General features: G+C 43.2%; 4 protein-coding genes, 1 long non-coding RNA gene, 1 other non-coding gene and 1 pseudogene across 11 annotated transcripts in view; 6 read left to right on the top strand and 1 right to left on the bottom strand.

Moving 5' to 3' along the window:
* The window catches only part of IFT56 (intraflagellar transport 56), a 36,330-nt gene extending 20,166 nt beyond the window's left edge, over window positions 1–16,164 (bottom strand). Inside the window, exons 1-8 of one of the 3 annotated variants that reach the window (XM_067747146.1) lie at window positions 16,012–16,164; window positions 15,368–15,505; window positions 12,932–13,024; window positions 10,886–11,000; window positions 9,363–9,412; window positions 7,082–7,227; window positions 5,989–6,160; window positions 8–82 (exon numbers count right to left, since the gene is read on the bottom strand). In XM_067747146.1, the coding sequence (XP_067603247.1) occupies window positions 8–82; window positions 5,989–6,160; window positions 7,082–7,227; window positions 9,363–9,412; window positions 10,886–11,000; window positions 12,932–13,024; window positions 15,368–15,505; window positions 16,012–16,014 (792 nt within the window). In that variant the 5' untranslated portion in view covers window positions 16,015–16,164. Of the gene's footprint in view, window positions 1–7; window positions 83–5,988; window positions 6,161–7,081; window positions 7,228–9,362; window positions 9,413–10,885; window positions 11,001–12,931; window positions 13,025–15,274; window positions 15,506–16,011 lie in introns of those variants that run through there. The other 2 variants (XM_067747148.1, XM_067747147.1) reach the window with 2 other exon arrangements.
* On the top strand, window positions 3,850–5,579 carry LOC137229549 (large ribosomal subunit protein eL36 pseudogene; annotated as a pseudogene).
* Window positions 16,165–16,189: 25 nt separating the features above from the next.
* Window positions 16,190–21,124, top strand: LOC137229361 (uncharacterized). The gene is made up of 3 exons (XR_010945644.1): window positions 16,190–16,671; window positions 17,840–17,997; window positions 19,092–21,124. It is a non-coding gene; the product is annotated as an uncharacterized lncRNA (long non-coding RNA).
* Window positions 21,125–28,991: 7,867 nt separating this feature from the next.
* ZC3HAV1 (zinc finger CCCH-type containing, antiviral 1) lies at window positions 28,992–96,480 on the top strand. The gene is made up of 13 exons (XM_067747145.1): window positions 28,992–29,824; window positions 51,561–51,696; window positions 56,725–56,977; window positions 65,228–65,992; window positions 66,798–66,896; window positions 69,301–69,424; window positions 71,249–71,423; window positions 76,892–77,012; window positions 80,526–80,628; window positions 83,321–83,411; window positions 84,238–84,368; window positions 84,742–84,872; window positions 92,360–96,480. Exons 1-13 carry the CDS (start codon window positions 29,517–29,519, stop codon window positions 92,620–92,622), a joined length of 2,700 nt encoding a protein of 899 aa, XP_067603246.1. The 5' UTR covers window positions 28,992–29,516; the 3' UTR covers window positions 92,623–96,480.
* On the top strand, window positions 89,218–89,324 carry LOC137229624 (U6 spliceosomal RNA). Its single transcript, XR_010945778.1, has one exon. It is a non-coding gene; the product is annotated as a U6 spliceosomal RNA (small nuclear RNA).
* Window positions 96,481–99,451: 2,971 nt separating the features above from the next.
* ZC3HAV1L (zinc finger CCCH-type containing, antiviral 1 like) lies at window positions 99,452–111,412 on the top strand. Of its 3 annotated transcripts, none has more exons than XM_067747142.1 (5): window positions 99,452–99,956; window positions 100,931–101,066; window positions 105,245–105,503; window positions 106,730–106,855; window positions 109,016–111,412. In XM_067747142.1, the coding sequence occupies exons 1-5, from the start codon at window positions 99,583–99,585 to the stop codon at window positions 109,216–109,218; spliced, it is 1,098 nt and encodes a 365-aa protein (XP_067603243.1). In that variant the 5' UTR covers window positions 99,452–99,582; the 3' UTR covers window positions 109,219–111,412. The 3 variants fall into 3 exon arrangements, with proteins under 3 accessions (XP_067603243.1, XP_067603245.1, XP_067603244.1); XM_067747144.1 differs by having other exon boundaries at window positions 99,460–99,956; window positions 106,730–106,907; window positions 109,016–109,145; XM_067747143.1 differs by lacking the exon at window positions 109,016–111,412 and having other exon boundaries at window positions 99,463–99,956; window positions 106,730–107,647.
* An 18,933-nt stretch (window positions 111,413–130,345) lies between these two features.
* On the top strand, window positions 130,346–278,082 carry KIAA1549 (KIAA1549 ortholog). 2 transcript variants are annotated; one of them, XM_067747139.1, is made up of 20 exons: window positions 130,346–130,633; window positions 190,949–193,642; window positions 194,748–194,836; window positions 196,135–196,312; window positions 198,156–198,286; window positions 200,515–200,698; window positions 201,799–201,858; window positions 203,058–203,206; window positions 211,133–211,310; window positions 214,310–214,497; window positions 223,720–223,916; window positions 225,652–225,767; window positions 237,088–237,290; window positions 239,928–240,151; window positions 241,096–241,249; window positions 247,120–247,437; window positions 257,924–257,970; window positions 263,722–263,882; window positions 268,509–268,654; window positions 277,026–278,082. In XM_067747139.1, the coding sequence occupies exons 1-20, from the start codon at window positions 130,462–130,464 to the stop codon at window positions 277,275–277,277; spliced, it is 5,841 nt and encodes a 1,946-aa protein (XP_067603240.1). In that variant the 5' UTR covers window positions 130,346–130,461; the 3' UTR covers window positions 277,278–278,082. The 2 variants fall into 2 exon arrangements, with proteins under 2 accessions (XP_067603240.1, XP_067603241.1); XM_067747140.1 differs by lacking the exons at window positions 263,722–263,882; window positions 268,509–268,654; window positions 277,026–278,082 and adding an exon at window positions 261,392–262,597 and having other exon boundaries at window positions 130,564–130,633.
* The last annotated feature ends 10,276 nt before the right edge of the window (window positions 278,083–288,358 follow it).

Genomic DNA, 288,358 nt, shown 5'->3' with positions numbered 1-288,358 from the left:
TATTCACCAGATTGTGCCTGATGAGCTCTTTAGCAAATTCAAAGGAAGAAGAAGCGTTGTCCATCAAGCTTTTGAGTTCTGCCTGAAATTAAAAAAGGAAAGCCTTATGAAAATGAGAACTGTATAGTTCTTATATCACATATAAAATGTTACAACATTTTATAGTTGACAAAGAATTTAACATGCTGTTCCATTTGTTCTGCAGGACTCTAAGAAATGATCAATGTTATTATTATCCTCATTTTACAGATGAGAACATTGAGGCTTATAAACATTAAGTGACTGAACCTTACACTAATTAGCAAGTCTGAAACTGGTGAACCCAAGTTTGTAGACTCACAGAGTTAGTCTTTTCTTTCAGGTGACGAACTTTTAACAACTAAGGTTGATTCTTATATCTGACCATTCCACCTATGTCTTGAATTTTCATACTATCTCCTTCCTGCTGAATTGGCCTTAATTTACATGATGCAATTAACATAAATTCTCCCCTCTATGTTATTATTTATTAGACCTATCAGATCTCTTCTGTATTGTCGTGCACCCTTAACTTCCCTTAGAAGAAATGGTCAGCCATTTCCACAGCGTCTTCACTAATGTCCTAGACTCACTTATCCCCTTCCTCAGCTTTCTGCTATTCCCATCTTGCCACTCTATAATTTTTTTTTTTTTTTTTTTCCCAGCACGCGGGCCTCTCACTGTTGTGGCCTCCCCCGCTGCGGAGCACAGGCTCCGGACGCACAGGCTCAGCGGCCATGGCTCACGGGTCCAGCCGCTCCTCGGCATGTGGGACCTTCCCGGACCGGGGCACGAACCCGCGTCCCCTGCATCGGCAGGCGGACTCTCAACCACTGCGCCACCAGGGAAGCCCTGCCACTCTATAATTTTGATTAAACCTCCTCACCTCCTTTTTCTACTTCCATCAGTGGGTACCTAAGCTTTTCCGGATAAAATAATTAAATCCTTGATTATTCTCACTAAGCACTACAAACTTTTTCTACCTGATGTCACATAGGAATGCACACCTATTCAGCAATCCATTTACTAATCTCCTCTCTTGTCCACAGCAGTAATTCCAAAGCCTTGGGTCAGGGGTCCCCAACCTTTTTGGCACTGGGGACCAGTTTCGTGGAAGACAATTTTTCCACAGATGGTGGGGGGGGCAGGGGGATGGTTCAGGCAGTAGTGGGAGCAATGGGGAGCGCAGATGAAGCTTCGCTCGCTTGCCTTCCACTCACGTCCTGCTGTGCGGCCCGGTTCCTAGCAGGCAGCAGACCAATACCGGACTGTGGCCTGGGGCTTGGGGACCCCTGCCTTGGGTAATATTAGGCTAGTTCAGCAGTTTTCAAGCTTTTGGATCTCAAGATCTTTTTTAAATCTTAAAAATTATTAAGGATCCCAAAGAGTTTTTGTTTATGTGGGTTATAGCCATTCATATTTATTGTATTAGAAATTAAAACAGAAATTTTAAGTAATCAATTAATCAAAAGTAGTAATAAACCCACTACACATTAACACAAATAACATATTTTTCATTAAAAAAACTGTATTTACCAAAACAAAAATTTAGTGGGAAGAGTGCTGTTTTATATTTTTGCAAATCTCTTTAATGTCTGGCTTAACAGATGACAGCTGGATTGACATATCTGTATCTGCAATCAATCTGTTTTGAAATCATGTTGTCCCTGGAAAACTTCACTGCACACTTGAGTGAAAAAACAAAATCTTTTAGTATTATGATAGCTTTGATCTCAGGCAGGGCCAGCCAGGAATAAAGGTGAGGCAAGTGAGCTACCTAGGGCGCAAAATTTAAAGCAGCACTCACTGCACATGAAAAGATGTTCAACTTCATTAGTTATCAGGGAAATACAAATCAAAATTACAATGAGCTTCCACTTCACATCCACTGGGATAGCTAGAATAAAAAAGTCAGATAAAAAAAAAAGTCAGATAACAACAACTGTTGGCGAGGATGTAGAAAAATTGAAACTCTTATACATTGCTAGTGGGAATGTAAACTGGTGCAGCCACTCTGGAAAACAGTATGACCCAACAATTCCACTCCTAGGTATATACCCAAGAGAAATGAAAACATGTTCAAAACATGTCCAAAAACATGTATACAAATGTTTACAGCAGCATTATTCATGATAGGAAGAAGGTGGAAACAATCCAAATAACCATCCCCTGACAACTGGAAAAATAAAATGTGGTATATCCATACAATGGAATATTATTTGGTCATAAAAATGAATGAAGTACTAAAACATGCTATAACATGATGAACTTTATAAACATTACGGTAAAGTAAAAGAAGCCAGTCATAAAAGATCACATAGTATATGATTCCTTTTACAGGAAATATCCCAAACAGGCAAATCCATAGAGACAGAAAGTAGATTAAGTAGTTGCTTAGGGCTTGGTGAATGGGGGTTGATAGCTATAGGGTATGGAGTTTCTTTTTGAGGTAATGGAAATGTTCTAAAATTGACTGTGGTAGGAGTTCCCTGGTGGTCCGGTGGATAGGACTCCGTGATTTCACTGCCGAGGCCGAGGGTTCGATCCCCCATCAGGGAACTAAGATCCCGCAAGCCTCATGGCACGGCCAAAAATAGAGGGAAAAAAAAAAAAGAAGTGCTTAAAAATAAATAAATAAAATTGTCCATGATGAAGATTGCACATAGTGGTGAATATACTAAAAACCACCGAATTGTATACTTTAAAAGGGTGAACTGTATGGTATGTTACATATATCTCAATAAAGCTGTTAAAACATAAAATTATAAATAGAAGATGTAGGTCATCTTATAATATGTTAGAGTGAAAATGACCTTTCTAAAAGCACGACAACTTGATAGAAATCATGTAAGAAATATTCCTCGTGAAACATCAATACGTGATTTTACGTTCAAATTTTCTGTGTCCTATATTAGGGTTTTGTCTTTTCCATCTAATTCATCAATCTTTGTCTTTAATTGAGAAATCAAACCTTTTAAATGTAATTACAGATAAGCTGGATTTGAAAAAGGCAAAACAATAGGTGTTTAGAAGCCTATAAATGTGACTGTGTTCCAGCCTATGAAATCTTTGCTAATTGCTCAGTTCACTGAGAGTTTACAATGTATATGAAGGTAAGGACTTTGCAGACATCACAGAAACCTACGGTAATGCAGTACTATTAGTTTGCATATTTTGCAGATAATGCTTAAGGAGGTTAAGTGGTGCACTGAAAGCCACATAGCTGGTAAGCTAGGATTGGAATACGGTCTATCTGATTTCAAAGCTCCTGCTCTTAATCACTACCGGAGCCCTCCCAGTTTGGGGGGATAAAATTTCTTTATCCTCTGAAACCAGTGTTCTTCTTCCTTTTACCAGCATCCTATATTCACTGCTTCTATTTCTTCATCATCTACTTGTCATTCCTCTGCCACATCCTTCAGGACAATTCTCAGTCCAAGTGATTACTCATTCACTCTTTATCTCCTTGCCACCTAGCTTCAACACCCAATAATAATGATACCCGAATCAGAGTAGGAAACCCCAGTTAGGAAATCCAATGGCTTTTTCTCAATCTGCACCTTTATTGACCTCTTTTGAACCTCCTCCTTCTTCTAATGTGATTCACCCTTAATTTGTTAGTCATATTTTAAATTTCCCATTCAACCATTACTTAGTTGGCAGCAACTTTGTGTGTGCATTGTGCCAGGTCCTGGGATACAAATGCCAAAGGACAGTCTCAACCCTCAATGAGCTTGTCTAGATTAAAGATAATTAAAGCAGGTTAATGAGGTCTTGCTCAGGTAGGATCCGCCACCTGGGACCCTCAGGGCCCCAGTGCAGCTCAGGGCCATGGCTCTGTGCTGGCCCATGGCCATTGGCCTCAACAAAGGCCACAAGGTGACTAATAGCATGAGCAAGCCGAGGCCTAGCCACCGCCACGGGCGCCTCACCAAGTATACCAAGTGTGTGTGAGACGTGATCCAAGAGGTATGCAGCTTTGCCCCTTAAGAACGGCAGGCCACGGAGCTGCTCAAGGTCTCCAAGGACACATGGGCCCTCAAGTTCATCAAGAAAAGGGTGGGGACATACTTTCATGCCAAAAGGAAGAGACAGGAGCTGAGTAATGTCCTGGCAGCCAGGAGGAAAGCAGCAGCCAAGAAGGACGGAGCTCCCTCCCCTCAGTGCATAATAAAACCTCTTCAGAAAAAAAAAAGAAAATTAGGCAACTACCAAATAACAAGTATGATTTTATATATAGATATAAAATCATATATAATAGTCATATTATTACCAATTACTTGTTGGTAAGATATAATAACCATATTATTTGATTACATTTAAATAATCATGCTTATGACTCGGTAGCTATATTATTATGTATATATATAAATTAAGAGCAAGAGGAATGTACACCTAAGTTTGCAGTAAATTTTAGTGGTTAAGTCTCTGGGCTTTAGAGTCAGGGTTTGAGACCTGAATTTCTCACTTGTTAGTTGTATAACCTTGGGTAAATTGTTCAAAGTACTTTAAGAATTGAGTGAGGGCTTCCCTGGTGGCGCAGTGGTTGAGAGTCCGCCTGCCGATGCAGGGGACACGGGTTCGTGCCCCGGTCCGGGAGGATCCCACATGCCGCAGAGCAGCTGGGCCCATTAGCCATGGCCGCTGAGCCTGAGCGACCGGAGCCTGTGCTCCGCAACGGGAGAGGCCAAAACAGTGAGAGGCCCGCGAACCGCAAAAAAAAAAAAAAAAGAATTGAGTGAATCATTACAGATTATTTCATGTTTACTATAGAAGATCAGAATGCTTTGGTGTCTGGGGAGAGAATGAACTATACAATATAGAGCCCATTATAAAAATTACTAGAGGAATGTCTGCTTTTAAATGGTTTAATAAAATTAACATAGGTAAACACAAACTATATCCCCTCGCTACCAAAAAAAAAAAATAGCTTCTTCAGGTACCTTTGACATAGTCAACTACTGCTGGAGAACTTTACCAAATCAACATGCAATCTACATGGACACAATTTCAAATGAAAAAGCATGCCTTTAGTGCAGTCTGGTATCCTGACATGGACACCGTCAGACCTACAGCAGATTGGTTAGCCATGCCACCCATACCAGACTCTGGAAAGAACATGTGCGGACAAAATGTAAACATGTAATAGGTTGGACCTTATACTAAAATTGGCAAGGTCCCCAAGACTGACTCAAGGTAGAAAGGCAAGAATACACTTCTCTTCTTTCATTTATTCTAAACAAAACTCTAATGAGATCAAATTGCAAATCCAGTTTACTATTAAACTGCTGATGCTGGGAACTAGCCAATTAGGCAGACTCCAGGGACTCTAGTTGAAATGAGTATTCCAAGAATGTATTTTATATAATATCGATATATAAAGGGACCACTCCATTGCATATTAAGCAATTTAATTGATAGGCATTTCTTTTGCCACAACTGACCACGTTTATCGACATAAACCATGAAAAGTGAATCTGGGCATATGTTAAGGACGTGTTCTCCAACCACCAGCTGCTAAACACTGTTTCACCCAGCAGTTGAATCTGCTGTTGGTGTAAAGTATGTTTACATACTTTATAGGGAAATACAGGGTAATTCAAACTGGAATTAAGTAAATTAAGAACCAATTATGGGACTTCCCTGGCGGTGCAGTGGTTAAGAATCCGCCTGCCAATGCGGGGGAAACGTGTTTGATCCCTGGCCCGGGAAGATCCCACATGCTGTGGAGCAACTAAGCCCGTGTGCCACAACTACTGAGCCCACATGCCACAACTATTGAAGCCTGCGCACCTAGAGCCCGTGCTCCACAACAAGAGAAGCCACCGCCATGAGAAGCCTGCACACCGCAACGAAGAGTAGCCCCCACTTGCTGCAACTAGAGAGACCCCGCGCGCAGCAACGAAGACCCAATACAGCCAAAATAGAAATTAAAAAAAAAAAAAAAAAAAGAACAAATTTCATCACTACCTCAGCAGCTTTGCCATTGTAAAGGCGAAAATGATTACAGGCCTTAAGATTGAGTGCGATGGTACTATCAGGAATTTGCTGAAGATAAACAGCCAGAACTTCTTGAGACACATCATAGTAATCCAGCTTGTAGTAACACAGGGCCACATAAACATTGAGGGCAAGGTACTCCCTATTAGATGAAAGAATTAAGGATTAACAATTTAAGTCTACTTCATAGAAATGTTGTCAAACTACAGACCTTTTTAACGGCTCAAATGGACAGCAAGGCAAAGAGGACATTTCTTCTTTTAAAGAAAAAAGAAGAATATAATCAGTGTAGCATCTTTCTTTTTGTATTATAATATTTAAGTGTTTTGACATAAGCAGAGTAAAAGATGACAACTAGAGGAGAAAGGGAAAAGTTCAACTACTACCTATTCATGTTTAAAAAAACTTACATAATCAGTAATCGAGTATAAACTCAAATAAGCAGGCAAGGCAAGTAGATTTGACGACTGAGAATGGGAATGGGTGGGAGATTGTGACAGTAAAGCAAAGGAAGGGAGAAGGGAAGTGTATGAGATATTTTTGGGATGCAGGAGAGAAGCCAAGTGGTCAGTGATAAAGTTGGAACACTAATTCTTCAGAATGATTTGTTTCCAATTTTGTCAGCAAGTTGCCTACAGTGTAACCAAAACACTGAAATTGATACACCTAGACCATGCATTTCCAACAGGTGTGATATCACCCACAAAGGGGCAAAAATTGGTTCTTATGGAGAGGTGGAAAATTATACTCATTTTATATATAAAGCATAGATATACATACAGTACATAAACAGATATACAATATATCTATGGTACTGAAACTTCATGGGAGGGCAATTAACGGGGGAAAAGTCTAAAAAGCCTCCTTGGTAGGTCAATAATGAAATAAAGGTGGAGAAACCCTGATCTAGACAATAAGGAGTTCTTAATCTCACCAGATTATTAGCTAAATAGATTTGAACACGTGGTGATATTAGATCCAAAGGACACTAGGTCCTCAGTCAAACTAGGTACAGAAGAAAGTAACAAAATGAGATTTCAAGGAGGCATAAATGGACACAGACCTGTTATCTAGCAGTATTCGCTTATAAATATCAATAGCTTCTTGGTAGTGAGATCGCATATAGTGGATTGAGGCCAAACTGAGTTGATCTTCTGTGATATCCTGAAGATTCTGATGAAAGTTCATCAATTTCTTCTCATCATTAAACTAAAATTGTAAGACAGCAAAAGACGTGTAAAGATTCACATTAGAGTACGGTTACAGAAATCAACACCTACATAATGGGTATTTTAACTTCCCCTTCTCCTTCAGCCATTTGTCTCTGTTCTATTTCCCTTCAGCTCCTGGTGGTGTTTACCTCTCCTTCAGAGAAAGAATAAAAATAGTCTCTGGGGACTTCCCTGGCGGCACAGTGGTTAAGAATCTGCCTGCCAATGCAGGGGACACGGGTTCGAGCCCTGGTTCAGGTAGATCCCACATGCCGCAGAGCAACTAAGCCTGTGCGCCACAACAACTGAGCCTGCGCTCTAGAGCCCGCGAGCCACAACTACTGAAGCCCGCGCGCCACAACTACTGAGCCCGCATGCCACAACTACTGAAGCCCATGCACCTAGAGCCTGTGCTCCGCAACAAGAGAAGCCACTGCGATGAGAAGCCCGTGCACCACAACGAAGAGTAGCGACTGCTCGCCGCAACTAGAGAAAGTCCACGTGCAGCAACAAAGATCCAACGCAGCCAAAATAAATAAATAAATATTTAAAAAAAATTTTTTTTAAATAGTCTCTGGAGGCAGAGCCTTAACAATGGAAAGCCTTTAAGTTACAGCTCATATTAATTACTTGACACTCCTCTTCTTACCTTCTTTTCTTTTCTATTTCTTTCTTTATATCTTCTCCCTTTCTTTTTTCTCTCTGTCTCTATCTTTTTTACATGCTGTTTATAAGAGAGACATTTAAAATAGAAGGACACAGAAAGATAGAGAGTGAAAGGATGGGAAAAGATGCAATAAGCAAACACTAACCAAAAGGGAGCTGGTGGAGCTACACAAGTACGACAAAGTAGTCTTTACATGAAGAGAGATTTTTGGAGATAAAGAGAGACATTTCATAATGATAAATGTTTCAGTCCACTAGATGGACATAACAATTCTAAATCTGTAACACTTAATGATAGTCTGCAAAACATGTAAAGCAAAAATCGAAAGAACTAAACAGAGAGACAGATAATTATAGCATGAAGTTTTTTTTTGTTTCCCCCCGCACTGCCTGGCTTGCAGGATCTAGCTCCCTGGCCAGGGACTGAACCCGTGCCCTTGGCAGTGAAAGAGCAGAGTCCCAACCACTGGACCAACAAGGAATTCCCCAAATTTTTAAATGCACCAAAAATAATTATTTTCAAATACTACCTTTGGACAATTAGATAAACTTCCTGTAAAATAATTTAGTACTATCAATTAAAAGCTTTAAATTTTTATTGTTCATACTCAGTAACTCAGTAAGTCCATTTTAGGATGTTAGAATCACATTTTTATCATTAAAATTAAAACCAATCTGGAAGTTAAATAACTAGAAGTGTTGAATGAATTGTGGCACATGCATATGATGGATTGTTATTTTAAAAAGTCTGGTTTTTAAGACTAGTGACTCAGGGGTACACTCGTACTACAAAGATAAGTTAAAAAAAAAAAGCAGAATACAAAAATATATATTTAACATGAATCCCATTCTGCAAAACAAATGAACAAAAATACAAATATGCATATAAAAAATAATTACCCCAAAAGGAGATATGCCAAAACGTTGAAATTCAGTTAGCTTTAAATATGGTAGATGTTATATCCTTTTATTGCATATTTATATTTTGCTTAATAGAATGTGTAATTTTATAATATGAAAAATGATTTTAAAAATTATTTTATGACATGATCAAAATTATTGCTATAAGGCAATTCTGAAAGGTATGTATTTACTTTCAGGAGTCAGGACAAGGTGTCTTTGATTCTGTTTCCTAAGAGACAATAAGATGGTGGAAACAAACTAATCTTAAATGACTACTACTTAAGAAGAACTAAAACCTAACATTTCTGAATAAATAAACAGAGTAAAAAAACATTAATGGGGGAGAAAGTCCTATAAAATTAACACCTGTATTCTACTTGTTCTAGAAATACCATTAACGAGACTTTCTACTTAATTTTCTTTCACCCTTGTTGGTAACAAGAAGAAAGAGAAATATATTTTAAAAACCAAAAGTGTGAAGTCAATTAAAAAAAGATATACATAAAAAATTTTTTTTAATTTTACCACATTAAAACAAAAAGTGTGAAATAGGAACGGAAGTACCTTGTGAGCCAAGTGGAAGAGGAGGCGGTTTTGAAGTCGGCTTTTTGGAGCTGTGAAAAAAATCCAAGGTACTTATTAAAGAACTCAATTGTCTATGGTACTTAGTCCCTTGCAGGAATGACACGAGACAGATAAATCTTCCCAAATCCTTACCTACTGGATCCTGCTACGTCTCTGCTATAATATATTAATGTATTATTTTAGTCTAGTCCTACTGCAGTAGCAGCGACATCACCAAGAACCAGAAGGAAAATGCTCTAAGGTTCCGCTCTTGCCCACACTTCTTCCTCCTCACTCTATGGTGCTGAAGCACAGCACGGCACTCCTCCCAGTTCCAGCAGCAGCCCACCCTGTGTAGTTCACACACTGAAGCAAACACCGGAAGCAAATGGTTACGGTCATCTCAGTACATGTAGGAATCCACTCTCATTCAGCTGGTCTTCCAGTGTTCTTTGTCGATTCCTTCTGAAATCCCATTTTCATAATTACAGTGCCATATTTTCCTAAATACTAGCCCCGTCTCCATTTCATAGATCTTCTGGCATGATAATCTACCATCTAAAACAGGGAGCCAAGCAAAAAGGTGAACACCTCTTAAGTTCCAGATGTGCTCTTGGAGAATTTTCCTAATTCTAGACACTCAATCTTATATCTCTTTACAACAAAAAGTCATACTTCAATGTATAAAAAAGAAAGATATATATGGAAAGAGAGATAGCTACCTTGATCACCTTACATGTGTCTAACTGTTCTAGGCACAGATAAAGTCTAGAAACGTGAGATAAATAACTCAAAGACCTTTATAACTAAATTAGGAAAATTAGAATTCCATGACTCTGAACTAGAATTCTATCTAAATATGTATATATCAGTTAATTCTCTAAGATTTCTACCCTGAAATACATTCTTCCCTAACATATTTCCTAACAAACATTCTTTTGCCCACTTTCTCTACTTTTCTTTGAATTTAATTTGATTCATACTCTAATTATTCTTAATCTTTCCTCCCATAGTTCCCTTTTGCCCTACTCTATTTGCAAATTTGAGTCCAGCTCTCCTAAGTTGACTGTCCTGGTAAGTAAAGCAAACGGGAAGAAATCTGGATTCTTCAAGTTGAAATTACTTGGCTTCTCATTCAGAAGCAGGAGAAGAAGCTATAAAATGCACATTCATAACAGCTTGAACAACTATACCCAACTCCTACCAACAGCATGAACTTCCTACCACAGTGGAGCCTAAGAAAGGCACCTTGCCCTTTTTCTTCTCTCATCCTTCTGCTTTTTGGCTTTAGCTTCTGAGGAGGTGAACTGGGGAGGGTAAGTAGCACACGGATTAACTCTCTTTTTAAACATAAAGTTGCTAAGATCCAATATTCTTTCAAGAGTAAAGCTTTTTTTTTTTTTTTTAGCTTTCTAATGTCACTTGATTTTTCCTCAATAGAAAAGGAATTAAATAAGTTTTAAAATCTTCAAAATGACTCTTACTATTAGTGAGAATACCAGATATTAAAAGGGCCCATTTACCTTTAAATCCAGCTGCTTCGGCTTGTTTATACATTCCAAGAAAAAAGTAGGTACAGGCTAGGTTCACCCAGACTTCAGGATTGCAATTTTCCTCTTTTGTTGCATTTTCATATTCCTGAAACATACATTAAGCAGTGATCCCTTTCAGCAGTAGGGTAATCAATGGGCCATTCCTTTATGTATAATGGAATAGGAGTTCTTACTGTGACTGGGCAACTTCACATTTAGGGACTTCTATATGCTCCTTACCTATTCTACACCTGTAATATTAAATACTGAAGCTGGGCTTCTCTGGTGGCGCAGTGGTTGAGAGTCCGCCTGCCGATGCAGGGGACACGGGTTTGTGCCCCGGTCCGGGAAGATCCCACATGCCGCGGAGCGGCTGGGCCCGTGAGCCATGGCCGCTGAGCCTGCGCGTCCAGAGCCTGTGCTCCGCAACGGGAGAGGTCGCGACACTCAGAGGCCCGCGTACCACAAAAAAAAAAAAAAAAAATTCTGAAGCTAAGGCTGAATCCTACCCATGCAGGGCTGTTGTCCACATAACCTTACACTTGTTTTCTTTTTCCCCTTTTAATATTGACATGGGCTAACAAACTGCAGAAATGAAAAGCAACTAAAACATTTTTTTTGCTAACTTAAAAAGACATAAAAAAGATGCCTTATTAAAAATGCATAGGTTCAGTTAACTTAAAATCTGATAACCTTAATACCCCACAAATTTCATTTCATTCTAATTGTTCTCTGGCTTTGTTTATTTGGCTTTACACTTTTAAAATTTGGTGTGTTCTTCTGTTTTTTTTTCCCTGTTAAGGACAGTTTCTGAGATTCATTTTATTTTTAAAATAAAAATAAAATTTATTTTATGTCATTTCATTTTATTTTTGGCTCCATTGGGTCTTCGTTGCTGCACGCGGGTTTTCTTTAGTTGCGGTGACCGGGGGCTACTCTTCGTTGCAGTGTGCAGGCTTCTCATTGTGGTGGCTTCTCTTGTTGCGGAGCACGGGTTCTAGGTGCACGGGCTTCAGTAGTTATGGCACACGGGCTCTAGAGCACAGGATCAGTAGTTGTGGCACACGGACCTAGCTGCTCCGCAGCATGTGGGATCTTCCCGGACCGGGGATCGAACCCATGTCCCCTACGTTGGCAGGCAGACTCTTAACAACTGTGCCACCAGGGAAGTCCCTCCATAAACTCTTTTACTATTAATCAGTCTTCCCCAGATGCCCTTTTTCTTTCTTACTCTGTTTGGGCTACTCTCTTTTCTCCTTTATCTTTCACATATACTACCAGCTCCTATTCTGCCCTTTTCACATCTTCACTTTTCCTTCACTGATTTTGTTGCTTTTGTTCATATCACTTCTTCATTACCTGATCTTGGATACTTTTCATTTTAGTAGTGCAGGTTATTTTAATATCCTTAGATTACACTTTGAGAGTAAGAATATGTGGGAAAGTTCCAAACAATTTCATTTATGAATTAAAAATTATTTGACATAAGGCATCTACAATTTTATCTAGATCCATAATTCCATAGATTGTTAATTACATTGCAGGGTTTACAATGACCAAGAAAAAAATTTTTCAAAGCTATACTTAAAAAATATAAAGATAATATAATCTTTCCTATGTCTAAAATTAACCACACAAAACAACAATGAACTTCTTTTTGAGAAAAGAATCGTGAAATTTTTTATCAAAAGGGCTTATTTTTCTTCTCCTGAAGACTTCCTTAAGAAAGACTAATATTAATATATTGAACAATCTCATTAGTATATATTTAAAAGGAAAAAGTAAACAGACATAGATAAATATGCTTGAACATATACAGAAGATTTCTGAGGCAACACATCAAAAAAGAGCCAATGGTTACTTCTGTTAACAAAGAAATAGGATTGAGGAAATCATACAGGGTGACTTTTTTTCCTTTTTCCTTTGTTCCCTTCTATATTGTTTGAATTTTACCATGAGCGTGTATTATTATAATACAAAGCTTAATAACTTTTCAAAATCCTTCTGTTATAAAAAGAAAAGTTTCTTTAAACTAACCTCCAAAGCTCTCTTGTAGTCACCCAGATGAAAAGCACAGTATCCAATCCACAAATTAGTGTCCTCTTCTTGTTCCCCAACATGACGTTTGAACTTTACGTTAAAATTTCATGAAAAAAAAAATCATGAATACTTTGAATAGTACACTCTCTGTTAAACACTGCTATGTTAAGTTATTAATGAACAATAGGAAATCACAAATTGTAGAAGCAAGGTAATCTCAGTTTAATTAAACTGATACCTACAGAACTCAGCACAATTACCTTTACCTCAAATATTTCACAATTGTTTTTCTGTGTTTACTGACACCCTACTCCAGAAAGTATTTAAGAGTTATCCTCATAACAATTCTGGGTGATATATAAGGAACATAAGAATTATGTGAAATATTTAATGCCAAATAACTGAAAGTTAGTGAAATTAAGTGATGGACTCAAGGCCACATACAGCCAGTAGGTGTGGTGGCAGGGACCACCGTAGCCCATGGACTCCAAAGCCCATGTTTTCACCCCTCCATGCTCTACCCCACATTCATCTTCATGCTTCAAACCTGCCCCGTGAGCACACACATACATTTATTCATAGGTTATAACCTTTCACTGAGGACAAGCCATTAAATCATTCTATTACCCTTCAACAGGCTTACCAGGGCCTGCAAGAATTAAAGATGTTTAGAAGACCACCTAATCATTTATGTCCATTATGAAAAAATATTCATGAATTCATCAGCCAATGAAAGAAAAGCCCTGTTTTGGAGGAAAGGAGTGAGACCTTGAAGGAGGAGTTTGAATGACCATGGCAAGGTGAGATTTTTTTTTTTCACTCTATATGGTGGTAAGTCAAAAACATGGGTAAAAAAAGTAAAAATTAAACAGATCACCGTTAACCTGTGGTGACCTAAATAGGAAGGAAATCTAAAAGAGTGGATATATGTATACGTATAACTGATTCACTTTGCTATACAGCAGAAACTAACACAACACTGTAAAGCAACTATACTCCAATAAAAATTAATTTAAAAATAAAATTAAATTAAAAATTAAAGAAAAACAGATCATTGTTACAAAACCTCAGGTGCCTCGACCATTACAAGATGAAGACATCTGTTGATACTTTCTTGTCTGAATAAGAACTTACTCCTGTAGCTAACTCCATAATATTAGAAATTCTCCTCTCACCAAATACTGTGAATTTGAGTACAGTGCCTTAAGTCTGAAGAAATTCTTATTTGAGGTCTCCCTGAATTTGCCCCAGGAATTCCCTGGAGCCACAGGAGAGCTCACGACACCTCCTCATCCTAAACCACGGCAGTTCCCATTCCCATCCATCATGGCACTTTGGCTACCTAAGAATGAAAGCGTAGCGCAGAACCTCCCTGACAACTTACAGGCAGCATGGGATTACACAGTAAGGAAAGTGTGGTCACTGCCTCAAAGAAAAGAGAGAAGAGAAAAGAGACTGACAAAAATTACACATGCATCTACCACTCAGTCCACTGATTTACAGAGCTAGATGGTCCTTCCAAGTCAACTCCCCCACTTTAAAGATGAGAAAGCTGATGCCAGAAGAGTTAAGCAATGTGCTCAATACCAGAGCACTGGCAAGAAACACAGGACTATACGTGAAAGACTGAGAAAGATACATAAAGCTAATTAAAACACTTATTGTTGATAGAGTAATAAGGCTGTTGTAGTGCTTTAGAGAAATGATTATGGAACAACACAGCCAGGCTGTGCTGTCAAAACTCTTCATCTCTTCATTCTTTGGTGTACCCTTTCATTCTTTTATAACATATGCTTCCCAGAAAGCCGTTTCCCAAAGTGCAGCATCTTTGGAACATCTACATCAGAAGCACTTAGGCTACTTGCCCAAAATACGGGTTCCTGAGAACCACTGTAGGCTGATTCTGTAAAGAATCAGAATCCCTAGGGCAGGAGTCCAGGAATGTACATTTTAATAAGTACCCTAATTCTGATGCATATTAAAAGTTGAGAACTACTGCCATAGAGATTTGAAATATCTTCTGAAGATACAGTATTTTTAGACAATAAGCATGCAACATGGTAGAATTATTTAAATTTGATCAGAATGTTATAAAATATAATAGGAATAAACCATAAATTCGTCAGGGGGTGGAATGAACAACATGTGAACTGGCACTGTATTAAATGTCCCTCTACATTTTTAGGCTGGATTCATCATCAGTGGGACTAGATATAATTAAAACTGTCCCTCGAGAAATAAGTCTATCATTTTAGTTCACCTTTAATCAGGTTTATAGTTAACTTGGAATCTGGAATCTGGGCCTGACAAGATTTACAGAAAGTCCCAGAAGGCACCCACCTGTTCCAACAGCATAGCAACCAGCATTCACCCATGCATTCCTCTATATTCTGGTTTTTCACCTCCTAAGAAGCAACCTTCTTTGGACATTACCTCCAACAGGGTAATAGCTCCAGTGAAATCTCTTTGTGAAAGTAGCTCCTCTAGTTTTGGAATCTTCCTACCTTTCTTCTTTCTTTTGTCAGTATGCGGTAGGTCCCTGCCTACAGCAGGTTTGGCCCTTGAAAGCATCTGTGAAAGAAACAACAAAGACAGCTGTATGATCCCATTCCGATGGTCAATATTACACTGAGAGTGACGGCTCCAGGATTTATAAGTCAAATCCGTAACAACGAACCCCAGGTAAGCGTATTCAAATTCTTTCTGTAACATGTTATTTTACTAAAAGGGCCATCACCCTGTGTTTGAGCTAACGAAACTGCTACTCCCTAGTTCTTTATCTCCCCCAATTAGAGTGAGGTAAGAGATGCTTTCGCGCAGCTGCTGTCATCTCAGCCTTCCCTCGGTCCGCTTTCCAGCCCACGCGCAGCTCAGGAGTGGGGAAATGGAGAAGCAGGAGGGAAGAAAGCAACGATGTATTTACAACTGCATCCCTGTCCCCCGTGGGAACACGGGGAGGGCACAGACATCATCCTCTGCTGACAATCCTAGACTTAACCCAGAAGTATGTCTGGAACCTCTAATCTCCAGTCCCAGGACCTACTCAGAGTTCTCCCTCACTGTTCAAAGCCACTAACCATCTTGGCGTCAGTCTTATGAATCCCCTCTGCAGACAAACAGAAGGCCGGACCTCAGCGCGCCTCGGCATCCACAAAGCTGGCTCGGTCTCCACAGCAACCCCGCTGGGGGACTGGTCCGTGCAGGAGTAGCGTCCGCCGGAGAACCGGTGCCCTCCACGTCTTGGTTCCCCTAGGCTTTCACCGCTGCAGGAGTGAAAGTTTCTCCGGAGGAGAGCGTTGTTCTCTGTGCTGACAGCGAGAGTTTGACTCTATCTCCGTGAGTTTACTTTAGGAAAAAGCGAATTAGAATGGCAGTTTTTCAAATACAAGTTTCCCGGGAAAGTAATTTTCAAGGACCACTTCCGGTTTGGATCGCGTTGGGCTCCTGAGCAACACGGGGCGCTGACTGGCACGTGATCGCCGTCTCTTGTGCAGAGCCGGAAAGCTTAGGAAAAAAATTCTGCCAAACCGAGGAAGCCGATGTTTGGAGGGGGGAGTTCACCAGAATACGGTTTCTTATTTCCATAGAGAAAGCTACCCTTGTGATGTGACGTTATATTGTGATTCCTACTCATAGAATTTAGAATAGAACCTCTGATTTGTTATAAATAGGGAAACCCAACATGGAGTCACAGTGGCCAGTGTGGCACCCATCTTGATTGTTTCTAAAGATCTGATGTAAGATTTGGAATATGTAAATTAAGATAACTGGAGTGTGAAGTCAAATAAGTAAATTGATTTTTTTTTTTTTTTTTGGTGGTGGGAGTTGGCTGTGTCACAGGGCTTGTGGGATCTGAGTTACCCAACCAGGGATCAAACTCAGGCCCTCGTCAGTGAAAGCCTGGAGTTCTAACGGCTGGACCACCTGGGTCCAGTAAATTGTTTTTAAAGGTGTGGGGAAAGACTTAAAGAAAGATGCATAACATGAGTTGTGCGTTTAAGTTTTATTCGGGATCTTTCTGAGGACTAAAGCCTGGGAGACAGCCACTCAGTAAACTGTGGCGACTACTTGGTAGAGGTAGGGGAGAAGCCAGTTTATACATGATTTTTGGCCAGGGCATACCTGAAGTCAAGCATATATCTTGGTAAGATTACTACTAATCGTAAAGAACAGATGTCTCCAGTTAATCTTTTCAGCTTTTCTGTGTATGGGAACACGCAAGAATCTAGGGTCATTAAAATTCTTCCTGAGATATACATCTAACTATCTGTGGGACCTGCCTGTTCGTGTGCGTCCAAAGCACAGATGCCTCATTCTGTGTTCACCTTAAATTCCTCTAAGAGTCCTACTGTCAGTCAGCAACTGCGGTGGGTTACAACTGAACTCTTGTGGAAATGGGTGGTGAGCAATGCTCTTTGTCTTAGCGATCCTAATTTTTCGGGGTCCACCCCTGTATGTTGACTTTAAAAAATGAACAACCTAAAGTTGACAGTTATGTTTTATTTGGGGAACCTTACTAAGGACTATAGTCCGGGAATTAGCTTCTCAGATGGCTCTGAAGAACTGTTCCAAAGAGGTGAGTGAGGAGCCAGGATATATAGGAGTTTTTTGCTGGGAAAAAAAAAATGTAGTCAGACTTCAAAAGATTACTGCTAATTACAAAAAACAGACATCTCAAGTAAAGGGTTTTAATGCTTTTCTATGTATGGGAAGATGCAAGTGTCTGGGCTCATTGATATTATTCCTTTGATATGCATCTTAACTAACTAGGGCCAGTATCCTCTTTTTCTCCACCCTGAATTCCCCTCAGGATGCACTGTCAGGGCAGCTGCAGCGACCGTTGGCTTGATGGCAGACAGCATTTTTTGTTTACTGAAATAGCAGGCAACATTTTTTTGTCCACAGGTAAGGCTCCTTGCTGCTGGGGTTGTAACTTTTGCACCCTAGGGATTGTACCTCACAAAAGACAGGGTCTGAGTGCAGTTGCTGGAGAAGGGTCTCGATGGACCGCATGCACTACGCTCGCTGGAGACTGCCCGTGTCAGAAGCTGCCGGAGTAGAAGGTGATTGCTGAGAAAAGCCAGCGCCATGCAGGTTGCCGCTGCCTACATCTAGAACCCGTGCCTGCCATTTGCGTTGAGGATGCCTCCCTTCCCCTATCTCTCTTCAAAGTGGTTCCTTAAACCCTTTATTTTCTTTACTGTTGGGTGTGACTAATTTGAGTGTGTTGAGTGCAATAAGCCAAGTGATTTTAGCCTCTTATACAATTGGCTTATGACATGTTTTACGACTTCTCAATCCCACCATTCTTCCCTGGCCTTGTTGCTTTGGCTTGTGGCCAACACCCACACACAGTAAGGAACTATAATATGTGCTGGGTGGATGACTTAATTTATCTGTCTTACTCCTGAACCCAGTTAACACAGATGCAAGGGTAGTCTAAAATCACCGAATCATGGAGTACTAGAGCTGGAAGGGACCTTTAAAGGACATCTAGTCCAACCCTCAGAATTAACAGACTAAGGAACTAACATCTGGAGAAGTGAAGTAATTCTCCCAAGTGTATAGATAGTTGTGTTGTAGTCGAATTACATTACATACCCCCTGAATAACTAGCCCTGTAGAGACTCAGGTGTACCATAAGCTCATAGAAGGCAGGTATGACTTCTTAGATTCTTTCTCATCCTCCTTGCACTCTAGCTCCTGTCCCCGCCCCTCACCCTCACCCACAATCACTTGGAGAGTAAATGGGTGACTGCATATCTTCATTGCCAGATGTATACACTTTTGTATACATGCAAACATGGATAAAGACTCATACCACAGGCACATGCATAGTTTCCCCTCCGGCCCCCACCCTCTGGGAACCACTAACCCATCTTCTCTCCGTGTGGATTTGCCTGTTTTGGACATTTCGTACAAATGAAACCATACAAAGAGAGGTCCACACACCGGATGTCTAAATACTGAAAAATTTAAAATCAGCCTAGCAGACTGTTAAAATGTTTTATCCTCTTGCCTTGACAAATACACCGTCACGAAGAGGGTCACGTTCCAATTTAGAATTCTCAGACTTCTTGGAATGCTGTTGGGGGAGGTGGCAGTGTGGAGAGAGCTACCCCCGGTGCTCACTCAGCCCACGCCCTTCTCTTTTCAGCCCATCTCTTCTCTTCTCCATCCTGCACCATGAGAGGCTCTGCATGTGTGTGGCCACCCAGCCCCCAAGTGCAAGGGTAGTCACCCGCTCTCCAGTGAGCAGTCACCCCCAATAGCCCTAAAGGGAGGACACACGCTGGGAAGAGACTGGCTCAGGTATGGAAACAGGCTTGGGGTGGTATGGGCAGGGAATTCCGAGTCCTGGGCACCGTAGTGTGGTGCGGAGGGCTGCAGGAACCCCTCAGCTCCATTGCCTCTTCACACCTGGTGCAGGGTGCAGTCAGGGCACCGAGCCCAGGGCAGGGACCCCTTTCACCAAGGTCTAAGGGCATTGTTGCTTATTATGCTGTATACAACCTTGTCGATCTTGCTAAATCCATTAAAATGATCTCTGGGGCTTCCCTGGTGGCGCAGTGGTTGGGAGTCCGCCTGCCGATGCAGGGGACACGGGTTCGTGCCCCGGTCCGGGAAGATCCCACATGCTGCGGAGTGGCTGGGCCCGTGAGCCATGGCCACTGAGCCTGCGCGTCCGGAGACTGTGCTCCGCAACGGGAGAGGCCACAGCAGTGAGAGGCCCGCGTACCACAAAAAAAAAAAAAAAAAAAAAAGATCTCTGATTTCCAGTAGTTTGTGATACTGCTTTAAACCTCTAAATCCCTGTAGAAGCTGTTTGAACTGTAGCTGTAATTATGAAGGGCAGAATATGGCATTGAGTGTACTTGAGAAGAAGCTATTGTTCCCAGCTATAGCTCTAAGAATCTAATGTGTTACGAAACATGTAATAACATAGACACACAAAAGCTGGTTGCACGGGTAAGAGATAAAGTTGGAATTTGCAACTTTATTGCAGTTGCAATAGAACAGCAGTTTCTGAAGAATTGTTAAAATGACCCAGGTTGTGATGATGGTTGTATGCCTATGTAAATTTACTGAAAAACTGATTGGTGGTTCAACTGATATCACATAGCCTGATATCACGCTAATGTGTCCCGGTCCGGGAAGATCCCACATGCCGCGGAGCGGCTGGGCCCATGAGTCATGGCTGCTGAGCCTGCGCGTCCGGAGCCTGTGCTCCACAACGGGAGAGGTCACAACAGTGAGAGGCCCGCATACCGCAAAAAAAAAAAAAAAAAAGAAAGAAAATGTAAATTATCTATCAATTTATAACCACTTATTAACACCTGTTAACATTTTGCCTTTTAAAAAGTGATTTAACCAGTACTAAAGGATAATGTAATCATAGCTGAACTACTGATAAATTGGAGAACTATGTAATAAGAAATCTATAGGTGATAATTGTTGAAGCTAGGTGATGGGTACATGAGTGCTTATTATACCATTCTATTTTTATATAGAAAATTTCCATAATCCAAAAATAAAAAAGAGGTACCTATTTGAAAACTCGCAAATTTTTCTGTATGGCCAAATTTTTAACTGAAATGAATTAAAAACATAGGAGTCAATATTTATTTCAATATAAAAGTTAACTTGCATTTATCCTAGTTAAAACTAAGTCTATGTGAGGATACTGAGCAAACGCATTTTCAACTTCTGATTTGCTAATGTAATTGTTTATTTGGTGAAAAGATAATTGGAAGATGAGAAAGCAATATAGACATCATAACATGTACACAGGAAAAGTACTAGGTGTTGCAATCCCATGATTCCTAAAAGAAGAAGCTCCCTGTGTCAGCCCGCTGCTGAGGTGCGGATCCTCGGAAGGTCCGTTTTAGTTCATCCCCTAGTGCTGAAGGCAGCTGCCAGCAAGAGCTGAAGGTGACATAGAGTTGTGTGCTTTGAAGTCAGCAAGTCCTGAATTTGAATCCTGCCTCCCCTGCTCCTACTGGTGTGAGCGGGTTACTTAATTCTCTGAGGTGAAATAGAGGTACTGTAAATAGAGGTACTAAAGCCCGCCTCACTGATTTGTTTACGATTCACCTGAGGGCTTCCCTGGTGGCGCAGTGGTTGAGAGTCCACCTGCCAATGCAGGGTAAGAGGGTTCGTGTCCTGGTCCTGGAAGATCCCACATGCCGTGGAGCGGCTGGGCCCGTGAGCCATGGCCGCTGGGCCTGCGCGTCCGGAGCCTGTGCTCCGCAACGGGAGAGACCACAACAGTGAGAGGCCCACGTACCGAAAAAAAAAAGATTCACCTGAGATCATTTATAAGTGAAAGGTGATATAACATAATGGTTAAGCCTGTAGCTTCAGGAGATAGACTGCCTGGGTTCAGTTCTTGGCTCTAGTACTTGCTTTAGCTGTGTGACCTGGGCAAATCACTTAACCTCTCTGGGCTTCAGTTTTCTCACCTGTAAATGGAAGATGATAATAATAGTTCTTACCTCCTAGGTCCATTGGTTGTGAAAGTTAAGCAAATTATACACAGAAAGCATTTAGAACAGTGCTGGGCACAAGGTCAATGCTATTACACGTGCTTCCGTCTTCGTATTATTTTTTATTGAGATATAATTTACATGCCATAAAATTCACTACTTTAAAGTGTACAATTTAATGGGGTTTTTGTATGTTCACGAGAATGTGCGTCACCGTTAATCTAATTTTAGAACGGTTTCGTTACCTCCAAAAGAAACGTGTGCCCGTTAGCAGTCACTTCCTATTCACTCTTTTCCTGGCCTTCCTGACAATCATCAGTCTATTTTCTGTCTCTGTGGACTTGCCTATTCTGGACATTTCATGTAAATGGAATCATACAGTATATGACCTTTATCTTTACCTTCATGCACTTAGCGTAATGTTTTCCAGGCTCATTCACATTATAGGATATACTAGTAGTTCATTATAGGATATACTAGTAGTTCATTCCTTTTTTTTTTTTTTCTGTGGTACGCGGGCTTCTCACTGTTGTGGCCTCTCCTGCTGTGGAGCACAGGCTCCGGACGTGCAGGCTCAGCGGCCATGGCTCACGGGCCCAGCTGCTCCGCGGCATGTGGGATCTTCCTGGACCGGGGCACGAACCCGTGTCCCCTGCATCGGCAGGCAGACTCTCAACCACTGCGCCACCAGGGAAGCCCAGTTCATTCCTTTTGATGGCTGAATAATGTTCCATGGTATGAATGCCACATTTGTTTAAGTCTTCATATTATTTAAAGCACTTAACACATAGTAAATGCTTAGGGCCTGGTGGTCTTGTCAGCATCCCACCCAGTGCCATAGGGTTCAGGGCACAGCCCCAGTCCTATTCTATCCCAAGGGGAATAGTACTCAAGGAAGAAGCCCAAGCCATGAAAGGCCACCCTGATGCAGCCTGCTGTGGGCCTCTCTCTGTCTGCCATGCCCAGCCATGTCTTGACCTTCCATAAAGTGGTCTCAGAAATCATGAGTTCCCCGTTGTCTCTCCCAGTCACACACAACCTGATAACCTGTTGTAATTCCCACTCTCTCTCAACTGCTTGTTTCACTTAATCTGTTCTTTTATTCCTCCTCTGGACCTGATTACCTCCCCAGTTTCCTTACACAGTGCACATTACTTTGTGTTTTGGACCTTGGTTTCTTTGTGTATTTGGGGATGTTGTATTAATTATCCATTGCTGCATAACAATTTACCCCCAAGCTTAATAGCTTAAAGCAATCAATATTCTTATCTCCCATGGTTACTGAGTAGCTCCCATACTGCTGAGTAGCTTAGCTGGGTGGCTCTGGCTCAGAGTCTCTCCCGAGGTTCAAGTTGAGCTGTCAGCTGTGGGGATGTAGTCATTGGACCTCTTGGCTGGAGCTGAAGGATCCCATTCCAAGGGGCTCATCCACATGCCTGGCAAGGTAGTGCTAGTTGTGGACAGGAGGCGTTTGTTACCTGTCATATGGGCCTTTCCATAGGACCTCTTGAGGGTCCACACAACGTATCAACTGGCTTCCCTACGGTGAGTGATAAAAGAGTGAACAAGGAAGTCACAATGTTTTTTATGACCTAGCTTTGAAACTCACGTTGTCATTGCTGTCATATCTCACTGATTACAGAGATCAGTCATATGCATTGTGGGAGGGGACTATACAGGGGTATAAATACCAGGAGGTGAGACTTGCTGGGTCCTAGCTGGCTGCCACATCGAGCCATTGTCTGCATGCCTGTGGCCTGTGCCTTCAGACGAGTGTTATCGAAAGGTGTGCAGCCTGAAGTTCCTCATTTTAACACCACCAAAGCAAAGTATAAATTCATCCTCGAAGAGGGAAATGACCCTTCTCACTCTGAAGTCAACCCCTCCACCTGTATACTCCAGCTTCATCCCGTCCCAGTTCTCTTCCTCCCAGGGAGCCTTGTTGCTGCCAAGTTCAATGCCAGAAGATCCCGTCTGCCTGCTCCTCACCTCTGCCCTCCCCTGTCTGGCTGACTAATGCCCCCTCTGACTCCCATATCTCCTGGAGAGCATCTGTTTGCCATGGACTTTGGACATTCCATCTGACTCAACCCTCCAATGTTTATGTACTTTAAATTTCTATGACTCAGCATAGCTAACTCGTCACTGCCTTGTGTATGTTTTGCTTCCCTCCCTGATTGGTGGTTCAACTGATTCGCATAGCCTGATATCACGCTAATGTGTCCTAGCAACTGCAGCTTTGCACTCTCCCCAGATATATTTCTTTGAAACTCTCAAATATGCCCAGATCTTCCAGTAAAACAACAGCAATAAATAAGCAAACAAATAAACAAAAAATCTCTCTAGCTACCCAAGTAATTCCTCTCTTCTCCTTTCCTTGTCAATCCTCTAAAATGAGTGCTGTATTTTGATTTCCAACCTGACCATTCTGAGAACTCTATCGAGTAAGTTGGAATATAAGATTGTACACAGAAATTACTGACAAAGGAGTACTGTCTCAGGATACAGGATTTAGGGGGTACAAGGAAACTGTATGAACAAGTAGCCCAGATCTCCATGTCACTCATTACACTTGCACCAGCACCCCTCCACCAGCTTATACCTATGGCCATATGAGGGGGGTCCCATGTAACCAGTAAAGGAAGAAGAAAAAGACCAAGCTGGGAGTATGGCTGAGTCCCCTCAGTATGTGGGTACAAGCTGAAAATGGAAGGCAGCTACATTACAGTCATACTTAGGGGAGGCCTTGAAAAACGGTGGTGAAGGAAAATCTCCCCAATGGAGGAGCTTTCAGATGTGCACTAGGTCATCTGCGTTGTGTGGAAGGAGAATGGCCCAAGGTCAGAACAAATGTGGACTCATGGACAGTGATGTGTGGCCTGGCTGGTGTCTAGAGGACCTGAAAGAAAAAGATTGTAAAATCAGAGACAAGAAGAGCTGGAATTGAGGCACATGGATGAACTATAGGAGTGAATGCAAAGTGGGAAGTTGTTTGTATAATGTTTTAAGCCCACTAGTAAATATCCATTACAAAAGATGTACCAACTAGACAAAGTAATTTGGCCAGTTAATGTAGCCAGCCTTGGTCAGAGCAGCTGTCCCACCCCAGCTACATGATGGGTACCAAAGAGCCTACAGTGGCCAAGGAGATGGAGGCAATACAAAAACCTACAGTGTGGACTGTCATTTACCAAAACAAATATAGCTACTGCCACCTCTAAATGTCCAATGTGCCAGCCATTAAGACCAAGGCTAAGCACTATTCCTTAAGGAGACCAACAGGATACTTGGTGACCAGTTGTGACATTGTGACATCTTTTTTCCTGGAAGGGCCAGAGGTTTACTGTGTCAGGAATAGACAGATTCCAGGTATGGGGCTGCCTTTCCTGCCTGCAGAACCTCAGTAGCACCACTCTGGAGGCTTAAAGATTGCCTGATCCACAGACATGGGATCCCACATAACACAGTATCTGACCAGAAGATTCTTTACAGTAAATAGAGGAATGGGCCCATAAACATGGGATCTACGGGTCATATCACACACAGTGTAATCCCAAAGCTGCTGGATAGATAAAATATTGGAATGGTCAGTTAGAGGTGCAGCCGAAGCTCCAGCATGGAGGCAACACACTGCAGTGATTATATTTCCTCCACGACATCGGAGTATACTCCTTCAGGCGGATAACGTAGGTGTGTCTTCCACAATGGGTGGAAGCATGAGTGGCCCCAGTTAGCATCATTCCAATGACCCAATGGGGAGGAAGAAATTTTCCTCTACCCTTCCAGGTTCTTTTGGCTGGTCAAAAAATTAAATTGACATGAGACATTAACAGAAGAAAATCAAAGTTTAATATCATGTATACATGGGAGAGGTGCAGGAAAACTGAGTAAGTCCCCCAAATAGCTGAATCGCTCACCTTAAATACCATCTTCAGCTAAAGACAAAAGAGCATGTTGGGGGTGGTGGTTTGGGACTTCAAAGGGGAAGAAGGCCATTCACACGGAGATGGAAAAGCAAACGTTTGGTAAATAAATGTTTGCTGGGTCAGGCAGAAACAACGGGACACAGAGTGGACTCTGATCTCTAGGCCCTGTTTAGTGTTTCCCCTACCACCTCTAGCCCATATTCTTTGCAGGTATCTCTGGTGATAGCTCTATTTGGGAACAGACCCTCTATCTAAATTTTTTTTAGGCAGTTGTGGGAAGGTCAGAGTTTCTTCCTGAGTCTTTTGGGCCTTGATTATTTTCAGCTGGAAATAATCCACATGCTAAAGTGATATTAGGGGGCGGCAAGTTTTGCTCTCCTACAAATCCACTGAGCTTCCCTGCCCCCACAATTCCGGGTTCTGCGAAATTAGAAGTCTTGGTCCCCAAAAGGGGCACATTCTTGCCTGGGGATACAGCAAATATCCCATTGGATTACACGTTATGGCTGTCACCAGGCACTTTGCCCTCCTAATGCTGAGAGACCAGCAGTAAGACAAGGAATCACTGTCTTATCAGAGGTAATTGACCTGGTCAGCAGGAAGAGGTAGGGCTGCTGTTAGAGGGGGCAGAGAGGAATATGTGTGTACTCCAGGGACCTATTTGTGTGTCAGTTGGTACTCTTTTGCCCAACTGTGACTGTGAATAGACAAGACAAGAGCAGCAACAGTGGTCTGAGAAGGTGCTTGGACCTCTTAGGAATGAGGGTTTGGGGTGCCCACCCAGGTGATCTACTGAGACCACCTCAGGGTGAGGGGAATTAGAAATGGATAGTGGTACCATCATCGAAAAGTCTAGAAACAACAAATGCTGGGGAGGGTGTGGAGAAGAGGGAGCCCTCCTGCACGGCTGGCGGGGATGTGAACTGGTGCAGCCACTATGGAGAACAGTATGGAGGTTCCTGAGAAAACTACAAATAGAGCTACCATATGATCCAGCAATCACGCTCCTGGGTATATACCTGGAAAAGATGAAAGTTCTAATTTGAAAAGATACATGCACCCCAATGTTCTTAGGAACACTATTTACAACAGCCAAGACATGGAAGCAACCTAAGTGTCCATCAGCAAATGGATAGATGTATATACAATAGGATATTAGCCATAAAAAAGAATGAAATAATGCCATTTGTAGCAACGTGGATGGACCTAGACATTATTATACTAAGTAAAATAAGTCAGAGAAAGACAAATACTATATGATATCACTTATATGTGGAATCTAAAAAATGGTACAAATGAACTTTTTTACAAAACAGAAATAGACTCACAGACACAGAAAATAAACTTATGGTTACCCAAGGGGAAGGGAAGGGAGGGATAAATCGGGAGTATGAGATTAACAGATGCACACTACTATATATAAAATAGATAAACAACAAGGATTTACTGCATAGCACAGGGAACTATATTCAATACCTTGTAATAAACAACAATGGAGAAGAATCAAAAAAAAAGAATATAGATATATACATATGTATAACCGAATCACTTTTCTGAACACCTGAAATTAATACAATATTGTAAATCAAATATATTTCAATAAAAAAAGAGAAAGAAATGGATGGTTGTGGAGGGAAGTGATGAGGGCCAGTTGTGGTCCTACAACCAGGTGCAATGACAGAAGCCGTAGTTCATTCCATTAACTTCCCTCTTCTAAGTTATTTTTCAGGAAGAGTGGCCCATCGGAGTGCTGAAAAAGCTGTTTCCCAAGTACAGATGGAGAAACAGATCCACATGGCACGAAAGGTGGACTAGAGCGGACACAGGGTGTCACTCAGATTTCCCTTCAAGGCAGGGCTTGCTCCCCAGCTGCAAGGAGTGTGTTTAGCTGAGCGCCTCCAGCTGTAGCTCCTTCAGGATTCACCTCAGTGACTAAGCTGAAGTCAGGCACTGCTCCAGCGGCCCCTGCCAATGAACATCCAAAGCAGTGGTACAAGGGCCTAGGCTTTTCTGACCGAGGCTAGTCTCTTGCTCCCATCGGGCCGGCGGAGACCTTGTGAGGTCTGCATCGTGGTTTGACAGCCCTCACAGACCAATCCTGCTGCTTCCCCTGACTTTCTCTGGCGTTACACTCCAGGAGATCTGTACTCTCAACTCCATATCAGTGTCTGCTTCCTGGAGAACCCAACCTGTGACAACACAAATTTCCTAAATCTCTGCTTTTTTCCTCTCCACAACCCCTTAAATTGTTTCTCAGGGCCTCAAATTGAGGGGAATTTTAGATCTCTAATCCCAACCACTCTAGCCAAACTGTACTCTTCTCCAACCTCCTTTATACCCCGTTGCAGCACTTAACCACGGATTCCCTTATGTTTTAATGTTTTCTCATGTCTTCCCAAACATAAGCTCCTTAAGTGCAGGGACTATTTCTTAAACTTCTGTATGTTCAGAGTGACTAGCTAAAGTAAGGGCCACACAGAAGATACTGTGGTGAATTTAATTGATTTGATATTGAAAGCCCAGTCCCTGGGAACCTGTCAGACCACAAATCAGGCCAAGTGGATTAAAGGAAACTATAAAGTAATAGCTAGAGGGAACCTAGCTTTCGCTGGTTTTCATACCAAAGTACTGTATTCCTAAGAGACTCTGATCATCATGAATCACCAATCTGAGAATGCCCATTAATCATTTTGAAGAATTTCTAGTTTGACAACTGAATTCTATCATTTAAAAAAAGGTTTATTACTTATCCCATCAATGACGCATTTCACCCGGGAGTGTTGGGAGGAAAACCTTTTGCCTCTTCCAATTTGAGTCCAGTGATTGGGTCCTGCAAATTAACTGACAATAGACAGATTAAAAAGAGAAAAGACAAGATTTATTTAGCATGGGGGGGCAGTTTCCAATAATGGAAACCTCCTGGAAGAGCCTGAAGTAACTGTATACATCTCAATTTAACAAAAGGGGGGTTTTTAGGACTTCAGTGGGAGAGTATGGAAGGTTCTACTGGGCTTTTTGATGCTAATTGCAATGGACATTCTGTCTCCAGGGCAACTGAATTAGCAGGAAACTCCCTTGGAAAGGGTTGAAAGGTAGCTGTATTTTCAGGAGGATTTGCTTTAGTCAGATTAAGAGAAACTCAGATAAAATTTCTTTCTGTATCTTCTGTAGTTCAAATGTTCTCACTTTATACCAACTCTGGGGGTCCAAGTGAGTCCCCACTGAGGGAAAAGGTCTTGTCCGAATATCCAAAGAGAGGAACTTATCTGAAGCCTTGGGATATGTCTAAGCACGCCTTCCCGACTATGACTGATTACTATCAGGGATTAAGCGGTGTCTGGGGCACCTCTGTTAAAGTGACTATAGACAGGCAAGAATGTGTCAAGAAGTGGTTCTTCAAAGAGCTCATAAGAAGGCAAAAAAGAGGGAGAGCAATAATATTTGTCCTTTGAGAAGGAAGGGTGGTGTGAGAGAAAGTTCACATTGGTCCTGGCCAGGCGGACCACGATCTGGGGCCCAGATTTGGGGAACCTCAGGTTCCCAGGCTCCAGCTTGTAGGCTGTGTTTACTCAGATTACTTCCTCAAGTAGAGTGAGATGACAGTATCTAACTCGTAGAGTTGTAAGATTCACTAATACCGGAGGCAGGGCGCCGGGCTCGGAGCAAGCGCTCACTTGGGTCTGTTCTTTCCGGGAACGGGTGGGGTAGAGAACCTAGCACTCCTCAAGAAAGCTCCCAAGAGTCGCGTCATTCGTCACTTTGGCTGGTTTATAAGAACTGCACCAGAGCCCCGAGATCAGTTTTTAGTTTCGCTTCTTTCCGGAGAAGCCTCTCGGTGCCCAGCTGGGGAACCTGACCCTCGAGGAGCCGTCCGGTGGTCGCCGCGTCGCCGGCAGATTAGCCCGCTCTTGTTCACCCTCTTTCCACTAGGTTACCGTCGCGATTGACTTTAAATCTGACACAGGACGGTGAGATTTGGCCTCTCGACCCAAAGACCAGCGGTTTTCGGTTTACTGGGAAACCGAAACCGCTGGTCTCTGCGAGCGGCGGCGGAGAGCGCACGCTCCCTCGCCCTGGGCGCGCCCAACCCGCGCCCGCCCCCGGGACTCTTAAGTTTCGATTCTCCCTGGAGCAGAGTCCCGCGCCGCGGCCAGGCCAGTACAGCGCGCCATGGCTGACCCGGGGGTATGCAGCTTCATCACCAAAATCCTGTGCGCCCAGGGGGGCCGCATGGCGTTGGAAGCGCTGCTCGACGAGGTGCAGCTCTCCGAGGCGCAGCTCTGCGAGGTGCTGGAAGAGGCCGGGCCCGACCGCTTCGTGGTGTTGGAGACTGGCGGCAAGGACGGGGTCATCCGGTCCGTGGTGGCCACCACTCGAGCCCGGGTCTGCCGTCGCAAGTTCTGCAACAAACCCTGCGGAAACCTGCACCTCTGCAAGCTCAACCTGCTGGGCCGGTGCCACTATTCGCAGTCGGAGCGGTGAGTGCCCTGGGAGGGAGGGGCGTCTCCCCGGTCCCGGTGTGGGAGGACTGTCGCGGCTGCTGCTCCGTGAGGGGCGCGCCCTCGCGGGGACCTCGCACCCGATGACTCTTCCTACAGCTGCTCACTCCTCTGCTTCCCTTCTTGCTGGGCCCGCGCTTCTGCTCTCGAAGGTTCCCTTCCCTCCAGCGCCTTCAGACCTTCCTTCGAATATGGCTAGCGCGCTACTGCCCCGGTGAAGACTACGATTAACTCCCCACCTCCATAAGGATAAAGTACTTTTGGGCAAGCCAGGGCCTAGACAGTTTGGATGCAGGTTTGGGAACGAAAGAAAATGCCTCCATTCTCTGGTATCTTGAGTCTTCCCCTCTCTGCTACCTTACCCCCTAGGTATTGTGTGGTCTTCCCAGCCCCCCAGCCGACTCGATCCCGGGATATGTCTCCATCGCTGCGAGCTGCGGGTCTCTGCTTGGCCTTCCTTTCCAAGCGCCTCTTTTCCCCTCATTATCACTTTTCTGATATCTGACTCTAGCCCGCACCACCAAGACCAGAATAGTTCTATTCAAGGTTACCAATGATGGGCCCTCTTCCAGAACTCCTTTCCCGTGGGCCCCGCGGTGGCCTGCACCGCTGACCGCCTACCTTTGGGACCACTTTGAAACAGTGTGCCTTATCTCCCAGGTAGCTGCTTCTGTGTTCCCACTTGTTCTTTTTTTGCTTCCTGCATATAGGTGTGCCCCAAGGTTTCATTTAAGCCTTTTGATGTACCTGTATTCCAGGTCTCTCCCCGAGAGCCCTCACTTCCTTGGGTTTAGTCGTCACATCTATAAAGATGGCTTCCTTGTGTACGTCCGCTGCCCCAGCCTTCCTACTGACTCTAGGTTCTTCATCTCCAGGGGTCTGAGGAGCATCTACACCTGAATATCCTGCCAGGCTTTGTCGAACTCATCTTCTTTCCCCCAGCGCAGGGTCTGTGACACTCCCCCCCAACCCCCAAACTCTTCTTCCTCCTTCATAATACCTTAAAACACCAAGTTCTTTTATTGACCAATCCCGTCCCTTCCCTGTCTGGTTCCTACTTCGCATCTCACTTCTAAATGAATGCCTTGTTGAATTAATGAATGATTTTCTCTGACCATGGTCTTTCTCCCCATCTTTCCTATCCGTATGTACTTTTGCTAAATTATTTTTCTTGATATAGTACTTGTCACACTTCCTCCATCCTTAAAAACTTTAAGTGGTGTCTTAGTGTCCAAAATGGTGGTCATCAAACTTTCCAGCATGCGCTTATGAGCGAAAAACTTTAGATTACTCACTGGCAATACCTGTCTGATAAAACATACAAAAGACAGATGTTTTAAGTGGATGTGGTAGATGAGATAATTTTTTTAAAAAATTTGTTTAGAGCAAAACTAAAATTTTAAAAATATGCCCCATTGTTATTAAAAATAAATATTTATTATGTCGTGAGGCAACAATTTGAAAGTCTATTTCTGAGTTGCAGGAAGTTATGTGTATGGGAGTCATCTAAGTCGGCAAATAAAATCAGGAAGGAGGAAAAGAGGGTAGAGAACAGAAAAAAGGAAGGAACATTCTAACACTCTTCCAAATAACAATGGAGATGGAAGACTTTGTTATCATTTCTGTTGTGAAAAATTCTTCACCAGTTAGTGTTGGCTGTTAGTTTTAAATACATAGGCTTCTTATCTTTTAATTTTTTACTATGAATATTTTCAACATACACTAAAGTAAAGAAAAGAGAATGATGAACCCCTATGTGCCCATCGGTTCAACAGTTTTCAAAGTACAGTAAGGCCAGTCTTGGTTCATTTATTCTCCCCTCCCCATCCCTGTCCCCATCTCAAACGTGTTATTTTAAACCAAATGCCAGAGATTATTTGCTTTGTAAATACTTTAGTAGCTCCAAAGATTAAAGACTCTATTTTATTAGTATAACCACAGTACAATGATCACTTTTTTTTACGATTATATTTTCTTTTTATAAATTTATTTATTCATTTATTTATTTTTGGCTGCGTTGGGTCTTTGTTGCTGTGCATGGGCTTTCTCTAGTTGTGGCAAGCGGGAGCTACTCTTTGTTGCGGTGCGTGGGCTTCTCATTGCAGTAGCGTCTCTGTTGCGGAGCACCGGCTCTAGGTGCGTGGGCTTCAGTAGTTGTGGCGTGAGGGCTCAGTAGTTGTGGCTCACAGGCTCTAGAGCACAGGCTCAGTAGTTGTGGCATACAGGCTTAGTTGCTCTGCGGCATGTGGGATCTTCCCAGACCCATGCTGCCTGCATTGGCAGGCAGATTCTTAACCACTGTGCCACCAGGGAAGTCCCTATGATTATAATTTTAATATCACATACTATCCAGTTAGTGTTCAAATTTCTCTGATTGCCCTATACTTGGACTTTCATTTTCAGGGAAAAAAACCTACACAGTCATAGTTCATAATGGTTTCAATATGTTATATATTTAATATATTTAGAAACTTTTAATTTGTTACATGCAGTAGGTTTAGAAACTTTAGTTTTATTATTGTTGTTATTAATTTGTTGTTGTTGTTTGCAACTCAAAACCATTTTAAGCTCATAAGCTGGGTAGTTAACCTGCACTTTTTTATATTTTAAAAGAGGAATAATATATTCTATATGAATAATATGGTCTATGCAAGTTTGGGTGGATTCTCTGGAGAATTCATTAAAGTTATTATTACCTTTTTTTTTTTAGTTGAGTGTTAAATTCTTATTTCTTAAATGTATGGGTCCAGTCTTATTTTTAAAATCTTTTTATATAACTTTTGAGTTTGGGAATTACAAATTTTTAATCCATTAATGTACATTGTGTCCTCATAATAAGGACCCTTGGGAGAATTCTTTTTCTTTTGCCTAAAAGCCTAGAAAATATATTTTTTTCCCAGGTATATTTTAAAATATTTTCCCTTTCTTAGCAACTTATAAATCCTCATCTTCTAATACTTGACACGTGGGAGTCTAAGGGCTTTCTTTGTGGATTATAGGTTGGTGGGCGCTGTTGACCAGTTGATACCCATGTTGAGGTTACCATTCAGTTTGGTAACTGTTCTCTGTTTGCATAGGATAGCTTGCCTTTTGCTGGACTTCTGCATTTTCCTCTGTAGTACTATTATTTATAGATGGGCTTTCTCCTATCAGTTCTGCTGTTCCAGTCTTTTCTCTTATGTTGCTTTTATTTTTTAAATTTTTGGCTGTTTTGGGTCTTTGTTGATGCGCGTGGGCCTTCTCTAGTTGCGGGAGCAGGGGCTACTCTTCATTGTGGTGCGTGGGCTTCTCGTTGCGGTGGCTTCTCTTGTTGCGGAGCTCGGGCTCTAGGCGCACGGTCTTCAGTAGCTGTGGCACACAGGCTCAGTAGTTGTGGCTCGCGGGCTCTAGAGCACAGGCTCAGTAGTTGTGGTGCACGGGCTTAGTTGCTCCCCGACATGTGGGATCTTCCCGGACCAGGGCTTGAACCCGTGTCCCCTGCATTGGCAGGCGGATTCTTAACCACTGTACCACCAGGGAAGTCTCTCTGATGTTGCTTTTAACTATACATTTTAGTTGACAGCAGGGCTTGCTTCACTATTGGATAATTAGTTTTGGTCCATCATTTTGGGTATTTCTATTTGCTTTGCTGAAATATACGCCCACACATGGAGTTCTAATCCCAGTTCTGGCACAAATAATAACTACCATTTGTTGAACAAATAACTGTCTACCAAGTACTATGATAAGCACTTTAGAGATGGTATCCAAGTTCATCTCTACTATGATTCCTGAAGTAGGTGTTGTAAGTCCCATCTTTTTTTTTTTTTTTTAATATTTATTTATTTAATTTATTTATTTGGCTGCCTCGGGTCTCAATTGAGGCATGTGGGCTCTTCGTTGCAGCTCGTGGGCTTCTCTCTAGTTGTGGCGTGACGGCTCTAAAGCATGCGTGGGCTCAGTAGTTGCAGCTCGCGGGCTTAGTTGCCCTGCGGCATGTGGGATCTTAGTTCCCTGACCAGAGATCTAACCCATGTCCCCGTCCCCTGCATTGGAAGGCGGATTCTTTTTTTTTTTTTTTGCGGTACGTGGGCCTCTCACTGCTGTGGCCTCTTCCGTTGCGGAGCACACGCTCCGGATGCGCAGGCTCACGGGCCCAGCCACTCCGTGGCATGTGGAATCCTCCCGGACCAGGGCATGAACCCGTGTCCCCTGCATCGGCAGGCGGACTCTCAACCACTGCGCCACCAGGGAAGCCTGGAAGGCGGATTCTTAACCACTGGACCACCAGGGAAGTCCCTAAGCCCCATCTTAATGTAAGGTAACTCAGGCCTAGAGCTGTTTAGAATTTTACCGGAAGTCACATAGCTGATAGCTGGCAAAGTTAGTGTTGAACCGAGATCTGCATGACTTCTTAACTTAGCTACTGGTGTCGTCAAGTAGCTCTATGAAGTGGGATCTTTCATTAATTCAAGGTCAAGATACTGTTTTGCAAGCCTGATTTCTGTTCAACTGTTTAGAGCAGGCTGTCCCTGGCAACTAGCTTTGTGGTTTCTGCTAATGTGGGTGTTTCCTCTGGGTTTTTTCCTGTTTGTATGCCTTTTTCATTTGCATAACTGAAACTTTGGGTGGGGGTGGGTAGATAGGAAGAAAACTAATTGACAATTTCATAAATTGAAAAAAAAAAAAAAAAAACCAACCAAAAAAATGCAAAGAGTAGGGCTTCCCTGGTGGTGCAGTGATTGAGAGTCCGCCTGCTGATGCAGGGGACACGGGTTCGTGCCCCGGTCTGGGAAGATCCCACATGCAGCGGAGCGGCTAAGCCGGTGAGCCATGGCCGCTGAGCCTGTGCGTCCGGAGCCTGTGCTCCGCAACGGGAGACGCCACAACAGTGAGAGGCCCGCGTACCGCAAAAAAACAAATAAAAAAAAATGCAAAGAGTAGTACAAAAAGCATCAGAGTATATATATTCTGAGTATATAATGAAAGCTATACTATATAAAAGAATATATAGTATAATAAGCTTATAATTCACCTCCCAGAATAAATATTTACATTTCTATTTTTGCTTTTTTTATTTTAAAATAAAATAAATACCATAACAGGCCTAAGGTTATTGTTTTTTTCTCTTCCCTAGTCTCATTTCCCTCTTTCCCCAGAAGCAACTTCAGTCATCATTTTGGGGTGTGTCCTGCCCTTCCATGATTTAAAAATTTCCTGTCATATATATTTGTATTCATATACAAGATGTAGTATTGTTTTATGTGTTTTAGAATTTTTACCCAAAGTTATATTTTGAAGATCTATTCATGTTGTTATAAGGATCTAGTTTATTTATCTTAACAGCCATATAGTGTTTCACCATATGATTTACACCACAGTTCGGCACCTATTCCTGCAATAATGGGCATTTAGAATATTTCTAATTTTTTGCTACAAAAAAGCAGGCTGCCAAGACTATACATTCTCTTGGTGCTCATGGCAAGCGCTTCTCCAAGGTAGATCATTAGGAAATGGAATTGCTGGGTTCAGTTCTTGCACCACTTCAACTTTTCGGGATTCTGACAAATCAGTGTAGTAAAAGTGGTTGTACCCATTTACATTTTCATGTTTGATGTCTCAGTTTCCCCATTTTATAGCCAACTAGCACTTAGTATTATCAGATTTTTTTGATTTATGCCGATCTGAAGGGTATACAATGGTATCTTATTTTTTTATTTTAAAAGAATTTTCTCATTAAAGTTTTTATTATGTGATATTTAAGTCTTACGAGAATGTATAAAACATACAGTGAATATCTGTGTACCCACAAATCAGCTTCAGAAATAAAATATTACACAGTTAAAACCCCCTGAAATCTCACCTTTGATCATCTCCCCCATTTTAGAGGTGATAACTAGAGATTAACATACCAGCTTTAGGTACAATTGACTAATAAACATTGTTTATATTTAAGGTGTACAATGTGATAGTTTGTTATATGTATACATTGTGAAGTGATTCCCTCAATCAACTGATTAACCTATTTATCACCTCCTCTATTTACTCCCATTTTTTGGACGGTGAGAACACTTTTTTTAAAATAAATAAATAAATTTATTTATTTATTTTTGGATGTGTTGGGTCTTTGTTGTGTGCGGGCTTTCTCTAGTTGCAGCAAGCGGGGGCTATTCTTCATTGTGGTGCGCGGGCTTCTCACTGCGGTGACTTCTCTTGTTGCAGAACATGGGCTCTAGGTGCGCGGGCTTCAGTAGTTGTGGCACATGGGCTCAGTAGTTGTGGCTTGTAGGCTCTAGAGCACAGGTTCAGTAGTTGTAGAGCATGGGCTTAGTTGCTCTGCAGCATGTGGGATCTTCCCGGGCCAGGGATCGAACTCACATCCCCTGCATTGGCAGGTGGATTCTTAACTACTGCACTACGAGGGAAGTCCCTGATGATTAGAACACTTAATATCAATGCTCTTAGCAAACTTCAGGTATACAATATTTATTATCAACTATGGTCACCATGCTGTACCTTAGATCTCCAGAACTTATTCATCTTATAACTGAAAGTTTGTACCCTTTGACCAACATTCCCCCCTCCCCCACCCAGATCCCTGGCAACTACCATTCTATTCTCCTTTTCTACGTGTTTGACTTTCTTAGATTCCATGTATAAGTGAGATCATGCAGGTTTTTGTTTTGTTTTGTTTTGTTTTATCTTTCTGTGTCTGTCTTATTTCACTTAGCATCATGTCTTTTAGGTTCAAGCATTTCACAAATGGCAGAATTTCCTTCTTTTCATGGTTGAATAATATTTCATCTTATACATATAAACCACATTTTCTTTATCCATTCATCTGTGGATGGACACTTAGGTTGTTTCCATATCTTGGCTATTGTGAATAATGCTACATTGAACTTGGGAGTGCAAATATTTCTTTGAGATACTGATTTCATTTCCTTTGGATATATACCCAGAAGTGGGATTGCTGGATCATATCGTGTTCTATTTTTAATGTTTTGAGGAACTCTATATTGTTTTCCATAATAGGCATACCAATTTACAATCCCACAACACTGTTCTGCTTTCGATATTTATTTTTCCCACACATTTATTATGTTTCTACATGTGTTTATTTCTTATAATTTTAATTTTATTTTTATTTTTTTTTATTTATTTATTTTTTAATTTTATTTTTAAAAACATTTATTTATTTGGCTGTGCTGGGTCTTAGTTGCGGCACACGGGATCTTTGTTGCTGCGTGAGGGATTTTCGTTGTGGCATGTGGGGTCTTTATTTTGGTCGCAGCATGCAGGATCTTTTAGTTGTGGCATGCAGGATCTAGTTCCCTGACCAGGGATTCAACCCACACCCCCTGCATTGGGAGCACAGAGTCTTAACCACTGGACCACCAGGGAAGTCCCTACACATGTGTTTATTTCTTTTATTTTTATTTTATAAATTTTATTTATTTAATTTTGTCTGCATTGGGTCTTTGTTGCTGCACGCTGGCTTTCTCTAGCTGTGGCGAGTGGGGGCTACTCTTCGTTGCGGTGCGTGGGCTTCTCATTGCGGTGGCTTCTCTTGTTGTGGAGCACGGGCTCTAGGCACATGGGCTTAAGTAGTTGTGGCATGCAGGCTCAGTAGTTGCGGTGTGTGGGCTGTAGAGTGCAGGCTCAGTAGTTGGGGCGCACGGGCTTAGTTGCTCTGTGGCATGTGGGATCTTCCCGGTCCAGGGATCGAACCCACGGCCCCTGCATTGGCAGGTGCATTCTTAACCACTGCGCCACCAGGGAAGCCCCCATGTGTTTATTTCTAAGCAACATTTGGGAATATTTTGCCTGTTTTCAAGCCTATAAATTACATCGATACTAGGTATGCAAATACTTGCTTTGTTTTGCTCTTGTTTGCACAGCATAATGTTTCTGAGACTCACCTCTAATATACAAAGCCCTGTTTCTGTACCATCTTGAGGCCTGGGCAAGATGGACTTCTGCCCTGCGCCCTCTGCTTTACAGGTCCTATTCCAGCCCAACTGTATGGCTACTCACTTATTGAGGAGTCTGGGGTTAAGGAATCGTGCTCATTTAGAACCAGTGGCCTCCATCTGTGGCCCCTACCCCTGTTCTAGACTATGCTCTGGGTTCCCAGGACCCTAGAATTCCCAAGCCTACTTCCAGGGCCTGAGTGGGCTTCTTCCCTGGGTCTTCCTACACGTGGAAGGAATTTGGATGTACAGGTTGACATGTTCATTGCCTCTGTATGATGGTGCTGGCAATGTGGGACAGAGCCTGAGGGGGAGAAGAGAAGAGGTGGGCTGGAGTTGGGAGCGGGGGCTGTCTTCCTTTCCTCATCTTTTTTTTTTTTTTTTAACTTTTTGGCTGCACCACACAGCATGCGGGATCTTAGTTCCAGACCAGGTATCGAACCCGCGCCCCCTGCAGTGGAAGCACGGAGTCTCAACTGCTGGAACACCAGGGATGTCCCGGGGGCTTTCTTTCTTCATTTTACTACATCCTATTCATAGAGCTCAAAGGAGTCTGAGCATTCTAATTCAAACTTGGCCTTCCGGGTCATTATGAAAGTATGTTTGTTAAGATAGGAAGAGAGAATACATATATACGTACGTACATACATACATACATACATATATATATGTATATATATATTAGAACATATTTTATTGAACCATTTCTTAGCTTGACTAATTACTTTGAAGTGTTTAGATATTTGGTGTATGGGCCTCCATTTTATCATGCCTCAAACCCCACAAGTTTTAGGAGAGGGACTGCTCTAGTTCTTTCTTTTATAAACAATAGCTTTCTTTTGTACAAACGTACGCAATTTATATATCAATTTTCTTGTTATTAAAATATAGATTGTTTTCAGTTTTTTTGCTATTACAAACTGTAGTATTTTGGTACATCTTTCCTTGTGTAAAGGTGCAAAAGTTACCTAGGTATCTAGTACCAGAATGCCCAGATTGAAGCTTTAGGAGACAATACCAAATTGTTTTCCAGGTTTGTGTACCAAGTTTTACTCCCACCAGAAAATTTTGAGCATTGCCGTGTTTCGTATCCTTGCCAATTGATGTCATCAGCCTTTTATAAATTGTGCCAATATAAGGAATGTGAAATTGTGCCTCATTGTGTTTTTATTTATTTATTTATTTTGGCCATGCTGTGAGGCACGTGGGATCTTAATTCCCAGACCAGGGATCGAACCCGCGCTGCCTGCAGTGGAAGCGCAGGGTCTTAACCACTGGACCACCAGGGAAGTCCCTCACTGTGGTTTCAATTCTTTGTATATTCTCCGTCTCTGGCCCTTTTAAGTCATGACGCTTGTTTAAAGTTTAAAAACTAGTTTTTATATACAATTTTTAAAGTTATTTTCCATTTATAGTTACTACAAAATATTGGCTGTGTTCCCTGTGTTGTACAATACATCCGTGAGCCTGTCTTACACCCAATAGTTTGTACCTCCCACTCCCCCACCTCTATATTCTCCCCCCGACCAATGGCAACCATTGGTTTGTTCTCTGTATCTGTGAGTTTGCTTCTTTTTTGTTATATTCACTAGTTTGTTGTATTTTTTAGACTCCACGTATAAGTGATATAATAGAGTATTTGTCTTTTCCGTCTGACTTATTTCACTTAGCATAATGCCCTCCAAGCCCATCTATGTTGCTGCAAATGGCAAAAATTCATTCTTTTTTATTGCTGAGTAGTATTCTATTGTGTATATATTCTACATCTTCTTTACCCATTTATCTGTTGATGGACACTTCGGTTGCTTCCATATCTTGGCGATTGTAAATAATGCTGCTGTGAACGTTGGGGTGCATGTATCTTTTCAAATTAGTGTTTTTGTTTTTGTCAGATATATACCCAGTAGTGGAATTGTTGGATCATGTGGTAGTTTTATTTTTAGTTTTTTGAGAGACCTCCATACTGTTTTCCACAGTGGCTGTACCAATGTACATTCTCACTAACAGTGTATGAGGGTTCCATTTTCTCCACTTCGACACCAACATTGGTTATTTGTGTTCTTTTTGAAAACCATTCTGACAGGTGTGAGGTGATATCTCACTGTGGGGTTTTTTTTTTTTTTTTTTGGCGGTACGCGGGCCTCTCACTGTTGTGGCCTCTCCCGTTGCGGAGCACAGGCTCCGGACGCGCAGGCTCAGTGGCCATGGCTCACGGGCCTAGCCGCTCCGCGGTATGTGGGATCTTCCCGGACCGGGGCATGAACCCGTGTCCCCTGCATCGGCAGGCGGACTCTCAACCACTGCACCACCAGGGAAGCCCTCATTGTGGTTTTGATTTGCATTTCTCTGATGATTAGCGATGTTCAACATCTTTTCATGTGCCTATTGGCCATCTGCATTTCCTTTTTGGAAACATGTCTATTCAGTTCTGCCCATTTTTTTATTGAGTTGTTTGGTTGGTTTTTTTTGATGTTGAGTTGTATGAGCTGTTTATATATGTTGGATATTAATTTCTTATTGGTCATATCATTTGCAAGTATTTTCTCCCATCCAGTAGGTGTCTTTTCGTTTTGTTGATGGTTTCCTTTGCTGTTCAAAAGCTTTTAAGTTTAATTAGGTCCCATTTGTTTATTTCTGCTTTCATTTCCTTTACTTTAGGAGACAGATCCAAAAAAAATTGCTGCAGGCATAATGCTTGTTTTATTTATTTATTTATTTTTGGCTGTGCTGGGCAGCTTGTGGAATCTTATTTCCCCAACCAGGGATCGAACCCAGGCCCTTGGCAGTGAAAGTGCAGAGTCCTAACCACTGGACCGCCAGGGAATTCCCAGTGCTTGTTTTTCAAGTTTGTCTCATGTGGTGTCTAATTCTGACTTGTTGCTTCTGTTTGCATTTTTCTTTTTCTGTCCTCTATTTTTGTCTATAATTACCTTGACTATATTTAATTTTTTATCATAAAGTGTACAGTTCGATGGCAATAAGTACATTCATGGTGCTGTGCAACCATCACCACTGTCTTGTTCCAGGACATTTTCATCATCCCCGAAAGAGACCCCACACCCATCCACAGGCACTCCGCATTATTCCTTCTCCCCAGCCCCCGGCAACCTCTAGTCTTCTTTCTGTCTGCATGGATTTGCCTATTCTCGGTGTTCCCTCTAAATGGAATCATCCAGTATTTGTCCCATTGTGTTTGGCTTCTTTCACTTAGCAGATGTGTTCAAGGTTTGCCTTTTACTCTTGCATGTTGCTTGTCATTTGAGGGGGTGTATTTACCCAGGAGGAGTCTTCTTGGACGTCTCCTTTGTTCCTGATCGTGCTGTGTCCATGGAGTCTCCTTGTCAGGCTGATGCCCTTAGAGACAGGCTGCTTTTTGTGATGTCACAGCACGAAGGGGTGTGTGCCCCATAAGAATCATTTGGGAATTTTTGCTCTCCTTTCAGATTTGCTTCATGTTTATTTGAATTTGATCAAATTTGACTTTCAATTTCTGCAGCCTTCTGCAAAAATTAAACTAAGAAACTTAATAAGTGATACTGTGAATCAAGATAAACAATCTTAAATAAGTGACAAATAGGCATCTGATAACAAAATATTTTCTACTTTTTACATAATGTGGAGATGGCAGAATTAAAGATTTAACATAAGTATAGATTCGTTTTCCGTCCATAAAAAGTTTCTGATTTGATTACTGCTCCTGATCACATTTATTTCCAAACTGGCGTCTGTGATCCTTACCTACAGGCTACTTTGGAATTGACAAGGGCCCCAAGATGGTGGTGGAAAAGGAGTAAAAGAATCTAGAAGAACCTAGGATTTCAAGTCCATTGAGAAATGAATGTAACCAAATTGGGGCACCAGAGTTAGACTCAGTTTGAGAGAAGAAAGTGGAGACCTAATTCATGAGCTTTTAATGCTTCCCCACTAAGAAGAGATTTTAAGATGTTACAGACCAGCGACTTCCCTGGCGGTCCAGTGGTTAAGACTCCACGCTTCCACTGCAGGGAGCATGGGTTCCATCCCGCATGCCTGGTGGCCAGAAACAAAAAAAAAAAAAAAAAAGAAGAATGTTTTAGACCAATTCAGAGTTTCAGGTTAAGAGAGGTCATCTGGGGAAGTAGTTTCCAAACATTTTGATTCCTCACCCCTGTCATTAGAGAACATTTTCAGCATGTACTCCTATTATGTATCTATTTATTTAAAAACCGTATGATGTATAGCTCTTACTTTGTGTATTAAATATTTATTAATTTGTTACCTTTTAAAAGAACTTTAAAATCAACTTTTGAGGTATGATTTACATACAATAAAATATACCCATTTAAAGTGTACAGTCTGAAGAGTCTTTGAAGAGTCGTAACAAACGGATATACCCATGTAACCATCATCATGATCAAGATGCAGAAAATTTTCATCAGTCCTTAAGGTTCTCTTATGCCCCTTCTAAATTAACCAATTAATCCTCCCTAATCCTTCACCTCTTTCAGCCCAGGCAATAATTTTTTACTTTCTTAGATACAAAATAAATATAAAGAGTTGTAACATTTTTTTCCCACACCTTGATGGGTCGATTTTGGGTTGCCCCTGTGGTATAGTAGGTACCCAACTTTGCAGCAATACTTCTCAGGCTTTGATGTATATCTGAATCACTTGGGGAGAGTTTATTAAAATGTGGATTCCTAATCACACAACAGAAATTCTGGTTCAGAAGGGATGAATGGGGGCCTTGGAATTTGTGTTTAACCATCACCCTAAGGATTCTCTTGCAGGGGTTCAGGAACCACACTTTCAGAAACAGTATCTGCAGATGCGCTTCCTGGAAGATTGCAAATGCAAGTTTTATGTGTCTTTAGAGTTTGAGGGAGTCAACGAGAAATGCATTCTTTAGTGCTGAGTGAGCAAATGATGAAAAAAGTGTTGCATTCCTCCAAGGTTAGGGTGACATGTCTCTTACTCTTATATGATAGAACCACAAGACATACAGGAAGCCTCAGACAGTCTACCCACTATGTCAACAAATATTTATTGTGTCACCAAAAGTAGGCTATTCTAGAAACTTCGGCCCCTTTCTAACTGAAAGAATCCTCAAACACCATTAACCAGTTAATTCATCTTTCTCCCTAGTTTAATATTCTTCTTAACTTACAAAGGGATTTATGTTGGGAAGTGTGGCAGAGGGAGAAGAGGCGTGTTCAAGGAGAGGAGCCTTGTGTGACCTACTGTCTCTAATCAAGATTTTGGTGGGAATTCCCTGGCGGTCCAGTGGTTAGGACTCCATGCTTCCAATACAGGAGGCAGGGGTTCGATCCCTAGTCGGGGAACTAAGATCCCGCATCTCCTGCGGCATCTCCTGCCCTTCACTCTCTTCACTTCCTGTGCTTTTTCTCAGTCCTGATGTGGACTTAGGGCCATGGTCCCAAACTTTTGCTGCACACTGGAATCACTTGAGGAATCTTTTTAAAATACTGGTGCCCAACTCCTACCCCTGGACATTCTGATTTAATTGGTATAGGGTATGACTTGGGCATCAGGGTTTTAAAAAAGTCCCTGGGTAGTTCTAATGGGCAGCAGAGTTTGAGAACCACTGATTAAAAGGACCAGAGAAATAAGTCAAACTGGGGAGATTGTCTACAATATTGTGGCACCTGCATTGTTTGCCTTACTCTTGGTACAGTTATAGGTTACAATCAGGTCCTCGGCCCCCCACCTCTCCCATCCTCAGCAGGCCTGGTCCCCTCTTGTTGCCCCCTGCAGCCCAGAGTCTTGCAGCCTACCAGCTGCATTCCCCTCGCCTGGCCGGGGCCCTCTGCACCTGGGGCTAATCACGATCAGCAGTCAGGGGGCATCGTCTTCGCGCGTAATGTGTTCTGGGTAATACAGTTGTGGTTGAAGCAGGTCGATTTCTTCGGCTTCACCCTTTCTCTTCCCAGACATTGTTCCTTACCCTGTTGCTGTGCTCTCTGCTGGTCTCCTCTGGTTCTCCCCCATCTGACTAGGGGTTCCAGATTCAGTGAACCATCCCTGCCTCTAGTAACTGGCAACTTAATCTCGAACTTCAGAAGTACAAACATATAGACGATAGGAGTCTCATGACTGATACTTTTCAGGGTTGGTTTTGATTGGTGACGTTTTATTCTTTAGATGAGTGCTCTCTAGATTTTATCTTTCACACATCCTGGTTCCTTTTTTGCCTGGCTTGAATCATGATGAGCTATTTCCTGTCTTCTGTACAAATTGACTAGCTCTTTGATTTTGTCCACCCTCCCACATGAGGTGTTGGGGAACCGAGCAGGTGAGTAGGAGAAGAGAAGGGGTATTTTGATACAAATGACTGTGAAAAAACAAGACTTTCCTTAAGGTTATCTTTTTCCCTCTGGTCTGATTGTGGAGCCCAGGGTTGGCCCTATGTTTGCTGACTCGTGAAGTGCTAGAGTTCACACGTGTGAGTGTCTAGTTCAGGAACCCAGCTTAGAATTTCATCTGACAGGCCCGGCCAGCAATCCCAGCCTGGACTGCACATGGGAATCATCTGGGGTCTCACATCCTGTCAAATTAAATCAGTCTCTGAGGGTGTGGCCCAGGCTTAGGTATTTCTAAGCACTCCCCGGTTGATTATTATGTGTAACCAGGGTTGAGAACCACTCTGCAGGCTAGACTTCATCTGTGATTGGGGGAGCATTTATTGCCAGGGTTAAAGTAACATTTTGTTCTGTGACTGGAAGAGAAGAGTGAAAAGTCATTTGTTTTTAGGCTTTTGGCTTGAGATTCCAGAGAGACATTCCTGCCTCTTCCAAGGTCATCTTCGCTCTTTTTTGAAAAGTTATCACCTCTTATCCCAGCTCATGCTGTTTTAAGTTTATCTGCTCCAAGTGCAAGCAGCATTCTGCAAACCCTTGTTTTCCCCTGGGCAGTTCATAATGGTTTGTGGGCAAGCTCTTTTCCGTGCCGGGAGGTGGGGAGTCCCTGTGGCAGTGAATCAGCCTTCTGCCGAGCCCATTATTCTCTGTCGGAGAAGGTAGCCTTGAGCATCCTTGCTCCAAGTGTGCTCATTGGGCTAGCAGCACCAGCATCACGTGGGAGCTTGTTAGAAATGCACATTCTCAGCCCTCACCCCAGACCTGCTGATCAGAAACTCTGGGGGTGGGCCCCAGCAATCTGTGTTCTAACAAACCCTCTAGATGATTCTGATGTGAGCTAGAAGGTTGAGACTCACCCAGCAGGTCTGGGATGGGGCCTGAGAATTTGTATTTCTGACAACCTCCTAGGTGATGCTGATCAGGGGACCTCACTTTGAGAACCACTGGCTTTGAGAACTCGCAAGAGGCCTTGGGAGACTTTCACACTATTTCCTGGCTAAATCCTCCTAGCGAATATTAGGGACCTGGAGCTGGGACAGAGTGATCAGAAGAAAGTGAGAAGGAAGCTTCTGCATCTTAAACCTTAACACGATCTCCATCCAGCCCTGACCATGATGAGTGCTGCTGCCTCCGCAATGCCAATCATAAGAAACGGTTTCTTTTCTTTTTTTGGCCTCGCCATGCGGCATGCAGGATCTTAGTTCCCCAATCAGGGATCAAACCCGCGCCCTTGCAGTGGAAACATGAAGTCTTTTTTTTTTTTTTAACATCTTTATTGGGGTATAATTGCTTTACAATGGTGTGTTAGTTTCTGCTTTATAACAATGTGAATCAGTTATACATATACATATGTTCACATATCTCTTCCCTCTTGCGTCTCCCTCCCTCCCACCCTCCCTATCCCACCCCTCCAGGTGGTCACAAAGCACCGAGCTGATCTCCCTGTGCTATGCGGCTGCTTCCCACTAGCTATCTACCTTACGTTTGGTAGTGTATATATGTCCATGCCAGTCTCTCGCTTTGTCACGGCTCACCCTTCCCCCTCCCCATATCCTCAAGTCCGTTCTCCAGTAGGTCTGTGTCTTTATTCCTGTCTTACCCCTAGGTTCTTCATGACATTTTTTTTTTCTTAAATTCCATATATATGTGTTAGCATACTGTATTTGTCTTTCTCTTTCTGACTTACTTCACTCTGTATGACAGACTCTAGGTCTACCCACCTCATTACAAATAGCTCAATTTCGTTTCTTTTTATGGCTGAGTAATATTCCATTATATATATGTCCAACATCTTCTTTATCCATTCGTCCGATGATGGGCACTTAGGTTGTTTTCATCTCCAGGTTATTGTAAATAGAGCTACAATGAACATTTTGGTACATGACTCTTTTTTTTTTTTACATGACTCTTTGAATTTTGGTTTTCTCAGGGTATATGCCCAGTAGTGGGGGAAGCATGGAGTCTTAACCCTTGAACCACCAGGGAAGTCCCTAAGCAACAGTTTCTATCATTTATTGTGTCCCTTCTACACGGCATATGTGATTTATATGCACTGTCTCTCCTCATACCCTACTCTCAATTTTCTACTTAGTGCTAGGGAACAGTAGTTTGAATAATCCAGAATTGCTTTTTTTTTTCTTTCTTTCTGGTTTGGAAAAATTTCAGACATGTCTGTTTCTGTTCATTTTTCCAGATTATGTTTTTATTTGCTTTTTGAGATCTGGGTTCAATGATCAGCTCTTCCTCTTATTTGAGTCACCTTTGATTTCTCATTTTACCCAGCCTCAGTTTCCCAAAGTAAAAAGTAAACTGTTTCCTCGTAGGTTATAAATAACAGATGCAAGTTCCTGTCACTTAGTAACTATGTAATAAATGTTAGTGTCTGTGCTTCTGGTCTCACTCCCCAAATAGGTGAGCACAAACTGCCCCACCCTGAATACTATGTTGAAATTAGTGTGGAGATAAAGCCTCTAACAAGTTTGGAAAAGTCTAGGGAATGTGGGAAAACTGAGCAGGGCCTCCGAGGGACAGGGCTGCAGGTCAGAACTCAAGGCTAGATATGACATGCTGAGTTCAAGGTGAGTATTATGGAATCTAGAGGAACGAGCAGTTTGCCTGAGGATGGAGATGAGAAATGAAAAGCGATCTGGGCCCTCAGACGGGCAACGTCAGGGACCCAGCCAGCGCAGCGTGTGCTGGGCGGGCTCTTCCTACAGGCATGAGTGTCTTGGGTGAGGTTGGCAAAGCCTGGACACTCAGGGCTCCAGGCAGAGGGGCTCTTATTAGACTTGTCTGGCTGCCTTCAGTTATTTAGAGGAAATGTTGACTTCCAGGACCTTGGAAGTGCCCCACTGCTCCTTGGCTAGGACAGAGCAGGCACAGGACAGATATGACCGACGCTGTATCTTGCTGGGACCTGGAGAGGAACTGGGTCCTCATCTGTGACCCTAATCTGGCCACAGGAGAGGTACCATAGTCTTGGCTCTGTGATCACAATGTCTTGGACTGGAGCTCAAAGGGCAGAAAGGTTCTTAATTCCTCCCAGTTGTCAGATATCTCCGAGCCAGAGGGTAGGACCTGCCTAGCAGCAGGGTGTTTCAACAAGGTCATTTTCTGTTCCGTATCAAGAGGATCCTTAACGTCGGTACCCGGTGGAGTGAGAGGCCTTGTGAGGTCATGAAGCTCACAGGTATCTGGTAAAGCTCTAATGGAGGGATTTCCTGCTTTGAGTAGGAGGCTGGTCCCCTTCCTGCTGTAGAGTCTCTTCCCAGATCGCCCCTCCCGTGGTGGTTGGAGGAGTGTTAAGGTGGAGTCCCAGCCCAGCTGCTGAGGGCTCTGGGTCGTGGTGGCCGCTGGGGAGCAGTTATCTGAAAGCACAGACCCCAAGAGCAAGTGGAGGGCTGAGGTCAGCTTTATCAAGGAGTGCCAGACACACACTAGAAGCCAGAACTCCTGGTAGAGAAAGCCAGGAGAGAGCACGCCTGAGAAAACGGCTGAGATACAGGCTGTTGCCGGAGCCTGACCGACTGCCCTTGAATTGTGCATGAACCAGGGTGCGTGGGGAGGGCTGGCTGGGTTTTAAGGGCTTGGGCAGTGGCTGCCATGGTTGTTGATTCTGATTTTTCTCATGAGGTTCCACGGCTAGATAAGAAGGCAATTCTAGAATGCTTCAGAAATGCCTTACACGCAGACAGCGTGAATCGTGTGGGACTCTTAAAAGTCACTATTTGAATAGTGGCTTTTAAAGATTAATTCTTAGAGAATAACTTTTATGTAGATGTTTACATTTAAAAAATCATTGTCGGGCTTCCCTGGTGGCGCAGTGGTTGAGAGTCCGCCTGCCGATGCGGGGGACGCGGGTTCGTGCCCCGGTCAGGGAGGATCCCACATGCCGCGGAGCGCTGGGCCTGCGCGTCCGGGGCCTGTGCTCCGCAGCGGGAGAGGCCGCAGCAGTGAGAGGCCTGCGTACCGCAAAAAAAAAAAAAAAAAAAAAAAAATCATTGTCAATTTCAATAAGATAATTTTGCAGTCATTCGCATTTCTGTTTACTACTCACAAACAACTAAAACATAATAGTGGCAACTGATTCATGTTTAATATTTGGGAAATGAGAGAACTATTAAAAGAAAGATTTTAATTCTCAGTAAGAAAAATAGAATAAGACTTGAATAAATGGAGAGATATTTTCTGTTCCAGAATCAGAAGATTTAATGTAGTTAAGATGTGTAATATCCAATCTGATGTATGGCGTTAACACAAATTAGATTCTCAGTATGATCTTTTGTGGAAAGTGACAAAGCCAGAATAAAATTTCTATAGAGGAAATAATAGTTAAGCACACTAAAGAGATTTTTGAAAAGGAATAAGCCAATAATAATAGGATAAATTATTCTGTTAATATTTAAAATACAGTGCAAAGGACATTTTAGTTGTATGGTATTGGATTCAAAGTAGAACCGTAGATTGATAAAAACATAATAAGGGGGCTTCCCTGGTGGCGCAGTGGTTGGGAGTCCGCCTGCCGATGCGGGGGACGTGGGTTCGTGCCCCGGTCCGGGAGGATCCCGCGTGCCGCGCAGCGGCTGGGCCCGTGAGCCATGGCCGCTGAGCCTGTGCGTCCGGAGCCTGTGCTCCGCAACGGGAGAGGCCGCAGCAGTGAGAGGCCCGCGTACCGCAAAAAAAAAAACAAAACATAATAAGGATTCCAATAGTTCTAAATTTGCTAAAAAGTTAACAAACAATAGTCCTCTATAACAAAATAGTAAGAAAGTCCAATTTAATAGACGTTATTGAGAAAAGTTGATATAAAGCACTTCTGTCCTCCTCTGATGCTGGTTGTCAAAATAAGCTCCAGATATTTTAAAGAATTAAAGTTGAAAATATCTCTTTTAAAGGTGAAACAAAATGGTATAGTTATCTAGCTGTGGTGGAGGAATTAATTTCTCAAGTATTAAAACAGTGGGCTAAATTACGAATGGCGAATTGGAAGGATATGATTGTATAGAACAGCAATCAGATTGTTGAACAACAACCTTAATAAGTTCTTGATCAAAAGGGAAAAATCCAAAACTATTTGAAATACACAAGGCTGGTAAAGATTAGTATTAAAAAATATAAAGAACAGTTATAAATCTGTAGGTTAGTACTCATTCTCCACTAGATAAACAGTTAAAAGATATGAACAAATACTATAAGTAAGAGGAAATGCAAGCATCAAGCCTACATTTGGGAATATTTCAGTCTTGCTAATAATTAAAGTGCAAATTAGAAGCATGAGTCTATTTCTTTAATTTTCTTTTTTGTTTTGGCTACACCACGTGGCATGCGGGATCTAGTTCCCTGACCAGGGATCGAACCTGGGGCCCCTGCATTGGGAGCAGGGAGTCTTAACTGCTTGACCACCAGGGAAGTCCCCCATAAGTCTATTTCCTACTTACCAAAGGAGCAAAAGTGATAAAACTCTATGTTAATGTGCTGGCGGGGAAATAGACATGCTCTCAGATTGCTGGTATGTTTTCTGGAGAGTAGGAGATCAAAATGAAACAGAAGCTGCAGGGAAACTGATTGTGTCCTTTGAGGCAATACTCAAAGGAATAAATCTCAAGAAATAATGTAAAAGAAGAAAGGTTGTCTGTACAAAGTTTGTAATGTAGTGAAAATCTGGCCATTACCTAACCTCCTGACAATTTGATAACGGTTGAGCAAACCAGAAACTATTAAGATCCCATCATATTAGCAGCTGTTAAAACCATAAATCCGAGGACGTTGGCGATATTATAGGGAGCGTATGTAAGTTAAGAAGTCGAACGAGTTTGTTAGCTGAACATTGATGACTGTCACATTATGTTTGTCTAATGAAAACATCGGTACTGTCTGGGTTTCTCAATGGTCTAAGTCAGTGCTTGTGGGACTTCAGTGTGATTAAATCATTTGGGGATCTTGTTGAAAGACGGATTCTGATTCACTAGAACTTGGGTGGGGCCTGACATTCTAAATTTGTGACAAGCTCCCAAATAATGGTGAAGCTGCTGGTTCTCCCGCCACATTTTGAATAGCAAAGATTGAAATCTCTGCCACGCAGTATGGTAGCCACTAGTCATGTGTGGCTATTCAAATTTAAATGAATTAAAGTAAAGTAAAATAGAAAATTTAGTTTCTTAAGTCTTATTACCTATATTTCAAGTGTTCATTAGTCATGTATGGCTTACATTTTAGGAAGCTCAGATTATAGAACAATGCCATCATCATAGAAAGTACTATCAGACCTACATCATCAGTCTTAAAGTGAAGAGGATTTTTATCTCTTTGTAGAGTTGTTTGAAATGTACAATTATGAGCTTGTTCCATTCCTTTGTAGTCACAAATCATATAGGTATACATTGGTATGTAAGGCATAGAAGAGAGAAAGCAAGGAACAATTTCATCTAATTTAGTTTGTTCAATGGAATTCTCTTCTCGCATTGATTTTATTGTCAATCCATAGACGTGTTATCCTAATTATCCTTTGCCTCTCAATGGGCAGTCATTTCCACTAAATTTGTATCAGTTTCTTTGCCATTTTTTCCTCGTCCTACATTATTAATGTATACTAGAGGACACATTGTTTGAAGAAGTATTGCAATAATTTAAAGTATACATGTGTGGGGCTTCCCTGGTGGCACAGTGGTTGGGAATCCACCTGCCAATGCAGGGGACACAGGTTCAAGCCCTGGCTGGGGAAGATCCCACATGCCGCGGAGCAGCTAAGCCCATGTGCCACATTACAGAGCCTGTGCTCTAGAGTCCGCACGCCACAACCACTGAAGCCCACGCACCACAACTATTGAAACCTGTGCGCCTAGAGCCTGTGCTCGGCAACAAGAGAAGCCACTGCAATGAGAAGCCTGTGTACCGCAACAAAGAGTAGCCCCTGCTCGCCGCAACTAGAGAGAGCCTGCGGGCAGCAACGAAGACCCAATGCAGCCAAAAATAAATACATAAAGTATACAAGTGTATAATTTGTGAAAATAATCCTCATATATTCCCTTTTCCCATCTAAGTGTTCCATCAATTTACTTATTTATTTATTTTGCGGTATGCGGGCCTCTCACTGTCGTGGCCTCTCCCGTTGCGGAGCCTGTGCTCCGGGCGCGCAGGCTCAGTGGCCCAGCCGCTCCGCGGCATGTGGGATTTTCCCGGACCGGGGCACGAACCCGCGTCCCCTGCATCGGCAGGCGGATTCTCAACCACTGTGCCACCAGGGAAGCCCATCAATTTATATTTTTAAAGTGTACTCTTGAAGCAGGACCAACCTGTATTAGTTACCAAAGGATATGGGCATTGATTTTCATTGAAAGTTCCCTGGACTATTGCTTTTTCTTTACTTTCTGTGAAGTGGAAACACTGACCATTGTCATTTATTTCCAGGAATTTATGCAAATATTCTCACGAGATTCTCTCAGAAGATAACTTCAAGGTCCTGAAAAATCATGCACTCTCTGGACTGAACAAAGAGGAATTAGCCGTGCTCCTTCTCCAAAATGACCCTTTTTTTATGCCAGAGGTAAGTTCTAATTCCTTAGTTTGAAAAGCAGGGAGAGTGCTGTTGGCAGCGTGGCATCGTGGGTGTGTTGGAATGGGAGCAGAGAAAACTGAGCACCAGGGCCTGCAGGTGGCCGTCAACAGGTGATTGTTGCTGAGTTATCTGAGAGATTCCAACAATTTCCTTCCTATTAGAAGTTTTACAAGAATTTGGAGTCTGGAATGCTTCCCCCGCCAGGCTGCTAGGGAACCCTGTGACCTACTGGAAGAGGTGGGCTTTGAGGCAGGGTTTTGGAAGATGACAGAGTGTATTGGTTGAGGCTAAGTTATTGGAACAAAGAGACCTCAAAGTGCAGTGATTCAAATAAAATATTACTTTGTTTCTCTATCACTTGACAGTCTGGATTGGGGGGTCATTAAACCATGGTCCATGGTCCAAATCCCACCTGCCACCTGTTTTTGTAGTTTAATTGGAACACAGCCACCCCCATTCATTTATATATTGTCTATTGCCACTTTCTCATGCAAGAGTGAGTTGAGTATTCGCAACAGAGACTGAATGGCCTGCAAAGCCTAAAATATTTACCATTTGATCCTTTACAGAAATAGTTTACTGACTTTTGGTTTTGCCCAGATGTAGGCAGGTAGGTATCCGATGGTCAGGCAGCTGGATTCCACAGTGTCACGCAGGGACTCAGGCCAGTAGGTCAGCCTTATTATCTTATATATAATATATCCATTCTATTTTTGGACCAGTAGATAATCTCTGTTCTCTTTTAACATGTGGCTTCCTCCTCCAGGTACAAGGAGACTCTTGTCACTGTCATCATTTTCTAACCAACAGGAATGTAGAGAGGGAGTAAGTGAAAGGCAAGCAGCTTTCTTTTTTAAAAGATGCAACTTGGACATTGTAAAAAGCGCACCTGCTCCATGTCATTCGCCAGAACTTATCACATGATCACACTTAGGTAGAAGGGAGGCTGGGAAATGTAGTTTCTGGCTGGGTAACTAGGTGTCCAGCTAAAACTTGGAAGCTTCTATTATTAGTAGAAAGGTGAGGACAATGGCAGATAATTAACAGTCTCATCCACACAGGACTATTGACTTGAAAATCAGAGAATGCTGTTTAAAGAATGGTATCTGACCTGAGAAAAACCCTTGTGTAGAGAAGTTAGCTTCACACTGAAAGAGAGGCACAGAAACATAATGGAAGGCTCAAGTGGAATGAGTGGAAGGGACTGAGATTAAGATAAGCAAAGGTGGGGACTTCCCTGGTAGTCCAGTGCTTAAGAATCCGCCTTCCAATGCAGGGAACTCAGGTTTGATCCCTGGTTGGGGAACTAAGATCCCACATGCTGTGGGGCAACAGAGCCCGCACACGCCACAACTAGAGAGAAGCCCTCATGCCGCAACTAAGACCTGACACAGCCAAAAATAGATAAGTAATTAAGTAAGTAAGTAAATAAATAAATAAATAAATATATATATATATATATATATTTTAAAGATAAGCAAGGTTGAAATTCAGATGTGCTTTTATTTATGGCAAGATAGCTATTAGGGATATCTGGGGGGTTAAACATCTTTTGACTCTAAGCTCAGTGTGTTTCCCTGAGGACTTAGAAACCTTAGGACATGAGGGGTGATTTTGAGTTGATCACTGAGCTCAAGAGAGATAGGAGTGCAAGGCCGTCTATAAAAATGTCTTCAGAGACGGAGAGAGTGGAGGAGGACTATATATGCCATTTCTGCAGGCATTCTTTCATTTAGGTACTTGGATTTCTCTCTCTCTCTCTCTCTCTCTCCGTTTCCAGGAGCCTAGGTTTAGAGGTCTTGTCTTGGGATCCCTATGGCCCTTGGCCTGTGTGCCAGCTCAGTCCCTCCAGGCTACCAGCATGGGGAGACGCCTTACACACCAACTCGTTAAAGGTCCCGTTGACTAACAGACCCACCCCGTCCTTTTACTTTCATGTGAAGGGATGACGACAGGTGAAGTCTTGTTGTGACCCTTGAGAGGAGTGTCCCTGGGGTCCAACCTTAGTCTAGTGTTAAACTTGGAAGTTTGGAAAAGTCACTCATCAGGTTTGCTGTCTGCTTCTGTTCTCCAAAATCACCAAGGACTTTCTGTATCACGTCCCTGGAGAATAAGGGGAGTGACAGCTCTTCCTTTCTCTAGGGAAGAACCTACTAGAAGGTGGTGTTGCTGATGGATCCCGGAAAAGCCCATTGACAGAAGAGCTGGGAGGGTCCTCGTAGGAAAATGCCGTTGTCATCCTCTATCACACAGAGTCTGAAGTGTCATCTGAGGTTCCCTTTCCCTTTTAATAATTCAGTACCCATGCTTAGTGGGTGGGGTGGGAAGGCGTGTGCTTGAAGTTTATTTTTAGCCAATAACTTAATTTACTACTTGTCAGGGGTAGGATCACAGACCAGCAGACTGCACTGTTTCCTGAACCAGAGGTCTGAGGCGCTGGTTCCTGTAGTGGAAAATCGACCAGAGCATCGATAACATAAGTCTCTATTTGACAATTTGGGGCAAGAGTAGTCTCTCAAGGAGTGTTTTAACTTGGGTGAGTAGGGCAGAATATTTTCAAGGTTTTAGCAGGAGGGGCTCAGCCAGAGTTCAGCTAGTTCCAAGGATAGTCGGTCAACGATGGTCCTTCCATGTGTCTCAAAGTCCTGACTCTGCGACTAACCACCTCTGTGGTCCTGGACAAGGCATTTCATCCTTCTGCGTCTCACTTTACTTATTGTTTGTTTTGCATTCATTCAGCTAACACTCAGGAGTTCCTACAAGGGCAGGCTTCTGAAGGCAGCAGTGGACAAGACACACTGCCTGCCCTCAAAAACTTAAAATGTTCACACTCTTCCACTTTGCCTTGACCTGCGAGAACATAAAAGCATCAGGCAAATCTGACGTCCTTATATAGAAACTTGTGTAACTGAGATGTATTTATTAAAAGGAAGAAATGATTTCATTTGTTTTGGCAGGAGCATTCTTACTTAAACATCAGCATAGAGCTAGGAATGTTAACCAAAGTATCATTTGTGAAGTTACTAATTATTCTTGTTTCACTCAAGCCTCTAGAACACTGGTTCTCAAGCTTTAAATGTGTGTCAGAATCACCTGGAGGGTTTGTCAAGCCCAGATTGCTGGGCCCTACCTCTGGCCGTTCTGACTCTGTAGATACGGGGAAGGGCCCAAGGAGTTGTATTTCTAATAAGTTTCCAGCTGGAGCCGATGTTGCTTGTGCAGGGACCACACTTTGAGAACTGTTGATCTAGAGTCTTGAATCTGGATCATAGGCTCTATCGCAATGGTATCTATTTGCATCAGGTTTAGAACTTGTTTATATGACTTAAGTCATTGTTGTTAGAGTCTGAATCCATGTCTTTGCCACTTGGATACATCACAGTGGCCCGTGTTGACCTGGTTTGCTCAGAGTCTATTGAAACAACTTATAAACGTTTTCATCTTTAAGCTTCTTCATGTAATGATTCAAACATTTGCATCACATTTCATATTTTGCACCACACATTTACATATTTTATTATTTAATCTGCTCAACAACTTGGTTAGGTGAGGAGAGCAAATATTTTCCTTCTTTACAGCAAAGGAAAGAGAGGCTGGGAGCAAGTAAGTAATTCAGATGTAGCTGCTTCCAGGGCTGCAGACTTCAACCAGCATCTTCTAGTCCTGCATCACCTGGTCTGGCCTCAGTGACAGTGTTTCTTCTGCTCTCCTTTCAGTAAGAACTACATCTCTGTAGAGCTAGATATGTAGGTATACCTATTTACATAGGAATATACAAATTATCTGCTTCAGTTGATCTTTTGAGAAACTGACATTCTGCCTAGCTGAGACTAGATTCTAGACTTCCAGCAGTTGTAGGTAAGACCCACATGTCCTCTTTTGAAAAATTAATTAACTAATTAATTAGTTTGGTTGCACTGGATCTTAGTTGCAGCAGGCAGGCTCCTTAGTTGCAGCATGTGGGATCCTCAGTTGCGGCTCACAGGCTCCTTAGTTGCGGCACACTGGCTCCCTACTTGTGGCATGCTAACTCTTACTTGTGGCATGGTGCAGGATCTAGTTCCCTGACCAGGGATTGAACCTGGGGCCCCTGCATTGGGAGCATGGAGTCTTAACCACTGTGCCACCAGGGAAGTCCCCACATGTCCTTTTTGTTGGCTGCACTGCACGGCATGCGGGATCTTAGTTCCCCAACCAGGGACCGAACCGCATGGAGTCTTAAACACTGGACCGCCAGGGAAGTCCCTCCACATGTCCTTTTAATAGAACAATGAATTGATATCCAAAGACAGGCCTTCCTCTTTGGGGTTCCTTTATAATGTAGGGCTCCCTTTGGGTCCTGTTTGGTTCTATCTGTAGCTAGCCGTCTTATGTTGATTCTTCCAAAGGAGGTTAATCAAATTCAAGTTTCCTTCAGTTAGTTTGTAGGCCTTTTCTGCTGCAAATAAGTCATCGATTGAAAAGAACTCATCAAAGATTGTGGAATACACGTGCATTTTTTTCCTTTGATATATCTCTGCTTGCGTCTGCTTTTTTTTTCTTATCAGGAAGTAAGAAAAGCTGCGTTTTTATTATTTATTTATTTATTTTTTTATCGGAGTATAGTTGATTTACACTGTTGTGTTAGTTTCTGCTGTACAGCAAAATGAATCAGTTATACATATACATATATCCACTCTTTTTTATTTTATTTTATTTTATTTTATTTTTATCTTTTTGCGGTATGCGGGCCTCTCACTGCTGCGGCCTCTCCCGTCGCAGAGCACAGGCTCCGGACGCGCAGGCCCAGCGACCATGGCCCACGGGCCCAGCCGTTCCGCGGCATGTGGGATCCTCCCAGACCGGGGCACGAACCCATGTCTCCTGCATCGGCAGGTGGACTCTCAACCACTGCGCCACCAAGGAAGCCCCTATCCGCTCTTTTTTAGATTCTGTTCCCATATAGGTCACTTTCCTTGACGTGTGGCACATAGAGAAACACGTTTTATCTCTGACTATTGTTTCTTCCTTCTGTAGATATGCAAAAATTATAAGGGAGAGAGTGGAAGACAGATTTGTAACCAGCAGCCACCGTGTGAAAGGCTCCACGTTTGTGAACACTTTACCCGAGGGAACTGTGGTTATGCCAACTGCTTCCGGTCCCATAACCTGATGGACAGAAAGGTGCTGGCCATCATGAGGGAGCACGGGCTGAGCTCACGTGTGGTCCAGAACATCCAGGACATCTGCAACAGCAGGCACCGCCAGAAGAAACCCTCTGGGTGGAGAGGTAAATGCGGTCTACTTTTTTTTTTTTTTTTTTTTAGCGGTACGCGGACCTCTCACTGTTGTGGCCTCTCCCGTTGCGGAGCACAGGCTCCAGACGCGCAGGCTCAGCGGCCATGGCTCACGGGCCAGCCGCTCCGCGGCATGTGGGATCTTCCCGGACCGGGGCACGAACCCGTGTCCCCTGCATCGGCAGGCGGACTCCCAACCACTGCGCCACCAGGGAAGCCCTCAGTTTTTTGAGTATATACCCTGAAGTAGAATTGCTGGATCACATGGTAATTCAGTGTTAAATATTTGAGGAACTGCCATACCGTTTTCCACAGTGGCTGCACCATTTTACATTCCCATCAGCAAAGCACTAGGGTCTCAATTTCTCCCCCTCCTCACCAGCACTTGTTACTTTCTGTTTTTTCTGGATAATAGCCATCCTATTATGATCAGTGAAATGATCAGTACAATTTCTTAAGCATTTTGATGTTGTTTAATGGAATTAACACTTGCATTTTTTAATATCTTTATTAAGCGGATATAGAGGAGATGAATTTTATGAAGCAAGTAGAATATATAACTAAGATTCTGTGAGAGAATCTTTTAATATTTGAGAAATGCTTTATCATTTACAAGGGACTTTCACCTAAAATATCTCATCACTGTTCCTCACAGCAAAACTGTGAAGCAAGGCAGGTGTATTATTGGCCTCACTTAATGGATAAGGAAACTGAGGCTTGGAAATTTTAAGTGACTATTTTTTAAAATTATTTATTTGGCTGCGTTGGGTCTTTACTGCTGCGCGTGGGCTTTCTCTAGTTGCGGCGAGGGGGTCTACTCTTCGTTGCAGTGTGCGGGCTCCTCATTGCGATGGCTTCTCTTGTTGCAGAGCACGGGCTCTAGGCACGTGGGCTCAGTAGTTGTGGCTCATGGGCTCTATAATGCAGGCTCAGTAGTGGTGGCACACGGGCTTACTTGCTCCACGGCATGTGGGATCCTCGTGGACCAGGGCTCGAACCCGTGTCCCCTGCTTTGGCAGGTGGATTCTTTTTTTTTTCTTTTTTTTTTTACATCTTTATTGGAGTATAATTGCTTTGCAATGGTGTGTTAGTTTCTGCTTTATAACAAAGTGAATCAGTTATACATATACATATGTTCCCATATGTCTTCCTTCTTTCATCTCCCTCCCTCCCACCCTCCCTATCCCACCCCTCTAGGTGGTCACAAAGCACCGAGCTGATCTCCCTGTGCCATGCGGCTGCTTCCCACTAGCTATCTATTTTACCTTTGGTAGTGTATATATGTCCATGTCTCTCTCTCACTTTGTCACAGCTTACCCTTCCCGCTCTCCATACCCTCAAGTCCATTCTCTAGTAGGTCTGTGTCTTTATTCCTGTCTTACCCCTAGGTTCTTCATGACATTTTTTTTTCTTGTATTACATATATATGTGTTAGCATACGGTATTTGTCTTTCTCTTTCTGACTTACTTCACTCTGTATGACAGACTCTAGGTCCATCCACCTCACTACAAATAACTCAATTTCGTTTCCTTTTATGGCTAATATTCCATTGTATATATGTGCCACATCTTCTTTATCCATTCATCTGATGATGGGCACTTAGGTTGTTTCCATCTCCTGGTTATTGTAAATAGAGCTGCAATGAACATTTTGGTACATGACTCTTTTTGAATTATGGTTTTCTCAGGGTATATGCCCAGTAGTGGGAATGCTGGGTCATATGGTAGTTCTATTTGTAGTTTTTTAAGGAACCTCCATACTGTTCTCCATAGTGGCTGTACCATTCACATTCCCACCAGCAGTGCAAGAGTGTTCCCTTTGCTCCACACCCTCTCCAGCATTTATTGTTTCTAGATTTTTTGATGATGGCCATTCTGACCGGTGTGAGATGATATCTCATTGTAGTTTTGATTTGCATTTCTCTAATGATTAATGATGTTGAGCATGCTTTCATGTGTTTGTTGGCACTCTGTGTATCTTCTTTGGAGAAATGTCTATTTAGGTCTTCTGCCCATTTTTGGATTGGGTTGTTTGTTTTTTTGTTATTGAGCTGCATGAGCTGCTTGTAAATTTTGTAGATTAATCCTTTGTCAGTTGCTTCATTTGCAAATATTTTCTCCCATTCTGAGGGTTGTCTTTTCGTCTTGTTTATGGTTTCCTTTGCTGTGCAAAAGCTTTGAAGTTTCATTAGGTCCCATTTGTTTATTTATTTTTTATTTCCATTTCTCTAGGAGGTGGGTCAAAAAGGATCTTGCTGTGATTTATGTCATAGAGTGTTCTGCCTACGTTTTCCTCTAAGAGTTTGATAGTTTCTGCCCTTACATTTAGGTCTTTAATCCATTTTTAGCTTATTTTTGTGTATGGTGTTAGGGAGTGTTCTAATCTCATACTTTTACATGTACCTGTCCAGTTTTCCCAGCACCACTTATTGAAGAGGCTGTCCTTTCTCCACTGTACATTCCTGCCTCCTTATCAAAGATAAGGTGACCATGTGTGCGTGGGTTTATCTCTGGGCTTTCTATCCTGTTCCGTTGATCTATATTTCTGTTTTTGTACCAGTATCGTACTGTCTTGATTACTGTAGCTTTGTAGTATAGTCTGAAGTCAGGGAGCCTGATTCCTCCAGCTCCGTTTTTCATTCTCAAGATTGCTTTGGCTATTCGGGGTCTTTTGTGTTTCCATACAAATTGTGAAATTTTTTGTTCTAGTTCTGTGAAAAATGCCAGTGGTAGTTTGATAGGGATTGCATTGAATCTGTAGATTGCTTTGGGTAGTAGAGTCATTTTCACAATGTTGATTCTTCCTATCCAAGAACATGGTATATCTCTCCATCTATTTGTATCATCTTTAATTTCTTTCATCAGTGTCTTACAGTTTTCTGCATACAGGTCTTTTGTCTCCTTAGGTAGGCTTATTCCTAGATATTTTATTCTTTTTATTGCAGTGGTAAATGGGAGTGTTTTCTTGATTTCACTTTCAGCTTTTTCATCATTAGTGTATTGGAATGCCAGAGATTTCTGTGCATTAATTTTGTATCCTGCTACTTTACCAAATTCATTGATTAGCTCTAGTAGTTTTCTGGTAGCATCTTTAGGATTCTCTATGTATAGTATATCATGTCATCTGCAAACAGTGACAGCTTTACTTCTTCTTTTCCGATTTGGATTCCTTTTATTTCTTTTTCTTCTCTGATTGCTGTGGCTAAGACTTCCAAAACTATGTTGAATAAGAGTTGTGAGAGTGAGCAACCTTGTCTTGTTCCTGATCTTAGTGGAAATGCTTTCAGTTTTTCACCATTGAGGACAATGTTGGCTTTGGGTTTGTCATATATGGCCTTTATTATGTTGAGGAAAGTTCCCTCTATGCCTACTTTCTGGAGGGTTTTTATCATAAATGGGTGTTGAATTTTGTCGAAAGCTTTCTCTGCATCTATTGAGATGACCATATGGTTTTTCTCCTTCGATTTGTTAATATGGTGTATCCCAGTGATTGACTTGTGTATATTGAAGAATCCTTGCATTCCTGGAATAAACCCCACCTGATCATGGTGTATGATCCTCTTAATGTGCTGTTGGATTCTGCTTGCTAGTATTTTGTTGAGGATTTTTGCATCTGTGTTCATCAGTGATACTGGCCTGTAGTTTTCTTTCTTCGTGACATCCTTGTCTGGTTTTGGTATCAGGGTGATGGTGGCCTCGTAGAATGAGTTTGGGAGTGTTCCTCCCTCTGCTATATTTTGGAAAAGTTTGAGCAGGATAGGTGTTAGCTCTTCTCTAAATGTTTGATAGAATTCGCCTGTGAAGCCATCTGGTCCTGGGCTTTTGTTTGTTGGAAGATTTTTAATCACAGTTTCAATTTCAGTGCTTGTGATTGGTCTGTTCATATTTTCTATTTCTTCCTGATTCAGTCTTGGCAGGTTGTGCATTTCTAAGTATTTGTCCATTTCTTCCAGGTTGTCCATTTTATTGGCACAGAGTTGCTTGTAGTAATCGCTCATGATCTTTTGTATTTCTGCAATGTCAGTTGTTACTTCTCCTTTTTCATTTTTAATTCTATTGATTTCAGTCTTCTCCCTTCTTTTCTTGATGAGTCTGGCTAATGGTTTATCAATTTTGTTTATCTTCTCAAAGAACCAGCTTTTAGTTTTATTGATCTTTGCTATCGTTTCCTTCATTTCTTTTTCATTTATTTCTAATCTGATTTTTATAATGTCTTTCCTTCTGCTAACTTTGGGTTTTTTTTGTTCTTTCTCTGATTGCTTTAGGTGCAAGGTTAGGTTGTTTATTAGAGATGTTTCCTGTTTCTTAAGATAGGATTGTATTGCTATAAACTTCCCTCTTAGAACTGCTTTTGCTGCATCCCATAGGTTTTTGGGTCATCGTGTCTCCATTGTCATTTGTTTCTAGGTATTTTTTTATTTCTTCTTTGATTTCTTCAGTGATTACTTCGTTATTAAGTAGTGTATTGTTTAGCCTCCATGTGTTTGTATTTTTTACAGATCTTTTCCTGTAATTGATACCTAGTCTCATAGCATTGTGGTCGGAAAAGATACTTGATACAATTTCAATTTTCTTAAATTTACCAAGGCTTGATTTGTGACCCAAGATATGATCTATCCTTGAGAATGTTCCATGAGCACTTGAGAAAAATGTGTATTCTGTTGTTTTTGGATGGAATGTCCTATAAATATCAATTAAGTCCATCTTGTTTAATGTATCATTTAAAGCTTGTGTTTTCTTATTTATTTTCATTTTGGATGATCTGTCCGTTGGTGAAAGTGGGGTGTTAAAGTCCCCTACTATGAATGTATTACTGTCAATTTCCCCTTTTATGGCTGTTAGTATTTGCATTATGTATTGAGGTGCTCCTATGTTGGGTGCATAAATATTTACAATTGTTATATCTTCTTCTTGGATCGAACCCTTGATCATTATGTAGTGTCCTTCTTTGTCTCTTGTGATAGTCTTTATTTTAAAGTCTATTTTGTCTGATATGAGAATTGCTACTCCAGCTTTCTTTTGGTTTCCATTTGCGTGGAATATCTTTTTCCATCCCCTCACTTTCAGTCTGTATGTGTCCCTAGGTCTGAAGTGTGTCTCTTGTAGACAGCATATATATGGGTCTTGTTTTTGTATCCATTCAGCCAGTCTGTGTCTTTTGGTGGGAGCATTTAATCCATTTACATTTAAGGTAATTATCGATATGTATGTTCCTATTCCCATTTTCTTAATTGTTTTGGGTTTGTTTTTGTAGGTCTTTTCCTTCTCTTGTGTTTCTTGCCTAGAGAAGTTCCTTTAGCATTTGTTGTAAAGCTGGTTTGGTGGTGTTGAACTCTCTCAGCTTTTGCTTGTGTGTAAAGTTTTAATTTCTCCATCAAATCTGAATGAGATCCTTGCTGGGTAGAGTAATCTTGGTTGTAGGTTTTTCTCCTTCATCACTTTAAATATGTCCTGCCAGTCCCTTCTGGCTTGCAGAGTTTCTGCTCAAAGATCAGCTGTTAACCTTATGGGGATTCCCTTGTGTGTTATTTGTTGTTTTTCCCTTGCTGCTTTTAATATGTTTTCTTTGTATTTAATTTCTAACAGTTTGATTAATATGTGTCTTGGCGTGTTTCTCCTTGGATTTATCCTGTATGGGACTCTCTGTGCTTCCTGCACCTGATTAACTATTTCCTTTCCCATATTAGGGAAGTTTTCAACTCTAATCTCTTCAAATATTTTCTCAGTCCCTTTCTTTTTCTCTTCTTCTTCTGGAACCCCTATAATTCGAATGTTGGTGCATTTAATGTTGTCCCAGAGGTCTCTGAGACTGTCCTCAGTTCTTTTCATTCTTTTTTCTTTATTCTGCTCTGCAGTAGTTATTTCCACTATTTTATATTCCAGGTCACTTATCCGTTCTTCTGCCTCAGTTATTCTGCTATTGATCCCTTCTAGAGTATTTTTAATTTCATTCATTGTGTTGTTCATCGTTGCTTGTTTCATCTTTAGTTCTTCTAGGTCCTTGTTAAGTGTTTCTTGCATTTTCTCTATTCTATTTCCAAGATTTTGGATCATCTTTACTATTATTCTGAATTCATTTTCAGGTAGACTGCCTATTTCCTCTTCATTTGTTAGGTCTGGTGGGTTTTTATCTTGCTCCTTCATCTGCTGTGTGTTTTTCTGTCTTCTCATTTTGCTTATCTTACTGTGTTTGTGGTCTCCTTTTTGCAGGCTGCAGGTTCGTAGTTCCTGTTGTTTTTGGTGTCTGTCCCCAGTAGCTAAAGTTGGTTTAGTGGGTTGTGTAGGCTTCCTGGTGGAGGGGACTAGTGCCTGTGTTCTGGTGGATGAGGTTGCATCTTGACTTTCTGGTGGGCAGGTCCACATCTGGTGGTGTGTTTTGGGGTGTCTGTGGACTTATTGTGATTTTAGGCAGCCTCTCTGCTAATGGGCGGGGCTGTGTTCCTGTCTTGCTAGTTGTTTGGCATAGGATGTCCAGCACTGTAGCTTGCTGGTCGTTGAGTGAAGCTGGGTGTTGGTTTTGAGATGGAGATCCCTGGGAGATTTTCGCCATTTGATATTACGTGGAGCTGGGAGGTCTCTTGTGGACCAGTGTCCTGAAGTTGGCTCTCCCACCTCAGAGGCACAGCACTGACTCCTGGCTGCAGCACCAAGAGCCTTTCATCCACACAGCTGCTGGTCTAGGAGAGTCTCCTGGAGAGCTGGGGCGGCTGTGCTCACGCTGGGGCATGGGCACTGGGGGCAGTCATATTCGGGAGCTCTGGCAGGTGGATTCTTAACCACTGCACCACCAGGGAAGTCCCTTAAGTGAGTTCTATTGCGAGCAGCCTTAAATCATTTTTAGAAGAGTGAAGGGTAATGCTATGAATCAAGAAAAGTAATGTTTTCATGGTCTCAGAGGACTCGAGAGGAGCAGAGCTCGCGTGTTCTGATTCCACATCTCATGTTTTCTCTCCTGCACGACAATGCCCTCTCGACAGGGGAATATCTGGAAGGATGGGGTTTGGTGTAGCTTCTCAATATAAATTTGTTGTATGCGCGAGGGAGTTTTCTTTGTTGTCACTTCTAGTTAATCTATTTAGTTGATGGGAGGAGGATGCTTGCTTTTACTATATTCCTGCTGCCCCCTGGGTTTGGAAGAGAAAGGATCTCTCTTCCTCCTCTTTCCCACACACAATAGCACAACTCACACACCACACACACACACACACACACACACACAGCCTCCAGCCACATGCACACAAAAACAACCACTTGCATACATACATACCCCACACATACACAAACTTCACGCACGCACAACATGTGTAACACATGCACAGGACACACTTCACACATGCCACACAAACACATGCAATCACACCACACAGACAGACTTCACTTGCGCATGCCACATACACCATACATGCATATCTCACCAACCGACACACGTCACACACCATGCGTGCAACCATACACACACATACACCCGTCACATGTATACCACACGTGCCTATCACACACACACACACACACACATGCACACACTTCATGCACGCACACACACCCAGCACAGCACACCCCACTTATAAACATCACACGCATGCACACCGCACTTTGTACGTACTCACGAACACACATGCTCACCCCCCTCCCTCCTGTCTGCTTCCCGGGGGTGTGACTTACCACGTTTCTAGAGAGAGGCCAATTTTTCTTTTTTAGATATTACTCATTTAAGCTTGGGCATTTGGGGGGCTGGACGAACGACTCTGGAAAATTCTCAAGCTTCAGTGAAATCAGACCTCTGTTGTAGTTTCTTTTGTTGTTGTTGTTTTATGTGTCATGAATCCGTAACTTAGGTGCACCTGTATCACAATATGGGCAAACTCTAAATGATTTTGGGGAACTCCTCCCTGATTTGTACTCGTCTGTCTCTCCATTTACCCTAGCGGTGAGTGACTTGAACTAGAGAATTGTGGACAGCCCCATCTAAGAGTGTGGGCGTTTGGGGGCTACATCTAAGTCCCACGAGAGAAGCCAAGCAGAGCCAGTGTCAGTTCGACCTTTATCCTAGGTCATAGGTGGTGTTTTCTGCAGGGCTGGCAGGGTGACAGATTCCTGCATTATCATAAGCACCTTCTCGAGATTTTCACACAAAAGTAATTTGATAGAACTTCGATAGCAAACCTGGAGAAGCTGCGGCGGAACAGGGCAGGGAAGTTAGTCACGTTAACACCAACTTCCGTTGTTTGCTTTTTCTTTCCCAGCTCCTCCTTCACATCGCAGAGACGCGGCACACAGAGGCAGAAGCAAGAGCAGAGACCGGGCCAGCGGGGACTCTCTTCCATCTGCTGCAGCTTCTGCCCAGAGGTCCTGCCCCCCCAGTCCAGATCCCACCGGCCGCGGGTCTCCCCCGGACGATGGGCCTGTCAAGGATCTTGCCCACAAGTTCATGCACTTGGGAAGTCAGAAGTGCCCTCCGCCTTCCTCAGGCTCGTCTGCGGCGTCCAATCTTGGAGGAACCGGTCAAGGGGGAGCAAGCCAGAGGTTTGCAGAGAATGGCAGTCCAGAGGATCTTTTCTATGGGAATCACAGCAATACTTACGTCACTTTTGATTCGACATCAGCTCCCAAGTGGAAGGGCCCCGCATCCTGGCAGAATGACCAAGACACTGGTAGAGAGAGTTTGTTTTCTTCCAGTCAGGCTGTCTCCTTCTCGCCTCTTGGTTCTCCACAGATACCTGAAACCGTCACCACCAGAAAGAGCACGGCCATCCTTTCCTCGGACTGCGTGAACACGGAGGGCAGACGTGGGAATCAAGACAGCCAGCATTTCCCGCTTTTTAATAATAACGTCGATGACATGGCTACAGATGCCACTTCCGTGAGACTGTTAAATCATAAAACCACAGCCAGTTGGCAGAGAGAAAAATCTTTACCTAGGGGTCAGGACACCGGAGTGACTCGCAGCCATGTGCAGCCCGCTGGCCAAATGACGGCTGCCGACGATGGGGCCACGGCCTTTGTTAATGGTAAACACACAGAGGAGACATTCTGGGCTAGTCTGTCCACAGTGCCCCCAAATGGCTCTAGTAAAGTGATAGACGAAACTACCGATGTAGGTAAAACTGATGCCACTCGTTTGGGCTTCACGTCGGCAGTCAGTGGGGAGAAAGACGTGTTACGCTCTGAAAGTCAGAGGCTGACAAGCCAGGTTCTGCCCACACATGGGGAGACCACTGCCCCGACACAGAGCGGCACTCACTCTGCCCAGGGTCCCTCATTTTACACCTTCCTTAAGCAACAGAGCTGCAGCCTAAGGGACCCATGGTCGGAACTCTGCTCAAATGTCTGTTCCCCCTGCCAGCGAGATTACAACAAGGGCTCGGGCTGGGCTCTGTGTGAGTCACTGAGGGACAGAGAGGGGCCCCATGTCTCATGTCTGCAGCACAGCAGCTAGGGCTAGTGGTTTCTCTTTGCATGTCCCTTAGCAGTATTAAAGGGCAAAGCGGTTTTGGTTAAGGAGCACTTCTGATGAGGAGATTGACATATGAAGATGGAAGGACCAACCCTAGAACTGTATAGAATAAGTGCTACATTTATTCAGAACAGGAATAGTTCAACTATGGTTTAAGAAATAAACATAACTCTCAGGTGCCCCAGATGTTCATGTTTGCTTTCATGTCTAGGCTCTCATTAGCAGCAGTACATGAATCATAAGCATTTTCTTGAACGTGGCCCCCATTTCAGATATTCTTCCCCACTGTAAGACCAGATATCTTGATTTTCGGTTTAAATATTAGGGTCAGCACACATGCATCCTCTTTTGTTTTGTAGATTCCGTATCTGACGTTGCGAGTACCGAATGTTCTACGAGGGATGAACATGGCTCAAACGAAATTTGTCTTGACCATCTGTATAAGGGTTGTCAACTTAGTGAGTAACTTACTTAAGGACTTTCTAGAAGCAGAAACTTTATTAATAGTAATATGGCTAACATTTACTGTGTACTGTGTGTCCGGTGCAGTGCTAAGAATCTTACATTCATCTTCTTTAAACTTCACATCAACCCTAGGTTCTGTTGTTAACCCATTTCGCAGATGCACAAACCACCCACTTCACCACTGCATGATATATACGTTCTCCTTTTACAATTCAGTTTTAGGTGATCTGTTACGCTTACTCAGGGACCCATCTTTTTGCACACAAAAAGCAAACAAAAGTATCCTAGCAGACACATTTTCAAAGTTTGTGTCCTGTCATGATTTAGGCATTGCCTCTCTTCTGGGCCGTGGGCTCTAGTCGCCCCTCAACGTGTGTACTGAGGGACCCGTGCTCTACACGACCGACATCTTGTGTGTCGTTGCAGTCAATGAGCCACCCCTGTCCACACTGTTGCCTCCCACCAGGATTCCTGCAGAAATGTTTCCCACAGGGCTGCTTGGGACACAGAGCTGCCCTCTCACTCTTACACCGCTCTTTCCCTTTCATGCCTCCACCCCAGGCCTAGGCATCATGTCTGATTCATTTGCTTGATTACCTAGTGGTCTTAGACGCATTCACCTTGTGTCTGAAGAGGAGAGTCTGCCCTGCGTTCCCTAAATCAAAAATCTTTAACTTTAAAATATTTTCTTTTTAATTATGGTAAAATACACATAACAGATTTTACCATCTTAAATATTTTTAAGTGTACAGCTCAGTAGGGTTCATTACATTCGTATTGTTGCACAACCAACCTCCAGAATTCTTTTTATCTTGTAAAACTGAGACTCTGTACCCATTAAACAACAACTCCTCCTTTCCCACTTCTGGCAGGGAAGCCCCTGGCAGCCGCCATTTTGGTTTCTGTCTATAAGTATGACTTCTCTACGACCCTCGTATGAATGAACTCACACAGTATTTGTCTTTTTCAGACACTGGCTTATTTCACTTAGTACAGTGTCCTCAAGGTTTATCCACGTTGTAGCCGTTGGGAGAATTTCCTTCCTTTTTAAGGCTGAATACGATTCCATTGTATTCTATCACATTTTGTTTATCCATTCATCCATTGATGGGCGCTTGAGTTGCTTCTCCCTTTGGCTGTTGTGTATAATGCTGCTATGAACACAGGTGTACAAGTAACTGTTTGAGATTTGCTTTCAGTTCTTTTGGGTATATACCCACGAGTGGAATTGCTGGATTATATGGTAAATGTATGTTTAAGTTTTTGAGGAACTGCCACACAGTTTTCCATAGCGGCTGTAGCATTTTATATTTTCACCAGCAATGCACGAGGGTTGCAGTTTCTCCACATCCTTGCCAACACTTGTTAATTTGTTTGTTTGTTTGTTTATAGCAGCCGTTCTAATGGGTGTGAGGAAGGTTATACTTTTTGAGTCAGCCAAATCCCAGGCAGTGCCACTCTGGATTTCCTTGTGATGTCTAAGCCTGCCTCTTTTTATTCTAAAGTAGTAACACATCTTTTAGACATTTCAAAACGGTTGAAACATAATGCAAATTGTGAAAAATAGAACTGTTTTCTGTACTCCTGTATTATGGACTTCTAACATTAATTCATTCTTCAGCAAGCATTCATTGAATGGTCATCTTTTTCATGCCCAGCCCTCTGCCAGTGAAGCAAGGGAGAAGTAAGCTAAACAATGATGCAGGCCTTTTTTCAATGAGTTTGTTGTTAAGATGGGGCATCAAAACAGCCACAAATTTGGGAGCTCCCTGGCTCCCTGGCAGTGGTTAGGACTTCGCACTCTCACTGCCGGGGGCCCGGGTTCCATCCCTGGTCGGGGAACTGAGATCCCACAAGCTGCGCGGTGCTGCGAAAAACAAACAAACAAAACATGCACAAATTAGAAAACTGCGTAAAATGAGTAAATACGTAAATAAAGGACAAACTGAGTCCCGAGCACTGGCTGAGGGAATGAATACAAAACACAAGTCAGTTCAGAAGAGCACGAGATTAGTGAGGGAATTCTTCTGGGAGAGATGAATTTTAGGTCAGGGCTTCAAGGAAACACAAAAGCAGTTGCCTATGCTGGAGAGCAGTTTGTCTCAGTAAATCCACGTGTGGGGTGCAGAAAGGGTAACTGTAAATTTATAATGATCTCAGATTTCCATGTGGGTAACATGGCTTTTTGGGGAGCAGAGAATTTTGTTTTCTGATGAGTCTCCATGGGTAATAATGGAACCTGGAGTTTGGGGCAATGCAGGTAGGGGCCAGCATGAGCACAGGTGTAGCTGGGAAATGTGCCTGCAGGGCAGGATGGGAAAGGTGGGCCATGAAAGGATGGGGAGAGTCAGCAGTGAACTTGGCCGAATCGCTGAGACTTCTCTTCTGTCTTTTTAGAGAGGTGCAACAAAGTTCACTTCCACCTGCCCTACCGGTGGCAGATGTTACTTGAAAACACCTGGATGGACCTCCCGTTCATGGAGGATATAGAGAAGGCCTTTTGTGACCCCCAAGTCTGCAAGTAAGTTGGTGGCCGGTCTGGCTTGTGAGATGCACAATATCATCAGAAGAAAGCCCAGTGCTATGCTTATGGGAAGAAGAAAAAGCAGTTTTCCTTCAGAATCCCATTCAGGTTAACTCTTGAGATAAAAATGGCATAATGCCTGCTGAGTTAATGAAGAAAAATACATAAGTGGGGCAGTTTTGAAGTCACTCAGAGCCTGGCTATTACAAGGGACTCTGGGAGTATTTGCTAACTCAGGTGAAAGAAACAGGGACACAAATATGTGTTTAGTTAATATTTGTCAGTGTGTCCCGCAGAACAACACAATGCGTCGGTCGGTTTGTATTCCTATCAGCTCATCGTAGGACTATTACAAGTACTAAATGATGAGCTCAGAAGAGCTTTGACTTAATTTCATAGTTTGAGAAAATGATTTGAGTCATTTCACATCGTTCTAGGGCAGGATTTTGTTGTATACTTTAGCATTTTATACCTTCCTCCGTGTTCGCTATTTCCTCTACCCTGGAGATTTCTAAGAGGCTACGTTATATTTCTGCTTCTATTAGGGCTGATATGGGTGATACCACCCATGACCATATTTATAAGCTGCATCCTGTTTTACAAGGACATTCTTTGGGGGGAAAAATATGGATGTGTCGTCGTCTGCAAATTTAGTGAATTTTTGGTGGAGATTCTGTGTTGCAACCTTTTGCCACTAGAGGGTGGCGTCAGCTGTTTTGCTTCTAGGTGTATTTCTCCCCCCAGGTATATCTGAAGCAGTGTTTTTCAACCTTAGCGCTATTGACTTTTGGGACCAGATAATTATTTGTTCGGGGGGGGAGGGCAGTTTAGCATCATTCCTGGCTTCCACCCACTGCATGCCAGTTGTGATAAACAAAAACGTTTTTCGACATTGTTAAATGTTCCCTGGGTCACAAAATCGCTCCTGGTTGAACATCACTGATCTAGGAGGTGTTTCATAGAGCAGTAACTCTTAAACTTTTTGGTCTCAGGAGCCCTATAGAGTCTTAAAATGTATTGAGGATCCCAAAGAACTTCTGTTTATGTGGATTATAGCTATTTATATTTACCATATTAAAAATCACAACTGAGAAAAATTAAATATTTACTGATACATTAAAAATAACAATAATAAACTCATTCATGTTAACATAACATTTTTTGATAATTATATATCCAACTTATATATAGTTATATGCATATATAACTGTATATAAGTAAAACTATAAAAATAACTTTTCCAAAACAAAACAAAACCAAATTCACTGAGAAGACTGAAATTGTTATATATTTTTGCAAATCTCTTTATTATGAAATCAAACATCATGTAGCCTCTGGAAAACTCCATTGTGCACCTGTGAGGGTAGGAAGGTGAAAAAGACAGGTGATGTCTTAATATCATTATGAAAATAACTGTGACCTTGCTGGCTCCCGAAAAGGTCTTGGACCACACTTTGATAACTATTTGAATAATAATTGAAAAAAACTGACCTACTGTGAGTTTCTAACTGACTTTCTAACAAACATTGAGCCAATCCATTGTTTTGTGTGGGCACAGTTGTCTATGGGGGATATTTTTTGAGGGAAGAACACATTCTGTGACACCGTTGAATATGTGGGGCAGGCAGGTTACATTACCTCTCTGTAGTTCAGTTTTTTCTTTTATGTGTAAGACCGAAAGCTGTATAAGGGAAATTCAAAGATCCCTTTCAGCTCTCAAGGTTTAATTCTATCCTCTTATTAGGGAAGACCAGAGTGTAGAAAACAGAAGCATTTTGTTTCAGTGAAGCATTTTGTTAACACTAAACTTTTCCCTCTCAGCATTTCTATTGGAAATTATAAAATCAGTTTCCAGAAGATGACTTGTGATTATAAACCCATCCGACGTCTCTCCACGCCTTCATCTGTCACGATGCCGGCCGGTTCTCTCTTCACCACAAAATGGATTTGGTACTGGAGAAATGGATATGACAAATGGGTTCAATATGGAGAGAAGGTGGGTACCACTCCTCCTGGTGGACGCTCTTGTATAAACTTGCCAACTTTAGAAGAAACTAGTAGTACAGTGTCTGACACCCACGTGGTTACCCGTGGAGCATGGACATGGTAGAGGAAGTGGTGCTTTTTTACATGATGCTCAGCAAGCATGGACTCCGATTGCATCATAAAAAATTATAATTATTTTTAAGGAACTCCTTGATCCATGAGCCAGCCAATATCCTTCTTTCCTTGCTATCGGGGCCTGGGCTGGAACCTTGAGCTAGCTTTCTATGTACTAGTACATAAATGTACAGAGACTACTGCTTTCAGCCAGAAGAGGAGGCAGGACTGAGAAATCAGAAGACTGATACAGATGGTTACTAGGATGCAGTCAGAGTCTGGATTCAGATGGACTAGAAGATTCTAGACTTACCCGCACAGGGACATAGTAAAGGGAGAGAAGTTTATTTTTTTTAATTTAATTTAATTTAATTTTTTAAAATATCTTTATTGGAGTAGAATTACTTTACAGTGGTGTGTTAGTTTCTGCTTTATAACAGTGAATCAGCTATACATATACATACATCCCCATATCTCCTCCCTCTTACGTCTCCCTCCCACCCTCCCTATCCCACCCCTCTAGGTGGTCACAAGGCACCGAGCTGATCTCCCTGTGCTATGCGGCTGCTTCCCACTAGCTAGCTATTTTACGTTTGGTAGTGCATATATGTCCATGCCTCTCGGGAGAGAAGTTTAGATAAGCAGAGCTTCTGTCTAGTATCCTTTCTTTCCTTTGGTTCATAGGATTAGAGAGAGAGAGAGAGAGAGAGGGAGGGAGTGAGCTTAAGTAGGCAATGAAATCAGAGTGATGAGAAAGAGAAAAGAAAAGCAAGAGATGGAAATGAAGCCAAAGTAGGGACGAGGAAATGCCAGCGTCGGATTCTCTAGGGTTAGAAGTGGACGGGCTACACATATGGCTCTGCGCTCCCTAGCTGTCAAAGCAAGCAAAGAAACACTATGTTATATGGTCCCCTGTGCCTCCATGAAAAGACCATTCCAGTTACTCAGGAGAAGCACGGCTTTTTCTCTGTTAGTGAGGCCTGAGAAAAGGGTCTCCTACGGGGCCACACAGAGGGGACCTTGTGTGCTGTGGTGAGTGAGGTCCTCAACCTTGGTCCCACCATCCGTGCAGTACATGGCGGTTTCCCAGTGGTCTTAGCGGCAGATACATGCTATCAAACAATCTTTCACAGAACCTAAATGAGCGAACTAGGGTGAAGCAGAGGTGCCCTGTGCAAAGAGGACGGGGCTCAGGGCTCTTTGCTTTCCCCTCCTGCGGTGACCTATCAAGCACCTCGGCGTGAAAACCCCTGTGATATTTAACTTCGTACGGGCTCTTTTTATATTTAAGCCGAGGATGGTGTCAAAGTGCAGTTCCATAAAGGTGATTCCGTGAGGTGCCTGTGGAAATAGAAATTATAAACTCAAATTCTTTAGCCTTGGTTATTAAATAAAATAATTAAATAAAACGAAACGAAACGAAATGAAATTAAAATAGTAAACTATAGGTCTCAATGGTTCTTATGTCAAATACTTGCAATTTTCAGTAAGATAGGGCAGAAGGGTTAGAAAATATTTGTATTCTAGTGACATCATGATCCCAGAGACCAAAAGGAACTTTAAGGGGTAAAAGATCATATTTAAATTTACACAGGTCCTGTCACTCATGTCCCCTAGTAAAACATCAAGAAACTTCCTGATAAAACTTCTTTAATATGAAGTTCTCCCTGGGATATTCAGTCTGTGTTAAATGCACAGTTCTAGAATGTAACTTTCTACCTACGAACACAAAAAACGTTATAGTCATTGAATCTGTGGCACTTGTCTGTTGTAAGAAATGGAATGTGTTCTTTGAGGATGTGAATAAACTCTTACTGTCTCATATTAGTTAGACCCATCATTATATAAATTGAGTGGGCACTTCTGTTATAAAAGAAAAAAAAAAAAAAAAAGAAAGGAAGGACGGGAAAACAGGCCCTGGGTTTGGTGTTTTCCTTGCTGGTCATCCAAGTAAAATAAAAATGGTGGTACCGGGAGATCTGAAACACAAACATAAGTTGCAGCCTGGTTTCTTTCATAGTTCAGTGTATTATGTATTATGGTCCAAGTTTACAGCTGTTTGATGACCTGGTTTGATCCAGTGTACAGGTTAGAATATTTAGAGAAAAGAGTGGACTGAATAGCTTTCAGACAGAGCCCTACGGTTTTTATTTCTTGCAACTGAATTTTTAATAAGAGTTGCGCATATATGTATAGCTGATTCACTTTGTTATAAAGCAGAAACTAACACACCATTGTAAAGCAATTATACTCCAATGAAGTTGTTAAAAAAAAAAAGAGTTGGGCAACTGAGATTTCCGGGTTAGGAACCTCTCTGGTAGGAACTGGGAGAAATAGAAACTTTTGCCAACAAAGGGTAGATGCATATGTTTGACAGTGAACCCTCTGGAAGGTAGAATTGATATATGGCAGTTCAGGTGCTTAACCAGGACTTGTACCTCCATGGATGGTGGACCAGGAGAGGATGGTGGGCAGCAATGGTGCAGGATGGAGTTACAGCAGGAGTGACTGGAGGGCAGAGCCAGGTAGCAGTCATGGGCTTTGCATCAGTCAGGGGGTGCAGATCCAGACCCTCAAGATGTTTACCAGCAGATAGCCAAGCTTAGTAGCTGTGAAAGCTGGCCTTTTGGGGCAGGAGTCCATGACCTGAGGGAATTGCCCAGGACAAGGGCAAGCCATAGCTCTAGAAAGCCGAGATCAAGGCAAACATGTAGGCACAAGACAAAAGCCGAGACCTGGTAACTGAAACTGAGGTATAAATTCAAGTCTTCTGGGAGAATGCATAATTGAAGGCTCTACCATTCATTCATTCATTCACTCACCCATTCAGAACTGGAGTACAGTGAGGGCAGAGCCAGAGGAATGTCCCCGTGAACCATGAGAGGCTGTGCAGATGCTCAGACACTGACTTAATGGCCTCGTTCTGTCCGGTATGCCAACCACTAGCCATATGTGGCTATTTAATTTTTTTTTTTTCCCCCAGAGAAGGAAGGATTTATTACTTGCAGCAAGGAAGAAGAACACTGGGGATCTTTCCCAAAGCGATGTCTCTGGGGCTATTTAATTTTAAACTTAAATTAGTTAAACTTAAATAAAATTAAGAATCAGTTGTTGTCACACTAGTCACACTTTAAGTGCTCTACCAGCAGCTGTCCCAGCAGCCACATGTGGCTCGTGGCTACCGTATAGGACAACACAGAGAAATTTCCATTGTCAAAGAAAGTTCTAGTGAATATGGCTGAATGGACCCTAAAGCCTTGCTGGTCAAAGTCAGGTCTGCAGACCAGCAATGTCAGTGTCATCTGGGAGATGTTCAAAATGCAGGCTCTGGGGCTTCCCTGGTGGCACAGTGGTTAGGAACCTGCCTGCCAATGCAGTGGGCACGGGTTTGATCCCTGATCCGGGAAGATCCCACGTGCTGCGGAGCAACTGAGCCCGTGCGCCACAACTACTGAGCCTGTGCTCTAGAGCAACTAAGCCTGCGAGCCACAACTACTGAGCCCACACACCTCGAACCCATGCTCCGCAACAAGAGAAGCCACGGCAATGAGAAGCCTGTGCACCGCAAGGAAGAGTAGCCCCAGCTCGCCACAACTAGAGAAAGCCCGCTTGCAGCAACGAAGACCCAATGCAGCCAAAAATAAAATTAATTAATTAACTTTAAAAAAATGCAGGCTCCAGAACTCTTCCCCCACTTCCCCTGAATCATTATGCAAATTTTAACAAGATCTGGGTGATTTGCATTTACATTCAAGTTTGAAAGGCTTTGACCTAGAGTTTGCAGATTCCTTCCAGCCAGGAACAGGGTTCTGCAGAGCTGAGCAGGCAGTTGAGGGGTACAGGACTTTGGGGATGGGAAATTAAGGCAGAGATTCAAGTCATCAAACCAGGGTACCCAGGGCCCAGTGGTCCAGTGGTAGGATGCTGCACTTTCACTGCTGAGGACATGGGTTCAATCCCTGGTCAGGGAACTAAGATGCTGCAAGCTGCGTGGTACAGCCAAAAAAAAAAAAGCACAAACAAAGAAAACCCCCAAAAATCCAGGGTGCCGAGAGGTGATGGCTGCCTTCCCCCACCCTTGCTCGCAGGTGTTTGCCCACTTAAGCCATTCTCTGGGGTCTGAGGAAGGCATATGGTTTCCCAGCGAATCATCTAATCATGGAAACTCAGTTTCCTGCTGCCCACCCTGGATGGCAGTCTCTTTTACAATCATCCCGATACATGTCCCAGCAGCCGTTGCAACGAACATCGTTGTGGTATGACGTAATTGTTCATGACTGTAGTTCAGAAAGTTCTGCTGAAGTTAGCCTTCTCGTTCCTTCCTCCCATTTGTCCTGGTTCTACCTCCAGAAACACATCAAGTTTATTCCTGCTTTGCACTGTGTGCAAATACTTGAACCCAGTTTTCCTGTGCCACCATGTTCCTCTCCAGGCTAAGAGACCTCTCTATCTGGGACGCCTTCCTTGGAAGCTTTCGTTCTGGTTCTCCCCCTTTACATCCTGCAGACATTTCCATTAGGGAAGGGGAATGCGATGGATGTAGCGGAAGCCTGCAGAGTCTGGCCTGTCATTAAAGGGACTGGGAGCCCCTGCCCACCACCGGCTGCCAGCAGGATCTTGCTGTCATCTTCCATTCTAGATCACGAGGAACAAGAACTCCTTACCATTAGATATTGGGAACCCCTGCTCTTGGGGGCTTATATCTGGTCTGTCATCCCTGACATAGGGTGGGGACAATGGAATGGTGGCCTAGTCTGCCCCCTTGCTAGGATGACACACTTCCCTTTACTTCCCTTTCTGGTGTTCAGACCCATCATATGTGCCTTGAGGCTGGAGATTATATCGTTCCATTTTGGGGGTGCCCCTTTCATTATAGCCGGAGGAGAAGGGCTAGGTCACTCTCATTTGGACAGCAGTATACCTATTGGAGTTTTACATGCCTTCATACCAGCTTTAAACTGTGCTTTCTCATCGTGTGATGGGCTGATAGCTGTGATGTTCTACTTCATGGCAGGATGTTGGATTCTGTTAGACATCATGTCTGCACGTTGGGTACCAGTTGCTCTGTACACTTGAGTCGTATTTTATGGAAGGTGTAAAAGACTTGCAAAGAGCTTTGTTTTTTAGGCCTCCACCAAGGGTATGGTCAGTTTCTGCAGTGTAGAGCGTGCTCTCAGCCCCGCGGTGGAGACTACAGAAGGGTGTGACGTGGTCCCACCCAGGAAACTTGGCAGTCTGATTTGAAAGGCAGGGTGCATTCCAGTTCAAATTCCACGGCTAAAATAAAGTTATATAAAATATCATAGTAGAAATTTCTTAAAAGCCTACCCTGAAGTCTTTACCTTTTTTTTTTTTTTTAATTAGAAAGACAATGAGCACATTTCAAACATCGACTCTTCATACCTGGAGTCTCTGTTTCTATCCTGTCGCAGGGGAATTGTGCCATTTCAGGCGGGTTCACAAAACTACGAGCTGAGTTTCCAAGGTAAGTCTTTGTGTTCGGCAGTGGTGCCTGTTGCTGGAATCCAGCCTGTGGCATCCGCGTGGGAGTGGGAATGGAGTAGCCCGGCGTGCTGCGCTCAGGACCCGGGTTCTTTTTAGCAAGGCAGGCAGTTCCGTGGGTGGGAGCCAGTGGCGGTCAGAAGACCTGTCCTCTGGAGCCTCGGCTCTGACGCAGAGTAGCTGGGGACAGCACCGAGCACCCTGTAAAATGGGGGCATTGGATTACGTGGTCTCTGGGGGTACTTCCGGCTCTGCCAGTCTTAATTTCTGACTCTAGGTGGGCTGCTTCCCAGACTGAGGCAGAATTTTCAGGTGCTGATGATTGTAGCAGAGACCTTGGGCCTGTGGGTGCCTTCTGAGTTTTATTTTATTTTATTCATTTATTTATTTTTAAATTTATTTATTTTATTGTATTTATTTTTGGCTGTGTTGGGTCTCCGTTGCTGCGTGCGGGCTTTCTCTAGTTGCGGCGAGCGGTGGCTACTCTTTGTTGCGGCGCAAGGGCTTCTTATGGCAGGGGCTTCTCTTGTTGCAGAGCACGGGCTCTGGGCGCGCGGGCTTCAGTTTGTGGCCCGCGGACTCACTGTGGGATCTTCGCGGACCAGGGCTCGAACCCGTGTCCCCTGCACTGGCAGGTGGATTCTTAACCACTGCGCCACCAGGGAAGTCCCCCTTCTGAATTTTGGAACCTTGCTGTTCCTTTTAGGCTTCATCATCTAGGTCAGTGGTTTTATCCATCACCTTTTCTAAAGACTTTGCCTTCCGCCATGTTTATTTGAGCCTCCACAGGAAGATTTTCTGGTTACCTTCTACCCATCTGTCTGTTGTGTTTAGTAGAAAACCAGGGCAGAAACTGCTCTCCCTCTGAATGTACTGTCCCATCGGCTGTATCCATGGGACACCCCCTGCATGTGGTCAGATACTTGCCTTTCCAGGACCCAGCCCTATAGGTGCTTTGAAAGAGGTAAAGGAGATTTTGTCAGGTCTTTGACATTCCCAGGTTGTACCTGAGATTTGGGTCCTGTACCAGTTATGGTGTGTTAAGTCATATAGCTTTGAAGGGCCATTATACCAACTTCTGTGGAAAGCAACCTGGCAATACATATCAAGAGATATTAAAATATGCTTGCTTTTTTATTTTCTCAGGAATCTTTCTAAGGAAATAATTCACAAGAAAACAATAAGCTATAGGCATAAAGGGCTCTGTTAAAGCCTTACTTATAGTACTGAAGTAGAGGAATAGCTTGTGTACCAGTAAGGTAGTGACTGAACACATTAAGGTATTAAATTTCAGTGGAGTATTGGGCGGTTGTTAAAAATTATGATTATGAAAACTGTGCAGTAAAAGCAAAATTTGATATTGTTAAGTGAAGAAGACAGAACCCCAAGTTTGTATTTCTTGTACTTTTTGGTTTTTATGTTATATTTAAAACAGAAATGAATTTTTTAAAAATTTAACGTGCATGATAAGTGCAGGAATGTATGCATGTGGACCAAGACTAGACGGCAATAGAGAAAAATAAAAATCTCCTCTGTTGGATGGTCAAATTAAAAATGTGCTTAAATTAAAAAAAATTTTTTTGGTGGTATTCTCTGTGGTGAAATGTGGTGGAGAGGTGAGAACCAATATACCTTGTTCCTGAGTCTGAACAATTTTAGCTCCATAATTTTGTTCACTTGGTTCATAGAAACCAGTTCAGAGAAGTTTGCAGTGTTCCAGACTACTTTCTTTCTACTTCTTATTTGCTCTTATTCATTAAACTAGTATTAGAGTCTCAGTTGTGTGTTAGGCCCCGTTCTGGATGCTGGCAAACCAGGCAACTTCAGAAACTAATTACAGCTGCGGGGAAAATGAAGCAATGTGAGGAGGCAGAAAGAGGATGGAGGAATCATGGGAGAGAGCCTGCTTTTACCTGAGGAGGAAACTTTGGAAGGGAGGGGGCAGCCCATGCACATGGGAAGGAGGTGTGTAAGAGATGAGAGAAGACGTTGAAACTTAAATATTTTATGAGCTGGAAACCTCGAGAAGGTTTTGAGCAGGGCTGTGGCATGATCTGATTTGCTCTTTCTGTCATTGTTTGTTTTGTTGATGTTGATGTAAAACTGTACTGAGGCGTAATTGCTGCAATAAGATGCACCCATTTTAAGTGTGCAGTTGGATGACTGCTGACAAGTGAGTGCAAATACTATTCTAATCAAGATCTAGAACGCTCCCATTGATCCAAAAAGTTTCCTTATGCCCCTTTGCAATCGGTCTCTCCTCTGCAACCAGTTTACTTTGTCACTATAGATTAGTTTCCATATACATAGAATTCCATATACATAGAACCTTGTAGTGTGTACTCTGCATATGGCTCTCTTCTCTCACTCAGAATACTGTTCTTCACTCATCTATGTTGTTGCATATAGATAGTCCTTCCCTTTTCACTGCTGAGTAATATTCCATTGTAAGGATATACCATGGGGCTTCCCTGGTGGCACAGTGGTTAAGAATCTGCCTGCCAATGCAGGGGACACAGGTTTGAGCCCTGGTCCGGGAAGATCCCACATGCCACGGAGCAACTAAACCCCTGCGCCACAACTACTGAGCCTGTGCTCTAGAGCCCGCGAGCTACAACTACTGAGCCCGCACGCCTAGAGCCCGTGCTGTGCAACAAGAGAAGCCACCGCAATGAGAAGCCCACGCACAGCAACCAAGAGTAGCCCCTGCTCGCCACAACTAGAGAAAGCCCTCGCTCAGCAACAAAGACCCAACACAGCCAAAGATAAATAAATAAAATAAATTTTTAAAAAAATGGATATACCATGGTTTGTTTAGCCATTAACCTGTTGATGGGTATTTGGGTTGTTTTCACTTTTTGGTTCTTGTAATAATGCTACTAGGAACATTCAAACGCAAGTTCTCGTGTGGATGTAGCTTTTCATTTCTCTTGGATAAATACTAAGGAGTGGGATTGTTGGATTGCATGGGCAGTGTATGTTTAACTTTATAAGAAACTACCAAATTGTTTTCTAAAGTGGTTGCACCGTTTTATACTTTCACTAGCAATGTACGATGATTTACTTTTTAAAGAGCTCATGCTGCCTGCAGCTTAGACTTAGGTGTACAACATGTGTGAATTGAAAATGACATTTCACATTTGAGGAAGGAAAAAACTTCTAAGATATAGCTACCACATTCCAACCCATAATCGTTGAAGCCTGTCATGGGTGACGTAATCTGGCTGCCCTGGCTCTCTTTACCACCTGACTTTGATTTAAAGATTAGATTAATTCAGGAGTGCTCATTTACCTCTTTGTTTTCTGGGTCTTATACTAAGGGCAGTGAAGAATACAAGTTTTTATCATGAGTAATTTCCATCCAAAAGGATTTTCTCGATTCTTACATGTACAGTTGAGTCATGAATATTTGCTGTGTTACTAGCCTCTGAAAAATAACAATAAATCATTTCCTAGGACTGATTCTTGATTTGTGTTTTGTTTTTTCTGTCTAAAGGGATGATTCAGACAAACATAGCTTCCAAGACCCAAAAGGATATCGTCAGAAGGCCGACGTTTGTGTCTTACTGGGATGTGGAGCAGGTGAAACATGGACAAGTGTGAGTGTCTGGAACGCTGCTTGCCGGCACACGTTTGAGATGTTAACACGTTGACCTCGTTGAGTCGCTCATGAATCTGGACCCTGTTTTCTGAAATGTTCCTGCTCACATAACACTGCAATTTCCTTTTGCTTTAACGATGAGTGAGGTACTTGCTAAGCGGTACAGCATGACTGAAAGAATTCTAGAGCAGGAAGTCTGTCTTTCCCTCCAATTCCTGGGGGACTTTGGGCAGATCTCTTACTCTGGGCTCAGCTTCTTCAGCTGGGAACGGCTGGTTGTTCCCAGGAAAGAATCAAATGCACAATTACTGGGTTTTTGTTTTGCTATGGGTTCTTCTGGATATCTTTAGTTTTGTTGAGTGCATTTATAGGGGTGGGAGGCTGAGAAAGAAATGGAGAGAAAAAAAGGGATGTGGTAGCTGCCTGAGCAAAGGCTTTGGGGAAAGATAAAGTTGATGAAAGGGGATTTGTAAAGGAAATTTTGCTGTGGGGATTCAGTGTGACGCCTCTGTCTGCTCATGAAACTCAGTCAAACCTACATTGCTCATGAACATTTTTGGAGTTGGATTTTTTTTTTCCTGGGTGATGAGTGATTATGTAAAACAGACGTCGAGGCAGGTGTGAAGTCTGTGTTCTAATTAGGTCCTTTTGGTTGTAAGAATTAAGGTATTCCATGGAAACGGGAAGTTACAAAAGGGATAAACGTGGTGTAGTAGGGAAAACAACGTTTTACAAGCCAAGGCTGGGGAGCTGAGCTCTCTGAGGGCCTTAGGACCGGGAGTTGGGTCCAAGTGCTGCTTTAGGGCCTGAGCAGCCTGGGGTCACAGATCTTTGCCTGTGACCAGGTTAACGGCCGGACTCTGGAGCTACATGTCTAGGCTCAGCTTCTGCCTGCTGCTTATTAGTTGTGTGCATTTGGACAAACTAATCACTCTGCATCCCCCGCATCTGTAACATGGGCTTGATCCTAGTACATTTGTCAAGTATATCTTAGCTGCTTTTCTTCTTATTCTTATTCCCCTGCTAAGAGACTCAGCAACCTTATCTGTATCTATGTGCATATCTGTCTTTATATCTCCTAAGACTTTTCTCTGGCTAATGCTTGACAATTTTAACCTCATTATTCCAATCTTTTTTTTTTTTTTTTTTTTTTGCGGTGGTACGCGGGCCTCTCACTGTTGTGGCCTCCCCCGCTGCGGATCACAGGCTCCGGACGCGCACAGGCTCAGCGGCCATGGCTCACGGGCCCAGCCGCTCCGCGGCATGTGGGATCTTCCCGGACGGGGGCACGAACCTGTGTCCCCTGCATCGGCAGGCGGACTCTATTCCAATCTTTATATCCCTTCAGCTGTACCTTCTGCCGCTACTACCCAATTTTCTCTGAATTTCTTAATTCCAACTCCCAAGAATTAGAATCGGATCAGCCTAGCCAGCTAAGCTTCCCTCCAGTTCTTTTAACATTCAAATGAATAAAGTAAAAATATCGCAGTGTTGAGAGGCGTCAAGTACACTCCCACCTGTCTCCCCTAGCATAATCCTCCACCTCTTCCCTCCCCTCCACAAATATCAGCTCCTCAAAGCTCTTGAAATATTCTGTATGATGAATGGTACGTAGTGATACTAAATAGTCAGCTAAGTGAGTGAGTGAATAAAATGAATTGAGAAAACTGTTCGTGGGCGGCTGTGGAGAGAACCAGCTTGAATCTTGCTGTCATGAGCCCAGAGGGGACACACTGCTTTAGGACAGACTAAGGGCTGTGAGTATTATTCTGAACAGCCCAAAGAGAAATGAACTATACCGTTGTTGATGAGCACCTTACAACGTATTAATTGAATTTGTTCTGCACTATACTAGCATAGTATGGAAATCAGAGCTTAAAATATAAATTGGGGCCAATTTCTTTCATGCCAAAAGAATCTTCATTTTACAGAAGGCGGTATTTTTTTTTTTTTTTTTTTTTTGCGGTATGCGGGCCTCTCACTGTGGTGGCCTCTCCCGTTGCTGAGCACAGGCTCTGGACGCGCAGGCTCAGCGGCCATGGCTCATGGGCCCAGCCGCTCCGCAGCATGCGGGATCCTCCCAGACCGGGGCACGAACCTGTGTCCCCTGCATAGGCAGGCGGACTCTCAACCACTGCACCACCAGGGAAGCCCCAGAAGGGGGTCTTTAAAGAGTTTTTTTCCTTAAAGCATTTTTAAAAATTTAATTTTCTCATTATGGAAAATTTCAAACTTAAAATTGTACAATAAATCCCTATGTATTGTACATGTTAGTAGAGAACATCCACGTGTATGGTTACTCTGAAATACAGTTCATCCAGGAAAGGCAGGATTCTTTCCCCTATACCCCTATTTTAGTGTTTATCACTTGACAAAGAAACTGTAAGACAAACTTAATGCTAACACATTAGGACCTTTGAAGGTTAAGCAGAAATGTAAAAAAGAGTCAAGGCTTTTACATTTTAAATCAATGGGAAAATAACAATTTACCAAATTATGAATGATTACCACCTTTTTTAAAAGCATGATTACTGATATGTGTGTACTAGGAATATGCAGGGATGTAGTCCAAAGAAGATACAAAGGGGAAGTTTTCTGAGGAACCTCACCTTCGTTGAAGTTAAGCACAGAAGGTGATTTGGGCACATGAAACGGGGAGCCAGGTGAATTTCTTTCTGTCTTGTTTGCAGCCATCAGCAGGTGAGGACCCAACCAGAGCCTTTCACCTCGGTATTTAGTCCTCAACGGGGCACGTGCACCTCATCCTCAACTGGCTATGAGGTACTTGGTTTTTACTTTTTAGTGGGTGAATTGTTTAAAGATGGGACAAAGTACTTTGCTACAAATGTGTGTATTTGAATGAATGAATGAGTGAAGGAGTGAGTGAATCGCTTCTGCAAAACCCTTGAATCAAGATGCAAAGGCTGACATCTAAATGGTGATTGTGTCATGTGCCACTTTCCCAGAGAACAAGTCTTCTCCAGGGCACTCTGTTTCCAGAGTCCAGGCATACACGATCTCCTTGGGATAGATCCTCACAACAAACTTGTAAAATAGATATTCGATTCCCTACCTTACAGATGAGAAAACTGGAACTCACAGTAAAAGCGACTTGTCGTTAGTTGGAGTTAACAAACAAGTTTCTATGGGAGTTGAAGTGTGCCTTACCTCATCACCTCGCCTGCTTGGGGCGAGACTCTTCCTGGATCATTTAGCCTCCACATCAGACTCCAGCTTTGGGTGCAGGCAGCTCTGCTTGGGCTCCTTGGGTACCTCCAATGCCTCTGCCCCTGCACTGGCCTTAGGCAGGGAACTCACCAGGTCATTGGACTAACTAAGTCACATACCTGGGGATGGGGTGGGGACGCTCCGTTTGCCTTCAGGCATAATGCTCTGTTAGCCTGAAGTCAGCCTGAACAGACGGGCTCCATGCCATCTAGTTCATTGCCGGAATGGACTGCCAGATGTGGAAGGCCTCAGCCAGCTTATCCCGTCTGCTGTCAGAGGCCTGGCAAGGATACTCCGTGGCACAGGCAGCCATACATGTGGACATATCATGCCTTAAATGTTTCCTGCTTCACACTTATATATTTTTAAATTTTTTTAGTTGTTTGAGATCAATAATGACTCCCTGGAATATGCCAAAGTGAGTGAGCATTTCAAAGCTTCCATGAAAAATTTCAAGATTGAAAAGATAAGGAAGATCCGGAACGCAAAGCTCTTGAAGGCTTTTGAGAGGTTGGTGGCCACATTATCAGGTGTCTTGACATAAAGTTTGAATGGATTAGTGAAGATCTGTCTTTTAAGATTTACATTCACTGGTTCATTTTAGTAGTCAGCAGTTTCTTCAATCTCTAGTTGTGTTTTCGTTGTGTCCACTCAAGCTTCTCTCTTTCAGCTGCAGCTTTACAATTAAATGCTTTCATGTGTCTATCATTTAAAAGTTTTCATATATTTCTTTTTTACAGCTGTTGCCTTAATGTTAGTAGCTCCATTCTGAAAGCTAGCAGAATAAAATTTTAAGATGATTAGACTTTAGTTGAGATTAATGTTATTAACGGGAGCGGAGGAGGAATGTTCCCGATACTGAGTCTCACATTTCTTATATTAGGAAGAAAAAGGAGATGAAGAGAGACGAGCGAATCCTATTTTGTGCAGTGAGACGCACCCATGTGGAGTCTGTCTGTGCGAATAATTTTGACTGGGTCATACATGGAATTTGTGACACCAAATATGGAAAAGGTTTGTATGGGATAGAGAAGCCGAACTAGTAGAAACCATCGCTCAGGCTCTACACATGCTCCTGTTATGAGATATATGTAATTATTTTGTATTAACCAGCACATCCAGGCTTTTACAGTCATGGAGAGAAAATAAGCTCATGTTAACCTGAAATGTCCAAAGTAGAGTGGGAAATTGCCGTGGGACTTGATTACTGCACCTTAGCCCTGCTTCCCTCCTGTCATTTGTGGTTTGCGGGAAGGGCAGGGCGGGGAAACCAAGGCATCTCATACATCTTGCAAGGTACTCCCCCTTGTTGATGACTTTGTCTACCATTGCTACTCAGTACCGGCCATGGCTCTTCCTGACCTATGCCCATCCTACTGCCACTGCTAGGTTCTAATCAAAGATGGGAGATGAGGCCTCTCCCATCTCAGGCCACACCGGTGGTCACACAAAATCTTTTCAGCTCTTTCTTTTTGTTCCTAAATTCCTTCATGCAACTCAAAAACCAAAAACCCAAAAGCCAACCAAACAAAAACCAAAGAATCACTCATCTTTTTTTCTTTCTTTAAAAAAATTTTTTTTTTGGCTTTCCTGGTGGCGCAGTGGTTGAGAGTCCGCCTGCCGATGCAGGGGACACGGGTTCGTGCCCCGGTCCGGGAAGATCCCACATGCCGCAGAGCGGCTAGGCCTGTGAGCCATGGCCGCTGAGCCTGCGCGTCCGGAGCCTGTGCTCTGCAACGGGAGAGACCACAGCAGTGAGAGGCCCGCGTACCGCAAAAAAAAAAAAAAAAATTGTTTTTGGCTGCGCTGGGTCTTCGTTGCTGTGCACGGGCTTTCTCTAGTTGCAGCGAGCGGGGGCTACTCTTTGTTGTGGTGCGCGGGCTTCTCATTGTGGTGGCTTCTCTTGTTGCAAAGCACAGCCTCTAGGCGCGTGGGCTTCAATGGTGGCAGCATGTGGGCTCAGTAGTTGTGGCTCACAGGCTTAGTTGCTCCTTGGCATGTGGGATCTTCCTGGACCAGGGATTGAACCAGTCTCGCCTGCACTGGCAGGCAGATTCTTAACCATTGCACCACCAGGCAAGTCCAAGAATCACTCATCTTAAGGGAACAAGTAATAGTTTATCACATTTTCAAAGGGGGCTCAACTCATATAACTAAGATTAAATTCAACGCCCCTCCCCCCCAAAAGCAAGAAGCCAATCAGTCAGTGAACAAATATTTTTGAGTGCCTTCTATGTGCTACATGCTGGGGACACAGTGGTGAACAAGTTAGACATGCTCCCCCCCACACCATTATTTTACATAATTTAATGATTGCAAATGTTCACCTGCTGTAGATGAAAAGAACAGGCCCTGTGGACACCTGAACAGGTTGGAGAGGTATTCCTAAGAACAGGTGGGGTTCACCAGCCTCATAGAGTCAGGAATAATTGGTCCAAGACATGGCCACGCAATAGACTTGACCCCAGGGCAGGGGAAGCTAATGAAGGGTTTTAAGCTGGGGAATGACTAGATGAGCATTTCTTAAGTTTCTTAAGTTTAAACACATCACTAATACCTACTGAGAAATGTTTGGAGATAGCGGAGTAACCATCTTGAGTGAAATATAACAGGTGTGACATTTAAACCCATCAGTTTCTCATGAGTCTCTTTTTTCTTTTTGTGGTATATGGGGCCTCTCACTGTTGTGGCCTCTCCCGTTGCGGAGCACAGGCTCCGGACACGCAGGCTCAGCGGCCATGGCTCACAGGCCCAGCCGCTCCGTGGCATATGGGATCTTCCCAGACCGGGGCACGAACCTGTGTCCCCTGCATCGGCAGGCGGACTCTCAACCACTGCGCCACCAGGGAAGCCCTCTCATGAGTCTCTTATGTCAGAAGTCAAACAAATATTTCTCCTAGAGAATGGAAATACGGTATACATATATATACGTGTTCCCGGGTCTTGGCCATAACTGGCTCTACTAGTGACATTCTTGGATGCTTCGTCTGTTTCTCCTCTTTTATGAACAGAAGAGTGCTGAAACGCTCTGAAATGTGTTTGGATGGCTTGACAGTGTTACTCACTGGCTGTCATTCTTCCTTTAAGTTGGTGAAAGGGGAGAGTTGTTCGTGGCCAAGTATACGCCTTTGTGTAGCATGGATGCAAGAGGCGAGGAGGGTGCCTGCAGTTCTCTGGACGTGCAGGGTGTTCCTCAAGGAACCTTTCCCCATGCCACTCTCCCTTGTGAAGGTCAGGGAGGGGTCCTGCTCCTTGGCCTGTCTCTTGTTACATGGAATTAGGGGGTGTTTTTGTTCTGTTTTTTGTGTTTTTTTTTTTCAGCATGCGGGCCTCTCACCGCTGTGGCCTCTCCCAGTGCGGAGAACAGGCTCCGGACACGCAGGCTCAGCGGCCGTGGCTCACGGGCCCAGCCGCTCCGCGGCATGTGGGATCTTCCCAGACCAGGGCTTGAACCCGTGTCCCCTGCATCAGCAGGCTGACTCTTAACCACTGCGCCACCAGGGAAGCCCCTGTTTGTGTTTATTTTTAATGTTGGCTTTCCAGTCCTGCCTCCCATGATGCTGTTAATACGGTCTAGATAGACTGGTATGAACCACTGGACCCATAATCTTGAAAAGATCAGGCAGTTATCTTAAAAGAGGCCAAGGAGCAGATCTCAAAGAGATGGCTACTCTCTGAGGGAAAAAAAAAAAACCCCTGTTGCACACGTGAAACCCCTCTGGATAGGCTGTTGTCTGTGTAATTTATACATGATTATGTGTAAGAGGTGGTAAGACATGCCTGGAAGGATAGAAGGGCTCTGGGTTACATCTTGATAAACTGGAGTTGGAAACCAGGCATGTAACAGGACGTAGAGGAGAAGAGTGGAAGGCAGGTGAGTAAGCAAGTTCCTACAGGCTGGAAGGTGGCCCAGAACTGATCAGACTGGATTGAGGAGAAGAACTGCAGCAGTTAGGTGAAAGCCACCCACCTTAACAGCAGAGGAGATTATAAAAACTCAGATTTGGATAAAAAGCAGAAGCAAAGTGAAATTAGAAAAAGCACTTGTTTGGGGGGCGGCTACTCAAGGAAGGACCTGTCCTGATACCAGCTGGATTCAAGACCCTAGACGGGTCATGTATATGGTCAGGGAACATGTTTAGGATCCAGGGTGCAAGATTCTGCCACCCAGGTACCTCAAGATGCCAAATGGTTAGAAAGAAGGAAACAAAAATGTCAAGATAATCTGAGTGTCTATGTAGAAAACTCCAAAGAGTCTCCAGGGCATTGGAATGTTGGTGTTCGACCGGGGAGTGCGACACACGCATTCCTCTGCTCCTGGACTCCCCTGTCATCTCTGACTTTTAGCCACTGACCACCCTCTGGGCCCAGACCGTAGGTCCCTGAAAGCCTGAGTCAGAGGCAAGTTGGCCCTTTTTGACTCTCAACTGGGAGAGGGTTCCTTCTCCTGGTCTTATTCAGAGTTCTTTCTAGTTAACAAAGTCTGCCATTTTTTGCCATGTATTTCTAGGTCCTATTTTGGTAATCAAAAGCTGATCATAATTCTTTCTCCTTATATATTCCTTCCAAGATTCTAATTCTCTTTGAGGCAAAGTATGTGTCTGGCTAAATGAAGGATAGTTGTGTATAAAGAATTGGAAGGAAAAAAGCATAATATTTTTGACAGTGTTATCCCATTATATCAGTTATACTGAATGAATGAAAAAATGAATCAAAGCAGACTCTAGAAAATCAGCACATTGTGAAGTCTAAGTGTGATCTCTAGGACAAACAAAAGCTAGCTAAGTGTGATCTCTAGGACAAACAAAAGCTAGCTATGCAAAAAAAAAAAAAAAAAAAGTTGAGAGAAGAGTGTTTATGAAGACGAGAGATTGACAAAGGCCAGGGAGGCTGTGGACAGCACAGCACAGCACACTTAAGGTGTGGTGACAGTGACGAAAGATGAGGTGGTAGCCGTAGGTTGGGGTCAGATTCTTAAAGACCTTGCAAGCCATGCTAAAGGGATGATGGATTTTATCCTGAGGACAACTGCAAACCACCAATGGCTTTAGGAAAGAAATGACATGTCTCTGGCTACAGTGTGAAGAGAATGGGCAGGACCAGGATTGCAGGTGGAGAGAACAATTAGGTTGTTTCAGGAGTCCCGGCTAGAAATGAGGGTGGCCTACAGCCACGCAGTGGCAGAAGGAGGGAAGAGGATGTTGGGTTTCAAAGGATCTGTTCCTTGAAAGGGGTATTTGCAACAAGACAGAGTCCAGGTCTTAGGAGAGTGGGCTAAAAGGTTGGGTCTTTGGTTTGGATCATTTAAGCTTATGTAGACTCCAGATTATATAAGCATGATTTAAAAACAACTGATGCTGTGCTCGCTCCAGCAGCACATATAGTAAAATTGGAACGATACAGAGACGACGAGCATGGTGCCTGCTCAGGGATGACACGCAAATTCGTGAAGCGTTCCATAAAAAAAGAAAAGAAGAGGAAAAAAAGCCGGATGCTTTCTTTTAAAAATCAGTTATTTAGGGTGATGGTTACTCTTTTCTCAATGGAGAATGATAAAAATGTCCTCCAAAGATCTATAATGCCTGTAGAAAGAGTCATTCTTCATTCAGTTATCATTGATAAACAAAAATAATCATATTAGCACTCAGACTTTCTTAGAAGATAGAAAAAATTTAATTGAACAACTGTAAAAAAAAACTCAGTGCCATTAAGACATATGTACAGCTATCCCTGAATGTCGAAAATAGGTTTTATGGCTAATTCCAATTGCTTTAAGTCAAATCTGTTTTTACCAGTAATTCCATACTATTTACACCTTTTACATGCATAACTGGAATTCACTTATCTGTAAATGTTAGCATTCTGGAATGTCACTCAGGGTCTGAAAGAGTGAACAACTGTGTATAAGTAGCCCATGTTGCCATAAAATTTCTGTGCCAAAGATCATGTATGTTTATCCTCGGGAGCTCCCCAGAATCCATTTAGTCTTATGCCAATAACAGTGTTTTCTTTCTCAGCCCAGCACGTGTGTGGAGTGGGAATAAAGAGATACTACAGGCAGGCAGCAAGAAGGAAGTTAATAGCTGTTAAGTGGAGAAGGAGGAAAAATGATCTGCAAGGCACAAACACCATTTTTTTTTCTCATGCTGGTGTCATTAGTATAGGAGAAAACAGCTCTATCCACCTTAGTAACTCAACAGGGCATCCCCCTGTTATAACACCATATGTCAGAATTAATATCTGCATCTGAGGTATTAGTAAAATAAAGGGTAAAATGAGTTTGTTCTGTTTTTTTTAAAATCAGAGAGGTGTGTATGCTTTAGAAAGATTTCATTCCAAAACAGGTTGAATTGTTTAGAAGTTCTAGAAATTGACATATGAGGAATTGCTCTTTGTAGACACTTAGGAAATGAAGTATGGGGCTTCCCTGGTGGCACAGTGGTTGAGAGTCCGCCTGCCGATGCAGGGGACACGGGTTCGTGCCCCGGTCCAGGAAGATCCCACATGCCGTGGAGCGGCTAGGCCCGTGAGCCATGGCCACGGAGCCTGTGCTCCGCAACGGGAGAGGCCACAGCAGTGAGAGGCCCGCGTACCGCCAAAAAAAAAAAAAAGAGGGCACAGCCTCTAGTCCTAGTTTGCTTGCGGAGGCTATAACAGAGCAGTACAGAATGCAGCTGAAGGAGCATCTTTGGCACAGAGAGGAGTGGGTGGCACAGTAGAAATGTGGTGGGTTGACTTTTGTTTGTATCCCTGGTCATTTTCCAAGTACCTATTGGCTCACTGCATAAGACTGTAAAAAGATCTTGATGGACCTACTAGTTCTTGAATTTAAGCTTGTTTTGGTCACACATCGGTAAGAAAAAGACAACACAACAGGAAAAAAAAAAGATGAAAAAGCAGCTCAGAGAAAAAAAAGATGAAAAAGCAGTTCATATATTGGCATATATGAAATATGCCAATAAGCATATGAAAAGATGCTCAGTATACTAGTCTTCAGAAAATGCATATTAAAATCAGATCTTTTTGCCCAGTATATTGACAAAAATTAAAAGGATAGATAATATCCAATGTTGGCAAGGATGTGGAGAAAACAGGATTTTATTATTGGTGGTAACATTTTTAGATTACTTTTAGAGGGCGGCTTGTGATATCAAACTTTAATATGCTCATATCCTATGACTCAGCCCCTATAGTTTTGCAGTCTGTTCTACAGAAATATTTACATGGGTTCTCAAAGGTATATTTACTAGGATATTTTAGCATTTATGTAGAAGTATGACTGGTAATAGACAAAAAAAAGTGAAACCAACCTACATTTTCATCAGTTAATTTCAGGATTAATTAAATTAAATTATGATGCATTCTTACAGTGGAATCCTATACAGCCATTAAAAAGAATGAGTTGGGGTTAGATGTACTGACATAGCAAGATTTCTTGGACTAAAGTAGGAAAAAAAGTTGTAGAACAATTCATATAGCATGATCCCATTTAGGAACAAATAAACATAAAACTTATCAGAGTGTATGTACATATGTCTATGTAAATACATAGAAACAAGTGTGAGAGTATTCCCACCAGGCCATTAACTGTGTTTGGGAAGGAGAGTGGGAGTGTAAATGGTAGGTCAGTATAGCCAGACTTTTAGTTTTTAATTCTAAATATAGCTGAACATCATTTACCCAGAATGGCCTGTATCTGACTTATTCAGGATAAGCAATATTTCTGGAATTCAAACATCTTCATTATGAAAAAAAAATCAATAATAACACCAAGCAAAAGAAAAGAAAAATGTATTAAACATGTGTCCTCGTAAATACAGCAAATTCATTTTACTTATTCATTTTTGCATAGAAAAATCAGAATTTGCAATATATACTCCTTTAAAGGGCAGAAAAACATTGGGCAATAATAAAAATAAAAACAGGAAATTTTAATTTGTCAGGACATGGTTGTTGATCTGCTGCGTTTGGAAACATCAGTGATTATCAGAGGTTGTTTTAGAATTGAGGCGACGGATCAACTGTCTGAAGAGCTCTGCCAGGCTCAGTTGTTTGCTCGTGCTACATCTCGTCCCCATTTTCCCTTTTTCCAGAACCTTCCCATAGTAGTAAATGACTTTTCCTCCTTAGAATGTACACAGTATAATACTCTGTTAGAGTATCTTTGGTTTATCAGTTACAATTCAACTTGCCTTGCATGAATTGGGCCACTGTGATATCAGCAGTTGCTCATTGTATCCGGTGGCTTAACCCCATACCTGTGAATCCTGCAGAGTAGCAGATGTTTCTGTTATTTCAGTAGGGTTACACACTGTATTCAAGTTTACTTGCATAATGAACATTTTTTTAAGTACAAAGGAAAGTTATAAGTATCAGTAAGCTATTGCTGACATATATACTTGGTCAATGCCTATCACGGGATTATGTGTAAATAATCTTATAAACTGTATATCTTCTTTTATAATAATTCTTAACCTTTTTCTTTTTCTGATTATTTCTAGGAAATTACTTCACAAAAGATGCCATTAATTCCCATAAAAATTGCCTGTGTGATCCCAAAAACATCGTTATGTTTGTAGCCCGAGTCCTGGTTGGAGATTTTATTGAAGGACATAAGGCTTACATGAGCCCTCCTCTGCGGTATGACAGCTGTGTGGATACAAGGTTGAATCCCTCTGTTTTTGTCATCCCTCAGAAAGATCAGATTTACCCAGAATATGTGATTGAATATACGGAAACAGACAAAGCCTGCGTGATTAGTTAGAAATGTTGGTTACAGCATCATAAAGGATGCCATAACTATTCTGTTCACTTATAGAACCAGACTGCCCCAGATAATAGTTAAACGTACATTTCCTCTCCTATAAATGCCTTTGATCAGTGGTTCCCAAACTTTGCTGCACATCTGAATCATCTGGGAAGCTCTAAAACATTCCACTGTCCAGATTTCACCCCATTCCAACGAAATCACTTTTTCTGGGGATAAGAGCCAGGAAGAGGATTGAAACGTGTCTAAAGTTTGGGAATCACTGCCTTAGATGTAACTGGTAAAGGCTCACTTCTAAAACTTTTGTAATTGCAGCAAACTTTCTCTCCCAACTACTCTTTTAGTTTATTGCATGACATGGTTTTGTTTTGGTTAAATTGAAAGAAAATTAATTTGGGAAATTTGAGAGAAATCTAAAAATGCCTATTGAAATAAAGACATAAGACAGTACAAGCAAATCTTGGATGGAAGATGGTGAAAAGTTGGCGGAAAATTCTTAGGGATACACTGGGGAAAAAATGTAAGGGCAATTTAAATGCTAGCACGGACATAACTGCAGTATTATACCTTTTCTTTGTGGTGAAACTGATTTGGGGGCATGCATTTCTTTATCTCTGCGTTTATTTAGGACACTCCATCCAGGTTGACTCTTTCTGAAATTCAATAAAAAAAGCTGCTAAGTGGGGCTCAGAGAGAAGCAACCAACTGGAGTTAACTGCCCATTTGGGCTCTACGAAATTACGGCAAAGTAGACATTTATATTCTAACTAATATGATTACAGAGAAGGCTTTTTTCAGGTCAGACTTTCATGAAGTGTTGGTTGGTATCTTGGGGGGACTGAGTTGCAGTAACCAGATTCACACAAGCACGACTGAGAAATCTGAGAGCTGTTGTAGTCGTTCCCTGTGGCAGTTGAGGCTCGTCAGGAAATGAGGAGCAGGGCCCTCTGCTGACGGACGGGCCCCTAAGCAGGTGAGATGAGTTTCCTAGTGAGACAGAATCAGAACGAAGAGAACAGTGCCCCAAACAAGCCTCGCACCTGCTAGGGGCTTCTTTTTCTAAATATGACGGATTGTGTGGAATTGCAGCACAATCAGTTTTTAGAGCAGCTGAGGTGCCTGGAACAAGAGTTCCTTTCTTATTACGAATCAGGGTTTTCCTTCCAATTTTCGTTTTCAACGTTGCATAGGAGTCGCCAACATTTCCTGTTACAGTTCCTTCCAGCAGGTATGTTATAAAAATTAATTAGCATTAGAGCTGATTTTATATTAGATTTTAGAGCAGTGCAGAGATCTCTACAGCTCCTTGGCTTTAAAGGGCTCCAACAGTAACAAATGTATAAGATACGTTTTAGGGTAGGGTTATTTTTTGAGAGGCTTGCCGAAAATATTTTCATTCGCTTATTTTTTTCATGGTAGCTTCTGTTTTGGAGTTTTCACTTCCTGATCTGGACCCTCACATTGTAGAGATGCTATGTATCCAACTCTGTCCGACTGCCCACTGGACATCTCTAGCTGGATCTTTCACAGCCATCTCTAATTCAGCATGTCCACAATTGAGCTCTCCATCTGCCTATCTCAAACAAATCAGTTTTTCCCCCAGAAAAACATCTGCTCAAGCAGAAATGCAGAAGTCATCCTTTCTTTCCCTCCCCCTGCACATCTAAGCAGTTCCCATGTTTTCCTCTTTAAATATCTCTTTGTCGCCTTTTAAGTTGTTCTTTGCTTAGCAGCAAGAATTTAAAACTTTTTACTTTCAAAACACAAATCTGATCATGCCTTTAGAATAAAGTTCAAAATCATCATCATGGCTCCAGAGGCTCTCTCCCTTCCCTATCCTCTCATTTATTTTCTTTCACAGTCACCCTGGCTTTCTTTCAGTTCTTCGGTGCCCCTTTTAACCTAGCTCGGTGGTTCTCACCCAGCATTCCTGCCTTTTTTTTTTTTTTTTTAATGACAAATACTTTGTAACATCCTCTTCATTATCCTCAAAATGCAATTCAGTGGTAATATACTCTACCTATAAACAATTTTAGAAGGAAAGTAAAAATTAAATAAAATTAATATCAACATAAAAGGGGATGAAAGGTACATAACTTGGGCACAACTATACTACAAGACCTCATTAAGTAGTCAGACGTTTACATCTACTTATAAAGAATAAATTTGAACTTAAAAGAAGGTAGGAGATCAGAAGCTATTCTGCATAAAGAAGTACGGGAAAATAAAAAAGCAGGGATACGAGTGGACATTGGAATCAAAACTAGTGATACAAAAAAAAAAAAAACTAGTGATACAGTAACTTATCTGCATATGATAATACTTATTTCTATAAGAGAAAGAACGAAACCACCTTAACTGAAATGAAGATACTATGCAAGAAAATCTAGGGACTTCCCTGGTGGTCCAGTGGTTAGGACTCCGTGCTTCCAATGCAGGGGGCAGTAGTTCGATCTCTGGTTGGGGAACTAAGATCCCACATGCTGTGTAGTGCAGCCAAAAAAATTTAAAAATTAAAAAAAAATAATAAAATAAAATAAACTTAAAAAAAGAGAAACTCTACAGATTGTCGAAATGGAGAAAATGAGGAAATAACTATATTCTTGCAGGCGAGCTCTAGGTCATACACGAATGTCTAGTGAGACATTCAAACTTCGTATAGCATGCAGAATAATTACTTATTGTGAGGAGCTGTCCAACGTATTGCAATATATTCAGCATACTTGGCTCTCACGTACTAAATGCCAGTAGCGCCCTCTCCCCCACTGCCACTATGGTGGCAACCACAAACCCTATCAGATCTATTCACCTCTTTCAGAGCAATTTGTAACATCCCCTTTGCTGTCCTGAGATGATTCAGATACTATAATCTACATGAATTTCTTAAGAAATGAATTTACTGCCCTATCTATTATAATGGAGAAACAGAAGGAAAGAAGTTTGTAATAAAGATAAAATGAATATCAGTGTGTAAATGCTCAGCATGACCACGCTATACGACATCATGAGATAGATACCTACTTCTACTTATAGTGAATAGGTCTGGATTTAAGAGTCGATCAGAGGCTATTTCCTGTAAAGAAGTACAGGAGAAGGAAAGATTATTAGTATGGGTGACACCAGAATGAAAACCAGTATTAGGGTAAGTCATAACAGACCATATACCTTCTCTGTACGTGGTAAGGGAAAGAGCGTAGTTACGTTAATTGAAATAAGGATAATAGGACAAGACAAATTACAGATTGTCTAAGAGGAAAAAAGGAATTATATTTTCTCAGGCGAGCTGTAAGTCCTACATAAATGTCCAACAGGACATTAGAAAGTCGTATAGGGTACCGAATAATTCTTTGTGTGGGACTAACCCATACACTGCAGGGCATCTGTTTTCCCTAGCTACATCCACTCAATGCCAGTAAAAGTCCGCAATTATTGTGAAGCCAACAATCCGTCAATTTCTAAAATACCACAGTGAGAACCACTCAGTTAACACCTAGCATCTTTAGATTAGCTTACTAACCTCCATAAGGAGTCCTTCTATAGATTAAATGGGTTGCTTGCCTCCCGGATCTCTGGTTTTTAAAACACTTTGCGCCTTGCTTTGTTCATTTTAAGCATCTGTCCAACCTGGTGTTGTCTGCTTTCCGCATTAGAATGTGAGCTCCATGAGAGCTGAGTCAACCTGTCTTGTTCACTGTGCCACCCCAGATACCTAGCTGACTGCTTGATATGCTGATACATTGGATAAATTTTGTTGAATAACGTAAGCTCAACTTCTTATAATTCAGTAGTTGTATTCCTTCCTGTTCTTCTCCAAGCTCCATTTGAGATTATCTAATAAAAGGAAATAAATATTAATTTTGGCTCTGCTGCTTTTATTTGCTCTATTTCCAGGTATCTCCAAAAAGATAATCAATTGCAGACACCAGTTTATTCAATGGGGGATAGAGGATGTGTGTTGCCCCTTCCAGCTTCATCATTCCAGGACTCAATGACCGAGGAGCCTTTAGCACACTGCCAGGGGAAGGTGGGGTGGCTGTGATGCAGAAGCCTGCAGTTGGTTGGCACATCTTTTGTCTAAGGGCTGAGACAGGGAGACGCTGGAAACTGCTGACGCACCTTAGGGGTGGGACCAGGGCCAGGCTGAGGCACAAAAGTTAAAAAAATGTAAATGATCTTCAGCAGAATTGTCCTATCAGTCACTCCTTCAAAAGCCCTTCTCCACTCTTTTTTTTTAAAATAAATTTATTTATTTATTTATATTTATTTTGGCTGTGTTGCTGCGCGTGGGCTTTCTCTAGTTGCGGCGAGTGGGGGCTACTCTTCGTTGCGGTGCGCGGGCTTCTCATTGCGGTGGCTTCTCTTGTTGCGGAGCACGGGCTCTAGGCGCATGGGTGTCAGTAGTTGTGTCACGCAGGCTTCAGTAGTTGTGGCTCGTGGGCTCTGGAGTGCAGGCTCAGTAGTTGTGGCGCACGGGCTTAGTAGCTCCGCGGCATGTGGGATCCTCCCAGACCAGGGCTCAAACCCGTGTCCCCTGCATTGGCAGGCGGATTCTTAACCACTGTGCCACCAGGGAAGTCCCCACTCATTCGTTTTTATTTATTATTATTATTATTATTATTTTTATTTTTTTTTTCCGGTACGCGGGCCTCACTGTTGTGGCCTCTCCCGTTGCGGAGCACAGGCTCCGGACGCGCAGGCCCAGCGGCCATGGCTTACGGGCCCAGCCGCTCTGCGGCATGTGGGATCTTCCCGGACTGGGGCACGAACCCGTGTCCCCTGCATCGGCAGGTGGACTCCCAGCCACTGCCCCACCAGGGAAGCCCCTCATTCGTTTTTAATCATAAAGCTTTGGATGGAGAGAGAAAACCTTTATATGGCAACATAGATATGATTAAAGTGAAGGTAAAATTTGCCATTTGATATGGACTTCAATGTAAATAAAACAATGTATAGCCAACCCACTGCTGTCAAAAACACCTACATTCAAATATACAAAGTGGCATCAAACCAAGCATGAGCAGATGTTTGAGTTTTTCCACTTAGTTATTTGTTCCATTTGTTTATTTACTTTGCCGTAGCAGGCTCTCAATTTTTCAGAAATGTTTGATGTTGCTACTCCCCAAGGTTCCATCCTCCCATCTCTGTTCCTCACTTTATTTGTGCTGAGTGACCTTAACAACTCTCACAGCTTCAATTACTAGTACTCTGATGTCACTCAAATAGATAGTCTCTTCAATCTTTCTTAAGCTCTTGACTTGTAAATACACCTGCCCACTGAGCATCTTCTCTTGGATTGCCCACTGCAAACAACACCATAAAAATTGAGATGATAATCCCTCAACTCCTGTTTCTCTTCTGTTATTCCTTATCCTGTCCTGCTTTTCTAGAAATCCATTCTCATTACTGCCAGGGATCTTTCTAAAACACCTATCCTACATTAGAAGTGTTAAGGAAAGTTACAGTTACTTTTGTTAATTATGAAAATGATGTTAGGATTATGTAGGAAAATTTACCATTTTTAAAAGTCATGCCTACTGAAGTATTTAGGATTGAATTATCTAGAAATTGAAATGGAAACTTACAAGTTCTCAGCCAAAACAATCAGGCAAATAAAATAGGACGAAGTGTTAAGATTTTTTAACACGAGGAAATAGATATATATGGGTGCTTATTTCACTGTCCTCTAATTTCCTGCTTGAAAAATTGTCTACTACAAATTTTTTTAAAAAACAAAAACAAAATAAAAAACACCTATCCTACAATATAGCCAGGCACTGTTTTTAAGTGTTGGGGATACAGCAAGGAATAAGACACACAAAATTCCTGCTTTCACACGTTTGAATTCTACAAATATATAAATAAGTAAGAAGAAAGACATGAGTGATAAGTTCCATGCAGAGACCTGGGTGCTACTTTAGGAAGGGCCTTGCTAAAGAGAAGACATTTAAGCTCAGAGTTGAATGACAAAAAGGAGACATCTAGAAAGGGGTGCGGGGCAGCATTCTAGGCAGAGGGATCACCGTCACTTGCCAGCGGAAATTCCTTCAGTAGCCTCCCAAAGTCTTCCGTAAATCCAAATTTCTTAACACGGCAGAGAAGGTCTTCTGGCATCTGGAAGCTAAAGTGGCCTTCCTCTTTGGCTTCTTTATGTGACATTAACTCGTTTAATCCTCACAACCGCCCTGTTAAGACAGCAACTCGGCTAGTTGATTTCCTCAATTATGTTTTATTCATCTTTATACTCTGTTGCTGCATTAGCGGTTGGCTCAAAAATAGTCATTAAATCAGCGTGGTGTTGGGCAAAAAGATAGTTCCTTAGTAAATGTACAGGTCTAAACAGGTGCTGTCCAACAGAAATATAAAGTGAGCCATTTTACATTTTCTCATAGCTACATTAGAAGTAAAAGAAACAGATGAAATTATAATAACGTTTTATTTATTATCAGTTTAACATCATGAATATGAAGTTTACACTCTGCATTCTAAAGTTTCCAAATCCGGTGTATGTGTATTTCACACTTGAAGCACGTTCCAACTCGCACTGGTCACATTTCAAATGCTCAACTGTGGCTGGTGGCTAGGTCCTGAGGTCTTCCTCTCCCAGCTACCTAACGCCGTCCAGCTAGGCAACTTCTACCACATTCCCTGTTTCATCTTCTTTGTAGCCCTTACCAGTATCTCAGATTCCCCCCGACTCTACGAGCCCCTCCAGACGAGGACTTAACCTTGAAGGGTGCCTGGCGCAGAGCAGGCGCTCAATCAAGTCTGTCCCCGCCCGATCCGCGCCCAGGGTGGACCCAGGTCCCGGGTCCCGCCTCTCTGCGCCGCGGCCCGCGGGCGGCCGCCCCTCGCCCACCCTCCCCCCGGCCCGCCCCGGGAACGGGGTTTGTAGTCGTGGACGTGACTGGGAGGAGTCTGCCCGCCTCGGATTTCCGCACAAGGAGCCGGGCCGCGACCATGGCGGAGCCCACGGTATGCTCGTTCCTCACCAAGGTGCTGTGCGCCCACGGCGGCCGCATGTTCCTGCAGGATCTGCGCGGCCACGTGGAGCTCTCGGAGGCCCGGCTGCGAGACGTGCTGCGCCAGGCCGGGCCCGACCGCTTCCTGCTGCAGGAGGTGGAGGTGCGGGAGGACCCGTGGGACGCCGAGGCCGAGGTGGCGGCCGGCGAGGGCTGCGCGGGCGGCGGCGGCGGCCCCTCGGCCTGGCGGGTTGTGGCTGTGTCCTCCGCGCGCCTCTGCGCTCGCTACCAGCGCGGCGAGTGCCAGGCCTGCGACCAGCTGCACCTCTGCCGCCGCCACATGATGGGCAAGTGCCCGAACCGCGACTGCTGGTGAGGCTGCGGACGGGTCGGGGCGGCGGGCGGGACGCGGCGGTCAGGGCGCACGGGCCGCGGGCCTGGCCTGGCCAGCCGGAAGCGGGACCCAGCTAAGCAGTAAGAAAAGGGGTCGTTGGTCCGGGCCTGACGCCCCCCTCCGGAAGGGCGGAAGGAAAGCCCCGGGAAGGGGCCTCTCAGGGTCCTTCGCTGGGAGGCCTCCCCGCGCTCCCAGCTGCGGAATGAGGCGGAAGATCGTCGGGACTTGGACTTCTCAACAGCTTCCCCCGCCCCACATTGCAGCTTCTTTCCCCCCCCGCCCCCCGAGATCTTCCACAGCACGGCCGGAATAAACAGGTTGGGACTTTTGCGTTCATTTCCACCAGTGGCCCTTTGGGGGCCATTTGAGGACCCCATGAGATTCATGGATCCTTTATCCAGAGATCGGCCCTTCCCACTTGAGCACAGTTTTACAGACACGAGTCTGTGCTCTCTAGGTTTAGAAAGAGCGGTTTAGTTTGCCTCCCCCGCTCCAGGAAACTGAGGGCTGGATGATTTGGAAGAGGTCGTTAGAGGCGGCCTCCTAACTCCAGTCTTCCTCGGTTTCCTCTAGCCCCCCAAAGCGGAGTGGGGGGAGGAGGCATGCTTTCTGTTTAAGGTTGGTGGATGGTGGGGTGCGCAGCCGCTTGGGGTGGAGAAGGCCCAGTGCGGTCCTCTGCAGAACCCACCCACGGGCACCCTCTGTCAAGGCAGATGACTGGGGGAGGGGTCCCTTTGGCCTTAAAGCATCCTCATTCAGAATTAAATGGCTCTGGGAGGGGAGTTGCTTCATCCCAGCTTTCTTATTATCAGAGCTTATTAGACTGTAGTATCCATGGGTTCATGGAAAATTGCGTAACTTCACCTGCAAGTTGAAAGTGACCCTAGGGAAGGGATTTGACAGTCTGGCCCCTCCTTCATCTGGGCCTCTGATCTAGACCTTTGTGTTCTAGGTCTACCTGCACCCTTTCTCATGATATCCACATACCTGTCAACATCCAAGTCCTGAAAAACCAGGGACTGTTTGGTCTCAATGAGGCCCAGCTTCGGATCCTTCTTTTGCAGAATGACCCCTGCCTTTTACCAGAGGTGAGTCACTAAGGAGTCACCCTCATATTGTCTGCACCTTGAAAAAAGTCAGGGGAGAACATCAACAATCTGCTTACAGAGGACAGCCTGAGGGGAAGGGGGGGTGGGTATGATACAGTGCTGGCCTTTCTGCAGTCTATGATTTTATTGGGCTTTTATACACAAGAAGTGTGGTATAGAAATAATAATAATGGCTACTGTTTTTTTTGAGTTCTTACTGAATGCTGAGTAATTTGTATACCTTAGCTGATTAATAATAGCCTATGAGTGAGGTATGCCTGTCCCCATTTTACAGGGGAGGCAACTGAGGCTCGATTAAATAACTTGCCCAGGGTCACATAGAAAATGGCAGATTTGAATTTAGTTTTGTCTGATTATGAAGCCTGTGTTCTGTGAATTACCTGTTTATACTTTTGTTGACTTTTCTATCCAGGCGTTTGTCTTTTCCTGTTAATTCATAAGATGTCTTTAACGATACAGATCCCTTTTTTGGTCACATTTGTTACAAATATCCCCCCCATTTACTTTTTGGGGGCTTTAGATATTAATTTGAATTGTTTTGGAACTACATTATGTTGTTCCAAAGGTACCCATTATAACTGCTATAATGGCAGAATTAGCACATTTGCATCTGTTTAGCTATACACAAAGAATTTTTTAAACGGAAGGGTTGGAATCCCCAAAGGAAGTATTACGAGAGATCTTGGCAGGAAGGGAGAGGAGGATGCGGCAGCTATAGGGGGGCGGGGGGGGGGGGGCGGTCTGTTTTGTCTCAGAGAGAAGGGGCAGTGCAACTTCTGTTTACCTTTAGTGTTGATGAGTTTTTTTGACTTATAGAAGCTTAACATTTTTCGGTTGTTAAACTTAATGCATTTTTTTCTTTATGGCTTCTACCCGAGTACCCTGGGTCCAGCCTCATCTTGTCATACTAGACTATGTCAGTGTTCTGTGAGCAGTTGATGGGTTAGCTGCATTTAAGATAGGAGCCTGCCTTCGGTCTAATCATCTGGAACTGGAGGTGTGTGGCATGTGGCACAAAACACGGCCACTTAGGCAGCAGGGACCTTGGACAAGCACAGTGGATGAGGCAGGAGTGGTACCTCACGTCTCGTGTGTGAGAATGCCTGGTGATTCCTTTCTGCCACACTCCTAAAGATTCAGTATGTAGTATAGGTACAGTACACATAAAAAATCAATAAGGGGCAAGTATTGTGATATTGTGATTTATAATAAGAAATACATATTTGGTCTTTGTCTCTGCCCCTGGCACAGAGTTCCTAAGACCCTTGGAATTTCCTAAATTTTTTTTTAACTTTTTATTTTATATTGGATTATAGTTGATTAACAATGTAGTGATAGTTTCAGGTGTACAGCAGAGTGATTCAATTATACATATACATGTATCTATTTTTTTCATATTGTTTTCCCATTTAGGTTGTTACATAATATTGAGCAGAGTTTCCTGTGCTATACAGTAGGTCCTTGTTGGTTATCCATTTTACTTTTTTTAAAAATTAATTAATTTATTTACTTATTAATTTCTGGCTGTGTTGGGTCTTCGTTGCTGCGCGTGGGCTTTCTCTAGTTGTGGTGAGCAGGGGCTGCTCTTCGTTGCGGTGAGCGGGCTTCTCACTGCAATGGCTTCTCCTGTTGCAGAGCACAGGCTCTAGGTGCGCGGGCTTCAGTAGTTGCAGCACCTGGGCTCAGTATTTGTGGTGTGCGGGCTTCAGTAGTTGTGGTACACAGGCTTAGTTGCTCCGTGGCATGTGGGATCTGCCCGCACCAGGGCTCGAACCCATGTCCCGTTGGCAGGCGGATTCTTAACCTCTGCACTACCAGGGAAGTCCCTGGTTATCCATTTTAAATATAACAGTGTGTACATTTCAAACGTGAGAGCGATAAAAAGTGACTTTTGTTATGTTCATGTGGTGACTTTTGGAAAGCCTCTAGGTAACCTAGGGATGGGAGCTGGTTTCCCTAATAACCAGTCATGTGATTAGAAGGTTGGAACTTTCAGTCCCACTCCCACCTCCTGGGAGGGAAAAGGGCCTAGAGATTGAGTTCAATTACCAATGGCCCGTGATTTAAACAATCATGCCTATGTAATGAAGCCTCCATAAAAAACCCAAAAGGATGGCTTTAGGAGAGCTTCCAGGTTGGTGAACATGTGGAGGTGCCGGGAGAGTGGCGCCCAGATAAAGCATGGAAGCTCCACACCCTTTCCCACATACCTTGCCCTATGCATCTCTTCCATCCAACTATTCCTGAGTTATATATCCTTTTATAATAAACTGGGCATAGAGACTCAAACCATCATATCTTAAAATATAAACTACTTTCATTAAACTGTGTGATACTGGTTCCAGAATGTACAGGAGATCAAAGAAAACAGATCCTAGACCTAGCCCCCAAGTCAGAATAATCTATTGCTTCAAGATTTACTAGAGCTGAGCAATTAAGACCATATGTGCTTAATACTGTCTTGTAGAAGCCTTAACTTACACTCATTTTGTGAGTTTTTTTACATTTTTATTTTAATGCTTATATTTTTCAAAAAACTGTTCTGGCTTCCTGTTTCTTTTTTTCATTAATTGATTCTCACTTCTTTCCTTTTTCAGATGAGCTTTGGAATCATTCAAATTCCTAAAACTATTTTATAGGAATTCTTTGGGGGAGGTAGGAATTGCACTAAAATTATGGGTTCATTTTAGAAAATTGGCATCACAATCACAGGCAGCATACCGTGTTTTGGCTTACTGATTGAAGTATAATTGATGTGCAGTATTATGTTGGTTTCATATGTGTGACGTTTAAATACATATGGAATGATCACCATGGTAAGTCTAATAATCATCTGTCTGCATACAAAGTTATTACAGTATTATTGACCATATTCTTTATGCTGTATATTATATCACCATGACTTTAAAAAAATTTTTTATTGGAGTATAGTTGATTTACAATGTTGTGTTAGATTCTGCTGTACAGCAAAGTGAATCAGTTTTACAGACACATATATCCACTCTTCTTTAGATTCTTTTCCCATGTAGGTCATTACGGAGTATTGAGTAGAGTTCCCTGTGCTATGCAGTAGGTCCTTATTAGTTATGTTTTATATATAGTAGTCTGTATATGTCAATCCCAATCTCCCAATTTATCCCTCCTCCTTTCCCCTCTGGTAACCATAAGTTGTTTTTTTTTTTTACATCTGTGACTCTATTTCTGTTTTGTAAATAAGTTCATTTGTATCATGTTTTTAGATTCCACATATAAGCAGTATCATATGATATCTTTGTCTTACTTACTTCACTCAGTATGACAATCTCTGGATCCATCCGTGTTGCTGCAGATGGCATTATTTCATTCTTTTTTTTTTATGGCTGAGTAATACTGCATTGCATTTATGTACCACATCTTCTTTATCCATTCCTCTGTTGATGGACATTTAGGTTGCTTCCATGTCCTGGCTATTGTAAATAGTGCTGCAATGAACACTGGGGTGCATGTATCTTTTCGAATTACGGTTTTCTCTGGACATATGCCTAGGAGTGGGATTGCTGGATCATATGGTAGCTCTAGTTTTAGTGTCCATACTGTTCTCCATAATGATTGTACCAATTTACATTCCCACCAACAGTGTAGGAGGGTTCCCTTTTCTCCACACCCTTTCCAGCATTTATTTGTAGACTTTTTGATGATGGCCATTCTGACAGGTATGAGGTGATACTTCATTGTAGTTTTCATTTGCATTTCTCTAATAATTCGTGATGTTGAGCATCTTTTCATGTGTCTCTTGGCCATCTGTATGTCTTCTTTGGAGAAGTGTCTATTTAGATCTTCTGCCCACTTTTTTTTTTTTTTTTTTTGCGGTACGCGGGCCTCTCACTGTTGTGGCCTCTCCCGTTGCGGAGCACAGGCTCCGGACGCGCAGGCTCAGCGGCCATGGCTCACAGACCCAGCCGCTCCGCGGCATGTGGGATCCTCCTAGACCGGGGCACGAACCCGCGTCCCCTGCATCGGCAGGCGGACTCTCAACCACTGCGCCACCAGGGAAGCCCCCATAATGATTTTAATAGCCACTGATGATCAGAAGGTGCCATTTAGAGAAGCTGTCCTTTATTGGCTTAAGAGATACAGTGAAAATGAATGTCCTAAGTGTTGCTTCACTTCTGTACCAGGTCTGTTTGCTCTACAACAAAGGTGAAGCCCTGTATGGTTACTGCAACCTCAAGGATAAATGCAACAAGTTTCACGTGTGCAAGTCCTTTGTCAGGGGAGAGTGCAGGCTGCCGAAGTGCAAGCGGTCTCATCAGCTAATTCACGCTACATCCCTGCAGCTGCTGCAGGACCAAGGATTGAATATTCCAAGTGTCGTTAATTTTCAGATAATTGCTACCTACAAGCACATGAAGCTGCACAAGATGCTTGAAAATAAAGGTGAGACTCTCAGAGGTAGACAAAACGCTGTCAACAGTGTAGTGCTGAGCTGCAAGTGAGTCTGGGGAAAAAGCACTTCCTAGGTTAATTGCCGCTCTGTCCTTGGGGAAGCTTCATCAGTCAACATTCTATGATACGGAGCTGTGGTTCTAACCAAAGGAGGGAAGGGATGGAGTTTATTTTCAGCGCTGCCAGCTAATAGCCTCTGCCCAAGTGTTTGAACAGTGTAGCTCCTCGGTAAGTTGGGGGTCAGGAAGTAGGAAGAACAGTCTTAACCGCTTTGGTAGGTGAAAAGAGGAGGGAGGTGGGCTAGTGACTAGAATCTAGGTAAGGATAATGTAGGGATGGCTTTCTTTCATTAAATTGAGTTAAAGTTTTTTCTTAAATTTTTAGGAAATTTTAACGACATTACAGAAGAATTTGGAAAATAGAGAGTAAAAATAAAAATCACATATGACTCCACTCACTCTAATCCATAATAATTGGTACTATTTAATTATAGGCCCTTCAGTCCTGTTACTAGAAAATACTAGTCCAGTGGTGGTCAAAGTCTGCATTAGTTTAGTATCTTTCGTTTTCACGTTCTACAACATCATAAATATCTTCTCATATTGCCACATAGTCTGTCCTTTTTTAAGGTCTATAAAGTGTGGCTTGGTTTTCTTAAATCACAATGCTTATAGCTTATAGCTTATAGCTTATAATGCTTATAGCTTATAAGCACAATGCTTTCAGCTTATAGCTGAAAATCAGTTTCATTGGGTGGTGGGCTTTGGAGAATTGCTGATAGGAAAACCAGATCATCAAAGTCAGAGTCCCTAAGCTTTACTATGGAATTTTCTTGTGTTGGGATGGTAGTGGCCGACTATGAGTGGTGGTTTGAAGGTAGGGAGGGTTCTGCATGTACCAGTGTCAGAGGCTGTGTAGTTGTGTCCCTAAATGGTGGCAGGGACATTCTGCCCTGTACTGTGGGTAGGGCCTGTTATTCTCTTGATCTGGTCTTGTTTAGTGGGTCTCTCCTAGCTAGGAAATGGGACTTTCTGCTTGCTGTTGAGATATATAAATATATATGTATATTTTACTCCGGAAGACACGAACTCTCCAAATACAAAGTGTTGGGAGTTTTATCGGTGATCTGATTAGCTGGGCTGATGATCCCAATGTAGAATGAAATTTAGAGTAAAGGGGTATGTCAGGAAACCTCATCTTTTTCTTCTTCTTTTTAGATAATTCAGCTTCTTCTGCTGAGCATTCCCAGGGCCTTGAGAAACAAGGAGTACACGTAGCTAGGGCTGCAGAGGCCGGTCCTCTGGTCTCTGGCCCTGCTGCGTCAGCCAAGAAGCCATGTGCAGGTAAACCTTAGAGGACGTCAGTGAAATAAGAAGAACGTTGTCCAATTGGAAGGTCTGAAAACAAAGCTTCTGTTGAGATATAATTTGTAACCATTCACTCATTTAATCGTTTATTAATAACAGCCATAATGATACCTACCTCACAGGTTGTGGTGAGAATTAAAGAAGATGGAGAAGGAGAAAATGCCAGATTGGGAGGATAAAATTGGGGGTGCGTGGTTGAGGATGAGGTTAGACATTGAACAGGCAAAGGGAGAGTAAAACCTGAGAGTAGATGAGGTCAGTCCTGGGCAAATCCTGCAGTTCCTGAGAGCTTTCCCCGGGCTGGCCGGCCAGAGCTCTTAAAGGGGCAGGCTCCTGCGGACTTGTTCTGAGACCCAGCCAAGTGCTTTTCTGTACGCCCATATACATAGTTTTTACATTGTGGTATTCAGGGACTACATACACTTTATGCTCTTTTTTTTTTTTTGCTTAATATTCCATAACCATCTCTCCATATTTGTTCACATTTATCATGTGTAATCATTTTCATGCACAGATACACTAATGTATCATCGTTTGCTTAACTAGTTCCATTATTCTGGGATATTTTGATTCTAACAAATTTTGAATATAACTCTTTTCTTAAAATCCACACAATATTAAGTTTTTACGTTATTCTTTACTTTTGCTTCACGTATAGTTGCTGAATGATACTCTTGATTTTCATTTCTTTAAAAATACATGCGGGAATTCCCTGGCGGTCCAGTGGTTAGGACTCTGCGCTTCCATTGCAGGGGGCATGGGTTAAAATATATATATATATGCAAGTTAATATTCTTCCGTATGTCTTCTTTCCATATGTCTTTATTTTGTGTAGTTTGTACATGCCTTAATTGCTGGGGCCCTCCTCTGTGCTGATGTGACTTGGCCTTTAATAGGCTCCTTAATTTTCGTAAAAGCATGTTGACTGTATATGATACGGTATCCACCTCTCGTGGATCCATCCTCGGCCGGCACTGCAGAGTATATAACTTACAGGTGCTCCCCAGAGATTTCTACCTCACTCTGTGTACTCTCCATTTCTTTTACCAAAGTCTCAGATTCCTGTAGTATGAAGGATGCGTAGCTCATACATTCCTCTAAGTTGTATCCATTCTTTCTGTGATCAGGATGGACCATCAGAAATCTATATACCTCGCCCATTCCATACTGACTTCTCCCTTCTCCCCTTCTCTCTGCCGCTGCCCACCCAGCTGTCTCTTTTTAGTTGTACCTGGTGTTTATTTCCTTGTTTTCATCAAGGGGTACCACAGAGAAGCAGCTTTGTGAAATTCTTTCCTGTGTTTGTTGTATTAATAGCCACAAATGTTGGTGTGTAAAGTTGTTTTTTTTTTTAATTTAACTGTCTGGCAATAAAATAACATTTGAGAAATAGGGCCAACGTAGTGAGCTTTTCATCAAGCTAAATTTATTTAATTTAGAATTTCTTTTTTTTTTTTTGCGGTACGCGGGCCTCTCACTGCTGTGGCCTCTCCCATTGTGGAGCACAGGCTCCGGACGCGCAGGCCCAGCAGCCATGGCTCACGGGCCCAGCCGCTCCATGGCATGTGGGATCCTCCCGGACCGGGGCACGAACCCGCGTCCCCTGCATCGGCAGGCGGACTCTCAACCACTGCGCCACCAGGGAAGCCCGCTAGAAAATTTTTAATCATGAAAACTTTTCTTTTCCATTGGGGGAGGTGTGCAGAACTGTCCTTTTTAAAGTGAGAAGGTGCTGTGTTTTCTCCTAATGGACAGTAAGAGCCACACAACTTATGTTAAGCTCTTCATTTTGGTTGCCAACAACAGTATTTCTGAAAGCTCTTATGTTTCGCGTATTTGCTTCTTTTTTCTTAGTTACAATTTCTCCGGTGCTAATTAAAAAATTATCTTTATATTTTATTATTATTATTTACGTTTTATTCTTTTACTGTTATATTTCTTTTGTAAGCCATGTTAAATCCTTAATGGAAACAGTATAGTGTATAAATGCATATTCTTTACATTAAAAGACTTAGTAGATTTTTACATTATTGTGTTTTTTATATATATATATATATATATATATATATATATATTTTGTTGTTGTTGTTGGTTCGAGGACCTCTCACTACTGTGGCCTCCTGTTGCGGAGCACAGGCTCCGGACGCGCAGGCTCAGTGGCCATGGCTCACGGGCCCAGCCGCTCTGCGGCATGTGGGATCTTCCCGGACCACTGGGGCACGAACCCGTGTTCCCAGCATCGGCAAGCGGACTGTCAACCATTGTGTCACCAGGGAAGCCCCTCTTTTTATATATCTTATAATTATGCCTTTATATATGAAGTTATTGACCCTTTGTAATCTTTGTTGCAATATTTTATTCAATTCTATAATATTGCATTTTAATCTTAGTTCCATTGGTATTCATCCTATAAAAACATTTTATGTAATCATACCTGTCTCTTATTTTAATTTGATGGTTCAGCTGTTAGAGAGTTATCAGATTAGAATTTCTTTGGCAATTTATCAGGGCTTATGAGATGAAGCTGCACATCTGTAGGCTTCACAAATTCCAAATACCCTAAATTGAATGACTGACTTTCCTCCAGACTTGTTCCTCCTTTTGTTCTTTATTTTGGAGTGTCAGCACCAAATGACTTAAGCCAAAAACCTGCAAATTGTCCTATACTTTTCCTTTCTTCTTATTCCCTCTGTCAGATTGGTTACCCCGTGTTGCAGAATTTTCCACTTTAAAAATCTTGCAAATTTTTATCCTCTCTACCCCTTTCTTTCCATCCCCAACACACTGCCTTTTTCTAAACCCTCATCACCTCTTGCATTTAATTTACAGATTCATAACTCAGTGGTTTTCAAGTCTGTCTTGGGAGAGTTTTTTGTAGGAAGTGCGAGATGGACCCCTGTTCCACTTCAAGGATGGTACCCCCATTGTAATTTTTAATATAATAGGCTTTTGTGGATGTCATTGATCTGCTTACCACCCTTCTCTCCCCCTGCTGCCTGGTTGACCTTTTGAAATGCAGACCTAATCGTATTGCTTTTTTCTGCCATAACCTTCATTGGTCCCCATCACGGAGGATAGAAGTCATAAAACTCAAATCCCTACAGGGACTAGAAAGTTAAGATAAATGGATAAAGTGAGGTGGATGTGAGAGGAATGGGGGAAGAGAGGAAGTGCCGTGGCAAACTGTCCCATCTAAAAGGGACAACTGCCTCTTGCTTCCACGTGGGAATGCGGGGCCCAATTTGACGTATCATCCAATTTGTCAAAAGCAGCCACAAATCCAGAAATTTTTATGATAAATTTTCTGATCTTAAAATATTGACTTTTAATTGAGTTCTTAAAATGCAGCCCAATATTGCGTGTATTGACCTACTTGCAGTTTTGGGGATGTGCCGTTTTATCTTGTGACTCTATTTGCAAATGATGCTCCCTGTAAGTGCCACTCCTTCCCTCCTCCTGCCTCAAAACCTGGCAAAATTAGATTATTTAAAATGTCAGGTTAGCCTTTCCTGACCCCAAGACAGGCAGCTCTCCTAGTGTTCTCAAAGCTCTAGCACTTCGTACATTGCATTGCAATGCTTTTATTCCCCGGCTTTGAGCAAAAACATTATTTACTTTTTTGGTAATTATAACACTTGGTAGTTAAATAGTTTTTGCCGTATAATGAATTAAACTCTGCGTTTGAATCTGTTGATTCAGTATCATATTGCTCTCGTTGATTCCCTTTCTCCTCACATGTTTTTAGTATTCAAAGGATCTTTTTTCCCTGAGGAATGTGTTATATAAGGTAAACATCATTTTGATGCTTCGGTTTGAATTGTCTAGGTCTAAAATTAATTCTTTATGACTTATGTTTATGATACTAACTCTTTCCATCAAGGAATTAAGTCTTCATTATTGACGTATTTCTTGATTTCTTTCATTATAATTTGTTCATGTTTTTGTCTAGGTCATGAATATCCCTTATTGCATAAATTCTTTCTTGGCTAAATATATCTGTATTGCTACTAAGTATGGGAATCTCTATCTTCACAATGCTATTGATTTTCAAAATATTTGTCTTTAGGTGAGTTGTCTTTGTTCTAACAGTATTAGATGGCTTGTCTGGTTTTTTTTTTTTAAATATAAAATTGTAGCTGCAAAAATATTTGTCTTATGTATTTCTATTATATCTTTTTGTTAAATAAAACTGTAATAAGATATTTTTGGATATTTCCTCATTTAATATGAAGTTAATTATTGGTTTTAAACAAATATTCTCTATTATAATAAGGGAAATAACATCCTTTATTCTTGTTTATTAGAAGCTTTTGGTAGGAATTGGTATCTTTTGATATAATCATATAATGTTAATCATTTAAGTTACCTAATATGATTATATTCATGGTTTTCATGATACTAAAACATCCTTAAATTCTTGAGTAAGCTCCACTTGATAATGCCATGTATTCTTTTAATGTATTTTTTATCCTATTTGGTAACTTTCAAGTGTATGCATCTAAACATTCATAAATAAATTTCATTTATATGTTATATGTGTATGTAATAATTTCCTTTTTATTGCTATATTCTCAAAATATAAATTTTATTCTAGGTACTGTTTTGAATTTTTGTAAATTGATTTGTAATGTTATTATAATTTTTTTTTTTTTTGCGGTACGCAGGCCTCTCACTGTTGTGGCCTCTCCCGTTGCGGAGCACAGGCTCCGGACGCGCAGGCTCAGCGGCCATGGCTTACGGGCCTAGCCGCTCCGTGGCATGTGGGATCTTCCCGGACCGGGGCATGAACCCGTGTCCCCAGCATCAACAGGCGGACTCTCAACCACTGCGCCACCAGGGAAGCCGTATTATAATTTCTATTAAATTTTCTTTACAGCTTTATTGAGATGTAACTGACATATAACATTGTGTAAGTTTAAGGTGTACAAGGTGATGATTTGATACATCTGTATACACACATATATTGCAAAGTGTTTACCACAATAAGGTTAGTTAGCACAGCCATCCCCTCACATTCATTATTAGTTTTAAAATAATGTATTATGTATCCTTGAATTACCCTTATTATTTAGGAATATTTTTCCAAAAGAATTTTTTTTGGGGGGGCAAATACAATAATATTGTAGAAATTTTGGAGAATACAGGAATTAAGTATTAAGAAGGAAGTCATATAATCGCCCATAATATGACTGTGTAGAGACAATCACTGTTAATAATGTAGGATATTTCTTTCAGTCTTTTTCCATGCACATATTCTTAAATATTGAGAGTATACTATAAATACAATTTCATATTATACTCTTCTGGATTGATATTGTTTTGTAAGTATTTACCCACATAATTGAAAGCATTCACAATTATATTTGATAGCTGCATTATAGTTTTTAATGTATCATTTATTAATCATAGTCCTATGGTTGGGCATTTATTATTTGCTACATTTTAGTACACTTGATTTTTTTTTTTTTATTTGGTTGCGCTGGATCTTAATTTTGGCAGGCGGGTTGCTTAGTTGCAGCTCGCCAGCTCCTTAGTTGCAGCATGCAGCCTTCTTTGTTGTGGCATGTGAACTCTTAGTTGCAGCATACATGTGGAATCTAGTTCCCTGACCAGGGATTGAACCCGGGCCCCCTGCATTGGGAGTGCGGAGTCTTAACCACTGTGCCACCAGGGAAGTCCCACACTTGAGTTTTTTAGAGTAGTTTTAGATTTATAACAAAATTAAGAGGCAGGTGCAGAGGTTTCTCATATACCCTCTGCTCCCACACATGCATAGCCTCTTCCATTATCAAGATCACTCACCAGAATGGTGTATTTTTTAGCAAGGATGCACCTACTTTGTTTTTTTTTAGATGTTTATTTTTAAAGATTAAAAAAATTTATTATTTATTATTATTTTTTTAAGGCAAATCCATTTATTCATTATTTTTGGCTGCATTGGGTCTTTGTTGCCGCACAGAAGCTTTCTCTAGTTGTGGTGAGTGGGGGTTACTCTTCGTTGTCATGCACAGGCTTCTTATTGTGGTGGCTTCTCTTGTTGTGGAGCACAGGCTCTAGGCACACAGGCTTCAGTAGTTGCAGCACACGGGCTCAGTAGTTGCGGCGCGTGGGCTCTAGAGTGCAGGCTCAGTAGGTGTGGCACACGGGCTTAGTTGCTCCGCAGCATGTGGGATCTTCCTGGACCAGGGCTCAAACCCGTGTCCCCTGCATTGGCAGGCAGATTCTTAACCACTGCACCACCAGGGAAGTCCCAGGATGCACCTACACATCATTATCACCCAAAGTCCATAGTTTACCTTAGGGTTCACTCTTAGTGTTGTATATACTATGGGTTTGGATAAAAATATAATGACATATATCCATTATTCTAATATACAGAGTATTTTTACTACCTTAAAAAGTCTCTGTGCTCTGCCTATCATCTCCCCTCCCCTGCCCGGCAAACACTGATCTTTTTATTGTCTCTATAGTTTTGCCTTTTCCAGAATGTCATATGGTTGGAATTACACAGTATGTAGTCTTTTTTTTTTTTTGCGGTATGCGGGCCTCTCACTGTTGTGGCCTCTCCCGCTGCGGAGCACAGGCTCCGGACGCACAGGCCCAGCGGCCATGGCTCACGGGCCCAGCCGCTGCGCGGCATGCAGGATCCTCCCGGACCGGGGCACGAACCCGTGTCCTCTAGCATCGGACTCTCCCCCGCCCCTGCAGGCGGACTCTCAGCCACTGCGCCACCAGGGAAGCCCCTGTAGTCTTTTTAGATTGGCTTCTTTCACTTAGTAATATGCATTTAGCTTCCTCCATGTCTTTGGGGGCTCATTTCTTTTTGGTGCTGAATGGTATTTCATTGTCTGGATGTACCACAGTTTATCCATTTACCTACTGAAGGACATCTTGGTTGCTTCCAAGTTTCGGCAGTTATGAATGAAACTGCTATAAATATCCATGTGGAGGTTTTTGTGTGGACATAAGTTTTCACGTTCTTTGGGTAAATACCGAGGAGTATGATTGCTAGATCATATGGTAAGAGAATGTTTAGTTTTATAAGAAACCACCAAACTGTCTTCCAAAGTGGCTGTACCACCCTTTTCTTGTCTTGTTGCATTAGCAAGGACTTCAGTTCCACGTTGAAAAGAAGAGCTGAGAGGGGACAACATCGTTGTCTTAAAGCTTTGAGTTTCTCACCATTAAGTCTGATATTAGTTGTACTTTTTTTGTAGATAGTCCTTATCAAGTTGAGAAAGTTCCCCTCTACTTCTAGTTCACTGAGAGTTTTTATCACTAATGAGTGTTGGATTTTGTCAAATGCTGCTTCTGCATCTATTGATATAATCATGTGGTTTTTCTTTTTCAGTTGGTCAGTGTAATGGGTTATGCTGATTGATTTTCAGATGTTGACCCAGCCTTGCATATCTGTGATAAATCCTACTTGGTCATGGTGTATAATTCTTTTCAGACTTTTTTGGATTCGATTTGTTAATATTTTGTTGAGGATTTTTGTACATACGTTCATGAGAGAAATTGGTCTGTAATTTTCTTATTATGTCTTTATCTGGTTTTGGTATTAGGGTAATGTCAGCCTCATAGAATGAGTTAGGGATTATTCCCTCTGCTACTGTTCTCTGAAAGAGATTGTAGAGAATTGGTATAATTTCTTTCTTAAATGTTTTGTAGAAATCACCCATGAACCCATCTCAGCCTGTTGCTTTCTGCTTTGGAAGGTTATTAATTATGGATTCAATTTCTTTATGATCTATATGATTTAAAAAATTAATTACAAGTATTACTTTGATAAACACAACAATATTTTTTAATGTGAAATTTAAAAAAAAACCAACAAATTTCTAACAATGCTGGCAGTCACTGTCTACTGAGCATGATGAACTAGATGTTCACAAATAGGACACGGAGATTTATCCCAGTGATTTTCCTTGCACAGTTCAATAAAGATCAATCTGATATTGACCAATTACTGGTAGAAGTTCTCAGGGAAAGAAACCTGAGTAAGTAGGTGGCACAAGGAGCCAGTTCTCATTTGCTACCTTATTGAGGAAACTAAGACTGTTCTTAAATGGAAAAGAGCTGAAAACATTTTCCATAACATTTGCCTCATTAAAGTGAGGCTAACTGCTAAACTTTGCTTCTTGGTTCATATTTCATTAATTAAAATACTTTACAGATAAAGATACTGATATAATTATGTCATTAAGAAGAACAGTACATTAATGATTCTATATTTGTTTTTTTAATATCAAAGGTTATTCATGTGAATTGAAGGTTTCTAACATGGTTGATGCCCTAAATGTAAAGTCACATTTTTGGAGCTTGTTTCTAAGGTGTAAAGTGCAAACACACTTTTTTGTAGTATCTACTGGAACTGCCAAAATCCTCTAAAATACAAATGAAAGCATCTGAAACAAAAGCTTCAACATCAAAAATCAGTAGAAAAATACTCACAGAAAGAGGAATGGGAGAAAATAGCCTGAGACCAATAAAAAAAAATGTAATAGTACAAAAAGAACAAAGCCAAAACCAACTGTAGAAATACAAATTTCAAGCAGAATGTTAGATCTGCTTGGGATCTCTAGAAGAGATCTAGAGGAAAAACAGATTAGGATAAAACTACTTTAATGTATTTGTAAGTGCTATAAAAATTAAGATAATACTTAAATGTTTTATGCTTAGTAAAAGTATATAACTATATAATTAAGTCTATACTGTAGCCAATCAGTAATGCCAAAGATTAATTGAAAAATCAAATTCAAGACACGGAAGGACTGAGTAAGAGAGTTATAGTATTACCAGCACAATTATTGACCTAAGCATTAGGACACGGCAATACAATTGTAGATTTTTTTTTAAACTTTTTTATTGGAGTATAATTGCTTTACAATGGTGTGTTAGTTTCTGCTTTATAACGAAGTGAATCAGTTATACATATACATACATCCCCATATCTCTTCCCTCTTGCGTCTCCCTCCCTCCCACCCTCCCTATCCCACCCTTCTAGCTGGTCACAAAGCACTGAGCTTATCTCCCTGTGCTATGTGACTGCTTCCCACTAGCTATCTATTTTACATTTGTACATATTTGGACATATATACACTACCACTCTCTCTTTGTCCCAGCTTACCCTTCCACCTCCCCATGTCCTCAAGTCCATTTTCTAGTAGGTCCGCATCCTTATTCCTGTCTTGCCCCTAGTTCTTCGTGACCTTTTTTTTTTTTAGATTCCATATATGTGTGTTAGCATACAGTATTTGTTTTTCTCTTTCTGACTTACTTCACTCTGTATGACAGACGCTAGGTCCATCCATCTCACTACAGATAACTCAATTTTGTTTCTTTTTATGGCTGAGTAATATTCCATTGTATGTACATGCCAACAACTGTAGATTAAAAAGAATTTCTGAGGAAGTACTAGACTAGCAGCTTAATCAGGGTTGTAATGAGGAGCATTTCCTAGAATTGGAAACAAAAATAAGCCGAGCTTGAAGTTCAAAAATGTTCCCAGTGTCCTGTCAAATATTATCGTTTAAAACAAGAAATCTGAATAAATATTTTAAATTGTTGAACTTTAATAATAAAGAACGTTTTTGGCAACCAAGAAGGGATAGTTAACATTTAAAGAAATACCAAATAGAATTATTTTGGAACTTGGAATCTACATAAAAGGCCATAGGGCTTCCCCGGTGGCACAGTGGTTAAGAATCCGCCTGCCAATGCAGGGGACAAGGGTTCGCGAGCCCTGGTCCAGGAAGATCCCACATGCTGCAGAGCAACTAAGCCCGTGTGCCCAACTACTGAGCCTGCACTCTAGAGCCCGCGAGCCACAACTACTGAGCCCGAGGGCCACAAAAACTGAAGCCCACGCACTTAGAGCCCGTGCTCTGCAACAAGAGAAGCCACCCAATGAGAAGCCCGCAGACCACAACGAAGAGTAGCCCCCGCTCGCCGCAACTAGAGAAAGCCCGCACAGCAACAAAGACCCAACGCAGCCAAAAATAAAAATAAATTAATTAATTTAAAATAAATAAATAAAATGCCACAGGGACTTAAATCAGTATCCTTAAGATACATAAAGCTAATATGTCTCATCAATGTTGAGAAATCGTGATGATTATAACAGCTTCCATTCACTGTACCTTACCTGTGTGACAAGTACAGTTCTAAGTCTTTTTACTCATTTAATTATCAAAACATAGATGAGTTAGATCAGTACTGCCCTTAGACCTGGGCAAGAGGGCTCTGCCTGGGCCTCTAGAAGCTTCTCTTTGCTCATAATTTACACCATTTAGGCACCAGGGAAATGCTTCTCCACATCACTTATACTATGTCCTCAACACAAAAGGTGATCGCTTCAGAAAGCCGTGCCGACATTGGAAACGTGGTTTTAGACTTTGCAGAGGATTTCACTGATGTAAACATGCAGGTAAACAAAAACAAATGAACTTATCAAGTCCGGCCTTTCAGATAGCGTGGATGCAATAGAATCTTACAAAACGAAATAGCTTTTTCCCAGTAGTTTCCAGTGTCCATTTTCCCTCCTCTTTGTGTTCTAATCAGTAGTTCTGGAGATACTCACAAATTATATAACTTCAACATCGCTGCAGGTGCACATGGCAGCTGGGGAACATTTTTCGTTATTAAGCAATTCATACTCCTCGACATTTATATAAGTAGTTTTCCATTTTGCACGTCAGAAGCAGGATATCGATTCTTTCTGTTAGCACATTGAATGTGGGTATTGGATAGTTTGATGTTTTGCTTTTATAAAAAGATCCTTAAGATTTCATTAAAGTTTCAAAAAATTAAATGGGGAGCTGTACTTCACCTCATGATGTAGGAAGTCCCAAGAAAAAGCTAGGTAACCTACAAAATCATAACTTTTCTTGAGCCCAGGAGAACTGTGGTCACAAGTCAGCCAACGTCACTGAAGTCCAAAGAGTGGCAAGATTCTGCAAAGAGAGATGTGACCCCCAAACGATTTCACCTTTGACAGAGCATAGGGGTAGAGGCGGCCCTTACGCAAATGGGTAAGATGAAATCAGGTAAATTTTAATGAATTCTTAAAGACCAAGTGTGGGCTAGCATGTCAATTTATAATAGGTATAGCAGAGGACAACACAAAAATTATTCAAGAACAGCCAAAGTAAATAGACTAAAATGATTAATAGGTAATCTCCCCCAACACACACTTTTGAAGATACAACTCCATATTATAGCAGTGTTTATGAACACAACGAAAGACAAAAAGAAATTATAATACCCAGCTGGACAAGCGGTCTGAAGGCTGACATTCTCATGCACTGCTGGAGGAAGGGTCTACTGAAGACAAGTTGGCAAGATCGTAAAAATATACATCTCTTTGATCGAGTAATTCCAGTTTCAGAAATTTATCATGTGATGATAATAAAAATATGTAGAGGGATTTACTTACAAAATTGTTTATATTTGTTAGGGTCCTAGCAAGAAACAGATGGCACACTTAAACTGGATAAGTGGGAAGAATGTAACGAAGGACTATTTCCAAAGACATGAGTCAAATTCAGGGAAGCCTACAAGGGTCGGTGGAGTACTTGGGCTAGCAGTGATGGGGACGTCACCCTACGCATGAAGGTGCAAAGGGAGGGACTGTTACAGGAGCCCAGGGAGAGTAGCTGTAGGACAGAACCTCCCACCAGATGAATTCAAGTTCTTACGTTCATGGACACCACCACCTAGTAACCCTTCAGGGAGGACCTGGGGAGATAAATACGCTTGTGTCCCTCTTCTTCTGTCTGATTTCTTGCTGGTGCCTTCCATTGATCAAACCCACAGGAGAGGGAGGAAGGTCAACGATGCAGTCTTGCAAAGGTCAGCTTCCTGAAGCAAATAGCATGGTGGAGACGGGTAGAGGATGAACATGGGCTAATAAAATATCTAGCACAATGTCTGATGCAGCACTACTTATGGTGGTAAAATATTGGAAACCACCTATGTGTCCAGCATTAGGGAATTTGCTGAACAACTTAGGATAGGTTCATATATGGGAATACAACGCCACCATTAAAAATGATGTCCTGGAAGTATTTACTAAGGTGAAAAAAGATGCTCATAATATATTGTTGAATGAAACAAAATTTTATGTACAGTCTGGTTCCAATTTTATATCAGTATTCTGTGTGTGTGTGTGTGTGTGTGTGTGTGTGTGTGTGTGTGCGTGCGTGCGTGCATTTATGCATTTGAAGTGTCTGGAAGAGCGTATGGTCTAATGTTAACAGTGCTTCTTTTGGAGTGGTGAGATTACAGATAATTTTAATATTCATAACTTTGCTTCTTGGTATATTCTGCTTTTTTTTTTTTTTTTTTTTTTGCGGTACGTGGACCTCTCACTGTTGTGGCCTCTCCCGTTGTGGAGCACAGGCTCCGGACGCGCAGGCTCCGCGGCCGTGGCTCACGGGCCCAGCCACTCCGTGGCATGTGGGATCTTCCCGGACTGGGTCACAAACCCGTGTCGCCTGCATGGGCAGGCGGACTCTCAACCATTGCGCCACCAGGGAAACCCCTATTCTGCTTTTTCTACAATGTGTAATAAAAAAATTAAAGCTCCTTTGTAGAAAAATGAGAAATACGGCATAATCCCAACTTAATTCTGTGAGTTAAATAGGTGCTGTCCTTAACACTGACAAGGAAAAATCCTTAAAAATTCTATTAGAAGCCAATTTCATTTTTGAACATAGTTACAAAATTCTTAAATGAAATTCCAACAAAGAATTGAGCAATAATAATTATTGTATATAATTAGATGCCAATTATAATACTGAGTGACTTACCTGGTTATCTAACTTTTTCATACAACACTATGAAGTAGGTATTAACATTTCCATTTTTAGGCGGGAAAACCAAGGCTCAGAAAAGTCATGACCAAAGTTACATGGCTATTAAACGATAAAACAGTATTCAAAGTCTTAAACCCTGTCTTTACCTAAACCCTGTGTTGTCAACCACAGTGTGACTAAGCTGAACTTATCTCCAAGCTTACAGGATGAGCAGATCACAAAGAAAACTCTGAATATATTACTTCATGTCAACAACAGAATGAATGGTGAACATCAGAAGATTATAGACACTGCACAGACATTGTATAATATTTAACGGACTCTCAGAAGCTAGAAGCAGGTAGATGCTTTATTAACTTGGCATCTGTATCTTTAAAAACAAGTTAACGTGTACATCAACTATACTTCAATTTAAAAAAAGGTCATCACACTAACTATAAATTAACTGGTCACTGTCATAATTATTTAGAATACTTTTAGGGATTACTGTCATTGCTTTAAGATGGCAAAAGTGGTTAGAAAAATAAAAAGATCAAAACATTTGTCTAGTAGCCTGATGGAAATTCAGTCATTAATTCAGTAAATATTTATTGGGAACATACTGTGTGTCAGGCACTGTACCAGGCATTGACCAATTAATGGCAAAGGATAATAATAGCTAACATTAAAGTAGAGCTTGCTATATGCTAGCTTTTTTCCTAAGCACTTTAGATATACCAACTTGTTTAATCCTTATACAACCCCATGAGGCAGGTACTATTACAATTGTTCCATTTCATAGATGAGGACACTAAGGCACAGGGGCTAATGCATCATAGCTAATAAGTGATGGGGCTGTGACACAAGATACAGATAGTCCTAGCCTAAGGGTCTAAGCAATTAACCATTGTGTAAATACCCCTCTCTAAACAAGAAGTAATGGTCTCTGTCCTCATGGAGATTTATGATTTAATCGCAAACAAAGACATGAAACCAAACACAAAATTAAATACACAGTTTCAAATAGTAAATGCTAAGGAAGAAGAGACTAACAGGAATCGCTTACTTAGGTGGGGGCAGGGCAGTCAGGGAAGACTGGGCTGAGGAGGAGCCCATCAGATGAAGGGTGGGTGAAGGGCCAGGGCCAGTGGGAGAGCCCAGTAGGGGGCCCTGGGACGATGCCTGGAAGGATGGTCCCAGCGGCTGGATGTCCCTGCAGGAGTCTGTGAACATTTGCAGGTCATGCTGAGCAGCTGGTTTTATTTGAAGAGTGATGGGGAGCTTTTGAAGTTTTGTTTTTTTCGTTTTTGTTTGTTTGTTTGTTTTTTGCGGTACGCGGGCCTCTCACTGCTGTGGCCTCTACCGTTGCGGAGCACAGGCTCCGGATGCGCAGGCTCAGCGGCCACGGCTCACGGGCCCAGCCGCTCCGCGGCATGTGGGATCTTCCCGGACCGGGGCACGAACCCGTGTCCCCTGCATCGGCAGGCAGACTCTCAACCACTGCGCCACCAGGGAAGCCCTGAAGTTTTGTTTTTGTATTAATGAAGTGTTTGTTTTCACTACAGATGTTTCATCTGCAGACGTCTTTTATTTTTTATTCACCTGATGGCTAATCCGTCCTGCACATGGGACTCACTCCAACATCTTCTGTGGTCACGGGTGATGGCGCCTGAGTTCCGCTCTGGCCTGAGTCTCAGGCAGACAGGCCCTCACACCCAAACCTGGATTTCAAGTTGATTCTCAGAAGTTTAGAGGGACACAGTACTGAGGGTGGTATGACGTAGTTACTATTATAATTATTCCCATTTTGCAGATGAGGAAACTCAGGTACAGGAAGTGGTGTTTGCCATAGATATCATCAAATGGCCATCATAGACCAAGTCCAGGATTTATTATTGAATCAGAATAGCGAGTTCTACATTGGCAGTTTCTGTATACCTAGTTTACCACACGGCAGTCATTGTACTTTTATTTCATGGTCAAGCTGTACGGTCCAATATGGTGGCCACTAGCCACATGTGGATGTTCAACCTTAAATTCATTAAACTTAAACAACATTAAAAATTCAGCTCCTCAGTCACACTGGCCACACTTCGAGTGCTCATAGCTATTTGTGTCCAGCAGCTACTTCACTGGACGGCACAGACTTACAGAACAGTTCCATCATTGCATACAGTTCTTCTGGACAGCACTGATCTAGAAATGTCTTAATTTGCTCTTTTAAATGGTGAATGAGCTCCACACAGAGCTGTTTGTGGGCAGGTAATTTTATCATCCGGCTTCTCACAATTTTCATCCAGAGCCTATAAAATTCAAATTTTGTAAGCATATTTTATTCTTTGGAGATTGTCATTTCCTAAAGGGCAGAGATTGGTTCTTTCTCTTTTTCCGTGAAGAGCCTTTAAGTTTATTCACTAAATTTAATAAACTTTTGCTGATGCCAATTACTATAGCTTAACAAACTCTGCACGAGGCTGAGCTAATGTCATGTCTGAAGTGACCTTTTATGTTTTTTCTAAAATAAATTTATTTTATTTTTGGCTGCATTGGGTCTTCATCGAGGTGCGCGGGCTTCTCTTGTTGCGGAGCACAGGCTCTAGGCGCACGGGCTCAGTAGTTGTGGCTCACGGGCTCTAGAGCTCAGTCTCAGTAGTTGTGGCGCACAGGCTTAGTTGCTCCGCGGCATGTGGGATCTTCCCAGACCGGGGCTCGAACCCCTGTCCCCTGCATTGGCAGGCGGATTCTTAACCACTGTGCCACCAGGGAAGCCCCCTTTTATGTTTTTTGAACAATCTCTTCTATTTATTTATTTTTGGCTGTGTCAGGTTTTAGTTGCAGCACGCGGGATCTTTCGCTGTGGGTCTTGGGCTCTTCGTTGCAGTACGCAGTGTGGCGTGCGATCTTCAGAGTGCGCGGGCTCATTAGTTGCGTTGCAGGCTTAGTTGCCCCACGGCATGTAGGATCCTAGTTCCCTGACTAGCATTGGAAGGTGGATTCTTAACCACTGGACCACAAGGGAAATCCCTTTAAGCAATCTCTTGTTGCTAGTTCATACTATATAGCACAGGAATCAGCATTTCTTGACATACTTTGAAGTCTGAGACGTTACTCTGTCAGTGTAAGGATGGATAAGTAGATGCCATGGTACATTCTTCTGGCTCTGGTACCAAAGGACTATGGACAAACTCATGTTCCCCTAATTAATTAATTAGCTTAATTGTTGATGCGGGCAGGGATGGGTGAGGTGAGGAAAGAGACTGGCTTTGAACTTGGTTCTTGTACCTCCAAGTATTAATTGAGCCCCACAACCTGCCAAGCATTGCACTAGACACCCAGGAATAAAGGGGTGAAAACAAGAAGGTCTCTGCCCTTGAAGAACTTACAAACATATGAAGATTTACTCCACATGGACAGTGCAGTGACCAAGGTATCCCAGGGGCTGTGCACAGAGGAAGGGCAACACACCCAGGTTGGGGAGGTCAAGGATGGATGAGTGGAGAAGTGATGCACACAACTACAGGGGCTCAAGAGCAGAGATCTCTCCTAAGAAGGGTATCCCTCTAGGGATCTGAGTGAGGAAAGAGTTTTCCAGAAAAAGCAGGGAGGTTAAGACATATCCATAGAGTGGGTTTGGCTTTCCTTATGCATGTAATTGATCCGCACTCATGACCAGAGGGAAGAACGAGGAACTGAGCTAGGGTATCATTATTCTCCTTCTGAACTTGAGCCAGAGTCCATGAGTTTTAGAACCCAGTCAGATGTGAGTTGCAGTTAGTAAAATGCCAGAGAAGGAGGGTGATTCTTTCACCAACTGCTGCCACGATTCTCCTGTGGATTTTTGGCACGTCTTAGGAGAGCTGCCCGTGGGTTTGGGGCTATATTAGGAAATGGCCATGGAGGGTGTGGGCAGAGGATTGAGCCAGTTGATCTGTGACAGTTTGTGTGTGTGGCGGGGAGGGGATTGGGGGAAGGAGGTAAGGGAAAATGCAACAGAGAGGTGAGGCCTGGAAACCTGCTTCAGGAACATTCTTACTTGCCATTAAGGCCACCAGACTGTGCAAGACGGACAGACGTCTCCAGTCCAATCCATCCAAGACAAGGATCTTGGTTTTAAACCTTGTATCTTCGGTCATGGGCACTTTGTGGATCTCTCTCTTTCCATTGGCTTCCCTTTTTTTTTTTTTTTTTTTTTGCGGTACGCGGGCCTCTCACTGTTGTGGCCTCTCCCGTTGCGAAGCACAGGCTCCAGACGCGCAGGCTCAGCCGCCATGGCTCACGGACCCAGCCGCTCCGCGGCATGTGGGATCTTCCCGGACCGGGGCACGAACCCGTGTCCCCTGCATCGGCAGGCGGACTCTCAACCACTGCGCCACCAGGGAAGCCCGAGGAAGACTTTTTTATTGAAAGCACAAATATAACAACATCAAAGGACAGAATGCTCATAATCTCATCATCTTAATACAGCAATTTTAAGTTTTATACAATTCCTTTCAAGTCATACTCATTGCTTTGTCAATTCATAAACCATTTTATATTTAGTTTTTCTCCATTTAACCCAAACACATCTTATGTTTCCTCACAGTTATTGTAACAGAAGCATAACGTTGCCTCTTGTTACTGTAATGTAATTAATTGCATCAAGCCACTCTCCTGATACTGGGCCGCGGGTTACTGGCTCTACCTTTTCAAAAGAATTACATGTTTCTCTTAATTCCATCTCCTCTGACCTCTGAGAATTTACTCTGTCAATTATCTTTCCCTTGCATTTTTTAAAATAGATTTTATTTATTTATTTATTTACTTATTTATTTTTGGCTGTGTTGGGTCTTCGTTGCTGCGCTCAGGCTTTCTCTAGGTGCGGCGAGCCGGGGCTACTCTTCGTTGTGGTGCACAGGCTTCTCACTGCGGTGGCTTCTCTTGTTGCAGAGCACAGGCTCTAGGCGCATGGGCTTCAGTAGTTGTATTTCACGGGCTCTAGAGCTCAGGCTCAGGAGTTGTGGTGCATGTGCTTAGTTGCTCCGCGGCATGTGGGATGTTCCCTGACCGGGGCTCGAACCCGTGTCCCCTGCATTGGCAGGCGGATTTTTAACCACCGCGCCACCAGGGAAGCCCCTCCCTTGCATTTTATTCTCTCGCTGTCTTCAGACACCTTCTGTTGTACCTACGGGGATGTTCAGGCTTATCTATCCTAAAACATATCTCAACCCTGCCAGATAACCTTTCTCTGTAGCCTCCATTATTTCCCAACCAGCTCATTCTTTTACTCTTGTTATTACCCTTCTCCATCCCCCATTTCAAGAGAAAATTTCTTTTTAATGACCATGTCATCGAGTCCAAAGAGATCTTCTCAGTCCTATTGTCCCTGACATTGACCATGGCCTTCTGAAACAGCCCTCTAGGCCCTTGGTGACATCACATTTCAGTCGTTCTCCTCAGCTTTCTCTCAGAGTCTTTCCCTGCCTTTTTCATTGCCTCCTCTTCCGTTTTTTCAACATGAAGGTCTTTCTCAAGGGCCTGTCTTCAGCCCTCTTCTCTGCTTTCCTCTCTTCCCAGGCATACTCATTCACTGTCACATCTTTAGCTAATAATTCTGTGCAAATGATTTCCATATCTGTACTTTTAGCCCTACCTGCCTTATCTCCCAAGCCTGAGGCTCACCTCCACCACCCACCACTCGTGCTAACATCACTCCCTGGGTGTTGGCCCAGCTCCCCGCAGCGCATTCAACACCCAACCTTTTTCGTCCTCCACCCCAGCCTCTCCACTGGCTTCCTTTGATCTACCCTTGAACATATGGCCTCAAAACCTCTGAATCATCTTTTATTCTTTTCTCTCCTCATATTTCATGAGCTGATTTAACATCCAGAATGTGTCTCATCCATTTTCTGATTTCCCCTCAAACTCACAAAGTTTTTAGTTAAAAAAAGTTTAAATACAAAAGCAGTATGCTTGTGTTAAAAATGCAAATGATGTAATATTATTATAGTCAGATGCATTCAGATATAGAGTAACAAATGAATGTTCCTCTCCATGAAAGTGAACATTTCTCTTCAAATATTTACTCCTCAACCCCTCTCCCAATTTTATTTCTTTTCCCACTGGGAAAGTGGATTTCCAATCAATACTTTTTTTTTCATGAATGGAATTACACTATACTGTAATCTTGCTTTCTCCCCTCCCTCATGTGATAGATAGATCTTACAGGGAACAGAATAGAAAGTCCAAAAATAGACCCACATGTACATTGTAATAAATTTTGAAAAAGTATAAAATTGATTCAATGGAGAAATGATAGTCTTTTCAACAAATAGTGCTATAATAACTGGACACCTTATGCAAAAAGTTAACTTCAAACTTTATCTAGCAAAATATATAAAAGTTGACTCAGATGAGTTGTAGAGCTAAAACATTACATTTCTAGAAGGAAACATAGGAGAAAATATTTGTGACCTTGGGTTAGATAAAAATTTTCTTAGACAGGACATAAAAAGCATAAGCCAAAAAAAATTACAAATTGGACTCCATCAAAGTTAAAAACTTATGCTTTTCAAAAGATACTATTAAGAGAATAAAAAGATGGGCTTCCCTGGTGGCGCAGTGGTTGAGAATCTGCCTGCCAATGCAGGGGACATGGGTTGGAGCCCTGGTCCGGGAGGATCCCACATGCCGCGAAGCAAGTAAGCCCGTGCACCACAACTACTGAGCCTGCATGCTGCAACTACTGAAGCCCACGCGCCTAGAACCCGTGCTCTGCAACAAGAGAAGCCATCGTAGGGGCTTCCCTGGTGGCGCAGTGGTTGAGAGTCCGCCTGCCGATGCAGGGGACACGGGTTCGTGCCCCGGTCCGAGAAGATCCCACATGCCGCGGAGCGGCTGGGCCCGTGAGCCATGGCCACTGAGCCTGCGCGTCCAGAGCCTGTGCTCCGCAACGGTAGAGGCCACAGCAGTGAGAGGCCCGCGTACCGCAAAAAAAAAAAAAAGAGAAGCCATCGGAGTGAGAAGCCCACGCTTCACAACGAAAAGTACCCCCGCTCGCCACAACTAGAGAAAGCCCACACGCAGCAGCGAAGACCCAACACAGCCAAAAATAAATAAATAAAATAATAATTTTAAAAAAATCTTAAAAAAAAAAGAGAATAAAAAGACAAGCTATGGGGACTTCCCTGGCAATCCAGTGGTTAAGACTGTGTGCTTCCACTGCAGGGGACACAGGTTCGCTCCCTGGTTGGGGAAATAAGATACTGCCTGCTGCACGGTGTGGCCAAAAAAAAAAAAAAAAAAAAAAGACAAGCTATGGACTAAGAGAAAATATTTGCAAAAATACTTATCTGAAAAAGAGTTTATATCCAGGATATGTAAAGATACTTACAACTTGATAATAAGAAAACAATGCAATTATAAAATTAGTAAAAGATTCAAACAGGCACTTCAAGAAAGAAATATTAATGGAAAGTAAGCACATAAAATGTTGCTCAACATCATTAGTCATCAGGAAAATGCAAATTATAGACCACAACAAGGTATCACTGCATGGCTACTAGAATGATTCAAATTAAAATGACTGATAAAACCAAGAGCTAACAAAGACGTGGAACAACCAGAACTCTCATACGTTGCTGGTGAGAATGTAAACTATTATATCCACTTCGGAAGACAGTTTGGCAGTTTTATATAAAGTTAAACATACATTTGCCACATGACGTAGCAATTCGAATCCTAGGTTTTTACTTAAGAGAAATGAAAATGGGCTCACACAAAGACCTGGAAGCAAATGTTTATAGCAGCTGTATTCATAACAGCCAAAACAAAACAGAATTGAAGACAACCCAAATGTCCATCAGTTGGTGAGTGGATAAACAAATGGTGGTATAGCCACTCAGTGGGATACTAGTTAGCAATAGAAAGGGACAAATTACTGATGTATGCAACAACTTGGATGAATCACAAGACATTATGCTAAGTAAAGGAAACTAGACACAAAAGGCTACGTACTGTGTTATCCCATTTATATGAAATTCTGGGAAAGGCAAAGCTATAGAAACAGAAATCAGATTGGTGGTTGCCAGGGATTGGGGTAGGGGCAGGGGATAGACTGTAGGCTGGCACAAGGGAACTTTTTAGGGCAATAGGAAAGTTCCATATCTTGAATGTAGTGACAGTTACTCATGTCAAAACCCATTGAGCTGTACGTACACTTTAAAAAAAGGTAAATTTTATCTGATTGAATTATTTGGCTGAATTTACCTGTCTGAATTAAGCCTGGCTAAAAAGAAAAGAAAAGAAAGAAGGAAGGAAGGAAGGGAAAGAAAAGCAAAAGCAAAAGCAAAAAAAAAAAAAAAGAATATATATATATATATATATATATATACATATTGAAGTGGAATTTTCTGCACCAGATGGTGAGCTGATTTTAAATTCTGATAGATAAGGCTAAATCATCCTCCCAAATGGCTATACCAATTTACACCTCCACCACTAGAATCTGAGAGTGCCTATTTCCCCATACTCTGGCACAAATGGATATAATCAATTTTTTAAAATGTCTATTTGATGGTGAAAAACCTTATGATTCTTGATACTTCAGTCATGCACTGCTAAGATCTTATCCTAATTGGGTCTCTCCACTTGTAGTCTTTTCTCTCTCCAAATCATCTTATATATTGTTAATAGAGTAATCCTTCTTGTGCTTAGTTCTAATATCTCCAAAAATCATTAATGATACCCCATTGCCTACAAAGTTAAATCTAGACCCTTTAGCCAGATGTTTGAGTCCTTATTCTATCGCAGCTTCCCTTTTCTCTCTTCTCTACTTCACCTAAGTGTCTGTCTTATTTTTCTAGATCAGGATCTTAGTTCCCTGACCAGGGATTGTACCTGCGACCCCTGCATTGGAAGGCAGAGTCTTTACCACTGGACTACTGGGGAAGTCCCCTGAGCTCCATGTTTTTAGATTTCATAAATAAGTGAGATCATACGGTATTTGTCTTTCTCTGACATATTTCACTTAACATAATGCCCCTAAGGTCCATCCACGTTGTTGCAAATGACAGGATTCCCTTCTTTTTCATAGCTGAATAATATTCCTCTCTGTGTGTGTGTGTGTGTGTGTGTGTGTGTTTGTGTACTACATTTATCCATTCACCTGTTGATGAGTGCTTAGGTAGTTTCCCAGTCTTGGCTATTGTGAGGAATGCTACACTGAGCGTGGGAGTACAGATATCTCTTCACAATAGTGATTTTCTTTGGATATTCACCAAAGAGTTGTGGTGCACGGACTTAGTTGCTCCGCGGCATATGGGATCTTCCCGGACCAGGGCTCGAACCCGTGTCCCCTGCATTGGCAGGCAGATTCTTAACCACTGAGCCAACCAGGGAAGCCCCTCAGCCATATTCTGAGGGAGGGCTATTTCTGATTCTCCAACAATCTTACCACCAGGCAAGAAGCCTAGTTGGGCTGACGCTGCAAGGCTGGGCCCAGCAGGGCAAGCGGACTGGAGAGCAACGTGCATCCTTTTGTTAATGTGGATGATTCACATTTTCCACTGTCCACTATAGCTTCCTGGCAATACCATAGTGTCCCCAATTCACACCTTTCATAACCTGATTGGTGCAAGCATTCCAATGGGATGGCGATATCCAAAACTGCCAATTCCATGTTCCTAGGCCTTTAACCCCCCCCCCCCCCGGGCGTCCTCGGAGCTCGATGCCCGGCGCATAGCAGGTACTCGACAAATGTTAATTCCCTCCGTTGCTTTCCTGATCCCAGCCACCCACCCTGAACTCTACCCCGCCAAATGCTGATCCTTTGACACTCTCTTCACCTCCCAAGCGCGTTGCTTTCCCTAAAAGGGCCTAAACGTGTGTGGGTCTCTCCAGCTCTGCTTCAATTCGATTCTGCAGGCGCCTTCTGCAGGCCTACTACGTGCGCGGTTTGCGGGTTTCCCAAACTCAGAGCATCCTGCATGTTCCTTTCCCAATGACCTGGACAGGAGGCAAGACCTCTAGACGGGAGGCAGGATGGGTAGAGCTGTGTGCGCCTTTTCTCGCCTCCTCTACTGCACGTCGAGCTCCTGGGAAGGGAACCCGACCTTTCCCTCGCTTTGTCCCCGAAGGCTGTCCTACCAACGCACGCGCCCCACTCACACCTGCTGCCCCGCACAGACTCAAGCCAGAGGAGGAGCGAGAAGCCCGTCACGTTCGCGCCGGCCAGGTTTTCCGGCTCTGACCCCTCCTCGTGGGCCTCCCTCCCGGCGGGCGCCTCCGGGGGCGGGACGCGCCGGGCCATCAGGGCGGCGGACCGGGTGTTCCGTGCGGGTCGGGGCGGCGCCGGCCGCCGGCCGGGCCCAGGCCCCCAGCGTCCCGCGCGTCCCCACCCAGGAGGCGGATCCCGGGGGCGGGCCGGGCTTCGACCCCGCGCCGCGCAGCCCCCGTGCGCCCGCGCCCCGCCCCTGCCGCTTGCAGCCCCGCAGGCAGGAGCCCGGCCGGCCGGGAGGTGGTGCTCGCCTGCCCGCGCCCGGGCCCGCGCGTTGCCGGGCAGCGGCTTGGAGGCTCCGAAGGGGGCGGAGCGGGGAGGCCGGCGTGCGGCTGGCTGCCCCCGTCCGTCCGCGGTTCCGGCCCCCGGCCAGCCCCCGCCTCGCCGGCCTCCCTCCGCGCCGGTGCGCGGCACCCCGTCCCAGCAGTCGCCGCCGCAGCGGCCGCCCTTCCCGGGCCTGAGAGCGCTGAGCCGCGAGGCCGGGCCGCCGACCGGGACAGCCAGAGGCGCGGCGCCGACGCCGAGGCGCGGCCATGGAGGGGAAGACCCGCGCCGGGGTCGCGCTGGTCCCGGGGCCGAGCGACCGCGGGCCTTCCGCCCGCCGCGCCCGCCGCCGCCGCCGCCGCCGCCGCCGCCGCCGCTCGGGGCTGCTGCTCCCCGGCCTCTGGCTGCTGCTGCTGGCCCGGCCGGCCTCGTGCGCCCCAGGTAAGCACCGCGGAGACCCTCCGGCGCGACCCTGCCTTCCTTCATTGCTGCTATTTTCAAAATCCGGCTTTCCCCGCCCATCCTCTTTTATTCTCCACCGCTCCCTCGCCCTCCTTTCTTGAGATGCTTTTCCATTCTTGTTGGGCCCAGCAAATAAAGACACGCAGAAAATAATACGAAAAAGCAAGCGGGTTCTGGCCAATCTTGCTGAAGGTCTGCAAAGCTATTCTGTTATCCAGGGAGCCTGTGGCGGGTCTGGTGGCTTCATCTCAGAATGTGCCTTTATTTTCCCTGCAAAACGCAGGCACTGGAATTGTATTTGTGCATGGCTATATGAATATGGTTACATCAAATTTTTGGAAATACTTTATTGTCGGGGCGAAGGGGTACATTCGGTGTGTTTGCTTGAAGACAGTATTGCATTACTCTGGGTGGCCCTGCTTCCCCCCGATGCAGGCAGCTGGCGGTGTCCCCCAGTGCACCAGGACACAAAGAACATTCAAAGAGTATCTCTTGGAAAGCGCCCTGGCCATGGATCTTTCCAGGGAAATAGCTATTGCTGTTACTTCTGCAAAGGCATTAATACAACAGAATGTGAAAATATTGTGATTCTTAAGTGTCAGGGCATGAAAGGAGTAAGGGTTGTTTTTATAATAGATGCAGTTTACTGACTGTTAGCGTGGAATTAGGAGGCATGATTTATGAAGAAGCATGTGGGCGGGTTTTGTTGTTGAGGAAATGATTTAATTCATATTGCTTCTCTGAAATGTTTATTTGTCCACCCCGAACCTACACAGAGGATGGTCTGGAAACCATCTCTGAGATGACATGCTGCAAGCCAGTGATTGCCCCAGCACACACACACTTGACCACTTTGGGGGCAGGAAAGGTGGAGTGAGCAGTGCGCAGAGCTGCTGCACACTGAACAAAACCAGAAAGCCATGGAAGCCACTCCAAATCCTCCCTTCTCATGGGAGCAGTGCCAGAGGACTGGCAAGTGGCTTTGGAAGGAAATGGAACACATTTGAAGGTGTCCCTGGACCTCACTGTCAGAATTATAACCAGTGCCAGATAGAGGATGGGACAAAAAAGCATAGGAAGGGACTTAAGGGATCATAGAATGGAACTGCTCCTCTGACTGAAGAGGAAACTGACAGAGAAGTGACTTGCTCAAGGTCACAGGCTAGTTGGTGCAGACTCATCTCTTTTCCATTCTCCTTACGGCTCTTAACCCGTGGACTCACACCTGAGACCTCCTCATAGATTTCCCATAACTGGGTAGAGCCCTGCTCAGGGAGTCACACCAGAGCTGGGGGGACAAAATGGGTCTCTTTCATGCAGTACACAGAGAGTGTAAACAGCTTTGTCTGACCTAGCTCCTCAGCTCCCAGTCCTGCCTCTGAGCGTTCTAGCCTGTGTGTCCAGAGGAGCGGAGACCCAGAGCTTTCCACGGGAAGAGGTAATCATGAAGAGGGCTCTTGGCGTTAGTCAACAAAGCAAGCCCATGTGATACTCATGGATTCATCTGCTGGGGGACGTGGCAAGCTAATTGTTCCCATTTACTGAGTGCTTGCTGTACGCCAGGTGCTGCATTTTACTTACATGATCCGATCACACTCATTTTACAGATGAGAAAACTAAGGCTTCAGGAGTTTAGGTTAGTTTGACTCCAGACTCTACGCATGTAACCTCTCTTCAGCTTCCCCATGTGAACATGGCCATCTGGATTTGCTGCAGGTGTTGTGGATAATATAAGTAATTCTCTTGATAAATTTAGAATAAATGGAGCTGTTTGTACTGTTCCTCCATAACTTTCTCGTCGGTGCAAGTCTGTTCCTGTTCCCCCTTAAACCCCAAATACAAATATTCAACCTGGTGACTTGAAATTATATTTCCGCTCTAGAGCTGACAGCACGGAAGCAGAGACTTCTTCATGGGTTGGTGTATTGGGCTCCCCTGGTTGAGGCACGCAAAAAATAATAACCATAAAGCTGCTTCTAGTCTGGGTCATAGGATAGGAACTGAGAAGGGGAGGGACACAGCGCCGGTCCTCAAGGATCCAGGTGGAGACCCAGAGCAGCGCATAAGCAGGTGCCGACCCCTGCACGGACTGTCCCCGGATAGGAGAGGCAGTGAGTGAAAGGGCTCCTTAAGGAAGACCTCTTAAAGGTGGCCCCGATCCACTTGAAGGCTGAGAGGAGTGATATTGGTGGAGGGTGGCTTCCTGATGTAGGATAGCTGGGCATGGTGAGTGGCAGGTGATCCTGAAGAGATGCTGCATTTCAGTCCACGTCTTGTCTCTGTGCCACCAGGACCCTCTGGCTCCTCTTCCTGAGTGTTGTATTTTCACCATTGGAGCGGGGCTGGGGAGGCTTTGCCGAACCTGCCGTGGTAGTTCTCTTTCTGAAGAGTAAGTGGTATTAGTCAGAAAGTGGCATGTCTTACTCCTGCCTTGGGTCTCCTAGATGAGGCTGTAGTCCCTTCTGTGGCTGTCTGCAAACTCGCGTCTCCTTCCGCAGGTTTGTCTTTCCTTGTTAACTTTTGTTAAATGGAGTCCACCCTCCAGTTGCTCCCCTTATTTCAGTCTTTGTTTAAATTTCTATGTTTTATTGATTTCTTGTCTATTTCTATTTCATTCAGCATTTTGATTGTGCCCTTTTTTGTTTGCTTGTTTAAACATTTATAAGTTTGGTCTTGTGGAAACAAATTGTAATATTTTGGACTTATTTTTGAATGGAGTCCTTTTAGGAGATCCTACATCCACAATATTAAAAGAAAGGGTTGTGCCCATTTCTTCATCTTATTCAGGGATAAGTCTTTCTTAAAATAATAGTTATGAAATTGATAACTTCAGAAATTATTGGAAGGTACAGAAAACAGGTATCCATAATCCCATAACCTATAGCTAACACTGTAAATAATTTTGTCTTTCCTTTGTTAACGTTAATAAAAAGAAAACTGAATTATATGTATTTACTTTTTTCACTCAATATTTAACTTAAGCATCTCCCTATTCATTAAATATTGTTCAAAAACAGTTTCCATCCTAATAATTTACTTAATTATTCTTTTATTATTTCCAGCTTTTTCTGTTGTTATAAATAATGCTATGATGAATAGCTACGTAGGTAAGGCTTTGTCTATATTTCTTTGTGCGTGGGCTCCGCTGGGTGCCTAATACGTGTCTCAGTAGGTGGTTGTTGAATGAATCAACTTTTTATGTAAAGCTGTAATGCTGAAATTAACCCAAGCAGTTTATGCAGTTCACTGTTTCACTTCATCATAACCAGCATGGAATATTATTTTTAAAACTCTTGTTGCTTTAATTTTTTATTACTTTTGAGTTGAATTTTTTAATATAAATTTATTTCTTTATTTATCATTTTTGGCTGTGTTGGGTCTTTGTTGCTGCACGCGGGCTTTCTCTAGTTGTGGCGAGCAGGGGCTTCCCTTTGTTGCTGTGTGCGGGCTTTTCATTGTGGTGGCTTCTCTTGTGGAGCACGGGCTTTCTGGGCTTTCGGTGCATGGGCTTCAGTAGCTGTGGCACGTGGGCTCACTAGTTGTGGCACGCGGACTCTAGAGTGCAGGCTCAGTAGTTGTGGTGCAGGGGCTTAGCTGCTCTGCGGCATGTGGGATCTTCCTGGATCAGGGCTCGAAACCGTGTCCCCTGCATTGCCAGACAGATTTTTAACCACTGCTCCACGAGGGAAGTCCCTTGAGTTGAATATTTTCTGTTTATTTTGTATTTGTATTCTGCGAATTTTCTGTTTTTGCTTATTTACCTGTGATATATATATATATACACACACACGTATATATTTAAAATTTTTCTTTATGTATTAAAGATAACAACCTTTTTTTCCTCCTTTTTGTTGTGTTCTCCCCCTCCAAATGGATTTTCTTTTAAATTTTCTATAATCTTGAAATTTGATTATTTTGATTAGCAAAATCTGCCATTTTGTTTTTCTTCATTGCGCTTCATGGCATGTTAAATTTTTATCTTAATGCACTATTTTATTATTAGCTTTTTGAGGTGAATATTGTTACACTTTTTGAGTGGTTTAGTACCTATAAACAAAGACTTAGATAAATGTTTCGAAGGTGTGATTCCTCGAGCCTCTTGGGGACGTGTGGGTGCTTGTTAAGAATGTAGATTTCTGGGCTTCCCTGGTGGCGCAGTGGTTGAGAGTCCGCCTGCCGATGCAGGGGATACGGGTCCGTGCCCCGGTTCGGGAAGATCCCATATGCCGCGGAGTGGCTGGGCTCCTGAGCCATGGCCGCTGGGCCTGCGCGTCCGGAGCCTGTGCTTCGCAACGGGAGAGGCCACAGCAGTGAGAGGCCCGCGAACCACAAAAAAAAAAAAAAAAAAAAAAGAATGTAGATTTCTGGGCTCACCCTTGGCCTACATTAGAATCTTCGGTGGGAGTAACTGGGAATCTTCCTTTTTAACAAGTTCACCGCTGATTTTTAGGCACCTTCACCTTGGAACCAATGATCCAGATACCATAAACCCCTAATTGAAAGTTAATGGCATTTTGGGGATATACCACTTAATATCTTGCAATTGTCTTTTAACTGTTAGAACAGTTGATTTAAAATCGTGACATTGAAACTGTTTTTGGTTATATCTTGTTTGCTTGGTTGTCTTTGGGTTGAGAATCAAAGGGCATAGAGGATGTCATTTTAAATCCTCACCTCCTGGCCCCTAGGGAACAGCTGCTGCGGTCTTTGTCAGGAAATGCCTCATTTAATCCTGAAAACAAAACCCAGCAGGGTTGTGAAAAGTCACGGGGGACCTGGGAGCCACAGGTTTTTTTTCTCAGTGCCTTGGGTGCTAGAGGCAGCTAATTACTGTAATTATAATTACACTAGGTTGATTTTCCCAGATAGGAAGATGCTGTTCTCACTGATCTAATTTGTTTCCAAGTTGTGACCACCCACCTTTCATCTGCAGCTCACTGTGACATGATTTCTCTCTCATGTGCTTAGGCAGCATGATTTGTTGGAAAGCACATTGAATTGTGAGTTAACATACCTGAACGTGCTCTTCTCAGCCAGTGACTTGCTGTGTGACTGTGGATAGGTCACCGTGTCCTGAGTTATTTCATCAGTGTAATAAGGGGTCGCTGAGATGATCTCTAAGTTCCCTTTAGCTCTTATATTTCAGGTCCACAGGTTGGATACCTTGGAATGCACTTGTTATAGCAACTGTCCTACTTCTACTGAATGTTTGTGAGTGTCACTGTCTCACTGTCCTGTAGATGTCCTAGCCCAGTGACTTACTGAAGGCCATTGTATTCAATACTTCTTTTTTTAAAAAAATCCTCCTCCACTCTTCCCTCCTGCATCCCCACCCCCAGGACACCCACCGTGTCCATTTTCTCCTGATCCCTTGCATCCTAGATCCCCACTCCCACCCCACCTCATAAACCTAGTCCCAAGAGCACAGGCTGTGGAGTCAGACTCGGAGGTCACGAGAACCACGGGAGCCCCTGCAGGTGGTTAGGCAAGAAGGAAGTGACGTGACCAGATTTGCCACCTGTCACTTCATGGTGGCGTGGGGTTGATGGAAATTTTGAAAACATGTATAGACTTGGTCATGTTTATAGGCTTCAAGGAACAATCAGTAAAGATACAGTGGTTGAAAATTTAAGAAAGAGTAGAAGTAACTGAAGGGTAATTCCTGCAAAGTGAAGAAGCTCCCGTGGGCAGGCTGGCGCACCATAGCGAGTGGGGGAGAAATAATGGGGGAAGGAATCGGGGGGGACTGCTGGAAGGTTGGGAGTGAAGCCTAAGGTGATGGGAGAAGTCTGTAGTGTCGCCAGTGCATATGTGATGCCGTTTGTCCTGTAGCATCTGACTGGCCGTGTGTGGCCAGGGAACGTGGGCGGTTGGCTTGAGTCAGGTTTGGGAATCTTGGGCAGACGCGGTGAAGGGCCGAGGGCAGTGGAGGGATCTGTGGTGGGGATGCCGCCGTGTGGAGTCTGGGCTGGATGAGGAAGGAGGGGGAAGCAGTGGATGGAGCAGTGGGAGAAGAGCGGGGATGTAGGACATGCGGGCGGGAGCGGGGACTAGGACGTGGCGGGTGCAGAATATTCAAAACGTTGGTGCTGAAAAGGGCCAACAAGAGGGGGAAGTGAAAGGATTTGAAGCCTGAGACTTGCCCTCCTCAGATCGAGGCTCAGCCGCAGAGAGGCTGCTTTTCAACTCCAGTTTGTGCTTCGTGGTAACCGGCCGGCAACTGCCGGAGGGCCGAGTCCTGCTTTGGGGGGTGCTGTGTCTGTTCACGGGGGTGAAATAAGGCAGGACGTTAAGGGAGGGTGAAGGGGGAGCGGCAAGTAGGAGTCCCTGGGGCCGGTGAGGAAGGGGAGGAATCGGCCAGTACGGGGTGGGCTGGAGGAGGAGACAGATGTGGCTGGAAGGGGCGGCAGTGAGCGCCGGAGCGAAGGCTCCCGGGGGTTTGGAGGGTATGAGACCCAGGGAAGAGTGGAGGAATTTACTTTATTTATTTATTTTTAAAATAAATTCATTTATTTTATTTATTTTTGGCTGCATTGGGTCTTCGTTGCTGCGCGCGGGCTTTCTCTAGTTGTGGCGAGAGGGGGCTACTCTTCGTTGTGGTGCGCGGGCTTCTCATTGCGGTGGCTTCTCGTTGCGGAGCGCGGGCTCAGTAGTTGTGGCTCACGGGCTCTAGAACGCATGCGCAGTAGTTGTGGCTCGCAGGCTCTAGAGCGCAGGCTCAGTAGCTGTGGCGCACGGGCTTAGTTGCTCCGCGGCATATGGGATCTTCCTGGACCAGGGCTCGAACCCGTGTCCCCTGCATTGGCAGGTGCATTCTTAGCCACTGTGCCACCAGGGAAGCCCTGGAGGGATTCACTTTAGGCTGGAGGAGAGCAGGAGGAGGCCAGACCTGGGGGCAGAGATGGGCTGAGGGGCTGGTGACTGACCCCCCGCCCTGTTCGTGGGGATGGTGGACGAGGCCCTCTTCTGAGAAGAAGGCAGGTGTGAGAGGGGCTCGGGAGCGTGAGGAAGGAGACCACCACTGGTCTCCGGAAGAGATGAAGAGGAGGTGAGTGGACGAATCGCCGGGCAGTGCCCGGCCCGGCTGCAACTGGGAGGCCTGTCTCGGCAGCAGGCCCGGCAGGCGCGCTCTGCTTGCCTTTCCTGCGGCCCTGGTGGCCCAGAGCCTGGGCAGAACGTGAGGGGGTGACAGCCGTCCTGGGCGGTGGGTGGCACGTCTCAGCGGGAGGTCGGGGCTTGGGGGCCTCCTGCTCGTGGTGATGGGCAGGTGTTTGCGGCCCTGTGGAGCCAATGGGAGACTCTCCCCGCTCCTTTCTTTGTTCTCGTGTTGGGGCCTGTGGAAGGAACCCTTCATTACCGTGGTTTTGGGTGCTGGGATTAACTTTGGAGCCAGACAGCCTGAAGGGCTGCTGTAAACGCTGGGGAAATCCTGCTGGGAGCCTTCAAAGGGGGAAGACACACACACAGACACACAGACACACAGAGTCTTACACAGCCATCTTGTAGGAGAACTTGCACTGAACCCAGGAGATAGGTGTGGACGGGGTGGGGGAGGGGAGGGGAGGTGGCAAGGCCTTTGCGCGTGCTGCGTGCGCGTGCTGCGTGCTGCGTGGAGCAGCCTCAGGAGCGCATTAGGAAGGCACGCACCCAGGTCCCGCCCGGATCTGCTGAATCTACATTTTAAGGGCCTGCCTTGGTGAGTTGTCTGCACACTAAGGTTTGAAAAGCTCTGGCCTAGGCAGTGTTTCCTTGAGGTTGGGTGCGTTTCCAAGACTTTTGGTTGCTGCCTGTTAGTGGGGAGTCTTCAGCTCGTAAACATTCAGGTTTCAAGTTGGTTGGGAAGACTGAGCGAAGGGGCAGCCGCGGGTTCAGAACTGGGCTGGCGTCTGGTGGGACACGTCGCTTAGAGAACTGCTCCTGCTGCTGTTTGCCCTCGGCCTGGGCGTGTTGGGAGGCCTTTCGGCCAGCCCTACATTGCCCTGCAGCGATCTTGGTGGTGACAGCTGAGGATAACAAAAGCACCTGGAGGCAGCTGAAGCAAACAGGTGTCAAAAGTGAGGTGAACGTGGAAGCAATTCAAGTGCCCATCAACAGACATGAACGCAATGTGGTCCGTCCATACAAGGGAGTTGTTATTCCTTCTTACAAAAGAAGGAAGTTCTCATATAGGCTGCAACGTGGATGAGCCTTGACATTAATGCTAGGTGAAGTAAGACAGTCACAAAAAGACAAAAACTGTATCTAGAGTTGTCAGAATCACAGAGACGGAAAGTAGAGTGGTGCCCGCCAGGGGCTGAGGGGAGGAGGGAAGGGGAGTGAGTGTTCAATGGGAGCGGAGTTTCAGTTTTGCAAGATGAAGAAAGTTCTGGAGATTGGTGGCACGACAATGTAAATGGACTTAACGCCACTGAACACTTAAAAATGGTTAAGACAGTAAATTTTATGGGGGTTTTTATTTTATTTTTTAAAAACATTTATATTTTGGCCGCGTTGGGTCTTCGTTGCTGCGCGCGGGCTTTCTCTAGTTGCGGCGAGCGGGGGCTATTCTTCGTTGCGGTGCGCGGGCTTCTCATTGCGGTGGCTTCTCTTGTTGCGGAGCACGGGCTCTAGGTGCGCGGGCTTCAGTAGTTGTGGCTCAAGGGCCCTAAGAGCGCAGGCTCAGGAGTTGTGGCGCACGGGCTTAGTTGCTCCGCGGCATGTGGGATCTTCCCGGACCAGGGTTCGAACCCGTGTCCTCTGCATAGGCAGGCGGACTCCCAACCACTGTGCCACCAGGGAAGTCCCTTATGTGGGTTTTTTAAAACTACGGTTATTAAAAAACCAAAGTGAGGCAGAGTAGGAACTAGCTGGTTGGGTAGCAGGAATGAACATTCATCAGAGCTGGGAGCCACCGTGGCCTGGGGGCTGGGCAGGAACACAGGACAGGTGCTCGCTGTGGGAACATGCCCATGCCGGCTGAGGCAGCTGACAGGCTGGGATGGAAAGGCCTCTGCAGGCCATCAGAGGCCAGATCTGATGGGGGCAAGTCGGCAGCTGGTGGCTAGGACAGCAGTCACATTTCCTGCACTTGGCTGTGTGGCATCATCAGGGATCTCCAGGCCTCTCAGCCTCAGGACCACTTCACCTCACGTCACCTCATCCCTCATCCCTCACTTCTAACCTCACCTTTCACCTTACACTTTATCTCTCACCTCACCTTTCACCTTACGCTTTATCTCTCACCTCACCTTACCTGCCCCTCATACATCACTTCTCACCTCACCTCACCTCACCTGTAGTGTTGAGAAAGCCATTTGATGGAGGATGAGATGGGGCTGGGGCTGGGGAAGGGGACTCTAGGAAGGGGCTGGAGTTTTCATCCTGGGCCTGAATAGAGTCTTAAGAATTTATAAAACCAGATTCTTCTTCCTTGCCCTTGGAATCGGGCTTTTACATATTTGGATGCATTTTCAGACTTACAATAGTTTTATTTTTTTTTCTGATTGTAAAAATGGTATGTGTTCCTTCCACTAATGTGTACTTACTGTTCCCTCTGCCTAGAACATTCTTATCTCAGATGCGATCTCCATGGTTTACTGCACCCCTTCTTTCAGGTCTCTGCTCAAGTCTCACGTCATCTGAGAGGCCTTCTCTAACTCTATTTTCAAGAAACAGCAGCCCCTCCGTAATTCCTTGCACCTGACCCTGATTTGTCTCCACGGCGCTTATCACCATCTTACACGGGTCTGTTTATTCTCCGTCTCCCTCCACTAGACAGTCAGCTCCGCCAGGCCAGACTTGATCTGTTTGGTTCTGAGTTGTTTGTTTACCTGTGCAGCAAATCTTTCTGGAGCAGCCTTCTCTGGGCCGAGACTGTGCTGGGCCCTGGGGATGTGTCAGTGAACAAAGGTAATTACATGATGATGTAATTACCTTTAGGTGATAAATGCAGTGAAGAGGTGGAGGAGTAAAGGCCTTGGGATTGAGGGGCTGAAGTGTGAATCTGGGTGGTGAGGGAGGCCACGTGAAGAGGGTGACTGTATTAGCTACTGGGGCCTCCATAATGAAGGGCCACAAACCCGCGACTTAAACACCAGAAGTTTATTGCGGCAGCGTTCTGGTCGCTAGAGGTCCCAGGTCAAGGTCTGCAGGGTCGAGCTCCCTCTGAAGGGCAGTGGTGGGGAGGGTCTGTCCAGGCCTCTCTCCTGGATTCTGGCAGGCCTTGGCTTGTGGCAGCGAAACTCCAGTCTTCACGTGGGGTTCTCCCTGTGTGCATGTCGGTGTTCAGATTTCCCCTTTTTATAAGGACAGTCATTGGATTAGAGGCCCACTCTACACCGGTGTGACCTCGTCTTAGCTACCTACATCTGCAGTGACCTTATTTCCAAATAAGGTCACATTCTGGGGTATTCGAGGTTAGGATGTCAACCTATGAATTTGGTGTGTGTGTGTGTGGACGTGGTTCAAGCCATAACGGTAACACTTACTCTTAAGATTTGAAGGAGGCCGGAGGGTGAGCCAGGCAGGTCTTTGGGGGACGGTGTTCCCTGCAGATGAAGCAGCCAGCGCAAAGGTGGGAGTGTGCCCGTGTCGGGGGATGGGAAGGAGGCCAGTGTGCCCAAAGCAGAGACGGTCGGGGAGGGGAGTGGGAGGAAGTGGGTGCTGGGTGGGAGTATCATAGGTGTCACGGGACTGGTCGTCACCCCAGGTAAGGTGGGAATTAGAACGAGAGGAGTGACGTGACGAGGCTTAACACGTCGGATTTGTTGCACATTTAGTGAATTCCGATGGTACAAAAAGATGTGAGTTAGAAAGTGAAAATCACCCCAGATCCCTCCACTCAGATATAACCACTATGACATTTTGGTGTTTCTCCTTTCAGACTTTTTTTTCACACGTATAAGCGCACACACATACATGTGAAGGAACGGTGCCGTCTTCTACGTGTTGTTTGCTGACTCGCTTTTTGTCACTTCACACTTTATCCTAGAGCCTTTCCCTTGTCAGCAAATATAGATCCACATCATGACTTTACTCAGTGCTGTGGATGTTCTGCACTTTATTTACCCGGTTTCCTGTTGATGGATAATTATATTGCTTTCAACTTGTGCTGTGATAAAAAAACACTGCTGGGCTTCCCTGGTGGCGTGGTGGTTAAGAATCCGCCTGCCAATGCAGGGGACACAGGTTCGAGCCCTGGTCCGGGAAGATCCCACGTGCTGCGGAGCAACAAAGCCCGTGCGCCACAACTACTGAGCCTGCGCTGTAGAGCCCGCGAGCCACCACTACTGAAGCCCGCGCACCTAGAGCCCGTGCTCCGCAATAAGAGAAGCCACCGCAATGAGAAGTCTGCGCGCAACAACGAAGACCCAGCGCAGCCAAAAATAGATAAATAAATAAATTAATTAAATTTAAAAAAACAAACCAAAAAAACCCCACTGCTATGGGCATCTTTGTACATCTAACTTTTTTTTTTTTTTTTTTTTTGCTGTACGCGGGCCTCTCACTGTTGTGGCCTCTCCCGTTGCGGAGCACAGGCTCTGGACGCGCAGGCTCAGCGGCCATGGCTCATGGGCCTAGCCGCTCCACGGTCCTGGACCGGGGCACGAACCTGTCTCCCCTGCATCGGCAGGCGGACTCTCAACCACTGTGCCACCAGGGAAGCCCTGTACATCTATCTTGGCACGCTTTTCCAATTATTTCCTTAACATAAATTCCTGCAAATAGAACTATTGGACTAAGCAGCATTCATGTATTAAATTTTGGTATATGTTGCCAAGTTGCTCTCTAGAAAGATTGAAGCAATCAACATTCTTTCTAGCAATGAATCTGAGTGCCAGTTTTGCTTCTACCTTTCCATAATATAGGCTGTTACCAATCTGTATTATCTTTGCCAAACTCACAGGTAAAAAATAACTACTTTATAACGTCTCTTTTGGGGCTTCCCTGGTGGCGCAGTGGTTGAGAGTCCACCTGCTGATGCAGGGGACACAGGTTCGTGCCCCGGTCCGGGAAGATCCCACATGCCGTGGAGCGGCTGGGCCCGTGAGCCATGGCCGTTGAGCCTGCGTGTCCAGAGCCTGTGCTCCGCAACGGGAGAGGCCACAACAGTGAGAGGCCCGTGTACCAAAAAACAAACAAACAAAAAACCAAAAAACCCCCCAAAATCTCTTTTGCATTTCCTTGCTTGTTAGTAGGCACTCAGGCCTTTGATTGAGGTCCCCTTTGCGTTCCTTTCTCTGGTTTCCCTTGCAGAAATCTCAGGGCTGACCTGGGAATAATAATACCCAACAATTACAGAGCGCTAGCCGTGTGCCAAACATTGTGCTAGGCGCAATGTATCATGTTTAATCCATACAGCACCTCCATGAGGTAGGCACTACTGTTATCCCCATTTTACAGATGAGGAAAATAGAGGTTAGAGAGGTTCACAAACTTGCTTAAGGTCACACAGTTAGTGGGAGGAGTCCTCACCTTGGGAGTTTCCTTCGCTCTGGGTCCATGTTAGAGAATGACTCCATGAACTCTGCCATTGAAATGCCCACTCACAGGCTTTGCTCGCTTGGTAGAGTGAGCTCTGTGGATCCAGAGCTTCAGTCAGAGCCACCTCTGGCCCCTCGCCAGCCCCTTGCGTGTGTCAGAAGTCTTGGCTGTGAAGGCACAACCAAGGCCGGGCACGTAGAAGAAGGTGCTCACCAAATATTGATTAAGAGAACTGAAGGAAGCAGGCTTTTGAAAGTTAGGGTATTATGTGAAGGTGCCATTTTGTTTTACTTCAGATTAAAAATTAAAAATTTCAGGGCTTCCCTGGTGGCGCAGTGGTTGAGAGTCCGCCTGCCGATGTAGGGGACACGGGTTCGTGCCCCGGTCTGGGAAGATTCCACATGCCGTGGAGCGGCTGGGCCCGTGAGCCATGGCTGCTGAGCCTGCGCGTCCGGACCTGTGCTCCGCAACGGGAGAGGCCACAACAGTGAGAGGCCCGCGTACCGCAAAAAAAAAAAAAAAAAAAAAAAAAAAATAAATAAATAAATAAATAAATAAATAAAATTTAAAAAAATTAAAAATTTCAAAAATAGAAAATTTCAGAAAGTTAAAATTCATATTATAAGCCCATATTCCATATCCTGCAGGACAGAGGGTAATCATTTTCCTAATACCAAGTGACATTATCTTACTGCATTTCCTCTCTTATCATGTCCTGGATCATATCCCTGTGGTTTTTTTTTTTTTTAAACATCCAAGGATATTTTATTTTTTTATTATTATTATTTTTTGCGGTACGCGGGCCTCCCACTGTTGCGGCGTCTCCCGTTGCAGAGCACAGGCTCCGGACACTCAGGCTCAGCGGCCATGGCTCACAGGCCCAGCTGCTCCGCGGCACGTGGGGTCCTCCCAGACCGGGGCACGAACCCGCGTCCCCTGCATCGGCAGGCGAACTCTCAACCACTGTGCCACCAGGGAAGCCCTCCTTGTGGTTTTGATAATATTTCTACTTTGTTTCAACTGTACTATTTTTCTGTAGCTTGTTCCTGACAGCAGAGTGTGTGGTTGTGATACAGCCTCTTTATTAATAAACTGGTGTATACCACCGGTTTAAAAATCAATTTCTCATTAACTTTGAAATTTTGGTGGGAGGAAGTCGATAACTTAAAATAAATACATTGTTTGAATCCCAACCAGTGCACCAAGCTGTCCTACTTCCATTGTTTTATATGCCCCTTGAGCCTTTTTAGTTCTTCATAAAACACAGCGTCTTAACACCTTGAATTCTTGCCTGGATCTGGTGTTAAAGTGTAACCCAAATAATTTCCAGAAATCTTAGGCCTGAAACTGTTTTTTTTTTTTTTTTTTTTTTAATCACAGTGTATATAGACTTTGACCATTGGCATCCTTCAAGTTCCTCTTCTCCCTCTTCCAATTCAGGGTTCAGCTCCTCATGAGAACAAAACAACATGTAATTGTAGAATATGTATTCGATCACTTACGATAAACTAGTTGTGCTGCAGAAACAACCCTCAAATCTCAGTGGCTTTCAGTTTGTGGCTTCTGGCTTCACCATGCTGATCTTTCCCTTTATCTCTTTCCTGCACCTTTTGAATCCGGTTCTTGAAATTTCGCTTTCTTGGATCCTATGGTTTCTTCCATATTTGTCTTGGGTTTCCAGTGCCAGAATGCATGTCTGCAGGTAGACCAGATGTATGGAGGTCTCATTCATTCACACATGCATGCATCATTCAGCTAACACTTTTTGAGCACTCACCACCACTTGCTGAGTGCGATGCTGGATGTGGGGATACTAAGATAAACATGGCAGTCAGTCATGACCCTGAAGGAGCTCAGTCCAGTAGGAGAGATAGTCCTATACATAAATAACTGTCCAGCAGTATGCTAAGTGTTATAATAGAGGACTGCAGTGGTGATATAAAGTAGTAAATGTAGGATGGAAGAACTGTGTGGGATATTTTGTTTTAAGATGGGATGTACGATGGAGCATTCTTTTAGTGCTGAAGGGGAACATTGTTTCAGTTATCTTTTACTGCATAACAAATTGCATCAAGATTGAATGGCTTAGGTGGGAGGGAGGGAGACGCAAGAGAGAAGAGATATGGGAACATATGTATGTGTATAGCGGATTCACTTTGTTATAAAGCAGAAACTAACATACCATTGTAGAGCAATTATACCCCAATAAAGATGTTAAAAAAAAAGATTGAATGGCTTAAAACAATAATGATATTTTATTTCTAGTGGTTCTGTGGGTCAGGCATTTGGACAGGGCTCAGATGGGTGATTCTTCTGCTCCATGTAGCCTGGCCTGAGGTCTCTGACTTGGCTGAGTGTGGTTGGTACTGGGACTGGGCTGGAAGGTCCACGAGGGTTTCCCTCACATGTCTAGTGTCTTCGTGCTCTTCCACATACCCTCCCTCTCTCTCCCCATGTGACTGTCTTGGGCTTTCTCAAAGAGAAGTGGTCTCAGGGTAGTAGGTTGTCATATTTGGCTTCCAAGAGGGACGAAGCAGAAGCTGCCAGTTCATTTAAGATCTGGGGCTTGAAAGTTCCCCTGCTGCATTCTCTTGGTCAGAGGAAGTCACCGGCCAGCCCAGATTCAAGAGGCGGGAGGGACTAGGATCTACCCATTGGTGGATGGAATAGCATGTGCTTATGAATTGATGGTTGGTCATCTTTGGAGATTATCGACCACAAGCACAAATTGCTTGAAGATAATGGGGAAAAAGATACAATTACCAGGGCAAGTTCTCAGAAGAGACAGAAATACATGATAAAAGCAATAGGAATTATAATAGCTAACCAACATTTAATGTGCACTTACCACATGCCAGGCATTCTTCTAGCCACTCGACATGTATTAATTGTATTAACTTATTTCATTCTGGCAACAACCCTGTCAGCTACAATTATTAATTCCATTTTACAGATGAGGAAACATATACAAGGAGGTGAAGTAGCTCGCCTTAGGTCACACAGCTAGTAACTGGGACAGGAGGGATTCAAACTCCGGAGCATTCTTGGACAGGAAGAATGGTGCCTCTTCCACTGAGACAGATGGGACAGAGGGAGTGATGGGTGCAGGTGTGGGTGGGTGCAGGTGAGGGGTGGGGGGATGATGCCACCGAGGAACTTAATGTCTGGTTGCCTCATTTCTTTTGGACAGTAGGGTGGTCAGCACTTCAGTGCGATGGGGCAGGGGCAGGTTGAGCTTTGTGCAAGGGGTGGTTTATAACTGTAGGGTCAGTGGACCATAGCAGAAGGAGTAGAGCAGGAAGCCGTAAAGTGATGGTGAATGGTCGAGGGCCCACGGAGGCGAGGGTCATTTGTGTACAGCAGCATCCTCCCTGAGTCCTGTGGGGATTTCTGAAGCAGGGTTGTCAGGTAGAGAAGCTACATCTTGGGACTGGTTCCATAGTGGCTCTTTCAGCCCATAAGAGTATAATAGATCTGTTTTTTTAAATTTTAATTTTATCTTGATGTATAGTTGATTTAATAGATCTATTTTCTATTCAGCTGCTGCTATGATTGCTTCAGTCTTACAAGATTTCCCTGGTGGCTCTCAAAAAGCAGCATTTCCATCAGTGATTTGAAAAAAATCCCCCTGCATTGACCCTATAGATGTTTCTTGCCCTTTAGCTGGGTGCCTATTTAAAGTACCCTTCAAGTGCCAAACTTCAAGTCTTGAGACGGCTTTTAGGACAACTTAGAAGTGGATTTCAGCCACCTGCTGTGCCCCCAGAAGAGACTCTGCTCTTTTTGGTGGGCTGGGGGGTGTGGGCATTGGCTGTCACCCAGGTCACAGGGAGGGGGAGATGGCTTCCGCTCTTCAGGTCATGCTGATGGCCTGCGTGGGGCCCGTCTGGTTATGAAGGCACTGAGGGAGAGGCTGCATTTTGTGTCCATCCATTCCCTTTAATTGCCCTTGTTGTGTGGGGTCTGTAGTGCTCTTGCAGTTTCCCAGCACTCCGACCAATTACGTTCCTGGAGACTTTGACTGATTCGTAGGAGTATATCTTCCTAATAGTTTGATCACTTTGGAAGGTCCGGAAGGCACCCCCAGCTGTCTTCTTAGTTCTACGTGCCTTAGAAAGCATTTCTTGAGAAAAGCACATTCCATACGGGAGAAACAGCTCTACCTCCAGGAGGGCTCTAGATAAACTCCCGTGAGGTGCCTGCCACTGCTGCCTGGGCTCCAGCCTGGGTGTCTGGGAGGTTCAGCCTTCTGCTGGGATTGGAAACATTTTAGTGTGTATTTTCTGACACATCATCTGTACTATTTCCCATGCCACAGAGTTCCAGGGGTTAATTCTGTTTCTCCTGGACCCTGGTAGCCCCCCTCAATTGGTCAGCCTTTGAGCAATTGAGCCTGGGACATCACTCTAATTCCTGCTTTGATTCACCCTATCTTGGATTAACTTTTGAAGCTTCTGACCAGACCAGATTTTATCCATGTCAGGAAACTGGCAGTCTTTTCTATCTTTGTCCTCTAGTCCTGAGCACTGACCTGATACAACACAGCCATGACATTTGGAGCTGAAAATTATTAGTCCTTGAGTGTTTGAAGACAGATCATGTCTAGCTCAGAGACACAGTTCCCTACACAGTTGCTCTGTGATCATCACTTTGACCCTGCAGTTTAGCTCTTTGGAATTTACTAACTTATAACTCTGACAGTAACATTTACATAATTTTATAAAGAGATTTGTTAATGGATCATCTAATCAAGAAAAAAATGTTTCTAATTTAACATAAATTTAAATCTTATTTTGTAACCAAACATTCAAGGCATATTTCCTGCTGAAATAATTGATAACCAGTGTCAACGTTAAAAATGATCATAACAATGATTACATTTTCTGCATTTATAAAATCTGGGTTATAATTGCAGGCTTTTTATGGGAAATAAATACAAAGACTCTTTGCCCTGTGCAGTTTGGGCCTCTCGGCCGCACACCTTCATTCCCTTTTCCTATGGTGGGGTCCCTGTTAGGGTCACCTGTATTCCACAGTGCCCAGCACTAGTAAATGAGTGAGTGAATGGATGGATCAGTGGTACTTTTTCTAGTTGTTTATGGTCATGATTTCTGGTAGTCTTTTAGTTTTGATTGTTGGCTAATTGCCAAGAGGGAATACCTTAATATACACCAGGTTTTTATAATACTACTACGGTTGTTTGATTAAAAAATTATGGGTTAGAACTTTTGGCCACAGTGCAAAAACAAATGTGTACTTCTCTAATAGTGTAACTTATGTGCCTACCTGAACAGGAACAGTTTCTGAGCTCTGCCACATTGTTTGGGTCATATTGGATTGTTGCTGAGTGATCCAGAAGTGTCTGCCGTCCACATCAGTTAAGGGTGACTAGGCAGAAGCCGGTCCTCTCTGGAGCTGGGAGAGGAAGAATAGCTGGTGGGAGAGTAAGGCAGCGAGAAACTTAACGGGGGAGGGAGAAACAGTTTTAAAAATAATCCCAGGCAAAGCCGTTGTCATGAGAAGTGTGTGACAGGTTGTAAAATAGTTCCTGAATCACAGAACTTTACAGCTGGGAAGTTATGTAAATGTTCATATATGTGTCAATTTCTACTTCTGTGGCCCTGACAAGATGCCCCAGGACCCACACCTTCAGGATCCAGGCTGTAGAAGTCGGAGACTGTTCCTTTAGGGCACAGCCAACAGGATGGATTTCAGCCTTTATTATTATTCTGTTCAAGATTCCAATTCTGGGGGGAGAGACTGGGGCTTGGGTTAGGTGCCCATCCCTTGACCATGAGGGAATGGGCATCTTGGGTGACAATGGTACCTCGATCATGGTGGAGGGTGTGTTCCCCAAAGCAAGACTGGGGGAGTGGGTACCATGCAGGCTGAAGCTGCAGATGCCCACTCCTGTGGCCTGCGTGTGCGTCACACGCCCACTCATGCTCGGCACGTCTTTTCACCTGTATACACACACGTACTCACAGGGAAACATGCGTGTACGTACACCCAGAGGAAGACATTCAGGCAAACATGAGGAAAGACAGAAATATGTATTAACAGACATTTTCACAAATACAACATACACAAAGACACGCGAGTACACAAAGAAGCCTCGTGTGTACAAGTATACAGGTTAATAGCAGTACATACACCGATACACCTATAGATAGATACATGGAAATAAATGTTTAATTTTACAGACAAACTCAGGAGTCCATGCCTTTAGCAGAGTGCCTGGGTGCTTGGAGATAAAATGCACTGGGGAAGGAAGGCTGAATGGTAGAGGGTGGAAGAGGGAGAGAAAATAGAGGGACAGCAGAGATAAGGTCAGGGCAGTGAGTGATATGGGGTGTGAATGGGGTCCAGAGTTACATGCGTTAACAACGTAGTTGGCTGAGATTTCTCAGTTGACTCTGGGTTTCTGCTTGTGTTTTCGTTCATGGGCCTCTTGGCTCTGTTCCTAGTCAGCGTGTTCACTAAGTTCATTTGATCAGAAGGGCAGTGTGATGCCACAGATGGCAGTGTCCTTGGTTTGTTCAATCTTCATTTTTCTCGATCTGCCTATAATAGTGGAGCAGCCTTTCCCCCCTTTCCTGCCTCTCCACCACACTGCTCTGGCCATATGGTCATTCCCCTAAGCGGAACTACACCGAGTTCTTTATGTCTCAGTGCCTTTGCACATGCTGTTCCTATGCTGTTCCTTCTGCTAGAATGCTTTTTCTCTTCCTCATTTGCCTGATTTTTCTCCCTCCTCAAAAATCTCAGCCCAGATATCACCTCCTTCAGGAAGCCTTCCAGAAATCCCAGAATGGTTTAGATGCCATCGGTCCACATGCATCCGTATGATGGCACTGACCACTCTGAGCAGTATTTGTTTCTAATTAGATTGGAAGCTTCTTGAGGGTAGAAAAATGGTGCAGTTTTTGTCTTTGTGTCCTCACTGCCTAGCACCATGCCTGGCCCTCAGTGAAAGTTTGTTGACTACTTAAATGGGTGATTGAAGAAAAGAATGATCCTGTCAATGAATGATTGAATGGATACGTGATTGTATGAGCGACTGAGTGAACTAGAGTAATGACTCAGTGAATGCAGTACCCTGGATTCATCAGCCGCTTCTTAAAGCTAGACTTTCTTTTATCTTTCACTGCCACTCCCTCCTCCTGAATCCTAAATCAAAACTCTTTTCACACCCTCTTTTCTTTCTTAAAGATTTTAATCAGTATCTTGGCCCTAGGAGTCACCTCTATACATTTGAGCCTCAAAACTGTGTCTTTATCCCAGACCTACTCCTTGAACTTGAAACCCCTGTGGATGTTAAATGTCATTTTTTTAATTATTATTATTTAAAAATTTTTTTTGCGGTACACGGGCCTCTCACTGTTGTGGACTCTCCCGTTGCGGAGCACAGGCTCCGGACGTGCAGGCTCAGCGGCCATGGCTCACGGGCCCAGCCACTGCGCGGCATGTGGGATCTTCCCGGACCAGGACACGAACCCGTGTCCCCCGCATCGGCAGGCGGACTCTCAACCACTGTGCCACCAGGGAAGCCCAAATGTCATTTTAAATTTAATACTGTCAATGTCCAAGTTTCCTACATATCGTTGACTCCTTCTGTCTTGGGGTAAGAAAAGTTTATTTATCTCTGATTATAAATAATACCCATTTATATATTCTTTGGAAAATATGGAAATATATTTAGAAGAAAATAAACACCTTTATTTCTGTCATCTAACAATAACTGTAGTATTTCATGAACAGTTTGATATGCGTCTTTCTCATCTTTTAAAAAATGTACATACAGGTATGTATAATAGACTTTTTCATAAAATGGGATCATATTATCTGTATAATTTTCCATATTGCAATTTTCATTTTCTTATAAACATTTTCTATGCTATTACATATTCCTTAAAATATTTCTTGATGGATGCATAGTAGTCCTTTGCAGAGCAGAATTTTTCAAGCCGTTCTTGGTTTGGTGTCTACATTGGTAACTCATCCTTTGCCATTTTATACAATGCTCTGATGGACCTCTTTGTACATAGATCTTTGAGCTTCTGGTTATTTCCTTTAGGATGGGTTTATAGAAGGAGAATAACTGGGTCAAAAAGGAAAAGCCGTGTGTGTGTGTGTGTAAACCAGAACGCTTTCCAGAATAACTATTCCAAAATATGCCCTCTGTTTGGGGATTTTTAGAAACAGATTTATAGTTTGTGTAGTTCAGCAATTTTCTAGAAGGAGAATACCTGGCCAGGACTATTGTTTCTTCCCAGCCGTGTTGTCTGGTTATCTTCTATTTCATCTCATCATGAACAGGTGCTCACCCATAAAGGGGTCACTACCCCGTGCATACCTTTCAAGATCCGGAGCCCAGGAGTCAGAGGGTGTTTGGCAGTGGGAATCTTGGCCACACCGGGGATGTGATCCTGGGGGACTGAGGGTATGATCTGGGGGTGGGAGGATGGGTGCTGGAGGAACACAGGCTCTTTTCTGGAACATCCCCTCTGCTCAGCCTTCAGGGTCCAGCCCCAGCTGTCTTTCCTTTGTTAAGCACCTCTTTCCTGAGCCTTCTTTGTGCCACAGCTGTGTTCATTGTCTCGGTTTGACTGTTCCCACCGTGTATTACAGTGATTGATTGGTTATCGTCGTAAGAATACATAAGATTTACTCTTTAACCGTGGTTAAGTGTAGTTTTTCAGGGTATTAAGTGCTCCCATTGTGGTGCAGCCATCGCCACTGTCTAGCTCCAGAACTTCTCATGCTCTCACACTGAAACTCTTACAGCGACTTATTTTTAATTTTGTTTTTACTCTCAGACTAGGAGCAATTTGGGGACAGGGACAGTGTCTCCAGATCCCAGGAGTCCGGTGCTGTCTCTGGCACAGGGTGGGGGCCTGTCAGTGTCTGTATGAAGGGGTGGAGGAGCCACCCGAGGGCGCTTCAGAGGAGCGCAGCGTGGGTGGTGACTTAATGAGTCCTGGCTGATCTGTTTGGGGGTCTTTCCTGTGGCGTCCTCAGCCTCTTGGGCATCACAGCTCGAATGCTCCAAGGCTCTGTTGTCTCCCTGTTCTCGCGCCGTTGCTGGATCTGCCTTCCATCTGCGGCTCCTCCTTTTCCCCACCTTAGTCCCCCGTCTCCTGCTCACTTTCTTCTGCACTACACAAATCTTCCTGCGGTTCTTGCTTTTCTCTTCCGCCAGAGTTCCTCTGCTGTTACTTGAAAGTTTGTTTATGATTTATTTATTTATTATTGTTTATTTATTTTGGTTGTGCCAGGTCTTAGTTGTGGCACGCGGGATCTAGTTCTCTGACCAGGGATCGAACCCAGGCCCCCTGCATTGGGAGTGCCGAGTCTTACCCACTGGGCTACCAGGGAAGTCCCGGGTTCTTGCTTAAGGCCATCTTTTCCCCAAAATTGAGGAGCTCTGCATGGTCCAAATCCCTTCCTGGAGAGGCAGAAGCTTCAGTGAGCCAGGAAGGGTGGTGCAAGACCACATCTGGAGGGGAAGCGGAAGTGGAAGACCCACTCTGGCATCCTTTGGGAATAGAGGGGCCCAGAGGCAGAGAAATTCCCTGAAAGACGTAGGGAGGAAGCAGACCATTTTTGGCCAGAGGGCAGGCACCCGGGGAAGTTCTTTCGGCTGTTGCCTGCGTCTTGGCAGGGACTGGGTGTTAAGGATGCCAGGCCAGCTTGTTCGATCAGTTCCAAACTGCTTAGTCTAGCAGTTCAGGTCCTCAAGAGTCTCACCCCCTCTTCAACCCTGTCTCCCATTACATGAACGCCTGAACTGCCCACCTGACCCAGGTTAATTATGCCCCAGATGGGCCCTCTGTGTTCTGCGTTTAACATCTTACTCATGCTGTTTCCCCCAGAGGCAACACCTGCCCAGGCTTCCCCAGTTTGCTAAATTCTATCTTCAGAGCAAAGTTCAGTGCTTATTTTTTACTGACAGAGTTCAATTGCACACATGTCTTCTGCTTCATATTCTTTTAGCAGTTTCTGTTTATTACATCCATATTACATACAGCCCCTTGTTAAGAGCTAATTTAAATTATTATTAATCTAACTTCCTCTGCATACATCCTATCTCTGTGATTAGATTATTGGCCCCTTGCCTTGCACAGAGTAATATTATTTCTGATGACTAGTATAATATTTCATTGAAGGATGCCATCAAGAGTGCGATGGGCCAGTTATTTTCTGTGCCTCTGAGGAAGAGAAATCATGAAGAAAGAACATTGCCACTTAAATGACGGCACACCCTTGGTTGCAAATGCATCCTAATTTCAGATATCTTAGAATGTGGAAAAAAACGCTCCTTTGAATGGATGAGTCATAATAGATGTGAAATAAGTGCTTAGTTTATTTTGTTTCATGTGTGTGTATTTGTGTTGTGTGGAAGATAGATGAAATTACAGGAAAAGGTCTTGAAATTTTATTTCTTGAAAATTTTAAATTAAAGTCCCATGGATTCTCTTTTTGGGAATGTGAATCACGTAACCTCCCCCCCTTTTTTTTTTTTTTGCGGTACGCGGGCCTCTCACTGCTGTGGCCTCTCCCGTTGCGGAGCACAGGCTCTGGACGCGCAGGCTCAGCGGCCATGGCTCACAGGCCCAGCCGCTCCGCGGCATGTGGGATCCTCCCAGACCGGGGCACGAACCCGTGTCCCCTGCACTGGCAGGCAGACTCTTAACCACTGCACTACCAGGGAAGCCCGTAACCTCCCCTTTTTTTTTAAAAAAAAAAAAAAAAATTATTTATTTATTTATTTTTGGCCGTATTGGGTCTTCGTTGCTACGCGCGGGCTTTCTCTAGTTGTCGCGAGCGGGGGCTACTCTGTGTTGTGGTGCACGGGCCTCTCGTTGCGGTGGCTTCTCCTGTTGTGGAGCATGGGCTCTTCAGCCCATGTTGTAGTTGTAGCACACGGGCTCTAGAGCACAGGCTCAGTAGCCGTGGCACACAGGCCCAGTTGCTCCACTGCATGTGGGATCTTCCCGGACCAGGGCTTGAACCCGTGTCCCCTGCATTGGCAGGCAGATTCTTAACCACTGCGCCACCAGGGAAGCCCTAACCTCCCCCCTTTTGAATGTAGCACTGCATTCTTTCCTAAGGTGGCTTTCCTCATTTTATTTCACTCACGTTTTCTTTCATTTTTTTGTTTTTCACTATGGATTTTTCAGCTTGTTTGTTGTGAGGTTTTTTTTTTCGGGGGTGAGGGTGTGCAGTGCTTCATGTAGGAAGGGTGACTTTTTTTTTTAAAGCCTTATAGGACCTTTTAAGAACTCTTCTTCAAGGAACCAAGAATCTTCTCAAGATTATCACAAAGTGACAGAAGTGATAAGAGTTAGTGTCTCTCAAAGTGAGAGAGTGGTAGTGTATATATGTCCATATATATGGACATATATATGTCCATATATATGGACATATATATGTCCATATATATGGACATATATATGTCCATATATATGGACATATATATGTCCATATATATGGACATATATACACTACCAAATGTAAAATAGATAGCTAGTGGGAAGCAGCCGCATAGCACAGGGAGATCAGCTCGGTGCTTTGTGACCAGCTAGAAGGGTGGGGTAGGGAGGGAGATGCAAGAGGGAGGGGATATGGGGATATATATATATATGTATAACTGATTCACTTTGTTATAAATCAGAAACTAACACACCACTGTAAAGCAATTATACTCCAATGAAAATGTTAAGAAAATAAAAAATAAAAAAATAAATTACCACACACACACAAAAAGTGTCTCTAATGCCAAGTGCAAATTTCAGTGGGTGAAGCATACATTTCTAGACTAGAGTATACATATTTTGCTAAAGTGGCCCATTAGGTGATTATTATATTAGTGGCTAGTTAGAGCTTCAGGCCCTGGGAGTTCACACCAACAGCTTACGGTTCTTACTCCTTTACCCTGAGTGAGCTTCACGAACATCACTTGATATATAGAGTCCTTAACTTATTCCTAAGCACGACAATTTTCTGATTTTACTAGCTGAGAAGAGCAGAACAAGCCTATCTTCCCTTTCAGGTTCCTGATGATGAAAATGCTCACTTGCCTTAGCCTGATTCTTTTATGTGCTTCATCTTTTTTAAAAAAAATTAATTAATTAATTTTGGGCTGCATTGGCTCTTCGTTGCTGCCCAGGGGCTTTCTCTAGTTGCGGCGAGTGGGGGCTACTCCTCATTGCAGTGCGCGGGCTTCTCATTGTGGTGGCTTCTCTTGTTGCGGAGCACAGGCTCTAGGCATGTGGGCTTCAGTAGTTGTGGCTCCTCGTAGGCTTCTAGAGCGCAGGCTTGGTAGTTGTGGTGCACAGGGTTAGTTGCTCCATGGCATGTGCGATGTTTCCAGACCAGAGATCGAACCCGTGTCACCTGCACTGGCAGGTGGATTTTTAACCACTGCGCCACCAGGGAAGTCCCTGTGTGCCTTACCTTGTTTAGCCCTAGAGCCCCGGATTCTTCTTTTCCCAAGCCATGTTATGAATGATCATACTGAGACCTGGCATTTTGGCGGGATGGCTTGCCACGTGTTTGTACATTGGTTCTTGACCTTGTGCACATTAGAATCATCTGCAAAGTTTCAAAATTCCAGTGTGTACCCAGAAAGTTCAGTCAGAACCTCTGGGATTGGGACACAGGCATCAGTATTCTGTTCAGAGCCGCAGACGATTCTGATATGCAGCTAAGGGTCCCTTGCGTTGTCTTAGTCTATCCAATGACACTCTGGAGTGTGTGTTCTTTTCTGCATTTTATGGATGGAAACACTGAGGACAGGATTGATCAACCCAGCGTTAGTGGAGATTCAAACCCAGTTTGTCTGATTCCAGAAACTGTTCTTTCAATACATATTAGTTATGCTTTGGAGCCAGGCTGTTTGGTTAAAACAAAGCAGTGGGGCTTCCCTGGTGGCGCAGTAGTTAAGAATCCACCTGCCAGTGCAGGGGACACGGGTTTGAGCCCTTGTCTGGGAAGATCCCACATGCTGTGGAGCGGCTAAGCCTGTGTGCCACAACTACTGAGCCTGCGCTCTAGAGCCCGCGAGCCACAACTACTGAGCCCGTGTGCCACAACTACTGAAGCCCGTGTGCCTATAACCCATGCTCCCCAACAAGAGAAGCCACCGCAATGAGAAGGCTGCGCACCTTAACGAAGAGTAGCCCCTGCTCGAGGCAGCTAGAGAAAGCCCGCGCGCAGCAACAAGGACCCAACACAGCCAAAAATAAATTAATAAAATAAATGAAAATTAAAAAAAAATAAGATAAAAGCCATGGCATCCTGCAATATTTACAGAGGTAACTCTGTAACATCAGTTCATCAGTACTTTTAAATTCCTGGCTATTGTTCAGGCATCTATATTGTGTTCCTTTTTCCTGTAGTTTGCTCATCAGGACGTATAGAATTTCTGTCATTTCAGGAGTGTTTTCCGATTAGCATTTGATTAACTCAGTCCCTGAATGATCCCAGAGGGATGATTTGTTCAGTTTTTGGTACTTTGTTAAAAGGTGTACTTATTTGGAGTCAGTTGTTCTGTGGAGAGAGCAGGTGTTATCATCTAACGAGTGGGTTTATAGCTTAAGCCCGTGCAGTTGCTCACTTGGGAGCTGCTTGAGAAACTGCGGAGATGGACGTAAACTGTCCCCTGGGCCAGCCTCGTGAGTGCAGAGCTAACAAAGAGGAAGTGCGGGGAGAGGAGGCCAACTGTGCATTCCAGGAAATGCCCAGGGAAGGGAAGGGCAAGAGAGAAATAGTGCCCGGAGCAGCAACAGGGTTAAGGAGACAATGTTCCAGGGAGAGAAGGCCTGTGATGTTAGAAGGCGAGACGGGAGATCTGAGGAAAAGGGAGAGATGAAGAAGGTGGAGGGAATGTCCTTCGGAGCCTGCATTCTGTGATGCCATGTTTGGGGTTCAGGTTATTCGGAGGAGAAGATGTGTGGGTGGGGGAGGGGAGAGGCACACCTGACCTTGGGGATGAAGGAGTGATAGGGAGGTAACTGTGGCGACGGAGTGGGCTGAGGTGAGGTTGAAGGTGGCAGGGACCTCGTGTGATATGCTGCTGATAGTTTCAGCAGAGTAGGAGAGGTTATCTGATGGGGGTGTGAGGTTTCAGCCCCAGGGGAGGGCAGGAGCACAGCAGCTGTGTTGGGGACCGGATCGCCCAGCAGTGACATCAGCACAGTATTGGGCCTGAGCTGGGAGGCGGAGGCCTTCTCAGTGCAACCAGGGATGGGGGATGCTGCACAGGAAGATAAACTGGAAGCAATTATTCTTCCATAGTCTTTAAATGATGAGTCCCCTACGGTGTTCAAATATAATTCCGATCCCAGAGGTAGTTTTCATACAGCTTTTTGAGAATTCATCTCATAACCCAAATTTAAGCTTACAAAGTGTCTTCTCTTCTCTTGAAGACTAGTAAAGCTAGACAGAGGGAAGACTGTAGGCAGCCTTTCCTTTTTCTAACAGTTTAGTTGAGTGGCTTTAAGTGAGTGGCTTAGTGTGAGTGTTTGGATCTGTTAGAAGTGTTTTAAGGATTTTACAAATTGGATAGAAACTTAGCTTTTGAAATTGTTTGTATTTCTATCTCTACTTATCTATCTACACCTTTACTTGTAACTATAATGTTTACACAGAAAAGTGCTCTTAAGTGTAGAGCCCGACGGCACAAACAATACAGGCATATGACAACACTGAACTCAAGCACCAGAGCATCACCTGCCCTTCAGAAGCTCCCCATGTGTCCCCTTTCCCCAGGGTAATCCCTATCCTGGTCTAAGAGCTGAAACAGTAAATTAGCATGTGCACTCACGTCATACACAAATTTGGTTACAGCCTGTTTTGCCAGGGTAACTAGTTTTGTGCAGATCTTGAAATAAGATGGCCTCAGCTGTCTTCTTGCAAATGTGGCGTCAGTCAGGAGGCTTATGGCTAGGCACAGGCCGTCGACTTCAGATCTGTTCCTTGCACTTGTGAACTTGTACAGGTTGTCCCCACGCCCCTCTGGGGGCTGGCTTAGCTGTGTTAGCTTGATGTGTGCGACATACCGATGGGTCTCTAGGAGCCTGGTGTGTTACAGGCGGTTCTGGGATCTGTCCCATATCCTGGGCGCCCCTGGGCCTCTGCATTCATCGCAGAGAACACAGGTGATTCTTAGGTAACTTTAGGAACTCTTAACTTGATGCAGACATCTCCTGGTACTCTGCCTTCGAGCTGGAGCCTGGCAAAGTGGTTTCATTGGCTTGAAGATTTATTTATTTTTTCTAAATGTTGAAAGAATTGTCAACATTTAAAAATCGGGAGATTTCACATCAAAATGTAGATTTGTCTTCTCTTGGAATGACTGAATACCTGGCCTCACCAAGCCTGCTTTCCTGAATTGCGGCGCTGGGCCCAGGATGAATCTCTGTGGCCCCCTTTCCTTGACCCTGTGCCCTTTATTTTGTGAGGCTCACTCCTGGACCTCTTCTGTCCCTTGCTTCTCTAGGCATTTGTGTTTAAGAGTCTCCTAAGATTGCAAATGGAGAACTTTCAGAATCTCTGCAATTTTTAAAAAATAAATTTCTTTATTTTTGGCTGTGTTGGGTGTTGCTGCGCGCGGGCTTTTTCTAGTTGCAGCGAGTGGGGGGCTGCTTTTCGTTGCGGTGCGCGGGCATCTCATTGCGGTGGCTTCTCTTGTTGGGGAGCATGGGTTATAGGCACACGGGCTTCAGTAGTTGTGGCACACGGGCTCAGTAGTTGTGGCTCATGGGCTCTAGAGCGCAGGCTCAGTAGTTGTGGCGCACGAACTTCGTTGCTCCACGGCATGTGGGATCTTCCTGGCCCTGGGCTCGCACCCATGTCCCCTGCATTGGCAGGCGGATTCTTAACCACTGCACCACCAGGAAAGTTTTTGTATCTTTGACTGTGGGTTTTCTTAGTACCAGTGACTTAACTATTTTCCAGTAGGTATATTATCTAAAGCATGGATCCCAGGCTTCCAGCCAGAAACAGCAGGCATACTATTGTGTTTTGTTTAAAAATTTAAAAAATTAATCTAGCTTTTATTATGTCATACTTTCACATGGTTCAACATTTACTAATGGAGTGTGTCACCCCATCAGTTTGGAGACCACCGCCTGGACTGTCTGACCAGAGGGATCAGAGGCACAGGGCTGGAGGCCCGCATGCAAATCCCAGTTCCGCAGCTTATGGAACAGCTGGCCTTTGCAGGTTCCCTGACCTCTCTAGCTTCAGTTTCCTCGTTTATAAAACGTGGTGTTGGGGAGATTAAGTGATATGATACCTGCAAGGCACAGAGCTTGGTACATAGCAGGCAGTCAACAGATATTAGCTCTCATTGATTCTCCAAGTGAATGCAGTGCTGTAGTTTTCTTACACTGGTTGGCAATGGGGGTACCGCTGTGGGTGACTTGGGGGTTTACCACCCTCCCCAGGCCTCCCCAGTGAAGATGCAGCACATGACAGTAGTCCTTAGCTGGGCCAGGATCACTGCAGGGACATTTGTTGTCATTGTCGGAGTGGGGTGAAGATTACAGACAATGGGTGGGGTCAGGGATTCCAAAGAACTGGGGACCTCCAGGTGCCTCTAACAGGACTGCTATAAACCCTTTATTTTCATTTTTTTAAAGTTAAAATTCTGTCTTAGGGTATCTTTGGTCTATGAGAGACTTTTTGTCCCTATAGCCAAGCAAAAGAAGGAGTGATTGTATCATGACAGTAGAGTGGTTTAAAATTCTCACTGAGGATGCCCTGTGTTCCTTATTTAAATAGCGTCAGTAATCAAGAGCCTTTTTCTTTTTAGAGGCCACTGATTCCTCTAGAGAAGTCATCCAAGGCTTACATACAAGAAAAATAAAGTTTTTTTTTTAAAGAAAAAATTGTAACTAGTGTTTAAAAGCAGAGAATAGAAACCTCCCTCTGTAAATGTAACAATGAACATACTTTATTATTTGGTTTCAAATTCTTATGTGAAACCAGTTGAGGAAAGGGAGAAGATGAGAGGCAGATAAGAACACAGGACTGGGGAGAGGCTGGCAAAGGATGGAGAGAGGCTGGGGGAGGGGCAGAGTGTGGTGGGTTAGTGAGCTCAGAGATGGGGGAACCAGCTTAAATGTGTTCTTCGCCACGTTTGCTGTTGAACTAGACTGTGGATATATTTTAAAACTGCCACTTACATATATTAAAAGAAACCCTTTATAATTTTATGTTAAGATTGGTGTGTTTTGAAGGATTTTAATATGCCTGCCTAGAAGAAAACATGTTAGCAATCTGGTTTTAAAGTGGGGATAGTCAGAAATCAAACACAGTCTTTGGGTAAGATGGCATGTGTGAGTTCATGCTTTAAATATGGACAGTACTTTAAATGCATAACATTGGTAGATGAAGTACAAACACAGAAAACCCGAAAGTCTCATCAGCCTCAAAAACAGGATAGCCACCTCTGTGGACCAGAAGTGGAACAGAAAAAGAACTTCAAATAGTGGGGGCCAAGGTCAGCTTCTGCCGGGGGACGGGGGGTCTCGACTTGGAAAGTGCAGCTGAGCGCTAAACACAGCAGATGCTAATGGCTCAGAGGTGGTACCCAGACAGCAGCTGCCAGCAGGTGGGAAGGGGGTGATTAACGCTTTCCTTTTGAGAAGCTTCAGCAACTGGCTTACTGGCTGGAGGGACAGGGATGGGAGTCTTAGAGGTGGTGCTAAGGCACTGGGGCACGTGTTAAACTGTGCATTTCTGAGTCCCGCCCCCTTGGAGAGGCCTGGAAATCCATATTTTTAAAGGATCTTCAGGTGATTCTGAGAGCAGGACCACTCTGAGAAACACTGCGCTGGTAGAAAGGAAAGACAGCTTGAGGATAATGAGAACTTACCAAAGGTAAATTGGGATAAGGATGTTTACTTTGCACCAAATACAGATGTTTTTGTATTTGAGCCCTGGAATTGGTTGCCTTTTTAAAAAATTGTAGTAAAATGCACATTACCTAAAATTACCATTTTAACCATTTTAAAGTCTGCAGTTCAGTGTCATTAGGTACGTTTGCAGTATTGTGTGCGACTACCATCACTGTCTAGTTCTGTTGCTCTCTCTCCAGCCCCGGCAACCGCTGATCTGCTTTTGTGTCTGTCGGTTTACCGATTCTGGATATTTCATGTAAATGGAATCGTAATAATATGTGTTTTTGTGGGTGTGTCTGGCTGCCTTTCACTTAGCATAACGTTTTCAAGGCTCATCTGTGTTGAAGCGTGTATGAGTACTTCATTCTTTTTTTATGGCTGAATAATACTTCATCATATGGATATACCACACTTTATCTGTTGATGGATATTTGGGTCGTTTCCACCTGTTGGCTATTGTCAGTAGTGCTGCTGTGAACATGCCTGTACAAGTTCGTGTTTGAACACCTGTTTCCAGTGCTTTTAAGTATATACCTCGGAGTGGAATTACTGGATCCTATGGTAATTCTATGTGTAAGTGTGAAACTCTTTACCACAGTGGATGCACTGGCAGTGTATGAGGAGTCCAGTTATTCCTCCTCCCCAGCACTTGTTTTGACTTTTCTTTCTTTCTTTCTTTTTTAAATCCTGGCCATCCTAGTGGGTATGAATCGGTGTCTCACTGTGCTTTTGATTTGCATTTTCCTAATGACTAATGACATTGAGCATCTTTTCTTGTGCTTTTTGGCAGCTCTATTGCTTTTAAGTTAAAATGTGTTCAGATGGGTGTTGTTTTCTTAATTCAGGGTCACAGTTTTGTGTGTCGCTGGTGCTGGAGGGTCCTAGTCCCGACTCTTGTCAGGCTTTGGGCCAACTAGAGCTCTCCATGCCTGCCTTTGGTGAAACGGCAATGCTGACAGTACCTTCCCCGCCTAGGGCTTTGTGACCATCAGGAAGGACCCATTAAAGCATCCGGGCACACAGTGAGCACTCTGGAGCTATTGTCCTCATCGTTGTCACAAGTGGGAAGATCTGTCATTATATCCCTGCTTCTTTCTTGTGGGTCTAGCAAGCTGCCTTAGCTTCCTCAACATTGAGGATAGGCAACCCGGAGGGACACACTGTAGTTGCCCATCTGCTCTGTGAGGCCCCGGGGAGCCGTTTCTAGATTGCTGGGGGTAGCGGTCCTCTGTATTCATTGCTTGAGTTTTCCTGCTTCCAGCCCAACCTCCAACTTACCCTGACAGGTAGGGGCGTGAATGTGTTACCAGCCCAAAGCCGAAAGCCTGTCAGCGGGAAAGTTGCCGTGGACCTGAGCAACCGTTATCAGTAACAGGTCCTTCCGTGGCAGCACCTTCATGCGGTCCTGATGCAGAGCTGACCCAGGAGCTAGCTTCATGCCCCTGTGGATTTTGTGTCGAGATGTTATTTTTCCTGTGTGGTTCTTTTAAATATGGTGGAACGCCCTCCAAGTTGACAGGGCTGTATTGGGGTGCAGTGAGCATAGTTTTCTTTTCACATTGGGAAGCCATTTTTCATATATAGAATTCTGGTTTGCTGTGTAATTATGAAGATTTTTGTGTATAGCTGTTCAAGAATGATGATTAGAAATGCCCCCTGAAAACTCTTGGGTGCAGTTCAACAGACCTCCCCAGAGAGGCAGCGTGGTATTGTGAGACAGCAAGGGGCATAGGCGGCTTCCGGATCCAGGTTCAGATCCAAACCACGTAGTAATTGTGGGCCTTGAACAAGTTAGTTCATCTTCTGGAGCCTCGGTTTCTTCACCAATAAAGTGAGAAGGATAAGATCCTAGCGGCTGTAACACAGTGGTGGTTATTGTTGACAAGAGCCTGTAAACCTCTCAGTTGACCATTGCAACATTTTGTTTTATTGTGGTAAAGTATACGTAACATAACAGTAACCATTTTAATAGTTTTAAAGTATACAGCTCAGTGGCAGTCATTGCCACGTTTTTTTAACCTTGCTTTGCGGAGATAAGGCTCTCTCATCATCCTCCCTGGAGGTCACACCTGGGGACAGGGTGCCGTGTCCTCACCCCTCCCGATCGCCCCAGGCTGGTGAAGTTCCGTGAACTGCACGTTCCATAGCGGAGGGAAATGCAGGCACCCTGGGAGGCTTGGCTGTTAATAGAGGCTTTCTCAGGGGCATTAAATGATTCTCCAGATGGTATTAACTCTCATTGCCAGTTTTGGAGGTGGGGAGGGTTCCTGCTTCTGTCCACACAGGTATTATACTGTTTATGAACACCTCTATGAGTATGGAATAGGGAAGAAAAAGATTCAGATTCTTTTTGGCTGTTTTCTAGAAACTCTAGTTTAGAGCTTTGGGAAGAAGTAGAAATTGAAACTGTTTAACCATCATGTCTTTTTTTAAAAAAATTAATTTATTTTTGGCTGTGTTGGGTCTTCGTTGCTGCACGCGGGCTTTCTCTAGTTGTGGTGAGCGGGGGCTACTCTTCACTGCGTGGCGCAGGCTTCTCATTGCAGCGGCTTCTCTTGTTGCAGAGCACGGGCTCTAGGTGCGCGGGCTTCAGTAGCTGTGGCATGTGGGCTCACTAGTTGTGACACGCGGGCTCTAGAGCGCAGGCTCAGTAGTTGTGGCACACAGGCTTAGTTGCTCCACGGCATGTGGGATCTTCCCGGCCCAGGGCTCGAACCCGTGTCCCCTACATTGGCAGGCGGATTCTTAACCACCGCGCCACTGGGGAAGCCCAGCCATCATGTGTTAAGGTTATTTTAGTACTTCATTAATCTCTCCTTTGGAAAGGGACTGAAATAAATGTACTGCTTTGGGAAATATTCTGCCATTTCTATTTCCTCCTCCCCTGCTCCTTCATAATTGGCATAATTGCCAAGATTTCCTTTATTCCTTATTCACTATCTTTTTGGAACTTTGAACTCTAGGGAGACAGACAGACAGACAGACATAGAGCTTTAGTCTGTGCAAAGTCAGTGATTTATAAGTAATCCTTCTAAAGAACAGTCTAGAAGTCAGCATCTTTGTATTGAAATCCTAATTAGGTGACTTAAGAAATGTTCTCAAACACACACAAATACGTTATTGTTTCAGATACCAAATAATAATTATTCTTTCTGTAATCATATGTCTGAGCATTAGGAATATCTTCAATTAAGGCAGGGTTAAAAATCCCAACCTCCCTCATGAAATGACGGATTTAAGCAGTGATCATCTTGACTGCTTCATCATTAGGTGAGAAGATGATGGGAGCTTTATAATGACTAGAGCAGGCTGTCACCACCTAAAGCCCCCAATAAACGTTAGTATCACTCGGAGTGGGACAGCCAGGTATTAGGCACCTCCTGTGGTGATGCAGTGACAAGTGCAGAGGACCACCTGGAAAGTATTCTTGATAAAAACATTGATCCTGAATCTAATGAAGCCTCTTGATGTAACACCCAGTTTATAGAGAATCCGAGGTTTGGAAGAACATGTTAAATGACACCATGAGAATACAGTCAGCCAAATATAGAATGTGGGCTATCTACAGGGACAAACGGCCTTTTTCTCTCGCAAGTAAACAGTGAGAGCTTAAAAAAAGAAAAAAAGGAGGGGAAAACTGTTACCGAATAAGAGACTTGGGAGATACATCTACCAAAGAAATGTGTGGCCGGTTTTGGATCCTGATTTGCAAAAAGCAGTTGTACAAAAATATTATGAGGCCATCAAGGACAACTAAGTGTGGAATGGATAATTAGATGATCTTAGGAATTACTTTTAATTTTGTTGGCTGTGATAATGATTGTAGTTATGATTTTTTTTTTTTTTTTGCGATACGCGGGCTTCCCACTGCCGTGGCCTCTTCCGCCGTGGAGCACAGGCTCCGGACATGCAGGCCCAGCGGCCGTGGCTCACGGGCCTACCTGCTCCGGGGCACGTGGGATCCTCCTGGACCGGGGCTCGAACTCGCGTCCCCTGCATCGGCAGGCGGACTCCCAACCACTGCGCCACCAGGGAAGCCCGCACTGTAGTTATGATTTTTAAAAGTCCTATAAGTGATACTGAAGTATTTACTAGTGAAATAAATGGTGTCTGGGATTTGCTTTACTTTCATTAAAAAAAAAAAAGCTGGGGGGGTGGTGTAGATGAAGTGAGCATAGCAGAAAACTGGTGTTCACTCATGCTGGGTAATGGGTTCCAGTCTTTGAGCTTTTGTGTATGTCTGAAAATTTCATAATAAAAAGTTAAAAATGCCAAAATTGGTTTATTGGTGGCATTTAAACACTTCACTTTAAATAGCAAAAACAAATATAGAACTCTCCAGGCTGGTAGAAACCTCAGTTTTGGAAAATGGCCTTTTCGCTTATCTGCATATTTGGTTTGGTTAGTTTCTTGGCAAATTAGTATTTACATTAACTTCATGTTACTCCTCATCCTGAAGTCCCAAGGAGCCCTCAGATAAACCAAGACAGGTCATAATTACAGAAACTTAGAGAGTTAACACTGTGGATGATTGCTAATCAGTAGGCTCTTCATACCAATAAACAGGCAGAAAAGGGGGTTTGGGGCAGACTGTCAGTGAATGGAAATAAATGAAGTAAAGATGAGAATAATTTGTGTGCTCGACTGAGTTAGCTTGTAGAAGTGTATGTAAACAGCGCTCTATTTGGTGTGATTGCCAAAGGTGGCCCCTTCAGACTGCTGTAGAATACGGGGCTCTCCTGCCACCCCTTAGATGAACGTAGCACCGTAGAGTGTGGCGGTCCAACTTTGTTCTCTCTCTCTGCCTTGACGGAGTCGTTTGATTTCACTTACCATCTCTCTGCAGGTAATCACCAAATCTGTATCCTTGGCCCCCATGACTCTGCTGGGCACCAGCATCGCATTTCCACCCACCTGGACTTGGTTCCCTGCCTTCCACACCAGCCTCGCCTGAGCCAGGCCCGCCTTGCTGGCTGTGCACCGTTTCCAGCAGCTCTTTTCACATCTCTCCAGATCTTTCCTGCACCAGGCCTTCTGTACATGCCATCCCCTCCGCCTGGAGCAGTCTCCCACTCTTCTTCTCCTGCCTGCTCGTTCTTTAGGTCTTGGCTCAGACACGCCCTCCTCAAAGTCATCTTTCTTAACCTTATTTGCCTGTCATCCTCAGCCGTAGCACCTTGCTTGTTTCCTCAGCCATCTTCTCAGTTTATAATTATTGTCTCCTTTCTCCACTGTGAGGTCCGTGAGCAGGACACCTTTTTGTCTTGGTTGACACTTCACACCCAGCACTTAGCTTCCATGACCAGTAGACATTTGTTGGATTTATGAATGAATGATTGATGAATGAATGGACACGTCAGGCCTTGGGCTAGACCTGGGAGGCAGACTGGTGAAAGATACAGTTTTTTCCTCCAAGCAGCTTATAGTCTACTAGGGGAGGGAGATGAACAAGCCATGTGTTGCCATTTAAGTTTTATGAGAAAAGCACACACAGCGTTCTGGGGATGATGGAAGAAGGAAGTCTGGGAGCGTGATAGGAGTTAGGGAAAGGAGGGATGGGTGTTTCCAGGAGAGGGAGCAGCCTTTCCAAAAGCGTGGTGGTCAGAGAAAATGCTGAATGGTGGGAGTGTGGGCTGATTTTGGGCAGGTGACACCAGCAGGACAGGCAGTGACCGGAAGATGAGGGCTCTTGTGTCACAGCTGAGGACTTTGGATTTCTGAAGGCTCTTAGGAACCCGTGGAGGATCTTAAGCCTGGAATGTCATGGAAGGATTATTTCTTTTCTTCCTTTAGATAACCCTCAGATATACAGAAATGGATTGATCGTTTCTGCATGCCAGAAAACTCTGGATGGGTTGGAGGCGCTAGAAGAGGCTTAGGGGTTTAGGGTAGGTTATGGCTGGTAGGGAGAGACCACAGCCTCAACTGATTTCTGTGGCCAGGAGCACACACAGCCTCGACTGATTTCCATGGCCAGGAGCACACTTCTGATCAGGGAGAATTTCCTACAGTTACAGCATTTCCTAGCACAACTTCCCTTGGCCCTAGAGCCCTAGGGGCTGGGGCGCATGGGAGGAGGTAGTCACACAGCTCTAGGGACGCTGTGCACGAATAGAAAATTGTCATGTTGGAGGTGCCCAGCCCTTGCTGGGCCACCGCCCTTTGCACTGGGGTGTACCACACCACTTAAGAAGCACTTATCAAAGCAGTCTCTTCCGTGTCATTGGGAGGACTGTTTATGGATGCTCTGGGTTTTCCTGGCTCTTGAACCAGACACAGGGTGAGCAAGGAAGCAGGGTTGGTGTCCAGGGTGTCAGAACGTCTCTACGTCCTGTGCTCTGCAGTACGTTGGAAAGCCCATCTCCTCACAGAGGCTGTGAGCAAGCAGTGGTAGGGGCCCAGACTTTAGTAGTGGTGGGGATGAAAGGATTTGAGAGTTAACTACAAGAAGCTGACTGTGAGAAGGACTTATTAACTGGCACAGAGAGGGAGGATCAGGGTTTTTTAGGGGCCTGTTAGATACTCAAACGGAATTGTCTGTAGCGGGCAGTTGAATCTGTGACTCAGAATCTCCTTGGACTTTTTTCTTCTTTTCTTTCCCCATCCATCTCATCAGTAGCTAATTTTATCACCGGCCTGCTGTGCAGTCTCTCTTGTAACATCTTTCCCATGCCCATCTGGTCATACTCTCCTCATTCCTTGCCCCGTCGCCTGTGTACCTGTGTGTGCGGTAGATCAATGTTTTGTGCTTTGCTCTGCCAGGTTGATTTCTCTGCAGCGTAACTTTGATAAGAAGCTTTGCCCCAAATATCCAGTGGCTCCCCATTGTCCACCAACATTCTCACGCTCCTCAGCCAACTTTTCTAATATTCTCTCCAACCAAGTGGACCCACTACTGTTTGTTATGCAAACACACTCCACATTGTGCAGACGCGGAGCCTTTGTCCACGCTGCTGCTTCCAGCCGGCATGGCCCCCTCTCTCCTTTAAGCCTCCTGCTCCCTTTGATATAAAATAAAAGCTTAATTTAGAGCTGAATTAAGGAATTGAGCCTGTAGCATAAGCTCCTGACTGTTTGTTGGGAGGAGAACCACCCAGGAGGCATTGATGTCTCCTGGTCACTTGGTCTTGGGCTTGTGTGTTTGTGTGGAAACTACTGGCCTCAGGCTCCTGTGTCTGGGGGCAAAGTGCCTTCTCATGCTTAGTCACTGGACGTTGTGTGCCATTCCAGCTCCGAGTGTAATTGGAGACGGAAGGTTATCTTGAAGCTGGTGGTATCCTTTTCCCTGTTGTTATGGGACTGTGTTTTGAATTAAATTATTTTAGAAACAGATGGCTGACTGAGAGTTTTTTCGCCTTTGTTCTTAGTGAATTGAGTATTTAGTTTAGTTTGTTTTGGTTACTTAAAGGGCTGACAGCCTTGCTTTCCAGGTTGGTAAAAGAGGATTGCATTTTATTTAGAAGAGCATAAAACAAAGCAAAGCGCAACAGAACATCTTCCAATAAATACTCTGGAACATGCTTTGAATGAAACCAACATTTTAATATCCTTACCTCCTCAAATGAGAAAATTATGCGGAGATAGTGTCCCAAATCCCAGCGGGAAGCTATCCTGGTGTTTTGAACTATAATAGTATGAGTTGTTAAAAAGCTTCATGGTACCATTATTTCAGTATTGTTTCCTTGCAGTTGTTGTTTTCTGAAGTTGCTCATTAGTTCTCTTCATGGTTCAGTGAAGTCACTAATCGTTATCTGTATCGCCATCTCTAGAGGAGGAAATGGAAGTGTGACTAACTGCAACAGATTTCTTCAGGGGAACGGAGCAAGTTTGATATAGAACAGGATGCAGTTCTGTTATCTGTGGAAGGTTCTGGAGCTGTTGTCTCTCTCTCTCTGACTGGGATTGTATGCTATGCTTTGCTTTTTATTAGCTATTAGCTTTTTATTAGCTTGGATTTTTCCAGCTAAAACTGAAGCCCCCGCCCCCCCACTACTGATGCAGTAGCTATTTGTCATTTTGGGGATCACTCTTTCCCTTTCTGGGGAATCCCTATTGTGTGAGGGTCTAAGGCTGCAAGATTGACAGGCAGTGTAGCATGTGACCTAGGCGTGGCTAGTGGGACACTCCCAGCTGGACTTTGAACTTTGTGGGAGTGATGCTGTGAAGCAGAGGCCTGGAAGGTCTGTTGGCAGCTGTGCCCATGGCAGTCCCAGCTCAGTATGATTGGCAGATGCTCCCCGCAGAGACCCGGGCGAGCCCCTCTGCTGCCCAGCCTCCCTTGGTTCTCGACTCTGTTCTGAACCTGAACTACCTTGTCCGTTCTGTGGCCCCTCTGGTGTCCTCCCATTGAATCCCCTCCTGCTTATGTAGCCAGAGTTATTTATACTGCAGCAGAGAATCCTGACTGAGAAACTCTTACAGAATAAGTAAGCGTAGGGTCGCCTGTCAGGCCTGTGCATGGAAAGTCCACACTTTAACGCCCATTTTTCAGGTAGCGATTTTCAGTAACCCTGTATCTTATGAGCAGAAGAGGGACCTGAGACCCAGGAATAGGCAGTGAGTTACTCAGGGTTGGCAGTTAATGAACTTCTGGGAGAGCAGGGCTGGACCCGAGGCCCGCAGGCTCTTGTTTCCTGTAATCTCTAAGCCGTCACAGAGCTTCTTGCTTGAACCAGGAATGAAAGATGTTGTCTTGGTCACTCGAGCTGCCGTAGCAAAACGCCAGACTGTGTGACTTAAGCAGAAATTAATTTTCTTCGTTCTGGAGGCTGGAGGTCTACGATAAAGGGTGCCAGCAGGGTTGGTTTCTGGTGAGGCTCCCCTCCTGTGCTTAGGGATGGTGTCTTCTCGCTGTGTTCTTACGTGGCCTTTTCTCCGTGCAAGTGCACCCAGGGCCAGTGAGCTCTGGTGTCCCTCTTCTTATGAGGGGGCAGGTCCTGTTGGGTCGGGGCCCCACCCTCACGACCACATTTAACCTTCATTATCTCCGTAAAGGCCCCATCTCCAAACACAGCCACAGTGCGGGTTAGAGCTTCAACATAGAATTCTGGGAGACACAATTCAGTTCATGACAGATGTGAACTGTAGCGATCAGACAGTTTAATATTGTCTGTGACTTGATAAAAGTTGAGAAACAAAGGATGTCAAAGGAAGATTTCTTTTTTTTTTTGGCTGCGCGGCATGTGGGATCTTAGTTCCCTGACCAGGGATTGAACCTGTGCCCTCTGCAGTTGAAGTGTGGAGTTTTTTTTTTTTTTTTTGGTACGCGGGCCTCTCACTGCCGTGGCCTCTCCCGTTGAGGAGCACAGGCTCCGGACGCACAGGCCCAGCGGCCATGGCTCACGGGCCCAGCCGCTCCGCAGCACGTGGGATCCTCCCGGACCGGGGCACGAACCCGCGTCCCCTGCATCGGCAGGCGGACTCTCAACCACTGTGCCACCAGGGAAGCCCGAAGTGTGGAGTTTTAACCACTGAACTGCCAGGGAAGTCCCCAAAGGAAGATTTCTATAAGAAGTTTTTACATAGTCCTGCGGTCTTAAAATGCTGGGGATAGGCCGTCAGTTACTCTTCTTTTGCCGTGGGGTTGATTCTTTTCTGTGCAGAGAGCTCTTTAGTGATGGTTCTTTGGCTGAGTCCCTGTATCCAACTGCAGCTTAAAACACTGATTTGGGAAAAGCAGTTTTCCTCGCATGGGACCTGGGAAGCCTGCTCTCTGGTTTCAGGCTGTAGCTCCCACTGTAGAGCCTGGCCATCTCATTTCATGTCTGGAGGCAGCCCCTCCCCTGTTTGTGTCACACATTCTCCACTGTCCTGGTCACTCTGCCGTCCCCACCCTGGACCAGAATTCCCTTAAGTTCTCCTCAGCAACTCTGTGCGGTGTGTCCTCTCTGCCCTCACCCTCTCCTCCAGGCGAGGATCAAAGGCCACGTCCCCTCTGGATGCCATTTCCATCTTCCTTCCCTGCCGCCTGGGCTCATCACTCATCCTTTGTCTCTTCCACTTCTTCCTCTCTTCTGGATTGTTCCATCAGCATTGCTCCTAATCCGACCCTTTACAAAGAAAGGTCCTTGTACTCAGGTTAGAATTACCCATGGCGTGGTTTAAAACACAGATTCCATGACAGTAGGAACAGCAGCAAACACAAATATCCACACCGAGTCCTGAGCCCCAGGCCCAAGCTGCCGAATGAGAACCTGAGTTATTTTAGATTTTATTTGGAAAGCGTTTTAGACATCTAGCAAAGTTGCAAAATTAACAGAGTTCTCATAAGCTGGTTACTCAGCTTCCCCTGATATTAACATCTTATAAAATCATACTAGAGTTATTAAAACTAAGAAATTAACATTGGTACAATATTGTTAACTAGATTACAGACTTTACAGGATTTCACCCCTTTTTTCTCCACTTTTTCTGTGCTGGAATCCAGTCCAGAGCCCCATTGCATTTGGGTGTCCCATCTCATTAGTCTTCTCTAGACTGTGACAGTTTCTCAGTCTTTCTTTGTCTTTTATGAGCTTGAGATCTCTTTGAAGAGTCACATCTTTTTTTTTTTTTAAATTAATTTAATTTTGGGTGCGTTGGGTCTTCATTGCTGCGTGTGGGCTTTCTCTAGTTGCGGCCAGCGGGGGCTGCTCTTCCTTGCCGTGGCTTCTCTTGTTGTGGACCATGGGCTCTAGGTGTGCGGGCTTCAGTAGTTGTGGTGTGCGGGCTCAGTACTTGTGGCTCACGGGCTCTAGAGCACAGGCTCAGTAGTTGTGGCGCATGGGCTCAGTTGTTCCACGGCATGTGGGATCTTCCTGGACCACGGCTCGAACCCGTGTTCCCTACATTGGCAGGCAGATTCTTAACCAGGGGAGTCCAAGAGTCAGGTCTTTTATACAACGTCTCTGGGTTTGTCTGATGTTTTCACTTGTTGAGGTTGACGTTTTGCATTTTTAGAAGCACCTTTCATGAGCTCTTTGGTGATTCTTATCTATTGTCTAAGAACCAAACAACCTTCCCTGGACTCTCCACTTGCCATCTCTTCCCTCCCCTGTCCTACACAGCTAAACCACTCAAAAAGTTGTTTGCACATAATCCCGTTTCCTCACCTGTCATTCACTCTTCAACCTGTAGCAACCTGGCTTCTGCCACCACAAGGCCAAAGAACCCTGCTGTCATATGTAAGGGGTGCTTCCTTTTCTTGACCTCTCAGGGCCATTCCACACAGGTGACCCTGCCTGGCTCCTGAACACCTTTGCTCTTTTCTTGTCCTCGCACGTTCCTGGTTCCCCCACCTTTCGGACTTCCCTTTCTTACTTTTTTGCAGGTTTATCTCTAGATGCAGATATTCGCTTGCAAACTTGATATTTCCACATGGATTTCTCTAAAATAAATCTCAGGCTAGTGCCTCCCACTGTAATGGGCACACAAATCACCTGGAGCTCTTGTTAAAAGCATTTTTGACCCAGTGGGGTCTCGATGGGCCTAAGATGCTGCATGTCTCAACACTGCAGGTGATGCTGATGGTCTTCAGGCCACAGTCTGAGTAATAAAACTCTAAAAAAAACCCCCACCATAACCTAAGGCACCATCATCTCAAGCTTCAACTGCTGTGATCGCATAACTGATCTCTCCGCATCTCCTTTTGGCCCTGGTTAACCTGTTCTTCACGCTGCAGCAGGAGGGACTTTTAGACCATTATTCTGATCGCGTCATTCTCATGCTTTTATTTATTTATTTATTTATTTATTTATTTATTTTTAACGTCTTCATTGGGGTATAATTGCTTTACAGTGGTGTGTTAGTTTCTGCTTTATAACAAAGTGAATCAGCTATATGTATACATATATCCCCATATCTTCTTCCTCTTGCCTCTCCCTCCCACCCTCCCTATCCCACCCCTCTAGGTGGTTACAAAGCACCGAGCTGATCTCCCTGTGCTATGCGGCTGCTTCCCACTAGCTATCTATTTTCCATTTGGTAGTATATATAAGTCCATGCCATTCTCTCACTTCGTCCCAGCTTACCCTTCCCCCTCCCCGTGTCCTCAAGTGCATTCTCTACGTCTGCATCTTTATTCCTGTCCTGCCCCTAGGTTCTTCAGAACCATTTTTTTTTTTTTTAGATTCCATATATATGTGTTAGCATATCGTATTTGTTTTCCTCTTTCTGACTTACTTCACAATGTATGACAAACTCTAGGTCCATCCACCTCACTACAAATAACTCAATTTCGTTTCTTTTTATGACTGAGTAATATTCCACTGTGTATATGTGCCACATCTTCTTTATCCATTCATCTGTCAGTGAACACATAGGTTGCTTCCATGTCTTGGCTACTGTAAATAGAGCTGCAATGAACATTGTGGTACATGACTTTTTGAATTATGGTTTTCTCAGTGTATATGCCCAGGAGTGGGATTGATGGGTCGTATGGTAGTTCTATTTTTTATTTTTTAAGGACCCTCCATACTGTTCCCCATATTGGCTGTATCAGTTTACATTCCCACCAACAGTGCAAGAGGGTTCCTTTTTCTCCGCACCGTTTCCAGAATTTATTGTTTGTAGATTTCTTGATGATGGCCATTCTGACCGGTGTGAGGTGATACCTCATTGTAACTTTGATTTGCATTCTCTAATGATTAGTGATGTTGAGCATCCTTTCATGGATTTGTTGGCAATCTGTGTATCTTCTTTGGAGAAATGTCTATTTAGATCTTCTGCCCATTTTTGCAGCTTTTTTTTTGGAATAATTCTTTATTTTTATTTATTTATTTTTGGCTGTGTTGGGTCTTTGTTTCTGTGCGAGGGCTTTCTCCAGTTGTGGCAAGTGGGAGCCACTCTTCATCGCGGTGCGTGGGCCACTCACTATCGTGGCTTCTCTTGTTGCGGAGCACAGGCTCCAGACGCGCAGACTCAGTAGTTGTGGCTCACGGGCCTAGCTGCTCTGCGGCATGTGGGATCCTCCCAGACCAGGGCTCGAACCCCGTGTCCCCTGCATTGGTAGACAGATTCTCAACCACTGTGCCACCAGGGAAGCCCTTCTGCCCATTTTTGGATTGGGTTGTTTGTTTTTTTGATATTGAGCTGCATGAGCTGCTTGTATATTTTGGAGATTAATCCTCTGTCAGTTGCTTCATTTGCAAATATTTTCTCCCATTCTGAGGGTTGTCTTTTCGTCTTGTTTATGGTTTCCTTTGCTGTGCAAAATCTTTTAAGTTTCGTTAGGACCCATTTGTTTATTTTTATTTCCATTACTCTAGGAGGTGGGTCAAAAAGGATCTTGCTGTGATTTATGTCATAGAGTGTTCTGCCTATGTTTTCCTCTAAGAGTTTTATAGTGTCTGGCCTTACATTTAGGTCTTTAATCCATTTGGAGTTTATTTTTGTGTTTGGTGTTAGGGAGTATTCTAGTTTCATTCTTTTACATGTAGCTGTCCAGTTCTCCCAGCACCACTTATTGAAGAGGCTGTCTTTTCTCCATTGTATATTCTTGCATCCTTTATCAAAAATAAGGTGACCATATGTGCGTGGCTTTATCTCTGGGCTTTCTATCCTGTTCCACTGGTGTATATTTCTGTTTTTGTGCCAGTACCTTACTGTCTTGATTACTGTAGCTTTGTAGGATAGTCTGAAGTCAGGGAGCCTGATTCCTCCAGCTCCGTTTTTCTTTCTCAAGATTGCTTTGGCTATTTGGGGTCTTTTGTGTTTCCATACAAATTGTGAAATTTTTTGTTCTAGTTCTGTGAAAAATGCCATTGGTAATTTCATAGGGATTGCATTGAATCTGTAGATTGCTTTCGGTAGTATAGTCATTTTCACAATGTTGATTCTTCCAATCCAAGAAGATGGTGTAGCTCTCCATCTGTTTGTATCATCTTTAATTTCTTTCATCAGTGTCTTATAGTTTTCTGCATACAGGTTTTTTGTCTCCTTAGGTAGGTGTATTCCTAGGTACTTTATTCTTTTTGTTGTAATGGTAAGTGGGAGTGTTTCCTTAATTTCTCTTTTGGATTTTTCATCATCTGTGTGTATGGGAATGCAAGAGATTTCTGTGCATTAATTTTGTATCCTGCTACTTTACCAAATTCATTGATTGGCTCTAGTAGTTTTCCGGTAGCATCTTTAGGATTCTCTATGTATAATATCATGTCATCTGCAAACAATGACAACTTTACTTCTTCTTTTCTGATTTGTATTCCTTTTATTTCTTTTTCTTCTCTGATTGCCATGGCTAGGACTTCCAAAACTATATGTTCAATAATAGTGGTGAGAGTGGGCAACCTTGTCTTGTTCCTGATCTTAGTGGAAATAGTTTCAGTTTTTCACCATTGAGAACGATGTTGTCTGTGTGTTTGTCATATATGGCCTTTATTATGTTGAGGTAAGTTCCCTCTATGCCTACTTTCTGGAGGGTTTTTATCATAAATGCGTGTTGAATTTTGTTGAAAGCTTTTTCTGCATCTATTAAGATGATCATATGGTTTTTCTCCTTCAATTTGTTAATATGGTGTATTACATTGATTGATTTACATATATTGAAGAATCTTTGCATTCCTGGGATAAACCCCAATTGATCATGGTGTATGATCTTTTTAATGTGCTGTGGATTCTGTTTGCTAGTATTTTGTTGAGGCTTTCTGCATCTTTGTTCATCAGTGATATTGGCCTGTAGTTTTCTTTCTTTATGACATCTTTGCCTTGTTTTGGTGTCAGGGTGATTGTGGCTTCGTAGAATGGGTTTGGGAGTGTTCCTCCCTCTGCTGTATTTTGGAAGAGTTTGAGAAGGATAGGTGTTAGTTCTTCTCTAAATGTTTGGTAGAATTCGCCTGTGAACCCATCTGGTCCTGGGCTTTTGTTTGTTGGAAGATTTTTAATCACCGTCTCAATTTCAGTGCTTGTGATTGGTCTGTTTATATTTTCTATTTCTTCCTGGTTCAGTCTCAGAAGGTTGTGCTTTTCTAAGAATTTGTCCATTTCTTCCAGGTTGTCCATTTTATTGGCATAGAGTTGCTTGCAGTAGTCTGTCATGATCCAGTTTATATTTATGCAGTGTCAGTTGTTATTTCTCGTTTTTCATTTCTAATTCTATTGATTTGTCTTCTTTTTTTTCCTTGATGAGTCTGGCTAATGGTTTATCAATTTTGTTTATCTTCTCAAAGAACCAGCTTTTAGTTTTATTGATCTTTGCTGCTGTTTCCTTCATTTCTTTTTCATTTATTTCTGATCTGATCTTTATGATTTTTTTCCTTCTGCTAACTTTGGGTTTTTTTTGTTTTTGTTGTTCTTCTCTCTCTGGTTCCTTTAGGTGTAAGATTAGGTTGTTTATTTGAGATGTTTCTTGATTCTTGAGGTAGGATTGTATTGCTATAAATGTCCCTCTTAGAACTGCTTTTGCTGCATCCCATAGGTTTTGGGTCATCATGTTTTCATTGTCATTTCTTTCTAGGTATTTTTTGATTTCCTCTTTGATTTCTTCAGTGATCTCTTGGTTATTAAGTAGTGTATTGTTTAGCCTCCATGTGTTTGTATTTTTTACAGATTTTTCCTGTAATTGATACCTAGTCTCATAGTGTTGTGGTCAGAAAAGATACTTGATACGATTTCAATTTTCTTAAATTTACCAAAGCTTGATTTGTGACCCAAGATATGATCTATCCTGGAGAATGTTCCATGAGCACTTTAGAAAAATGTGTATTCTGTTTTTTTTGGATGGAATGTCCTATAAATATCAGTTAAGTCCATCTTGTTTAGTATGTCATTTAAAGCTTGTGTTTCCTTATTTATTTTCATTTTGGATGATCTGTCCATTGGTGAAAGTGGGGTGTTAAAGTCCCCTACTATGATTGTGTTACTGTCGATTTCCCCTTTTATGGCTGTTAGCATTTGCCTTATGTATTGAGGTGCTCCTATGTTGGGTGCATAAATAATTACAATTGTTATATATTCTTGGATCGATCCCTTGATCATTATGTAGTGTCCTTCTTTGTCTCTTGTAATAGTCTTTATTTTAAAGTCTGTTTTGTCTGATATGAGAATTGCTACTCCAGATTTCTTTTGATTTCTGTTTGCATGCAATATCTTTTTCCATCCCCTCACTTTCAGTCTGAATGTGTCCCTAGGTCTGAAGTGGGTCTCTTGTACACAGCATATATACGGGTCTTGTTTTTGTATCCTTTCAGCCAGTCTATGTCTTTTTTTTTTTTTTCTTTGGTGGTACGCAGGCCTCTCACTGCTGTGGCCTCTCCCGTTGCGGAGCACAGACTCCGGACGCGCAGGCTCAGCGGCCATGGCTCTCGGGCCCAGCCACTCCACGGCATGTGGAATCTTCCTGGACCGGGGCACGAACCCGTGTCCCCTGCATCAGCAGGCGGACTCTCAACCACTGTGCCACCAGAGAAGCCCTGTGTCTTTTGATTGGAGCATTTAATCCATTTACTTTTAAGGTAATTATTGATATATATATTCCTATTACCATTTTCTTAATTGTTTTGGGTTTGTTTTTGTAGGTCTTTTCCTTATCTTGTGTTTCCTGCCTAGAGAAGTTCCTTTAGCATTTGTTGCAAAGCTGGTTTGGTGGTGCTGAACTCTCTCAGCTTTTGCTTGTCTGTAAAGGTTTTAATTTCTCCATCGAATCTGAGTGAGATCCTTGCTGGGTAGAGTAATCTTGGTTGTAGGTTTTTCCCTTTCATCACTTTAAATATGTCCTGCCACTCCCTTCTGGCTTGCAGAGTTTCTGATGAAAGATCAGCTGTTAACCTTATGGGGATTCCCTTGTGTGTTATTTGTTGTTTTTCCCTTGCTACTTTTAATATTTTTTCTTTGTATTTAATCTTTGATAGTTTGATTAATATGTGTCTTGGCGTGTTTCTCCTTGGATTTATCCTGTATGGGACTCTCTGTGCTTCCTGCACCTGATTAACTATTTCCTTTCCCATATTAGGGAAGTTTTCAACTCTAATCTCTTCAAATATTTTCTCAGTCCCTTTCTTTTTCTCTTCTTCTTCTGGGACCCCTATAATTCGAATGTTGGTGCATTTAATGTTGTCCCAGAGGTCTCTGAGACTGTTCTTAGTTCTTTTCATTCTTTTTTCTTTTTTCTGCTCTGCAGTAGTTATTTACACTATTTTATCTTCCAGGTCACTTATCCGTTCTTCAGTCTCAGTTATTCTGCTATTGATCCCATCTAGAGTATTTTTCATTTCATTTATTGTGTTGTTCATCATTGTTTGTTTGCTCTTTAGTTCTTCTATGTCCATGTTAAATGTTTCTTGTATTTTCTCCATTCTATTTCCAAGATTTTGGATCGTCTTTAGTATCATTACTCTGAATTCTTTTTCCGGTAGACTGCCTATTTCCTCTTCATTTGTTAGGTCTGGTGGGTTTTTACCTTGCTCCTTCATCTGCTGTGTGTTTTTCTGTCTTCTCATTTTGCTTAACTTGCTGTGTTTGGGGTCTCCTTTTCACAGGCTGCAGGTTCGTAGTTCCAGTTGTTTTTGGTGTCTGCCCCCAGTGGCTAAGGTTGGTTCAGTGGGTTGTGTAGGCTTCCTGGTGGAGGGGACTAGTGCCTGTGTTCTGGTGGATGAGGCTGGATCTTGTCTTTCTGGTGGGCAGGACCGTGTCTGGTGGTGTGTTTTGGGGTGTCTGTGGACTTATTATGATTTTAGGCAGCCTCTCTGCCAATGGGTGTGGTTGTGTTCCTGTCTTGCTAGTTGTTTGTCATAGGGTGTCCAGCACTGTAGCTTGCTGGTCATTGAGTTGAGCTGGGTCTTAGCGTTGAGATGGAGATCTCTGTGAGTGCTTTCGCTGTTTGATATTACATGGAGCTGGGAGGTCTCTGGTGGACCAATGTCCTAAACTTGGCTCTCCCACCTCAGAGGCACAGGCCTGACACCTGGCTTGAGCACCAAGACCCTGTCAGCTACACGGCTCAGAAGAAAAGGGAGAAAAAAAGAAAGAAACAAAAAAGTAAAGTAATTAAAATAAAAAAGAAAAAGTAATTATTAAAAATAAAAAAATTAAAGTGTAATGAAAGAAAGAAAGAACAACCAAACCAAAGAACAAATCCTCCAATGGTAATAAGTGCTAAAAATATACTAAAAAATCCCAAACAAAACAAAAACGGACAGACAGAACCCTAGGACAAATGGTAAAAGGAAAGCCATACAGACAAAATCACACAAAGAAGCATACACATACACACTCAGAAAAAGAGAAAAAGGGAGAAAAAATATATCGTTGCTCCCAAAGTCCACTGCCTCAATTTGGGACGATTCGTTGTCTATTCAGGTATTCCACAGATGCAGGTACATCACGTTGATTGTGGAGCTTTAATCCGCTGCTCCTGAGGCTGCTGGGAGAGATTTCCCTTTCTCTTCTTTGTTCTCACAGCTCCCTGGGCTCAGCTTTGGATTTGGCCCCGCCTCTGCCTGTAGGTCGCATGAGAGCGTCTGTTTTTCGCTCAGACAGGACGGGGTTAAAGGAGCCGCTGATTCGGGGGCTCTGGCTCACTCATGCCTGGGGGAGGGAGGCGTCTGTATGCGGGGCGAGCCTGCCGTGGCATAGGCCGGCGTGACGTTGCACCAGCCTGAGGGGTGCTATGCGTTCTCCCGGGTAAGTTGTCCCTGCATCACGGGGCCCTGGCAGTGGCGGGCTGCACAGGCTCCCGGGAGGGGGGTGTGGAGAGTGACCTGTGCTCGCACACAGGCTTCTTGGTGGCGGCAGCAGCAGCCTTAGCGTCTCATGCCCGTCTCTGGGATCCGCGCTGATAGCCGCGGCTCGCGCCGGTCTCTGGAGCTACTTTAAGCGGCGCTCTGAATCCCCTCCCCTCGCGCACCAGAAACGATCTCTTGCCTCTTAGGCAGCTCCAGACTTTTTCCCGGACTCCCTCCCGGCTAGCACTAGCTCCTTCAGGCTGTGTTCACGCAGCCAGTCCTCTCCCTGCGCTCCAACCGAAGCCCGAGCCTCACCTCGCAGCCCCGCCCGTCCCGTCGGGTGAGCAGACAAGCCTCTCGGGCTGGTGAGTGCAGGTCGGCACCGGTCCTCTGTGCGGGAATCTCTCTGCTTTGCCCTCCGCACCCCAGTTTCTGCGGTCTCCTCCGTGGCTCCGAAGCTTCCTCCCCACCCGTCTCTGCCAGTGAAGGGGCTTCCTAGTGTGTGGAAGCTTTTCCTCCTTCATATTACGTTCTAGAGGTGCAGGTCCCGTCCTATTCTTTTGTCTCTGTTTTTTTTTTTTTTTCTTTTGCCCTACTCAGGTATGTGGGGAGTTTCTTGCCTTTTGGGAAGTCTGAGGTCTTCTGCCAGCATTCAGTATGTGTTCTGTAGGAGTTGTTCCACATGTAGATGTATTTCTCATGTATTTGTGGGGAGGAAGGAGATCTCCGCGTCTTACTCTCACGCCATCTTGAAGGTCTCGGCCATTCTCATGCTTTTAAATGGCTTTGATGGCTTCCTGTTGCATTTATTTTATTGTTCATTGTCTTCAGCATCGTGGCTACCAAGCCTTACATGTTCTGATCCCCTACCTCCCTCTGACCCCATCTTGGAGCTCTTTATCTTTCCTTCCCTTCCCTCCTAAATTCCTGCTCTTCTCTGTGTTCTTCAGTGGCCAGTACTGCCCCCACGCACCCCCCCCCCCCACCTGGGCCTCATGCAGATCCCGCATCCTCTGCCCAGAAAGGACTGCGCAGTGAGCTGGCCTGCAAACCCTTGTTTCCATCCAAGTTAAGATGAGGAGCTTAGACCAGAGCACGAATCAGCCCCTCATGGAACATGCTGCCTGGTTCAGCTGGCATATTTTTGTAGCACGACCTACTCTCTGAAGGAGCAGTGCACACGCGCGCGCGCGCACACACACAGACACACGTGTGCGCGTGCATGCATGCACCTTATACCTCAAGGCATGTTTGACTTTAAATGAGAGAGGCAAAACCTTAAAACTTTCAGGAGACAATATATAGGAATATCATTCTGGCTTTTAGTGTAGGGAAGAATTACTTAACCTTTCCATCTTAATACACACACAAATCTCAAACAATAATAGAAAAGATTGATAAATTTGACCATATTAAAACTGAGAACTTCTGTTCATCAAAAGACCACATAAAGAGAATCAAATAAGCCACAAACTGGGAGAAGCTATAACTGACATAGGATTAGTACCTAAAACCTATCAAGAATGCCTTTGGATCAGAAAGAAAAAGACAACCCCATAACAAAGTGGGCAGTAGAACTGAAAAGACACTAGACGAGACAACGTGAGTGGCCAGCAGATAGGACAAGGTGATCAGTCTATTGTAATTAGGGATATGCAAGTTACAACCATAAGGTTTCATACTGTCCAGATTAGTAAAAATGTGAACATCTAGGAGTATTAAGTATCGGTGAGGATTTGCAGCAGTCAAATGGGAGGATAAATTTGTTCAACTACTTTGAAAGATTATTTGGTATTATTTAGAAAAGTTTCAGATGACCATATCCTCTGACCTGGCAGTTCTCATGGGTGCATACACACGTACATATATGTACACACATTAATACACACTCCTCATACACATACCCATACATATGCACCCACACCCTTCATGCATACACATACACACAAATACACACATACATGTATGTACCTGCACTACACACATGCATGTACACACACATATATACCAACACAGAAACACACAAATGCACATATATACACATGAACATACATAATACTTTATATATACATATGTGTACCAGGAGGTGGGTGAGAAAGGTCATATAAGAAATGTCTGGAGTAATGAAAATTGGCAATAGTCCAGCTGTCCATCAACAATAGATAAATAAATTTTGGTATATTCATATAATGGAATTCATGTTGAAGTGAAAATGAATGACTTATAGCTTCATGCCAAAAAAACCCACTCACGGGTGAAAAACAATATGGAGTGAAAAAAATAAGTTGCAGTAGAATATATGCAGTATAATTCCATCTTGATAAAGTTTGAAAACATACAAAGCTGAAGAATATACTCTTTAGGGATACATACATATGGTAAGACTATAAAGAAAAGGATATGAGAGATGCATAGTTCCAGATGGTGCTTCCCTCAGTGGGAAGGGAAGAGATGGGAAGGGGTACGTGGGGGATGTCAGAAGTAAGGGTAATACTGATTTTCTTAAACTGAGTGATGGGAACTCAGGTGTTCTTTATATTATTATATATACTGCCTGATAAATATATCTTTATAAATAGTAGTTCCTATCTACTTGATATTTGATAATAAAAACAGTACCAGTTGGAGGAGAGAGTAACCTTCCTGGTAGAAGGTATTTAGTATACAGTTGGGGTTGGAGAAGGAATGAGAAGAGAGACACTCTTTTCTAAACCAGGGAGATAAAAATGAAAAGTAGGAAAAGGAGAAGGATGGTGTTAATAATGGCACTAAAATCCTACTTTGGACAACCTGAGAACTAGAAGGATGAAAGTTGCTGAAGATTTGCCAAATTGGGTATTGGTTTAATTATCTGATTACTTTGTTTGTTTTAATATTTACTTATTTTGGCTGCCCTGGGTCTTAGTTGCCTTATGCGGGATCTTTGCTGCGGTGTGCAGGATCTTTCGTTGCGGCATGCAGACTTTCTTAGTTGTAGCATGTGGACTTCTTAGTTGCAGCATGCTGAGTCTTAGTTGCAGCATGCATACAGGATCTAGTTCCCCGACCAGGGATCAAACCCAGAACCCCTGCATTGGGAGCGTGGAGTCTTACCCACTGGACCACCAGGGAAGCCCCTGACTACTTTTGTTTTTAAACACCTAGAAGTTCAGACGGGCTCTTGTTTTGTAGTAGACTTAATATCCACAGAGTTGAGATGACTCATCATGTTTTGAAAACGTCACAGTTTAGCAGAGAAGCAAAAGTAATGGTTCTTCTATTTGGATTAAAGCTCTTTAGAGATTTTTTTAATGTATATATTTTTATTTTATTTATTTATTTGGTTGCACTGGGTCTTAGTTGTGGCTCACTGGCTCCTTAGTTTTGACACTTGGGCTCCTTAGTTGCATCATGCTAATAACTCTTAGTTGCAGCATGCATGTGGGATCTAGTTCTCCGACCAGGGATCGAACCTGGGCCCCCTGTATTGGGAGCGTGGCGTCTTACCCACTGGACCACCAAGGAAGTCCCTCTTTAGAGATTTGTGATGCTGCTGTCCCTTGGCTTTTCCAGCCCAGCCCTCAGAGGACATTTTGTTTTCTGAGCGCCCATGCCTGCAACTGTGAGCTGTCCCATGTGGACGGTGGGCCCTCACAGTTCACAAAGCGTGCCTTGCATAGGTTTTGGTAGCACAGAATTTAGCATATGCTTTCAACTCATTTATAACATAACTTAGCATGTTTTTCAATGTAATTTATTCACTAGCAGTCTTAATGAAATGGGCTGATGTGACTTCACATGGTGTGGTGTGAAGAACATTCAGCCACTGAGGACTTATGAACCTGCCTTTCTAGCCTGGCTCTGCCTTGATGCTATTTTTAGCAAGTCAGCTTACACTCTGAGCCTTGTTTGCATTGCGAGGGGATTGCCGAGGTCTTAAAGGATCCATTCAGCTTGAAAAGTTCATGATTCCATGATCGACTACTATATTTAGGGAAGATTTCCAGATGGAAAAATATGACTTTCAAAAAGGGTAAATATCAGTAAAACACCGAATTCTGCATTGGGAGTGAGACCAAAAAATTCCTAGAGACAGACATCTCCCTCATGAGTTTTTAAAAAAAGTTTTATGGTTTTTTTTTGTTTGTTTTTTTAAGATTTCATTATTTTTAAAGAGCAGTTTTAGGTTCACAGCAAAAGTGAGAGGAAGGTACAGCGATTTCCCATATACTCCCTGCCACCACCCATGCTTAGCCTCACCCATTGTTAACATCCCCACTAGAGCAGTACATTTGTTACAACGAATGAACCTGCGCTGACACAGCATTGTCACCCACAGTTAGTAGGTCACTTTGGGGGTTCACCTTTGGTGTTGTACTGTCTGCGGTTTTGTCTTGTGAATTTTTAATCACTGTGAATCTGCATGGCACCAGGGCAGTTCCTGCTCTGTTACATAGAGCATGGCAGGGACCTAGCAAAGGAGGAGGTACAAGGTCAGCACTGGATACGTATGTGTTGTACCATCTATACAGGAGAAAGTGGCTTAGTGCTTGCTACTCAGAGTGTAGTTAGGCCTGGCCCCGCCGGGAGCCATGCAGAAGCTCAGCGGAGGCCCCCCCAACCCCAGCCCTGCTGGACAGTGCCTACATCTTAACAAGATATCCCATCACGCGTGTATCATCCCCATTCCTTTCTCTCTGTCGTCGCAGAGAACTTTTCACTCTTGTCTGACCTAATGCTTGAGAGCTTGAAAATTGATCTCCAGAGCTTGAAATTAGAGTCTTCAAAGCCTTTTCTGCCGGGAGAGACTCACCTGGGTTTTCTAACCTCTTCCTGAATTAACTACAGAAGTGATTCCCATGGTATTTCAGCAGCTGTCTCTTTAGAGTTGATTTCTCTTTCCTGGGGCTTGGCCAAAAGGAGGGGGAAGAAAACCTTCACAGCTTGGCTTACCTCACAGTTCTTAATAGAAGATTTTGTTTTCTCAGTTTTACTAGCTAGGAGAATTTTTCATTCTTTTGATCACTCTGCCTTCCCTGTTCCTTGTCCTTTGTAGGCAGAATTGATTGAATTCTCATTTGCATCAGATACTTGGGCTCATAAATTAGCCACTAAACACTCCTTTCTTTGCTATTTTATCTCTGGCAGTTTTCCAGTGCACTTACGAATATGTTTCTGATTCATTCTAAAAGGGATCTTGCTCTCTGTTCAGGTCTTGTATTTCAAAATAAATCCTATCATAGCAGAGTTTTAAAACAGACACATAAAATAATTTATTCTTAGGAAAACTTTAAAATCTTTATGCTACATAGTTGTACATATTGTCATTTTATTCTCAAATTTATAACTTTTTAACCTTTACTGTAGAGAAGAACAGCTGCTACTTTGCTGTAGTTGTAATAAGTACCATCTTTACTTTTACCCATGCTTGGAATGTGGCAGGTAAATAGTAAAAACACATGGACGAGAAATCCTAGAGCCAGGCTGTATGGAAGACAACAAATGCCTAATAATATTGCCATGAAATAACCTAAAATCTCTGAGAAATGGTTTTCTTCTTTTATTATCTATTCATTTTTAAAAGTCATATTCCATATGAAGGAGTGTGACCCTTTAAAGTAAGCAGCTTCTAACATCTACCCTTCTGAAACTCTTCCAAAAAATTGCAGAGGAAGGAACACTCCCAAGCTCACTTTCTGAGGCCAACATCACCCTGATACCAAAACCAGACAGAAATGTCACAAAAAAAGAAAACTACAGGCCAATATCACTGATGAACATAGATGCAAAAATCCTCAACAAAATACTAGCAAACTGAATCCAACAACACATTAAAAAGATCATACACTATGATCAAGTGGGATTTATCCCAGGGATGCAAGGATTTTTCAGTATCTCCAAATCAATCAGTGTGATACACCACATCAACAAATTGAAGAATAAAAGGAATATGATCATCTCAATAGATGCAGAAAATGTTTGACAAAATTCAACACCCATTTATGATAAAAACTCTCCAGAAAGTGGGCATAGAGGGAACCTTACTCAACACACTAAAGGCCATATATGACAGACCCACAGCAAACATCATTTTCAGTGGTGAAAAACTGAAAGCATTTCTTCTAAGATCAGGAACAAGACAAGGATGTCCACGCTTGTCACTATTATTCAACATAGTTTTGGAAGTTGTAGCCACGACAGTCAGAGAAGAAAAAGAAATAAAAGGAATCCAAATTGAAAAAGAAGTAAAACTGTCACTGTTGGCAGATGACATGTTACTATACATAGAAAATCCTAAAGATGCTACCAGAAAACTACTAAAGCTCATCAATGAATTTGGTAAAGTTGCAGGATACAAAATTAATGCACAGAAATCTCTTGCATTCCTATACACTAACAATGAAAGATCAGAAAGACAAATCAAGGACACAGTCCCATTTACCATTGCATCAGAAAGAGTAAAATACCAAGAAATGAACCTACCTAAGGAGGCAAAAGACCTGTACTCAGAAAAGTACAAGATACTGATGAAAGAAACAAAAGATGACACAAAAAGATGCAGAGATATACCATGTTCTTGGACTGGAAGAATCAATATTTTAAAAATGACTATACTACCCAAAGCGATCTACAGATTCAGTGCAATCCCTCTCAAATTACCAATGGCATTTTTCACAGAACTAGAACAAACGAATCTTAAAATTTGTATGGAGACACAAAACACCCCGCATAGCCAAAGCAGTCTTGAGAAATAAAAATGGAGCTAGAGGAATCAGGCTCCCCGACTTCAGACTATACTACAAAGCTACATTAATCAAGACAGTATGGTACTGGCACAAAAACAGAAATATAGATCAATGGTACAGGATAGAATGCCCAGAGATAAACCCACACACATATGGGCACCTAATTTTTGAGAAATGAGGCAAGAACATACAATGGAGAAAAGACAGCCTCTTCAATAAGTGGTGCTGGGAGAACTGGACAGCTACATGTAAATGAATGAAATTAGAACATTCCCTAAAACCATACTCAAAAATAAACTCAAAATGGATTAAAGACCTAAATGTAAGGCCAGATGCTATAAAACTCTTAGGGGAAAACATAGGCAGAACACTCTGACATAAATTGCAGCAAGATCTTTTTAGATCCACCTCCTGGGATAATGAAATAAAAACAAAAATAAACAAATGGGACCTAACAAAACTTAAAAGCTTTTGCACAGCAAAGAAAACCATAAACAAAATGAATAAACAACCCTCAAATGGGAGAAAACATTTGCAAATGAAGCAACCAACAAGGGATTAATCTCCAAAATATACAAACCGCTCATGCAGCTCCATATCAAAAAAACAAACAACCCAATCAAAAAAATGGGCAGAAGATCTAAATAGACATTTCTCCAAAGAAGACATACTGGCAGCTCAAAAGCACATGAAAAGATGCTCAACATCACTAATTATTAGAGAAATGCAAATCAAAACTACAATGAGGTATCACCTCACACCAGTTGGAATGGCCATCATCAAAAAAATTTACAAACAATAAATGCTGAAAAGGATATGGAGAAGAGGGAACCCTCCTACACTGTTGGTGGGGATGTAAATTGGTACAGCCACTATGGAGAACAGTATGGAGTTTCCTTAAAAAAAAAAACAGGGCGCCATATGATCCAGCAATCTCACTTCTGGGCATATATCCAGAGAAAATCATAATTTGAAAAGATACATGCACCCCAGCGTTCACTGCAGCACTATTTACAATAGCCAGGACATGGAAGCAACCTAAATGTCTGTCAACAGAGGAATGGATAAAGAAGATGCGGTACATATATGCAGTGGAATATTACCCAGCCATAAAAGAGAATGAAATAATGCCATTTGCACCAACATGGATGGACCTAGAGATTGTCATACTGAGTGAAGTAAGTCAGACAGAGAAGGACAAATATATGATATCACTTATATGTGGAATCTAAAAAAAGCATACAAATGAACTTATCTACAGAACAGAAATAGAGTTACAGATGTAAAAAACAAACTTATGGTTACCAGGGGGAGAGGGATAAATTGGGAGATTGGGATTGACACATACACAGTACTATATATAAAATAGATAATAAGGACCTACTGTATAGCACAGGGCACTCTACTCAATACTCTGTAAAGACCTATATGGGAAAAGAATCTAAAAAAAAGAGGATATATACATATATATATGAGTGATTCACTTTGCTGTACACCTGAAACTAACACAACATTGTAAATCAACTATACGCCAATAAAAAAGTAAGCAGCTTCTATCTGCTGCACGTTTGTAACTTTCAGATGCTAATGGAACCAGCTAGAAATATTTCATCTATATAAATATATGACTAAATATCAGTTACAGAGTTTGGTGTATAGACACAAAATCTGTTCATAGAATTTTGTCTTAACTCTTGATTTTCATCTCTGCTAGTGAGTCACAAATTCCTCTGGACGCCCCCATTTCAGCTTCTGTGCAATGTAACAAGCTATTTTAACTCTATGTTACGTCTTTTGTAACCTTACAAATTACGTAGTATTATTGTTCATTTATACCATCAATGTTTGTTTAGATTTAACCATATTTTTATCATTTGTTTATTCTCTGTTTCTTCTCAGATCTTCCCTCTGGGATAATTACCTTTTCTTTTGAAGTATCAATGTATCCTTGTTTAGAAAGACTTCTTCTGTTGGTATAACCACTTTTTTTAAATCTGAAAATGTCCTTTTTTTTTTTTTTTTTGTGGTACGCGGGCCTCTCATTGTGGCCTCTCCCGTTGTGGAGCACAGGCTCCGGATGCGCAGGCTCAGTGGCCATGGCTCATGGACCTAGCCGCTCCGCGGCATGTGGGATCTTCCCGGACCGGGGCACGAACCCGTGTCCCCTGCATCGGCAGGCGGACTCTCAACCACTGCGCCACCAGGGAAGCCCTGAAAATGTCCTTATTTTAACAAATGGAGAGTATTGCTGTTTATTCACATCTAGATGTCAGTGTCTTCTCTCAGCACTTTGAAGATGTTATTTCATTGTCAGTTGGCCCCTAGTTCTGTGAAGTAGTTATCTCATCGTGTAATTGCCATTCCTTTTCTCTGACTGCCTGTACAATTTCTCTTTGTCTTTGGTGTTCTGTGGTATCATCATGTGTGTAGGTAAGGGTTTTTAAAAAAAAATTCACCTGGTTTGGGATTCTTTGTCTTCCTGAATTCAAGGATTCATGTCTCCTACTGTTTTGGACAGTTCTTAGCACTATCTCTTTGAATATTGTCTCTGCCCAATTCCTTCCATTACTGTTTTTTAAAACTTTGATCAAATATGTGTTGGACTCATTCTGTGTTCATATCTCTTCTCTTTTTTACATTCATTTCTCCTCTTTTTGTTTCTCTGTGCTACATTCTGAGTAATTTCCAGATCTGTCCCCCAGTCCACTAAATCTCTCTTCAGCTGTGTCTAAATTTGTTTATTGTTTATTACATATTGTATATTGAGTTTAAAATTTTTAATTATTCATTTCCAAATATTCTTTTGGTTTTTCAAATCTTTCTGACCATTCTTCATAGCCTCTTGCTCCTTACTCATGTTTTCAGTCCCTTCTTTATTATTTTAAATGAATTAAACACACTTTCAAAAATGTATCCTAGGGCTTCCCTGGTGGCGCAGTAGTTGAGAGTCCGCCTGCCGACGCAGGGGACACGGGTTCGTGCTCCGGTCTGGGAAGATCCCATATGCCGCGGAGCGGCTGGGCCTGTGAGCCATGGCCGCTGAGCCTGCACGTCCGGAGCCTGTGCTCCGCAACGGGAGAGGCCACAGCAGTGAGAGGCCCACATACCACCAAAAAAAAAAAAAATGTATCCTATAATTCTAATATCTGAAGTCTTTCCACATCTGATACTGTTTGTGTGGGTTTCTTTTTTTTTACTTTTTGGGGAGGTTTCTCTTGACTCTTTTTCATAATACCTTATTTCTTAGGTGTTTTGTAAGTTTTAACTTTGCAGTCATGCTTGAGCATCAGGCTGTCTGGTCCAGTGTCCCTCTAAGCTCTCTGTTTCAGTGTTCCTCTAGGACCTGTGCCCTGGGCCTTCATCAGGGGTCTGGGCCATCACATTTCCTGCCTCTCTATACAGTGTATCTGAATTACAGATGGAGATACCTAAGCCACTTAAAGGGTAGTGACAGCTGTCACAAGGATGAAGAATATGAAAGTTTGAGAGGATGATGGGATGCTTTTGGCACATATCAGAACTTGGTCCTCAGACACCATTCATTCGTTCATTGATGTGTTCATTCACTTAACAGATGTTTATCGAGCTCTTAGTATATGTCACTCACTGTGCTAGGCACTGGGGAAACAGATCAACAGTTTCTGTCCTCAAGAATCTCAGAGTATAATGAGCAGACATTTCATTTCAGTGGGGCACGATCAGGGATGTGACAGGTAGAACCTAGGGAGAGGCACTAACCCAGCTTTGGAGTAATGAGGAGGGAGGTGGTATCTGTGCTGCATCTGCAGGGCCGGTAGGAGTAATCCAGGTGGAGAGCCAGGGAAGGGCATCCCAGGCAGAGAGAGAAGAATGTGCAAAACACCAAGCCACAGAGAATCTGGGTAGCTCATTCGGCCAGAGTATAGTTGGGAAGGCATGAGAGTGGAGCAGGGAATGATGAGAGGTGAGCCTGGAGGTAGTCTGAGGTCTGGAGGTGGAAGGTCCTATGACTAGGAAACTGCTGAACCCTCTTCCCTGGGTAGTAAGTGATGCTGTCAGGGTGGTCACGATCATTTCTCGTAAGAGCCAACTCTTATGGAAGAAAAAGGACATGGGCTTGGGAGTCAAGGCAGGCTTATGCGCAGATCCCAGCTCCACCTCTGTCCGGGTGATCATGTAATTGATTTAGTTACCTTCTCTGAACCTCTCTTTCTCATGTGATAAATGAGACAGAACAGACAAGACAGGCCCTTAAGATCTCTTCCATTTATAGTATTCTGTGGTGTTGCTAGAAAGTAAGAGAAACATGTCAGTGTGTACACGCGCACACACACACACACACACACACACACACGCTTAAGTAAAAGTGCTCAGATTTACGACTGTTCGCAGGTATTATGCTGACAGTAACTGTGGCAATTTCTGACTTCCAGTTGGTTGTTTAACTTCTAACGGTGAATCGTGGCTGTTCACAGTGAGTGGATATCTGTTGATTGAGGATATCTTTATATCTGAAACAAAACGTTAGCAGTATGACTTTCATTGCCTTGCAGCTAAACTCAGCTGTTATTTTCTTTGTAGATGAGCTCCCTCTGGAACAGCACAACCTTTCTTTATCCTCCTTGGAGTTCATGCCAAGGGAAAGCACCGAGCACAGCACTGCACACGTGGCCTTAACAGAAACCGCTCCAGGGTCCCAGCAAAGCAGCTCTCTCCACGTGAGATCATCTCCATCTGCCAGTACTTTTGATACAAACTTTTTTAACCAAGGAAAATGGACCCAAAGTACAGCAGATCACAGCATCTTTGTGGCAAATTATGTGTCAGTGACGAGCAACGAGGTCTTAGATGATGACGAAATGGATAACTTTTTGCCAGAGACTTCCTGGACCACTTCCCGCGTGGTTTCTCCCGTACGATACGTCACACTCGGTCTGCCAGGGCTGCTCAAAGAAACGTTAGACTCCATGCCGACTCCATCGTTACCCATCATTTCTCTACAAGATGAAGACGTGACATCAGCCTGGCAAAACACAGTGCAACAGCCAACAGTGTCTGCTGAATCCCCCAATCATTTCAGTGCTTTTCGGTCAGCTTTTCCCACTTCCAAGGGCATAATTCCAACTCCTAGCAGGAACTTGGTGTTTTATCCTACTGACGCTTACGGGCACGTTTCAAGTAGGACTTTGCCGGAGATCATGGCTTCAGGAGCAGAGGGCGCAGAAACCCTCCTCAGCTCGCGGTATTCCGAGCCTCGACCGCCACGTGATGGCGTCACTCGGCAGCCTCCTCCCCCGTCAGGGCAGGTCTCACCGCCTCCAGAGGATGCTCTGGCCGCAGGTACAGGCAGATACTCTGATGTGACTACCGCTTTGGGTCGAAGTCTGGATGAAGCCGTCTCTCCAGGCGCTCGCGGCTCTGCGGCTCTGTCCCAGATGGCCCTTGCCTTTGGCAGCAGCAGTGCACGTTTGGCTTTGTTTTCAACTCCTCTCGTGTCTGGATTGTTCTCTACTCAATCAGCCGGTGTTTCATATAACCCCTGTCTTCCCGCCAGCTCCAGTGAGGCATCAGAACTGCCTGGCCATTCAGTGGTCCCAAGTGGTGTGGGTGACACTCACGTCTGGAGCCCAGTGTCTTCGTTCAGACCGTACACGTGGTGCGTGTCGTGCACTGCAGTGTCGCCTCGGCCCGTGCTGTCAGCGAGCCTCACGGAGAAGGACGTGGGGTCCGGGGATGGTGCCGAGACCCTGTCCCTGACCCTCTCAGAAGTGAGCAGCATCTCTCCACCGAGCAGCGTCATGGTGGACTTCTCTGAATTTGACGAGGGCCCGCGAGAATTTCATACACTTTTCCCCTCAAGACCGATGGTTCCCCTCTCTTCTCCATCTCTGGAAATCTCAGCAACGAGCGTCGGTATTTCAGCTGAGGGGGAAATGAGTAGTGTGATGACCGCACAGATGTACCCTCCCCAGGGCCACCTCTCTGTGCCTGTGTCACCTGACGCTGCTGCTTCTGCCTCCTCCTCTGTCGCCGAAACTCAAGTAATGCCATCCAGTGGGACAGCCGTGCTTTCCTCGGTCACCCCAGGTGCTCTCCTTGACTCTTCTTTCCCCATCACAGCAAATAAAAACACCCCATCGCTTGCCTTCAGAGGCCCAGGTCTTCTTACGTCTTACAGTTTGTACCTGTCGGCACAGCCTTCGCTTTTTCCTGACAGAGAACCTGCCGGTTTTTCCCAACGTGAAAGTGCAAGTATTTGGGATTTTACATCCAGCGTTTTCTCCACGCCCCCACTGGAATTCAGCAGCTGGGTCTCTCCATCTTCAGAAGTACTTGCTTCTCCGTCTCCGAGGTCAAGTGATCTGTCCACCTTCATTTCTCAGGCATTTTCTACCTTGGTTGCGACACTTTCGTTGACCAACTCTGTCAGTTCTCGGTCACCTCAGCTTTCTGTTCCCAATTCCACAAACCTCGACTTTTCTCAGCTCTGGCCAAGCTCAGATCTTCCTTTAAGCAGCTTCACTCTTCTCCCTAGTTACTCTGAAATGTCACTACCCTCCAGCTCTCCCTCCAGTTCTCCAAAGTTTTCTGAAGCACCCACAGTGTCACCCACAGATGCCGAAGCTCATTTTACCTCAGCTTTCACTGCAACTACCTCCTATTTTGAGTTTTCACTCACGTCCCATGAATCTGCAGTCACCACACTGGTGCCCTCCAGTTCTGAGCCCATTTTGACTGCTGAAACTCACTTAACATCACTTCTGACTGCTGTTCCTACCACACCCGTTTTAACTGAATCTTCTGTCTTTTCAACCCTGACACCTTCTGATGATGGTATCAGTGCTATGAACGATCCCACGTCCGTCTTACCCTCTTTCTCTGAAGTCATCCCTGTCACCACAGTGCTGGTTAGCACTGGGTACCTGCCATCAGCATTCTCGTTTCTTCCTGAGGTGATCCGCTCGCCTCTGCCTACAGAGCCAGGTGGTACGCGTGGCCCATCGTTCACGCCCACAGATTTACCGAGGAACGCCTCCACTGAACTGAGCACGTCTGATACCAGTGCTGGCCCTGAGAATTCTCTTCACACCACCCTGAACAGCAGAACTGTGGGTCAGAACCGTCACGAGGGCAGCACGGTTCTCCCCCCGCCATCCCTTCATCCCGCGACCACCCCCGCTCCCGAAGTGACGGTTCTTACTCCTGCGCTGGTCACCACCAAGTCGCCGTATGTGTGTGATATTACGGTTCCTGATGCCTATTTGATCACAACTGGTAAGGCCCTGCTTCACATCACTTCTCTGGGTTGGGGTGATCTTCCAAAGGTGTTTATACGAAATGCTTATGTGATATATGGCATCGTGGCAAAGAGTGTAGGCTTTGGACCCAGACGACTCCTGGGTTGTAGTCCTTCCTCACTGCTTTGCCAGCTCCCATGAGTTCTCCGGACAGTTAGGCAGTGAGGCTTCTCTAAGCCTCAGTTTCCTCAACTGTTAAGCAGGGATGATGGTAGCACCTCCTTCTTTGGGTTGTTATAAAGATTTAAATGCATTAATGCATATAAAATATTTAACCCAGTGCCCAGCATATAAGAAGCGTCCACAAAATATTACAGATTAGTAGCAATGGAAACAAAGGAAAGATTTAAAAGAGCCTTAGAAATGTTTGCTGGGATGTTTGTCTTTGGAGCTCATAACCCACTGGATGCATAGATGACACGGATAAAGCAAAACGCCTTCACGTTTCGTTCAAGCAGTCAAGTTGGGCAAATGTGTAGGGGCCACCATTGCAATTTCTTACTCATTTACTGTTCTGACTTTTCCTGGGAAGGAGGGGCCGCTTTGTTTTTATATAGTCCTGTAGATGTCACTTGGAGCAGAGGAACGTGGAGTGGCTCAGTATCCTCTGAATTGGGTCACAGCCTTCAACCTTCTCCCCAGCCTGCAGTCCGAGGCACCAGCCGACAGGCAGCAGCTTCCCTTGCAGCTGCCGGCTGCTTTAGTCCCATGAAGCTGGAATACCTTTGATGTCATGTCTGAACAAGTCTGGTGACTGTGGCCCCTTGGTCAGACTCTCCCACTTGTTCCTCCTGAGAAGTGGCAAGTTGCGCATAAAGTCGGTGCCCTGTTCATATGTACTGAAGTACGGCATGTGGCTGATCAGTGACCTGGCTCTGTGTACTGGTGTCGATGGGGGTGGGGGACAGAAAGGAAGAAGGGGGAGAAGGTGGCAGGAGAGGTGGAGCAGGAATGCAGCGGACGGACAGGGAAGGTGGAGGGGAGGAGGGAGGAGAATGCGCTGGGTCTTTTTTCTCCATGCTGAGACCAGGGAGGGCCGTCGATCCTCTGCCTGTTCATAATGACGCTGAGCTGATTTGCAGTGCTGGCCCGCAGAGCTGTGCAGGAGTACATCATTATGTCCATCAAAGAGGTGTTGAGGAACCACTTCAACCGTGTGGTGGAGCTCAAGGTGGGTGCCTGCGGCATGGAAGTCTGGTGGGGGAGTCCGAGTCGAATGCACATCATAACGGGAGTGGGACATTTGCTTTCCTCTCTCCCTTCCCTTCTCCTGGTGGACACCTACTCATCCTTTGGATCTCTGCTCAAACATTGCTTCTCCAGGGAGGCCCCTTCTGACCCCAGATGAGGCCAGGTTTAGTCCATCACGGGGATGTGCTGGCAGAGCTGGAACAAAGGGCTCTAAGACCAGAGTTTGGGGTGATGACCTAATGATCTCGCTTCCCTTTATGTACATGGAAGGGCTTGGATTAGAGTTTAGAGTGAGTGCGTATGTATGTTTCTGTACATCGAGTGAGATAGAGATAGATTTCTAGATGTTTTTTGCCGGACGTCTGCTGGTGCCTTCTCTCTCCTGATAAGCTCAGAAAGCCCCGCTCTAGGCCTGCACCATCCCGAGCAGAGCCGTGAGCCACGTGTGGCTGTTGAGCATGTGAAATGGGGCTTGTTCCAAGTGAGATGTGCTGTCAGTGCAAAATACACACCAGATTTCAAAGACTTAGTGCAAAAAGGAATGTAAAATAGCTCAATAATTTTTTGCATTGCCTACAGTTGAAATGACATGTCAGATATATTGGCTTAAGTAAAATGTTTTTAAAATTAATTTCACCTGTTTTTTTTTTGTTTTTTTTTTTTTTTGCGGTACGCGGGCCCCTCATTGCTGTGGCCTCTCCCGCCGCGGAGCACAGGCTCTGGACATGCAGGCCCAGCGGCCATGGCTCACGGGCCCAGCTGCTCCGCGGCATGCGGGATCCTCCCGGACCGGGGCATGAACCCGCGTCCCCTGCATCGGCAGGCGGACTCCCAACCACTGCGCCACCAGGGAAGCCCCCACCTGTTTCTTTTTATTTTTTTTAATGTGGCCACTAGAAATTTAAAAATTGCATATGTGCCTCACATATTTCTTTTGGCCAGCTCTACTTAGTAGAGTAAGTGCTCCTTTTTATGGGGGGTAAGTACAGTAAAACACCTTGAATTCTCCTTAGTTCCTTATTCAGTTCATATTATTGACTCTTCTTTTGCACTGTCCTTGCTCTTGTAATTTTGTGCTGTTTTTGAGAAAGTTGACAGATATGTAAGACGCATAACTAAAATAAAATTTTAATTATCTCTGAAGCAATACCCCTTCATTTAAAACTATTTATTTTTTTAACTTTATTATTTTTCTACTCAGTATGATTTCCTTTAAGTTTGAATTATGGTACCCTCAAATTTAATAATTATCATCTTTTGCATTTTTTATTTTCATAGGTTTATGAACTGTTCGCTGACTTCACTTTTCTGGTAACATCTGGTCCATTCGTTTACACAGCAATATCAGTCATAAATGTACTTATAAATAGTAAACTTGTTCGTGACCAGACTCCTTTAATCTTGGCTGTGAAACCCTCCTTCCTTATGCCAGAGTCCAGGTTCCAAGTTCAAACGGGTAAGAAAATTGAGCATAGTTGTTTTGATTTGTAAATAGAATTTCACTTTATTTTTTGTGTTTCAAAATAATTTGGGGAGGATTATGTTAAAATTTGTTAAATTTCAAAAAACTTCATAATTATGGAGAATTTCCAGCATATACAAAAGTACACAGAATAGTTTAATGCATCCCAGGTACTCATTGTATGGCTTCAACAGTTTTCAACTCCTAGCCACTTCTGTTACATCTACACCCCCATTGACACTCCCTCCTCTCATGTTATTTTGATACGGCATCATGTCATCTCATTCATAAATATTTCAGCCTATGCCTCTAAAAGATAAGACTATTAAACATATATACACACACACGTAACATATGCACATACATACATATACATACACATACATATGTCCACAATATCATTATCACACCCCCTAAAATTAACAGTGATTCCTCACTGTCATTTAACTTTGTTTTTGGCTGTGCTGAACTGCATGTGGCATCTTAGTTCCCCGACCAGGGATCGAACCCATGCCCCCTGCAGTGGAAGCGTGGAGTCTTAACTACTGGACCGCCAGGGAAGTCCCCTCATTTAACTTTTTATTATGGACGTTTTTAAACATATACAAAAGTAGAGAGAATACCATATTTAGCCCACCCATGCCCGTACAAACTTTAAAAATTATCAGCATTTTCCCAATTTTGTTTCATGTATCTCACACAAACTTTTTTTGAGGAAGCTAGAGTGTTTTAAAGCAATACCAGGTATCATGTCATTTCACCCATAGATACTTAAGAATTCATCTCTGATGAATTTATTTCTATTTGAAATGTTTCAGTGTTGCATCTTTTGATGCTCCAATTATTATCTTAGATATTTTTCCATTTTAAAATGATACAAGTCACCTTCACCTTGCGTGTAGTCATTTGGTACAGTTGGCTTGCTACATTTCCATGATATGATACATATAAATAACATGTCATAGACCCTCGTACACTGTTGGTAGGAATGTAAATTGGTGCAGCCACTATGGAAAACAGAATGAAGGTTTCTCAAGAAACTAAAAATAGAACTACCATATGACCCAGCAGTTCCACTCTTGGGTATGTATTCAAAAAAAAAGAAAACACTAATTTGAAAAGATACATGCACCCCAGTGTTCATAGCAGCATTATTTATAGTTGGCAAGATATGGAAACAACCCAAGTGTCCCTCAACAGATGAATGGATAAAGAAGATGTGGTACACACACACACACACACACACACACACACACACACAATGGGATACTACTCAGCCATAAAAAAGAATGAAAATTTTGCCATTTGTAGCAACATGGATGGACTTAGAGTGTATTATACTAAGTGAAATACGTCAGACAAAGACAAATACTGTATCATACCACTTATATGTGGAATCTAAAAAATAAAACAAGCTAGTGAATATAACAAGAAACAGACTCATAGATATAGAGAACAAACTAGTGGTTACCAGTTGAGAGAGGCAAGGTGGGAGGGACAATATAGGGGTAGGGGATTAAGAGGTACAAACTACTATGTATAAAATAAATAAGCTTCAAGGACATATTGTACAGTACAGGGAATATAGCCAATATTTTATAATAACTATGGATGGAATATTACCTTTAAAAATTGTGAATCACTGTGTTATACACCTGAAACTTATATAATAATGTACATCAACTATATCTCAATTAAAAAATAATAACACACCATAGTACTTAATCCTGTACTGTGGATCAGAGTTCATTGATTTACACACTATTTTGTCCCTCTCCTCGTTACTTAATACTAAAGAAACACCTTGTTCATGGGACTGTGATACTGTCCTTTTCAGTACTGCAGTTTGTGCCTCAGAGTGTGGATACGGGCTTCTGCAACTTCACCCAGCGCATCGAGAAAGGCCTGATGATAGCTCTCTCTGAAGTGAGAAAACACCACCAGGGGACGTATAACCTCACAGTGCAGGTGAGAATAGCACTGAATGCAGGACAAGATGCTTTATCTTTTAAAGAGGAGCTAGTTTCATAATGTTTTGTTTAAGACACACTTAACTCTTACTAATTCCCTCCAGCAGAGGAGATTTAGTTCACATGGATTAGAAATCATCTCTTTCCATGGCATCGAGTCCACAGAGCATGAATAGGCTAAGTATATTTGAACATTGTAGAGGAGCCCAATAACCAGGGAGTTCAGATATGGTGAGCTGAAGAGAGATGAGCCCATGTAGGAAATGCAAGAATGTTCCGGAAAAGAACTTAAATATCAACTTTAAGTATCAACTTAACTATCCAATGGGGGAAATGCCTAAATACACTAGCGTTTCATATTATGGAATTTCATTTCATGGAATACCATGAAATGCAGTTCTTCACTCTAAAAACAGAATACAGCTACGAATCAAAGGATAGGTTTTGTATGTATTACGTGGAAACTGCTGATGTTTTTACATTTCTTTGATATTTATCCCTCCATATTCTTCGTTCTCTCTTTCTCAAATTCATTTTAAGTAGATTTTGGTGATCCTGGATTCACCCTTCCTATTTCTTATTTTTTCCATTTCTTTTTAAAATTCCCTATTTTACCAGATTTCTAAACCTTGTCCTCTAAGTTATTAATTTAGTCTTCAGATGTGTTCATTTTGTTATTCAATCCCTCTATTGAATTTTCTTTTAGCCATCATTGTTTTTTCATTTTTATTTGCTCTTTTTTCATTGCAGCCTTTCGTGTTACGATGCAGGCTTATCTTGAATGATGATACAATATTTCCTTGAAAGTTTCTGGAGACATTAATTAGTATTTTTAATATGTTGTCTTCCGTGTACTAAGTTGTCTCTGTTTGCTCTGCATTTGCCATTGTTCTGTGTTGATCTTGGTCCTTGTTTGCCATTGTTCTGTGTCGATCTTGGTCCTTGACTTTGGTGCTGTTAGGTTTCTGTAATCACCTGTGGACCATTGGTGGCTGTCTCTAGGAATGAGGAAGCAGGTGGTTAGTTTTGGCACCTTGTTCATCTTTCCACTTCAGCTGTAGATTCTGTGTCTACATAAGCCTTGTCTCCTGATGGGAGGATTCATTGGAGCCCTGGGTACCAGGCAATGTGTGGTCATGGACAGCCAGCGTGGGCACCCCTGCCCGCCGTGTGAGATGAGGAGGCTGTACCCTGGGGATGGAGTGAGTTAGTGTGTTTTTCATGGCAGAGCTGCTCTTTCTTTCACTCTCTTTCTTTCTTTGTCTCTTGTGTGCACTGCAGTTAACTCCACCCACCTTCCTGCCTAGGGGGCTGTGCCACCCTGGGTCTTCTGTCCTCTTAGGCAGGGAGCTCATCTTCCTCAGGCAGCAGTTCTTCAGGCTCCTGGGGTGAAGGTGGAGCTGCTGGCACTTCTGAGTTGGCCTGGGTGTGAAGTTGGAAGGGAGAAGGGAGGGAGACAACCGACTCAGCTGTTGGCACTCAGTGTTTAATTAGTGACCCGGATCAGGGTCTCAGCTCCTGCAGATCTCTGCCCTGGAGGCCTCCTGGGGCCCCTGAGGGAGACCACTCTCAGTCTACTGTGGTCTGTGCCTGTGTGTGTTTGGAGTCTCGGTTCCCTCTGTTCTGGTTTGTATCAACATGATCCCACCCTGTCTCCATCGTTCAGTAATTTGACAGAATCTCTGGTTTTCTTCCATTCTCAGTGCTGTTGTGGATTTATTCCCCTTTGTTCATCTTGTTGTTATTTCAGTGGGATTTAGGGTGGGAAAGAAAAGGGGAGGGACTATAAATACATGTGCTCAGTTCCCCACTTAATGTAAAAAACATTTTCAATAAACTAAGGGTTTAAGAGTATTACAAAAGGGAACCAGGTTGTGAAGCCAATTACTCTTCCTTTAAAAATGCACCTTTAGGGCTTCCCTGGTGGCGCAGTGGTTGAGAGTCCGCCTGCCGATGCGGGGGACACGGGTTCGTGCCCCGGTCCGGGAAGATCCCACATGACGTGGAGCGGCTCGGCCCGTGAGCCGTGGCCGCTGAGCCTGCGCGTCCAGAGCCTGTGCTCCGCAACGGGAGAGGCCACAACAGTGAGAGGCCCGCGTACCGCAAAAAAAAAAAGGTCTTTAAAAAGACCTTGGTGAGGGAAATTGTGAGAGCAAAATCATAGTCAGGCTTTTGGCTAGACATTTTAATTTATTTTAGAAGATTATTCTGATTTCTTTCTTTCAGATCTTGAATATCACCGTGGGGTCTTCAAGGCTGGCTCCTCGCCGGGGCCCAGTGAACATTGTCTTTGCTGTCAGAGGCTCGCAGGGGTTTCTGAATGGGTCTGAAGTGAGCGAAATGCTAAGGAACTTGAGCGTGGTGGAGTTCAGTTTCTACCTGGGATACCCAGTGCTGCAGGTTGCCGAACGTGAGTGCTGCTCTCCTGGGGACGCGGCTGCGAGTGCTTGTGTTGGTGGACCTCTTCTTTTCAAGTAAAATAGCTAACAGAAATCTGGAATATAAATTGGAGCTTCTCAGATCATACCAGGGTGGGCCTCCAGAACCCTCCTCTCCCACTGGGCTTGCTTTATTATTCTCTTTAGAGAGCCAAGGGCACTATCAAAGATTATACTGGTTCTGAAAAAGGTGAAACCAGAGAGACTGAGAACAGATTTGTGGTTTCCAGGGGTGAAGGATGCGAGGAAAGCAATTTTCGGGGGGGGGGGTGATGAGAATGTCTTGTATTTTTATTGTGGTGGTGGTTCCACACGTCCATGCATTTGTCAAAACCCATAAAACTACACCAGAAGGAGTGGGGTTCACTGTGTGTACACTTAAAAAGAAACAGAAATGAAAACAAACAAAACCTTCCTTCCTGGTGGAAGCGATTTAATTCACAGTACAAATGGAGTGGAGGTAGGGGAAACGTTTACTTCAAAACGTTTAAAATACAGTAGATTCCAGAGCTGAAATCAGGCAAAAAAGATATCAAATTCTTTTTCAGAATGGAGTGGCCAGAAGGTTTAATGGTTCTTGTCGTATTTTCGTGTACTGTTAATTAAATGGAAAGGAATAACTTGTAAAATAAAAGTAGACAGGGGTAAAATGGTTATTTACAAATAGCAACTTTCAGTGATAGAAGATTGTCACTTCACCCTGCCTGAGTCATTGCTGGGAAATTCCAGGGCTCTGAGGTGCACGGCGTGAAAAATTCATTGCTCTGGAACAATGACATTTCCCTTGAAAAAAGCTTACGGGTGAGCTGTCTGTGAAGTAGTGTCCCATCGTGTTACTTGAGTAAGCCCTTTCTTTCTATTTCTCCCGGAGACTAAGGTGCTCAGGACCCTCCCACTGACCCTGCCTTGCCCCCAGCCTGGAACTTTGTTCTTCCATAGGCAGAGCTAATTGGTATAGGAGAGGCAGTGTGCTGTGACTTACCCAGCGCTCCCTAGAACACTCACCTTTCTGACTGTTGCAGACAGGTTTTTTACGTATCTTTCTCCCTTTCTCACCCTTTCCTTTTTGTAGCCTTCCAGTACCTACAGCTTAACTTATCGCAGTTGTTGAAGTCCTCTTGGGTAAGAACAGGTATGTTTAACTTACGTAATGTTTTTGGGAACTGTAAGAGTGAGAAGTCTGTGGTGGGGGGGTATTGAGAAGGATACTGCCTTTCCTGTTTCTGAGTCCTAAATTCAGGGCAAAATGTACCTTAGATTCTTGGCAAAGAATGAATGAGAAAGGGATTCAAATTTGGCTGTGGGAACGTGTCCCACTGAGTTACGGCACAAAAAGGACTGGCTTTCTTTAAAATTCATACATCAAGTTCAGGGCAAAGTCTAACAGGAATTGACCATCTTCTGACCAGAATAGGACAAGGTTCTGAAGCAAGGATCTCTTTTTTTCCCTAAAAGCCTCATATGTCTGGTTTTATAAGGACAAATAAGGTAACTTGGTGAGCCAATAAGAAGCATGTTTTAAAGTCTTGTGGGCCTGGGTCAGATACTTATAGCTATGGCGTTGCATATAAAGGCTTTCTAACTTGGTATGCAGAAGTGTAAAAGATAGTTGGATGCTCAGCGGGTACCCAGCATGTAAGCAGCACAGTGAGTAAGCAACTGGTCGTGGGGAGGAAACTTGTAGAGTGGGGATAGTCACCACTGACAGGTTCCTGGACCCCGCCAGCTCTCGTTGCTTCACATACAACATCGCATATAAAGGGTCCACCTCTTTGCATGGTACAGTGGCCTTATTTTCCAGATAATTGTCATAGTGGTTAAGTGACTTGCCCGTGGTCCTATCTCACAGGGGATTTGAGCCAGTTCTGGCTGGAAAGCACAAGCTTTTTTCTCCTGTAAAGGCTGACAAGATGTTGTCTGTTTAGATAACCTAGATGTCTGAAGACAGGCCTCCTTATCTCGAGTCAGTTAATGAGTCTAAATTTTGAGTCAAGATAAGATATGCACTCGAACCATTTCCAGAAATTTTGCAATACGTGCAGACAGAACGTTTGATCTTGTGTAGGAGCTCTGAGCTGCAAAGCTCCCGCACGGCCGAGCTCCTGGGGCTTCTGGCCACCGGTCTTTGTAAACTTTAGAGAGAAGGCCTGTGGGCTACCCTCCCTGGACTCTCCCGCACCCCGTTCAGCTTGCCTCTTTCCCCTTTTAATGTCTCCTCTCTGGGAACTGGCATTTTACAGTAATCCTGCGTTAATTTCTCTTGTGCACACATCCTTTTCTCTCCGCTGCCAACTCGTTTTGGGGCCTGTGTGTGTTTCACCTTAAATGTAGTCCTCCTGGGTGTTGTTGAGAAGCAGCTCCAGAATGAAGTGTTTCAAGCTGAGATGGAGCGCAAACTGGCCCAGCTGCTCAGCGAAGTTTCCACCAGAAGGCGGATGTGGAGAAGGGCTACCATCGCTGCCGGGAACAGCATGGTACAGGTAAGAAGAAGAAGGCCAAAGGAGTGGGGAGGGGAAGGAGAGAGAGCCGTCTAAAAATGGGCTGTATCTTCATGCAAATGGAAAAATGCTGCTAAATAGACTGATTGCTATCATAGGCAGCCACGGAACGTGTCAGCGTTTCAGTTCCACTGGAGTCTAGACAGATGTTTCCCGAGTCCTTAGTAAGGGTCCGTACAGCAAATGGCCTTGTGGGGACCACAGCAAAAGAATATATAAGTGGGTTGCCGTACCAGTGGATGACCTGATTTTTCAAAGAGTAGTTTTTTAATTACCAAAAATGTAGTCAGTCTTATGGAATGGTAAGCATTATTGATAGCGTCATAGAGACAAATGGTTCAGCTGGAAGAGACCTTGAGAGGCCGGAAAGAGGAAAATCTTCTGCCCTCTATTCTGGCACTCAGTCCTCTCTGCCTCCTGCCAGCCCTGCTTGTCTCATGTTACCCAAATTGCCTTCACTACGTAAACTGGCAGAAAGTTACCAATGACAGATTCATTTGAATCCCAAAGTGACCCCTTTAAAAATGCACACACTCAGAGAGAGCTGGGGGTTGGGCTGTAATTTCTTCCCATCTCCATGTGAATTACATTATTTTGGATTTTTTTCTTTATCAAATGCTGACTTGTAGAGCTAGGAAAAGGGGATATTTAGAGCTATGGCGTTTCAGAGACAGGAAGCCAGGGTGAAACCCTGGCGTGCAGGGGTGGGGAGGTTGGTGGTTTAGAGGCTTTAGAGAGAGAGATGTGAAGCTGACACTGGGTAGGGGAGCTGGGCAGTTTGTGCAGAGCTGACATCATCATCATCCCTCAACCCTTTTACGAAGTTCTCCCCTGTAAGTGTTGCTCTTTATTTTCCCTCCCAGAAAGGTGGTTGTTAGGTTTCTATAATAGTTCCTTTGCCGGATGCAGTAGAATATAGGGAAATTTAAAAACTCATTAAAAAATTGAGAGCGATATTAAACAAAATAACTATAAAACTAAGAATAAAAATGAAAATGAATTACAAAAGCCTTGCTTTATTTAGGAGCTCTGGCTTCACAGAGCTCAGGGTCTGGGTGGAGGTTAATTTCTGCACATAAAACAGTTATAGAGTACCATAAAACTTGATTAGTTCTGCAAGTTCCCTGAGATAGAAATGCGGGATTCATGGAAGCTAACTAAGCCATCCCAGACTAACGGTGCCATCTGATGGATTGCTTAGAAACCGTTCCCTACGTCTCTTCCCCTTTAGAGTGACCAAGCACGAAGATGTAGATAATTTATGTACAACAGTACAGGACTCTTCATCAAAACATAATGTGTAAAAGTGAAAGTATTGGAACAACCTAAATGTCCAGCAATTTGGAGAATGGGCAAAAAAATTGTAGTGAAATCTTTATATGTTGGAAAATCCCATTATCAGTTTTTTTTTTAATTCGTGAGGGAATATAGAAAAAAGCTCAAGTAAAGAGAGGCTACAAAAGAATGTGTGCAGGGGCTTCCCTGGTGGCGCAGCGGTTGAGAGTCCGCCTGCCGATGCAGGGGACACGGGTTCGTGCCCTGGTCTGGGAGGATCCCACATGCCGCGGAGCGGCTGGGCCCGTGAGCCATGGCCGCTGAGCCTGCACATCCGGAGCCCGTGCTCTGCGGCGTGAGAGGCCACAACAGTGAGAGGCCCGCATACCGCAAAAAAAAAAAAAAGTGTGCAGTATATCCAAATATTAATATACAAATCATGAAAAAAATAACAGGAGGAAATATGCTAAAATGCTTACAATGATTTTCTTTGAATTTCAGGTGATTTTTGTTTTATTCTTTATAGTTATTTTTCATGTTTTTCAAAATTTCTCCAATGAACATATAGTTTGTATAGTGAACACGTGATTTTAATCAGAAAATATTTAAAAAAATGAAATTGAGGACTTCCCTGGTGGCGCAGTGGTTGAGAGTCCGCCTGCCAACGCAGGGGACGCGGGTTCGTGCCCCGGTCCGGGAAGATCCCACATGCCGCAGAGCGGCTGGGCCCGTGAGCCATGGCCGCTGGGCCTGCGTGTCCGGAGCCTGTGCTCCGCAACAGGAGAGGCTGCAGCAGTGAGAGGCCCGCTTAGCGCAAAAAAAAAAAAAAAAAGAAATTGAAAATGTTGCCCCAAATGATGACTCCATTATACCATGGTTTTATGGATTCTATATATGAATCTGATGAAAAGTCATCTAGAAAGGATGCTGGGATTAGATTTTACTGACTGTTACTTTCAGATTGGAGAAGCTTATAGAATTTTTTTAAAAAAATATTTATTTATTTGGCTGTGTTGAGTCTTAGTTGCGGCATGTGAGATCTAGTTCCCTGACCAGGGATCTAGCCCGGGTCCCCTGCTTTGGGAGCATGGAGTCTTAGCCACTGAACCACCAGGGAAGTCCCTAGAATCTTTACTCAAGGTGGCTATCATTGGATATTTCGGTATATGGTTTCTGCAAGAAGAAGCATTTGTAAAACTTATCAGAACTTTAAAATGGAATAAATAGGCATGTAGGTAGAGGAACAGGTGGATATAATCTATTGCTTTTCAGTAGCCCTTTATAGTATTCCATTCTGAAGGCTAATAAAAATTAACCACTTCTTTCCAGGGAAAGAAGTAGGTGGTTAGGGAGCAGAAGTGGTCAAGGAACTAGCCTAGAAACAGCAAACAGAGGGCTAGACAGGCGAGCCGTTATCAAGATATAGAGTTGTAAAGAACAGGGCTTCCCTGGTGGCACAGTGGTTGAGAGTCCACTTGCCAATGCAGGGGACAAAGGTTCATGCCCCGGTCCAGGAAGATCCCACATGCTGCGGAGCGGCTAGGCCCGTGAGCCATGGCCGCTGAGCCTGCGCGTCCGGAGCCTGTGCTCTGTAGCAGGAGAGGCCACAACAGTGAGAGACCCGCGTACCTGGACCTGTGTTAAGGATCTTTATACATGATCTGGAAGTAGGCGTTCACAATGAAATCATGAAATAGTTGATTTGCCAAAAGTTTCCAGTGGTAAAGAAGGAGGCCAGCAGCTGTGTCCAGAGCACAGGGCACTATTACAGTTCTGTACATGCGGCTAGAAAAGTAGCAGCTGCATTTTGCCAATGGCAAATGTAGAGACCAAACATTCAAATTACGTGTACAAAATAGAGGGCTTGGAGTTATCGTTGATCTTTCTCTCAGAACGTCAGTCCACCATTTTGTTGCAGTCTAAAAGGGGCCATAAAGTTGTTGCATATTACTAAGAGAAATAGCAACAAAATAGAAAGCTATATTTATGCAAAACAGTGATATATCGAGTGTACTAGATTCTAAAGTACTAATGTAAGAGTACTTCACTGTTAACACCAGAGGGATATAAATTTTGGGACAAATCAGAGTACTGTTTGACCCAGCAGATTATGAATTTATGAAATTTTTTCCAGCTTGATTGTGATGTAATTGACACATAACATTGTGTAAGTTTAAAGTGCACAGTGTGTGGGGCTTCCCTGGTGGCGCAGTGGTTGAGAGTCTGCCTGCTAATGCAGGGGACACGGGTTCGAGCCCTGGTCTGGGAGGATCCCACATACCGTGGAGCAGCTAAGCCCGTGAGCCACAACTACTGAGCCTGCGCGTCTGGAGCCTGTGCTCCGCAACAAGAGAGGCTGCGACAGTGAGAGGCCCACGCATCGCGATGAAGAGTGGCCCCTGCCCTCGCACAGAAACGAAGACCAACACAACCAAAAATAAATTAATTAATCAATAAACTCCTACCCCCAACATCTTAAAAAAAAATAATAAATAAAGTGTACAGTGTGATGATTTGGTATATGTATATATTGTGAAATGATTATCACAATAAGATAACATATCCATCGCTCACATAGTTACCTTGTGTGTGTGTGTGTGGTGAGAACTTTTAAGATCTACTGTCTTAGCAGATTTCAAGTATGCAATACAGTATTGTTAACTATAGTCACCATGCTGTACTTTAGATACCCAGAACTTTATGGCTGGAAGTGTACCCCTTTTGACCACCATCATCCATTTTCCTTACTCTCCACCCCTGGCAACCACCAGTACACTCTTTCTGTGAGTTTGGCTTTTTTAGATTCCACATATGTGTGAGATCATACAGTATTTGTCTTTTTCTGCTGGACTTATTTCACTTAGCATAATGCCTCCAAGGTTCATCCTATGTAGTTGCAAATGACAGGATTTTCTTCTTTTTTATGGATGAATAATACTCCATTGTGTGTGTACGTGTGGGTATGTATTATGTACCATACCACATTTTCTTTATCCATGCGTCCATAGATGGACAGTTAGGTTTTTTTCCATGTCCTGCCTGTTGTAAATAATGTTACAGTGAACATGGGGTGCAGATATGTTTTCAAGATAGTGCTTTCATTTCCTTTGGAAATCCCAAAAGTGGAATTGTTGGTCCATATGCTAGTTCTAGTTTTAAATTTTTGAGGAACCTCCATACTGTTTTCCATAGAGGCTGTACCAGTTTACATTTCCACCAACAGTGCATGAGGATTCCCTTTTCTCTACATCCTCACCACCACTTATCTCCTGTCCTTTTGATAATAGCCATTCTGACAGGTGTGAGGTGATATCTCACCGTGGTTTTGATTTGCATTTCCCTGATGATTAGTGATGTTGAGTACCTTTTCATGTACCTGTTGGCCATTTCTGTATCTTTGGAAAAATGTCTGTTCAGATCCTATGCCCATATGTTACCCAGATTATTATTTTTTTTTGCTATTGAGTTATATGAGTTCCTTAATATATTTTGGATAGTAACCCCTCATCAAATAATGATTTATAAATGTTTTCTCCCATTTCATAGGTTGCCTCGTCATTTTGTTGATTGTTTCTTTTGCTGTACAAAAGCTTTTTAGTTTGATGTAGTCCCATTTGTTTATTTTTGCTTTGTTGCTTGTGCTTTGGGTGTCTTATCCAAAAAATCATTGCCAAGATGAATGTCAAGGAGCTTTTGCCATATATTTTCTTGTAGGAGTTTTATGGTTTTAGGTGTTTCCATTTGGAGTTAATTTTTGTGAGTAAGATGGTATCCAATTTCATTCTTTTGGATGTGAATATCTAGTTTTCCCAACAACATTTATTGAAGAGACTATCTTTTCCCCATTGATTATTCTTGGCTCCTTAGTCACCAGGGTCTTTTGTGGTTCCATATGAATTTTAGGATTGTTTATTTCTGTAAAAAAATGCCATTGGAATTTTGATAGGGATTGCATTGAATCTATAGATAGCTTTGGATAGTATGGACATTTTAACATTATTAATTCTTTTGATCCATGAACATGGGATGTATTTTCATTTATTTGTGTGTTCTTCAGTTTCTTTCATCTTGTCTTATATATTTCAGTATACAGATCTTTATCTCCTTGGTTAAATTTATTCCTAAATAGTTTATTTTTTTTGAGGCTATTGTGAGTGGGACTGTTTGTTTCTTTTTCAGATACTTTGTTATTAGTGTATAGAAATACAACTGATTTCTGTATGTTTATTTTATATCCTGCAACTTTACTGAATTTACTTACTCATTCTGATAGTGTTTTAGTGGATTCTTTAGGGTTTTCTAGATATAAGATCATGTCATCTGCAAACAGAGATGGTTTTACTTCTTCCTTTTCAATTTGGATGCCTTTTATTTCTTTTTCTTGCCTGATTGCTCTGGCTAGGATTTCTAGCAATGTGTTGAATAGGAATAGTGAGAGTGGATGATCTCATCTTATTCCTGATCATAAAGGAAAAGCTTTCAACCTTTCACCATTGAGTACAATGTTAGCTGTGGGTTTGTCATATATGGCCTTTTCTATGTAGAGGTATGTTCCTTCTATACTCAATTTGTTGAGAGTTTTTATCATGAATGGATGTTGAATATTGTCAAATGCTTTTTTTGCATCTATTGATATGATCATGTGGTTTTTATCTTTCATTTATTAATGTGATGTATCATATTTATTGATTTGCATATGTTGTGAATCTCACTTGATCATGGTATGTGATACTTATAATATGCTGTTGAATTTGATTTGCTAATGTTTTGTTGAGAATTTTTGCATCTGTATTCCTTTGAGATATTGGCCTGTAGTTTTCTTTTTTTATAGTGTCTTTACCTGGCTTTGGTATTAAGGTAATGTTAGTGTCGTAAAATGAATTTGAGAGTGTTTCCGCCTCTTCAATTTTTAGGAAAATTTTGAGGATTGGCATTAATTCTTCTTTAAATGTTTGGTAGAATTCATCAGTGAAACCATCTGGTCCTGGGATTTTCTTTGCTGGGAAGTTTGTGATTACTGATTTAATTTCCTTACTCATTATTGGTCTGTTCAGATTTCCTATTTCATCATGATCCAGTCTTGGTAGGGTGTATATGGCCAGGAATTTATCCATTTCTTCTAGGTTGTCAAATTTGTTGGCATGTAATGTTCATAGTAGTCTCTTTTGATCCTTTGTATTTCTGTGGTATCTGATGTAATGTCTTCTCTTTCATTTATAGTTTTTGAGTCCTCTCTCTTTTTATTGGTTATTCTAGCTAAATTGTCAATTTTGTTTATCTTTTCAAAGAACTGACTCTTAGTTTTGTTAATCTCTTCTATTGTTTTCCTGTTCTCTATTTCACTTATTTCCATGCTAGTCTTTATTATTTCCTCCCTTCTGCTAACTTTGGGCTAAGTTTGTTCTTCTTTTTCTAGTTTCTTGAGGTGTAATGTTAGGTTATTTATTTGAGATCTTTCTTTTTTCTTGATTTCATTTATAGCTGTAAACTTTCCTCTTGTAAGTGCTTTTGCTGCATCCTGTAAGTTTTGATATGTTGTGTTTCCATTTTAATTTGTCTCAAGATATGTTTTAAATTTCCCTTTTGATTTTTTTGTTGTTGTTGTTCACTGGTCGTTCAGGAGTGTGTTGTTTCATTTCCAAGTATTGGTGAATTTTCCAGCTTTCCTCCCATTATTGATTCTAGTTTCATACCGTTGTGGTCAGAAAAGATACTTGATATAATTTCTGTCTTTTTGGAATTGTTGAGACTTGTTTTGTGGCCTAACATATGATCTGCCCTAGAAAATGTTCCATGTGCATGTGAGAAGAATGGGTATTGTGTTGCTACTGGATAGAATGTTCTATATGTTTGTTAGGTTCATTTGGTCTATAGCATTGTTCACATCTGCTGTTTGCTTATTGATTCCTGTCTAGATGATCTATCCCTTTTTGGGAGTGGGATATTAAAGAATTTATGGTATTTATTATTTCAAGAGCAGTGGTTCTCAACTGGGGATGACTTTGCCCCCCCAGGGTTCATTTGGCAATGTCTGGAGACATTTTTGGTTGTCACAACTGGTGAGGAAGGGCATGGCTGTTGCTACTGGCATTGAGGGAGTAGAGGGCAGAGATGCTGCTAAACATTCTACTATACTTGGGATAGTGCCCCACATCAAAGAATTATCTGGATCAAAAATGGCAATAGTACTAAGGTTGAGAAACCCTGCCCTAGAAGAACAGGGAGAAAATGCTAATAGATTTGAGAAAGGATTGGCTAGAACCATCAATAGTTTCAGAGAACCAGGGATGTACCTAACTGTTATGGTTGATGTTGGGAGGACAACAGTGCCCTCCCATGACCTGTTGGAGCTGGTTGGTGGCTATTGTAGGCTGGACTTGGTATCTTCTCTGTACCCTGCTTGCCCCTTCGTCTCAGAGAAGACTTCGAGCAAGACAAAGCACATTTGTTTTTCTGCACAGAGGAACTTTCATTTTGACTGTTATTCCCATCAAGAGAGCGTCTTGGGCATTCTGGGATCTGGAATGGTGTAATGACCTTATTAGGGATAGGAATAAATCCTGAGTAACACAGTTACTCAGGCGTCTGGAAACATGAGCTTCTAAAATGCTAATAGTTTCTGTTATCTTTCAGGTGGTAAATGTGTCAAGGCTCGAGGGAGATGATAATCCCGTGCAGCTCATCTACTTTGTGGAGGATCAAGATGGAGAAAGACTCAGTGCAGTCAAGTCTTCAGATCTGATTAACAAGATAGATATCCAGAGAGCAGCCATCATCTTGGGCTACCGAATTCAAGGAGCTGTTGCCCAACGTAAGTGCGTGAGGTGTGGCCCCTCACAGTCATCTGTGCTGTGCTGGAGTCAAAAGCCAGTCTTTTTCTGACAATAAACTCTGAATTTAAAGCATTCTTACGTTCGCATAGTAGATATAAGAGGTCAGTCATTAAAATTAATTTGCCAATACCTTCTTTATTTTGATTGCATGCAGTTGTAGCATTCGCTGTTCTTTTTCCTACCCAGCATTTTATATTCATAGTGTTATAGTGAGTTTTAGTAGCTTGAGTTAACTTTAATAATTTTCCCCTCCTCCTGTACTATTTAAAAAAATTTTTGTCTTAGGTAAAATAATGTGTTTTCTCTGTATATATTCCAAACTCTTACATGTCATATTTTGAATGTTGATGGGGACAGTGAGTCACGCAGGAAGCTGGGAGGTACCCTCTGCATTTATTGGCTTCCTTCTGGGTCTTTTAACACAAAGAAGTCCTTGATTCTTACCCTTTTCAATCCTGTTTCTCTCCCACCCTGTCCTCATATCACTCATAATTTAGAAAGAGGTATTTTGGTATTTCTTTATTATTGTTGGAAGAGTCTAGGCTCCTGCTCCCCTGGCAATGGCTACTCTCAGTGCCGTTGTTCCCCAACTCATAGATGTGGGGTATTTAAAATTGAAAAGGAGAGGCATGGAAGAGTATATTTCTCTAAATATACCTTTATGAATCAGACTACTATTTTGATGTGGGTGTTTTTCCTTTATAATCCTGGGAGCAATCCTTGTAAGAGCTCAGAGAAACTTGCTCCCAACAGTAAAGGGATAACTAAATGTTCAGAAGGAATTTAGCATCAGAGAGTGTTGAAAAATTCCCGAGAAACTTCGGCGATGAAGGCAGTTTTTAACAAATGACAGCTTTGAAATTATCCTCCATGATGGAATGTCCTTTGTAAGAGCTATACTTGACCCTGGAAACTAACCAGGATGAGGGCCATGGGCACACTTTCTCCATTTTATAGGTGACGATGGGGAGAGTTTATAGGGAGAGTTGAAGCAAATAACCATTGGTGCTTTGTGTTTGCGTGTTTGAGATATGATTGTATATTAGTGTGTTCTATTTCAAAGCAGTGAGAAAAAAAATAATGAAGCATTTACTTGTATTTCTTCATATGTGACATTTCTGATTGTCGGAGGAGTGCCCCACTCCAGCTAAGCACTTCACTTTTTAGAAAAGGTTGCTTGCAGTAGGCTCTGGGCACCTTTCAAGACTACTTTCATCTGCTTTTGCACTCCTCTTGCCTCAGTTTCATGCTGAAAACCAACAGTCCTGGGATTGGGAGCCTAAGCCAACACCAGGGCCAGCCCCAAAACGGCTGCGGACTTGATGTCAGGCCCTCGTTTTGACGAGTCACAAGGTTTTACTAGGTTAGAGCTAAGAAGAGGACCCAGTTGTCTCAGCTCCTCAGTTTGGTTGTGTTACTCCTCTATTGTCAGCTGTTTTCATGCTAAATGAACTACATATACAAACTATATTCAGGTCAAATTAAAAAATGCAACATTTTAACTCTTTGCCACTTTCTCCATTTCCCGCATAGTCGTTGCTTTGTGATTTGTGCTGCTTTCATAGCGCTTGTGCCTGAGAGGGCTTGCGCCCCTCCCTGGTCACTCTCTAAGAGGCCGAAACCCGAACTTAAACCAGCACTAAGCATCTTTTTATTGTTACATCTTTGAGTAAAAACATTGTGATCCCATAGCACGTGTTAACCATTATAGGATATGAAAAGAGCGTAAAAGTTAGTCCCTGCCCAGGAAGACTGATATATATTTGAAGAGACAAGGCTTAGAGTCAGGACCATATTAATGAGCAAAGTGGTATAGTATACCAGGATGATACATTTATGTAATAAAGTGCATTGTAAAAGAATAACGAGGTACCATTTACAAGACCAAGACAACCAAGGACAAAAGAACTTGGACAAGGGGAATCTAGTGCGGTCACGGAGAGGTCGTTGTGAAGTGGCCCCAGCGGATGAGAGGGTTGGGCACGGAAGGGCGGCATTTTGGTTTTCAGAGCCTGGTGATTGGAACCTGGGCTTTAAGAGGACCAGGGAAGCAGTTTTAAGAAGAGCTGAATCTTGCGAGAGGATGAGTACGGAATGAAGAGGATGAGGGCCCAGAACTGGGAGGCCGGGTTAGGGAGAGGAGCTGGTGAAGGAGATTAAGGAGGACAGAGTAATTGAAGCATGATCGTCCAAGGCCATGAAAGATGGGGGGCTGAGGCAGGGGAGGGGGTGGGGGGGTTGGGGAGTGGAGGATTCAAAATAAGTAAGTTGATTTAATGTAATTTTAAAATTGACAACTGGTATAGCAGTTTCAGTTAAAAGTCATGGTTTTTTTTTTGCGGTACGCGGGCCTCTCACTGTTGCGGCCTCTCCCGTTGCGGAGCACAGGCTCCGGACGCGCAGGCTCAGCGGCCATGGCTCACGGGCCCAGCCGCTCCGCGGCATGTGGGATCTTCCTGGACCGGGGCACGAACCCGCGTCCCCTGCATCGGCAGGCAGAGTCTCAACTGCTGCGCCACCAGGGAAGCCCAAAAGTCATGTTTTAATTGAAGGGTTGAGGGAGAGATCTGGGTAAGGAAATGAAGGCAGTGCTCATAGATTGCTTACTGTGACTTTCTAGTTTTTGGTAAGGCAATATTCCCGCAGTGAGAATTTAGGGAGGGACCTGGTAGAATGAACTGGACATCAGGAGACGTGGAATAAACCTCACTTTGCCATTGAATTAGCCATTTTCCTTTAGACACGTCATATATGTTGCTGTGATCCCTACTGTACTGTAGATGGAATGTGTTGTGTTTGTTTACTGTGTCCCGTTCCCTGTCATCAGGAGACCATAGTCTCTCCCCAGTTGTCTTGAGCTGAAATGACAGGGACTTTCGTGGTTTCTCATGGAAGAGGGCACATTTACTGCCCAGAAGGGCTGTCCAGTAAAGGAGTGCAGAGGACTCACTGAGAGACCTTTCTTCCTCGTCTGCAGCTGTGGACAGGGTGAAGAGGCCATCATCCCCCGAGTCCCAGAGCAGCAGCCTCTGGGTCATTGTGGGCGTAGTCGTGCCAGTGCTGGTGGTGATGGTGATCGTTGTCATCCTCTACTGGAAACTCTGCCGCACGGACAAATTGGACTTTCAGCCTGACACCGTGGCCAACATTCAGCAGCGTCAGAAGGTAAGGGACAGACTCCTGCCCCGCGTTACTGTGAGCGTCCTGTGGACTGGGGTAGGGCAGGTCAGGTTCCTGGTACTGAAGGACATGGGGGAGAGCTGGTCAGGAAATCTTTTGGCTTTAGTGTTGGTGTCCCTTTGCCTCCATGTTTGCTTAGAAACCCAGGTCTTCTGTAGTATTAAATACATGCCCAGAAAATGAAGCCATGTGAAGGCTTAGCAATGCTGTGGGCTCTGAGTTCCACTGTGATTTTATTTTTGAGATGTTCAGTTAGAAGATCACATCCATTCTGTGTATGAATTCTGACCTATTTTAACCCTGGATATTTTCAGAGAACAGGAGCCAAGGAAGATTTTCTTTGATCTATGTATCGATTTCTTTCATACACAACTCTGCTGGCCGGCTCCTTTATTTTCCGTCCACCATATTGCAAGCCTACTTGTCCACCTTGATCAAGACCACATAATCATTAAAAAATGGTAATACATGCCTTAAACATTTTAACTTTATATATATATATACACACACACACACACATACATATATATATACACGCACACATACATATATATACACACATACATATATACACACACACATACATATACACACACATACACACACACATATATACACACATACATATATATACACATACATATATACACACATACATATATATACACACATACATACACACACACATATATACACATACATATATATACACACATACATATACACACACATATATACACACACATATATACACGCATACATATATACACACACATTACACACACATATATACACACATACATATATATACACACACATATATACACACACACATATACACACATGCATATATACACACACATATACACACACACATATATACACACACATACATATATATACACACACATACATATATATACACACACACATACATATATATATATATACACACACACACGCACAGACATACACACATATATATATATATAAAATTAGTCTTTACTTGACAATCTTTAAAAACAATTTGGAGTATTAGTCTATCAAAAGGAATTCTGTGTGGTCTTTCTTGTGAAGAAACAACGCACGTAAGGCATCAGCTGCAGTTTCTAGTTTGGGTTTCTCTAGGGAAGAGCAAAGCAACCTGAGTACAGAATTTTCTAGATGTTTTTCAATATCCCCCCCCCACCCTGCTCTGCAGTCTTTTAGAGTTAATTCTCCTGCGCCTAATTTGTCAGCAGTTTCTTTTTTCTTTCTTTCTTTTTTTTTTTCAGCAGCTCCTTTTCCATGTGTTTCCAAGGCATTCAGTTCAGTTTTTATGGTAATAGCAGTTTCCTTGTCACACTTAGGTTTCGACAGTTTCTGCAGTATATGTCACGTACCAGTTTCAGAGGAAGACATAGCCTCTTGGTCAGTATCCAGCTCCCCTGGTGAGCAAGAACATGCCAAGTAAGAGAAGAGCTCATTAGGTGCAAACACTGAGCTCAGCGCGCAGGTCAGCCACACCCAGGGCGTGGGAAGTGGTGCTCGCGGACTCTGTTTATTAACGTGTACCCACCATGGGTCTCACGTATTTAGAGGACTCACTCGACTCTAAAAGTTTGCTAAGAAAAAGCAAGCCCGAGGCAGAAAAACAAGAAATAAGGGATCGCCCTGTTAACCTTTTAATTTTACTCTCATTTTCTGGGTATACAAAAATTCTGCACATTATCAACCTAGACCTGATGGAGGAAACAAATAAGTATTATTTAAAAATTCATTTTGTTTGTAAAAGTAAATGAAGAGCATTCTTTTTCTTACAAATTAAGTAAGAAATGCAAACTCTTGATTAAATTGCAAGCTTATGGTTACCTAGTATTTTGGAAGCAGTTTCTACTAAGGTTATATTTATTACCTATCTTCATTTATTATTTACATAGTCTGCTAAAGTCGTTTTGTTGGTAGACTGGTGAATAGCACGGAAAAAACCTGGAAAAAAGTCCTTACTATACTACATGATTCACAGTGTGAATTTCATCGTAATGAGATCAACAGTAGGTTTGGAAATGCTTTTGTTCTGGTCAAAGAGTGTTGTTACAGAGAGATTTAACCAGTGTAGATGGTTATATATTTAGGTCAGTAGTGTGCCGTGCTTCCTCACATAAACACTCCTGTGGAAGCCCATCCATTGTCTGTTACTTCAGTAAACTATCAGAGGACAGCATCCCTTGAGTTCACAGCAGACTATTCCGCAAACTTTCGCCTTCTCCCACTTCTACTTCTGAAGGAGTCTCACGTCCCAGATGTTGTTGTACATCAAAATGGACAGTTTCCAATAGAACTTCAAGCCTTTGGAGTCCCTCTTCTGCAAGTGCTGCCTGGATTTGTGCATTCCCTTTTACAGCATCTTTGCACGAAGGGCCTTCTGCATGGAGGACTCCCTGACAGAAGAGGTGTTTTCTGACCCTGTTAGGAGCGTAGCAGGGTCTTTGTTTTGCTGGCAAAGGCACTCACCATATAGATCTTGTCATGTTTTTATAGTGAGAAAATGATCATTTCTATTTAGTTTAAAAATAAATATCTCTACTTCATAAGCGTTTCTTCTAAGATTATCTGGCAATAGTGAAGGGCCTCCAGCCTATTCCTTGGAGCACTTTGCAAAGATGCTGTCTTCCCTGCAAGAGCTCTTTTTCCTTCTTGTGCGGCTCTGTGTTTTCTCTCTACGCTCTGCTCACCCCGCCCCCTGACGGCGCTTCACCACGACTCTCTGAAATCTTTTAGCAAATCCCAGAGCTGCAAACATCTGGAAACGATAAATGTGCTGACCCAAAATCCACACCCCCTTCTTCTTGTAACCAGAAGGAAACCTCTTCATATTGTCTGGGAGTAGGTTAGTTTTGAAATATGATGAGAGAGGCCATTCTGTCTTATTCTGAAGCAGGGTCTTTTAAAATTTCTAATGAGAAAGAAAAAAACCCCTAACCCATGTCTTCCTTTTATCTGTATTCCCTTTAATCTGTAGCCCAAAGGCATCACTTTTTTACTGCTCCCAGTAAAATTGCAGCTTGGACCCGCCTCGCCCTGCTGAGGTTCTATTTAAAGACATGAATGGCATTGGCTAGATGCTGCCGGCCCTGTGGAAACTTGTTCCTTCTGCTGGGGACAGTCCACACCCGCTGGTTGGCCTAGGACCCTGGTTCTTAGCCGGCTGGCACTGTGGGCAGCCAGATGGAGCTGCCTCAGCCACTGCCTGTTCATTCACCCAACACTGAGCACTTGCTCTCAGACAAGCAGGGCTGGGCTGGGTGACAAGCACAGATAACATGCGATCCCTGCCTTTGAGGGCTTTCATAAGGGAGAAAGAAGGACAAGCAGCTAAAAGCTGACACGCAGCAGCGTAAGTCTGTCCAGGGCACTGAGGGAGTACAGGCAAGGGGCAGCCACCCCTGCGTCTGGAGGTTGTGGAGGTGAAGTGGGCCCAGGCAGGAAGGATGGAGCAGAGGTGAGTGGAAGGAAGGGCACAGCCAAAACCGAGGCCACAGAAGTAGGCAAGAGCCATTCTTGGAGGGGTTTATGGGACACGTCAGGGGGCGGAGGTGATGCTGTAGGCCCTGGGAGCCACTGAGGGGGTCTCGGGGTGGGGGGGCTTGGACACATCTATGTTTGGAACCTCCACTGAAGGGGCTCGACGGGTTGAAGCGAAGTTCCAGGAGGGTTTCTTCCATCTGAGCCGAGTTCATCTCCTCTCCCTCTGCAAGGATCCTGGTAACACCTAAAGTGTTGGTGGTTTCAGTGTACCCGCGTGATTTGCTGCGGCCTGGGGGCGGGAGAATCTTGGAGGACTGCTCGCCACCTCCTAGACCTCAGGGTGACCAGCGGCCCCATGCTGGGCTGCAGTGGAGACCCGCAGATGGCAATAGGTGCGCCTCGTCTTCACCTCCTGAATGGAAGCAGCATGGTGGCTGTAGTGACTTTTCACACACCACACCCATCAAATAGCAAATGCTTAAACAATGGCTCTCTCTTCAAGGCTGCACATTTTTATTCAGCCACTTTGGGGATTTGCTCTGTGGTTTCTCTTGTCATCTTAACTGCTCCTTCCCAGGGGTTCAGGCTAACCCGAGTACTGGGGACTTCACTGTGTCGTGTTCCATCTGGGTCGCATTATATTTATGGCTTACATGTTTTAAAATTCATCAGGCGTCTCTCCTGTTACTTGGCTGACCTGCTCTTCCAGCCCACCCTGACTTGTCAGCGACATATTCCGATGAGATACAGACAACAGGGTCTGTCTCTTCTGTGATATATTAAAGAAAGAAGGAACAAAAGAGCCGTCTTTCCTCAGAAAACCTGGGTCCTATTGGGAATATTGAAGGCACTAATGAATTGTGACTCTTTTATAAAATGCTGATTGACACTTATTCTGCATGTGGAGGCTGGAGGCACAATACAGCCAAACTTAACTCTAGATTTTTTTTTAAGACCTGGAAAAACTAGAAAAAGTGTTCCAGAAAATAAGGATGAAACAAAAGGAGCCAATTCCATAAGTGAGGAGGACAGTGTTTTCTCTAATTTTTTCCTTCTGTGTAGACGGCTTTTGTTTTGTGTGTAAGCAAAAAAATTTCTATTGTTTATAGAAGGAGGTGACTCACCCATCCTGAGAGAAGTCAGGGATCTAATGAACGTATTTAAAGGTATTAGTCAGGGGGCTTCCCTGGTGGCGCAGTGGTTAAGAATCCACCTGCCAAGGCACAGGACACAGGTTCGAGCCCTGGTCTGGGAGGATCCCACATGCTGTGGAGCAACTAAGCCCGTGTGCCATAACTACTGAGCCTGCGCTCTCGAGCCCGCGAGCCACAACTACTGAAGCCAGCACACCACAACTACTGAGCCCGGGAGGCACAACTACTGAGCCTATGCTGTAGAGCCTGCGAGCCACAACAACTGAGCCCACGTGCCACAACTACTGAAGCCCGTGCGCCTAGAGGCCGTGCTCTGCAACAAGAGAAGCCACCGCAATGAGAAGCCCGCGCACCGCAACGAAGAGTAGCCCCCCGCTCGCCGCAACTAGAAGAAAGCCCGTGCACAGCAATGCAGCCAAAAATAAATAAATAAAATATAATAAATAAATAAATAACATAAAAGAAAACTAACTGCATTTCCATAAAGACAAGCAAAAAAAAAAAACCAAAACTTACCCAAAAAAAAGATATTAGTCAGAATTAACAAAAGCCAGCAGGACTTTAAGGCTATAACAGATGTATATTTCATATGACATCTACCCTTTTCTTGGTTCCCCACAAAATCCAGTAAGTTTGGTGCTTCAACTGACTTTTTTGAAATTCATTCAGTCATCAGATATTTATTGAGGGTCTACCACGTGTCATGTCCTGTTGCTGAATTACAAAATTTTGTATCTAAATTTATATCTATAGCTTTATCTGGTCTCTGAGAACTCTCAGCTGACTATATTAAGTGCTTGATGTTTCATTGACCAGCAGCAGTAACATTGCTGTCAATCTCATTTGCGTGGTGCCTTGGCATTTATGAAGCATTTTGACATTGTCAGGGAGGAAGAAATGTTCTAGGTTTTCCTGGCTGGTCTACAAATTAAATTGACCTGAGACAGGTTAACAGGAGGAAATCACAGAAAGGTTTAATAACATGTATACATGGGAGAGACGCGTGTATAGAACTGAGTAACTCACCAAAATGACCAAAACCCTCACCTTAAATATCACCTTCAGCTAAAGACGAAAGAGGATGTTGGTGGTGGTTTGGGACTTCAGAGGGGAGGAAGGCAGCTCACATGGAGATGGAAAAGCAAATGTTTGCTAGACAAATGCCTGCTGGGCCAGTCAGAGACGGGGCGCAGAGAGGAGTGGTGATAGCCCTCTTTCTGGAGTAGGTAGGTCCTCTGTCTGTATTCTGTTAGGCAGTTGGTGGGGGAAGGGAATATCAAACTTTCTTCCTGAGTCTTTTGGGCCTTGATTGTTTTCAGCTTGAAATAATCCACATGCCGGAGAGACATTTGGGGGTAGCACATTCTGTTTCCCTATGACATATACATATGTACAATATGTTTCTTACATGAACCTGAGATCGTGTCAGGGAAGGCATTTAGTTCCTGGATTTGGGTACAGACCGCACCAAGGAAGCAGTGCTGTCCATATTTTTCCCTTATCACTTTGGAGACCTTTGCTTAGAGGAGGCAATCTGGGGCTTCTCCTTCAATTTTGATAAAGCAAATCATCTAAGTTGCAAAGGTGGTGATGTTGATGATTAAATGACTGTTGATTGTATCTGTTATTCTTTCATTTATTTATTTAAATCTTTATTTATGTATTTTTGGCTGCGTCCGGTCTTAGTTGCAGCGCTCGGGCTTACTTGCCCCGTGGCATGTGTTATCTTAGTTCCCCGACCAGGGATCGAACCTGCACCCCCCTGCATTGGAAGGCGGAGTCTTAACTACTGGACCGCCAAGGACGTCCCTATTGTTTCATTTAGAGGCACCTTATGGAGCTAAAATGAGGTGCAGCTGGGGTAAAAGCAGACACATGGATGACGGGTGTGCTTCTTCTATGAAGTGGGAGAAGGATTCTTCAGAAAGGAGAAACCAAAAGTTTATACACAGAAGTTGTCAGTTTGGAATTTGATTCCTTTGAAAGGGCCACATGCCCCTAGGGAGGTATACACCCGCAGAGATTTGGGGAGCCCAGCTGAAGACGGCTGGTGGGTCGGGGGGAGTCATGGAGCTGCAGGTCTGGGCTCATTGTTTGGGCAGCAGCGTTTGTGAGCTGAGGACTGCGTGCCACTCACAATCTGTGTGGTGAAGTAGACTGTTGGTAACACGATATCGTTAACTTAGAAAATACAGGCACGCCAGTCTTTGCCTTTTGTTTCTGAGCAGTGTCTTTGTGAACTCTATTTATAGTAAGTTCTGTCCCCCTCTGCTGGTGTAAGCCATTATTGCAGGCTGCTTTCCATCTACCCATCCAGCCTAGATTTTTAGTGCGAAAAGACCTTAAGAGATCACAATCGAAGCCATTGACGTTGTCACTCATCTGTGCATAAAGTTGGCACAAATACGCTGAAACCTTTCACTTCTACGTGCCGTATATTGTCTGGCACAGCTCCTTAGATGGGTTAGCCTTTGTCTTCTGACTGATGGGACTCTCTGTGGGTGTGGAATTCAGCCCGATGGGATTGCAGGTGGGGCTCCTCCCAAGGAGACCCTTGGGACAACTACTAATGTGTGGTTTATTTTCCTCTACTCTGTAAGCTTGAATAAAGGAAACGGTTAACACCCACCCCTGGCACTTTCAGTGTCACCAAAACAGTGCCTCACCTTTATTGCCCACGTTTCTGTTCCTCTTCAGACCTCATTCTGTCTTAGCACAGGCCTAGAAGCTGACCCTGGACTCTGTGGCCGCAGGGCTCAGAGGGTTTTTGTTGTGGGTTTGCTGTTGGTACCGGGTATCCCCTGGTAGGCCTTCTGCATCCACCAGTGTGAGGGGTACACTTGAGAAGACTCCGCTCTCCTTCATCTTTGTTACTTCCGTTACTTCCGTTGGCCACTCCTTTCTAGAAATTCTTTATTCCCTTGGCTTCTGTTACATTGAAGTTTCCAAATTCTTTTTTCTTTGAAGTCGCCTATTTTGTTCCTGGCTTCCTTTTCCTCCTCTTAGCCGCAAACTGTTTGATGTTCTCCAACATTTTATCCATAGGCTCTGTTTTCATCTTGGAAAATCTCAACTCCCCTACGTGTCACCTTCTATTACAGATGCTCTCCAGGTCACACCTCCAGCCTGAGAGTTCCCCCAAGCTTGTCCTCTGTTTCCAGCTATGCTGAGCTAGCTACTTTTCCTTTTCTTTTTTTTTTAAAGGTCAAATTTTTTTTTGTTTGTTTTTTATAGATTTATTTATTTATTTGTTTATTTTTGGCTGCATTGGGTCTTCGTTGCTGCGTGCGGGCTTTCTCTAGTTGTGGTGAGAGGGGGCTACTCTTCGTTGCGGTGTGCGGGCTTCTCATCGTGGAGGCTTCTCTTGTTGCAGAGCACAGGCTCTAGGCGCACGGGCTTCAGTAGTTATGGCACACAGACTCAGTAGTTGTGGCTCACGGGCTCTAGAGCGCAAGCTCAGTAGTTGTGGCGCACGGGCTTAGTTGCTCTGCGGCATGTGGGATCTTCCCGGACCAGGGATCGAACCCGTGTCCCCTGCATTGGCAGGCGGATTCTCAACCACTGAGCCACCAGGGAAGCCCTGAGCTACTTTTCTTTGGAGCTTTTCCTGCCATCTCAAACTAAGCATGTGTGGAGCGAAACCTGTCTTTCTACCTCTTCGTCATCATTCCTTTGCAACTCACCTTTTTCTTTTAATGTCACGTCTACTGTTTGGGATACCCTGAATGTAGCTTCATGTCAGCACTGGAGTCTTTCTCCCCTTTGCCTCTCGAGTCTGTGTTCAGCTTCCGTGTGCTTCTGCCTGGTCTCTAGAGCTGTTCATTCCTTCCCATTTTCCAGAGCTTTTTATTTCTTCCCATTTTCACTGCTGAGGTTTGGGCCCAGGCTTTCGTCATTTCGTGCACGTAGTACTGTTGGGCCCTCTGACTAGTCTCCTTTTGTCCTAAATGCTTGCATTTTAGAAATCTGCCTCTTTAGAAACATTTAGTGGTTTTCTGCTCTAGAAGCTGGCATGTGGAGTCGTCTGCATACAGGCTGGCCTTCTCTCATTCCCCTACATCCTGACCGTTCTAGTGCAGTTAATGTAATCTTTTCCCAAGCCTCAAGTCTTCTCTGGACCTTGACACAACTTAGAACAATCTCTGTGTAGCCACCTCTTTTTATTTCCAAGTTTGGCCTGTCCTCTGAGGCCTGGCACAAGTCCCCAGTCTCTAGGAAGAATATCTCAGCCACGTCAGCCTCTGGAATTGTGTAGCTGCTCTGACAGCAGTCAGGGATTGTCTTGTGATGTCTTTTGTGTTATGGTCTAAATATCTAATCCCTGTACTTGAATCTGTAGCAAGTATCTGTCTTGTCTGCAAACTCTAGGTATAAACCCTGCACAGGTCAGTGCTTTAGAGATGCATGTTGAGCTGAATTGCAAGCACACTCCTGGATCAGAAGCTGGCACTCACAATCTTGCCAGCCCTCACAATCTCATCTCATATTCCTCAGATTCAGATTAATTTCCTGTGTGTGTGTGTGTGTTTGTGTATGTCTGTTTCAGTTGCAGATCCCTAGTGTGAAGGGCTTCGACTTTGCTAAGCAGCATCTGGGTCAGCACAATAAAGATGATATACTGATCATTCATGAGCCAGCCCCGCTGCCAGGACCTGTGAAGGACCATGCCACGCCCTCTGAGAATGGAGATGTGCCGAGCCCCAAGGCAAAGATCCCTTCCAAGAACGTCCGTCACCGAGGAAGGTTCTTACTGGGCTTTCTGTATTTTTCTCTAGCGTGGCATGCGTTTCTGTTTTCCATTTGTCAGTTTCCAGTAGCAGAAAGGCTGATGGTGAGTGTTGTCTGGGTCTGCAGCTTGGAAGGCTGACAACATTTGCCCAAAGTCAACGAACCTGATGGCTCTTGATCCACTCTAATGGACTCTCAAAGGAGGCCTGTGTGCTTTCCTTCCCCAAAGTGTTTAAGATTAGAAATCACTGTCCATCATGGTTTGGTGGTCCGCCTGGAACTTCATTAGGGATTGACCAGCTCTAGGGTCCATATTGTGGGGTGACCATGCCAGGCCCTCTGGAGGTGATATTAGGAATAATGTATAAAAAAATGCATGGCCTGTGATACACAGTCAGCCAGTATCAGCTTTGCCCTTGCCCGTTAATGCCAGCCACTGGAGCTGTGGCTTCCTTGCTTGGTCTGCAGGTGACCTTCATCATATCCTTCTCTCCTTGCTTGGCTTTTCTCCATGTGCTCCTCTTGTCCCCCATGTTAGCATGTGTGCATGGATTCTTCATCGCCTCCCCCTGCCCAGCTCCCCTTTCCCAGTTAATTCCCATTCCACTTATCAAAATTAAGTGCACAGAGAACTGCTTGCTAACAGACTACCTACCATCACCCGGTGACCCTGTGAGACGGGCTACAGCTGTGTGAAGACACGGTTCAGAATCAGGTTTTATTAACTTGACTTTAGATCAAAGAATGTTCAGGCTTTGGTATTGAAGCCTCAGATTATCAGCTTTCCTTTGAGCTTTGGAACTCTAAATCCTGATTTTCTGCTGAGAAGGGGAAAGTGTGTGATCATACCAACGTTCAAAATGATCTTATTATTTCTGACTTAACAGAAAACCTACTCCAGTGTTTCTGGCCTAGTTTTAAGAATTTAACGAATGTTAGAACACACTCTTTACAAAAGAAGATGAATAATGTAGAGAGATATCATTTGCTTAATTACTTTGCAGAGTGAGAGTAAATCAAATCATTAAAGATTATTGAATATGCTAGTACAGTATAGCAAAGTCTTTTTTTCTCCTCTGGTAGCTTCATCCTAAACATTTAGTCACAACATCTTAATGTTCTGCGTGGTTAATATCATATTTTAGCATGTCTCAGGGGCACCAGAATGTCTCGGCATTTCAGGAAGCCCAAAGAGAAGGGGTGTTAACTGATTAAGGATTTTCACTAGCCTGGTGCAACCTGGGTTCTGTGACACCCTTGCTCTTAATATATAGAATCAAATCTCAGCGATAATCATTGCCTTTGTGTTGCAAGTGTAGGCTTCTTCCAAAGATTTGGAGTTATATGGGGTGACTGCAGAACTACCCTGGCTTCTTAGGAATTCTGCAGACCCAGCTAACGCCTAACCAAGCTTGAACTCCAGATCCTCTAATCCAACCCACGCCAGCCCCAGACTGCCAGTCCAAGCCCAGGGAGCTTGGAGACCATCCTCCACTGGGTACCTGGTTTCCTACCATTTGTTGAAATGAGCCCACTGAGCCATTTAGTCAGCTGTGTCAAGCTGTCTTCACAAGGTGACTGTGTGCTATTAATGTGTTCCTTGAAGATGCCATGCCACGAAACAATGTTTTGGACTGTTTGATTTCGCCCAGTTTTGCCTGGAAGCCTGACTTCCACATCCAAATGAATGTGACCTTTCTCCCACCTTTCTTTCTTTTTCCTAATGTTTGTATTTGTTTTGTGTCTGCAGAGTTTCTCCCTCAGATGCTGACTCTACAGTAAGTGAAGAGTCCAGTGAGAGGGAAGCAGGGGACAAGACTCCAGGAGCGGTGACCGATGGCAAGTCCCACAGAGCCCTACAGAGTGGTCTGTGACCCTTCTTGTTCTCCACTTTAAAAGTAGTAATTATGAGGGAATTCCCTGGTGGTCCAGTGGTTAGGACTCCGTGCTTTCGCTGCTGAGGGCTGCAGGTTTGATCCCTGGTCAGGGAACTAAGATCCCACAAGCTGTGCAGTGTGGCCAAAAAAAAAAAAAAAGTAATTATGAGGTTCCAATAGACTAGGGTTTTATACTACTTCAAATGCAGAACATTAAAAAAAACCCCAAAACCTGTGCAGTAGAATATTCATCTTTCATTTAGTGAATTTCTCAGATTGACTGTCACCATCTAACACTGTTTTTGTGTCTGCATTGGGATGGGGCCATGCTAGAAGTCAGAGATTCACTGATAAATTTTGAGGTTAACAGTCACCTTCTACTCTAGTGGCGGCTTCTAAGGATTTTCCTCTCCGAAGGACAAGGAGGAACCAAACTAAAGAGTCTCAAAAACTGCATCCAGGATTCAGTGACCTTTTTGGGAGCCTGTTCAAGTATTTCACAGTTGTCACTGTTAGAAAGTTGATTATTTCTCATAGGTCCAAGTGCATTATATTTTGTCCTGGTCCTAGATCTGTCTTCCAGAAATAGTTGAGTGTGATTAGATGGTTTAGCATATATTTACATGTGTTGTCAGACGCTGTAACTCCTTAGGCCAGGTATGAAATGTACTTCACTCCCCTTCTAAAGAGTATTGTCATAAAACTTATGCCCTGCAGTAGAACTAAGCCCATAGGTCTTAGTAGACTTGGAGCATTTTTTGGCCTGATGACAAGGTAGGTTGGTTTTAGTTGAATTGATTCTGTTAAATGTGCTAGTACAGCTCTTATACTTGCTGGAGTTTTTTTTTTTTTTTTTTTTTTTTTTTGCAGTACACGGGCCTCTCACTGTTGTGGCCTCTCCCGTTGCGGAGCGCAGGCTCCAGACACGCAGGCTCAGCGGCCATGGCTCACGGGCCCAGCCGCTCCGCGGCATGTGGGATCTTCCCGGGCCGGGGCACGAACCCGTGTCCCCTGCATCGGCAGGCGGACTCTCAACCACTGCGCCACCAGGGAAACCCTGCTGGAGCTTTATTTATGCTTCAGGGTTGTGTTTTAGCAATGCAAAGAAAATTGGGGTGCCTCAGGATATCATTTTTATTTTAATTAATTAATTTATTTGGCTGCACCACTTGCAGGATCTTAGCTCCCCGACCAGGGATTGAACCCAGGCCCTTGGCAGTGAAAGCGTGGAGTCCTAACCACTGGACCACCAGGGAGTTCCCAGGATATCATTTTTAATAGTAATTTTTATACTTACATTTTCATCACAAATTTCTTTGTATAAAGATGCAGTACAGAGTGAACCATATTCTATAAATGAATAGATTCTGGTTGGAAGCTGGAGGGCCTGTTCTATCACTGTCATGTTTGTGACTTTGTATGTCCCTGAGTCTTTGGGGCTCCTGTGGGATTAAACTAGCTGGTTTTTGAGATTCCTTCCAGTTGTTTCTTTTTTAATGTTACAAAAATACCCCTTAGGGCTTCCCTGGTGGCGCAGTGGTTGAGAGTCCGCCTGCCGATGCAGGGGACACGGGTTCGTGCCCCAGTCCGGGAAGATCCCACATGCCGCGGAGCGGCTGGACCCGTGAGCCATGGCCGCTGAGCCTGCGCGTCTGGAACCTGCGCTCTGCAACGGGAGAGGCCACAGCAGTGAGAGGCCCGTGCACTGCAAAAAAAAAAAAAAAAAAAAAAATACCCCTTAGAATAAGGGAAGAATAAAGAATTTTTTCTTTAGCTCTAATTTCATAGAATCTTAAAAATTATTTAGCGTTATGGTAACAGGTGTACTGTTTCAGATAGACAGGATTAAAATCTAATTTTGATTCTGGTAAAGAAATATTGGGGAAAAAAAATCAGCTCTGGAGTTTCTTAATTTCTGTTAATTGCATATCTGAGAAAATCTTGCTTTCAGTTCCTGTTTTTAAGTCCTTACTGTTAGTATTAGAACCAGTATATTCGACATGGCTAACAAAAATCAAATATCACTCAACATATATTTAAAATCCATGTCAGTGTTGGGACTCGACTCAGAGTTGACCATGGAAGGAGACAAGAGGGCTAGATGTTCTCCTGGGTCCTAGAAGCTCAGATGCCGCTATTTGGATTTGAAAATGCACCAGAATTTGTATGTTATTTTCATGCTTTAGAAAGATGGTTTTCTCACTACAAATATCAATTCACCTGTAAAACTTTATTTACTTCTTAAAAATTTTAATGCTGCCATAAAGGTGTTTTATTCCTTGCCTAGAACTTAGTTAAATACCCTATAAAACTATTCTGAATTTTTATTCATAGCTTTTAAAGTATTTTGTAATTGACATAAAAATCCATCTTGTGTTGCAAATCCTAATGAAATACAAATTAATGGAGGCGGAAGGTTGCTTGAGAACCATTCTGGGTTACTCCTCCAAGCTGCCCTGGGACCGGTGTTGCTGCTCACTACAGCGGGTGGCATAGCTGCTGGGTCTCTTTAGACTCCTTGGCAAGGCTTTCGATGGCTGTCACAAGTCATCCAGCATTTTCAGGGCCCACCTTGCAATGGAAGCTGAGAAAAGACCGTTGTTTTGGTTTTGGGTCAATTCAAGGTTGTACTTTATTCTTTCCCAGCTAACCATTTTTGGAAGGTGGCTAGACCGTGATGCATACCTTTACAACCTTCGAGACCCTTATGAGATTATTCACGCTGTGTTCAGTGTCCCTGCGTTCACAGTTATTGCAGTTTTAGAATAAGTCACATCATTACCACTGCTTCCCCTTAGCAAAGTTGTGAAGACGGCTGAGGTTTGGAGTAACACATGTTCCTTACGTGAAGGCAGCTACGTTCAGGCTACCAGTGCTGTGTCCAGGCATAATTCTAGTCTTCTCTGTCTCTTCTTTATCATCAGGAATAAACCACGTAGGTAAGGATGGCTAAATGCTGAGTATTTTCTTTTTGCTCTCCGTAGGTTGCATGTATGCAAGGCTGTGATTTTTAAGTATTTAGAACTTCATTAATTTGAATTCAGCAAGTCCAGATTCTGGAATCTCACATAGGAACTAAGCTGACATTTACTTTTGCACATGCTAAAGAGTTTGCAAAGCAAATTAAATTTTTAACAACAATGTAGGGTGACTATTTTGACTACATCTAACATCAGAGTTTTTCAAGTAATTGTGGAGGACACATTTATAAATGATTGAGACCATAAATTATAACTCTCCTCTTTTCATTATAGTGAATTCCCAGAGTAGAATTTTATAAACTTAGTTGAGATGGCTAGTCATTTACTCATGCAGTTAGCAAATGTTTACTAAGGGCCTGTGATGGGTTAGGTGCTGGGATAGGATGAAGACGAAGAGACAGATGTGATCCCTGCCTCACAGGATACTAATGTGGGTCACAGGCCTTAGTATTAATGCAGTGTGATGTATTTACCAATAGATAATGAAATTAATATTTCTTTAAAAATGTTCTGTTGCTTTGGTATTTCAGTAATTCAGATTGCCTTTTCCTGTGTCATTTTGCTTTGTGGACATTATCCTGTACTGTAATTTCTATCATATATATATATTTTGTTTGTTTGTTTGATAATATTTGAAGAGAAAGGACTTTAATCTAAAGTCCCTACTTGCCTTAAGGCAGGATTCACACAGTATTGATCTCTACGTAGGCCTTGTACTTTCCATTGGTCGTTATTATCCAGGTAATTTTTTAAAAAAAAAATTGTGCAGTGCGTAGCAAACAATAAAAATAACTGTGTTTATAATATGTATTATATATATATTTCTATGTATAATAACCCAGTTTGTTTATCTATATGTATGGAGATATATGTATGTGTGTATATATAATATGTGAATATGACAGATAACAAACTGCTCTTTTCAGCCTTTTGGAAGAGCTGGGTAGAGGTTGAGGGTTTTCTGCATGTCCCCTGCTTCTCCTGTTGCAGTTGGTGAATTATAGAGCGAGGATCCAGGTGGGGAGTGGGATGGGGCATGGACAGGAGTGAGACACAGGCCTGCAGCTCCCTGGACCCGGGCAGGCAGACAGCGCAGGGGGGAGGGGCCTTTCTTCCTGGTCACCTTTGCACCCTGATCTTGTTACCATCCTGGAGGAAAGCAGTCTCAGCCTTAGGTATCAGTAGCTTAATGGGACACCCTTGTGACATCTGCTGTCACTTTAAAAGTTTGGGTTAGCAAGGCTAGCCTTATCTGATGAAGCTAATTATCTCCTTCTAGGCTTCTTGCCTGTAATTTGAGTAGCTGAAGGGATGAATGGTGGTGTCTGGCTGTGCTTGTATTGTGCAAATGGTCAGGCTCCCTCCAGGCAGGGAAAGAAAGCTGGAGAATAGCCTGGATCCAGACAAGTCTGCCTCCTGGACAAGAGAGATGTCTTCGTTCACAGAACTATGCACATAATTTCTCATCACTTGGGATAGCAAGTGAATATAATTCAAATTAAGAGGAAGTACAAAGATGTACGTACCACTGATGTGCGTTCCTTCTATACAGTATCAACTACTTACTCCTTACTGCTTTGCTCAACACTTCTTTTTTTTAATTTAATTTAAAAAATTTTTTTATACAGCAGGTTCTTATTAGTCATCAATTTTATACACATCAGTGTATACATGTCAATCCGAATCTCCCAGTTCATCCCACCACCACCCCCCCAACACCACTTTCTCCCCTTGGTGTCCATACGTTTGTTCTCTACATCTGTGTCTCAGTTTCTGCCCTGCAAACCAGTTCATCTGTACCATTTTTCTAGGTTCCACATATGTGTGTTAATATATGATATTTGTTTTTCTCTTTCTGACTTTATGCACTGTGTGTGACAGTCTCTAGATCCATCCACGTCTCAACAAATGACCCAATTTTGTTCCTTTTTATGCCTGAGTAATATTCCATTGTATATATGTACCACATCTTCTTTATCCGTTTGTCTGTTGATGGGCATTTAGGTTGCTTCCATGACCTGGCTATTGTAAATAGTGCTGCAGTGAACACTGAGGTGCATTTGTCTTTTTGAATTATGGTTTTCTCTGGGTATATGCCCAGTAGTGGGGTTGCTGGATCATATGGTAATTCTATTTTTAGTTTTTTAAGGAACCTCCATACTGTTCTCCATAGTGACTGTATCAATTTACATTCCCACCAACAGTGCAAGAGGGTTCTTCCCTTTTCTCCACACCTTCTCCAGCATTTGTTGTTTGTAGATTTTCTGATGATGCCCATTCAAACTGGTGTGAGGTGATACTTCATTGTAGTTTTGATTTGCATTTCTCTAATAATTAGTGATGTTGAGCAGCTTTTCATGTGCTTCTTGGCCATCTGTATGACTTCTTTGGAGAAATGTCTATTTAGGTCTTCTGCCCATTTTTGGATTGGGTTGTTTGTTTTTTTAATATTGAGCTGCATGAGCTGTTTATGTATTTTGGAGATTAATCCTTTGTCCGTTGATTCATTTGCAGATATTTTCTCCCATTCTGAGGGTTGTCTTTTCATCTTGTTTATGGTTTCCTTTGCTGTGCAAAAGCTTTGAAGTTTCATTAGGTCCCGTTTGTTTATTTTTGTTTTTATTTCCATTACTCTAGGAGGTGGATCAAAAAAGATCTTGCTGTGATTTATGTCAAAGAGTGTTCTTTCAAAGTTTTCCTCTAAGAGTTTTATAGTGTCCGGTCTTACATTTAGGTCTCAAATCCATTTTGAGTTTATTTAGGTGTATGGTGTTAGGGAGAGTTCTAATTTCATTCTTTTACATGTAGCCGTCTAGTTTTCCCAGCATCACTTATTGAAGAGACTGTCTTTTGTCCATTGTATATCCTTGCCTCCTTTGTCATAGATAGTTGACCATAGGTGCATGAGTTTATCTCTGGGCTTTCTATCTTGTTCCATTGATCTATGTTTCTGTTTTTGTGCCAGTACCATATTGTCTTGATTACTGTAGCTTTATAGTATAGTCTAAAGTCAGGGAGTCTGATTCCTCCAGCTCCGTTTCTTTCCCTCAAGACTGCTTTGGCTGTTGGGGGTCTTTTGTGTCTCCATACAAATTTTAAGATTTTTTGTTCTAGTTCCATAAAAAATGCCATTGGTAGTTTGATAGGGATTGCACTGAATCTGTAGATTGCTTTGCGTAGTATAGTCATTTTCACAATATTGATTCTTCCAATCCAACAACATGGTATATATCTCCATCTGTTGGTATCATCTTTAATTCCTTTCATCAGTGTCTGACAGTGTTGTGCATACAGGTCTTTTGTCTCCCTAGGTAGCTTTGTTCCTAGGTATTTTATTTTTTTTGTTGCAATGGTAACATGGTAATGTTAAATGGTAATGGTAAATGGGATTGTTTCCTTAATTTCTCTTTCAGATTTTTCATCATTAGAGTATAGGAATGCAAGAGATTTCTGTGCATTAATCTTGTATCCTGCAACTTTACCAAATTCATTGATTAGCTCCAGTAGTTTTCTGGTGGCATCTTTAGGATTCTCTGTGTATGGTATCATGTCATCTGCAAACAGTGACAGTTTTACTTCTTCTTTTCCAATTTGTATTCCTTTTATTTCTTTTTCTTCTCTGATTGCCATGGCTAGGACTTCCAAAACTATGTTGAATAATAGTGGTGAGAGTGGACATCCTTGTCTTGTTCCTGACATTAGAGGAAATGCTTTCAATTTTTCACCATTGAGAATGATGTTTGCTGTGGGTTTGTCGTATATGGCCTTTATTATGTTGTGGTAGGTTCCCTCTATGCCCACTTTCTGGAGAGTTTTTATCGTAAATGGTGTTGAATTTTGTCAAAAGCTTTTTCTGCATCTGTTGAGATGATCATATGGTTTTTATTCTTCAGTTTGTTAATATGGTGTATCACATTGATTGATTTGCATATATTGAAGAATCCGCACCCCTGGGATAAATCCCACTTGATCATGGTGTATGATGCTTTTAATGTGTTGTTGGATTCTGTTTGCTAGTATTTTGTTGAGGATTTTTGCATCTATATTCATCAGTGATATTGGTCTGTAATTTTCTTTTTTTGTAGTATCTTTATCTGGTTTTGGTATCAGGGTGACGGTGGCCTCATAGAATGAGTTTGGGAATGTTCCTTCCTCTGCAATGTTTTGGAAGAGTTTGAGAAGGATGGGTGTTAGGTCTTCTCTAAATGTTTGATAAAATTCACCTGTGAAGCCATCTGGTCCTGGACTTTTGTTTGTTGGAAGCTTTTCAATGACAGTTTCAATTTCATTACTTGTGATTGGTCTGTATTTTCTGTTTCTTCCTGGTTCAGCCTTGGAAGGTTATACCTTTCTACGAATTTGTCAATTTCTTCCAGGTTGTCCATTTTATTGGCATAGAGTTGCTTGTAGTAGTCTCTTAGGATGCTTTGTATTTCTGCGGTGTCTGTTGTAAGTTCTCCTTTTTCATTTCTAATTTTATTGATTTTAGTCATCTCCCTCTTTTTCTTGATGAGTCTGGTTAATGATTTATCAATTTTGTTTATCTTCTCAAAGAACCAGCTTTTAGTTTTATTGATCTTTGCTATTGTTTTCTTTGTTTCTATTTCATCTATTTCTGCTCTGATCTTTATGATTTCTTTCCTTCTGCTAACTTTGAGTTTTGTTTGTTCTTCTCTCTCTGGTTCCTTTAGGTGTAAGGTTAGATTGTTTATTTGAGATTTTTCTTATTCCTTGCGGTGGGCTTGTATAGCTATAAACTTCCCTCTTAGAACTGCTTTTGCTGCATCCCATAGGTTTCGGATTGTCGTGTTTTCATTGTCATTTGTCTCTAGGTATTTTTTGATTTCCTCTTTGGTTTCTTCAGTGATCTCTTGGTTATTTAGTAACGTATTGTTCAGCCTCCATGTATTTGTGTTTTCTACGTTTTTGTCCCTGTAATTCATTTCTAATCTCATAGCGTTGTGGTCAGAAAAGATTCTTGATATGATTTCAGTTTTCTTAAATTTACTGAGGCTTGATTTGTGACCCAAGATGTGATCTATCCTGGAGAATGTTCCGTGTGCACTTGAGAAGAAAGTGTAATCTGCTGTTTTTGGATGGAATGTCCTATAAATATCAATTAAATCTATCTGGTCTGTTGTGTCATTTAAAACTTCTGTTTCCTTATTTATTTTCATTTTGGATGATCTGTCCCTTGGTGTAAGGGAGGTGTTAAAGTCCACCACTATTATTGTGTTACTGTCGATTTCCTATTTTATAGCTGTTAGCATTTGCCTTATGTGTTGAGGTGCTCCTATGTTGGGTACATATATATTTATAATTGTTATATCTTCTTCTTGGATTGATCCCTTCATCATTATGTAGTATCCTTCCCTGTCTCTTGTAACATGCTTTATTTTAAAGTCTATTTTATCTGATATGAGTATTGCTACTGTAGCTTCCTTTTGATTTCCATTTGCATGGAATATCTTTTTCCATCCCCTCACTTTCAGTCTGTATGTGTCCCTAGGTCTGAAGTGGGTCTCTTGTAGACAGCATATATATGGGTGTTGTTTTTATATTCATTCAGCAAGCCTGTGTCTTTTGGTTGGAGCATTTAATCTATTCAAGTTTAAGGTAATTATCGATATGTATGTTCCTATTACCATTTTCTTAATTGTTTTGGGTTTGTTTTTGTAGGTCCTTTTCTTCTCTTGTGTTTCCCACTTTGAAAAGTTCCTTTAGCATTTGTTGTAGAGCTGGTTTGGTGGTGCTGAATTCTCTTAGCTTTCGCTTGTCTGTAAAGCTTTTGATTTCTTCATCGAATCTGATTGAGATCCTTGCCAGGTCGAGTAATCTTGGTTGTAAGTTCTTCCCTTTCATCACTTTAAGTATATCATGCTACTTCCTTCTGGCTTGTAGAGTTTCTGCTGAGAAATCAGCTGTTAACCTTATGGCAGTTCCCTTGTATATTATTTGTCGTTCTTCCCTTGCTGCTTTTAATAATTTTTCTTTGTCTTTAATTTTTACCAATTTGATTACTATGTGTCTTGGCGTGTTTCTCCTTGGGTTTATCCTATATGGGACTCTGCGCTTCCTGGACTTGGGTGGCTATTTCCTTTCCCGTGTTAGGGAAGTTTTCGACTACAATCTCTTCACATATTTTCTCTGATCCTTTCTCTCTGTCTTCTCCTTCTGGGACCCCTATAATGCGAATGTTGTTGCGTTTAATGTTGTCCCAGAGGTCTCTTAGGCTGTCTTCATTTCTTTTCATTCTTTTTTCTTTGTTCTGCAGCAGTGAATTCCACCATTCTGTCTTCCCAGTCACTTATCCGTTCTTCTGCCTCAATTATTCTGCTATTGATTCCTTCTAGTGTAGTTTTCATTTCAGTTATTGTATTGTTCATCTCTGTTTGTTTGTTCTTTAATTCTTCTGGGTCTTGGTTAAACATTTCTTGCATCTTTTCGATCTTTGCCTCCATTCTTTTTCCAAGGTCCTGGATCATCTTCACTATCATTATTCTGAATTCTTTTTCTGGAAAGTTGCCTATATCCACATCATTTAGTTGTTTTTCTGGGGTTTTATCTTTTTCCTTCATCTGGTACATAGCCCTCTGCCTTTTCATCTTGTCTGTCTTTCTGTGAATGTGGTTTTTGTTCCACAGGCTGCAGAATTGTAGTTTTTGCTTCTGTTGTCCGCCCTCTTGCTCAACACTTTTTTTACACTGAGGGGAAACCTGTATATTTTTCACTTATGCTCGAGGTTTCAAAACTTAGGCTTTTGTTTAAAAATAGTTTTGGCATGCCTTCACTTCTTCTCTTGGCCTGTTGGCCATTTATTTTCAAGCAGTGTCCAGAGCGTCTAGAGGTGACCTGTGGCTTAGAGGGAGGGCATGTGGGATCTTAGTGTGTCTAACTGGAGAGTTCTTTCCATCCATTCAGCCCCTCTTCATCTCTTTCTTTGCCTTTAAAAAAAATTTTTTTTTTTTAATTTTATTTTTGGCTTCATTAGGTCTTCATTGCTGCATGCGGGCTTTCTTTAGTTGCAGTGAGTGGGGGCTACTCTTCGTTGTGGTGCGTGGGCTTCACATTGCAGTGGCTTCTCGTTGCGGAGCATGGGCTCTAGGCGTGTTGGCTTCAGTAATTGGGGCACGCGGGCTCAGTAATTTGTGGCACGTGGGCTCAGTAGTTGTGGTGCACGGGCCTAGTTGCTCCGCGGCATGTGGGATCTTCCCCAACTAGGACTCGAACCCGTGTCCCCTGCACTGGCAGGCAGAATCCCAACCACTGCACCACCAGGGAAGATCCTCTTTGCCTTTTTAAAATTAAAGTTTATTTGGATTATTTCTATTATAAAAGTAATACTGACTAGAGAAAATCCACGTTACAGAAAATACAAGAAATTGGAGAACATTACTCATACCAAGATCCAGTCTCTGTTAAAGTGTTTTTCTATCTTTTTTTCTATACATTTAAATATTTTTCTTTTTTGCAGTTCCGGTTACTTAAAATAATTACCCTTTTAACCATTTTTCAGTGTTCTCTTCATCTGTTTTTTTTTTGCGGTACGTGGGCCTCTCACTGTTGTGGCGTCTTCCGTTGCGGAGCACAGGCTCCGGGCGCGCAGGCTCAGCGGCCATGGCTCGTGGGCCTAGCCGCTCCGCGGTCTCGGACCGGGGCATGAACCCGTGTCCCCTGCATCAGCAGGCAGACTCTCAACCACTGCGCCACCAGGGAAGCCCCTCTTCATCTGTTTTTAAAGTGGGAACTAATTCCATGCAGGCAGTAGCTTTTTCTTCTCCTGACTCTTCATTTTCTTTCTTCATCAGAACTGAGAAGGCAGAAGCCTTAATCATTCACTGGTACTTGCCAGCAGGTCCACAATCCCCTGGTCTTTTGTTATCTCAACAGTGTAATTGCCTTGCAACTGAATTTATATCACTTCAAATGAGCATGGACATTCAGAGCTGCCATAAGTGTTGTCCTCCAAGTTCTGTAAATTGCTACTGGCCTACCCGCGTCAGGCTTCTCCTGTCCTTTACCCTGTCTTACTGAAGACTTTGAAACACCTTTAGACAAAACAGGGCCACTTGGGGCACATAATGTCGTAGTGATTTTCATATCTTGCCTATGGATATTTGTAATTTTTAATGAGACTGAAGGAGACACTACTTATCCCAGACAATTTAAGTTCGAATAGTGACATTTCAAGTACTCTGCCTTGGAGTTGGGGATGTGTTTTTGGTCAGGGGCCCATCTGACGATTCTTTAAGAAATCCCTAATTGTGATGATTTGCTCTTTCTTTACAATGACTTTATTTCTTAATTTTTCTTTTCCTTCTGTTCCAGGGGCAGCACCCAGCTCGGGGAATGAGCAGCATTCGTCAGCCTCCATCTTTGAGCATGTGGACAGGATCTCCCGCTCCTCGGAGGCCAGTCGGCGGGTCCCCAATAAGATTCAGCTGATCGCCATGCAGCCCATCCCGGCACCCCCAGTTCCACACCCCATCCTGGCCGACCGAGTGGCCGAAACCAACAAAATTAACAAAGAGGTATTTGGTTTTATGAAAAAGTACATTAATAAAAAAAGAAAAACCTTACATTCTCATTTGGTCACTGCTTAAAAATGAAGTTAGTGTCAAAAATATGAGCTAAAGTTAGGAGCTGCTCACAGATGTTCTTAATTTAAAATCTGGTACTCAGTGTTTTTAGATCACATACCATTCAAGGACACTAGTAGGCACACTGGTGGATGTGCAGATTAAAGACCAGGGGTGGCTATCCTGAGAAAGTCCGCCTTAGCCCGTGGCTGGGGTTTGGGGATTTGGATCTTGGAAAGATTCCCACCATTCCCAGAATGGAGTGGCTCGCTGTGCCTAAACTGTTTGTACAAGCAACATGATTTTTGCTGAGCGACTCTTTCTTCTGGGAGTCTGGAATTTTGGTACATGCTAGGCAGAGGGTGCCTATGTGACCGGCCTCCAGTAAACATCCTGGGCATTGAGTCTCTAATGAGCTTCCCTGGTAGACGTGTCGCATGCGTTGTCACAACTCATTGCTGGAGGAGTTCACATCCTGCGTGACTTTTCTGGGAAAGGACTCTTGGAAGCTGTGCCTGGTTTCCTCCAGACCTCACCCTATGTGCCATTCCTCTATGCTGGTTTTGCTTTGTGTCCTTTTGCTGTAATAAATTGGACTTACATTCTGAGTCCTGAGAGTTCTCCTAGTGAATTGTTGAATGTGGGGTAATCTTGGGACCACAGTAGACTCTGTGATGCCTGATAGATCTGCTCTGGCCCCAAACATCTAGGTAAGTCTTGGGAAGAAACTGTATTTCCAGTGACTCCTGGAACAGTGAGATAGATCTGCTTTCCTCCTAAGATTTGGGGAACCAGAAGGCCGGGTCACGTCACTGTTAACTTGAACTTGAGGAGTTTGGCCTGGTCTGGACCATGAGTGGAATGAATGCTGTTTAGGGTCGCACACATGGTGGCATCATGACTGTCAGTTTCTTGCCTCTAAGAAATACCTGCTGCTGTTGTGAGTTCTGCCAGGTGAACTAATAATTGATGCAGTTCAATCCTTAAAGTGGATCATCTTACAGAAGTCTTAGCAAGAGTTCTTACACATTCTCCTCGCCACACCTCATTGGCTCCTTGCCAAGGCCATGACCAGAAGAACGTGTGTCGTGGGTTCAAGGTGACACATGCTGTCCCTTCTCACTGATGCTCAGGAGCCCTGACCCTGCATGACCCCGGTCTTAGCCTAGACCTATGACCCCATCAGTCCTGTGTGTTGCATGTGCCTCACATGGCCATGAGTAAGCACCCTGGAGTAGGTTCTCCGTGTGGCCAAAAAAAGAAGAGAATAAGCTCACCAGCCCTCACAACTGGATAGCACTCATCGCCACTTTTTTCTTTTACTATCTTTAAAATGTATTTGATGCATGCATATGGTATAGGAAACATATATATTGATAATAAAGCATAAAGTGAAAGCCCAACTTAAGAACAAGAGCATTATCAGTACTGGTGCACCTACCGGTAGGCTCCATACATCTCAGTGGAAATGTTTTCTTTTTAGGAGGTTCTGGTGCACATTCCTAGCATGTCTTGGTCCTCCTGTGGGGACCTCACATATTTTAAAGAACAGTTAGATCCTGATAGAGTAAGAGGGGCTTCCTGAATCATCCTGCTGGGAAGTTGTCAAGAATCTCATCCGCCTGACCCTCCCTCAAGCAGTCGCAAGGAGCATGTGGCTCCTCGTCCACTGTGGCGTGGCCAGGAGCGTCCCACCTTGTCTTAGACGTTGCTCCTGCTCTCTTCTCCCAGTCGGATGCCTAGTTTGGTTTCCCTTTTTCCCTCTGTCTCCATCTCGCTTGCTGTTAAGTCCTCTGAAGCTGGGCTAAGGGCTTAGAAAACAAGGGGAGGCACCTCCATGAAGGAAAGCATTCCCCGTCTGCTCTCCCTGATAGCTCAGCCGACCTGCCGCTCCCGGAGCTGTGGCCTCGTTCCCCCAGACCTGCGTCTGCGTTCCTGCTTCTGGCCCTCAGCACCTTGGTGCCTTCCCTGCACACCCTCTGCCCACTTCCCTCCCTCCCCTGCTTCAGAACCAGCCGGCTCTTGGAGACCTAGTTCAGGCCCCTTGTAGCCAGCGAGGATGTGTTTCCATACGTGTCGATTTTCCACTTTGAGGAGGGGTGTCTCATGGCTGGGGGCTTGTTTTGGTAACACTAAGCATCATTAGTAAATGGGTATTTTATTGTATAATGCAAATATCTTCTTTCACTCTGTCTTAATTTAAAAATCTCTAAAGTAGTGATATTATTGGGTATGGAAAATATTTACTCTTTTCTCGGGTCGTATGACATATAGTTGTCACTGTCTCTCAGTATCTTCAAAGTTGCCACTGGCCTGTTTCCCGGGTTTGAGTTCTTTTGCCCTGTTTGGGGGCCGATACCACGGCTTCCCGCGTCCCACCCACCACGTGGAGTGTGGGGATACAGCTCCGGATGATGGAGGTTCCCCACGCCCCGTGTGGGTGTGCCTATCCCTGTCACCCCTTCGGGGCCTCGTGGGAGCCTAGGACAGCCGGGGGCGGGTGGAGGAGAGTCGCAGGAAGGCCTCCCAGCTGCTTTCTCTGCGTGGTCCCAGAGACCGTCAGAACGTTCCGTCTGTCTCGTTTCCCAGATCCAGACAGCACTGCGGCACAAGTCGGAGATCGAGCACCATCGGAACAAGATCCGGCTCCGCGCCAAGCGCCGCGGGCACTACGAGTTCCCGGTGCTGGACGAGCTGTCGTCGGGAGACACGCGGGAGCGGCACCGCGTGTACCGCAGGGCGCAGATGCAGATCGACAAGATCCTGGACCCCACGGCCAGCGTGCCCTCTGTGTTCATAGAGCCCAGGAAGAGGTGGGCCCCGAGCCGGGCCGGAGGCCCCTGCTGCAGGGCTACAATGGCTCGGCTGTGGAGGGGGCGGGGAGAAGTCTCTGCAAGCGACTCCAGGCTGGGTAGGCTGGGAGGCCGCCATCCCACCTGGAGGTCACCTGTGGTGAAGGCTGCATTCATTCGACCCCAGTGGCCCCGGAGCACCTCCCTGGGTTTCGTGTCTCCTGGAATTCAGACTTCTGAAAAGGTGGCGCCGTCCTTCTCAGAGGGCTCCAGGGCTCCCTGTCCCTGCCTCTCTTCTTCAGCTCTCACCCCCAGCATCTCCACCTCCCGTGCTTGGTCACCAGTTCGGCCGGGCGCACAGCCGCTCTCAGAGACTCGGTCTCTTGGTCTCCCAGGCCCTTGCCCCCTAATGCAGAGGCATTTTGTGTAAGATCAGCTCTCGTTTGTGTCTTGCTCTGCTCACACCTGTGCTGGCTTGGGCTGCCTGCCGGGGGGACCCTGGACTCCTGTACCTAGCGGGGCACTGCCTTTCACCCAGCTGCTCCCCCCTCCGCCCAGCAGCACAGAGGAACTGCCGCCCCCTAGGCGGCGGCCTCATTGCCCCCCAAACATTCATCTGCATTCCTGTTTCTGGCCCTCCACACGGTCCTGCCTGCACCTCACACTTGCCCCACTTCCCTGCCCGTCCGCAGATCCTACTCATTTTTTAAGACCTAGATCAGGCCACAGGTAGCCAGCGGTGATACTATTCTCTGTTGTTCCGTGTGTTTAGTATAGTCTGCCCCGGTGGACTGTGAGCTTTCTTAGAGCAGAGACTGTGTCTTACACATTGTTTGCATCCTGTGGGGTGTTTACCACAGGGGCTAGCAGGTCCTAGGCACGCAGAAAATACTTGGCGTTTAGTTGATGAGCCCATGGCCGGAAGGTTATTTCCTATGAAGATAACCTCTCTTTTCTCCTGGCAGCTCCAGGATAAAACGTTCTCCTAAACCACGCCGGAAACATCAGGTCAATGGCTGCCCCGGAGATGCTGAGAAGGACAGACTTATCACCACAGACAGCGACGGCACTTACAAACGGCCCCCTGGTGTCCACAACTCTGCCTATATTGGTTGCCCGGTGTGTAATGTTGAGCCTTGCTTCTGGTCGCTCTTAGGGAGAGGAGAATGAGCAGTGACGGCTGCTGCCCTGGGTGATGCTGATGCCCAGTAGGGGATGCTCCAGGGCCAGCTAGGTTGTGAGGCGCGTAGGGTGGGGAAGGGAAGGGGTGGGCACTTCCTTTGAAGAAGGACTCGAGTCATACAGACCAAGGGGCTGCTGGGGGAGCCCTCTGGAAACACACTCAGTGTTTTTACTTCCTATTAAGCAAACCCTGTCCTCTCAGGCTTCAGAATGGCAACTTCTCGAGGTTAATTGGAAAACAGAGAGAAGCGTCCAGAAAGTTTCTTTTTTCTTCCCTTCATCAGAGAGTTGTTTGGGTTTCATGGTGGTAGGAGGGACATTTAGGGTTTTGTCCCATCGTCTGTTCTTGGAGTGCTAAGAGGATATTACATTTGCTAATATATATATATATATCTAGTTTTAAAGGAAGAAAGAGCTTAATGGAAATTAAGAAATAGGGAGTTAAACAATTTTTTCCAAAGGAAAGGGGCACAGAGTTGCTTGTAGTGTTAAAGCAGACGTTGACAGCATTAAGACACATACAGACCCCACTGAGCAGGGAAGAAAGGGCCAGCCTCCCCAAGGGGCCGTGAGAAATACAGACACAAAGACACCCCAAGACAGAGCAGGAGCCCCACGTTCCCAGTGTGTCTGGCAGCACCGGGACACAAAGTGCACGTCTGTAGCCCTGTGCCAGGGTGATGCCCTTTCTCGTTGCACAAGACCACCTTTCTCCTTCTGGAGACAAAGTTACAGACCCATCCTTTTTAGAGAGAAATTAGCCAAACACATTCTTGGAGAAGGAGTTTGTGATGTACATGATCACTCAGTTAGAGCTTAGGTAACCAGTGATTTCTTATTTGAGTTTTATATTTTATCTCTCAAATTACACAGATAACTAACACTGAGAGGCACTAAACAGAATTACACATATGTGCCAAATACCATACTGACATTGGGGCTAAATATAACTGTCGTGATCATCTGAAAGAACCAGGGTTTCCCTTTGGAACTTGCTGTGTTTCTGGTGTCCTGAGACTGACCCTCCCTTCGTAACTGGCTCATGAGGATTGGTGTGATTCCCTTGGGTTGGAATGTCTACGAATTAGGCTGCTTTGCTCCCCAACAGAATGAATGAATCCTTTCTGAAGGCTGTGAATGAATTCCTCAGGTGGGGGAACCTCAGGCAGTTCTCACAGTAGATGGCGCTCCTGAGCCGCTGCCGTGTTTTTGGACAGGTGTTTGGGCGTCTGTGGTGTTTGGCTTGATCTGGGGGGGGCTGTTCCCTTGACTCCCCAGGATGGTCCCCTGGAGCTTTCGTTTTTGTTTCATCCGGGATCTCAGAGATCCTGTTGTGTGAAACCGATGAGCAGAAGAAGGGGGAGCATTTCTTCTTCCCTCTTAGCTTCCAGAGCCCCAGGGCTCCTTCTCTGAGACAAATCTGTAGGAGAGCCTTTGCAGTCCCGCACGTTCTTTTTTCAGTAGCCCTGAGTTCCATCATCCAGTGCCATTGAGTTTTGTGAGGAAATAACCTGTCCTCCCCTTGCCCTCTCAATGACCATAAATCAGGCCTCTTTCATGGTGGCCCAGACTATCCTTCTTCTCCTTGCTTTTTTTCTTAGCAGAAAGCACAGAGGTTCCTCCCTCAGCTGGTGGGAAGAAGCCCTTCCCTGGAGAACACTAACTCAGTCAGCTGCTTCATCCCACATGGCTCCATTTTTCAAAGGTTCCCTAATAAGAAATTCTTCCTCAGATGGACTTTTTACTTTCTCTCCCTAAAAATTCTGAAACATATATATATATTTTTAATACTTATATTGTATGATTTTTGTTTATTTTTTAATTTTATATTGGAGTATAGTTGACTTACAATATTGTGTTAGTTTCAGGTGTACAGCAAAGTGATTCAGTTATACATATACGTATATCTGTTCTTTTTTTTTTTTTTTTTTTTTTTGCGGTACTCGGGCCCCTCACCGCTGTGGCCTCTCCCGCTGCGGAGCACAGGCTCCAGACGTGCAGGCTCAGCGGCCATGGCTCATGGGCCCAGCCACACCGCGGCATGTGGGATCTTCCCGGACCAGGGCATGAACCCGTGTCCCCTGCATCGGCAGGCGGACTCTCAACCACTGTGCCACCAGGGAAGCCGCATATATCTATTCTTTTTCAGATTTTTTTCCCATATAGGTTATTAGAGAAGATGGAGTAGAGTTCCCTGTGCTGTACAGTAGGTCCTTGTTGTATATGTTAATCCCAACCTCCTAATTTATACCTCCCCCCACCTTTCCCCTTTGGTAACCATAAATTTGTTTTCTAAGTCTGTGAGTCCGATGAAACATATACCTTCACAGATAATGCCTTTTTGGGAACTCACCTTTTCTTAGGTAGTATTTCATCTTGAAGATTATACTAGACATACATTTTTTTTTTTTTTTTGCGGTATGCGGGCCTCTCACCGTTGTGGCCTCTCCCGTTGCGGAGCACAGGCTCCGGATGCGCAGGCTCAGCGGCCATGGCTCACGGGCCCAGCCACTCTGCAGCATGTGGGATCTTCCCGGACCGGGGCACGAACCCGTGTCCCCCGCATCGGCAGGCGGACTCTCAACCGCTGCGCCACCAGGGAAGCCCTAGACCTACATGTTTTTGAACTGTCTTGAATTATATGCTTTCGCCTCAAAATATCTTCTTCTTGAGAGCTCTCTTCTCCTGAGGTGAAAGAAATACTTCTGGACTTCTTGTAACTAGGGCTACCATTATAATTCAAGCCTCAGCAAACATTGACCCTCAGGCAAATCCGGCCTGCTGTCTGCTTTTGTAAATAAAGTTTTATTGGAACACAGCCACACCCATCATTTTTGTGTTATCTATGGCTGCTCTTGCTACAGTGGCAGAGTTGAGTAGCTGTATGGCTCACGAAGCCTAAACTATTTACTCTCTGGCCCCTTATGGAAGTTTGTCAATGCTGATATAATTTATTATCCAAGCCAGACACTTGTGAGGGTGAAAGGAGATGCTGTTAATTATCCTGGGACAACAAGCATGAACTGAGCTTGTCCTGGGCCAACCATGGTGTGTGATCACTCTCTTATAATACGAAGGATTGCAAACAGGCACCAGAATACATCGTCACTGATGACTAAAGGTAAAAAAGTTCTCATGTGTTTCTGAGGAGTGATAGGTGAACGTGTATCTGTGCAAAGGAAACAAGTTGAATATCAAAGTCAACAAACTTGGGGGCTTCCCCGGTGGCACGGTGGTTAAGAATCTGCCTGCCAACGCAGGGGACACGGGTTCGAGCCCTGGTCTGGGAAGATGCCACGTGCCATGGAGCAGCTAAGCCCGTGCGCCACAACTTCTGAACCTGCGCTCTAGAGCCCGTGAGCCACAGCTACTGAAGCCTGTGCGCCTAGAGCCCGTGCTCTGCAATAAGAGAAGCCACCGCGATGAGAAGCCTGCGCACCACAAGGAAGAGTAGCCCCTGCTCACCGCAACTAGAGAAAGCCCGTGCGCAGCAATGAAGACCTGACGCAGCCAAAAATAAGTAAAATAAATTAAAACAAAGTCATCAAACTTGGATTCAAGAGAATGGAATTCAAATTCCAACTCAGGGATCCTGGGTAAATCTCAGCTTCTGAAGATCACAGTTATTCATTTCTTATTAAGTACCATCTACATGTGAAACACTGTGTTGGATGTTGGGACATAGGAAAATGAACAAGACCTCTTCTTGGCCTGCAGGTTGCTAATAGTCTAGCCTGCGAAGTGTGGAGGCAGCAAGAAGACCAGAGAACAGGAAGCTCTGACATCACGGCTCTGTAGTTCTTTGCCTTCTTGGCAGGATTCATGGGATCAGTGAGATTCCAAGGGGACCTCACTTCACACCTTCACAACATGTCTCTCTTGCTGTAAAAGTTAAACCTTCTTTAAAGTTATGACTACTGAGGGTGAGACTGGCAGTGGCTATAGCTCTTAAGGACTCTCTTCAAGTGTATGTAGGGTTTGTCCCCCACCTTGGAATCTCGGTTTAGGCTGTGACCACACCGCTGTCTTCCCTGCAGTGCGGTTACCCAGTCAGCTCCTGGAACCACCGTCAGGAACATCGCTTCTGGCTTCGGAGAGACCCTCTTACTTACCAGTAGGATGTTTTAACAGACATGCTTATCCTCTTCTCCATGAAGTGTTAGGTTGGGGGCTTTCTACTGACTACATTCTTCCCCACCTGCTCCTCGAGAAAACCGAGAACGGAAGAAGGGCATGAGTGTGGGCCGTTTTTTGCACCTTGTAAGGAGAGGAACACAGAGTCTTGCCAATGCTACGTCATAAACCAGAGACCTTTGGGGCCCCGAATCCTTATCTTGATGACTAAGTCATTTAGTAGAACTTTACTGGGATATTGTGTTTCGGAGAAACAGTCTCACAGGACTAAGTGTGTATTGTACCTTGGAGTGAGACCGTCCACTCGCTGTTGTGAAGGGCAGAGCACCTGCCCATCTCAGGGGGGCAGTCTCTACCAAATGGCACTTGTTTCTGTCGAGGGTGAGGGCCCAGTGATGCCAGGGCTTCCAGGTCTGCCAAGAGAATCCAGAACTCTTTGAGTTTTAGTAGGAAATTTTCAGATTTTTAAAATATTGCCCATCTATTTTTTAAAGACTGGTGTGGGCTAAGCAAAACAGGTCTGTGAGCTGTTGGTGGGTTTGCCAGTACGTTATCTGGTTTTCTTTCTGTTTGGAGTTAAGCAGCTGCTGCTGTTAAGTGTTTGACACTGGTGTGAATAATAACAGATCATTGCTGGACAGACCATAGTCATTACAAAGCACTTTAGGCAGTTGGCTAAGAGGAAGGACGTGTCTCTGCAAGAGAGATTTTCTTTGTAAGAGACTCACTGATCCAAAGCGATATGGGAACGCCTTCCTTTGGGCCTCATGTAGAGTGACCCAACGAGGGGTCACCAGCCCCTCGAGCAGAACCTCTTCTCTTTTCAGTGTGTCCGTTGTAGTCATTGTGTTGTTTGGGCTTCTGGGGCCACTGAGACCAGGAAGGCCTCTTCTTCCATTGGTTCCTTGTTTTGTTTCTTACAGTTTACCGAGTATATATTATGACAACATTTGGCTCGGAAGGTAGTATCAGGAAATAAGATTTTTAAAAAATCTTAATTGTTACTTATGTCCCTGCCTCTTTGACAGTGGGTATAGAATATAATTTAAGCTTTTCTTGTTGACTCATGTTATCCAGGGATACCACCATTTAAAAGAAGTTAGTTTCTGAACAAATAATTGACACTATTTACTGTTTGTAAAGAGTTGTCGTAATAGGTATTAAAATGGTTTATACACACGTAGTTGTAATATCGTGGTGCCTTTGAACTCTTCTGCGGGTGTATAGGGCGAATACACCTATACAACAACAGGTGTATTCTTCCTATTTTTAATAGTCAATAGACTGCTTTAGTTTTGGGTGTCTGTGTCTAGGGAAAGTCAACTAGGTATTTTAATATATAGACTCCGACACACCATTTTTGGTTGCTAGGGGCTTTCAGGAAAACATGTGCACTTCCAGGTGCTGAGATACATTTCAGGGAGTTGATTGAGTTTTGCTGGACAAATGACTGTGGAATCATTTTACTTTTTTATTTCTTCTGATTCAAACTTTTTGCCTCCAGGAAAGGTAATGCACATTCCTCAGCTGTGATTTGAAAAATTCTTATGGTAAACCCCATCCCTCAATGTCAGTGAAAATTGTTAAATTCTTTTTTAGTCCTAGAGTTTTGTTTTTGGGTCTCCACAGAAGCTCGTGTCTGATTCTTCACTTTGCTGTTTCCCCCACTGTAGTCTGATCCCGACCTCCCAGCAGATGTGCAGACGCCGTCTTCAGCTGAGCTGGGGAGGTATCCAGGCCTGCCCTTCCCGGCCTCCCAGTACATCCCGCCCCAGCCGTCCATCGAGGAGGCGCGGCAGACCATGCACTCCCTCCTGGATGACGCTTTTGCCCTCGTGGCCCCCAGCAGCCAGCCCCCTAACACTGCAGCTGCAGGCCCTGGGGTCCCAGCCGGCCTGCCTGTGAACAGCACCCCTTCCCGGGAAGAGAGACGAGCCACCCAGTGGGGGTCCTTCTACAGCCCAGCTCAGACGGCCAACAACCCATGCAGTGTAAGTGTGGACCTTCTAGAATTCTCTTATGGGCAAGATGTCGGAGCTTTGTTGCCTGACTGCCTCGTTTTCAGGATCCCTGCAATACTCTTGTTGGATTTGATTGGAATTAAAGCTTGGATGATGAGTCTTAGTTTTTATTATCTTCTAGGTTAATACTCAGTGTTGAAAGCATTCTTTTGTGCAACTCAGGTGTTTTGTGGAGGTATCTTCCTGAGCTCCCTTTGTTATCATGAAATAATAGGAGGAGTATGTGTCAAAATATATTCTCATTGATGTCTCCATAAGAGGTACAGTTAAGAATGTACTAGAATCATTAAGTTTCTTTGTGTAGGCCACCTGGGACTGAAGAGGTGAGGTGAGGGTCTGGGTGTAGGCAGCTAGTCCACAAGTAGCCAAGCACAGTTACTTTCAAATACCAGATTTCCATCTTGGGAGTTGACATTTCAGTGTTTCATCTGTCTTTGTGATCCTTTATTTTTTTCATATTCAGTCAGACCTTTCAAATGTACCTTCTCAAGTCACGGAGAAGAAGTAGAACTCAAGGATGTAGCATTAAATATTATTTTTTGCTAATTTCAGATTAAACGATCAGACTGAAACATTTGACTCTGGAAAGATGTTAATAGGTTACAATTTAAATTTCTTCTTCAAGGAGTGTTTATACAGGGTTCCTCTAATTTTGTTAATCATATTAAGGTTAAATTGGGTGGTAATAAACATATGTTAAAAGAATTTTCATCTCTGAAATTGGTATGAATTTTGAAAGTATGCTCTTCTCAATAGATTGTTTCCTTCAAGACATGGTGGGCCTGAGGTATAGATAACGGCTACCATGCAGGGGAAAAATATTCAATCTGGTCATTGTTGTTTTAAATATAAAAATATAGATAGTTTCAACAATAACTATTAAACTACTTCATAATTACAGTTGGTATATAATTGTAACTGGTAGTTTATAATCTTTAAGGAAATGGATGATACTGAACGAAACTCGGTGATGAAATGAATTTGACTATAGCTGCTGTCTGTTTAAGCTTCTCTCATTTGTTTATTCATTCAAATATATTTATGGAGCACCTGCCATGTTCTGGGTGCTCGGGAAACAGAGGTGCGTGATGCACTACTCCAGCTCTTACGTCCCAGTGCGGGTATGTGGACAGTTGAAGCAGTAACTTCGTACAGCACAGTGTGGCAGGTGTCATGGCAAGAGGAAAGTATGTGGGGGGAGCACTTGACTGAAAGTGCTTGGGAAGGATTTTATAGACAAAACGAAATCTAAGTGGAAGTCTGAGGGTCATTAGTGGTTATCAATTAAAGAAGAATATTTCAGGTAGTGGGGAAGCTATCAGAGACACAGAAGTGAAAGTGTCTGGTACAGACTCCCTCTTCTGGACAAGATGGAGGAAAGGATCTAGATTTACCTTCTCTCCAGAAACAACTAAAGTAACTGAACAAAATCTGTGGGTTTTCACAACATTGGTCGTTAGAGATGAGTAGAACCCTACAGTCACCCCAACTGTCTTGAGAGAGTTTCTAGTCTTGAGAGAGTTTCTAGCTACGGTGCAGGGCGGAAGACCCCAGGCAGAGCTCAGTGGTCTCCCTGAGTTGAGAAAACAGAGTTGAGAGTCTGGGGAGGAAAAGGCAGCTAGAGTTCACAATAGACAGTGCAGGAAAGCAGAGAGATGCACAGAGAGAGAATTCCAGAGAGCTGCATGGAATCTTCACTTGAGTACTGACCAGTTTTAAGTACAGAACTACTCCCAAAAGATTAGCGGGAACAATCCTCAGAGCTCACATAAGCGTGGGAATATGTTCCTGCTGTGGGCTGAATTGTATTCCCCCCAAGTTTGTATGTTGAAGCCTAAACCCCCATGCGAATATATTGGAGATAGAGTCCTGAAGGAGGAAATTAAGGTTAAATGAGGTCATAAGGTTGGAACCTTGATCTGATAGAACTGATGCCCTTAGAAGAAGAGAAAGAGACGCCAGAGCTCTCTCTCCACCATATGAGAACACAAGAAGGCAGCTGTCCACAAACCAGGAAGAGAACTCTCACCAACAACTGAACCCTGCTGGAAACTTGATTGTGGATTTTCCAGCCTCCAGAACTGTGAAAAAGTAAATTTCTGTTATTTAAGCCACCCAATCTGTGATATTTTGTTATGGCAGCCTGAGATGACTAATACAGTTTCTTTTGTACCAGTGTGAAAGACCTCATAATTCATGGAGCCTCGATTAGAGTACTCAGAGCTGCTCTCATTCTACCTAACACAGAAAAAAAGTAAGACCTGAACCTGAACAAAGCTCAAGAATATTTATAAAGAAAACCAAAACTATACAGTATCCAGCAAGGTCAACTTAATACTCAAAATCTGGCATCCAATCAAACTAACCAGACCAGCAGAGAAGCAAGAAAATGGCATAGATGGTAGCATTAGTAGACAGAGATATTAAAAGAATTATAATGGAGTTCTGTATGTTCAAGAAACTAGAGGAAAGAGTGAACATATTAATTAGAAGCATTGAAAATATTAAAGGATACAAATCAAATTTTGAAATGAAAACTATAATGTCTGAGATGAAAAATATGTACTGGATGGGATAAATGGCAGATTAGATTTGCAGAAGAAAAGATTAGTAAGCCTGAATGCATAGTAATAAAGACTATACAACATGAAACAAAGAGAGTAAGTATTAGACTAAAAGATGAATAGCTCATTAGTGAGCTGTGGGACAACTTTAAGTAGACTAATATACATGTAATTGGAGTTCTTGAAGGAGCAGAGAGGGTGTCAGAAAGAAATAAAGGAATAATTTTTTCTGAATTTGATTTAAACTGTAAATCTGCAGATCCACAAATTTGATGAACCATATGCACAAGAAATATGAGGAAAACGATACCAAAAATACGATGAAATTGCTTAAAATAAGTGATAAAGATCTTTAAATTATCCAGAGAAAAAGGGCAGATAACATACAGTGGAACAAAAGTAAGGATGACAGCAGAATTCTCATTGTCCAGAAAACAGTGGAACAAATATTTAAAGAACTGAAAGAAAAAACTGTCAACCTAGAATTCTATATCCAGTGAAGACCTCTTTTAAAAACTAAGGTGAAATAAAACCTTTTTCAGACACACAAAAGCTGAAAGAATGCATCACTGGCAGCCCTGCTTTACAAGCAATGTTACAGAAAGTCCTTTAGGCAGAAGTAAAATATACCAGATAAAGATCTGGACCTTCATAAATGAATGAAAAGCACTAGAAATGTAAATATGTGGGTAATCGTAGGAAACTTTCTTCTTCATTATTTAAATCTTTTAAAAAGGTAATTGACTGTTTAAAGCAAAGTAGTAACAAAGTATTGTGGGGTAGAAGTAAAATGTCTGAAAACTGTAGCACCCAGACCAGATGGGGAGAAGTAGAAGGGGACTGTTTTAATGTTCTTACACCATGCGCGAAGTGGAATAATAGCACTTGAAGGTAGACTGTGATAGGTGAAAAACATACAACATATACCCTAAAGCAACCACTAAAAAAAATAATTGTAGCTAATAAGCCAACAAAGGAGTAAAAATGAAATAATAAAAAGGTAGTCCAAAAGAAGGTGGAAAAAGAGGAAAAGGGGAACAAGGAACAGATGGGGCAAATAGAAAGCAGGTACCAAGATGGTAGATTTAAATCCAGACCTGTCGGTAATCCTATTAAATATGAACAGTTTAATATCCCCATTAAAGGGCAGAGATTGTCAGATTGGATAAAAAGCAAGACCCACTTATCCGCTGCTTACAAGACACCCACATTAACTATAAAGGCACGAGTAGGTTAAAAGTATGAGGAAGGATATACCATTGCTAACGCTCATCACAAAACCTGGAGTGGCTATACTAACATTAGCCAAAACAGTTCTCATGGTAAAGAATATTAACAAGGATAAAGAGGATTATTTCATAGTAATAAAGTGGCCAGTTCATCAAGAAGTCATAAAAATCTTCGAAGAGACAACCCTCAGAATGGGAGAAAATATTTGCAACTGACAAAGGATTAATCTCCAAAATATACAAGCAGCTCATGCAGCTCAATATCAAAAAAACAAACAACCCAATCCAAAAATGGGCAGAAGACCTAAATAGACATTTCTCCAAAGAAGATATACAGATTGCCAACAAACACATGAAAGGATGCTCAACATCGCTAATCATTAGAGAAATGCAAATCAAAACTACAATGAGGTATCACCTCACAGCAGTCAGAATGGCCATCATCAAAAAAATCTACAAACAGTAAATGCTGGAGAGGGTGTGGAGAAAAGGGAACCTTTTTGCACTGTTGGTGGGAATGTAAATTGATACAGTCACTATGGAGAACAGTATGGAAGTTCCTTAAAAACTAAAAATAAAGCTACCATATGACCTAGCAATCCCACTACTGGGCATATACGCTGAGAAAACCATAATTCAAAAAGAGACATGTACCACAGTGTTCATTGCAGCACTATTTACAATAGCCAGGACATGGAAGCAACCTAAGTGTCCATCGACAGATGAATGGATAAAGAAGATGTGGCACATATATACAATGGAATATTACTCAGCCATAAAAAGAAACAAAATTGAGTTATTTGTAGTGAGGTGGATGGACCTAGAGTCTGTCGTACAGAGTGAAGTAAGTCAGAAAGAGAAAACCAAATACTGTATGCTAACACACACACACACACACACACACACACACATATATATATATATATATAAAATCTTAAAAAAAAAAAAGGTTATGATGAACCTAGGGGCAGGACAGGAATAAAGATGCAGACATAGAGAATGAACTTGAGGACATGGGGAGGGGGAAGCGTAAGCTGGGACGAAGTAAGAGAGTAACTTTGACATATATACACTACTAAATGTAAAAGTGATAGCTAGTGGGAAGCAGCCGCATAGCATATGGAGATCAGCTCGGTGCTTTGTGACCACCTAGAGGGGTGGGATAGGGAGGGTGGGAGGGAGACGCACGAGGGAGGGGATATGGGGATATATGTGTACATATAGCTGATTCACTTTGTTATACAGCAGAAACTAACACAACATTGTAAAGTAATTATACTCCAATAAAGATGTTTTTTAAAAAAGTGTAAATAAAAAGAATTTTAGAATAAATGGATCTTTTTACACAAAACAAAAAAGTCATAAAAATCTTAAATGTTTATGTGCCTAGTAATAGAGCTTCAAAATACGTGAAGCAAAAACTGACAGAACTGCATGCATGTATAAACAAATCTACAATTCTGGTCAGAGATTTCAACACTCCTCTTTCAGTAATTGATAGCAGGGATGCAGTCAACCCTTGAAATTAGTTCTGGGGAACTAATGGGAAGTGGGAAGTAAAAGTGGTGAGATGTGAGGGAGGAGAGGGAAAGGAAGAAGCGGAGAGGTTAGGAGCCTAGACCTCATCCTGAGGGCAGTGCCTGGATCCTGAGGGGTTTTGAGCAGGCTAGAGACATCATTAGGTGTGCCTTTTGGAAAGATTGCTCTCATTTTACACTGGAGAGTGGTTTGTCACAGTGCAAGAGAGGAAGAATCAACATGGCTTCAGCATGTTTAACTGCTGATGGCACTGAGCCAGTGTAGGAGGAGAGCTTGCTGATACAGGAAAGGGGATCCAGAGTACTGGTGGAGGAATTATCTTCAGAAATGAAGGGATATATTTCTTCCAGTTTAATGGGAGGGAGAAAGAATTGGGTGCAAGTACAATCCGGTTTGTAGTTGGGTGGCAGTACATTGCAGGGCCACCCATCTCATGGTTTCTATTCTCACAGTAGAGAAAGCAGAGTCATATGTTGAGAATGAGACAAGTGTGGCAAGGCAAGGCAAGAGGGTTGAGGGAGAGTAGAAACTTGAAATACTTATCGTGGAGAATGAGAGAAAACAGATTAGGGATGGCGTAATTAATTAGCTTTGAGGCCGCTGTTCAGACTGACGATCGTGAAGTTATAGTGGCACAGATTAAAGTCCTGTAGTTCTGTTTATCAGCATTCAGATACCCAGGTGTAGACAAGGAGAAAACAGGCAGTTGGAGTGATCTGGAGCTGGGGCTTTATCAGGCATGTGTGATGAAAGGACAACTGGGAAGAGATGTTGTGCAGATCAGAGGGTGCATTTGAAGCGATGATAGACGATGCACTGAAAGGGAAAGTAGTGGGCAAGTAAACATGCTGGAGCTTTGTAGATTCTTCCTCTCAAATCTACCCACTGCATTACACTGGTCGGAGCCATCATCATCTCTCACCAAGATTATTGGAAGGTTTCCTAGTCATCTCCCTGCCTGTGGTCTTGAAAGTAGGATGTCAGGGTGGTGGCTGACAAGTGAAATGCAGTTTATTGGTGTTGAGCAGACTGAGAAGCTGAGAGGCTAACACAGTAGATGCATCCTGTGGGTGACAGGAGGACTTGGAGTGAAGAGGGAGACCTTCCAGGAGCCTTTTTGCTTAGTCGCGTTTTTCCAAAAGGAGAGCTCTCATCTCACTTCCCGACCTGAACTTGTTTGCTGCTGGCATCTCCGTGTTGCTTCTCTTTGCTCCTTGAATTGTTCAGCGCAGAAATTTGTGGCCATCTTAATCTCTCCCTTTCTGATAGAAGATGTGTATGTCATAGCCTCTAGGAAGCGTAAATAGTTCTTGGCATTCAACCACTTTTTCTGAATCATTTTCCGCCCTTAATAACCAACGTCCATTTTATCTTTGGATTCAGTTCTTTCATTCACTTCAGGGAAACTTTCTTTTCTTTTATTTCTGAAATAATTGTCTTACTCTGTTCTATTTATCGGAGTTGAAGGTACCAATTATTTTTATGTTGGCTCATCTTGGTCTCTTTTCTGTATCTATCATTTATCTCTAGTTGCTTTAGCTACTTTGTTCTTTTTTCTCTGCCTTCAGTTATGGTTATCGTGGGCCTTTTCTCTGTGGCATTGATTTGCTTTTAAACCGTATCTGTTCTTTTCCCCATTAGTTGATTTCTTAAAGTCATACTGGCATTATTTTGGTCCTCACATTATTTCCATAGTTCTGTGGTCTCCCGTTGTGTTGTTTTATTACCACATCTTTGAAGTTAGAAAGAGGAATGGCTATTCTTATTAAGTTAGGGGCCACGCTGTGCTGCCAGGATCTTTCTTTCCCCCCTTGGCCACTGCTTTTCTCGGTTTAGGGCATATTTTACCCACTTATTTACTTGCTTGGTTTCTGCTGATCGAGTGGAGCAGTAATTTTTGACAGATCTGTATTACTATTTTTATTCTTTCCTCATTGTTCATGCGTGTTGCAGATTAACGATTCCGTGATAATGCCTTACGCCTCCATCTTAACCAACAACGCAGACCCATGGCAAGATTTTTATAAATACTCTTATTGAGTGGTTTGGATGTGAACTTTTGATGTTACCCTTCATATTTTGATGGGAGTGGTAGCAACTTAAGCTAGTGGAAAATCAGAATCATTGGTTGTATTTGGGCATCTCTAATGTAACTTCACCGTGTTTATAAATTGGTTGTAAAGTTACTGTTTGTTGGCAGGAGGAACCTGATCACCGTTTATTTGCTGCTGCTGACTGTGGTGTAAAACCACAGGAATGTGGATTTCAGGGTGCCTTCAGTTACCCCATGAACCTTTATTTACCATCTGATGACATTTTTAATTCTTTTCTTGCCAGCGTAAAGATGTTAGTTATACGTTGGTGAGTCAGGCCACTTAATAGGTGGTATTTCTGCTTTCCTGAGTAAAGTTAACCTCCGTGGAGTTGTCGTCTAAGTAGCAGGTGTGAATACCTGAGCTAAGATATTTTACGAGCAGACCTTACCGTCTGGTTGCTTTACCTCAGGCCCCTCCAGACTCCACTCACCACTTGCCTTTCTTGCTCTCTTGGCTTGTTTTATACTGTATAGAAAGAAAGGATGCATTAAAAAGGGATTTTTATTCGCCTAGCTGATTGAAACCTTAAAGTTCTCTTTTGTCCTCCAAACTTTTTTACACGTGTGACCCACTTAAAGGAAATGCCTGCCGTCTGTCTGCGATTTTTTTTACAACCTTTTCACTGGGGGCATGTAGTCTCTAGAAAAATAGTATCCTTTTTTTTTGCGGTACACGGGCCTCTCACTGTTGTGGCCTCTCCCGTTGCGGAGCACAGGCTCCGGACGCGCAGGCTCAGCGGCCATGGCTCACGGGCCCAGCCGCTCCGCGGCATGTGGGATCCTCCCAGACCGGGGCACGAACCCGTGTCCCCTGCATCGACAGGTGGACTCTCAACCACTGCGCCACCAGGGAAGCCCTAGTATCCTTTTTCTGACTACAATAGATTGGAAATGCCTAGCACTACAGTAATAAAACAGTTAAAGAGTAGATAGCTACTTTGCATTGATTTTCTTTTAGTTTATCACTTATTAGATCTTTTGAAATCCTGATAGGTAAACTGTTAAGCCTTGATCCTTGTTTTTGGTTTTATTTTGCATGTGACTATGTTTAAAAAGTCCAAACTGTGCTGAAAGCACAAGGGCCACTGTAAATAATCTTTATCCAGTCTCAGATTTCTGTTTAATTATTTGCAAAAGGAATTGACACTTCTTTTCATCCTATTTCTTTCTTCTTCCATAATCCCCTTTGGCTTTTTTACCTCAGTTGAGGAACTCTACAGGGTTCTAATCTTTGTCCCTTTGCCAAGGGAGGGGAAGCAGTGAGGGTCAGAAGTGAAGTAATTTGAGCACAGTTTCATGTCTAATAATCCCTTCAGAACTCTGTGAGGTACAGAGATTGTTCTGTACTTCTTGGCCTAAGGAAATATACCAAGAGAAGTGGAGTAGTTTGGTCAGTGTGTCTGACTCCAAAGCTCCTACTCCCCACCCCCCCGCACCAAACCCCACAAAGTAGCGATTTATTCAGGAGGGAAAGTCTGGTTTTAGGAATTATGGGTGGTGCAGCCCAGTGGTTAAAAGCATTTCAGAAAGATAAATTAGGAGGAAATTGTTTAACTTCCTTGTATGTTGGTTTCATCTGTAAACAGAGATAGTGAGCACTTCTTTGTGTTGCTGTGGGCCTGAGTTAGTGTTCATACAGTGCATAACAAAATAATAATTCAGTAAATGGCAGCTTAGAAAAATAAAGATCTAATATTAGAGCAGGTCCAGAAGCAAGGCTGACTTACTAACTTAACTTGGAGCTCCTGATCCTGGACAACCTATTGGTTTAAACTGACTGGAGTTGGATGGATGCTGTCCAGAGTTACTGTCCTGCTAAAATACCTGATTCCAAAATAATGGTTCATAGTTGTTGAAAAGAAGTGTTAAAATCCGAGTCCCGCGTATGCTAGGGTTAAGATATGTTGATTTCATGAGGAATGCAACATAGGTCTAGGTTTCTTTAAATCTGGGAGACTTCCTTGGTGGCACAGTGGTTAAGAATCTGCCTGCCGATGCAGGGGACACGGGTTCGATCCCTGGTCGGGGAAGATCCCACATGCCACGGAACAACGAAGCCCAGGTGCCACATACTGAGCCTATGCTCTAGAGCCCAAGAGCCACAGCTACTGAGCCCACATGCCACAACTGCTGAAGCCCGTGTGCCCTAGGGCCCACATGCCACGACTACTGAGCCCGTGTGCTACAACTACTGAAGCCTGCATGCCTAGAGCCTATGCTCTGCAGCAAGAGAAGCCACCACAGTGAGAAGTCCGAGCACCGCAACGAAGAGTAGCCCCTGCTCGCCGCAACTAGAGAAAGCCTGCGCACAGCAACGAAGACCCAACGCAGCCAAAAAAAAAAAATAAATTCTGGTGCCCTCTTGCTTCAGTGAAAGAGCACTTGGTTAGTGCAAGTTAGTTCAAGTAAAAAGAGTTGATTGAAGGATACATGGACACCTTATGGAATTTAAGGGCAGGGAGTATTGGCTGGGCCTCCTTGGTACTAGAAAACTGTCAGAAACTGAAGGTGTTCACTTCACCCTTTAGGGTCTAACTTATGGTTCTCTTTATATTCTTTCTCTTTTTATAGCATTCTACAACATGGTACAGCATTTGCATTGTTTAGTTTCTTGAGTGTATTTGAATTGCTGTTGGGCACCCACTAGATCTGGTGACCATTGTGGCCCATGTTGATAGAGTCATTTGTACTAAATGTGGCCATTTAAGGACCACCTTTTTAGCAGAAGATACAGGTTTGTAGAGGATAAGCCTACAGAGAAGAGCAGGTGCAGAAACCCTGTCTGTTATTAATATTTTCACAAAAGAAAGAAAGGTCTAGAAACTAGTTGTGTGTTTATTAGCCCAGTTCCCCAAACTGAAACTTCTAGCATTACTTGATGGCAGAATGCCCTGATAGCATGCTAACTTTTTATGAGAAAATAATTCTCTTGGAAGTTGATCCTGCAAATCTAAATTTGTAAGTTTGCTGTTGTCACTTTATAATAAGTATTGAATGTTAATCTTCATCTTCTTTTGAATTTCTTCCAGAGATATGAAGACTATGGAATGGCTCCCCCATCAGGCCCATTACCAAGGTAAGGTTTTTAGGAGAAAATGTATCAGGACTTTCTCACATATGCTGTTTCTTAAATTTTGCAGATTTGTTTCTTTTAGCTAATGTGAGCAGATGAAAAACTCTTGAGTTGTGTGTTATCTTGATCTAACCAGAAGAGGGGGAAAAAAGTTGGAATTTAAGTCCTGCTTCCAGTAGTGACAGACTAGATAATTTGCTGATGATAACTGGAAAAGCTAGACAAGATTTAAAAATAAAAACAAAAAACCAGGTGGCTGACAGGGCAGTGAAGCAGTATGGGGCCAAGATCTAGCAAATCCAGAGAGATGAGCCCTGCCTTTCTCCCGCGGATACCTGCTGATTCCAGAGGAGGTGACTGAGAAGCTGAGCAAAACTTTTGACGGACTCATGAGGCTTGCTTAAAAATGCACCATATTGAAAGTTGTGTGGTACATGTAAAGCCATGTTAGTGGGGCACTTTGATGCCTTGAAAGAATCAAAATATATTTGAAAAGAAAAATGGCTGAAAATCAATAATCTAAGTGTCTGTCTCAATGTTAAAAAAAAGACCTAATAAACCTAGGGAAGTAGAAGGAAGGAAATAATAAAAATAAGAATAGAAATTAATGAAGTAGAAAACAAATACCATACTAGAGAGGACCAACAAAGCTGAAAGTTAGTTCTTTGAAAAATTCCTAGAAAGAGAAAACCTGAATAGCCCTATAACTATTGAGATTAAAGTCATTATTAAAATTCTTCCCACAAAGGAAACTTCAGGGCCAGGTGGCTTCAACAGTGAATTCTACCAAACACTGAAGGAGTAAAAGATACCAATGTCATACAAACTCTTCTAAAGAACAGAAAAAAGAGAAAACACTCCTCAACTCATTTTATGAGACCAGCATAACTTTGATACCAAAGACAAGAAGGACAAGGACATTGTAAGAAAGGAAACATTAAGGGCCAGTTTCACTCCTGACCATAGATGCCAAAAATTTGAAACTATACATTAGCAAGTATATCCAGCAATATAATCAATAGGATATCTATCATATCATAATCAAATTGGATTTTTTTCCAGCATTGCAAGAGTAGTTTAAAATTTTTAAAAATCATTGTAATTCTCCACTTTGCGGTGAATAAAGGAGAAAAATGTTCTCATTTCAATAGATACAACATTTGATAAAGTTCAACATCCATACATGGTAAAAATCTTAGCAAACACAGGATAGGAGCAGACTGATAGTAATCTGATAATAAGGTATCTTGGCAAATATTGCTTAATGGTGAAATGTTAAAAGCTTTCCTCTTGAGAGCAAGAGCGAGACAAAGAGGCCGGCTTGCATCACTTCCATTCGGCATTGCCCTGTGGGGTCCTGGCCAGTGTAATAAGGCAAGAAAAAGAAACAAAAGGAGTAAGGAATTCAAAGAGAGAAATAATACTGTTATTATTCACAGATGATATAATTTTGTAGCAGGAAAAACTAAAATGTCAACACATGAATTGTTAGAAGTAAGCGACTTTAGCAAGATGGCTAAGTAGCAAGATAGTTAAATTACAAGGTAGCTGGATACGAAGATTACAGAGATCAGTATACAGCATTATAAGACCAGTATACAAAAATCTGTTCTGTTTATGAGCAGTTACAGAAAATAAACAATTTTAAAGATACTATGTAAAATAGCGTTCAAAAATATAAAATACCTCAGGATAAATCTAACTGAAGATATTCAAGCTTTCTAAAGAAAGATATTCATGGATTGTGCAACTCAGTATTTTTTAAATGTCAGTTCTCCCCCAGTGATCTATAGATTTATTGCTGTCCCATTCACAATCCCAGTAGTTTGTTGGGTTTTTTAATACCTGGAAATTGACAAACTCACTCTGAAATGTATGTGGAAATGCAAAGGGCCAAGAACAGCCAAGACACTTTGAGAAAGAAGAATAAGATGTTAGGATTGTTCTAAATGTTATAAATTACTGTCAAGGAATTAAGAGTGTGGTATAAAGCAAGACAAATAGACTATTAGAACAGAAGAGAGGGTTGGTAATTCAGACCCACATGTGAATAGACAGTTGATTTATTTCAGTGAAGGAATTGTAGATAAACAGATTTAGTCTCAGAAATCATATTCCACTATCCCTTTAATGATCGGAAGTCACACAGAAGTAGGAATGTTATCTGCTTCCTCCTTACTTTTTCTTTTTTTAAAAATTTATTTATTATTTATTTATTTTTGTTTGCATTGGATCTTTGTTGCTGTGTGCGGGCTTTCTCTAGTTGTGGCAAGCGGGGGCTATTCTTTGTTGCGGTGTGTGGCTTCTCACTGCGGTGGCTTCTCTCGTTAGGGAGCACGAGCTCTAGGTGCCTGGGCTTCAGTAGTTGTGGCACGTGGGCTCAGTAGTTGTGGCTCGCGGACTCTAGAGCCCAGGCTCAGTAGTTGTGGCGCACGGGATTAGCTGCTCCACGGCATGTGGGATCTTCCCGGACCTGGGCTCAAAGCCGTATCCCCTGCATTGGCAGGCGGGTTCTTAACCACTGCGCCACCAGGGAAACCCACTTTTTCTTTATTTTTCTTTTATTTGCCCTCATTTTCAGCAGGGTTTCTTTTATTTTTCCCCAACCCTCCTCCCCCACCAAGGCAGTGCTTTGTGGTCCAAAAGCAACAAAGGGAACAGGTGGAGATTAGGTGATCCCGGGCAGAAGCTAATGATAGGGGGACCAGGTGACCTGACTTGCCCAGTTCTGTCCTAATTTACAGCTGTTGTTCAGTGTAATTATTAATAAATTTCACTCTCAAAAGTGTTCTGGTTTGGATAATAAATTTTATGGTCACCCAAGATAAAAGATTCTAGAGTATTTGGAGTGTACTGAACTATCTGAGCACACAATTTAGGATTAAAAGGATGCAAATGTAGGCAGGAGGGTGCTTATTGACTGGGTAAAGCAGAAATAAGTAAAGGACAAGAGATAGTTCCTGGGTGGATGGTCCAGAGATTATGACTAGGTTAGGTGAGCTCCAGTTTACAGATCTGGAAGAAGGAGTGTGCATTGGCTAAGCTCTTAGATATGTAAGGCCAGAGAGGTCAGACATCTGTTTCCGAGGTCAATCTAAAACAGCAGCATTTATTTAAAGAGATTAATATAGGTAGCCTGAGTTTCAGTTTATGAGCTGTACTCCAGAAATCACAGTATAGGGTAAGGACAAGTTGGTGTACTTTCTCATCGAACAGGTATAATCTGTTAATTACTAGTTAACTGTCATTTGCAAGAAACTGTAATTAAATTATCATCTTTTTTTATTCTTAAATTTCTTTAGAAGAGTGGTTCTCAGGGTGAGATTCTTAGATCCCTAGAAGGTCCTTGAGAACCGTTCAGGGAGGTCTGTCAGGTCAAAACTATTTTTTATAATAATATTGTTATCTGACTTCTCTCATTCAGTTGACCCTTGCACCAAGGTGCGAAAGCAATGGTGGGTGAAACTGGTGCCTTAGCATGAATCCAGACGGTGGCACCCAGCTGTTGACGGACTCGCTCCAGTGTTCTTCACTGCTGGGCAATCACAGCTTTTTTTTTTTTTTTTTTTTTTTGCGGTACGCAGGCCTCTCACTGCTGTGGCCTCTCCCGTTGCGGAGCACAGGCTCCGGACGCGCAGGCTCAGCGGCCACGGCTCACGGGCCTAGCCGCTCCACGGCATGTGGGATCTTCCCGGACCGGGGCACGAACCCGTGTCCCCTGCATCGGCAGGCGGACCCTCAACCACTGCGCCACCAGGGAAGCCCCACAGCTTTTTTTTAAATGCCAGTTTTATGTTAGTATGTTATTGATGAAGTAGTAAAAATTAATTTTATTAAACCTAGACCCTTGAGTCTTTAACAGTCTGGGTGACAAAAGAGGGGATGCATATAAAGCACTTCTGCTGAATATGGCCTTTTGAAGAAAGGCACTTGTTCACTTGTTTGAGTTGAGAATTGAACTAACTGGTGCCGTGTTTTTGCTTGAACAAACAGCCAGCGGACTTGGGTGTTTGGCCTCGAAAATGAACCTGTCACTTCAAGGAAAACAACTGACAGCATTTGTTGCCAATAATAAAATTGAGCTTTCAGGTGAAAATTAGAATTTTGGAAACTTGTCTGCCACCGTGCAGTTGACAGCTTCCTAGTACTTAAAGCCTTCTCTGATGAGCTCAATGGTGATATTAATGAATGTGATTTGGGGTTACTGTAAAATAAAACGTGTCAGTAAAATAAAAGTCTGCATAACTCATTGAACCAGTATTTTCTAAATGACCAATGTCGTAAAACCATGCATAGGTCTATTCAAAGTGCAAGAAAGACCAGTGGTTTTAATGTAACAGAGATGAAAAGTTCATTGATACTGTTTCAGAGTCTGTATTGCCACTCACCTTAAGGAAATATTGTTGAGTTCTGATGTGGTTTCAAAGAAGAATAATTAACCGAAATACTATTTGAATATTATCTGGAAAGGCTATTAAAATCTTCCTCCTTTTCCCAACTACGTATTTATGTGAGGTGAGCTTTTCTTCTTAAAATAACTGATGGCAACTGATTGAATACAAAGTTTATGAGAATCTAGATGTCTCCTCTTAAGGACCTTTTTTTTAAATGTAGAATTCTTCTCATTTAATTTTTTTTGAGGGGGGTGGAAAATATCGTTAATTTTATAAAAAATGTTGACATGTAATAGGTTTAATAATGTTATTTTTAAATGAATATTTAATTTTTTCAGTTTTAATTTTGAACATGAAAACTATCTATAGGTACGGTACGCATAAACAAAAGCTCTCGGGAGTCCTCATTTTTATGAACTAAATAGTTTGAGAACCACTGCTTTAGAGCACTGGTTTTTAGCCTTGATGAAGCTCAGGGTCATCAGTGGAGCTTTAAAAACTACCAGTGTCTGGGTCTCACATCTAAAGAGTCTGTTTTCATTGGTCTCGGGTGCAGCGTGGGCTCCCCAGGTAACGCTACCATGCGGCCAAGGTTGAGAACCACCCCTTTAGTTGGGCGCTGGAGGTGAACGGGCCCCGGGGCTTGAGCCACACCCTCTTTGGGTCTGTAAACTAGAGCATTTCTTCTTCAGTCATCCAGCGGATTGGACAAGCATCAGCTGTGTTCCGGCATGTATACTGGATGGCATATATACTTTTCATAGCCCTGGAGATTTGTCTGTGAGCAAATAGAGTCCCTGCCCTCAGAGGGCTCAGAGCCCATCTTTTATTTTCCTAGTTCATTTCCTTCCTTTTGGAGTCTGATGCTTTAATAAGAGGAGCCATTACATGTTAAATAATTTCTTTTGCTATTTTCTCATTTTCTGGAGAATATACAGTTTTATAATGTCATCAAATAACTAGTTTAGGCCAATTCCAAATTTGCGATAATTGGTGGATAATTATCCAGTATGGTCTTTTTGGCAGTGCTTGTATTTTGCATTGTCTGTGAGTCAATCAACAAAACAAAGAATGTATCCTGATAGCCTACATGATTTCCCATACCTTGCAGGTGCTGTGCTTTGCAGTGGGTCTTGTCTCCCTTATTAATTGTTTTGTATTTGAACCTTGTTGCATAGCACTTATACCAAACAATATTCAGACATATTCATTTTTAATCTGGAGCCTGCGTTCTGGGAGAGGAGATGGATAATGAGCCAACAAATAGGTCTTATTTTTCCTTAAGGGCTGAGGGTGGACCTAATAAAGTGCCGGAGTCGGGCAAGTGTGGTCCTGACGCTTGGGTGCGCTTTGCTTTCAGACCAGGTTTTGGCCCCGGTTTGCTGCAGTCTGCGGAGCTGCTGCCTGCCGAGCCCCAGCAGCCCCAGGCCTCGTCTGAAGCCACCTCGTGTGCTGCCCGAGGGATCTACCCTGACGAGGTGTCATCGGTGGCCCGGCCTCGGCCTGTCGGGGGCACCACAGGTACACGTGGCTATTTACCTTGCGTTTCTTTTTAGCTAACTTCTGCAGAGATCATTTTCGACTTCCCAGAGCATCAGCATCCCGTTACTGGCCTCTTCCGCCGGTAAGAGCCGCGTCCCCTCGGATCCCGGTAAAGATGTAGGGCTAGGGAGGTAGGAAAGGAGAGAGTGGCTGAGATCCCAAGACTGATGGCCTCTGGTTTGTTCCTGAGTAAGTGTCTCGAAAACAGTCCCTTCACATGGAATTCACACCCACACCTCTTCCAGGGAAAGCGTTTCTGAAGTCTTACAGTGAACTGAAAGACCTATTTCTGAGTGCTTGCAGTGGCACGAAAACAAGCGTTTATTTTAAAGAAGGCACTTTTCCAGTTTGTAATAAGCAACCTAAAAGTTGATGCAGAGGGAGATTTGTGTTTTATTTGGTCATTTCTGGGAGGGTATAACCACTGTTTTCTCCTTGAGCCTTACCTCCCTCATTTTTTCCCTTCTACCTTTATTAATAATCATCTTTTTCTCATTCTAAAGTGTCCTTGTCATTATCCCATGCCTCTATGCCTGTCCCTTCCCTGCTGTCACGCATGGGCAGAGTCGGCAGTGGAGGGCCTGGGGAAGCTGGTGGCCACATGGAACTGTTCTAGGTTTTTTTCCACCTCCTGTTTCATGTCATCATTAAAAGAACAATCCTAGTGTCATTTGTGAGTAACCAGTGCAGTCCTTTACTTGGCAGTTCAACAGTGAAAGGTCACATTTTCTGAAGTTGTCTTCTAATTCATTACTAAACTTTTAAGTCTTGGCACACTGCTTTTCTTTACTTTTAGTATTTAGGTTTGCTTTAATTACCTGTGGGAAGTCAAATAAAATCTATACCAGATTATCTCCACAGAGGAGATAAAAGTTCTCAGTTTATGTTCTTGAAAGAACATGAAGTGCCCAATTCCTGGAGCTCTTGAAGCCGGAGAGAAAATATGTTTTATTTTTAAAGGATTCTAAAATATATTTTAACTAGTTGTTTGGGAAACATTACACATAATGTGGTTTACTTGTAAAACTACAATATTTAGTATATTCAGTGTAAAGATACAGGGAATTTTTTTTCAGACCAAAATTAAAATTTTTTCATATATTCAGTTTTGCTTTTTTAGAAAAAGAGCTATAAATACCAATATTTTAACAATCTTTTTTGTCAGTTTTTGAGATGCATGTAGAAATTTGAGGAAAGGAAGAGCCCTTAGAATTTTGGTAAAGCAAAAAAGGTATAATGGTTTCTGAATTGAGTATCCTCAATAATTATATCCAGATTAGGAATAAATTTATTTTCAGAAAGTGAGAAGAAAAGAAAAAAAATACATTTGTCTCAGAGTCCCCTGGGAATTTTGTGATACTAGTTGAACCCACAACAAATCCTCATCAAGTTCAGTAGATGCTTGACGTTTATGAGGGATTCATTCTGAGATCTCTGTAAATCCCCAAATTTTCAAACACTGCTAGACCTCATAGTTGATTTCCCTCATCAGTCCAACAGAAGTGTAAGTGGACCAGCTAAGAGACCCTTTCCAGACCCATAATGAGAGACACTGCTGGTTGTTGACACACAGCACCCAGCATGGCTGAGCTGATATTCTGACAAAGCAGTTGGCCGGTCAGCCTCCACCAGGTTGCATGAGACCCAATCTTGTGCCCCAGATTACAAATCACTGTTGCATGTCATGAAACTTCATCTCATGAATAGTTGATACTATGAACACTGATTTGTGCATATCACTCAGTGTTCCCCGAGCTCTTTCCATTTCTTTCTTTCTTTTTTTCTTTCTGTTTCTTGTACAGCTACTCTAAAAAGTCCTCAGAGTTCATTATTACTCTGTCTTACTGCATTTTATTACCAGGGCTCAGAGCCCATCTTTTATTTTCCTAGTTCATTTCCTTCCTTTGGGAGTCTGATGCTTTAATAAGAGGAGCCATTACATGTTAAATAATTTCTTTTGCTATTTTCTCATTTTCTGGAGAATATACAGTTTTATAATGTCATCAAATAACTAGTTTAGGCCAATTCCAAATTTGCGATAATTGATGGATAATTATCCAGTATGGTCTTTTTGGCAGTTCTTGTATTTTGCATTGTCTGTCAGTCAGTCAACAAAACAAAGAATGTATCCTGATAGCCTACATGATTTCCCATACCTTGCAGGTGCTGTGCTTTGCAGTGGGTCTTGTTTCCCTTATTAATTGTTTTGTATTTGAACCTTGTTGCATAGCACTTATACCAAACAATATTCAGGCATATTCAATTTTAATCTGAAGGAATATAGAAATTATATGTATGAAATATTTGAAGAGGAAGTTATTTTCTAAAAATTTGCCATAAGAGATTAAATTGTGTAAAAATTTGAAATGGAAAAAATACTAAGATATACTAGAAAAGTTACTTTTCTGACTATGTAAAATTATCAAATATGTATATGTCTAAAACTTACCAAAAGCAAAAGGAAAGTAGTACCTAGGAAGATTTATAGCCGATATGACCAAGAGGTAAGCTTATTATAGAGAATGGCTCATAAATTGATAAATGGGCAAACTGCAAAAGATAAACAGGCAAAGGACAGAAAGAAGGAATGCACAAAAGAAATGCGTGTGTATCATATGAAAGTAAACATGAAAAATGTCCAGTTTTGAAAATGATTAAAGAAATGCAAATTAAAACCATGATGAGCCACCATTTCAATCATGAAATTGTTTTTATAATAATGTGATGTGGCAAAATTAGCGTTCGGTTTCTTTATTTGTACAATGGGGATAACTTTAGTACTTACCTCTTACGGTTATTTGATGATTGAAGAAGATAACAAACGTAAAGTGCTTAAAATAGTGCGTGGCATACAACAAATTTTAATAAATATTAGCGGCCATTATTATTACTGTTGTATTATTTCCGGTGATGGTGTAAATCATTAAACTTTCGGAAAGCAGCTTGGCAGTATAACTTCATGAGCCTTTGATTTGATAAGTTTGGGAATATAGGCTCCCCTCACTGAAGAAATGCAAAATACTGGAGAAAAACTACATGTACAAAGATGTTTATTGGAGCCTTATTCAGAATAGCAAACAACTGTGAGCTCCCTCAATGCCCAGTTATAAGGGCATCAGTAGTAAACCGTACAGCTATTGAAAATGAAGAGCTCAGATAGAGCCAGAAAAAGGGAATTTACGATTTCCTGGTTGCCTCCTGTGCATTTGGTACTTGACCTATTTTATCTCTTTTAATCCTTGAAATAACACTGTGAGGTAGACTTTTTAACTTCATTTGAAAAGTGAGGCGTTGAGGCTCAGCTGGAGTGATTAGTGGGTGTCCGGAGTCACAGGACTTGTCAGTGGCTGAGCTGCAATGCAAACCCAGGCTTGCTCGGGGTGATGGGCCACTTGAATCATGGGGGAGCTTGTGCTGTCTCGTTAAGTGAACAAAGCAAGATACAGAATCCTGCCTGAACTGTGACCTCAACTACTGTTACAATTTTAACACAAAGGTATGCTTTTCTCCCTATGCAGCTGTCTGAACCTTTATAAGTGATGGGGAACACTGTGCTGCATTTCTGTTCTTTGCAACATTTGCTCAAACAATGTCTGTTGGGCAAACAGTACTGATAGTTCTAATAGTTTTAATACTGTTATGAATCTTCAGTAACTGACAAGCACTCCTGCAGAGTACGTTTTTAAAAATGTATTTGATTAACAGAGGCTGTTAATTAGGCAACTAGAGTAGGAGTAGACTTGAAGATGGAGGGGGCCACCTCCCTTATCTCTGTGAAAACCCTGAACCTTTGTGGGACCAGTCTGAGCATCACAGATGAATTAGATGATCCTAGGAGCATTTGTAAATTGGTATTTTATTTCACAGTGTTTAAAGATCTGTTTTTCCTCCCTCCATCTGTTGAAAAGAGATATTTCCGTATGCCGAAGTTGATGGGGGAGAAAAATACGTTGTTTAAAGCCTGGCTTTCACAGCCACACAAGGCCATAGTGAGTCTGAGTGTAGAATGAGTGCTAGAGATCATCTGTCTTTGCTATCGAGTATACCTCAATGAGAAGGCTGGCTGGGTGGCGTTAAATTTTTAATTATGATATGACTAAGTTATGAAAACAATGTGAGTGTAACAAAAATGTACTTTAACATTCTGAATTCACACTCTGCCTGTTAAGGAAACAAAAGCATATTGTATTTTCAGCCCCTTGTTAGTCTGAAAGCCATAAGCAAGAACCAGGTTTCAGCTTCTTCGTGGCTCCAGCAGCTTTCACTCCTTTTTTCTGAATCGATAAGGTCATCCTTATTTGTAGCCTCTACAGAAATGAATGGAAGGGCCCTCTGTTATGCCCTTTATTCCCAGTCCTTTGATGTCTGGCTGGGAAAATATGAACATCACTATTAGCCACTGTATTGAAAGGAAGTAAAAGCCTGCAAACCCAGAAACTCATGGTCTGTTTTTCTTAGGAAATGTCTTCTCTGGAGGTAGAATTGGTGCCACGTTTGAGCAATGCTCGTATCCCCAGGGCGTGCTGTGGTCAGAACCGAAGTGTCTTACTGGGCAGGCTCACCCCCCTACCAGTGTTCACTGGGCCACTCATTGTGTTCCTCCAGGCTCCCAGATCCAGCACCTGACACAGGTGGGAATTGCCAGCAGAATTGGAGCTCAGCCAGTGGAAATCCAACCAGGCAGAGGCAGCCAGTATGGGGGACCAGGCTGGCCTTCGTACGGGGAGGATGAAGCTGGCCGGAGAGAGGCTGTGAGTACCTTGTGTTGGGATCGTCATTGAGAATTCAGACATGATCACTTAGTGTAGCTGCTGCTGCTTCTGCTCGGGGGATCTCTTTTTAAAACCTACATAAAGTTTTAACTCCCCTCACTTTTTTCCCCCTTGAGTGTGTTTTTTTCTTGCAGTTTGTAGATGGGAAATTCCCTCTGACCAGAGTGGGAGAGTATTGGCATTGAAATTTGGGAAAGTATATAATTTTTCTTGAGGTAGCTTTCAGGCTTGAAGTAGTGAGTTTTAAAAAATAACTTAAGAGGGCGGAGTCAACATGGTGGTGTGGGAAGACACCAAGTTAGCGTCTCCTCACAACTAGGGCATCTGCTGGCTGCTGGTGGGGACCCTGACATCCAAGGAGATGGGAGGAACCCCCAAGTGAACCGGTAGGATGTGGAGGGACAGAGGGGGAAGGAGAAGTGGAGGCCAGGCAGGATTGGTGCCCCTGAGGCTGGGGAGAACAGGAGGGGCAGGCGGGAGGGGCCCTCCAGGAGGTGCGGGAGAGGAGCGGAGGGCGATTGCCCCGCCCACTTGGGCATGGGGAGCCTGCTGGACTACCATATGAGGTCCCCTGCCCTCTGAGAACAGGGTTGGGGGGCACGCCTGGGCCCCTTCTGTTCCTTGAGCCTAAGCCCTGCCCCCCACAGCCCCCAGGGCCTTTTCCAGCCCTGTGGGTCCTCAACATAGGCCCTGCCCACTTGCCCAAACCTAGCCCTTGCTTAGGCCCCACCCTCCACAGCCAAGGCCTTTTCCCTGTTTTTTCTTTTTTTTTCTTTCTTTCTTTCTTTTTTTTTCTCTCTTCTCCCTCCTCCTCTTTTTTTACTGTTGTGGTTCCATTGTACCTTCCGGTTGTTGATTCATCTATATTTTTATTTTTATATTCTTTCTAACATATCTGTTAGTTTCCTAGTCTAATTTTATTTTTTACTTTGTTATTGTTCTCTCTCTCTCTTTTTTTTTTTTGCCACCCCACGTGGCTTGCGGGATCTTGGTTCATGAGCTGGGGACCGGGCCGAAGCTCCTGCGGTGGGAGCTCCATGTCAGAACCACTGGATAGCAAATAACCTCAGACCCCAGGGAATAATCATTGGAGTGAGGTCTCACGGGGTCTCTCATCTCAGCACCAAGACCCACCTCTACCCGATAGCCTACAAACTCCAGCGTTGGAAGCCTCAGGCCAGACAACCAGTAAGACAGGATCACAATCCCACTCATTAAAAAAAAAAAAAAATGAGACAGCCAAAAAATATGTCACAGATGAAGGAACAAGGTAAAAACCTATGAGACCAAATAAATGAAGAGGAAATAGGCAATCTACCTGAAAAAGAATTCACAGTAATGATAGTAAAGATGATCCAGAATCTCAGAAATAGAATGGAGGCACGGATTGAGAAAATAGAAGAAATGTTTAACAAAGATCTAGAAGAACTAAAGAACAAACAAACAGATGAACAACACAATAACTGAAACGAAAAATACATTAGAAGGAATCAGTAACAATAACTGAGGCAGAAGAACGGATAAGTGAGCTGGAAGACAAAATGGTGGAAATAACTGCTGAGGAACAGAATAAGGAAAAAAGAATGGAAAGAAGACATTCTCAGAGACCTCTGGGACAACAGTAAACGCACCAACATTCGAATTATAGGGGTCCCAGAAGAAGAAGAGAAAAAGAAAGGTCTAAGAAAATATTTGAAGAGATTATAGTCGAAACTTCCCTAACATGGGGAAGGAAATAGTCACCCAAGTCCAGGAAGCACAGAGTCCCATATAGGATAAACCCTAGGAAAAACGCACCAAGACACATATTAATCAAAGTAACAAAAATTAAATTCAAAGAAAAAATATTAAAAGCAGCAAGGGAAAACAAAAAATAACATACAAAGGAACCCCCATAAGGTTATCAGCTGATTTTTCAGCAGAAACTATGCAGGCCAGAAGGGAGTGGCAGGGTATACTTAAAGTGATGAAAGAGAAAAACCTACAATCAAGATTACTCTACCCAGCAAGGATCTCATTCAGATTCGATGGAGAAATCAAAAGCTTTTCAGACAAGCAAAAGCTAAGAGACTTCAGCACCACCAAACCAGCTTTACAACAGATGCTAAAGAAACTTCTCTAGGCGGGAAACACAAGAGGAGAAAAGGACCTACAAAACCAAACCCAAAACAATTAGGAAAATGGTAATAAGAATATACATAATAATAACCTTGAAAGTAATTGGATTAAATGCCCCAACCAAAAGACACAGATACAAAAACAATACCCATATAAAATGGGTCTGAATGGATACAAAAACAAGACCTATATATATGCTGTCTACAAGAGATCCACTTCAGACCTAGGGACACATACAGACTGAAGGTGAAGGGATGGAAAAAGATATTCCATGCAAATGGAAATCAAAAGAAAGCTAGAGTAGCAATACTCGTATCTGATAAAATAGAGTTTAAAATAAAGACTATTACAATACAGAGAAGGACACTACATAATGATCAAAGGATCAATCCAAGAAGAAGATATGACAATTATAAATGTTTATGCACCCAATATAGGAGCACCTCAATACATAAGGCAAATGCTAACAACCATGAAAGGAGAAACCAACAGTAGCACAATAATAGTAGGGGACTTTAACATTCCACTTAACACCAATGGACAGATCATCCAAACAGAAAATAAGGAAACACAAGCTTTAAATGACACAATAGACCAGATAGATTTAATTGATATTTATAGAACATTCCACCCCAAAGTGGCAGAATACACTTTCTTCTCAAGTGCACATGGAACATTCTCAGGATAGATCACATCTTGGGTCACAAATCAAGCCTCAGAAAATTTAAGAAAATTTAAATCATATCAAGCATCTTTTCTGACCACAATGCTATGAGATTGGAAATCAGTTACAGGGAAAAATCTGTAAAAAACACAAATACATGGAGGCTAAACAGTGCTCTACTAAGTTACCAAGAGATCACTGAAGAAATCAAAGAAGAAATAAAAAAATACATAGAAACAAATGATAACGAAAACACAATGACCCAAAACCTATGGGATGTAGCAAAAGCAGTTCTAAGAGGGAAGTTTATAGCAATTCAGTCTCACCTCAAGGAAAATAAAAATCTCAAACAATCCACCCCTACACTTAAAACAACTAGAGGAAGAACAAAGAAAACCCAAAGTCAGTAGAAGAAAGAAATCATAAAAATCAGAGCAGAAATAAATGAAATAGAAACAAAGAAAACAGCAGCTAAGATCAATAAAACTAAAAGCTGGTTCTTTGAGAAGATACTTATCAAGAAAAAAAGGGAGAGGATGCAGATCAATAAACTTAGAAATGAAAAAGGAGAAATCACAACTGACACTGTAGAAATACAAAGGATTATAAGAGACTACTACAAACAACTATATGCCAGTAAAATGGACAACCACGAAGAAATGGACAAATTCTTGGAAAGATACAATTTTCCAAGACTGAACCAGGAAGAATTAGAAAATATAAACAAACCTATCACAAATAATGAAATTGAAACCGTAATTAAAAATCTTCCAACAAACAAAAGTCCAGGACCAGATGGCTTCACAGGCAAATTCTATCAAACATTTAGAGAAGAGCTAACACTGATCCTTCTCAAACTCTTCCAAAAAATTGCAGAGGGAGAAACACTCCCAAATTCATTCTATGAAGCCACAATCACACGGATACCAAAACCAGCAAAAGATATCGCACAAAAAAATTATAGACCAATATCACTGATGAAGATAGATGCAAAAATCCTGAACAAAATACTAGCAAACAGAATGCAACAACACATTAAAAGATTCATGCACCATGATCAAGTAGGATTTATCCCAGGGATGCAAGGATTCTTCAGTATATACGTAGATCAATCAATGCGATACACCACATTAACAAATTAAGGAATTAAAACCACATGATCCTCTCAATAGATGCAGAAAAAGCTTTTGACAAAATTCAGTTCAAAATTCATTTATGATAAAAAACTCTCCAGAAAATGGGCATAGAGGGAACCTACCTCAACATAATAAAGGTCATATATGACAAACCCACAACAAGCATCATACTCAGTGGTGAAAAACTGAAAGCATTTCCACTAAGATCAGGAACAAGACAAGGATGACCACTCTTGCCACTCTTATTCAACATAGTTTTGGAAGTCCTAGCCATGGCCATCAGAGAAGAAAAAGAAATAAAAGGAATACAAATTGGAAAAGAAGAAGTAAAACTGTCACTGTTTGCCGATGACATGATACTATACACAGAGAATCCTAAAGATGCCAGCAGAAGACTACTAGAGCTAATCAGTGAATTTGGTAAGGTTGCAGGATACAAAATTAATGCATATAAATCTCTGGCATTCCTGTACATCAACAATGAAAAATCAGAAAGAGAAATGAAGGAAACACTCCCATTTACCATCGCAACAACAACAACAAAATACTTAGGAATAAACCTCCCTAAGGAGGCAAAAGACTTGTACTCATAAAACTATAAAACACTGATGAAAGAAATCAAAGATGACATAAACAGATGGAGAAATATACCATGTGCTTGCATTGGAAGAATCAATATTGTGAAAATGACTATACTACCCAAACCAATCTACAGATTCAGTTTAATCCCTATCAAACTACCAATGGCATTCTTCACAGAATTAGAACAAAAAATTTTGCAATTCATATGGAAACATAAAAGACCCCGAATAGCCAAAGCAATCTTGAGAAAGAAAAATGGAGTTGGAGAAATCAGGCTCCTTGACTTCAAACAATACCACAAAGCTACAGTAATCAAGACAGTGTGGTACTCGCACAAAAACAGAAATATAGATCAACAGTACAGGATAGAATGCCCAGAGTTAAACCCACGCACATATGGGCACCTAATTTACGACAAGGGAGGCAAGAACATAACAGTGGAGAAAGTACAGCCTCTTCAATAAGTGGTGTTGGGAAAACTGGACAGCCACATGTAAAAGAATGAAATTAGAACATCACCTGACACCATACACAAAAATAAACTCCAAATGGATTAAAGACCTAAATGTAAGACCAGACACTATAAAACTCTTAGAGGAAAACATAGGAAAAACACTCTTTGACATAAACCACAGCAAGATCTTTTTTGACCCACCTCTTAGAGAAATGGAAATAAAAACAAAAATAAACAAATGGGACTTAATTAAATGTAAAAGCTTTTGCACAGCAAAGGAAACCATAAACAAGACAAAAAGACAACCCTCAGAATGGGAGAAAATATTTGCAAATGAAACAGTAGACCAAGGATTAATCTCCAAAATATACAAACAGTTCATGGAGCTCAAATCAAAATACAAACAATCCAATTAAAAAAATGGGTGGAAGACCTAAATAGACATTTCACCAAGGAAGACATACAGATGGCCAACAGGCATGTGAAAAGATGCTCAACATCACTAATCATTAGAGAAATGCAAATCAAAACTACAATGAGGTATCACCTCACAGCAGTCAGAATGGCCATCATCAAAAAATCTACAAACAATAAATGCTGGAAAGGGTGTGGTGAAAAGGGAACCCTCCCTGCACTGTTGGGAATGTAAATTGATACAACCACTATGGAGAACAGTATGGAGGTTCCTTAAAAAACTAAAAATAAAGCTACCATATGACCCAGCAACCCCACTACTGGGCATATACCCTGAGAAAACCATAATTCAAAAAGAGACATGTACCACAGTGTCCATTGCAGCTCTATTTACAGTAGCCAGGACATGGAAGCAACCTAAGTGTCCATCAACAGATGAATGGATAAAGAAGATGTGGTGCATATATACAATGGAATATTACTCAGCCATAAAAAGAAACGAAATTGGGTTATTTGTAGTGAGGTGGATGGACCTAGAGTCTGTCATACAGAGTGAAGTATGTCAAAAAGAGAAAAACAAATACTGTATGCTAACACATATATATAGAATCAAAAAAAAATGATGCTGATGAACCTAGTTGCAGGACAGGAATAAAGATGTAGTCATAGAGAATGGACTTGAGGACACAGGGTGGGAGGGCAAAGCTGGGGCAAAGTGAGAGTGGCATCGACATATATACACTACCGAATGTAAAATAGTTAGCTAGTGGGAAGCAGCAGCATAGCACAGGGAGATCAGCTCGGTGCTTTGCGATGACCTAGAGGGATGAGATAGGGAGGATGGAAGGGAGGCTCAAGAGAGAGGGGATATGGGGACATATGTATGTGTATGGCTGATTCACTTTGTTGTACAACAGAAACTAACAGTATTGTGAAGCAATTATACTCCAATAAAGATCCATTAAAAAAACTTAAAAATAATAAAAGCAATATTCATTATGAAAAATCTGCAAGAGGCCTAAGAAACAGTTACTTTTCCTACCATTTTTTTCAATTATGGTCAACATAAAATTTACCGTTTGAACCATTTTTAAGTGTACACCTCAGTGGTTTTAAATGCGTTTGTAATATTATGCAACGATCCCACCATCCATCTCCATAGCTCATTTCATCTGAAAAACTGAAATTCTATACCCATTAAACCCCAACTCCCCATTCGCCGCTCCCCCCAACTCCAGGCAAGCACCATCCTACTTTCTGCCTCTATAATTTTGACCTTTAAGGAGTGTGTTTGAACCTCTAAAATCTGGACTTGATCTTTGGTGTGATCACTATATAAATATTCTTGATCTCACATACCTCCTTGCTCTCTATTTGAGCTTTATTGTTGGTTTGTTAATGTCATTTCCATTATAACCACCGTGAGTAGGTGCCTTTGCCGTAAGCAAACTGTTTGGGACATCGCAATACATAAGTCATCTTTCGGAGGCTTCTTATCACCGTGGTCACTCCTTGAAAGGAATGGAATCAATACGGGCACCGGTAATTTCTACAAATGCTTTCATTTTTCTCAAGAATTTTATACCGAAGGGGATTAAATTAATGAATTTGAAAACACAAACCAAAATAATATTTTTTGTTTTATCCTCATCACTCTGCCTCAGCTTTCGTTGCACTTACATGCTTTTCCAGCAGATACAGTACATTCCCTTTGTGACTGGTTGCTTTTACTCAGTGGAAAGAAATTAACTTTAGGATATAATGTTCCCCTGAAAGACACATGGCTATCCTTATAGTCTCAGGTCTCTGCTTTCCATTTGCTGACAGTTTGCTTTTTCTGTGCCCAGCTTAGTTTCCTGAGGTGTTCTGGGTTTTCCCGTCAAATCCGACATGCACTTTTAGAGGGCCTCTCGGTCATGATGTGGAGAAGCGAAATGTAGAAGTTTTTCTAGGGCTTGACTGTCATGTTTACCAGGCTATCAGGTTGCTCTTCGCACAAGTGAAACCACAGACGTAGTGTGTGTGTGTGTATGTAAAGAGATTTTTCATTGAAAAAATATGGAAAAAAATCACTGAAAAGTATAATTCTTTCAAAGGAATGCTTGATCTGTATTTTGCCAACGTCAGCAAAACTATTGTATGTTTTAGCGCAGATAGCTTTTTAAAGAAAAGGCTCTACAGAGCACTGATACACAGACACATGGACAGACAGGACGGAAGATGACTTTGTGATCTCGTCGCTGTCCCGTGGGCCCAGTCTGTGTTCTCATCACACCTTCCTTGGGCTCTGGACTCTGAGCAAAGGCAGTTGCTGTTCCCGTCGGTCCGTCTGCCAATATGTGCTTATCCCTTTGAGCAGACATCTTCATCCGACCTTCCCATCCGTGGGCTGCTCTGGCCTCCCTCTCTGTCCAGCTCTTTAGGGCCCTTCCTGGTTCCCCAGCAGCCCACTCACTTCCACACACGGCAGCGCAGGGATTAGCCAGTGGGGCCGACTGCACATTCATTCTTTCTGTCTGTCTTTAAGCAAGTGCTTATAGGCCCTTGTTTTCTGTTTTTTAAAAAAATATTTATTTAGGCTGGGCTGGGTCTTAGCTGTGGCATGTGGACTCTTAGTTGTGGCATGTGGACTCTTAGTTGTGGCATGTGGACTTCTTAGTTGCGGCATGTGAACTCTTATTTGCGACATGCATGCAGGATCTTGTTCCCCAGCCAGGGATCGAACCAGGGCCCCCTGCATTGGGAGCACGGAGTCTTACCCACTGGACCACCAGGGAAGTCCCTAGGCCCTTGTTTCATGGGCTTCTTTATTGTACTGCTCTCCCTCGAGCAATTTGTCTGCAGTTACTTCTCTCCATCCCTGTCCTGGGAGGCTGAGTTGTTGGGTGGGAGATGGGCAGAGCACGTCCAATGCCAGTTTGCATCTGATCTTCCCTTCTGGTTTCACGTGGGAAGTACAGTAACGTTTGCCATGTTTTTCAGACACATGTGCTCGGACATCAGGAGTATTCGTCACCGCTGTTCCAGGTGCCAAGGACTTCAGGTCGGGAGCCCTCGGCTCCTCCTGGGAACCTCGCGCACAGGGGGCTGCCGGGCGCCGGGCTGGCCTACCCTGCCAGCTCCACGGAAGACCTCCAGCCCAGCCACTCCTCAGCCTCTCTCATCAAAGCTATCCGCGAGGAGCTGCTCCGGCTCTCCCAGAAGCAGACCACCATGCAGAACTTCCACAGCTGATCGGCCCCACCTTGCAGATTTGCCAAGTATCCGCTTCCCGTGGAAGCAAGACTAAAAGGAAATCAACTGAGCAGGTGTCTGGAAGAGGACAAGCATCTCCTGGGCTGAGGGCCCAAGTAAGGGAACGAGTTGCAATTGTAAAAGATGCCATAAGTCACGTGACAGCTCATGATGCTTTTAATACGTTGGCAATTTTGTGACCACCTGGGTTCAGTTGAAATGTATGTACTTTTGGCTAAAAGCCAGCAGCACTTCACGAAAGACGAACCGCGATTCTAAGCTAATGAAGTGACTAAGTTAGTCTCTTTTTTAAAGGTGAAAGCTGAAAATGTGTAGATGGTGTAGGGATTAAAGGAATCTAGTATTTCCGTGGGAAGATGTGATTCAGACTGGTTTGTACAATGAACCTGCTGCTTTGTTTTCTGAGAAAAGAGAGTTGAAGACATTCACAACTTAATTTCCCTCTTTTCCTCCACAGGAACTTATTTTAATAGTAATATTAACAACATGAATAGTAAGACTGTTTGGGAATTTAAAGAGCTACTAGCGAGAAACCAAATGCTAGATTGTAGAGCCTGGTGATTCCAAACGAAGCCATCGACTGCATTTTCCTTCTACTTCTGGTGCTACAGCTCCAAGAGCCCTTCACGTCGTCTGTGAAATGCAACTTTGGCTTTCTCAGTGGAAGGATATGTGGAAGGTTTCATTTTGTTCTAGAAAGGGGGGCAAAAAGAAGCCTCCCCAAATGGAAAAAGCTTAATATTTATTTGGTTTTTCAAAATACATATCAAAGTTTCGATTTACATTCTTAATTATATTTGTGGTTTGTGAATCGGACACATGCAACTGCTCATTGCATCTCATTTGAGTACATGTCTTCATCCAGGCCAGGCCTAAAGAAAGAGGCTTTCAGGAGGTCCTAATGGATCCTTGCACTTTGCTGATGAGTTGCTCCCAAATTATGTTTGAATGAGAAATCTTACATAAGCGAAAATGATCTGTCAGAATTCCTAGGACCACTGAATGGTTGGTTATCTATGGATGCCTTCATGGTAATCACATTCCCTGTGTTCGAGACCTGGAAATGAAACTGAGTTCCGTTCAGCCTCTTCGTAATGAGTCAAGAAAGGAAAGAAGAGCTTTGAGACCACGAGGGAGAAAAAATGTTCCTTCTAATTTCTGATTCTGTTGTCCCTGACTCCGTCTAGTGACTGTTAAAACCGTCTTTGGGCCCAACAGAGGGGTCCTCCCACTTGAGATTGACCCCTGAAGGAAACATGTCTCCCCTTCCCAAAGTGGAGTAAGGAATAGAGTAACAAGGGCTGTTCTGTTTTCTGGGACCTGAGTGAAATGAAGAAGAAAAACAGACTTAGAATTTCCATGAATCCTTTTTTAGTAGATCAACTAATATCTTGAACTAAATAACCGATACACAGGCAGAACACGGGGTTGTGACTGGTCAAAATCTGTGTATCTGTGTCAAATTTTAAGAACCCTGAAGCAGCTGAAACGGGTTCCTAAAGTGTAATCATTGGGTTTTCAGAGTCATGTTTCAGCCCTTCCTTAATTAAGCCTGTTGTATAGACCCAGAGTCTCACAATCCAGGGGAAGTTGGTTCTGGGAAGTTAAAATGTAGCCATTGTTCATCTTTGCACCTCTGAAAAAGGGGGAGTGCAGGAGGACAAGTCTCTTGAGGATGCTAAATAAAGGAATGGGAACTCCTTTTTAGGCGACCCTCACAGGCTCCAAAGAACGGGGGAGAGAAGACCCTGATCTGGGCTTGATTCTTACCTCTTGGTCTTGGTTAAATACCAGACTTGCCCAGAGTGGAGATTCTCCTTGCATGTCATTGAAAAATACCAGGTTTCTTGAATGTGTAATTAAGAATTTCAGAGATCCAAGCAGCATTTTATCATGGACACCTTACGGTGAATTCAGATTGAGTGCCAGCTGGTGGGGTAAATGCTGGCCCCTCTCCTCCCGTTCTGCTCTTTGTCCTCAGTGTTCACACGCAGATTGTACGAACATGATTACCTCCTTAGTACATGGCAGGAACGGGCCTCTGTTTTAAATGGGGCTGCAGTAGCAGTTTTGATGCCTTTCAAACTAGCATAAGGAGATTCTACCTGTATTTTTCTTCTTAGAACCGATACACTTTTAAACCGACGTCAAGACCAAAGATGACGTGGAATAAACAACCGCTGATGTGTGGTGGGTGTGAGCAGGCCGGTGGGATCCCCGGCACTCTTGTGTTGGCCATAAAGCATACTCAGTTTGCACTCAGTTTGACCATCACGAGACTCAGAACAGACTAGCTGTCATGGGGAGCACCACTCAGTGAACGGAATCTACGTAACGAAAGGTCCTCGTGGCAGTCACGCGTGGCTCTGGAGTTCCATTTATTGAAACACCACCAAATGAAAAGTTAAATTTTACGTCTGTTCTTTTTTCCTGTTTGAAAAGTTCTAGTGGTAATAACAAGAGCTATAAATGTGAGTCAGAGTTTTAGAGACGATTGTTTGGAGAAATGATCATTTTCAGAATCTACACAATCACTAACTAGCTGTGTCAGGTCCCTTCTCTAAGCCTCATTTTCCCCATCAGCCAAACGAGAACAGGCCTCCCCTGCCCACCTCCCAGGAAAATTCTCATTGAGAGAATCAGATGTGGTCACATGTGCACACGTCCCTTGAGGAGGGAGCACAAAGCACCGTGAGAATGTAGACTATCTGTGTGATTGCGGTGGGAGGGGTGATCTGATCTTCTGTGGCCTCCCAGTGAGCGAGTTCCCGTGGAGGGAACCAGAGGAAAACTAGAGGCCCCGTGTGACTCCGCTTCCTCTCTCCTGCTTTGCTTTAAATTCACTTCCTTCACCGTTAACTCTCAATTATCATGCATCTTCCTGCTCCTGGCACCAAATAAGTCAATATGAGCCCTGCCTTCTGAGATCTTAGAATCTGAATCAGACAATACCCATGGCTATAGAAGATGGAAGAAAAGGAAAAATAACGTGGTTTAAACATCAGTAAGATTCACCGAAAGGACACAAGTGCATTATGCACTCAGAAGGAGGAATGGAAGTTGCACATGGGGAAACAGTGGGACCTTGGGGAGAACTCAATGTCAGAAGCTACTTTAAGGAAGACAGGAGCTTCCCAGGCGCATGGTGAGATGGTGTGGGAAGAGCCAGATGGCGAAAGTGGGTGAAGCTGCCGTTGAAAATAACCTTGATCCTGATCTGCTCCGATATGGGGACGAAATCCCTAACTGCACGGTCGAGGGAGTTTTATAAGAGGAGGAAGTGATGCTATGAGGATACATTTGCAGGAATACAGCGAGAAAATGACCAGGCTTGGGAAGAAGGTCGGCGGAGGAAGAGACCCGTTCTGAAGGGGAGGGGAGAGTCCCAGGAACTGCTGGATGACCAATGTCAAGTGTGAAAATAGTGAGACTTCCACCGAGGTCTACTGCTTAGAGCAGATCTCAAGGGTCAGCCTTTCGGCCACATTTAATCCTTTGTGGAGCATAGGTGGGTTATAAATAAATATATTTGACTTCTTTACAGCTGCCTACACATTTTCCTCCAGATTATACTTAATTTCAGAGCGTGTTTTCTTTTTGGTGGTACGTGGCTTTTGAGCAGCAGACTTGAGCTGTTTTTTTGCCAACCAGATTTTTCAGGGTGTGAGGCCTGTGACGCAGGGCACAGGTGAAGGGACACCTGGAGGCTTCGGGCTGAAACAGGTAATTCTGTGCTTTATGGGCTTCCTGTTGAACTGTGTACAGGGTCAGCGTTTACTGCGTTTGCACAACTTAGTGCTCCAGTGACCAGACCAGTCGCTTGGACACTGATTTGCATTTGCAGCACTTCAGGAGTTAATCATTAAATACACTTCTCTATCCCTTTCATACGAGATTCCTAGACATGAATGAATCTGTTGGTTGGAAGGAGAGCTGGTTAAGGTTCTGGGTGGGTGGGCAGGGGGCTCCAGTGTTAAGTACCACGCCCGCTTTCACTGTAGATGTTTTAGCCATTTCATTTCTACCTCCAGAGCAAGTCCCCAAAGCCAGTCTCCAGAGCCGACCTTTGTTCCAGGCAGGAGCGTGAAGAAGTCTGCTTCTGCGCCTGCACGTAGACCATTTGAACACAAACCACGTTTTCTGGGTTTTTTTTTTCAAAGCACGTTTTTATGGGATGGTAACTTGAACTTCATTTTTACGTTTAATCCAGTACCGTCATGGATATTCTCGTAACAGGTGAGAGGCGTTTCTCTGAGCAACTGCTGTAACACACTTATAAACTGTATTAGGCTTACACTTGTTACCTAGCGTACAAGGAGTGTGTGCATTTCAGGTTTCTTTTGATATCCTTGGTGATGTTCATTGTTTAAACTAGGACTCCTTTCTCTAATTTTATGAAAAAGACTTGAAAACCGAAACCTCACGGTACGATCCTCATTCCATGCTGTGTGTGTAACAGAACACTTGACAATTTATCTTAACACGCAGCAGCATTGACATTTAGGAAAAGAATATCAGATGCCTTGGAAACACGAAACCAAGGTGGGAACCAGTGAGCAAGTGAAAGAAGGGAGGAATGTCTCCCTCTAAGGCACTCTGTCCAAATTCCTTTCCCACAGGGTAGATACTCATGCAGGCTCTTTGCTTTTCCTTCTTCCTCTAGGTTTTTCTGCTCTAGAGCCACTTCACATTTAAAGAAAGAGTGGATAAGTAGAAGGGACAGCGAAAATTGAAGTGATTTGGGTCTCGAGGTCCCTGATTCCACGGAATCTTTCTGGACAATTTGGAACGTCATGAATAGCCCCTTCTCATGTCCAGCAGATTCCCAGCATTCATAACTTGACCCCGTAAGTGTGCAAGGTCGGAAGAGTACAGGGCCAGCTTCTAGCTGGGCTCCCTGTACTGTTCCTCCTGCAGATGTGGGGAAGGAGGAGGGGGCACTAGGGGGAACAGAGGCTCCACCAATGGGCTCGGTTGCTCTAAGCAGCAGAGGGTTAATTTCAGAAAAGGGGAGTAGAAACTCTCCACTTTGCCCTCCTCCAGACCACAGCCTAGGGAGCATGGGGATTGGGCGAGGCTCGCCCTTACGGGAAAGGCTGCTTAGCCGAGCCGCTCTGAGATGCCCACTTGTCTCCTCCGACGTTGTCAATGCCCATGTCCTTATGACTCTTCCTGCACCCTCATTCCTAGATTATGAGTATTAATGTACAAAAATATGCAGAGTAAATTGAGGGCACTCGTGGGCTCAATACTGCAGTTTGAACTTGACAATCATGGTTTGCTGGTCTCAAACGGGCCCTTAAATTTCAGTATGGGTACATGATTTAGTAATCGAACCCTCCCTTCTTGCTGGTTATGTTTCTACCCTTCAGTTAGCTGCACTGTTTTCTAATGTGCTGTAGAGTTTTTGAGATAATTTATGCAAGTGTTTGGTTTCCATGTTTACAATTTATACAGCTTTCCTAGCATTTTAAATGGAAATGTCAATAAATGCTATGAATTGGTGTCAAGTGAGATTTTCTGTTTATTTCCTTTGCAACATGATAATTCTCTCATTTGCAAAATGTGAAAGTTGTGTGAGATGTTTTTCTCTAATTTTCATGTCCCTCATGAGAACACGTAGTACTTTCATCTTCCGAAGAATTAAGTTGAAAGCAGGCTATTCAGTGTGTGGAATTTGCAGAATTGTCACTCACATTGGTTGGTGCCACTCCTTTCTACTCAACTGTTTTGCTTTACGGCTCCCCACTAATCAAATTGATGCTTCCATTAAGAGCAGATTCATTTTGGAATTAAAAGATTAGGACTACAGTCTAGAAAGATAACTGAGAAGATCGACGTTTGTATAATCTTGAAAGGTAATAGGGTAAACCTGGAGTTGTTTATGAAACTCAAGAAAATAACCCCTTGAAACTGAGAAAAACAAGAGGAACTACAAAACACAGTGGAACACAACAAAGGAATGAAATGTGGAAACCTGGATAGGATTCTAGAACAACAAAAGTTATCAGTGGAAAAAATGGTGAAATCCAACATACAGTCTATAGTGTAGTTAGCAGTATCGTACAGAGGTTCATTTATTGATTCTGCTAACTTTAATATTAGGGGAAGCTATGTAAAAGGTATACAGAAACACTCTATTTTTGCAATTTTTCTCTAAATCTAAAATTAATTGAAAATTTAAAAACTAGTCTGGTACAGATAAAGCCCATAGGCCCCTGCAGAGGCTAATAAGAGCCTGCTGTGGGCATCCATGACCCAGAACTTGCCTTGCTTCTCAAGGCAGTCAGCTCCTGCTGAAGTGGAAACCACAGTTAACAGTTGCAAGTCTTGGCAGAAAATAAGCCTTCATGAAGGAAAGTTCACAGGATCAACCCAAAGGAGAATTTGAATCTAAAAATTAGAGAAAGACCACTATGAAGAAACGAATGTGTGTTTCGGCTGTTTACAGAGGTTAAAAAAAACAAAAACAAAAAAAACCAGAAGGACAGGATAACAGGAAAGTTTAAGCACATTTGAGAAAACCAAAAATTAATCCTTGAAAGAAAAATAAAGGGATTTAAAAACATACATATATTCACACAGTGGTGTCAGATACTCCAATATTTTAGACGTAGCTTAAGAAATATAATAGTTTTAATATATCTTTATATTATGTTTTAATAAGTATACTTCAGATTAAAACCAAAAACACCGTGGACTACTTGGTACACCTCGTTCCCCTAAGAGATCTTACATGCTCGAAATGTAAAAAGGTTCAAAATGGTGGAAGAACAAGGAGTTAGGAGGAGCAGCTAAGGCTTGGGAGGAAGGTCAGGCTGGTCCCACACCCAGAGCCTGACCACTGGGTTGACGTGAATGTTAACTTAAACCACAGTTGGCATTTCTTGTCCCCTCTTTCTCTTCCACATTGCACCTGCCAAGCACGGTTTAAGGGAAAAGCAAACAAGGAACAATAACAAGAGAGATCCTTTGGTCCAGTGCCTGGGTTAGATAATTAATGAAATGTTTTTATTGTTGTTGGACCGTGCACTATTTATGCAGTAACTTTCTTCCTCTAAAGATCTCCGACACCTTCCTTGCTACACCCACCTGGGGGAATAATTAGAGGTGGTGTGTGTTTGATCTCTCTGGTGTTGGGAGACTGCAAAAATTGTAGTCACAATTCTAGGTAACCCATATTCATGTAGTTAAACTACTACGTGTCATATTTGTGCCAAAGGATAGCATTACAGAAGCATGAAACAACGTATCTGGAAAGCTCCTATTGTAAAGTTGTTTTAGAGTGACTGGTTCCTAGGTGGTTACATCAGTACCCTGAAACTGCGCATTAGTGTAAGTATTTAGACTTTGATTCTGTGATGTGATGATACGCCTCAAATCGGTGGTGTCTTTCATTCAGCATTTTACAATTCTGAAATTGTTCTAAAGAAAACAGTACAAAGGAGCCGGTATGTGTTTAGAATGCTGTTTTACATTTCCCTGCTACTGTTCTTTCTGGATTCCTTGCAAGACAAGTTTAGGAGTAAAGTTCTTGAAAAAAGATGTAATTAACCAAATTTAAATAAGAACATCATATTTTTGGGTTGGCCAAAAAGTGCCTTCGGTTTTTAAGTAAAAATGAAACACATTTTTCATTTTCACCAAGAACTTTATTGAACAGCATATTCACCCTTTTGTTCCACTACCTTCTGCCATTTTCCAAGCAACTTCATAATTCCATCTTCCCAAAACTTTTTATCTTTTTGAGCAGAGAACTGTTCCAGGTGCCTTTACAGTCTTCCAGGGAATTGAAATTTTTTCCATTAAGAGAATTTTGTAAAGACCTAAGTAAATGGAAATCCGAAGGTGAAATGTCTGGTGAATACGGCAGATGAATCAGAACTTCCCAGCCAAGCTGTAACAGTTTTTGCCTGGTCATCAAAGAAACGTGCAGTCTTGTGTTATTCGATGGAAGATTATGCGTTTTCTGTTGACTAATTCTGGACGCTTTTCGTCGAGTGCCGCTTTCAGTTGGTGTGACTGGGAGTAGTGCTTATTGGAATTAATCATTTGGTTTTCTGGAAGAAGCTCGAAATGGAGGACTCCGTTCCAATCCCACCGTATACACAATATCACTTTCTTTGGATGAAGACCGGCCTTTGGTGTGGTTGGTGGTAGTTCATTTCAGTTGCCCCACAATCACTTCCATTCCACGTTGTTGTACAGTATCCACTTTTCATCGTCCGTCACAATTTATTTTAAAAATGGAACGTTTTCATCACATTTAAGGAGAATCACATGTGGAAATACAGTCAAGAAGGTATTTTTCGCTTAACTTATGTGGAACCCAAACATCAAAGCGATGAACATAACCAAGCTGGTGCAAAAGATTTTCAATGCTTGATTTGGATATTCTGAGTCTGTCGGCTGTCTCCCGCGTGGTATAACGTTGATTGTTCTCAGTTAATGTCTTGATTTGATGGCTCTCAACTTCAACTGGTCTGCCCGACCTTGGAACATCGTCCAGCGAGAGATCTCCAGCACGAAACTTTGCAAACCACTTTTGACATGTTCGATCAGTCACTGCACCTTCCCATACACTGCACAAATCTTTTTGTGTGTTTCAGTTGCATTTTTACCTTTCTTGAAATAATAAAGCATAATATGTCGAAAATGTTGCTTTTTTCTTTCATCTTCAATATTAAAATGGCTACACAAATATTCACCAATTTTAATAAGTCTTTTTTAAAATGCATGTTCGTATGACAGCTGTCACACTCTAACAAAATTGTCTTGAATGAAAAAGACAGCTAAGTGCTACTAGAGCCATCTTATGGAAAAAAACGAACGAACCTTTTGGTCAACCCAATACTATAGGTAGCCCATTAAACCTAATCTATTTAATTTTACCTTTTCTGGAAAAATTCAGATTAGCAAAAAAGGAAATAAAACCCACTATAACTCCACCATCAGAGATATTGCAATCCAATTTTTAATTAAAAAATTTAAATCTCAGCCAATTTAATCTTTTTTAAAAAACTTTTTATTTTATATAGACGTATAGCCAATTAACAATGTTGTGATAGTTTCATGTGCACCGCAAAGTGACTCAGCCATACGTATACAGGTATCCATTCTCCCCCAAACTCCCCTCCCATCCAGACAGCCACTTTAATCTTGTTTGTTGATTGGGACTGATCACGATGATTTGCTTTCTAATTGATCTTATAATTAAATAGATTAGGTCAGGAAGAGGGCAAAAGGACTAGAACTGGTGCAGGATGTAATCCGGGAAGAAGGATGGGGGAATGTGTCTGGGATTCTTCAGCTGCTGGAGGGAAATGGCACCATGACCTTGAGAACCCCACCCCTTTGTGGCTAATTCTGTGCTCCACTGGGGGGCACTGGCCGATTGACCTCCTGACATATTTCATGGCATTTTGCAGGGACTTCCCAGTGCTTGTAGCTGAGATAGAGGACTTCATGGACAGGGAGGCTGGGTCCAGAAAGCCATATTCCATTTCTAGCCTCGGCTTTAACGCAGGTAACTTAAAAGCTTCTGCACACTGCCTTGGGGGGACCATTGTGAAAAGTGTTTGCCTTGATGTCTTTCCCTTTACTGGCACACACATCAACTTTCCATAACGCATTTCCTGCCCAGGCTGCCTACCTCTTTCTCCCGCACCAGGAGTAACATCTCAAGTATTTCTGCAGGGTCAAAAGTCTCCGTGTCTCAACCCCTTTCTGGATAATTAAGGTTTCTGTCTTCTGAGGTTACTGTCCCCTGGACCTCAGAAGTTAGGGTTTGTATGCTCTTCACATCAATGAGTTCAGAGTGACTTACTGAATTTGATAATGCCTCAAAATGTAGAAGGATGGTATTGTGATGGGTGGCAGTCAGAATTACAAATGATATCGATAAGCTAAAACACAGGCAAAGAACATCAACAAAGTTTCATTTATTCCTACTAAATTTACCTACATGTCTATTTTTATTTGCTAAATAGGGCAACCTTAAAATTATGGATACCAGACATGTTGTGCACTGATGGGGGTGGCCCATGGAGTGAAGACAGAGAGGAGAGTGAGAAGGGCTGGGATTCAGAGGATAATGGGGGAATTGGTGTTCGGAGGAGCAGGGATATTTCCCATTGTGCAAGGAGGGAAAACAGAACACAGCCCAGATTCATGTCAGTCTGTAGAGATGCGAAAACTGACAACCTTTCTGCTTCTGAGAAAAATTGATTTCAAGTGAATATGTTACCATTTCTTTAGACTTATTAGCTTAGGGTTTTTTTTAATAGGCAGCAAAAACATTTCACGGTAGATTGTCTAATTTTGTGCTTTTTAAAAGATGAACTCTGCTTCATTTTCCATGGCTAGAAAGATACATTCAAATTAACAGTGTCTGTTATTTGGGGTAACATAATGACTGAGTGACACGGAGCTATTTCTTCTCTTTAATTTGTCATGGCCCAGAATATGGTCTATCTTGGTGAATATTCCATGTGAGTTTGAGAAGAATGTGTAATCTGCTGTGGTTGGATGGAGTAGTCTATAAATGTCAATTAAATTCAGTTGATTGATGGGGCTGTTCTGTTTAACTATGTCCTTACTGATTTTCTGCCTGATGGGTTTGTCAGTTACTGATAGAGGGGTGTTGAAGTCTCCAGCTATAATAGTAGATTCATCTGTTTCTCCCTGCTGTTCTATCAGTTTTTGCCTCACATATTTTGTTGCTCTGTTGTTAGGAGTATACACATTAAGGGTTGTTATATCTTCTTGGAAAATTGGCCCCTTTATCATTTTATAATGCTTCTCTTTATCCCTGATAAATTTCCTTCTCTGAATTCTGCTCTAAAATGAACATAACTATGCCAACTTTCTTTTGATTAGTGCTAGCATGGTATATCTTTCTCCATCCCTTTACATTTAATCTATCTATGTCTTTATATTTAAAGTGGGTTTCTTGTAGACAATGTATAGTTGGGTCTTGTTTTTTTTTTTATCTATTTTGATATTCTTTTAATTGGTTTATTTAGGCCATTCACATTTTTTTTGAATTTTATTTATTTTTT

The sequence above is a fragment of the Pseudorca crassidens genome, chromosome 8 (assembly GCF_039906515.1).
Source record: "Pseudorca crassidens isolate mPseCra1 chromosome 8, mPseCra1.hap1, whole genome shotgun sequence".
Lineage (NCBI taxonomy): Eukaryota > Metazoa > Chordata > Mammalia > Artiodactyla > Delphinidae > Pseudorca > Pseudorca crassidens.
The sequence above is the reverse complement of the archived record's forward strand: the minus strand, read 5'-3'. Positions and strand labels throughout refer to the sequence as shown.

Coding starts and splice junctions, on each gene's coding strand:
- ZC3HAV1 (XM_067747145.1), top strand. CDS start 29,517: ATGGCTGACCCGGGGGTATGCAGCTTCATCACCAAAATCCTGTGCGCC. Junction 29,825..51,560: donor CACTATTCGCAGTCGGAGCG/GTGAGTGCCCTG, acceptor ATTTATTTCCAG/GAATTTATGCAAATATTCTC. Junction 83,412..84,237: donor CATCCTCAACTGGCTATGAG/GTACTTGGTTTT, acceptor AAATTTTTTTAG/TTGTTTGAGATCAATAATGA.
- ZC3HAV1L (XM_067747142.1), top strand. CDS start 99,583: ATGGCGGAGCCCACGGTATGCTCGTTCCTCACCAAGGTGCTGTGCGCC. Junction 99,957..100,930: donor TGCCCGAACCGCGACTGCTG/GTGAGGCTGCGG, acceptor TTTGTGTTCTAG/GTCTACCTGCACCCTTTCTC. Junction 105,504..106,729: donor CAAGATGCTTGAAAATAAAG/GTGAGACTCTCA, acceptor TCTTCTTTTTAG/ATAATTCAGCTTCTTCTGCT.
- KIAA1549 (XM_067747139.1), top strand. CDS start 130,462: ATGGAGGGGAAGACCCGCGCCGGGGTCGCGCTGGTCCCGGGGCCGAGC. Junction 247,438..257,923: donor CGGCCAACAACCCATGCAGT/GTAAGTGTGGAC, acceptor AATTTCTTCCAG/AGATATGAAGACTATGGAAT. Junction 263,883..268,508: donor GCCTGTCGGGGGCACCACAG/GTACACGTGGCT, acceptor GTGTTCCTCCAG/GCTCCCAGATCCAGCACCTG.